This window comes from Onychomys torridus, chromosome 4, assembly GCF_903995425.1.
Source record: "Onychomys torridus chromosome 4, mOncTor1.1, whole genome shotgun sequence".
Lineage (NCBI taxonomy): Eukaryota > Metazoa > Chordata > Mammalia > Rodentia > Cricetidae > Onychomys > Onychomys torridus.
The window spans coordinates 144031364-144319721 of NC_050446.1; the positions used below are offsets into that span (position 1 = coordinate 144031364).

A 288358-nucleotide genomic window follows, 5' to 3' on the forward strand; every position below is an offset into this window, starting at 1 on the left:
TTTGGGGCATGAGTGGGAACTGGAGCTCCCAGAAGCAGGTGGAGAGGATGATGTCAGTGATTCCATGCTGATGTGGGCTCCTTGGATCATTCATCCAAAGGCAGTAGACAAAAAAACAAAAACAAAAACAAAAAAACAAAAAACAAAAAAACAAAAACCAAACAAACCAAAAAAAAAAAAAAAAAAAAAAAAAAAAAACAACCAGAAAAGTAGCAGGGTCAGTCTGGTATTAGGCTGTATCTAAAAGGCTGAGCCTTAGCAAGAGTTGAGGTCTCTCTTAACCTCTTCCCTTAGCCAAAGGACTTCTGTGCCAAAGACCAATTCCCGTGAGTCTGTAGCTCTGAGCCCCGTGGGAATTTTCTGACTCCACGCCCTAGTCTTCCTTCTGGAAGCCTGTAGTGACTTTCTGCAAACAAATACCATGACAATCCAGAGAAAAGACTGGAAGTAGGACTCTGCTGCCCACCTGGTCAGTCCTAGCAGGACATACTGGCCCTTCCTGGCTGTGCCATGGTGAGCCCTGACACTCAGAATACCCACCTGGGAGGATGGCATGAGGGTCTGGAACTCCATTTAGGAGATGCTAGGCTGTTAAGGGATTGATCTTAAGCCATATCCCCTCAAAATGGACAGCATAGATCAAGACTTTGAGGAGGCATACAAATAGAAGTAGCTGTCACTCAGTCCCCAATGCCTTGAGGTAGCTTCCTGTGTCCTCTGGACTCATAAACAGCACTGGAAGACTGAGTATTGTCTTCAGGAAGCAGCAAGTGACTAGATCAGGTCATGGCAGGGAGGCAGACTGGGTGTATGTGGGTGTGGGAGAGAATTTTATTTGCATGAATACCTAGCAAGATGATGTTCTGTGAGGAGAAGCTGAAGTCTGGGGCCCTAGAGGAAGGCTGCACTGTGCCTAGGGCCTAGCCCATCATGTGTTCTCCATGGTAGAATGCTCCCCCTACACGTCAATGTCCAGAGCTTTGGGCCCACTGATTCAACTAGATCCTGCTCTGTTGTAGCTTTCATGCAAAAAAACTGTATTGAAGTGTGATGTTCTCCTGGGAAGGCCAGGCTCAGCTGGTAGGCTCCTACCTTCTTCTTTGCTATCACCCTCTCTCCCTGGAACCCTAGATCCCCCTCCATAAATACCCAGCTCACTAATGTCATCTGGGGGATGTCTCTGAGACCTGGTTTTTGTTCCTACTTATGGGATGTCATATGTCCCCACATGCCACAAAGGGACTCTGAATTTGCACATTAGACAATAGAGTTCAAATAGAAGAGAGAGTTAGTGGTGTTGGAGGTAGACAGCTGCATGATGAGCCCCTAGTAAGTCTGAAGGTAAAGCAGCTGGATGGTATTCCAGATGATTTGTGTGCAGGGGCCTGACTGCTCACAAAGGGGGCTGGGAATGAGGAGGGAAGAAAATATTCAAGGAGCAGGTCTGGGGAGACCAAGGACAGAGCCAGAAATCTGCCTGCTGGACCAGCCTCCTCATGCCCAGCAGCCTTACCTAAAGCCCAGCAGAGGGCAACAAAAGCTAGAGAGAAGCTGTGTAGGCCATGGCCCTGCCTGGACAATGTAGATATGTGGATGCTTAATTCATGCAAATGTGTCTTAATCATCCTGAAATGCGGCTCCTGGTGAGGGTTGCCATGGTCACAGGTCTCTGTCTTCCACATTAGCTCCACATGTCCACATATAATTCAGACAGTGCGTGACTGTGCTCTGAGCCCTGGGTACCTATAGCAGTTACCAAAAGCAATCCTGGAGCCTCTTCCTCCTGTCACATTCCAAGAGTCACTGGAGGTCTCCATGACTATGAGCCATGATAGAAGTCTGGTAGGCTTTGTTCCTGGCTTCTGTGTCCCTCTGTGCCTTGAAGCAACACTGCCAGGCAAGAACAAGGCAGAGGTAACTAAATCACCAGGCAGAAGAAAAATAGGCTCAGAGAGAGTGACTCATACAAGCTCATTTTTGACTGTCCAGGCTCCAGGTCTGGTGAAGAGGTTTATGATATTGGGTAGTTCTATGGTTATGTATTAAGTTGACATGTGTCCTCTGTTACCTAGCATCCCGGAAACTCATCAAGAAGATAAGACATCACCCTGCTTTCAAGTGATGAGAGAAGCTTGGAAATGGTGTGTAGTTTCCCTCAGGTCACAGAGCAGTGGGGTAGATGAGTCAGGAATCCATGTTTTGGAGAAGTGGGCCTTAACCTATATTATACATTTCTAATCTTATGCACAGCATTTAAAGGTTGCTATAGTAGGGACATGCCTATCTTTACTTACCCTGAAATGCTGCTGGGGGCCCAGGCACTTGTGGGAAGGGAGAGATTTGGGGGTCATGCCTTAGTGGGGCAAGTTTCAGTCAAGGGGCCTTAGCCAGACACCTTCTCTGCAATAGTAGGGCATCCACGCAGAAGTAAATCGAGTTGATTTGTGTTACCACATAGGGATGGCACAGGAATCAGCACAGATGTGTAGTGGGTCTGCACCAGCTGCAGTAGTAGGGAAGGTATTCTTAGCTATGGTGCAAATCACGTGTCCTCAGCAGAGACAAAGAGAAGTAGGCTGGAGCCTCCATGACTGATGTTACCTTCCTCTGTTCTTGTCCTTCTCATGAGAGCCAGATGTAATCATCTGAAAAATCATTGTCTTTTTTTTCTTTAGATTTCCCCCCATGTATTCATATAGGACTGTTAGCTTTAATAATGCCAGAGGTTAAAGTAACACATGGGTAGATATTCACGTAGAAAGGCTGAATCTCTAGAGTGTGGACAGTTACATCACACAAACCTGTGGCTTGGGACTGGAGGAAGAGCTTTGAGCCTGGGGCTGACAACTAGGAGCTCAGGGTTTCTTTCCTTGGCAAGGCATGTGCTTTGAGAGCGATGTGACTGGGTCCCGGGAACAGAACTCCTTACGAGAGCCTCATAAGAATCTTTGTGGCTGATGCAGAGATTCATAGCCAAGCACCAGGCCGAGCTTTGGGATTCCAGCCAAAGAGAGGGAAGAGGGATTCTATAAGCAGGGTAGGGGCAGTCAAGATCATGATGGGGAAATCTACAGAGACAACTGAACCAAGCTTGTAGGAACCCACAAACTTTAGACTGACAGCTGTGGACCCTGCATGGGGCTGGAGTAGGCCCTCTGTATCAGGGAGGCAGTTGTGCAGCTTGGTCTTTTTGAGGGGCCCATGGCAGTGTGATCAGAATCTATCCTTGGTTCATGAGGTGGCTTTCTGGAGCCCATTACCTATGGTTGGATGCTTTGCTCACCCTTGATGCAGGGGGGAGGGGCTTAGTCCTGCCTCAATTGAATGTACCAAGCTTTACTGGCTCCACATGGGAGGACTTATCCTTTTGGAGGAGATGGGGGGTGGGTTGTGGGGGGAGTGGGAAGAGGGATGAGGGGGATCTGTGGTTGGTATGTTAAATGAATAAAATTAAATGAAAAAACAGAAAAAAAAGAATCTTTGTGGCTGACTTGGGCCCATCTCCACTGAAACAATCCTGGCTGCTAGAGCCAGAAGATTCTAAAGGTCGAGAACCCCAAATACAAACTGTTATATGTACTCATTAAAGAGTCCAAAGTGTTACATCCTTGTCATCAGATAGCTTTCCTTCATCCCAAGAGTCCTGGAAAGAATCCCTCCTCCACATCCCCTCGGCAATGTCTGCCCTTCCCTGCGACCCTGACCCCATCTTCATTTCCCCTCTGGATTTTATCCTGGCTTCCTCTTTTGATTTTCCTCATCTGTTTCACCAAGGCCTTCCAAATCTTCTCCATTAACCCCTGGAAGGGCTTCTGAGTCCCTATTCCAGTACTCTAGCCTTTTATGCAAACTTTCTTAACCCCATGTCTTTCCTAGCTGATAGGAGTTCTGAGCCATCTTCCTCCGAGTATGGGATTTGGCTGTGGCACTCTCCTAGGGATATTCTACCCAAGAGGAAAAGAAGAGGAATGGAGTCATATGAATGTCCCAGCACGTGCCCTTCTTGCTTGTTAAGCAAGTGTAAAAAGCACAAAATCTCATGTGCAGAATCAAGCTAAGGAGGTTTCTATCATATTGAATTCCATAAATAATATGGAATGTTTCCATCGTATCATATCCCAGGGCCTGGTTTCAGCACAGGGCCCTCAGGATGAAGGGGATGCTGGGCTTGAAGGACTGATAGCACTTGGGGACGCATGCCATCTTTAGCAACTGGCACTATCCACCCTCCTCTTACTGCTTTGCTTTGGCATATGATGGAGAATTCCTGTGGCCAGGAGGCCTGCCATCCATGGGGTCTTCTGAGAGACTTTCTAAAATGTTCTTCCAGGAGAAAGAGCAACACACTACATCTCTTAGGGCAAATGCATCTTCATTTTCGGATGACCATCCATGGTTTGTTTAATCATATTATTATTTCTAAATAATTCATAGCACACACACAACTCTTCCATCCTTCCCCTCTCAATGTAATTTTCTTAGCACAGTGCCTGGGTTATGTCTCCTTCTTAGTTGGGTTTGTTGAAAGTATCACTACGAGTGAGTGAGACATGAAGTTGGAGGTGATAGGAGATGGGTGGATCTGGGAGGAGTTAAGGGGAGGAGTGAGGGTAAATATGATTAACATACATCATATTAAATAATTAATAAAATATATTAAAAAGGAATTTGTGAGTAAATGAATGGATGGATGAAGAATGCACTTGCCAAGAATCCATGCATTTCAACTCCATCTTATTATCCAAGCATACTGAACCCATTGCTTTCCATGTCTGTTGTAAATTTCCTATGGTTGGTCCTCGTAGAATCTGGGGGCTGGGGTGAGACATTGGCTGTTGAGTTGGCACATGCTCTAAGTCACGCCATAGCCATCAGAGCACCCTCTGACTGTATTCATCCACTGCCAGTGCTTCAGCGGGAAGCCATTCTGACGTTGGCTGTGAAGCTTGAAAAGGGCAGTTGTGGAAGGGATTCTTATGAAACTTAAAAAAGAGTGAAAATGGGTCCAGAGCAAATCAAAGCAAGCAGCAAGGAGAGGCAAGAAGCGCTTGTGCTTGGACAAGTAAAATCATTGGTCCCAGGGGTCCCTGGGACTCAGGAGGCCCCAAGCAGTCTGTCTGGACAGGCAGCTCAGTCACAGTTAGAGGTAGGTGTCAGGAACAGAGGATGGAAGACACTCCTCAGCGACACTGGATTTATAGCAGCTTTTCAAAGGAAGCTTGGCTTGGGATCAAAAAGAAAATTATCTTCTTCAATGCTTCATTTCCTTAAATTTACAGCACCAATAACTCCTTCAGCTCTCACTGCTCAGCCCAGCAGACTTAGCAGATGGAGAAAAGGCATGGAGAAGACTCCCAGGGCATTTCTGTGACAGATTCACATCAGGCTTTCCCTCAGGACAACCATGGCTTTGAGTATTCTCATCTTGTAGGTTCCAAACCCTGGTCCTCCTCAGAATCTATGGACCTTACCTCTACCCCACAGATTCATAATCCAAGGCAGAGAACATACTGTAGCATGGTCTGTAGGTCTTGCAGGTCCAAGGCTTGCATCACTCACTCAGGTGATGGAAAAATCAGGACCAGTCTGCATACCATGGGGCCTACCTTCCCAACAGCACTAATAATGTTTACTGACTATTCCTAAGACATTTTAAGCGTTTCACAGAAGCTACATTGTGGATTTTCCCCTCCAGTTAAACATCTGCTCCCCAAAGCAGTCATCTTCAGGATTGCCATTCTGTCTACTTGCCTGGCCACTCCATGTCTGCCATCTCCTCGGAAGCTTTTCTCATTCTTCTGATTGCTGATTTCCCTCACAATGACCTCTGCACCACTAACTGGCTTTGATGTCCCTTGGAAATGGGTTCCATTTTTGTTTTGAGGAGCATTGCGGCAGAGGAAATGGTGTCAGAGACAAGCCATGGTTTGAACTTTGGCTTACCAAGGATGGTAAGGTTCATGACATTGACTTATTACATTTTGCTGTTTGTACTCAAGGGCTATGTCGTTTACACATTCCTCAGCATTTACTTCACAATCAGACCCTGGACTGGCTACAGGCTTCTAATGTGTTTTCTTAGGCATAAAACCTATGACTCCAAAGGCTGGCACTCTGGGCATTCTTCAATCTATATAAATGAATGTGTGCAAGGGGAATGTTCCTGCCCAGCTTCAGATCCTTGACAGGATCTGAGCTTCTTCCTTGGTATCTTCCTGAAGACCTCAGACCCCTCTACCCCCTTTCCAATTGTCACTCAGCCTTCACTGGGCCTCTGTGGTCTGACTCTTGTTGTATCTCTGCTGCCTTACACTGAAATCTGTCTCCATGAATGTGGGTACCAGGAAAGGCTCAAACCAGGAGCCTCAGTACCCCTTTCAAACACTGGGGAGCTTCACTTATCAATATGACATAACCCTGAGTTACCCAAGGGAGTCAACTCAGGTACTGCCTTGATCAGTATACTGATCTGTATAGATACTGGCCTGTCTGTGGGGTATTTTCTTGATAGCTTACTGATGTGGGAGTGCCCAGTCCACTGGAAGGGGTACCACCCCTGAGTTGGTGATCTTAGGTTGCATAAGAAAGCTAAATGAGATCTGTGATTGTTATGTCAAATGAATAAAAAATTCTTAATAAAAAAAAAGAAAAGAAAAGGAAGAAAGCTAGATGAACAAGTCATGGGAAGCAAGCCAGGAAGCAGTTTTCCACCATGGTGCTTGCCTCTATTATTGCTTGAGTTTCTGCCATGATTTCCCTCAGTGATGGCCTGGGATGAGAAAATACAAGCCAAATAAATCCTCTCCCACCCAAGCTATTTTTGTTCAGAGTATTTTTAGCACAGCAACAAAAGTAAAACACAACAATATTCCCTTCACCTTTTAGTGGAATGTGGCAATGTTAGAAAGTGTGGAAGGACAAGATACAGACATCAAAAATGGCGGTGTCCTTTCATCCAGAAAGGGAAGGTCATTGCTGAGTAGATGAGAAGAATGAGTCTATGATTTACTTGCTAGTGTAAAACACAAATTCCCATTATGTACAGGATATATCTGAAGTGACTGAACACAGCTGTTAATGGAAGTAATTTTTGAAATAAGAATTGTGAATAAGTTTTCAAATTGTGGGAGTTGTAAAAGAGCAAGTAAAAAAAAAGTCATTGCAACATAGAAAGAGTGGGCCACCAGAGGGCTAAATTTTGCTGAAAACTTCTCCATGTAAAATAGTCAGGTTGTGCTGACAGCCAGTATTGGCTAGAATCAAGAAGCCCCCCCGAGGAAATAATGTATCTGGATTTTGTGCATGGTTTGTCTACACCTGTCCCTCAGAACCAGCACAGCTATATTATTGGTGAAATTATTTAGGCCACTCCACGTAGTTTAAAGGGAGGTTTATTTTGTGGGCTAACTTACAAATGAAGGGGTAGGTTGCAGGGTCTGGCAAAGGTATAGAGCAGTCCGGCGGTGTTCTCTGGAGAACTCTGCTCGGTCTACCTCCAGTGTCCAGCATCCCCAAACCAAGAGAGCGACCTCCTCCTGATCCTTGGTCTTCGGCTCCCTCCTCTGCCCCGCCTTGTGGGTGTGATCATTACTGAAGCCTCAATGGGGGTTGGAACTTCCAGGCCAATGCTGGGTTGGCTATCCACTACACTATATGGTGTCCCATCTCACTCGACTTCCACTTCATATAATGGTCATCAGCTGCTTTAGCTGGGTATCCCACATCATCCTCAGACAAGGTCTTTGGGGACAGTGGTTGAAGGAAGCACAAGTAAGGACATGTAGACACGAGACAGGGAAAAGTCACAAGACGTAGAGGTGCTAGTAATTCTGGTCTAACCCTGCACACACTTGCCCCAAACTGAAAATAACCCAAATTTTCTTCAGCTGGTGAATGGATGGACATTCTACAGCCACAACATGGAGCAGTACTCAGTAATGAAAATGAACAAAGTTGGATGCCAGCAATGACCTGGAGTATCTCAAAGGAAGGCTGAGTGAGGGAAGCCAGACTCAAAAGCATGCAGAGTCATACGGTCACGTAGTACTCTTGAAAAGGCAAGAGTAATAGGAACCATGTAGTAGCTCCCATGGACTGTGGGTGGGACAGGCAGTGGCTCCAAGGAACATACATGCTCTGCTGAGCATGGCTTGGGTCCTGGAACCTTCACTAGGAGTGACAAAGGAATAAAGGACAGACACACATACAGAAAAGCTGGGACCAGGTAGGAGTGTGTGCACTCTGATGCAGAGGCTCCTACTACTGTGCTACCACCTTGGACCTCAGCATGTTTATTATGTACAGCACAGGGGCAGGCGGTGACTCATTTCTGTAGGTGAACAGTCTCTGATGATTATCATCCAGGAGGAGGGCAGAGCTTCAGTTACTAGTTTTTGCACACACAATTGTCTGTAAACTCTTGGACCAGATGAAAAGAAGTTTTGACAACTCTGAGCACGGTCCATGTAGGGATAGCTTTGCCAATTTGCCATGGGTCCAAGGCCCTGGTCTCTGTTATGGCTGTGCCCACGTCAGCAATACACATTCACTCAGGACCTCACTTGCTCAAGGCTTCCTCTGCTTCCTACAGTACATGGGTTTGGGTGATGAACTATCTTGGACTGTGATGGCTCTTATTTATCAGTGTTTATTGTTTAAACTCCTGTAACCATGCACTAAAAAGGGTCAACTTCAGGCTCACAGTAAAGGACAGAGACAGGTATGATTGCTATTATATTCATGAGGCCCCTGGACCAGGAAGCTTGTTGGAGCAGAAGCCACAAGCACAGAGGTGCATGATATTTCCCTGAGGTGCCATGTGCAGTGTAGGACTTCATGTCTACAATGTGGTAGGCAGTAATAGTCCCATTACCTACTGCAGTGGGGTAGTAAAATACTGGGGATGTAAGAAAATCAAGCAGGGTGGTGGAGGTCAATTCTTTATTTTAGAAAAGGGAGGAGAGGACAGGAAGGTGAAGCCTTGGGCAGTCAACCCTGCAGATCCCTCTACAGATTTAGTGCCAGTGGTTTGCTTGGGAGACAATCTCAGGAAGCACTGGGGAGGCAATGTGAGATCCAAAAGGGTTTGGAGCTAGAAGAGGCTACCTGCAAAATCAGGCAATGGCTGTGACTATCTGAGGCTTAACCTTACGAGAGACCCTGAGAGCTGGGAGTCCCCACCTCCAAGACCTTAGAAAACTGGAATAGTTGTCCACTAATTCCCACGGCTATGGCTGGAGCCGCTCCCTGGGAGTTATGGGCTTGATCATGTATCTGGCTGTTTTTCATCATTTGTAGAGATGGCATAGGAGGGGAGGAGACCCTGAGGAGAACAGCAGGGTTGACTTCTCTTTCTTGGAGAAGCCTTGTCAAGAAGCATTGTTTAACATATTCTTTCATTTTCTAGTTTTGATCTCATCAACACCCACTTGAAAGAGTGAACAGAAGATGGCGTCTCTTTTCCCTGCCTCCACCCTCATGATTGCAATCACACTTGGGGGTCAGGGAGACATCTCAGGCAGGTAGAGGTCAGGCAGAGGAAACCTGAAGGTGCCAAGAATGCTGATCAAGAGCCAGACCTCAGAGCTTTCCTTTGGAATCCTTTGGTAGTGAAGTGAAAACACACAGCTTCCGGTCTCTGGGAACAGAGGCTGCCAAGCTCACCTCTTTCTGTGGAGCTTTCAAAGAACACACTTCTCTTCTCTCTGGAGATGAAAGGAAGGTTGTCACAGCTGTGCTGTGAATCAAAATTTTTCCAAGGAGAGTTTTCAGCTTTCAAGCACACGTTTTTTCTCAGTGTAGCAGTTTCCCCAGTTCCCTGGTAGCAGCCTCCAGGATCTCTAAAAGGCTGACAGGAACTTTGGGAACTGAAGAGCGGCGGGTGTTGAGTGTCCTTGGCTGGACATTTGAACTGGGTCTTTTCTTTTTGTATGGGGTGAGATTTTTTTCAAATGTGGAAAGCAGCCTTTGTGTTTTCGGACTACTCCTTTGTAAGAAGAGGAACTATTCTATGGAGTAGAATCTATACTTAAACTTTGAGCACCTCAGTTTTCTTGTCAAATTTAAAAATAGCTTTTCCATTTACATACTTCATAAGGGCATTATTAATGGGATCAGATTTAACCATATCTAAGAACATCTACCTAACACAGTATGTTTCCCCAAATAAATAATGTTGATGGAAATAAACAAATACATAAAGTAAAGTACCTGCTTTAAAATAAATATTCAAACACAGAGGGAGTTGAAGTCATGTGGACATCAGAATACAGGGCTGGAGTGGGAACCACATTTACAATGAGACAGCTGTCACTGCTCCTTAGGAGCCCGTGTCACACCTGTCCCTTGTGTTCTCACAGTGCTTCTGTACCAGGCGTCTGCTTCCCCCAGTGAAAATGAAGAAGAGGCTCAGAGAGATGTTTGATGAATTGACGTTGGTGAATTGGGTTTCAGAATTCCCCATTCACGTCTGCTGACCCTAAATCTCTCCCTCCCTCCCTCTCCCTCTCCCTCTCTCTCTATCTCTCTCTCTCTCTCTCTCTCATACACACACACACACACACACACACACACACATACACACACACACACACACTGCACACGCACGCACACGCACATGCACATCAAATGTATATGAGGCTGGGTACATGGCTCACTGGATAAAGTGCTCAATGCACAAATACCAAGACCAGAATTTGGATCCCCAGCACCCACATAAAGGCCAAATGGGTACAGCTTCCCCTGTAGAATCCCAGCATTCAAAAGGTGGAGGCAGGGGGATCCCTGGTAGGTCAATTAGGAGAATTTGTGAGTTCTTGGTTCACTGAAAGACTGTGCTTCAGTAAGTAAGCAGAGAGCAATTGAGAAAGAACCTGATGTCAACCTCTGGCCTACACACACACACACACACACACACACACACACACACACACACAGAGAGAGAGAGAGAGAGAGAGAGAGAGAGAGAGAGAGAGAGAGAGAGAGAGAGAGACAGAGAGAGAGAGAGAGAGAGAGACAGAGAGAGAGAGAGAGAGAGAGAGAACACATGGGTACACACTGTGCACACATGCACAAATACTTACAAATATGCATATACAAGTGTCTGGGGACCACACACAAACACACACACACACACACACACACACACACACACACACACACACACACATTGTGTACTGTGTGCACACACAGTTTAAGATGATTCGAAGTAGTTTTACCCCTCTCATCCTGAGAGTTGGATATTGCCAGTATTCTAGTCATGCCTCTGCTACCTGCCACCCTCAATGCCTCCCTTCCTAATGAACAACCACCACCTTGAAGTGTGTGTGACCTCAGATAAGGAGGACACAAAAATCACTCTGTTGTTAGAGGAGCAGTGGAGAAGGTGACAACAATCCCCAGGTTGCATAACTGAATGCTGTTGCCCTCAGCCCATCATTACCAGGCAGCTTTCATTCCTGCCTCTCTGGTCCTCCTCACATTATGACAGGCCTCTCACTGAAGTTTGGACAGACAACATATCGCTCACTGCCCACCGAGAGAGAAAGCATAGACTGTGTATAAAATCATAAATTCAAGTTAATCAAATTCAGCACACATCCAGTGAAAGTCTTTCCTGCACATCATTCTAGACACTTGGGCAGATCTCACTGTAAAGGCATTTCATTGACCAGCACTCCGTGATGCAGAAAAACAGAGAGCTCCAGAGGTGGGACTGGCAGGCAAGCCACTGTGGAAATGAAAGCTTCAACCAATGAGCATTACCCACAGGCAGCAAACCCAGCCAACCCTGGGGAAATCAATGCATTTCAAGTAAACTGGCAGAAAGAACGCTTGAGTGGAGTGGGTTTACAGTTTTCCTGCCGCTGATGAGAGATGGGGAGGAACAGGATGCTGCAGCCCCCGTCTGATGATGGTTTATCTGCTGTGCTCCAGGTAAAATCAAAGAGGTCGCTGGTGTCGCTGAAGATCAGGAAGGGACAGCTGGAAGATTTGATATGACAATAATAATGACCAGTAGGTTAAGCCAGCACAGCTGGACTGACTGCTGTGCCCCGGCTGCAGTGTGGCCAGCAGTTTACCAGATTTTTATGTGTAAGGAGCCCTTGTGTGTGATACATAGGCTGCTGTTATCCTCTGCTCAGTCTGGGGGTACAGCAGAGAGACTGGGACAGTGCTGGGTTCTCCATGTCTTGGGTTAGTGGCTAACAGTGCCACAAGTGCTTCTGGGTTTCTGGGGCCCGATTACCCTGTATTCAAGCCTGTGTTGCCATTTTGCATGTTCCTGGGCTAATCTCTAGGAGCTGTGGCTTCACTTGATTAATTTTCCAACAAATCACATTTTCTGTTTTAGCTTTCAAACTGAAAAATTGTTATGCACGTCTTTGGTACATAACTTAGAAGTGGAGGCTGCTTCCCCAGCCACACCGTCATAATTCAGGAGTGCTTCCAGGACAACAGAGCTGAGTCCAGAGGAAGTCTGTTTCAGATGTGATCTGCAAGTGAACACTTGTGGGTTTTCAAAGTGTGCAGGTAATCTCAGGAATGTAAGCTGTCTCAGTGCTACTCAAATCTTAGCTGTGAACGTCTATGCCACACATTCTACTCTTCTTTGCCTTCTGCTAACGGGGGCCTCTGAAAACAAAACCTGTGCCCAGTCTCCTTCTCAAGGCTGGGGAACAAGTACTCTCTGTGCTGTGAGTTCTAGGTAAATCTGGCAAGCCTGTCAAACTTGTCTTCATCCAGTGAGTTTGCAGGGGCCAAATCTGTGATTGCAGCCTCCAGGTAGTGGCACTTTGCAGAAGTGTTCTTACTAGGGGAGGGGACTAGGAAACTAGATGGATAGCACTAGGGAATGGCTACAGGTCTCAGGCGAAGTAACACACAGGAAGAGTCCCACGGAAGCTATGGTGGAGGCTGGTTCCCATCCCCGAGAAGGAGGCTGTGTGTGTGTGGGACCATAATGTGATGTATTGAGGGATGTTATAACTGGTATGTGGTCTGTTTGCTTTTTTATGGAAAGTCACATAGGGTTGACTGAAAGCCTGAGCTTTCATTTCCCTATCCCTTGTCCCTGGGTTTGAGATAGGCTGGTTTCTCTAGGGCCAGAAGACAGCAATGCATGTGTCTTGTGGGTTGTGATAGTATCCTTTATCTGCCTTAGCAAAGCAGTAGGGAAGAAAGCTCAGCCAGTCATGATGGGAAGGCTGGAGTCCCTTTCTGCCCCCTTGGCTAACTTGGGAAAGTTGCCTTACAGAGAACTTTGGTTTTGCCATCTGTGAATGGGGTTGTGCAGACCCTTCCTTTCTAGAGCCGTGGTTTAACCAGTGTGAGGACCATCATTATCTTATTGCTTACCTTGTACTACAGTTAAGATGTACAGGTAAAAGCAGGCAGAGCTGTGCCTTGGGCCGCTCTGGCATTTGGCTTCTTCCTCCCCTCTACCCTCCCACTTCTCTTGCTCTCCTGATAAGCTGTAAAGCCTTTCATGGGTCTGTGAGTAGATCCCAGGCTCCCTGCAGCCAGGTGACCCTCTACCTGTGTGCTGATCCTTCCCTTATGCTGCTTAAATTGTAGTCTATTCAAACATGACTTCATTTACAGCCTGCTTGGCCTCTGTCTATAAGACAGACAGTTGTGGCAACGTCTCCATACACTGACAAACATCCACAGTGGTGGAAAGTTGCCCCTGGTTTGTTGATTTCGTTCTCTGCCACACCTTCATACTGCTGTGTATGTCTTTTGATTCTATGCCCTTCTGGTCTTATGCCTTTTCTCTCAAACACCCCAGTTTCTCCCCCCTGGGAACTTGACTTAGACGAATCCAGTGCTAGGTGAAGTCTGAGGAGGGGTCCAGAGAATGATCCTTTCCCTGTTTGGAGTCCACGCCTGCTCTAGGGTAAGTCACAGGACAGGGCATGTGAAGGTCAGTAGCTCCAGCTTTTCTTCTGCTGCAAATTTAGCAAAGGAGTGCTCTGTGTGGGGGTAGGCGCAACTGAATGTCTTTGTTGCCCAAATTTCAGTTAGACCTGAGTTGGGGACACCCAAGGCTATCTCTGACTATTGCTAGAAGGACACTGGCCCCAGTGCTCCTAGATTGAGCCTAAGGCTCGATTCTGTCCTTTCCCCAGCAGGTGACATGGAAAATGCTTCACTGAAGATAGGGACAAGTGTGGCAAAGTCCTGCTCCAAATGTGAAATGCAATGGTTTTGCAATGTGTTCTTCAAATGCAAGACACATGTTATTTTAAAAGACCCGTTGCTAGGAAATCCATAAGATGCCATGTGAAGAGCTGATTTGGGATATTGAAAGAAGCTGAAGATTTTCTTGAAATAAAAACTAGAAGAGCTTGCTTCATTTGTGAAGGTTCCATATCACCCTCCCCCCCACTTCATCGTCAACTGAGTTATAAAGCTGAAGTGAGCCCAATCTCTTTTCTGAATTAAAGACTGCCAGTGGTCAACCACTGTTCCTTACTTCTAACTACTCAAGGGTCTCTTAAGGAAACAAATAGGAATGTTGTCTCATGCTAACAGGAGATTGCATTTGCACAGCTCTGTGTGAATGGGTGGCTAATTCTGTCTTCAGTAAGTGCAAAGCCAATCTTAACAGATCCTGCCTACTCACCAGGTACACCTCACCAGCCAGTGCAATCAGAAAACAGAAGTCACTTAAAATGTGTGGGAATCATATCCAGGTGACAAAGATGTTAGTTAGTTCATGCGACTTAGAATAGCACTAAGCATCTTGGCTGAACATCTTGATTTGCTGAAGAAAATAATTTGAACCTGAAGATGGATTCATTATGTAGTAGAAACAGATACAAATAGCTGCTTCTTATTAATTGGAATCGTGAGTTAGAGCCAGGTGTCATGAATGTCACGAGCAGAGCACAGTGAGGACATTAAGTCAGAGCTTCCTGCTGATCCTGATATGTGGCACCTCTGTTCCCCACACATAGATATGTAGGTATCATACTGCTCTGCTCTCTGTCCATCTGGATTCGGATCGTTCCCAAATGACCCGACTTCAGTGAAAAGCAAAATGCTGGGCGGTGGTGGCGCATGCCTTTAATCCCAGCACTCGGGAGGCAGAGGCAGGTGGATCTCTGTGAGTTTGAGGCCAGCCTGGGCTACCAAGTGAGTTCCAGGAAAAGGCGCAAATCTGCACAGAGAAACCCTGTCTCAAAAAACAAAAAACAAAACAAAACAAAAAAAAGCAAAGCAGGTAGCTTTGGAGGGCACAGGGGCTGTGCTCACTGACATTCACACCGTGGCTGGCAAAACACCCTGTGTTTACTCTTTGCTTCCTGATGTATGCTTGTGTGCTAGGCAGACACATAGGCTTTTCTCTCAAGTCTTGATGGAGGCAGACCTGAGCTGACACTGTGCTAGAGCAAAAGGCTTGGTTGTGAGAGAAGAGACTGGCTACAGTGCTCAGCTAAAGGGACTGTCACTGCATAGCTGGGATAGGTGCAGTGGCTATGGAAAGCAGTGGCCTGATGGCTCAGTCATCAGTGGTGGATCATGACAAGGAGGGAGGCAGAGAGCCCAAGACATTGATTCAGAAGTACGCGTGGAAGCTTTGTGGCCTACATATCTCAGTTGTGCTGACTGGGGATAGCTAATGGGGCAGATATATGTCAGGCAATGGCAGGGCCTACAGTGAATGTCAATGAGTATGAGAGTCAGGACAATCCCATCCCATCCCATCCCTGTCACTCTTTATAAGTGGCTTTAGTGCCATAACAGTGAAGGCCTGGTAGTGGACAAGCAAACTCTTTCATGGGTTAGCATCCCAGCAATTCTCATCTTCTATGGAGTCTTCCACAACTGTGGTCATAGAGAATCACAATAGATCCTGAGGCTACCAATAGCCAGCAACAGCCTTAAAAGGGAACTGTTCTGCCAGGGGCCAGCCCTCACACGATGTTGGCAGCAGCCTCATAGAAGGAGCGAGGGAAGAGGAGGTGGCACATGATACCAATGGCAGGGACTCAGCCCTGACTTCATCTTACTGTCACCTGGCCTTCCAAGGCTTTCTGTAAGAAATCTGTCCTGCACACTGTTGTTTAAAAACAAAGAAAACCATAAGATAACAGTAACACTAGAGGTGACAAACCCCTGAGGAATTAGCTCTTGACCTTCCTCTTGGAACCAAGCCTGCTTGCCAGTTTTTGCCTCAAGAAGATACAGGTCCACCTATGATTCTGAGTTGCCCCTCTTGCCATTGTTAAGCTTTAGAAAGCCCAGGCAGGCATCACCCACTAGAAACGCCTCCAGCCTAAAGCCTCTCGCAGGAGACAACCACATTCTGCCCCATCATCTCCCATTACCCTGAAGGTTTCCCTTGCCATGAGTCACTCGACCACATAGAGCTGTGGAGCTCCTTGCCCATTCCCCTTTCCCGGGTGTGTGGGCAGCAGTATTCGGCCTCCGGTGTGGCCAAGGCTGTGGCTGCCATGCCCCACCCTTCATTCCTGCTGGTACAGACAAGGCTCTGAGATCCCAAGCCCTCCCTACAGAAGCTCTCATCCCTGTGGCTTTCTCCACATGGAGCTTTGACCTTTTCCTAGGGTGCTCAGCAGGCTGATGTATTCATTACTCAATTTACAAGCTTGTTTGGCAGGGTGCCAGCCATCCTCAGGCTCCATGTGTCTGTGAGTTTAACATCCACTGTTATCTTGCAGAACTAAGAGTTAAGCCCAGGAGCGCAAAGGCCTCTGGTTCTGTGCCCCTTGGTCAGCTAAACTTATCCTAATGACTAGGGATGTAACTAGCTGGGAACATCACAGCCATAATCACCCCTTCTGGTGCATCTGATATTCCCAACATTTGAGCACAGAGCAGATGCACAGCCTGGACTCTTTTAAGAAGACAGGTCTACTCCACTTTCCAGGAGCTTGCTTGGACTAAGGTTCAGAGTTGCTATGCCATAGTTTATTTGCACTTGAGTCAAGAGATGTCAATATGCATGGCAATAAATGTGTAAGTAGAAACACAAGTGTGTCCTCAAAAGAGACTAGAACTTTAACCAGACCACTAGAGCCTCAGAGCCTCTGAAAATCAGATCAAGTTTTGGCCATGGCCAGAACTGTGGTGGCCATTTAGCATTTATATTCAAGGAGATGAAACAGTTACTCACAAAGGAGCGGTGTCCACTGATTTCTTCATATCTAGAGTTCACTCTGCATTCCAGGTGGCCTCTAGTGCTTTTAGAGGGCAGGAGTCTAGCCAGGCTTGAGGGATGTCCTGCTTAGCGTAGAAGAGTCTGTTCATGTTCTCCTACTTAGCCATATGGCCTGTCTGGAGGAACCGGGCAGCCAACCAGTAACTTACATATCAGTACTTACAGATATGGCCTTTATCATCATGTTCTTAGGACTCACTGTAGTTTCATGAGGACAGCTATGACACCTGGTCAAATGGGTGTAGCTGGTTATGTAATGCCTGCTTAGGTCAAGGAAGGGCACTTGGAGGGTGGAGATGCCTGGTAAGTTGAGATATGCATAAAATGGGGGCCTATTGTATATTCCAGAGACTTAATACAGGAGGAATTTTAGGTATGGTTAACTATCTGATAAAGTGGGGACTCCAGTGTGGTGGGACATAGGATATCACAGGAGACCCTAGTGAGGTATGTATAATATACTATATATTATACATCATATATATATATATATATATATATATATATATATATATATATATATATATATATATAATGTGTGTGTGTGTGTAACACCTGGTAAGATGAGACACCTAGTATATGCAGGGTAACTGGCGGTGAGAGGATATTTCATAAAGTGGGAGACCTTGTGTGCTTAGGATACCCAGTAAAGTGAGGACTTCTGGTAAAGTCAGTCTTCTTAAGCAAAATAAAAAGAATAAATGAGAGAGGTTAAAGAGCCATTTTTCAGGAATGGAACAGCAACATCTGGAGAAGCGAGTTGATGTACCACCGCCATCTTAAAGAAGGGAGCATGGAAACCAGCCACCAGGAGAGAGACTTCCTAAGCATTGATGTCATTTCAGGTCTCTCCATCCTGCTCCCTAAATTTCTGATGAAGTCAGCTGGAATCATGGAAAGCCAAACATCTTCCATGTCCCTAAGCATTGTGTCTGTGTCTTGTGAGCTGCGTGATCCAGGCCATGTTTCTTGCCACATGTTGCAGCTGAGGTCTAAGACATGGACAAGACTGAGTAGACTGGGGTTGCTACTTGGCTTTGTAGGACTTTGGGAAAAGTACTATGTACTCTGGGTCTCTGCTTTTCAACAATATGGTTTTGAGAATGACTATTCATAATGCTTGAATAGGTTGGCATGGAAAAGACACTCTTTCCTTGGCAGGGGCAAGGATGAAAATGCCTGAAGCAGCACTTTGTCCCTCGGGGTAAGCCAGGCTGGGGCTTTGCAGGTATAGCTCTGCCCTTTTACAACACCTGCCTACATATGTGGTGTGGGGTGTGTTTGTTTCTCTGACCTGCAGTTTTCATCCTTCTTTACTATGTTTCTATTAGGATGCTGATAAGAGGTTGTGTCCATGTGCCCAAGGATGGAGCTGCCCATGTAGTGTTAGTCAGTGATGGGAACAACAATCATGATAAGAAGATCCAATGAAGTACCTGCTGCAAGAAGGTTGCTCTGCTTTGCAGCAGATACTAACAGGGCCACTGAGGATGACATTCAGCCACTTCCCCTACAGTCACCACAGCCATGCTGTTCACTGGATTGTTCTACTCACTAAACATACTGATGAGCCACACAGCCCCAATCCATTAGTTCCAACTCTGCATACAATCACTTTTGATCATGACCAGTATGAAGTCTGAACTGACCTTGGCCTCCTTGCCCTAGAGAAATATGGATATAGTAGTTCCTGAGAATCTATAGCAGCAGCCTTATAAACAAAGGCTCTTTCATCTGGAAAGACAAAACTGGGGTATGGTGGGTAGCTGGGCTAGCTAGCATGAGTGGACTAACTTGCCTAGACAGACTGAAACCATGTCTTTATCAAATCTTAAGAGATGCAAGTTTGAGCATCCCTTGAGTTTAAAATGCATCAAGACCAAGGTCCCTCCCTATTTTATACAATGGTTCATGATGCTTGAATCCTAAGAGGTTGAGCTAAAAGAGAAAATGATATAAAAACAAGCTATGAAATGGCCATGAATAATTCTGACAGTAACCAGAGCCATGCCATCTAATGTACCTACTTATACCCATCACTGTTCTCTTGGCCCCAGGAGGTCTCCAGCAATCCTGTGAAGTAAACCTTTCAATTATCCTGTCCCAGGGACACAGTTCAAAGAGTGGCAGACATCTGTCCAAGATCACACAATGAGAAAATAACATGACTGAATTTGAATCCAGGTTAGGCTGACCTCCATTCCTATACTTTCCATATGGCCAGCTCATTCAACTCTCATTGGGGAGTGTCTGGGCATCTTCTATACATTCGTCCTAGAACTATGGCTTTAGAGAATGTTCTGGATTAACTTTTTGAGATGAATGCTGTGATTAACTCAGGAAAACAATGCTAGTAAGTTTGAAAACATTAAAGTTCAAGGTCAAGGTGGGCAGTGTCAAGTGGGAGAGATTAAACCTGTTATCATTATTCCTGGCAGGGTTCTCACCTGTAGTATCCACTGAAATCATCAGGCTGGATTTCTGACTAGCTAAGTCAGTATTTCTGGGAATATTTTAAAAGCTGCAGGGAGAATCCCAACAGAGTTACATCCTTTGACGGCTCAAGATGGACATTTAAGCAGCTAGGGCTGTGTGATTCATGATTCTTTCCCTGCAAGGCCACCTAACCATAGTTGCTGAGTGCTGGCTGGCTCTTCCGCCAGTAAAACATGAAGTAAATTATCACAACAGAGTCCAAACACCACCATTCATCAGAAAGAAAAGTCATAAGCAAACAAGCTAAAAGATAATTTTTGTTAAATAACGAACACTCGTAAAACAGCAATGACATGGTATTAAAACATCTGTGATTACTTATTTCTCAGCATTCATCTGGCAACTGAAGCAGCATGAAGCAAGAGCTGCACTTTAAAAAAATGACAAGAAAATAGCCATTCATTTAGACAGAGTAAGGCCCATCTCATTCCCGGCATCCCAGTACTGCTGCTCGTGACCAGGATGAGCAACCAAGAGTTAAACATCCTGTGTGTCTTCACAGTTCCTCTCCTTCAGGTTCCTGGGGCAAATGCTGGGCTTGTTCTTGAGAGAGGCGGGGCTATGGCTGCCTCCCTTTTAAGATTAATGAGGCCCCAGAACTGTGTATTGCTGGGTATCTGCAGGAAGCCTGATGCTCCAAGCTGGGGCAGCGTGCTGGGACTGAGCAGGGCCAGGATAGGCGCTATGCTCCTCTAATTTTGAATTCTCAGGCAGGACCCATCTGTGGACAGAGACAGCCGATCTCCCAGCAGGTGTTTTCTTTTCCTTCTCAGCCTCACTTGTGTCTGACAAGGAAGCCACAAGGATGGGGGACACAGAGGACTTAAGCAGGCCACAGCAAGTGGTGACATGTCTCCTGCATTCTGCCTATTGCACCATAGTCCATAAAAAATAAACATATTTTTTAAACTGTTTATATATTGCTAATGGGGTGGTGGTCCAGGCACTGGCAGGCTGCAGAGCTGGGTTATCATCGATCCATTAGAATCCACCCAGGCTCAGCCACTGGGCTGGAATCTTTGGAGCTTCCATGTGGAAGAATCAGCATTGCTGGCTGCCTGGTGCTCTGCACAGTGCTGAAGATGAAATGGAAAAATTAAAAAAAAAAAAAAAAAGAAGAAGTAGTCCAGGAGTAGAAGATTCCAGGGCATCATGGAGTCATTTGGCAATCACTTGTACTGTACAGTATCACACAGGTGTCTCTTCACCGCCCTCGCACACGTGGCCCGGCTCCCCTCCTTCTGCCAGCCTTTAGGAAGCTCACAGGTGGTTATTCTTGGAGAGGTAGGCGATGAGGGCGACAGCCACACCCACGTAGATGCCAGTTCCAATGGTGATGGATAGCACTGCCAGGAACAGGGCCCTCCGGGAGCTGGTGCTGGCCTGGTGGAAGTCTCCTTTGGCCACAGCTTTGTTTGTCTGCAGAGTTGGCAGAGAAAAACAGAGGGACAATGAACAAGTTGGAAATAATGGCGAGGAAAGGGTTCTGCTTGGCTCTTTACAGCATTCAACTTCACTGGATTACAGAGAGGATGTGCCAATATAGGCAAGGACACGGGACCAGCAAGTATCCCTGTAATGACTGGGCACCTGGTAAGTCTCTAACTGTTAAAGGAGTGTATGGCTGGTGTTTGTCGCTGCTCCCACATGTCAAGGGAGTCGAAGCTCCCATTCTGTCTTGTTTTAAGGAAGTCACATCTTGAAGAATCCCAGAGAGACTACAAATGTGAAGGCAGGGTCTCAGGAATGATATGCCAGGGATGGGTGAGGCTCTCATCTCTACTGACACCCTTCCTACTTAGCGATGGTATAGTTTTCATTGGGAAAACAATTTCTAAAGGACATTTCCCAATCTCTATAGCCCAATAGAAGTATGGGGAAGGAAACTGTATCTTTCATTTCCCAGAGAGAAAAGTAGGGCATAATACTACTAAATGCATCCCAGAAGTCTAGAGGTTCCATTCTTCAGAAGTTAGCCACCATGTGCTGTGGCACCTTTGACCCCTGACTGCTCCCCACCCCTGCAAAAGCTGAGTTAGGTTTAAACTTCTTGGAGTTATGAGGTAAACAGTGATGTTGAGATTAGATATTGGCTCAGAATCAGCATTTTGAGGGCAGACCTCATAAATCCTTCTTTAATTTCTCCCTTCCTAGTCCCTTTCCACAACTGAGACTAAACACACTCTCCAGGGAGGGGAGTTAGTTGAGTGTTGTAGGAAGGTCTCATTCATCTTTGGAAGAACTCTGGGAAGTTTTTTCTTCTCTGTTAAGCCATGAAACTACATAAGACACATTCCTCCTTCCTGCCTGGGGACATGGAGCCATCTATATAGTGGGTGTCTTGAGGCTGTGGGGAATCCCAGAGGTGATTATGGAAGCTCATGTCAACACTGAGAGACCTGTGAACTAGTTTCAGAAATCTCCCGTCCCAGATCTGCTGGGTGAGGAGCATAAATCCCTGTGTTTAGATTCTACTGGCTGGCTGGGTCTTGTTGCCATACTACGCATGCTCCTTGATTCAGGAAGTAGAGCACTGTTGGATTAAGTTGTAGCAATACGGAGGGACTTCCTGAGCCACATGGCTCATGGGCCAGTAGAGTGGATGCTGCCAAGACACATGATCCCCTGTAACTCTTAGTGATGCAGAGAAGCAGAGGACTCACTGCTCAGCAGAAAGGTAGAGCCCATTCTTCTGTGGCATCCCCTAGCTCACAAGCCATCTCTAAAAAGCTGTATTTTCTCACTGGTCCCACTTTTTATGGTGCATCTGTGATATTTCTGCATTATATGTGGGTACAGGAGGACATACTATTCACTTAACCTAAAAGCAATAACATATGCCATGAGTTATATAGAAGGTCAGTCTTGGAGATAACTGGTGAGTAGGAAAATCATTTTCCTAATCTCCTGATGCTGGTTTAGTGAGATTGGAAATCTGTGATGTGTTCATAAGAACCCACTTCTGCCACTGCTCTGGACACTAGCTTCTGAATCTTCAAAGCTGGGTTTTATTTTTTTCCTTCTTGGCATTGAGCTTGGAAGCTAACAGTGGACAAGGTTCTGATGAAACAGAGTTGAGGGAATTTAAAATGAGAAGCCTCAAAGGACTGCAGTAATTAATTAATTAAGCTATAATTAGCTGGGTTTCATTTTACATAGCAATGCTCCCAAACACTCCAATGTCCTATAACATAATTCACTCTAATTGCCCTTCTTGGCATTAACCCCAAACAGCCCTGGGACATCAGCAGGCAGCACAGCTTGCCACTGCCTGGCATTATCCTAGCCTTCACATGGTGTGCCTGGGCTAGTATGGAGGAGGAGAGACAAAGGAAGCCTGGAGGGTGGGTGCAGAGTCCACTTTAGCTGATCAAGAACCTTCCAGAAGATCTTCTGAGTGCCACTTCCCTGACTCATCAGAGTTGAACCTGTGGGTACTTACTATGGACCATAGTGGGCCTGCATTTCCCTTGTCCTCTATGGTCAACTGGGAACCTAGAGCATGTCCATAGGAGGTGGATGGTGATGTTGGTGGGCAGTCAATAACTATTAATGGATGATCACGTGCGTAAGTGCTGAAATATCACCTTCAAAAGCCGTGCATGGTTTAGCCCTTAGTAATTGATCTTTGTTTGTCCAGGGGTGAAAGCAGGGAGTAGTGGCCTGCCCATCTCTATAGTTGAACTCTGGCCCTGTACTCAAGGTTCTGAGCATAGGGAGCCAAAGCACTCATAACCCAAGTCTCCATGTCTGATGACCAGGCTTACTCCTTCCTTCTCCTAGTCTGCCTTAGAAGACCTTGCTTTCTCTTTTGTTGTTGTTGCTCAGTTGTTGAGTATTTCTTCTTCTAACCAATACCAGGGGGTATGACGTGAGGACAGTGTGGTAGAGATGGCCAAAGCATCAGGTAGGTAAGGTCATGCTGTGCTTCCACAAGGCACTCACATTTCCCTTTCCCAGGATCAGAGAGTTTCTGGAGTCCCAAAGCCATGAGAACAGCTGTCATTTACCTAACCCATGACCTCAAGAAGGGGATTCCACACCAACCCTTCATCTCAGAAAGTGGATAACTGTGGCTACCAGCCTTCTTCTTGACCCTTTGGGAGGGGACAAACCGGAAGAGATGCCTACCTCCTGGCTAAGACCATAGGGTTCTATGACAGGTTAACTGCTAGGTATGAAGGTAGGAGTGCTCAGCCTGTCTGCAGATGATGGAGGCAAGACTATGTGCAAGTGTTTGCTTCATAAACAGACCGGCCCAGCTCAGTGGGTTCTTCAAGCAGCCCAGCTGCTCCTGACCACTCTGTTGGGGAAGGAGAAGGAGGAGAAGAGGACAAGGAACAGAGACACAGTGAGGGTGGGGAGATTGGATGGAACCAAGAGCGCCCTGAATAACTAGATTTGTCTATACTCAGATCTACACAGGAAACTCCTATGGCAAAGGTGAGTATTTAGAAAGCACCCCAAGAAGTTGGTCTCAGCGTATCCCATGGGTGTGAAAACACTGCTTGCTTGTATGTGAACTAGCCACCTACCTGTTGCAGCTTCCCTGAGACCCAGCCTGACTTGCTGCTCTCTGTACCAGAATAGACCTCAGCCCTCACAGTCTAGAAGTTTGTGCTGTGTCTATCATCTGTTGCTAAGAAACATGACATCTCCAACCTCTGTGGCCATAAGCAAGGCTACTCACTTATGTCCCACAGTTCTTGTGGTCAGAGGTCTAGAGGAACTGGCTTGTCAGTCTGCCTTAGATTCGGTCGTGGTCATATCCCTGTCCAGTGGAAGATGTCTGCTTCTTGGGCTGTAAAGACTGGGAATCTGTTCCCACCCCTGTGAATCTCTCCTTGCACTGAATCCTCACCCTTCCTCAGGATGCAGTACTCAGTACCTGTCCTCAGTGGCTTCTGGCAACCTCTTCCTGATCCTTCCTCAGGGTTCTGCTCACCACCAGGTATGTGGAGTCATCTTCCAGATAGACAACTTGTTCATCCTCACTGTAGCTCAGAATCTTTGCCTCTAGAAGGTTCTAACCATAGGCTATCCCCTCACCCCTAAAGCCACTGGGAAACCACCACATGGTCCCTGGGAGGAAGTAATTAATACTACCACAGAGGCACATGCAGAATGTCTATCTGGGGGCTCCTTTAGCCAGAATGGAATCTGCTCTCAGCCAGCCTTTGGAGTGTAACTAAATTCAAGCTCCTGGGCTTAGGGGCTGCACCTCTGGAGGGCCACTACAGGGGCTTTCTTTTGGTTCTTCTTCTGCCACTTTAGAACCCAGAACTTTGAAAGCCACCAGGCTGCACAAGAGGGAGGTGACAGTGTGTAGCAAGCATTAAGTGTCCCCCACCCTTCTGAATACACCTTCCTAGCCACAAAGACATGGTTCACAGTCCCAGAAGCCCCGTTAGCCTACGCTTATTGTGGTGAGAACACTGCTGCCTTCTTTCCTCGGTAGATTAAGAACAAGCTCCCTTGTGCCTGGGTATTTCTTTCCCTGCCCTTTAGCCAACATGTTGTGAGTAATGTCTGTCATAAAACAGAAAGTGCAGGAGGCTCACAAGCCTGGAGTAGCGATGGCTTGATGTGCACCTTTGCATGCCGGAGGAGGAGGAGGGCACAGGGAGGGGCCTTGGTGTGGCCAGCAGCCATGGCTTCTCTACTATTGAACACTGTACAGGTGGATTTCAGCCCACAGATAAAGTCACAGGAAAAGAGAACCTTAGAAACTGGGTTGGTAAGATGGCTTAGTTTGTAAAGGAAAGGGCTTACTGTGTCAAGTGAGGGCCTGAGCTCAACCCCTAGCTGGCTGTGGCAGTATGTGCCTGGAAACTTAGTGCTGGAGAGGCAGAGACCAGAGGAACCCTGGGGTTTGTTGGCTAACCTGTCGAGCCAAATTGGTAAGGTCTAGTTTCAGTGAAAGATTGTCTCAAAAACTAAATGGAAAGTGATTGTGGAAGACTTCTGATTCTGATCTCTGCCTCCACAAGCTTCTGTGCACATCAACACACACACACTTCTGATTCTGATCTCTGCCTCCACAAGCTTCTGTGCACATCAACAGAGAGAGAGAGAGAGAGAGAGAGAGAGAGAGAGAGAGAGAGAGAGAGAGAGAGAGAGAGAGAGAGAGAGAGAGAACACCCTGAGAGAAAATATAATGCAGGCCCATATGCAAGCCCAGGGTTTTAGACATAGCTGGAAAGGGAGAAACCACCTAAACCGTGAGGAGCTGGGCATGCAGAGAGCACTGTGGTATGCACTCTGATTCCTGAGATGAGGAGGAATCTTCTTTTGTCTGGCTGTAAAGATAAAGGAAGATCTGATCTTAAAATCAGAGAGCAAAAGCAGTCATTCAGACTCAAGAAAGCAGTTCACCTTCATGAATAAGAAGCAATTCCAGCTGAGACAAAGAAGGCCAAGATGGAGCTCAAGAGTAGTGCGCTTGCCTGCAATGCCTGCCTCCCTGATCCCATACCACACCACAACAAACAGATTAAATAAAGAGGTAAATAAAGGAATGAACGGATAAATAAAATCTTAAACTGAGACTATAAAACCTCTAAAAAAAATGGGGAACTCTTGGTGAGGACAGCCTAAAGTTGCCCCTACCCATTCACGTCTCTTTAGCTAGAATTGTGGCCACCCAACAACTGGGTCAAAGGAACACACTGTGTCCCTGTGAAAGAACTCAAGGCTTTCTGACATGTGATGGTCACTTTGCTCTGACTGTCGAGGTAAGACATGCCAAGTTTGCAGAGAAGTGGTTTGTTTCTTCTTCTTGGGTGGCCATTTTAATGGCTCTGTCTGGCTGATAGGAGAGCTCATCCATGGGCAAGGGCTAGGTGATGGTTCAATCTAAAATAAGTATTGCTTTCTATGGGGAAGCAGGGTGGTTCTGCCAGGATTCCTGCAGAGTCTACTAGTGGGTCCAGACATTTCCAGACCTGCAGATCTGTAAGGCTGATACCACCTAGCTTCCCTAATCTCTCCCCTTTGTGCTGAAGACCTAGGTCCCTGGGTCACCCAACTGACTTTTCTTAACATAGTTTCACAGGCTGGAATATTCTCCTTTCTTCTCCTGGTCCCCCATTTTTGGACACAGTGAAATAGCTTCAGGATGAAGGAAATTCCATGGAGTCAGGGAAGGGATCTCGATATCTGTAGAAACTCATGGTTCCAGCATCTCCACATCACAAGTGTCCACAGACCTGTGCTCAAATTTGAAGTTTCACAGGAGACTCACTGACATCCAGGGACCCCAGTTATCAGCAAAACCATGGCATGCTCTCCTTGAGGACACCCAGTCTCCTGTTAGGATGAGACTATGTTCTCTGAAGTACCTGGGCTCTGGTCTTTCAGTTGGGACAGTGACCAACCCTGTGCTGAGGATTCTCTAGCTCTAGATTAGAATCTTACACACACACACACAAGCAGTTCTCAAAGTGTCCATTTCCTTCTGCTGGAAACCGCTTAGTTTGAGGTTTTGAAAAAAAAGCACGATTTTCTCTGAAAGCGTGCCCTGCGGCTCTGCTCTTCCTGTAGTTACTATCCTAAAGGGAAGAAGGCATTCAGGCCAGATACTTCCATGTTCTGCATCATCTACCCAGCCAGGCTGCTGGTTGCTCATGGAGAGTCCTAGGTCACGCACAGCGTGAGGGCCTTGGCAGCAAACACTGGCCCCCCACCTCCTCGAGTCTGTGACAGGCTCCCGCAGTCTTTGCAGCCACTTCTCTGAAAATTACTAACACTGTGGGCCCCTTGACTGCCTGTGTTTTCTATGGTATGAGTACCTGGCTGCCTTACATGTCTCTGCATTCTCAAGGTCATTTCCATGATTTACTGGCAGCTAACATCCGCTGTGTCATGACAAGACACCGAGAGCTGTACTGGCAGTGGGAGGAGCACAGGGCAGGCCACGATGAGCCCCAGAAAGAGACACAAACAGCTTTCCTTCCAACATTAGCTGCCCTGTTACCAAAGTTTAAGAGGAATGAGGGACAGATGGGAAGTCTGAACAAAAATGTCTAACCACTTACCACTGGTTAGATCTGAAAATCAGGCCCTTATCTCCATGCTCACTCGATCTCCAATTGTGATCTAACAGGGAAACTTTCTGCATTCTTAAGTACTGTTACACCTTAACATGCCACATTAAGGTCAGTTGGTATGTCCTGAGTAGAGCAGGCTCACTAACAGGCTCTGAGACAATTTGGGGGTATACACTGGCTTTGGAGCCCGACTCTGGTCTGGAAGACAGAGGCCACAGGGAGAGAAAAGCCTCAGCTGACACCTTCTGAGACGGGACAGTGCTTTGGATACAGGACAGCAGATCTCACATTCCCTGAACAGGCTCTTGAGGGCAACCTGCCTCACAGCATACCACCCCCCTGCCACCAGGCATGCTGACACTGATTTATAGGTTCATCTGCATGGGTCCAGGGCCAGCATGTGGAAGCATAAAGAATATATAACAACCACCCCCCAAAAGGAAGTCTAGCTGAGTGCACCCCAGGGTTTGGTGGCTTCTATGTTTCATGAAGAAGGCCTGATAACAGCAGCTCATCAATCTTGTTATAGGGAGGCCATGCCTCCACTGGCACTAGACACTCACAGTTGTGTTCATTGTGTGTACATTGAGATCCTGAACGTTCGACCTTGGTGCCAAGATGTTCAGATATCTCCCTAGAGCATCTCTGTCCCTAGCTGTATGTTGTACCCAGACTGCGTGCTGTGGAGTGTCTGTGGTGTCCCTTTGTGATGTGTGCTGGCTGAGATCTGGGGTCAAGGCTGCTTGACCAGCACCACTTAGTGAGAGTTGTACCACAGATCACTGGCCTGGGCAAAAATCCGAATTCAAAATTTGTAGTATTTTCCTCATGTTCTTTGGTTCTTTAGTGCAGACCTGTACCTCATGCAAATCTGACACCCCACCACCTCAACAAGGCAGCCTTAGCACTATGTAGGTAAGGGTAGCCTCATACTCAGATATCCACCTGCCTCTGTCTCCTGAGTCCTGGGATTAAAGGTGTGCGCCACTTCCTGCTACCACCTCCAGTGGTGAACTTCTTATTTCCTGGTCTCCAGCCTCCACTCAGGAAGACATGGCCTTACAATATGTGCTCCTGAAGATGCCTAGAAATCCATACTTGTGATTGTGTGCACCTGTAAATCACCATGTTCTATCTATTTGATTATTTAACAGTTTAGCCAGATATATAATTCCACATGGGAGCTTGTTTTTTTTTTTTTTTTCCCGAAAATTTTTACAACCTTTTCTCATGCATTTCTCATTTCCAGTACTCACCAGGCCAGCATCAGCAGCTCTCAGTATACTTCTGTGGACCTTCCCTTCTCTCTAGGAATGTTTGAGAGCACCCTTCTTCCTGGTATTCTAAAACACTAACGTGAAAGTCCTTCCTGTTCAGTTGCTGAACTAACCTTGACCTGTCTCTTTTGTGTGTGCTCACATACTATGGTCCACTGCTTGCTCTTGGCCAGGAGGGTTACCCTTAGCACCCCTCCAAGCCTTTTATGGGATTTCATTCTGAGTGGCACCTGCGGTATTTCCAAAGACTTTTCTTCTTCTCCCTCTGCCGCATTTTCACTTCTATTTTGCTCCCGAAAAATAATTTCACTTTTAAGCTCCCTGAACATACTAATTGTACAGTTAAAAATGTTCTTTCCCTGAATGTGCCTATATCCCAGCCCCTTTCTAAAGGCCCCTCCACTTGTTCAGGTCTCATTTGGGACTTGGGTGTGGTGGGGAAAGGCTTTCTCAGAGGTCAGGCAATTGCTGGATGTTATTTAACACTTCAGTACATCACAAGGCTGACTGGTACATGGGGCTGATGCTCATGGGGTTTTCCTGGGAGCCCTTCGGATTCTACTGAATGCACTGCACCCTCTCTGGTCCGCTCACATCTTTTGTGTGATATGTCCTCATCTTTGTTTCCAATGTCTCCATCTCCTTTTTCCTTTCCCTCTGTACTTTTAAAAGCATTTTTGGGACAGAACTGAGATAGTGGGGATGCTTTAGCTGCATATATCACTGAAAATATATCCTTTTATTCTAAATGTCACTCCAGTCAGGCTGGGCTCCCCGAGGGATGCTGAGACAAGGATTAAGAGCAGGGACAATGTGAAGGTGGTCACAGAGAAGGTCACTGAGACTATGGAGTCAGGAAAGGCAGGCCAAGAGCGGCGTACGGCCAGACAGTGAGCAGGGATAGTTGTGTAGGTCTTACTGAAGAGGTCTGGAGAATATTTTGAAAATATTTCCTGAAGGCAAACCTTTAGGACGTTCAGTTCAATTCCCTCCACCAGTGCTGAGGACAAGCATCTTCCTGAGCTGACTCTCCCATACTTCTACCTCCCCAGCCAATGACTAGTCACTCTGCTGTGAGCTTTCCAGTAGTCACAGGTCCTTGGCAATGAGAACTTTGAGTGCCAAGGTATGTGGAGGTCACACTGACAGCATTTGCTGTGTCCAAAAAATTGCTTCATGTTGCTCCCATGATCTCCCATAGCCTGTCTGCCGACAGATGGGCTGCATTGGGTCACTTTGGATTTCTAAAAGAAGTGCTAGCTTCAGCCAGGCCTGATGTAACTCACAAAAGTTCTCTTGATTGATGTGGTGGTACATTCCTATAACCCCAGCTCATGAGACCGGGGCAGAGGGATCAGATCAGGAGTTTGACACTATTCAGAGCTATATAATGAATCTTTGTAAAAAAAAAAAAATGACTAAGCTTACTGTAGTTAGAGTCAACAATGACCTAGGTGAGGGCTGGGCAGGTCAAGGGTGTGATACAGCCAGAAGGTTCTCCTGATGTACCTCTGTTTTGTAGACCACAGCTAGGAGACAGAGCAGTGCAAAGTATAGTAAAGCAACCTAGGATGAGGGTGACCCTGGAACTGGAAATGTAAGAGGCGTCAAGGAAAAAGTTAATTGATCAGTGTTCCTTTGATCTTACCATTCATTCTTACTTAGAGAAGCTGTCACTCATTAATCCCTCCTGCTTCTTGGACTCTGCCTGGTTTCCTAGTCGATCACTTGCTTCTGGAATGCAATCTAAGGACTGAGTTACCTGCTCACATTTCATTCCCCACTGAGGACTTCCCTGTGGGTAGAGGGGACTTACTGTCCTAATTATCTGTTGCTGGGTAACAGGTGACTCCAGAATTAGTGTTGTGTAACACAACCATTTGATGATAAATTATTATTTTAGAATCAGGAATTCAGGTCAGACCACTTTGACATTAAATGGGGCTGCTTGATCTCTAACTTATGCTCCTATGAAGGGTCCAAGATGGCTTCATTCATACCTAGCATCTTTCCCTCTTCACCATCATGGCCACTGATAGCTGCAATCCCTGAATGGCACCCCAGGATTCCAAATGGGAGACAAGAAAGAGGAAGCTCCAGAGAAGACTCAGAGGAGCCCTGATATTGTGTCCTTTTTGTTACAGGTGAGTTGTTGGGGCCAGTTCAGGTTCTAGGGAAGAGGACACAGCTGAGAGGCATACCAAGAATCATCTACAGTGATGACCTCCTTCCTTAGCATCTCATTTCCACATACATAGCCATGCTCTGGAGTCTTTGTCTATGAAGAAGTGTCCCCAGCTTACTGCTGGTCTTCTAATTTGGGCAGCTGAGTAAATTTCCCTTGTTTTAAATACATGTCAAAAACAACTCCAAGCACAGAGAAAGTATACTGCCAAAACCACCTCAATATGTCCAATAATTGTGCATTAGTAAATACAATTTATAAAAACATTATAGTTTTCCTCATGCCATCCTTACTGTGGTTCACACAGGCTCAGGTTTTATTCTTTGTCACTCAAAAGCAGTGTGCCCTGCTAGTAACATAGGGCATTTAGATAATTTCTGGGTGGGGCAAGAGTCTATCAATCAACCCACAATTTCTTGCTGCTTAAAATGTTTTTTAAAACATAAGACCGACATTTGTGACAATAGTGTAGCTGTGGTCATGGTCTCAAGATGGTGTTTGAGACACTGAAGCTTTTAGCAGAGTCTCTCTGCAGGGAAACAAAACTGACAAATTCTAATGTGTTTATTTTTAAATAAAGTCGTGATCAAATACAAAGAACCTAGAATGGTGAGAAGACACATTAAAAGCAAATGTGAATAGAATACAAGAAATAGAGTCAGGCCATGGCAGATGGACAGCCTCCCACAGCCTATTGGCCTTGGGGCCAATGTGATCTCTGAGAGGTACAAGGTGTACTGCAGTTTCAAGGAACTGGTGTTTGTTTTCATATTGTGAAATAGCCAATTTAAATAGAAATTGCAAACTGACTTCTGACTGTGGTTGATATCAGCATGCTAAAGCAGTCACTGATTCCCAGCTGGGCAACTGGGCCAGAGTGAGGCCTAAGATTCAGTGCTTATGCCTGAGAGCATGCTTTTTGCTTACTTGGAGAATTCTCACAACATTTAGGACTGAATCTTTTTAATTCAAGTGAAACAAGAATGGAAAGGATGCCTGTTCTACCAGGAGCATTCTCTCTCTCTCTCTCTCTCTCTCTCTCTCTCTCTCTCTCTCTCTTTCTCTCTCTCCAAAAGCCAGTCTTGATACCACCTAGCTCTGAAGAAGCCCCAATTCAGGAGCCATAATGGAGACCTGCAGTTAGTTAACAGTGCTTTACAGAACTTTGACTGTTACCGTCAGCAGCCCCAGTACTGACAAGGCAAAACATTTATTTGTAGTACAGTTGACAAACTTGCATCTTTCTATTTTTAAATGTAATATCTTCTAGAGGGGAGAAGCAACATTATAGAGATGCCTTACTTTTGTGGAATTGATTTTACCTGCCTTTAAACAGCAAATAGAAACTGAGAAAAATGCAGAGTTGCTGAACCAAAAACTTCTAAGAGTAAAATTTGTGTTGGTGACTTTTATCCAGAGCCTTCCCTTACTCCTGTGCTCACTGACCCTGTGCAGGTTTAGTAGAAATGTTGATTATGTGGCTCAGCTAACTGGTGGGGAGCTCTAGCTGGACCTTTCATGCCCAGGGTAGCCCAATCCTGCATGCTGCATAGAGTATGCCAAGGATGAACGTGTGCCACAGGGAGGAATGATTACTTCCTTAAAAAATTATTTTCATTAATTATTTGAGAATTTCATATAATGTATTTTAACCAGATTCATCCCCTTCCCCATGTTCCCTCGTGATTTGAATTACACTTCTGTTTGTATTTTTTGTTTTCTAAGATTTTCCTGTTTTAAGAGTCTTTTGCCTTTGTTTTTGAGGTTGGTGTTCACCTATGAAAAAATCCAGTTTGTATTCCATTAAGATGGTAACCTGGCCTATCCTTCCAACAGAAATCATGTAGTTGGTGGGTAGTGTGCATCCAGGATATAGGTCTGTGGGCTGTGGCTGAGTTTCTAATGCTTTGAGGGGGAGAGAAGATAAAGTGTTTGGCAAGAAGAGAGCCCATGCATAAAACCAGAAGCTCAAAAACAATGTCCTCTCTCTGCAAGGGGCTGGAAAGTCCTCTATGCTGGTAAGTCAGCAAGCTTTGTGTTTGACCTGGCCCTTGAGTAAGCAATCAAACCAAGTCCAAGCTAATCAGAGGTGTGGGCTCTGTGCTTATTATATTCAAGGCATAAGTGCCCTGCTGAGAAATTAAAATACAAATGGATTCAGCACTCAAGCTGGAGGAAAAACACCACAAAGATGGTCTCTAAGGACAATGACAATTCACAGCTAGAGCTCATGAGTTTCCAGCAGAGAAAAACATAAACCTGGTTCTAGTTAGACCCACAATAGGAAATTATCAACTGCAGGAGACACAAGAAATTGGTGAGACAGAATCATTACTTCTTGAGTCATGTCCTTTCAAAGCAATTCTATTTAATCTAGTCATAGGGATCTAAGAGAGTAGAATTGTAGAGTTTGTAGAAACTAGAGTAGAGGTCTATGGCAATCTCAGTGTTCAAAATAATTGAAATGATTTCAGTGATTAAGAAGGACAAAAAACTATGATTAATCTATAGTGGATAATAGGTCACATTAAAACATGAGACAAATCTAAAATTGGAAGCAGCAAGAGTTTTCAAAAGTGAAAGAATAGAGTTATGGTTGTATTTCACTTATGGTTGATGATTCACTACCCACAGCTGAAGAAAGAATTTGTGTTCTGGAAGACAGATTTAAAAATGTCAACAAGGCAGCACAGAAAGATTCAGAGATGAACACCCCAAGGAGATAAAGCACTCAGGAGAGAGGAGGGTAGAAACAGTGCTCAAAGCAACGGCTGGGGACTGTCCAAACAGGATTGGGAGATGAGTCTTCAGGCTGAAGGGGTTCACTGAGTCCTGAGCAGAATAAATGTGAGTGAAGACATGGAGTCAGCATGGTGGAACTACAGAGCACAGGCTGGATCAACAAAGGCTCAGTTCAAAGGCCCTCCTATCATTATTTTACTCTTGACCACACATTCAAACCCACAGATTCAACTACCATCTCCATGTACTGAACCTTGGCTTCCTAACACATATACACATATACATGGCCCATACACATATGCACTGCAGAGTTCTACTGCTTGATTACCTCGTCAAAACCACAGCTAAACTTGCCATCACCCTAGCTGGCCATTGGCAGCATAATCAGTCTTTCTGGCTACCCTTTAACTTGATGATTTGTCATAACAGAAACTTTGGCCCAACAGCTTTAAGTTCAGACTCCCTTTTGTTTTTCTGATGCCATATTTGCCTAGGCCAATCTCTGTCCTCCCCTCGCCCTGGATGCATGGGGGGACATGGCGAAAATGTACACACCCTATAATTATTTCCCTTTCCACATTATCTTGCCTCTTCTTAGAATACCCCTCGAAAGCCTTTCCATTTTAGGGGGCCCCTGCAAGCCTTGTCTCACCTGTCCCTGTCCTGGTTCTTTTTTGTCTAATCTCACTGGCCACTTCTCTTGGCTCTTCCCTGAGCCTCAGGGCTTTTTTTGGGCCTATCTCCTCAGGAGGATGTCTCCCAATCTCAACACTAGTATTCAATCCTAGAGAAGTCTTCCTCACACAGTTTCTGGTCATACCTGTCTACATCATGCTTCCACAGAACTGATGCCTATTTGTTCACACCAGTTACTGAAATGATGCTCATTTCTCCACTGGACCGTAATGTCCCAAGGAGCAGAGGCTGCTTCGTTGCTCACATTTTAATTGTCAGTAGTTAGCATATCACCTTGCTCATGGGTAACACTGAACATTACTCCTTTAATGAATAGTTTTCACAAGTTTTTATTTTGCAGCTGGATCAAACTGTTTCTGGGAGCCACCTTTTCCAACATGTATTAAAACAGCCCAGTGATAATATAAAGATAGCAGGTGCTGACCCCCATCAGCCAGGAGTATCCTAGTACTGACTGTGAAAATTGAATTTGGCACCACTGGCTTGTTTTCTATGTTGCTGCACTCGACTTCAATGCTAATTTCAGATATTTGGCTCATTGTGTTCTGGCTTGCTTAGCAAAGGTGTTAGATATGAACTTTCTCTAATTGCTTTTAACATGCAGCCAGGATATAGGTATGCTCAAGTGATGCTGGGCTCACACCTGGCTTCTGGCCTCCCTGGAATCTTATTGCTTTCTAACTGGGGGCAGAGTCTACCAGCCAGGCATGCACCCTTCTGAATCCACTCTTTGGGGTCAGCATGTTTGTCTTTATTTCTTGCAGCAAGAGTTCTTGTCCTAAACAAACACCAAATGTTTGATGATACAGTGGGAGCAAGGAAGTCAGATGTCAGAATTTATTTGACAGGTGAACTAAAACTGAAGTAGACCTCGTGGTAAGCACTATGTTCTTTGTGTCCTCAGACCTCTGGTGAATCCAGGACACAGCCACAAGAGGAAAGGCTGTAAATCAGAAACCCACATAAACGTCCTCTCTTACTACAAAATATTCACTTCAAAAGAAGGGCTTTAGCAAAGTCAGTTATTCCATGGAGGTGCGTCTGTGAGCCAAAATGCCATTGATTGAATGTCTATGTTCATATTGTTGAAACCTGATTCTCAATGAGGAGGAAAGGTGAGGCCTCTGGGGTCAAAAGGTGAACCTCTTATGCTGATATTAACTCTCTTATAGGAACATGAGAGGACAGGAGCATCATAGTCTTCCAGGTAGGACACAAGGACCAAGATGGCTGCCTGTAACCTAAAAAAGAGTCCTGAGTGGAACCTGCTGGCACCTGACCTCAAGTTCCCACCTTCCAGAGCCCCAACAGAAGGATGTCTGTTGCCTACTCTACACAGTTCACATTCTTTTGCTGAAGCTGTCCCATCCGACCGGGCATACTGCTCACTTTGTCCTCCACCTCCCACAAACCATCCCTATATATACCTAATTACTAGTGTAAAACTTGTGTCCTGGGATTTTCATTCCAAGTGAAAAAGTCACTGCCTCTTTTGAGCCAGATCTCAGCCTGATTGTCTGTCTGCACTGGGATTGTTTTTGAAATGTAGGTGAGCATTTTCTGCTTCTTCCAATTCTACGAGAGACTTCCACCCTTGAGTGGAAAATGCATCATCTTCCTAACCAATGTGCACTTATTACTCTTCCCATTGCTGTGACCAAATACCAGACAAGAAGCAACTCCAGAGAGGAAGGATGCATTCCGGCTTGAGGAGGAGGATGAGGAGGACATAGTTCACCATGACAGTGAAATCTTGGTGGTGTTTATGGCAGTGGGACTCACGTTTTGGAAGATAAAGAAACAGACAGGCTAGACCAAAAGTGTGGCTGAGTTATAACCCATAAGACCGCCTTCCTTCAACTCACTTCCTCTAGTAGGCCCCAAAGGTTTTGCAATCTCCCAAACCAGCCAGGGATCAAGTGTTCAAACTCATGAGCCCGTAGAAGCTATTTTACACCTAACCCATGGCAAGGTGCTGGTTCTGGCTGGTTTTATGTCAACAAGAAACAAGCTGGTCATTTGGGAAGAAGAACCTCAATTGCAAAAATTTCCCCGCCATATGGGCCTATGGGCAGTTTCTTCAATGGTCATTGGTGTATTGTGGATGATTCATGTATATTCAATGATATAGCCCACTGTGGATGGTATCACTCCCAGGCTGGAGGTCCTGGATGCTATAAGAAAGCAGGCTGAGGAAGCCAGTAAGTGGCACTCCTCCATGGCTTCTGCATCCATTTCTGCCTCCAGGTCCCTGCCTCCAGGTCCCTGCTCTGCTTGAGTTCCTTTCTTGATTTCCTTCAGTGCTGGACTGTGATGTATAACTGTAAACTGAAATAAATCCTTTCCTCTCCAAATTGCTTTTGGTCATGGTGTTTTACCACAGAAATAGAAACGCCAAAGGAAGACAGTGCCTATGGACATACCTGTGCTCCTTGGAAATATTTCCCATCATCCTTCCCAGGGAAAGTATTTGACTCACAAACAATGTCCCTGTGGAATTGCCTGGCCTATCCTAATCAAAAGGAGCCTTACTTATGAGGCAAGATTTGATGGCACATGTATACAAAACAGACATGAGTCTGTGGTGTGCTCTGTGGTTCTGCTCAGGTGAATGGATGCTGAGACATGCTGAGAGAACTGCCATTTGCTCTGCCTGTGTGCACAGCACTCCTCCCCGTGTAGTCCCCTGGGCTCCCTGATTGGAAGCAGAACGCAAAATTACAAGTATGCCTACATCGACTTCTTTATTAGCGCTTCTAATGAAGTGCCAATTCTCAGACACAAGCTAACAAGAAGCCCCTTGTTTGGAATAAATTCAAAGGCAAAGATAGGACATTTACTTTTTTTTTTAACAGAATAAAATACAAAGGAAGTTAGGGTCCCCTGTCCCTTTGGAGGTTACTGTATATGGCTCAATGTGAACACATTGCCATCTGCCTGTAGACCTGTTGGTGTCTGATAGGCATGCAGGGCTTGTCAGAACTGTTTGTGGGTTCCAAGTGAGATGCTGTATTGGAAAGGGAAGGTCTTTCCCTGGATCTCGCCTTTTGGGAGGGGAGTAGCTCAGATGTAGCTATGAAAATTTCCTGAGACAGAGCATGCATCCACCCCCTTCTCTCTACCCCAGGTAGAAGTAGCTCCATGAGGGATGAGGTTATGTGTTATCACCCCAGGTAAAGTGTGAACTCAAGTTCTATCCTGGTTAGAGGGTATCTCAATTTATGCCAGAAATTTCTGGAGCAATGCAGCATGGGGAACCCTCACTGCAAACCTCCAGAGTAGAAGGGGAGAGCGCACATCTGAAGGTTTAGTATCTGGGGTCTGTTAGGATGCTGCTCCCTGAGAATCTGCTGAGCACTTTCCACCTTGTGAATACTGGATAGATGAAATGGTGTTCATATGGAGTAGTTGTGTGACATTCTTCTTGGTCCAGCCCTGCCACTTGACAGTGACACCAGTATTGCCTTGTGGGCTAGAAGGACAGAAGAATCTGAGGGCTGAGTTTCCTAGAAAGCTCACAGCGGAAATTCTCCAATTCTATTACACATGGAAGAAGGATCTCCCCACCATCAATTCCATCTACGCTAGCTCCATCTGCCCCTCCCTCATCTGTAGCATGGACTGGTTATACTTGCTAAGCTACTTCAGTGGGAACTGTAGCCATGGGAACAGACACTGCTGATTCAGCTATGAATGCCCTGACTGGAAGCCTTGGGTCCTCAGCAATGGCTGGGAAGCCAGTTAGTTTGGTCTGCTCATCTTGTGTTTTGGGTAAGTGGTCTGCCATTCCTAGTTGGATGATCTATATCTAAGAGGTTCAGATGCTTTCAATGGAAAAATAATATGATAAATATAATCAACCATGGTGTTTTTCCTAGAAATAAGGCAAAATCCTTAAAGATACTTTGTTTGGTGTCTTCATCCTAACAGGAGGCTCAGTTCACAGGCCAGAATAGCAATGATGAGGGTTATGGCCACAGTCTGATCCTGCAGGCAAAGGAACTATTTTCCAATAGTTCCTTCCCCAAGTTCTGCAAGCATTTTGGGAGGCCAAGAGCTTTTCTCCCTAACTGTCCAGAAAGTTCACTACTTACCATTAGAGTAGCTTTCAGCAAGATTCTTTCCCTCCCTGAGCTTTGGTCCTCTCCTCTGTCAGTTGGAGATAATGAGTCACTATACCATGGGGTCTCTGGGAATATGAGAATTTGGACATAAACAACTTTTGAACAGTAACTATGGTATAGTTGTGAGGGATCTGGTGATCAGTCACTCTGCAGCTAAGTATGCCAGGGGCTTAGGTAATAGTCAGGGGATGTTCATGGATGCTGTGGATCAGAGTCTAGGAAGGGCTCAGCAAAGGGTTCTCAGTAGTGTTCACATGGAAAATGGACTGGAGGTCCAATTTGGAAGTTTATTTTTTAGACATCTATGGCCTGAGCTGAGATGGCTCAAGAGCCTAGTACCAGTGGCTCCTCCATGGAGCCTAGCTTGCTTTCAGCATGGCAGTCCCACAGGGGCTAATTCTTTGCACAGAATCTTGGGTTTCTTAAATAATATCTGCATCTCTGCAAATGAGGGAGATATAGGGCCTCAGTGTCCCTGGCCTTAGAATTCACACAGCTCTACCTTCCTGCATTCTTTCAGTGATACACTGGGTATTAAGTGTACCCACAAGAACTGGGCTCCTCCCAGGACAGAGCAGGGCAAAGTTACCCTGAAGAAGAGTGAATGAAATAGAATGTCATTGTAGCCATGTTTGGAAAACACAGATTGCCACAGTGAGTAAAATGCTTCAAAAGTCATTTTAAATTACATTCGTCTTAGAATCTTTATGTGCTGCAGAGGGCTGAGGATGAATAATAGCCTTGCTTAAGGGGTGAACACATGGAGGTTTGGTAAAGAAGATTAATTTGCTAAAAATCATACACTGAAATGAAAATGTGTTCAGAATCTGAAGTGTCCTGAATTCAGGATCAGCTGCTGATTTCCCTATGTCCCTGTGGGCAATGAAATGTATCTAGTCTGCAGGACTCTGCATTCTTCTTGGGAGAATAAACTCTAACTTTTACATTTTAATACATAAAGACTCACAAGTTAATTACCACTCAATATTCTTTTGTCAGTGCTTAGGATGGAACCAAGGATCTTGAGTTTGATGACTTACCCACTTTTCTGTTGAGAAAGTCAGACAGCAGTTACAGGGCAAAAGGGAAAAGCCAGTAGCACATGATTATTTTGAAGATCACATTTTAAAGACACTACATTATGGTTGGGTGGCAATGGCTCACACCTTTAATCCCAGAACCCGGGAGGCAGAGCCTGGCAGATCTCTGTGAGTTTGAGGCCAGCCTGGTTTACAGAGCAAGATCCAGGATAGGCACCAAAGCTACACAGAGAAACCCTGTCTTGAAAACCAACCCCCACCACCAAATTGACTCTGCATTGAAGTTATATTACTTCTTGTTTGAAGCTGGCGTATCTGAGAAACTGTCTTGTACATACATGCTGTCATGGTGGGTATTCAGTGCTTGGCACATTACTGTCGATGCTCAGGGAACTTAAGCACAGACTATGTCTCAATGCTTATAAATAAAATGAGTAGGAGGGCGGGGGATACCAGGATGAAAGGCAGATTATGACAGGAGGTCTAACTGCCTTACAAACTTATGAAGCAGTGTCACTGAAGGGCTTGGTGGGAAGGTGTATGAAGCATGATCCTTATTGGTCTTAATTAATAAAAACCCAGACTCAGATATCAGGGTGAAAGCTGAAAGATCAGAGAAGCAGAACAGCCAGCCATCAGACTTCTACAAAATCTCAGACTAAGTGGGCCGGCCTGTCTATGAATCCTCACACTGAATGGGGTAGATTCTGCCTCCACCCCCTTATATTCCTGTCTCCACCTCCCTAGTGCTGGGATCAAAGGTATGGGCCACCACTGCCTGGATCTGTTTCTCTTTTTAGACTGGTTCAATCTTGTGTAGTGCAGGGTGGCCTTGAACTCCTGATCTTCCTTTTTCCAAGTGCTAGGATTAAAGGTGTGTGCCACCACTACCTAGCCTCTCTGGATAACTAGTGATTAGCTCTCCCTCTGATCTCCAGACAAGCTTTATTTGTCAGAACACAAACAAAATATCACACAACAGGTGTTTGACCTAAGGAACTTTGGAAATGAGGTGGACCAAGGGAAAAGGGCCTTCACCTGTGTTTTGCGTTCAAGTTCTTTCCTGTGAAGCTATTAGTCAACAATTATGAAGCTCTGGGTTAATATTGGAACAGAACAACTGAGTAAATAAACAGTGAACATCCAGAGACAGGTTTCTCATTGCAGAAGCAGGAAGCTGCAGGGAGACAAGGGAAGCTTTCTATAACGACATGTGGTAGTGGGTTAGAGTTGGAGGCATCATGATGGATGGACTCAAGTTTAGATTAATATGGACACAGATGGATGTGCATATGTAAATGTATTCAAAATAAGTGTAGACGTAGAAACAGTTCTATGTATTTAAAGGTACAAATGCTGTCTATCAGAGGGAGTCACATGACTAAACATGCACATTATCTTTTAGTTTTGTCAGAGCGAGGGCTGAGCACCAACAGTTATTGTCTACACCTTGGTTTCTTATACCATTATCTAATAAAAGAAGCCAGGGGTCAATGAGGAAACATCTGGTTCTAGAGCTAGAACAGGGAAGATGCATGTCAGCAATTCTAAAGCTATATGTTGTTGCACATTAATACTGGGTGAACTGGAACAGCATTTTGTAGTGAAAAAAATGAGCTCTTGAGATGAAAGGCTATCAACTGGATACAGGGGCTGGTGTTAAGGGCTCTCAATGGTCAAAGCTACAAAGCAACATAATTTTAGATTATAAGGCAAGAATAAACAAATTTGCAAGGGTTCATGTAATTGCTCCTTAAATTTGCCCTGCCTTCCCATCATGGATTACATTGTCCAAAACTTTCATGGTGATAAGAAAGTTAAAAAGACTCCTGAGGCCTTGACTCTAGAGAACTATTAGGTCCTCATCAATGCCAGGCCAATATTTCAATTTGTTCCTACAAGTAGGAGGAGGCCCTGGATATGGTGTCCCTGTCATACAAGCCAGCAAGCTGGTGCAGAGATGTACCATGCCACTTTGTGAGCCTGAAGACATTAGAATACTCCTTAAAATGCCAAGGCTCTGCCTCAAGTGAAACTGTGTGAGGGACACTGCCTTGGTCTCCTAATTCTCATGGGCTTCTGTCCACAACACAGGGACTACTGTGTCCCCAAGACAATAACCATAATTGTAAGTGCCACTTAGAAAGCACCTAGTAGCTGTGGATCTACAGGGCACAAGTCTCTGTTGGAGTTTGCAGTCCATCCTAGCTACTGCTGTGGGATGTTCTGTATGTCAAATGTGTTGCTCTGATTGGTTAAAATAAATAAAGTGCTGATTGGCCAGTAGCCAGGCAGGAAGGATAGGGTAGGCGGGACAAGGAGAAGAGAATTCTGCGAAGTGAAGGCTGGAGCGGGGAGACACCACCAGCCACTGCCATAACAAGAAAGATGTAAGGTACTGGTAAGCCACAAGCCATGTGGCAAAGTATAGATTAATAGAAATGGACTAAATATAAGAGTAAGAGCTAGACAATGATAGGCCTGAGCTAATGGCCAAGAAGTTTAAATAATATAAATGTCTCTGTGTTTATTTTATAAATGGGCTACTGGACTGCTGGGGCTTAGTGGGACCTGGAGAAAAGCTCTCCAACTACAAATGGTGCCCAACGTGGGGTGCCAGATATTGGTGAAAGTATTAAGGCCACTCCACGTAGTTAAAAGGGAGGTTTATTTTGTGGGGTAACTTACAAATGATGGGATAGGTTACAGGGTCTGGAAAAGGTATGGCACAGTCAAATAGTGTTCTCTGGAGAACTCTGCTTGGTCTACCTCCAGTGTCCAGGGTCCTGGAACCAAGAGAGACCTCTTCTCTTGATCCTGGGTCTTCAGTGTCCTCCCTCAGCCCTGCCTTGTGGGCGTGACCCTTACCGAAGCCTCAATGGGGGTTAGAACTTCCAGGCCAAGGCTAGAATGGCTACCCACTACACCCTGTCACAAACCCAGTCACATTCTTCCTGGCTAACTTTCCCTAGTCCATAATGGTACCTCTCCTGTTCATGTTTCAGACATTGCACATTATATTTTTGGTCACCACTATACCACCAATGCCAACATTGCACATTTCTGGACTGTGATCCTGTGTACTGCCTCTATGGACCCTCCCTGAGATGGCATCTCCTTACCTCTACTTACCACTCATACTGATCATTCTCCAAAGATAACAGCTTCACTTATTGCATTGGAGGACATGGCCACAGAGCTCTCTCCTGGCTGGACAACAGTATCTCAGCAGAGATGTCAACAGACAGGGCCTCTCACACTCCTGGGTAGCCCCTTGTTACTTATATTTCACAACTGACACTGTACTCATTCTGAATTTGGAAGTGGAAGCCATCATGGGCGCATGATGAGAGTCACCAAGATCCTTTTGTGTTGGAGTCCCAGCCTCTGCTTGCTTACTTTATGCTATTCATCTTGACAATTGCTAGGTTTTTTTTTCTGATTATTTTCAGTTGCAACCACCTCCACAGATGCTCATCCGAACGTACATTTAAAAACACACAGACTCTACCTTGCACTTCTCATGTGTCCACATGCCTGTCGGTTAGTACTCCTTCTTAGAAGAATTCAATTTCATTCCTATAGTAAACAGATGTGGTGATGAAATGGCTCCTGAATTTAAGGGGTGAGTGTTACTCTACAGGCAGCCACCTGGCCATCTTCTTGTGTTTCGGATGGAGTTGCTCCACCGCCTCCTGGTTGCCCTTGCATTGTAGCTCCAAGAGGGAATTCCTTCAATTTTCATATGGTTGGCCTATTTCCCATCCGCTATTCCCAGGAAAGAATGATGGGTGATTCATAGGACATTCTCATGGATGACTTGCTTCCTCTCTTGTGTTACTAGAGGATAAAAGAGTCCGAGGTTCACCTTTCAGAACATAGGAGGTGCCCTTCCATTGACCACTCCCACCACTCTTCACATGAGGCGTATCCAGGTGTCTGGTTTAGTCTTCTGTAGCTCAGTGTTGGCACTTTGGGTATATGTGGCACATTTTCTCCTGACTTTCCCCCTACCCATCTTTTCCCTTCCCCTTCATTGCCGCTGCTTTACATTGCTCTGAGATGGTTCTTCAACCATGCACAGTCATGGGATCTCAGACTTTGGGACACAGTGGCAGGGATGCTCCATACTCACTCCTTTCTTGTTTCAAATGAGGAGTGAAAAGCAGCTATTGTACTCAGGTGACCCACTCACCTTCATCTTTCATAACTGTGTGTGGCAATACAATGTACTGGCTGGAAGGAACACTTCTTCGGACATTTTAGCCTTGGCCATGTACCATCTGTTGCCTTGACAGAAGCATTTAAGCGAATCACAACAGTTTCCAAGGTGTTTTTATGATTGTCTGGGATTGTATCCATAGAGTCCTGACAGCAGGAAGTAGAGTGGTAGTTTGGAAGTAAGGAGGCCCAGAGGGAGCCAAATGGTCTCTACCAGCAGGCTACTTTCATTCCTATTCTAGAGCCAGCCATGCCAACTCCCATCCCCCAACATGGGTGTTGGGTTTTGCACAGTGCCTGCTGGCTGAGTACCTGCTCTGCTCTTTGTCTTGTGTCTGGATGTCTTCCCTCTCCATTTAAATACTGAATATGAATGGCTTGGAATGGGCCATATCCAGGGATATCAGCTCTTGGGATAACTCCTCTGTGGTAGAAATCTGACAACCCTACACTGTGCTGGAATTTCTTAGGTTAGCAAGAGGCTCCATAAAGAGGATCCCATGCTAGGTGGGACCTGAGGACAGACCTCTCTGAAGGGGAGGATTTATTTTGCAGGGCCTAGTTTCCTATCTGTCTAGGTTCATAGCTTTTTGACCTAGAAAAATGGTTAGAGTGGAAGGAGGGGCAGACGAACACGTATCTCTTCTTGCCCAAGAGTTCTCCAAGAGAACATTCAAGCCATGACTGCTGTTAGGAGCAAATGCCCAAGTGACATGGGATAATCTCCAGAGGCCTCCATCACAGCTTTTAATTTATACCTGTGTCAGAGGAACATCTAAGTGTGCTTACACAGTTTTTATAGGTTTCTTCTTACAATGCAAAGTCACTTTCCAGATACGCAGTTGAAAGGAGCTAACTCCACAGACGTGGAAGTGCTCCATTTCCAAAAGGAGAAAAGTAAACATTTTCTCTCTGTAAGTTGACTATCTCAGTCATTTGTCTACGCAGCGGAAGGCTGACTAACACATGAGTTAACTGTGAAATGTCAGAACATATAGCAGTTGTGGTTATCTGCACAAGATCTGCACACAAGATACACACACATACACACACACATACACACACACACACACACACACACATGCACACACATGCACACACGCAGGCAGAGGGCAAGAAAGGGAGGGGGATATCTGGGAAGAAGTGAGTTCGCAGGGAGATAAAGATGGTAATGGGGTGAATTTGAGCACAATACATTGTATACATGTATGAAACTGTGTGTGTACTCATGGAAGTAGCAAGAAGGGTGGTCAAGGTAAGCAGTACAGGTCACTGTGGACCAAGTACCACACATACATGGAGCCAGTGGGACCCAATCTCACACAGAGTGGGGAACAGGTAGCAAAACACAAAGCCTTTATAGATAACTGTATCAGTTTGCCTGTGTAAAAGTATATGTTGTGTGAATGCAAGTAAAAGGAAGTTTACAATAAAGTTGGCCTCCTCCCCAAGATGCATTTCCAAGTTAGAGATTTAAATAGTTACCAGTTTAAAAAAAAAAAAAAAAACAAAGAAAAAAAAACAGAGAGAGAGAGGAAACTGGGAGAAAGCCCAGCACGGATCTGCTCACTTTATGTTCTATTTGAAAAGAGAGGCAATGTCCTTTGGCCTCAGGCCCATCTTTAGTAAACAACAACCCCTACTCTTTACCACACTGAGAGGAACTTGTATGAACCCGTGGAGTTGCAAGGATGTCATTGGAAAAAGCAGAAAGCCAGAGACGTCTTCAAATGGCAAAATGAAGCTGCCTCCGTGGGAGACTGTGTAGTAGGTGAATTACCTAGCTTTCACCTGAGGACCAAGGACTCGGTTCCACTTTATTTCTTCTCTACTCCTTTCTCTCGACTGAAAGAAAGCATACTTCTTCTTCATATGCTCATGAAACACATTGTGAAACCAGCCCTAGGCCCCACAGCTCAGGACAACAAGAAAGGTCTCTATTGGCATTGGTTTCCTTGTCTCAAAAATCTCCATGCCGACAGAGTAAGAGATAGCTGGGAGCTGTGCTCTCTCCTTATTTGGAGCTGGCAGAAGCAGGGAGGGCCCAAATGCTGCTGAGTCAGGTATCCAGGCTGCCTGGAGACTTGGATTGTGTGATGTTGCCTGGGAGACCATCAGTACAAGTTTCTGCCAAGTGACACCAAGATTCTGCCCCGTCAGCTTATGGTCCTCTCCAAGCCACAGAAGAAACTATTTCAGGGCTGCTTTGTGTGGCAAATGGCACTTTTGACAGACGAGTCCATCAGTAGCAAGGACAGGAGATATAGCTCGTAGGCAAAGCAAATAGCTGATATGAAAACAGTATCTACAATCAATAAAGTATAAAAGCTCTATGGAAGTAGGGGAAGGTGTGAATTAGTAAGCTACAGAAGAAATAAAAATAATGAAAAGAATATGTGTGTAAATATTTAACATTGAGGTGATGACAGAAATGAAAATTGAAAATCAGTAAGATCTTTGTTTTCATCTATCATATGGTAGAAGTTGAACACTGAATCCCGCACTGAGCACTGTGGAGGAAAAAAATCATTCCGTATTTTGTTTCTTTGAAGTTCTTGATAACTGTGGCAGAAGGATGGTTAACAGTATCTGACTAAAGTTGGACATGAATAATTTTTGGTTCAGTGGAATTTCACTTGCTAAGATGGATACAAAATGAGAATTTGAAAACAATTTATATGTCCATTTGGGGGGAAATGGCTTGATTAGATTATTATACATTCATAGATCATAATGCTACAAAATCATTAAAAATATCAATACTGAACACTGCACTAAGAACAAAAGTATTTATATTATGTAAAATTGCAAGTTGCAATAGATCTTCATGTTCTCTTATTTGTAACACAAAACTTTATTCATGAACATGTTTGTAAATTCTTGGTCTCCTGGGAAGGCTGTCTTTAGGAAAAGATATGGAGAGAGTAGTTCACTTAAATTTTTTTTCTCATTCTTCTCCTCATATTAACTGTAGGGGCTCTTTATGGACTAAAAAGGCAATGAATGAATAAATAGAGGCATATAATATTAACTGTCCCACTGTATGTAAGGGACACAGAGTGCAGCAATGCTGGTGAGCTGAAGGGGGCTGGATCTGGGAAACGGCAGCTATTGCTGATGAGGGTCCTAAAGAAGAGATAGGACAGAGCTGTGGTACAAGGATGCCTTCACTATATCTCCTTGTGCACTGGGGTCACTAAGAAAAGTGACTGGCTAATTAGGAAAAGGCCAGCATTGGCCTTCTTTATCCTAAAAGATTAGATTCAAACATGAGCTACTCCAGTATCTCATAGACTTGTCCATTCAGATCCTGTGCCCCACTCTGGAGGGTCTCATTCACAGGATCTGGGGAACAGCCAAGAGTATGCATAATTCTAAGACAATCTTATGCTGCTGGCCCAGGGTCCTCACCTGAAGAACTACCCTTGGAGTCAGTAAAGCAGAGGCCTCTGATTAAATTGTGCAACTTCTTCGTCCAGGGTGAGAAACTAGAATTAGGAAAGCACTGAAAATCTGCCTTCACCAAGATAACTGGTGATGAGTCCATATGGATGTATGCTTATGCTTTGCTTCCCCTCTGAACTGCTCCTGTACTGGGTCCTTTTAGCTCTATCCAGAGAGGAGGAGCTAGGTGGATTTCACATGGTGATCACATGCCACAGTGTAATCTATGGGGCTATTGTGACACTGGGGAGACAAGCAGGTACCAGAGAGGTGACAGAGCTTGGGAGTGGGCTCTGATCCCATGATGGCACTCAAGACTATGGCACCTACTCAGATTGTGGGACAAGGACCTTCCAGTCTGCAGATGAACTTTGGCTGGAGACTGCTTCCAGGCACATGCCTCCTCACCACTTACCGTGACTAGTAAGGCATTAAGCTTGCCGAAGGCCAGCAAACCCCATTGTGTTAACACGACACAACTCATTCACTTCTAATTTTCCTGAGGGCATTGAGGACTGGAGCAGAATGTGAAGAATGGTTGGAAATGATGGGGAAGATTGCATTGGGCTTGCTGGAGCCAACAGTAACTCTACTGACCAAAGAGAAATAAGGAGACTTTACAGCATTAGAGACAGCACCTCCAGCACCTCTGTAAAATGCCATTGTGTCTTTCAAGTTCTGTTTTGACTTCTTCCAAATGTATTCCAGAAGGGAGGAGAACAGTGTGCCTTGGACCATATCTCACACCAGGTTCCTTCCCAGCATGAGGGGACTTGCTGAAATCCCCAGCTATTTACCATCCTCTTTCCTTCAAACATGCACTAGACATGGCCAGAAGACTCCTGGGCCCGTTCTCCACTCAATCCCCACAGCTTATCACCCTATTACCTGGATGCTCTACAAAGAACTAGAAATTCTGTGTTCACCATGGTTGCTGACATCACCTTAGCCCCTCCAAGCTTCCTGCACTCCTCACTCTCATCCGTCATCCCTGCCACTATGTTTGAAAGGATTTTGCCAAAGCTGTATCATCTTCACTTCTCTTTGCTGGCAGCCTGCCATGGTTAGAATTGTAAATCACTCCTAGCTCAGAAGCCCCAGTGCTTTATAAATATGTGGAAAGGCTCAGAGTCTATGTGTTTCCACAGCACACATGGCACAGGCAGTGCCTTGCTTCCTTTCTTTGGTATGTTTATTCAGCGTTGACACAGCAAAGCTGTTGGATTCTGGAAGGCCTGAGTGCATTCCCATGATTTCACTGTGGTTCTCACTTTTCTTCATGTCTTTTCCTTTTTCCTTCCATCCTGTCCTTCCCTTTTGCCTCCCTTTCCCTGCTCCTTCCTCCCACACCATATGTTGTCAGCTTCAAATCTGCCATCATTCTCTGAAAGGCCCTGAAGCAAGTCACAGACATCATTGTCAATTACAGTATCATCCATATAGGACCTTCTCCTTCCCACCAGGTTCTCACCAAGGGAGGCATCAGCATACATTCCTGGAGTTGTACAGGGATACCTGAGCCACTGTTATGGAGTCCTTCTAGTGTGAATGGAAGTATTCACTATGTGTGCAGAAGCTGAGAGACACATTTTGGTGTGGTACAGAAGGATACTGCCATCTTTATTTGAAACATGTTCTGTGATAAGCATTTAGCTGTGTGCCACCACCTTCTAAGTATTGCTTTCTTCCCACCAGCTTCAGAGTCAAATACATGGTGCTGACATAGGTGCAGCAAGATACTGTGCTGGGGTAGCTTCATCTGTACTCTGTTGTTGTGGAATATTAGTTTAAAATGTGTTACATTTGATTATGCTGTGGAATATTTGTTTAATGATGCAAAGATGTGTTGCATTCTTTTTTTGGTTATGATCCTAGCCTTTAACGGCTGAGCCATCTCTCCAGCCTGTGTTGCATTCTTTTATGTTGCATTTGTTTATCTCTGTGAAGCTGTGATACTTTGTCTAAAACACCTGATGGTCTAATAAAGAGCTGAATGGCCAGTAACTTGGCAGGAAAAGATAGGTAGGGCTTCCAGGCAGACAGAATAAATAGGACAAAAAGAGAAGAGGATAGACAGGATAATTTAAGTTAAGAAAAGGTGACTAGAAATAAGCCAAGCTAAGGCCGGGCATTCATAAGTAAGAATAAGTCTCTGAGTATTTATTTGTGAGCTAGGTGGAAGGTTCCTAAAGAGTAAAAACAACTATATTTTGGCACCCGTTGTACGGTTCAAATATTCTCTTAGAGTGTGAGAAAGCTGAAAACAAAATAAAACAGGCCTGCCATGACCCCTTTTAGAGTTTCTGTCTTAAAGCAAGCACTTGAGCAACCAGTGCATTAAGTAACAGAACAGAACAAAAGTGCCTGCCACAGTGCAAGCGTTGGCAGTCTAGAGCTCTAGGGAGTTGAATGCACTTCCTAGTTGAAGGCACCTCCGACCAGGCTTCAGGGTTTTAGGCTTTCATGACCCAAGGAGAGGGCAGAACCAGCCAATAGAGCCATGCAGAGGACTCAGCTGTAGCTTAGCAGTTTAAAGTTCGCTCACATGGTCAAAAAGGCTAAAAAGATATGCATTAAAAGAGATCCAGATGGGGAAAAAAAAAACCTCTAAACAGGTTACAGTGTGTTTAACAATGTGCTTAGGCTTAAGAAAAGAAAAAGAGTATAGGCAGTCATAGAAAGAAATCAAAAGTTTAAAAATAATGAAGTCTTTAAAGAGATAGTAAAAGTAATATAAAGGAATAAACCACATAAAGATGAAAAAATACACAGGGAGTCTGGATCCTATACAGTATTGTGCTGATTTTGAATTTTTTGATTACTGCTAAGAGACATGGAATTGAAAGAGGGACTGCTGAAGCAAACAAGCCTTGATATGTTAAGAATGCCTTAATTTTAAAATGGAACTCAAAAAGCACATTGGTTTGGAGAAGAGGTTTTGCTTTTATTTCAACAGGAAACAAGTGGCTGTGGTTCCTTTGGGGTTGATATGGATCAGGTTTGATTGGGGAAGACCTCCAGAATCTTGACAGGTGGCATATATCAACAAAAGTTACTGCTACTCTTCCCAGGTCTTGACCATTACCTCGATTTTCTCAGGGACCCCTAAAGATGCCTTTACCCACAGACAACAAACAGGAATTAGTCTAGAGAAGATGGTACCCACTTTGCTAAGAGGTGGGGTGGGTGCTTGTCAGTTATTTGTTGGGTTATAGATGTTATCATTTACAGGAATATAGAAATATAGGCTAAAAAGACAACTATTAACCTCAGATATTTTTCATTTGCATGGACTTTGGCATATTGATACAAATTTAAAGTTATTTTTGTTACACTGTATATATGTTTCTACTCTTATTTGGGATATTGTGCTTATGCAGCTCATTTAAAATGCAATGTGTAATTAAGAAATGAGGTTAGTAGATAATCTATAATAATCAAACATAGTCAGATTAAGTATGTTTTCAAGGTTAAACAGATATATTTTAGACAGATAGATGATTTTCAAACACTCTAAAAGCCTAAAGAACATGACATTCAAGATGATTAATATTACCTAAGGTTTTTCATGACAATGAGACACATCTGCTCCTGGCAGCACCAATTTACTTCATAAAAAGATGATGGACATTGAAGAAGCTCCATATGGAGTTTGCTTTCATTGTGGCAAGTGTAGCACATGGGAAAAGACTGTTGAATTTTGCAAAGACAAGGCAGGACAGTCCTTCAAGATTCCTGCTTCACTGAAAAGTCTGTCAGATATTCTGTGGGACATGGAGGAAAGAGAATGATGCACTTTGCCAATACAAAGTGGGACAGTCCTTCAAATTTCCTGCTTTACTGAAAAATCTGTCAGATATTCTAGGCCTGAAAGTTTGAGTGACTGTCCAGGCAGCTAGCTATCTCTGTTGTTAGGTAATATTACATCTTACTGGGGTCTTTGATAGACTTAAAGTCTAAATGGTTAGAATTATAGTTTCCCTTAGTTATAATAGAAAGTAAATTAGGTGTAAAACTTTGGGATCACTAAGATATCACACCCTGTACCTGCTTTTGGTTTTGTATTTTTTATCTCAATCTTTGATTTTTTACTATAACTTTTTGAGGAAGACTGCAGAGGTTTGTGCATAACTCCATAGGAGCTGTATCCCTTTTCCAAGTGGCTACACTGCTCCTACTTCAGGCAGGAAGTTAGCCTACATGGACCACATAGGCCATATCCCCATGGACCGTGGCTGGTATCTGAAGAGAAGTGCTTTGAGCAAGGGAGAAGCCAAAGACGCCATTCAGAGACTTGCTGTGCACATGATTTGGGCCTGCTACTCATCACCAGGATTGGTTTCTTTATGGAAAGGGCGTGAGATTCTCTTTCAGGGGCTAGATGTGCCTATGTGAACTCTAAAAGTCATCTTTCAGCACGGACAGGGTAGCTTTTTTCACAAGGTATCAGGCCCTCTGAATCCTTAGCTTCCTATTCTTCAGAATCCTGAGATATTATATATCTGGATGAATGGACCAGGCCCAGCTTCAGCTGCAGGCTATCTTGTGCCTGGGGTGATTTTTACTTCTATCTCCTTAAGGTCAAAGGAAAGAGAAGGTTCAATGGCAACTTCCAGATGTGGTCAACAGATGGGGATGATGAGTAATAGATTCTGACTTCACAAGGATAGCCATCTCAGATAGGGCACACTCCCCTGGAATCATTACTCTGATACCCATACCTATGCCTGTGAGAACCCACATGTGTATTCTCATTCAGCGAGGAACAGAAAGGAGTCGTTAGCTCTCAGGGGTCATCCTCTGGAAGAATCATGTACATGCAGGTCATTATGTACACATACAGGCTGTCCTTATATGAAAACAGTCCTAGAGTCAGCATCTGGGTCCTCCAGTAAATAATCAGGGTACTAGTCACTTGGGATCTCCTACTTTCTCTGATATTATGGAGTTATGGTCACATCCAGACTGCAGAAAGCCAGGCACTTCGGTTTGTGAAGGTCATGGCAACCCCTGTTTCTTCTGAGAATAGGGTAAATAACATGCCAACATGCTCTTCAGGCTCTGGCAGTGCCAGAGAGCTTTCTACTTGCCTTCTGGCAGCCACAGATAATTTTGGCCTCGTTTATTCTAAAAGAATTGTGTGTGTATGTGTGTGTGTGTGTGTGTGTGTGTGTGTGTGTGTGTGTGTGTGTGTGTACAAGTGCATATGAATTATATGCATGAACATGTATACATGTGCCCAGAGGTTAACCATGTGTATCATTCCTTAAGAGACACCTACTTTGTTTTTCTCAAATAGGATATTTCATTGGTAGTTAGAGCTCACTGGGGCGACCAGATGAGCTGGCCAGTGAGCTGCAAGGATTCTAGTCACTTGTTTCTGCTTCCTCAGTGCTGGGATTATAACTATGTGCCACCTCTTCCAGATTTTTAATAGACTGCTTGGGGTTGAACTCATGCAAACATTTTATTGGTTAAGCTATCTCTCCAGCCCATCCAGGAGAATCTTTACATAAGTACAGGATGAGTGGGCTGCTCACAACTTACTAGTGTCTGCCTCTCTCACTGGGTTTCCTCCTCCCTAGCTGGGGACCATTCTGCTCTCATCTGAATGCTGTTAAGTACAAATGATCCACTGATTTCACATCTGCTGTGCACCAAAGACACGAATAAAAGATTTACAGATTGGCCACCACTGAGAGGGACTGCTCTCCAATTCTTCACAGCCACCCTGCTGTCCCAGGGTCAATGTGTGTGCCATGCAGTGGGAAGTAGCTGGTGCTATGACAACATATTTATAATGTCACAGCAGAGGAGGGGATCTGCTCCAGTGAGGGTTTGAGGAAGGGCTGAAGAATTATTCCTCCTTTGGGCTCACTCATAGATGTGTTCCCTATGAAGTTTGGTGCCAGAACACTGTGGGTCTTGTTTGTTTTTATGAGAACTGGTTGGTTGATTGTCAAAACTGGGCTGAATCCCAGGACTACAGAAAAAGTTTGGCTATTGAAAGATACACTAAGATGGAATATGTTTTTGCTCAAATGATATCAGAATAGGAACAACGCAGGATCAATTTGTGCAGGACAACCAGGAGGGGTGTCCTAAAACTTGAACTTTTAGTCCAATTCCAGAAAAATTGCTAGGAGAAGAACCCAGGCAGGATGCATAGGTGTTAACATTTCCTAGATGACACTATGCAGGCTAGAGGAAAGGCCAATGTTTCTTAGGTTAGAAAATCCAGGTTCTTTGTGGCTGAGATTGGAGAATTTGTGTTCATAAGGCATTGAAAATTTTTATCTGGGATATTTTACTCACAGGCATAGTGTTATCAATTGCTGTGGATATCTGTATTCTGTGACTGTGTTGCTCTGATTGCTGATTAGTTAATTAATAAAGTGCTGATTGGCCAGTAGCAGGCAGGAAGTATAAGTGGGACGAAAAGAGAGGAGAATTTAGGGAACAGGAGGGCTGAGTGAGGAGTTGCTAGCCAGACACAGAGGAAGCGAGATGTAAAAGTACCGGTATGCCACAAGCTATGTGGCAAGTTATAGATGAATAGAAATGGGTTAATTTAAGATATAAGAACTGGATGGAAGAAGCCTGAGCCATTAGGCCTAACAGTTTAAATAATATAAGCATCTCTGTGTTTTTGGGTCTGGGTGGCTACGGGCCTGGGCAGGACTGGAGAGAACTCCAGCTACAACCAATGGTGGGGGTGTATGCGAGGAAGACAGAATGGGGGCAGGCAGGGCATGATGTCCCTTGGAACTGGAGTCTCAGGCATTTGTGAACTGACACCTACCTGTGGGTATTAGGATCTGACCTTAGGTCCCTTGATAGCACAGTAAGCACACATAACCACAACCACTGTCTTTCTAGCCCTAAGGATCATATTTCTTATATTAACTGTGTAAACATTTTATTCGTCATTATATTTCTTACTTTGTGTATTTGAGTTTCTCCTTTTTCCTTTCAAAATTGTTTGTTATATATGTATTGATTAAAAATAATAAAGTGGGTTGTTTGCTGACTTATTAATTGATTGCCTTTCCATCATTAGTTGTTAATTTTCCTTTATACTTGTATTAATTCTTCCATCTTATTTTATGTGTCTTTCCAGCTTTTCAATTAGCTCTTATATTTATAGTTTAATTACTAGTACTTTCAAAAACTTCATTTTCTATTAACCTCCTTTTATTCAAGAGTTGTTTTATGGTATATATAAATGTTGCCATTAACTTCCAATGACACAATATCAGGCTGACAATATTCACCAATGCTGGGTACCTGTGTGAACCACATTTGTGCTATTCCTATTTCTTGAATAATGTAGTAACATTTTGGAGTCTGCCACATCTTTTACAATTTTTCTTTTCTTTTAAATCTTTGTTTTGACACACAATGTTGCTACTTTAGGCACTTGAAAAGAATGTGTATTCTGCTGTTACAGGAGATGTTCCTTAACTGATGAAGTCAAGTTGATTGACAGTGGTGGTCAAGTCATCTATATCCTTCCTAATTTTCTCTCCAATCTGTCAGCTATCGACAGGAGCCGGATCTCCAACTGTAATTGCATCTACACCTCCTCAGTTCCATCAGTTTTTGTCTCTTCTGTGTCTCTCTCTGTAGTGAGATGTGTATATGTTTAGTGAACCGGTGTATATTGCTTTGGAAAATTGGTTCTTTTATCATCATGTATATTTTTGTTGAAAACTTTTCATTGTCTGAAATTAACATAGTTCCCTATGATGATTAAATTTAATTGTCAACTTGAAACAGTCTAAAATGTCCTTGGAAAAGATTATCAATGAGGAATTTTCTACATTGTATTGTCCTGTGGGCATGCTGGCAGGGATGGTCTTAAGTTAGCTGATGTGGAGAGACTCGGTCCATAGCTGGAAGCAGAACTCCCTAAGCAAGGGGTCCTGGGAACTAGAATGGAGAAACTGAGCTGAGAGCAAGCAAGCAAGAAAGTGAGTATGTGTGCATTCATCCTCTCCGCTCTTGACTCTGCTGTGGCCAGCTGTCAAAGTTTCTGCTGCTGTGACTTCCCTGCAGTGATAGGCTGCGATGTGGAATTACGAGCCAAAGTAAGTCATGTCTAGGTGGTTTGTCTCAGCAACAGAAATAAAATTGGAATACTATGCTAGCTTTATTTTTACTTGTGTTAGAATAGTTTATCTTTCTCTATTCCTTTACATTTGTTTATATGTCTTTATGTTTAAAATTTCTTGTAATCAACATATAGTTGGATTTCATTGTTTTAAAAATCTACTCTGACAATCTCTATCTTTTAAAGATATCCTTAGAAGATCCACATGTAGGCAGTTAACAATATCACACTGACAGTTATCACCTGGTATATTTGTTCTGGTTTTTATTCATTTTTTTCAGGCTTTTTTGGGTTTTAGTTGAACATTTTGTATCATTCCTTTTTGTCTCATCCACTGACTCATTTATCCTACTTGACATATACATATATTTGAGTGGTTACCCAGGATATACAATAAATAAGACTAACTTTCATATAAGACCTTTTCTCTTCTTGTGTCATTACAGGACCTTGGAGCAGCATACTCTGCTCTTACCCTTGGGGTATGCTGCCACGTCTCACTGTGCGTATGCTAGATTCTTATTTTAGATAAATCAAGAAGAGCAAGAATAGGATTGTATTTTTATTTATCTACATGTTTTTACCTATATAATTTTCCTTCTGCCTGAAAAATTTACTCAGTATTTCTTATAAACTTCAGTCTGCTGGCAATCAACTCACTTCTTTGAGAATTTGTACTTGATTTTGATGGATATTTTCTTTCTTTTTTCTTATTTTTACAGTTGATGTAATTTTTTAAACATTTGTTATTTTTAACATTTTTATTTTATTTATTTAACATTTTTATTTTTTGAGGTTATAATATAATTACATTATTTCCTCCTTTCTCACTCTCCCCATACTCCTCCTTGCACTCTCACCAATTCATGGCCTCATTTTTTATTAATTGCTATTACATATGTGTATATACACACATACATACATACATATGTATATATATGTATATATATATATATATATATATATATATATATATATATATATATATATATATATATATATATATATATATATATAAAACTTGCTCAGTTTGTGACTTGTATGTGTGTTTGCAGGGCTGACCACTTGGTGTTGGCTGACCACTTGGTGTTGGCTGACCACTTGGTGTTGGCTGACCACTTGGTGTTGGCTGACCACTTGGTGTTGGCTGACCACTTGGTAAGCGCTTACCTATGGAAGACTATTTCTCTCGCTCTCAACATTCATTAGTTGCCTGCAGCATCTAGGGTGGAAGCTTCGTGACCTTAAAGAGGTAGACGAACATGGAGTTTGCTGCAATACTTTCTTGGATATATAATTCTAATCTGGAAATTTTCTTTTTTAATTATAAATTCTTTCAGTTTCTTAAAGATTATACTCCACTGTACTCTTAGATGCATGGTGTCTGATAAAACAGCTGCAGGAATCTTTATCCTTGGTTCTGTTTAGGTAAGATGTCTCCCTATCCAAATACTGTAAAGGACATCTGCTTCTGAGATTTCCCCCTCTTTAAAATTTTTTTCTACAAATTAAATATGAAATACATAGGTTTTAGAGGTTGATGTTCACTTGGCTTGCGGTTTGTCCTTTCCAAATCAATGGCTTTGTGTCTATCCCAAATCTGGAATGGCTCTAAAGCATGGCTTCTTCAGGCATCTCTTCTGATGCTCCTTCAGTTATTCCAACAGGCTTTTTACCGTGTTGGTTCTGCTGTCCCCAGATCTCTGCTCTCTTTGCTTTAGTTTGATCATCCCTCAAGCCTACCTTCACACTCAGTTGTCCTCAGTCCCGTTGTTACCCTGTGAGCCCAAGAGAAGACTCCTTAGCTTCTCTTACCGTTTTCATGTCTAGAATTTCTTTTAGCTTTTCTCTCTTTAGCAACACCACCCACACATCCTTGTATGTTGCTCAGTTTTTTCATTAGACTTTTGGACATACTGACCGTACTTACTTTATTTTAACTTATATGTTTTTAGGCAGTAACACAAGAACATGAGATTACTATGTCCTTATTGATTATTTTTGTGGGTTGTTTATTTGTTATTTGAAAATCTCATTCAATGGATTTGGATCATACCTCCTGCTCCACCTGGATCCACTGTCCCTTCCCTACCCACTCAATTTTGTGATCTCATTTAAAAAAATGAAACCATCAAGCTAAATTTGTGCTAATCATACACTCTCAGATATGGGGTCTTCCACTGGAGTGTGGTTAACTTTCCAGGACCCACAGCCCTAAAGAAAATCAACTCTCCCTCTCTCAGCAGCTACCAACTCCCAATATATCCTCCACAAGGGATAGGACTTTATGCCTACCTCCCCTCTATTTTTCTGGGACTTTATCTGGCTTGAGATTTTTTAAATTCCCTGAAAACTACATCTGAGTCATATTTGACTTGAGTTGTGATGATTGCTTTGAATCTTGACTCTTCAAGGACAGTATAATTTCTTAAAATTTACCATTTTGTGAGTCATGTATAGGATGGTAAATTTGGAGATAACTAAGCCACTAGCATGAGAACTATTTTGGTCAGGAGTGGTAGGGTATTGCATATAGCATTTACTATAGTTAGGTACCAGGAGTTTCTAACTTCTCTAAGGTGTAATGCCTTACCCCTTTGGCTTTGGGATATACTCTTCATCAGGCAGAATATGTATTTTGCAAATATCTCAGCTAAAATCTGTAATTATTGGGCAGGTTTATTCACATGATGGTATGGCATGGAAGGAGAGGTGTTCTTGGATATTCTGATCAATTATTATTCTTTGTAGTATGCTATGGCCATGGAGTGCACTATAGAAAGTGATGCGAGTTCAATACTCAACCTCTCTCTCCTTCAGAGTAGACATCATCCTTATCAAAAACACGCTGAAGACCATCTTACTAGAGACACAAATAGAGAAGAACAAATAACACACCTCAGGCATATTCACAATGAGGCTTTGTGCCAAGTGGTGGAAGAGTTTTTAAAATATAAGTAGATACAAATTAAAAATAGAGTGTCTTAGCAAACTTGAGATGATGCACTTTGTAAATGGCCACTTATCAGGAGAGCACACCAAACTGATGTTAACCAGTACTAAACTGGGAAAACTCAGTCACCTAAGCACATGCACTTAGGGTGGCACATCTTATTTACTTAAATTGCTAAAGTGGGAATAAGAAGCTTCCTCAGCACTGTGGTCTTAGTATAACAAATGAGATGGATGCTGAAGATGAACAAATTCCTCAAGTGCCTTTTTTTGAGACAATTTCCATTTCTATATGTACAAGCAGCACATGAGCACCAAAATTTGAAGGAATATACTACCTTAGATTAGTTTTAAAACATTATGAATATTTCATAAACTCATTTGACATTACTAGCACAATGGCTGCCTTGCTGACTGAAGGTTCACAAACTTCTCATCCCCCTTCCTCTTGATGTGCTACCATTGCTAGAGTACCCGACAGGGAGCCTTGGTAGACAGCATGATTTTTGAGAGAAAACGTGCCTTGACTTTTGTAGGAATAATGCTATGTATTCATAAGCTCGGAAGCCCTTTAGGTCAGAAGTTTTGTCAATTTTATGTAGATTATTCTTTCAATTTGTAACTGTTTACAAAGGAAAAATTAGTTTTTTCCACTGGAGTCTCACTGGGTTTACAAACCACACTTAAGGGCAGGCCTCATTCAGAGCAGTAGATGGCCAACACACACACACAAAACTCAATGGTCTTTTTGAAGGCTTTTTGATCTCATAATGCTTTGTCTGGAAATTTTTACCCTATAGGTCTTCTGCTTACACATTATGCTTTCCAATTTTGTGTCTTTATGTGTGTGCAAATGTGTGTATCTTTGTGTCTATATGTGTTTCTTGTGTTTTTTCTTTGGTTCTCTTCATCGGGGGTCTGGAGGCTGCATGCTCTGGACGCTATTGAGGAAACAACTTCTCTTTTATGGTGGCGCTTCACAGAATAGAGTCCTATGTTAGTAAGGGCTCCACAATTGGCTTAGTCCCTGTTCTGTTGTATCAGAATAGTTGAGAACAAGCAATTTAGAAAGATTGTTTGTTTTCTCCCATTCAGGTTTGTTGGCTTTCATTTCAACTTATTTTTCTCTTTCTCTCATTTTTAGATGCCTGTTTGTTTTCTAATGAAAGAGCAAGAACAGGTGTGGATTTGGGTTGGTGGGGAGGTGGGAATAATCTGGGAGGAGCTGGGAGAGGGGAACTATAATCAGAATACATGGTATGAAAATGAATATATTTTCAATTAGAAAAAAGAAAGAAAGGAGTAAAGGAAGTTGTTTTGTCTGTGCTATTTTTCTCATATACCTTATAGTACATTTATCTTGGCATCATATATTTTCATTCTTGGAAATACAATGTCTGACAGATTATACAAATCCCAAGGGTCTACTGTGATGGATCCCATCCCTCAACCTCTCCTAGTGTCCCAGCATCTTTGTTGCATCCCATGAATACTTCAACTAGCTGCAGTCAAGCATATGTAATGCTGCATCATTTTGGAGGCCAGATCATAGCAAGGTCTTGTGCTCCTAGGTAACCTGAGACATTTGCTCCTGAGACACAGCTGTCATGCTATAAGAAGGTTCATATTAGCTCAATAGAAAGATCACTTGGAAAGGGAAGGGAACGGCCACTCCCACCAACAGCCTGGTGAAAGCCCCATCCACAGCCAACACTGACCACCAATCATATGAGAAGAGACTTCCCAATGGTTCTGTCCAGCTGAGGGCACAGATTTCACCAAGCAGAGAGAAGCTCACCTCACAGTGACCACTGAACTCCTTGGATACACAGAAACTGTGAGCCTAATGATGGTGTTGCTTCATGACAAAAGGTATGGAAGGGTTAGTTTTTCAGCATCGGTGTTCTAAATAATATTTTGAGCTTTATTGGAAACCTGGGAGAAAGCATTACATATAAATCATTTTCTCCATAAAATCAACAAGAGCTGTGCAGACCTTGGCCAAAGTTTGATCCAAGTTAACCCTGCCATAGACTTCACTTTCTCCTGCAATTTTATGTAAGCTCTTGCCTGGGTCAGGATTTCTAACCACTCAGCAGTTAGTGTAGTTTGGGTCTATGTGTAAGCCCTTGGGGCCTGTGTTTTGCATAAAGCTTGATAATGAACCTTGCCTCCTTCAGGTTCTGAATCCAGAAGGCTTAGTTTCATCTTATACATTAGTTACTTTTCTCGTTGCTATGGCCAAATATCTGACAGAAGTAATGGAGGAGTCATTAGGATGGATTATTTCAAAAGCGTAAAGCAATAATGTCTTAGAAAGTATGGTACAGCAGAAAACTTAACATCATGGGGGCAGGAAAGCACAGACAAGGAGAACACACAGAGACCCCAGGATAGAGAAAGTCCTCAAGGCTAAGCCCAAGTGAGCTACTTCCTCTAACTGTGCTCCAGGTTTTACCTACCCCTTACCTACTAACAAGGCCATCATATTATGAATCTATCAAGGAGCTAATCCATTCATTATATCAAAGCCTTCAAGATCTAATCAGCTCTGGAAAGAGCTGATAGGCACACCCAAGAGCATTCTTTACTCATCTTCTGGGCATCTTTTATCCAATCAGTTTGACAGTCAAGATTAGCTACGTTCAAGCTCTCAGATGGAAAACACTGAGCTCTGACTTTACACAGGACTGTTCGCTGGGTCATATCATCTGGGGTCTGGAGGCTGCATGCTCTGGACACTATTGAAGAAACAACTTCTCTTTTATGGGTGGCACTTCACAGAACAGAGTCCTATTGTTAGTAAGGACTCCACAATTGGCTTAGTCCGTGTTCTGTTGTATCAGAATAGTTGAGAGCAAGCACTTTATAAAGAGAAGTGAATCTGGCTCTCAGTTCTGGAGGTTGGAAACTCCAAGAACAAGGAATGGCATATGCTCAGTATCTGGCTAGGATTATAACATGTCCAGGGGCATCACATGGTGATAACAAGTATGCATTTCAGGTTTCTCTTCTTAGAAGACTGGCAATATCACCATGGAAGCACTTCTCCTGATTTTATCTAATTAACAACACTAATCACTTCTCAAAGGACCAACCTCCAGACCTCCAAATACTATTAACATATGACTGGAGATTAAGTTCCCAACACAGGAACACTGGAGAGACACATTCAAATCATAGTAGCTGTTTATGAAAACACTGATTATATTTATCAATGTAAAAAATAAGCACAGTTTTTGGATAAGGTCCTTAAGTCATGTGTGTGTACATGTGTGGGGTGCACCAAATGCCTGATCTCATTGGTGTCACACTAGCCTCTGTTCCATAGGAATCACCTAAGAACAAGTGTGTGTGTGTGTGTGTGTAGATGGAGGAAAGATGGGGGAAAGGGAAGGCTTTTCTTCCATTTCTTGGCTCCATGGGGCTCTTCTGCTTTGCTTTGCATTGTATGGCTGCCACTTTGGGAGCCTCAATGCTCCCACCATTCTTTTCTCATTGTAGTAAGCAGAATCCTTGGAAGAAATGAAATTTTGTGACAGACATCTCATGCTGACCAGTGTACTGTCCGTCTCTTCTCCATCCTTCAGACTGGCCCCCTAGGCAAGTTCTACTTGAGTCTAGTATGATCATCCCACTTCTGTCCTGTTTCTCTTAAACACAGGTGAATTGATGGGGACTTGCTTAGTGTCCTACAAGTGACTTGCTGCTCCATGTCTGAGAGCACTTTTGAAAGAAGAGACTAAACTATGGCAGTAGTGGCAGCTGGGTCACTGTGCAGCAAGGGTTGTTTGGATCATACAGATGCATGGCCCCAGCACTAGCCAGTTCTTTCTTTCACACTCTGATGAAAGAATCCCTGAGACCCTCAGGGTCAAGAATGGCTGAAGGTTCTACCAGTCACGTGGGCAGAGTGGATCCAGACTCACTCTCCTATTACCTATGGGGTGAGCCCAACTCCATAGCCTTCCTCCAAGCTTTTCAGCCGGTGAGGCTTCAAGCTAAAGAACCCTTGCCATGTGGGTCTGGGGATAATCTCACCTCCCACTTGTTCCCCAGACCTCCATCTCCTCATCAAAGAATCTGAGGGTCCACAGAGGCCACAACTGAGGAAAAACAAGTGGTTTTCATCCCTTCACCCATCTGATTACATTTCTTGTTTGTTTTCTTGTTGCTGCAATTCAGGAAACTCATCATAGAAGATGGCCTGGGAGCGTGGTTACAAGAGTTAAAAACCTGAAGTCTTGTAAGAAAGAGGGCTAGAAGGAGGGATGAGAGGAGAGGGAGGAGGGGTCATGGAAGAAGAGGAGGGGGAGGAAATAGAGGAAGAGGAGAGGCAGCTGCCAGCATCGAGGTGAGATGAGTGAGATGGAAATGCAAGACTCTACCAGTAAGAAGAAAAGGTCACAGTGGCTATTTCGGGTGTGTAAAACATTCCATTATTGTGATGATGTGGAGGGCATTAGCACTGTGCACTGTGGGAAGGAGTGATTCGATACAGAACATCCTTCCTTTAGCTTCAAAAGAGGAGAATAACATAGGAAGGCTGTGAAAGCATGACTGATATGGTGTTTTCTTCTCTTCGGGAGCTTTGCAAGTTGGGTGAGGAACAAGCCAGAAGAGCAGTGTGTGAGTCTACCACCAACTACAGGAGAGAGTAGTATGAGGCCACAGCACTGGAACTCTGCTAACAGTCTATATAGCCTTGGTACCAGGCCTGATGTTTTGACTCCCAAGATACTGCAAGCATACTGTATGAGCACCCCCCCCCCCCAGTGCTCCATTTTGGGGGGAAATCACCTCAGAACTTCCATCATGAGTCTTCCCTTAGGTCCTTCATTTCCATTGTGAGTTCCCTCAGGTTCCCTATCCTGGAGAATTTTTTAAGCCTTTCATCCTGGAAGTTTGTTAGGACCTCCATCATCAGGCACTTATCATGAAGTACATAGGCCCACCATCATGAAGTACACCTCATGTCCTTCATCACAGGGCATCTCTCAGTTCTGCCATCCTGGCGCACCCCTCATGTCTGTCATCATCAGGTACTGCTCAGATTCTCCATTTGGACTATACCCTTTGTCTTCTATCATGGGGTACCTCCCAGGCCTTCCATATTTGGAATTCCTTCAGGCCCTCCATCATTGGGCATCCTCCAGGCCCTCCATTCTGGAGTATCCTTTAGTCCCTCTATTATGGGAATCACATATGTCTTCTCCTAGGCTTAGAGTATCTTGAAGAAGGAGAAATCTAGTTCAAAGCTGAATCTAGGCATTGCCTCTGACCCCAGTAAATATTCCATTTCTAAGACACCAGTGCTGCTGTCCTGCCAAAGAAGGTGTGATGGCTATTCTTGGTTGTCAACTTGATTACATCTGGAATTAACTAAATCCCAAAATTGGAGGGGCACACCTGTGAGGTATTTTTACTTCATTTGAAGTGGGAAGAGCCACTTTTAATCTGGATCTAGTGGGAAGATACACCTTGAATTTAGATCTTTAGTGGTGAGAAGACTCACCTCTTATCTGGGCCACATCTTCTGATGGAAGTCAATATTAGGACACTGAGAGAGGAAGCTTTTGCTCTTTGCCTGATTGCTTTTGCCTCACTAGCTAGTCCATTCCTTCACTTGCATTAGAGCCGACTTCTTCAGGATTCTGGAATACATTGAATACCAGCTGAAACATCCAGCCTTGCGAACTGAACAACGAACTACTGGATTCTTGGACCTTCCATTCATAGGCAGCTATTGTTGGATTAGCTGAACTATAGCCTGTAAATCATTCTCTATGTATGTGTGTATGTATGTATGTATGTATGTATGTATGTATGTATCTATCTATCTATCTATCTATCTATCTATCTATCTATCTACCTATATGTACACACACACACACACACACACACACAGTGTCATTCTATCAGTTCTGTTACTCTAGAGAATCCTAGAAGGCACTATGATTGGAAAGACTGCACCTATGAACTCCGTGACTTCAAGCAGCTGTTGTCTTTTGGGTTCCACGGCTAACTTGAACAGAGAGATAAAGGAAGGCCATTCCAGAGAGGCATAAATTGATCAGAAATATGTGCTTTGCTTTCAGTGGGTGCAGGGGATGGGCTCTATTTCAGGGAGTAGGCTAAGAGGCTCCTCTCAGCTCCACAGGGGTAAAGGAAGGCATGCTAGAAGAGTGATGGCAGGATGTGTAGGAAGAAGGCAAGTGAGTATCAAACGCAGATTTAAGGTTCAATAGATGGTGAGATGAGGGACAGGATGATACAGAATGGCAAGCAGGAGCTGGATGGAACTCCTGGCAGGAGGAGGAGCCTGACCTGGAGGCAGCTCATTGGTTACCAGCTCCAGGATGAGAAGGTGTCAGGGAAGGGCTGCTTAGTGGTAGTGCTGCCCATCATCAGATTGTCTGCATTTCGTCTGCACATCTAAAGTATCTGGCATGGACAAGTGCTGGGAAGCTGACATCAGTAGCTCTGGAAACAAAGAACTGACCTAGGGAGGAGAGCACAGCCCAGGGTACCTGAGAAGATATAGGAGAAGAGAGGCCCCAGAGGTAGGGGGAGAGGCAGGGGGAGAGGCAGGGGCAGTGAAGAAAGAAGGGAAATGAGAACTGAAAACATTAAATGCTGGGCCCTGGGGGCGCTACCTGGATTACTACAAATATAAGGCTTTTGTCCTGCTCTCTGATGAGATCCCAATGCTGAGCACATGCAGGATTGGGACATCTGTAAGTGCTCAGTTAACACTTCTGAGGAACACACTTTACAGAGAGAGGTGGTGGATGCAAATGAAACATTACAAAGATTTCTCTCTGCAAGTTCTAGCTGAATGCTGTCAAGTTGGAGGGCTGTGGGCCCACATTATCCAGCTAACCTGCTTTGTGTGCAGCAAGGTATTCTTTGTGGCTCTGCTTTGCCATGGGGACTTGGTATGCCTTCCCTCCAGAAGCAGTGGTCCTCACAAGCCAGCTCCAACACTTCTGCTATTGTGACTGCTGAGGATACAAGGGTAGGACCATGGCTGCAGAGCAGATGGAGGGGACAGCATGACAGGTGGGTTGTACACTGGCATCATGACTTCAGCTCTCTAGAGAATGGGATTAGAGTGCTTCAGTTTCTTCTGAGTTAACACCCCCAAAGGTGGAACTGGGGGGATGCATGTCAAGTAAGGGAGCCCCAGAAGGGGTCCAGGTATAAATGAAGAGAGGCAAGACTGAACTAATTAGAAGGCAGCACATGCAGGATAGACATATACTTCAAAGTGCCCAGGAGAAGCACACTCCATTGTAGTGTCGTAGACACATTTCAGAGTTGAATTTTTAAAATACGTTTTGTTGTAGTTATTTTTATTCTATGTGTATGAGTATTTTGCCTGCATGAATGTATTTATACTATGTGCCTGCCTGGTGCCTGCAGAGGTCAGGAGGGGGTGTTAGATCCCCTGGAATTGGAGTAAGGAATGGTTGTAAGTCATCAGGTAGGTGCTGGGAACTAAATCTATGTTCTCTGTAAAAGCAACAAGTGCTCATAACCATTGATCTAACTTTCTATCCCCCAGATGTGCATTTTTATTTGCTCTAATTTTTATTTATTTATTTTTTTTCTGGTAGTGCTAGTAATGAAACCCTGGGCCTCATGCATACTAAGCATGTGCTCTGCCACAGAGTCACACCCTTAGCTCCTGAATAGTGTTTTAAAATGTATAAAATAAGATACAACAGTTTAGACCAAGAACCAACTATAATGACATGGAATTTTTAAAGTACTGAAAATAATAGATGGGGCATATTAATAGACAGACTACATTATTAAAGTATTGAAAATATCATGAGAGGTTGTTTTCATAGTAGTACTGGAAAAGACATCATGGTTTCCTTCCACATCTGCCATGTGGAGTGAAGCTGTCTTGTAAGGTTGGAGGAAAGATCAAGTTTCCAGCAGACATTGGTGAAAATAATGATGCAATTGGTTTCCCATCCAAGCTTCTGTATCCTCTAGATAAATGCCAGGGGCCTCGAGGTTCCATGGGTCTTCCTCTAGATCAGGGGAAGGACAAGGAAGAACTTCCAATCCTCTGGGCTAGAGAAGGAGATGAGAGGGAAAGACCATGCTGATCCTCATCTAGGTGCTCATTTCAGAGATCAAAATACAGGGCAAACTGGGTACCTGAGTTTCCTCTCCATTGCATATGGACAGGACTTGGGGTGGACCTGGGACACAGAAACTATAAACTCCCAGGTCCATGAGGCAGATGAAATTGGTACAGCATGAAGTTCTTAGACTCCCATATCTCCTCAGAGTCCCACTGACCACATGGAGGTGGCAAGCAATTACAGAAAGGTGAGCATCCCTACCTCATGGAGCCCTGTTGTTGTAAAGGAGTGGAGGACAGGGCAGAAGCTAAGGTATAAAGCCCCCAAGTATTAGTCACTTTTGTCTTTGCTGACACAGAGTACCTGGCAATAGTTATAAGGAAGGAAGGTTCTATTGTATCTCACTGTTTAAAAGGGGATACAGGTGACCATGGCTGGGAAAGCACAGTTAGCATATGAGCTGGCTGGTCATCTTTCATTTGTTTGTCATCCTAGAAGCATGGAGTAGATGGAGTGTAGGGCTTGGCCTCCGAACCTCCAGCTCCCTTCATCAGCACATACCCTGTGATCTACTTTCTCTTGAGAAATCCTCTCTCCTAAAAAAAGCATTTATATCTGGAAGCCAAGTGTTCAAACCCACAAGCTCATAAGGGCATTTCACATTCAGACATAGCATGTGGGCTGACTCCAGGTCACACCTCACTGCCTCATGGCTTCAGGCACATCTAACTCTCAGTTTCATCTGTGATATTAGATGCTCCTTCTGGGTTCATCAGATAGCTTTTAGGGCAGCAGAAACTTGAAAGCACATCACATTGGAAAGCCAGGCCGTGGTGATGTGAAAAAGCCATGTAGATCAACTATAGGGAGGGAGGTTCAAATCCCAGCAAGGAAAGTGCCTAAGATTCTTCAGGTTTGAAAAGCTTTAAGGATTTTGATAAGTGTGTATAAATCAACTTGAGGCTTTCAGTTATTAAAGCAGCCCTCTCCAAGAACCCCTTGACATATAAGTTAGTTAATTGCAAAGGAGTAGGAGTACTTGAAAGCAATAATGTTATACTAAAATATTTGAAAATTCAGGACTTTCCCCCACACTTGATCCCAACTAGGAGGTGTTATTAAACTCGGTTCATTTAATTCCCCAACTCACCAATTACATTAATTTACACGTGGTAAATATACTAAATATACCTTGAGCACCTACACAGGCGAATCAAGATTTCTGTTTTGACAGTGAGGCACCAATGATTAAGGCTTTAGTCAAATTCATGTTATGAGCAGTTTTCAAGAGGCTGAGAGCTAGAGTCCATCTCTCCTATATAACTGACCTTTCATTTATATCTTCTGACTGAAATTCTTTTAGTCTTAGCTTCTGGTATCAGAGTATATTTCCTGATGACTTAAAATTCTTCTAATTGGCTTCTTGAAATTGTCTTTCTAACTAATATGAGCAGAGAATTTGGGGAAAAATAGCTTTTAACAAGTTAGTTCCTTCTGATTTCAAAATTTTATTGTTTTTATTTAATGTTTATGAGTGTTTGTCTGCATGTATAGATGTATGCACACTAAGTATGTATAAGGCCCACAGAGGCCATAAAGGATCCCCTGGAACTGGAGTTATAGATGGTTGTGAGCTGCCATGTGGGTTCTGGGAACCAGACTTGGGATCTGCCAGAGTAACAAATGCTGTTAACCATTAACCCGACCCTTCAGTTCTTTCTTCTCAGTTTTTATTGGCTACCGCCCTGCTTTTCATTCAAACAAATAGAAAACACAAAAGGTGCATTTTTTAGTCTTTTACCAAGCTGCATATTACAGTGCAGAAATACTAAAAGGTCTTATAATATGTTGGTATGTGAAATGGCCTCACTGATGGCCGGTGTGTCCTTCCTGATTATCCTGCAATGAACATGCACTCAGCTGTCTATCCTACCCCACGGCAGAAGGTTAGCATGGTGCACTGGCTTCCCCTTGCAAGCTTCTTTCCCATATGCTCCTGGCTCCAAATCCTGCAGACTACCATCCAGAACCCAACCCTTTGAGGTCACAATTGAAACTAGAAATGTCTAAGTCTTTTCATTGGAACCAGAGAAGAGGTGATTGTTCCCTTTCCCCTGAGCAGCAGGATCAAACAGGGAGGGAAATTCCTTAATCTGGAGGGGGCTCAATAGAGGTGTTCTGAGTAGTTTTGGTCAGTGCTACTGGCACAGCTTTGGGAGGAGAGTGGAGGGAAATGATGTCTTGTTGAGACCCAGAGGCACAGCTTTCAGAGGTGCAGGGGTGGATGCAAGGGACACAGGGTGTTGGCTGGATGCTGTGGGTCAGATAGAGACAAGATCAAATCAGGATTCTTTCCTGGAGGCCACGGGCAGGTCTGAGGCCAGCCAAAAGGTGTTAGAGGATACAGCTTTGCTTAGTAGAGACTAGCAGCAACAGCAACAAAAACAAAAATGTGTCTAAGTAGGGATGATTTCCCCCTTTCTCCAACAGAAATGGGCAAAACCAGACAGAAGCTGTGCAGTTGGGAATGACATCCCTTCAATGGACAGAGCACACTCACTGCTCTCACGGTCACAGCAGTTTTGTGGAGCACTGCGTGACAATGCCAGCTCTTTATACTTTGCCTTGTCTCTTCATGTAGACTCGGAGTAACTGGCCCAGTCTCAGCTAGGGCAGATGTCACCAGGGTAGTTCCTGGAATCCCAACCCAGGTACCCATCCCTCACACTTGAAAAATAGAGGCTGTGACAGCTTCTTCTGATTGACTTTGAGGTGGGGGAATTTAGCAGGATAGCAAGACCGTTGTTGGCTTTGCAGCCAGGTCTCTACCCTGACTTTGCATCTTGTCTTCCCTTCCTCCTCCCTGAGACTCAGTTCCTTTTAAAGAATTCCTCCCTTTCTCATCTCAATTGTGAAGAGGGACATCTGATTAATGTGATTAATGTGGCACTTCGTTCCTGTAACTGTTCGGGGGTGAGTGGTGGGTGGGGGGCTATGTCTAAGGCACATACTCCATATGATATGACACATGAATGTCCTTGAGTGCCCACTATGCTGTCTAGATCAGGGTCTTCCTCAGACCTCAAGTTCTCAGATTGCTGAGAGCTGAACCCCACTTGCTGTTTATGACGAAGAATGATTCTTATTCTGTGCCGGATTTGAGAAGGGATATTTCTAAGCTAAGCTATATTTAGAAACATGTCTGAGGTGGTTCTGCTGGAGCCTGTCCCCCAGCTTTCCAATTCTGTTTAGTTACTGAGGAATAAAATTAATCCTTCCTCAGGTTAATGAAAGGTTGTGCCAAGTCTGCTTTAAGCCTTGTTGCCAAAGTCGGCTGTTAGTCCTTGAGCTTGGGATGTTACATGCCATGGATAATGAGGGTGTGATTATTTCCTCCTCTGCTTCAAAACAGGGTGGCTTGGATGTCTGTGTGGGCAGGGGGACCATCACAATATTCACAACTGGACATTACTACACGGAGAAGTCTTTTCTGAAAATTGAGGACATGATCTCCCTTTCAACCCACATCAGCACTGAAAGGGGGAGATATTTGCTGTGATATTTGCAGACTTCTGTGTGGCCCGCATGCCCCTAAGGTTGGGATAAAAAATTCAGCATTTTAATGTTTTTTAAAGATTCTATTCACTTAAGTATGTGTGAGTGATCACACCATGGCATTTATGTAGAGGTCAGAGGATAACTAGAATTTGGATCTGGAGGGCACTTAAAAATTATACATTTATTTGTTTTGTAAGTGTGAGTATGTGTATATGGGGGTGGTTAGAATAGACTGGCCATTCTCATAAAAGCCTCTTATGCAAGTATGGAGATAAGCCAAACTGTCTGCATCTACCTAAGAGTGGGCCTGTAGGATTTTGGATATGTTAAGTCTTGTTCATTAGGATTCAGTTTTCTTGCTTGCCATGAGGTGGTTATGTCACTGTTGGCAGTTGTGGAGTGAACAGGAAACAGGAAGATCACCCTTGTTACTACATGCCATTTCAAGCCAGAAGCAATGGATTTGTTTTATTCCAGAACACCTGAATTACAGGGCTGTTCAACTTTGGGGATCACATCTGATGTTAACAGGAAGATGGGTCTGGTGGGAATCTCTATGATTCCTGAGCCCATAGCTGCTCCTCATAAAGAATCTGACACCTTGAGATGAATAAGGCAGAAGAGCAGAGTTTCCTCAAGGAATCACAGAGGGTTATGGCCTGTACCATAATAATCTGAATTATTGTTCCCCAAAGGCTCAGGTGGTAAGGTCTGAGCCTCTTTTAAGCAGCTCAGCTTGTCTAAGAATGACTCTGAGTAGCCTTTATCATTTGTCCTTCAAGAAGGAGAAGCCTAGTGAATTTAGTCAGTTTTAGGGACTTCCTGAGGCTATTTCGAGTTGTTTGTTTCCTGTTTTAATGAGCTTCCCTGCAGGATGGAGTGTTTCACTTTCCCTTAGAACTTAGTGTTATTTCACTGCCTTTTCCACATTCTGTTTTAAGAAGTTTCAATCCAAATGATTTTAACATAGGAGGAAACACAAACATAGGAGCTACACAATACCTGCCACAAGCCCCCCAAACAACAAACCAATTGGCCACTGGATGACACCTCTGAAACCATGAAGCACATCAATTCTTTCTTTGCTCAGGTTATTACCTAAGGTATTTTTGTTGCAATAATGGTAAGCTAACACAGCTTGGCTATGAGGGATGGGTCAGGGGAGCACCTTGCACAGCTTTCATAAGTGAAGTGAAAGCTTGAAGGCAGGAGGGCAGGCAGCAGGAGAGGGAGAGGCTCCTGGAGAGGTGGAACAAGTCTCATGTGTCAGAGGGGAGGGCACAGGTACACCAGCGGAACTAAGGTCCATTGAATGGGGTGTGAGGGTGGCTAGGCCTGGACTGAAACATCAGGTTTTAGGAAGGAGGCTAGAGACCACAGGAAGCTGAGGGCATCTGTGTGCTTTTGGATAATGGTAGCCTCTCTGCCCCAGACATACTAATTTGTTGACTTTGGGAGACACAGCAGAAGTGTAAAGTGCTATCAACAGGGTTATGAGCTGGAACACTAATTTAACGGCTCCAAAAAGAGACTTGCTGTAAGAACCTAGTCACTCAAAGGGATTGGACTGAGGAATAGGATGACAGGCACAGTTGTTAGGGTCCTGGAGAAGTCCACAAAAGACCACTGTGGTGGTATTGTGTTCCCTGAAATACTGTGCACTCTAGTAAACTTCTCTGGGGTCAGAGACAGAACAGGCACAATATTAAACATAGAGGATAGCACACGCCTTTAATCCTAGCATTCCAGAGGCAGAAATCCATCTGTTCAAGGATACTGCCAAGCATGGTGACTCCTGCCTTTAATCCCAAGAAGTGAGCCTTTAATCCCAGGGAGTGATGGCAGAAGGCAGAAAGGTATATAAGGCGTGAAGACCAGAAACTAGAAGCATTGGGCTGGTTAAGCTTTCAGGCTTTGAACAGCAGTTCAGCTGAGATCCATTTTGGATGAGGACACAGAAGCTTCCAGTCTGAGGAAACAGGATCAGCTGAGGAACTGGCAAGGTGAGGAAGCTGTGACTTGCTCTGCTTCTCTGATCTTCCAGCATTCACCCCAATACCTGGCTCTGGGTTTGATTTTATTAATAAGACTATTTAAGATTCATACAGTCAGCAAGAACGTTAATTATTCCAGCATGCTGGGATCACCCATCCTATACAAAGGCAAAATGGCCACAATCCCAAGAGGAGCTCACAGGATCCTTTTAAGCACAGCTGAAGGGGAGCTCCTAAGGCAGTTAGGAAACTTTAGATATGATTGGCTTAGGCAAGTGGCAATCATGTTAGTATGTTCTAATTGGCTAGGGCTAGCAAGGGCTGGTTAAAGCTACAGTTTTTTTTTTTTTTTTTTGTTGTTGTTGTTTGTTTGTTTTTCATTTTTTAAAAGCAGGCTTGGACAAGTTCCAGGCTTTATCCTTACTTGGTTATCTGCTGACTGTGGTTCAGGCATGGCCTAGCCTGGTACTGTACATACCAGGCCTCCTTGTCCTTGCTGTAAGGGGTGTTGGAGATTGATTGTCCTTTGTGACTCTTTCAGAAACCATTTGTTCAGTCTCAGGAAACTGAAATTGAGGCCTGATCTCTGAGAGAAGACTGAGCAGCCTGTTATGGTGTCTGTTCAGTCCTCTGAGCAGTATTGTGGAGCCTTATCTGCAGGTAAACATCAGTTCCATCAACAGATGAAGGAAACTCACTTACAGAATAGCTTGAGAACCACCAGCTTTAAGGAAGTGAATGGATTCCATATGGTTCATCAGGAACCCTGCTTAGGTCACATAGGCATAAACAACCCTGACTTGAAAGGGATGCCAGTTCTACCCATGCCTGCAAGTGTAGGGCCAGGAGGCATCTGAGGAAGATGAGGACCTTTTCTCATCTCATATTAGGAGGCAAGATATGTAAAGCAGCCTCCTTTCCTGTAGCTCATCCTGTCTCCCCAGCAAGGGACACAGACTTTGAGTATAGACACTTATAAGTACCTGAGGAAATACAGCACAAGACTCTGTCTTCTTCCTCTCTCCTCATCAGCTCATCAGTTGATTGCAGGCTACCCTGTCTCATGTCTCAGCACTCATTCATAATAGATCACGCCCTGCTGTCAGTAATTAATCACAAGATAACTCCCCACTTGCCTTAAAAAACAAACAAACTGAAGGTCCAGGGTAGTCAGGTAGTGCACAAATCTGCACTAACTATGTGGAGGTGTGTGTGACTCAAGCACACAACTGTGGATTCAGGGCTAGAGATATACACAAGGTCTAGCTGATTGTGGCTTGGCTTCCTTGTGTGTGGTGCCATAGGAGTAAAGTGGGCCATGGGTGAATGTGCCCCCATTGTCCACGGTTGTGCCAACCCGAATTGTTACACAGAAATGGGACAGGTGGATGAAGATTCATCCTTTAGAAGATCCTTTTCATTTTCCATACTCTGTGTGGCAGTTCTGAAAGAGTGTGGAACGTTTTGCACACTTGCTGTGATCAGGCCCAAGGTGTTCAACATTATAAAATGTTGATTTAAAATGTGATTTTAAAGTTGCTGGTTGTAAATAATTCTAGCACTTGGGTGGCTAAGGCGGGATGACCGCTTCAAGTTAGAGGCAGTTCAGGCTACACAGTGAGTTCCGGATTAGCCTGGGCTGTGTAGAGAGTAGGAGCCTGTCTCAGAACAACAGTAGATTGCTGGGTGTGATGGTGCTAACTTTAATCCCGAGGTGGAGGCAGGTGAGTGAGGCCAGCCAGGTCTACATAGAGAGTTCCAGGCCAGTCATGGCTACATAGCAAGACCTTGTCTCAAAAAACAACAACGGTAACTATGAAACAAAATCAAAGGTACAAAAGGGCTCACTATTCATTGGGTTGAGATACACAATGCTTAGATGATGTTCATAGAGACCAACCTTAATGAATGCTTAAGGTGGGCTTCAAGAAGCCATGGCTCCTTGATTCACCATCTAGACAGGTTACACATTGAGTGTCCTGTCTTAAGGACAACAGAAAAACTGGAGGGGTATGAGGGTATGGCAGCATGCTCAGATCACAGCACATGCCTAAGGTGGTTTTGTCAGCTTTAAATCAACATTTGCTAGACTCTGAATCTAGGTTCTTCATAACTCTCAAATGGGGGAAGATGCTAAAGCTGAACCAGGAGGCAAGCGGGGGGGGGGGGGGGGGGGGGGGGCACTGCCAGGAGTGGTCCCTTGAGTGCTAAGCCTGGGTGCAGACTCTTGCTCTGTATGGTTCAGCACAGATCAGCAATGTGATCAACATACATAAAATGCCTTGCAAGCTAGCAAGGGGTTTTTGAGATATGGTCGTCTTCTGTCATATCAACTCAGAATGTTCTCAAGCCAATTGAGGCAGACAAGCATAGAAAATAGTTTAGTAGTTTGAGACTGTACTTGGTTTGGGTTATGTACTGCCTTTACTAGCAATGAAATTGGTAACCTATTACCAAAAGTAGTATGCACACTTCCCCTTCTATGAACAATGTACTTAGTAACCTTGGATCACTACCTGCATAAATGCCTCTCTCTCAGCACATGGATAAGTTTCTCCTCTCCTTAATAGCCATCAAGTTTGGCCAGTTTCTATTCAAATGTATTCCCAATACATTCCAGTACAGAAGGAGGGGTAGGATTCAGGCTGAACTGATTTTGGGCACATAGGCAGTAAGGCCTGAAGTAAACTTCTAGGAATAATCATTTATTTATAATTTTATATCTATACATAATTTGGCATGTAGATGGTTAAAGTCAGATGCATTATGGGGAGGAATATGACAGCAGAAAAATGATTATATGACATAATTTATTAGTCAAAATAGAGATCCATGCTCATTAAACCATAGTAACTGAACTCCTTTTTTTGAACCCCATAAAAAGCCCCAAACAGTAACTGGAGCTCTTAAACATTTTTTGCCCACATGGGCTCTGCTCCCTTGCAGTATGTTTGGGGTTTTCCCATTGCTTTGCTTTGAGTAAAGTTTCTTGGTACTTTTGCAAATCTGTGTGGCCTTAATTTCCTCGAATAAGAGGTCATGAACCTGGAAACACTTAAACCTAACTCCAAACACCAGCAACAAAATCATGTAAAAGCCTAATTATCAAGAGGGATGTGACTATAGCTTGTGTGTGCATATGTATGTGTTTGTGTGTGTGTGTGTGTGTGTGTGTGTGTGTGTGTGTGTGTGTGAGCCTGTATGCGTGTATGAATGGATATGGTGTATTTACATATTCCTGTGTGTCAGCATGCTGTGTATAAGCCAGACATTCACTCTTTGCCTGGCTTTTTATGTGGGTGTGGGGATTCAAACTCAGGTCCTCCCATTTGCAAGCACTTGACTGACTGAGCCATCTCCCCAGCCCTGACCTTAGCTTCAGCTCAGTTTCGAGAGTAGTTAAGAGAACAGGATTTGTATTATCACCACTGCTGGCAATCTTTGCATCCTGACTGTGTTGCTTTTCATCCTAGTCTTTCCTAAGATTCCTGGCCACCAAGAGACATCTGTTAGAGCCTACTGCATCATGCATGCCTGAAAACTTCCCTTCTCCCAGGGAAAAATGGTTTCCTTTGCCTCTTAATAAGTGGCTCATCCACAAAAAGCATGCTTAAGTTCCTGTAGGTTCCTGCCAAATATGGTGTGTTTGGACCTCTTTCCAGAGTTTGTGAACTCTGTGAGAGTGGTTTGAATGTGGGCACCTTCGAGTGTTTCCATTTAAAGTGGGTCCTAGGGTGGGAGATGGATCCTCTTTCTTGAGGTTGGGTTTAGAAGACAACATTGCTAGTGTTTTATATTACTTCTGCATTATTCATGTGGGTTTACCTATTGGAGAAAATACTAATTGGTTATCATAACTTAAGATTGAAATTTCATGACAAAATGGCTTCTATAAAACCCAGTTTGTGAGTCATTGCCTATAGTAAGATAGGCCAGTCCTGGTGGCCATACCAGCTTAGAAGGCAAGAATATCTATTCACTGATCACAGCATCACAGTCATGTCTCTGAATACAGACAGAGCCTTCAGACTAGACATAGGCCACTGGATGATGGCATGGGAGTCCATGGAGCTATGCAAGAGACACTTACAAAGATGCTTTGGGGAGGCTGTGACCAATCAGAGCATTACTGAATGCAAGTGTGTCCCAGGTTCTGGCTAAACAGGACTAGTACTCTCAGAAATGGCCAACAATACTATCTCCAAACCAGGAGCTTCTGGCATTGTGCCTTCATGGTGCCAAAAGACCCGTCCAGAGGGCTCAGTGTTTGAAGAGATGCAAAAGAGGTGTGTGAACCCCTCTGTTGCTGGAGGCATGCTACACTCTAATTAATAGCTTCAGTGACACCATTTACCAAAAAGCATCACACATTGAAAATACACTCAGAGAAAGCCCTAAGCCTTGACAGAAGAATACACAATGTAACACATCAATATTTCAACTCTGGATGCCAAAATGTCCTCAGAGCACCAACCCTGCCTTCAACAGTCAACACATGTTCGTTCTCTACTATACACCACTAATCACAAAATCAACACTAATTATTCAGACAAAGCTTTCCTACAACTGAAAAAAAAATCCATTCAACACGCCACAGGGGGAAAAAAAACAGACAGGATTTGTTCACTTATTCATCCAGTCAAGTTTCTTTTTCTTTTTCTTCTTTTTTAAATCAGTGCCTCATCTACAGCATAGATTCTGTGGAAGGAGGTGGGAATCAGAAATCTGATCTGTCTTGACTCTATCAGGTCATTAATATTTATGTGGAATTGTTTAAATCCAGAAGCTGCAAAACAACTCTTAGATGCTACAATCAGCATATTAAATATTCATATGGAAACAGAGATAGAGATGGGGAAGGGGAGACAGAAGAAGGAAGAAAAGCAGAGAGGGAGAGAAAGGGGAGGTGGGAGAGAGCTCACAGTTGATGCCGGTTGAGCTGAACGGCAGTCTCTTGATGCAGGTAGGACATGTCCACCTGACACACTGTCCCTTCTATCAGGCTTTTCCGTTTTCCTACCTGAAGACCCAGTGCTGTTCTTGAGCCTGCCTGGGTTTAAAGGCTATCACAGTTCCTTCACTGTCACCTTTACTTTTGTGCCACTTGCCTGGGGAGGCTGAGGTATTCCGGCTCTCTACCCACTCTGTCCTTGTCAACAATCTCCCAGTGTTGCCCTGTCTCCTGTTCCCCAACTCTCTCAGAGCTGGGACACTTTCTCTTCCCATTACAGCAATCTCCTGGCTTTCAGGAGACAAGCCCCAACTCCCTGCCTGGATGGTTGTGGCTCTCAGGTGCACAATTAAACCCTGAGCTGATGAAATCAGTCAGCGCTTATGAGGTGCATTCAGCCATAGGATCCAATTTACTCTACATCTAGTGACATTGAAGAGTAATAAACTCGAGGTCACAGGAGGCAGATGGTGGGGTGCAAAGGGCATTGCCTCCTAAGATCTGTGACTGCAACACACACTGTCCCAGAGTGGAGCACACAGCCTCCAGGTTCATGTGAGTCACAAGTTCTGAGCCACAATATTGAACAATAAAAAATAATAAGTATTTTTAAGCCTGTCTCTGTGCCCAGCTTTAGAGAGGTAAAAATAAACATACTTCCTTGTTTTTCTAAGAGAAAGGCAGATAGGTGATAGTTTCTGAAAATATCCTTTCAGTTTTGGTTTAGATGTTTGAGAGAGGCCAAGGTATTAGTCAAAGGAGCACCATGGAGTAAAGTGAGGCGCTAACAGCCTGAGCAGTTCGCTCTCAGCATCCATCTCCAGCAAGTCCAGGTGTGTTTTAGGTCTACACAGTACCTGCCCTGGCAGGGCCTGACCAGGGACTCTGTCTGCTCTTTTCCTGGGTAAGTCCATTTCAGAAAACTGTTTCCACCCACTGTTTCTTGATGCTGTACTTGCAGTGGAATTCTACCTGGCTTTAACTGCTGTGCCCACCAGGGACAATTGTTGTTTGTCTGTAGGGCCACCTTTTAGTCAGTCAACTTTCTACCACATAAAGTGTGCCTTCTCAAGTCAATGTCCTACTCTGGTCACTTCTGTCATATTTCCAGGAAGGAACGGAAGGTCTAAGGGCTTAGATCTTCTAGGATGAGTTTCACCTGACCATCAGCAGTCTACTCATTCCTGGGGGGTAGCTTAGAGAACACACTGGTGTGGTGGTTTTGTGTTCCCCAAAATATTGTGCACCCTAATAAACTTACCTGGGGTCAGAGAACAGAACAGCTACTAGATACAAAGGCTAGAAAATGGTAGCACTAATGTCTTTCATCCTAGCATTCCAGAGGCAGAAATCCCTCTGGATCTCTGTGAGTTCAAGGCCACATTAGAAACAGCCAGGAATGGTGGCACATGCCTTTAATCCCAGGAAGTGAGGGCAGAAAGCAATATAAGGCATGAAAACCAGGAACGAGGTTGGTTAAGCTTTCAGGTTTTTGAGCATCACAATTCAGCTGAGATTCATTCTGGATGAGGACTCAGAGGAAAGAGGATCAGCTGAGGAACTGGTGAGGTAAAGTTGGCTGTGGCTTGTTCTGCTTCTCTGATCTTCCAGCATTTAACCCGATACCTGGCTCCAGATTTGTTTTTATTAATAAGACTCTTTAGGTTTCATACTACACACTGGCTCTGCCTCGAAAGGTCTAGAGGCACCAGTGGTGTGAGTGCTGGCTGCCCATTGTATTCAATAAGGCCTTCACTCAGAGCACTGAGGTGGCTGGATTTGCTCTTTGCTCAACTATGTCTGACAACCTTACCAGACACTGGTCTTCGATCTCTACATCAGATACAAACAACTGCACTTAGTGAGGACCTGGGCTTGGTGCTTCTCTGTATTATTGAAGTAGGGACTCTTTCCTCCTTGGCTGTTGAATGAGAAGTACTGGGGATTGCCAGATTTCTCACACAGTTCAGCTCCAGTAGATTGCACTTGGTTATCCATGCAGTGCAACACAGCCTAAGTTTCAATTAGCACCAAAAGGGATAGGAATTTGAGCAACAGATAATTGGAATCCCTCATATAAGACTTCACCGGTCTAAGTTAAAATAAGGATACTGGAAAAGGAGAATATTATTTATTTAAATAAAGAGACAGAAGCACAGAATCCTGCTTTGGGTAGTGACAGACTAGTAGTCTTTTAATAGATGACCTCTAAAATTCTCATGGAGAAAATAAAAGCTATTTTAGCAAGCAACAAAGAATAAGATGAATGGTTGTGACGCCAAGATTGGGGAGAGGCCAAGAAACAAGAGGAGTGAGCAAGACTCATGGGGCACTGTTGCTTTACCCACAGAGGTATCCAAGAAGGTATGTTTTTGCTACTCTGTGGGACAGGAGAGATACAAGTTTAAGTCGGGAGCCCACTAAAAAGGGTGACCTTGGAAAAGCAGCCACTTCCCTGAGATGGAGCACCAGAGAGCTAAGCAGTGGGAGGTAAAGTGAAGTGAATCCCATCAGGCAATGTCCATAAAATACCTGCTCACTATGATCAAGAAACTGTGATCAAGAGATGGCTCAGAAATCTGGGAAGGTGAGTGAAACACAGAAAAAGCTTAGCTAAGGAAGCAGAAACAGAAATCTTAAAACTCGTCAAAGTCCAAACCCAAGGTTATCACTCTGGGGATGGTTTGGCAGAAGTTGAGACACGGAAGAGAGAGATTTGGCTAGAGTTCCACACCAGGCACTCACACCTGCAAGGGTCAAAGTGACCAAAGGCCCAGAACTGAGAGGATTCACCACCAGCAGATTCACTTGAAGGGAAACTCCAAGAGCTGTACTTTAAGCAGGTGGGACACCATCATGTGGAGGGTCACAGACTGTGGAAGAATGAGGATCAAACCATCTGGAAGATGAGGCCAATGCACACAAGTGCCTGCAGGATCCAGCAGTAACATTACCCCAGCGGGAGGCATCTGAGCCCTAAGGAGCTTGGGTGGGCTCAGGATTTTGATAAGAGAAGCTAGGAAAGGGCACCCAGTTCTTCCATCCTGAGGGTCTCAGGAGGATTCTATTTCTTAAGTTTAGTAATGATTACTTGGCCACTTGCTTTAAGACAATTTATAAATTGTTTTGATGGCAAGGTATTAATTTCAGTATACAAGATAGAGAAGGAGTAAGATTGCATGCGTTCAAGGCCAAGTTGGGCTATATAATGAGATCCTGTCTCCCAATAAATAAGTAAATAAATCAATGAGTACTTTCTTAGTTAATATAATTATATTTGTATTCAACACACGAACATGATGACTCATATAGGAAGCAGCAAGAATACCAGTGATTTGATCCGGGAAGCCCCATTCCTCTCTCTCCAAACCCTGCCCTTTCAGAGAATTTCCAAGAAAGAAAAGGTGCCAAAAAGCCAAGTTCCGAATTCTTGGCAGCTCTGGCAGCTCCTCCCTTGAAGTTGCCAGCAGCCCAGGACTCTGCCTAAAGCAGTCAGCGTTTGACCATACTTGGGCACAAACCTGGCTTGTGGAGGACTCGGAATCACCCCTCATCTACAGGATATATATGCTCCCCGTGTTAGTTCCCTTGTGTGTGTAACATTCTCCAGCTTCAATCTCTGGGACCAGAGGGCTCACCTGAGAGTTGCTTTGCTCAAATATACCTGTTCTTTCATTTTTAAAATTTGGCTTGATCTGGCTTATTGCATCAGCAGAGAAACCTATTATCACATTAAACAGAAAACGTATTACCTTTCAACCCTTTTCCTTTTTAAAATAATCCCTAGGTTCTACAGGAGCCAGATAGTGCAGCCTGGGAGCATAGGACACAGGTCCCTAAGGGCCAGCCTTGAATGTGTTCTTTGGGACCTGGATTATTATTTCTCTCCCCAGGCCTCAGCTGCCAAGTTTGTCATGAGACCTTGGGTGGCCAGTAGCAGGCTGTGCTGGGGGCTCAGTACCATCACTGTAAATACCAGCCTGCCCTCTTCTCTCTCCTCCCAAGCTTCTTTTCATTGTCCTTCACTGTGCTGGCCTCAATATGCACCTCCAAATAAGTCAGTAGGGGTCCTACAATGCTGCAGTTTTGAGGAGCCTGGAGGAGTTTTGGGGCTCAGAGATCTTCTTAGGGCTCACCATCTCTAGCTTATTCATTCTAGCTCATTCGTTATTTAGCACAAGGGACATCTCAGTGTCCCCAGGAGACACAGTGGCCTGAGCACCAGCTCTGACTTCTGAAGACCTACTTAGCCCCTCTGGGAAAGAGTTTCACTCCAGGTCAAGGTGAAAATTTCAAAGTTGGAAGAAACATTAGAAGAAATGCAATGCTTTACTCTGCATGTTTAATACTGTTTGATTAATAAAAAGGACAGGGGGGAGGACAGAGCCCTGGGAAGGAAGCCAAGCCCTGAGACCTCAGCACAGGGGTAAGGAAGCACGTGGAACCCCTTTCCACAGCATAAAGTCAGCCTCCTCTCCCAAACTTCAGAGTGAACCTCTACCACCTATGTCCTGGGGTGGGGGCACTGCCAGACCATCCCTCCAAATGTATGGTAGAAGAGGACTGGAGAGAATGTGCAGGGGCATGGTTAGGGAAGAAAGGAAGGAAGGAAGGAAGGAAGGAATGAAGGAAGGAAGGAAGGAAGGAAGGAAGGAAGGAAGGAAGGAAAGAAGGAAGGGAAAAAGGAAGGAAGGAAAGAAGGAAGGAAGGAAAGAGGGAAGGAAGGAAGGAAGGAAAGAGGGAAGGAAGGAAGGAAAGAGGGAAGGAAAGAAGGAAGGAAGGAAGGAAAGAGGGAAGGAAAGAAGGAAGGAAAGAGGGAAGGAAAGAAGGAAGGAAGGGAAGAGGGAAGGAAGGAAAGAAGGAAGGAAGGAAAGAGGGAAGGAAGGAAGGAAGGAAAGAGGAAAGGAAGGAAGGAAAGAGGGAAGGAAAGAAGGAAGGAAGGAAAGAAGGAAAGAAGGAAGGAAGGAAGGAAGGAAGGAAGGAAGGAAGGAAGGAAAGAGGGAAGAGAATGCAAAAAGATCTTCACTCTGATCTTCCTGAAGGTGCAGAACCTTCTGTACTCAGTATACCTATGCTAGGCACTGACACCTGTGTCTCCTTGGAGATTTGCATCCCAGAGACAAGGGCTAGGCCCATCCACTCCCAGAGTCTGTTCTCCAGGCTTGTGGGTGCTGTGTGAGTAGTGACACCTCACAAACCAGGCAGAGAAAGAATGAGGCTTGAGGTTGAGCTGGGGACCAGAAATGCTTGTCCAGGTGCCTGGTGAGCCAATGTGGGTGGAAAAGGGGTCCAGTAGACAAGCAGTAAGGAGGAGTAATCCCTGAAGACAAAACTCTCAGGTGAGGGTAAGGCCATCACTGGAGGCATCCCGTTCAATCTTTTTGAAAGCAGCTCTTGGCACAAAGAAACACATAAATAAACATAAGAATCCTGAGTTATTCTGCCTGCAGTTTGGCAAATGGAGGAAAAGTCCCAACAATTTGCTATAATAGATTTTCAAGGCATCTTACCAACCTCACATTTTTTTACCATTAAAAAAAACTGGTAAATGTGGCATATCCCTACAAAATCCTAGCCCTAACCCTTGTGGATTGGCTCACCAGCCAATCAAGCATGGACTAGATATGGGCAAAAGCCCAGCCACAGATGGCATCATCTGGTGTTCTATTAAGAGTCTCACCTACTCTCTAAGCAATGTCCTGGTGGCAGTCCAAAGAAACCTTTGGCTTTTTTTCCCAGAAAATGGGCTGAAATCACTGACAATAATCTCACAAACTAGCCACATGGAACTAGCATTAGTGTCTAGGTAAAGACAGAAGGGACATACACTCATGTCCCTTGGGGATGGGGATGTCCCTCTTGATGTGCTCTAACAGAGAATATTTGGTGGTAGATTTCACAGTCAAACCATGTGATATTTCTCCTCACCCTTTAAGAACTTGTGAAGCTTTGTTTAGAAGGAGGCTGGGACATGCTTATTCTACATTGTAGAGAGCATCAAACTCTAGAGAAAACGTAAGTACTTTTAGTCCTTGGCATCAAACTTGGTTTAACTTGGTTGTCTCCTCTTAGTTACTAGGACCCAGAACAGACAGGGTTGAGAGGTAAGAACACATGAGGCTGTGAAGGCTCCTGAGAGGACTGTTATTTCACTGGGGATGAGAGGAAGGGGTGGATAGAGAGGCAGCATTCTCCTCTGCATGACACCTTTTGTCTAAAGTGAGACTTATGCTTCCTCTAACATGGCAGTTGTGGGTCAAGTCAGTCTCAAGTTCAGAACTCAATGAGCCTAATTCCAAGGTTGTTAAGGAAACCATGGACAGGACTCTGGGACCAGCCACTTCACTTTTCTGGTGCCCTCCCGACCTCCGACTTCCTCCCTTACTGTGTGGCTCAGCCTCCCTAACTGGGACAGAGCCCCTGCCCTGAGCTCTGTGCTCGCCGTAGCAAATACACAGAAGGATCACTTTCTGTTCACAAGACTGTGACCCTCTGCCCATCAGATCTGCTGGGGTAAGCCTGGCACACGCACACCTCCCTGTCCCGCACCTTGGTTTCTAAATGCTCCAGCCCTTTCTTCCCGTCCTGTGCTCTCCTTGTTCAGATCCTACCTCTCAGGCTCCCTTCTTCTTCTGAGGAAGACTTCTTCATTTTAGCTCAGGCCTGTCCAGCAACCAGGACCTCTTGGTGAAGTCTCCCCTTCTCCAAGCTCCCTCACACATCTACCATGCTCTTGTTCTGTCTATGTCTAGGGATAAATCCTGGGACTCTGAGGAGGACAATGGCCTTTCTGCTTCTCATGCTTGCCCATCACATAGGATCTCTCCAGCAATACTCTCTCATCAGTTCCTACATGGAACACCCACATCTTATCTGTTAGATGTCTTTGAACACACACTGTACATACATGTGTAACAAATGGCTAGATTGGAGCTCAGTGGTAGTCTGCCTAGTATGCTGGATGTCCTGGGTTGGATACCTAGCATTACAAACTTAAATAAGCAAATAAACAAAAAAGGTTGCCATTTACATCTCTTTCAGTAACATTAAATATTACTCTGCTTCTACCCACAGCAAACTTCAAAACACATTGCCCTGTGCACCACATTCAATCACTGTCTCCCATGTATGCTTGCATCCTTTTAACTGAAGTGCGATAGACTTACAGAAAAGTATATATATATATACACACACATATATATACATCATAGGCAAGGAGTTTTCAATGTGTTGCCAACAAGAGATCAAGAAACTAGAATGCCTGAGAACCCATGGCTCCTTCTTGTGCAGGGTCTACTGTTCTGTTCTCCATGGCGTGGTTCCCTGGGTTCTGTCCCATACCCTCTGTAGGCTACTCCTCAGATTGTCCCTCCCTCCAGTCCCTGAGGACTTTCCAATGCTCACCCACCTCTTCACTGCTCCCTTTAGTGCTTAAAGCTTAGCTTTGTCCTGGCTCATGTTTGTACCCAGACCTCTCCCCTGAAACCCAAGCCACACATCCAATCCACCTGCTCTGTGCCTTTCTTCCATGCCAACACACTTGCTGAAGTCAAGACAAGACCCACCCTGCTCATTTTACATGCCTTTCTTCCTACTGCATAATCTTCCCTCTCCAGGGGCCCCATCCCTCTGTCTCTTCATGTCACAATACAAACTCATAGGTCATTCTTCTAAATGGCATTCCAGTCTATCTACTTATAAAATCCCTGGTAGCAGAAGTGGTCCAGCCCCACTGGTTGTCTTCTGGATTATGGTAACACCTTGAACTTTGGGGCTCTGCTGCCTGCTGCCTTCTGCAGTAACACCACATGGCTCCTCATGCCCAAATCAGAGCTGAACTCATTTTAACAGATAAAGGTCCTTGGGTCTACCTACACACCCCTACCCGTTCCTCCATTCTAGTTTCAAACTCTCACACCCAGTAGTCTCCTGGCTTCAGTCATACCAGGTCATTCTTCATGTGTGCTGGTTTAGTTTCCATCATAGAGCCTTTATACTGATTGTCTCTGCCAGGAAGGCTTTTCTCAAGAGCACCTCTTGGCTTAGGCCTATGGCTTTGTCATGAAATGTCACCTCTTTAGCACTCCCTCTGTGACCACTCCTTAAAATTTCTCTCCCATATCCATTTGCAATGCTATCTTTCTCCTGCATACTCCTCTGGTTTTATTCTTGTTTTTCCACTGCCTGACTTCACTGAAATGCCAACTCTATGAAGGAGGAGCTTGACCTGTCTTGTTTACTGAAGATCCCTGGATCAGGGCTGACACATTCTGTGTGTTTAATAAACACAGACTCATGGGTACATTTCAAGGCGATGCTGACCAGCTCTGCGGATCCCTGTTTCCCCAGAAGAAGGTTCCCTTTCCCCCTCATTTCCTGGTTCCCTTTGCTGGCACTATTCATGAAATTCCTAATCTGGTTCTAAGTACCCATCTCCCATTTAATTATTGCTGTAATGTTGCAGTTAGTAAAGGAAAGAAGCATTTCATGAAATGAAATGAAATCAAGGCATAATAAATGTCTCAAAGAGAAGACTCTGCTAGTCACCTCACACATGTAACCTCAGGGCCTGTGGTACAGATCCAGACCCAAGGCCCCTGGAGAGTGTGTCCAGCTGCAGTTTCAGGTCACCATCTGTTCCAAGGGATGGAGTGCAGGGCCACAAAGTCAAGGATGACCGTGTTTCCCTTGGGATCCCTGTGCTATGCATTCTTGAAGTGGGAGGTGGGGGCAGAGGACTGAGGAGGGAGTCCTGTGATCCTAGGTGTGTTTGTGCATGGACAAAGGGGTTCTGCTGCAGTGGATTCTGTTTTAAAGGACAGAAGTGCTGTGTTCTGCCTCATGCACCCCATACTTATACCTTTATGAGATCTGGAAGTTGTTTTAATCCTTGAAACATTTTTTTCCATTTCAATGGAGATACTAATTTTTCACTTTTAGATTTATTGGAGGATTAAAGAAGATAAGTGTGGGCATTAACTGGCTTACAGCAGTTACTCAGCAAACTGTAGGATTTATCTCTACCCTTAGCATCATTTGGAAACACCAGTTTCTAAGTTAATCTACATTCCACACCGTTCTCTATAAGCTGGTTTACAGAACTGGCACTCTTTGGGGGCCAGATGACATCACGAAAATGAAGTGGGCAGCAAGCTTCATTTGTCAGCCCCCACTCTGTATCTGTATCAAGTCCTTTGTTACAGCTCAGGGCACAATGTTGGATGGCAGGCTTCTCTGCCAGGTTCTCTATCCTAAACTCCCTACCCCCAGTTGGCACTCCACCTCTCTGAGTCCAGCCTCAGCCACAACAAGATATATGTGACCCCAGTCCGAATGAGGTCACTTGGGTGGACAGCAGTGTTCACACTGAGTGCTGTGGAAATCAGGCAGCAGGCTTGTTAAAATGCAGGTTCCCAGGCCCCACTCCAGAGGAGTAGGTCTGTGCTGGGGAGGGGAAGTACATTCCCAAAGCATTCTCTTCCCACAGGACCCAGAGCTTTAGCAGGGGCACATTGTAGCATGCAGTCTCTGGTGCATAGTGGGTGCTCAGCAGAGTTACCCCTGCCTTCCGTCCCTACTGTTAGTCTGTTAGTCTGCTCTCACAGCTTTAGAACTCCTGTCTGCCTCTGTCCAGGCATCCACTTGCCTGCAGAGCCGCAGTGCTTGGACAGTTGGGGTGCCCAGCAGGGTACCATTGTGCTCTCTGTCCTAACTCCCTCTGGGAAATCTTGGGTGTGGAAATCATTTTGATGACATGCTGTGGACCAGGAAATAGTCAGGGAGGATTGCCTACAGACAAGGATCTGCTTAGAAGAAGACAGAACCTCAAAAGCCCAAGTTAGTAAGTCCAGAACAAGGATTCATTCTTTTCACCACTGACTGATTTAATCAACCCCCCTGCTTTGTTTTCCCAGAATGGCCCTGTGAAGTATTCCTGTAACCTCACTGAGAGTTGCTTTGACAATATAAAAGCACAGTTGACTCGCCAGTGGATACACTGAAACCAAACCAACCAAACAAAAACAACTAAAGTCACATGTGGATGTCAAAGATTTCTTAGGAGCAGCACCACAGCCTTGGGGAGCCTGGCTTCCAAATAGCACTGTGCTGGGCTGTAGCTCCCCTTGAGGCTCCACAGCTGAGCACTCTGGGGGCCTTGACAACATCTGCAAAGAACCTCCAGAGAGAGAAGGCACTGGGCTTCTCCCTCCAGGCCCCAGGATTAGAAGTCCCAGCTGGCCGTGTCCAGGCCAGCTTTGATTCAATTTAGAGCTTGATTCTGAGTGTGTCTGTTCTAGTCCATGCCGTACGCACTCTCCTCTTGGCAGCTGCCTGCTCTCCTCAAATGGCCTGGAGATTTCTTTCCTGTCTGCAGTTTGAGTTGCAGAAGCATAAAAGAGAGCACAGCAGCCCTTTGGCTGGGCTGAGGCTCTGGGAAGTGTTTGAGCATGGAAGCCCCCATCTAGACAGGACTTGGACACAGGCCCTGCAATGGAAACTCCATCCAGACATTTCTAATGGAAACAGCAAAACAGCTCTGGGTTCCACAGCAGGGAGCTCATTCTCTGAGTGTAGTGAAAAGGGAAGCTGGGGAGGAGGGAGAGGAGCTGGGAGCACCTCTTCCTCCTCCAGCAGCACAGACCCATCCCTATCCACTGCAAGTGTTTTAGTTTTCCTTCCAAAAGAAGTCACTAGAAGCTGGTATAGAAGGAACTCTTTGTATTTCCCGCTGAACAATAATCATCTTGACCACTAAAGGTATTCAACACCTGGGATCCTGGGACCCATCTTTAAGAGGCTCTTATCATATGAAGAAGCAGCTTGATGTCTGAGATGAGACCCTGAATGCTGTAACACCTTTGGGACAAAGGTACAGGTACCAACTCGCTCTGCTTAGAAGAGAGGACGGGGCTTCGTTGCAGGATATGTGAAGAAGCAGGCCATCGGGCTGGGATAGTTAGCAGGTTTCATGAAAGCTGGCTTCTGGTATGGATGGACACATAGGCTACCATTCCTTGACCCATGCCATTTATCTAGGGTTCCAGTGTTTGGCGACACCTCCCTCAGCGGAACATGAGGTGAAAACACCATCCCCATCTCAAAACTTGACATCAAATTTCAGCTCTGGTTTTTCACTTGTTGCTGCCTGTGTAACTGCTCTCAGGAGGGCAGATGAGCCACATCCTTCTTAGTCTAGGATGACACAGACATGAAGTGCAAGATCCTGGGTCTAGATGCAGTTGGTACAATGTTCCACTCATGAGATAGATCCACAATGCCCTAGCTGGGTGAGGAGCTGGCTCTTTTCACTTCATTGTCTTGACCTCTCTTTATTAGTAAGGCTTATTGTCTAGCCCAGACTTAGGGTGCTTCTTATATAGGCAGGAGCAGACTGCACTCACCATGAATATCACACACAGGTCTTTCTCCAAACCCTCATGTACCTGTATATGCAGTATGGGCAGTACCTGTGTAAGCCTTGGAGGTGAGGCTCACCTGAGCCTGCCTCAACTCACAGCTGCCTGAGCCCAGGAATCTGGCTTTCCATACAAGCTTATACTGTTGATTGCAATCATGGTCTGTAACATTCATAGAGCATTCACAGAAGACACCTAGAAAGACCTTCCAGGCTAGGGCTGGCCCTTGAACAAGCCCTCAGCATGACCTTAGGGGTTCAGGATCACCTACCCTAGTGTTTTATCTTCCAGAACTTAGACCAAAGAACAGCACAGAACAGGAGCTGTGGTCTGCTCCACCCTCCTTGCCTGACTCCATAGGCTTCCCACTCCCCCCAACCCCCACACACATCCAGTGTATCCTCCCTCTTATCTTGAGACAATTCTCTGTCTCTTAGGTTTGCAAAAGCACTGGTCCTAAAGAGGGCCACAAGCCTTGCTCTTCCTAGGACATTAGGAAAGGGAGGCAGCTGGCCATTGCTGGAGCCGTGCTGGCGGCACACAGAGAGCTAGGCAAGGCTCCCCTCACCACACCAGTCCAAACTTCAATTCAGAAGCCACCAAGAAGTAACTTCTGGTTCAAGCAGAAAAGCCGTGTTCAAACAAGGAAAAAGCTTTTTCAAGTATGTCAGCGAGTTGTTGACAGCCTCAGTCTTGGAATCCTATAAGCCAGCAGGGGTATCCTGGCATCCCTCAAGGGTCATCTCATACCCAGAGAACCTCCATATGTACTAGAGCCTCTAGTACTACATGGGGCTGCCATTCTCCCTGTTCTGGTTGGACAATGACAGTGGGTGATGGTAATTTCATGCTTTAATTAATGCATAGAAAAGCTTTTCTTTTATGAACAAGACTGTGAAAGCTGTTTCTTTCTTTGCTAGGAAAAACCTCTTTCAAAACCTCCATTCTGTATAGTATGGGCCGCTGTATAGTAGGATAAGCAGGAATTGGTACCTTTAGGATCTCCCACTCAGCATGGATCTACATGGGCTGTTGGAGACCAGGCTCTGTTATATGAATAGTTTGTAAAAATGAGCCTTCGACAAGGAAAACAACCCTGTTCCCTCCTTTCTGGCTAGGTTTGGTGTTTACAATGGTATCTCTAACCTAGACCAGATGATTCCCCACAAGTGACACACCAAGTCTCATTTAAAGGTCAAACCTCCAAAGACCATCTGTCCTCTGGTAGGTGGATGCCTGCTTTGGTCCTTAGTTCTGTTTCTGAAGCAGTATTACTTCTACAAGGACAAAACTGAGGGACCAGCAGGTAAGGCCACCTAACAACCCTACTTGGCTTTCTGGGGGTCCCCCCCAGCTTATTGTATGCAGACGCACCTCATGGTAGACAATGGCCAGGCTTCCTTGGCTATCCTTGGTGATGGTGTGCTTATGTGAACATCATCACCCTGTAAGGTACATAACCAGCTGACAGAGGCCTTACCTCATGGGACAAGTAGAAGGCCGCAATGCCCAAAGGCCAGAAGCAGCAGAGCATGGAGAAGACGCTGAGCCCCAGGTGGTCCCGTGGGGGCATCATGAGGAAGTTGTCCTCACTCTCTGTGTCGCTGGAGTAGTCACTCTGCAATGGGAAGGACAGGAGGGAGTTCAGTGACCGAGTAATGGAATGCCACCTGGCTGGAGCAGGCCCTTCCTGGCTGCTGTTCCAGCTGCTGTTGCTGATGTTCTTGTTACCATGATCACCAACGAGTGAGAACCTCAAATAAAACTGGCCAAACCTCTTAGACAGCAAAATAGTAAGCAAAATGTTACAGAAAATGATGGTGATACAGAAGGCCCTCAGCTCACCATGGTTTAACTTACTGTTTTTTGTTTGTTTTATTTTTATCTTTGTTTTAGTTTACCTTTGATTTCTCCAGGTATTAAATACATCCCCGACTTAGGACACCTTAGACTCATAATGGGTTCATTGGGAGGTGAGTGAGGAAAATCATGTTTCAAAAATCTCTGGGATCCTGGTGTCGGGGGTGATGGGGATAAAGATGGTGGTCTTGAGGACTTTCAGGAGACATGCCCCACCTGTATCTTGCTTTTTGTGGTCAGGACAGGGTGGGGCTAGTGTGGACAGGGAGAGGATGCTGTCTCTGGATATACTCAAGTGTCCTTTGATGCTGATCAGAGTTAGGATATGAGGAACCCAAGTTCCACTCAGATGTACAGCCTCCTTCATGAGGATGTGACAGCTGTTCTGGGAGCAGCTGCCTGTAAATGTAGCTCTCTCTTCACTGTGATACAGCGGCTCTTGGGACTCTCACAGACCTGGTGAGAATTTCCTGGGAATCTGACTCAGGTGGTTCTGTGGGTGGGCTGGGAACACCAGAGAGGATGATTCTAAGACTTAAAACCACTACCTAGCTACCTCGTAGGGCTTGTATGTGCTTGCTTCCCAGATGTTGGATGGACACCCCTGGCTGGCTCCACTCACTGGATTTTATCTCATCAAAGCATATGCCCTTTGTGCTGACTCATCAAAAACCAAGGCTGCCTTCTCCAACTGTTTATTTCACACAAAGATGAAGCCCTAGCTTACTCCAGACACTGTTTCTAAAAACAAAAAACAAAAAACAAAAAAAGAAACCGAGCATCTCCTCTTCAAAGGGCTTATTATCATTCAGATCCTGCCGCAGCCTGGAGAAGCTTGAAAATGTTCTATGGAGCTTGACACCTGCCACACCAGGCTATCGGGCTATCCACTCCCCATCCCCAGCAGCCTGGAGCCACTCATACACAGATGCTCAAAATCCCCCAAATGAAAATGGTGTTGTGTATAATTTTACACATAAAACTGCTGGAAGCCCTAGTCACCAGGCAGACAGTGTAGCACTGCACTGAGAGGTTGGGGACTTCATGTGGGAACTTTGTTTCTCTGTAGTAAATAGAGAAAACAATCTCAGGGTGTTGTGATCACTCACATAACAAACAAGGATTTCTCTGGGTGGCCCTGCCATGGAAGCTGATCACCCACTGCCCAGACAGTCCTGGTTCTCTCCACCACACACAGGGAGGCCTGAGGGCCAGGGGTCCCATGCTTTATTCCCCAGAGCAAAAGTCACCTCTGGAGGTCATAAGGCCAGTTCTCTCTCATATCTGTGCTGCCGATCACTGTTTCTCTCTGCCCAAGTATGAGTCTTCTGCCTGGTACAGTGTCCCTTCTATGTGTCGGGGACTGTACAGTGTCCCTTCCGAAACAGGACTACATCTGTGGAATTTCAATTCGTTTTATTCTGTATGCAATCTCCCATATGGTCTTCAGAACAGTAAAGGAAAATGAAAATTACTATCATTATGGCTATCTGAGATGGAAATCAAAACAGCCAGCAGGGATGCATAATTCATGCACCATTCCCAAGGACTGCACTGGCCAGGCCTTGCATAGCATGGAGCCACCTATTAGGATGAAGGGCACCCTGTGCTCCTTTTGTCACATAGCACCTCTTATACAGCCCTGTCACCTCTAGATCTTCTATAGCTCCTTCTGCAAACCAGTGATGCAGAGAGGAGGTCCATGACCACAACTGTGCACCTCGAACCGTCCTGCTGGAGGGCCATCTCTGCAGGAAGTGCCTAAGAGTTTAGCCTGTGACAAATCCATCAGGTCTAAAGACCAGAGGGCAAAGGTCATCTTTCTTCAGATCCTCACCTTCTTGACCTGCAGGTCAAAGCTGCCCTGATGTGAGTGGAGATTTGGGCTTATGGGCCACAAATCTGTGCATGCTTGTTTAGATTCTTAGCTTTTGGTTTTGGGGTTTTGATTTTTTAGCTTGTAAAGAAAAGAGTTTTGTGCTCCTGAGGTCATTGGGTCTCACAACACCTCTGGAGATAATTTAAATTTTATTGCCATTTCTGTTTTATAATGGACAAAGCAGAGGCCGGGGAAGGTTGATACCCTTGCCAACAGTACCGCGCAGCCAGCCCCTCACTGGTTAGTCTAGGCTTTGTGCTGTGTTTGAACTCAGAGCCAGCTGCAAAGAAAACTGTTTGGCTTCACCTTCGTTTGTATGCTGCTTCCCTTCGGCCACCAGGGATTCTGATCATCTTGCTTCTTAATTGGTGTGTGCCAAGATGGTTGTGTAAGTGTGGCAGCAGCCACAGAGGTGCTGATATTTTCCCATACAGTCAAGGTTGGAATCTGCTGCTCTGTTGCCCCCAACCATACTAGGACTACAGTGTCTGGCTCTACCTGTCTCTGAAGAATTACATCACCATCCCTATCCCGTGAAGAAGTGGGTTTCAGAACAATAAATACTCTGCAGTATTTATTGTTTGATTACTTCTTAATCGAACCACACATTGAAGTTATAGAGTTGCTCTTGCATGACACCAAAATAATTAATCAGTTTGATTAAAATAGATTTTTAAAATTCAAGAAAAATTACAGAGGAGATAAGAACATCTTGGCTTGTAATCCTTTCTTTGCTCTTCCATCTGTAGGATCCTCATGGGTTTAAGTGGCCATGGGCATAGAGCCACCAAACAGGGAGGGGAGGAGATACAGCTGGTTCAAGAGATGTGCAGATTCCTTCAGCCAAGTAGATATGCACCACTCATGCAGAAGAGACTCAGCTTGTAGGGCAGCTGTCTTTTAAAATCCCCTTCCTAGGTTACTGTCTGGAACATCTGCAGCAGATGGGAAACACTCACAAAGTTCAAGATTCATGTTATGTCTCCTTGTGAGCTGCAGGAAGCAAGGCAAAGGCAAGTGGGCTGCTGGTTCTGCAGCCTGTGCCCACTGATGGGTTGTTCCCCTGAGTGGTCTCTCCTCCAACTAGGCTGATGGGTCTTAAGCCTCATATTATTATTTTATTTATTGTTAAATAGTCACAAGGTCAAGTTTTGTGCTGATCTTCAACCAGTTCCACACTCACTGCAGCTATGCGAGCAAGAGCTACTGGCTGTTTCCAGGGAGCGAAGTTTGATTCATCTTTATTATTTGGACTCCCTCCAGGTGTCACAACTAGTGTGGGGACCTGGAGTCATTCTTCTTCCTCCACCTGGTCATCTGGGCAGGAAGGTCACCATTTGGTCTTAGGGGGCACTCTGGATGGGTTCATTATATTAAGCCAGCAGCTGCTAGCCACATAGACCCATGCAAACCTACATCACTTAGAATTAAATACAACCATCAGCTGGCTCCTTGGACTCACCACACATTCCATTACTCAGAAGCCAACGTGTTCAGTACCTGTCAGTACACTTCTCTCATGTTCACGCAGAGCTCACTTGCTCAATACATTAGTGGATTCTTCCAGAATGTCATTTCTCATCAGGGACTCTCCAATACTTGACAGACTGTCTCGTTCAGTCTTCCATGGCAGAATCTTGACCTAGCTAGAAATTTTCTGCAGTGCTGCTGCCTACTACCTGACTTGGTCTGTGCTCCTGGCAGGCAGAGATCACAGGTGTTTCCTGGCACAGGGAGGGCTCAGTGAACCTTTGCTGGATAAAGAACTCATATGTGGCCTTAGCCAACAGAAACACCAACTTCAACTAAGAAATTACTTCATCAGATTGGCCTATAAGCAAGTCTGTGGAGTATTTTCTTGATTAATGATTGATGTGGGAGGTTCCAGTCACTGTGGGTGGTGCCACCTCTGGAAAGGTGGTCCTGGGTTGTATGAAAAGCAAGTTGAGTGAGTCATGGGGAACAAGTTAGTAAGCAGTGTTCTTCCATGGTCTCTGTTTCAGTTCCTACCTTTAGTTCCTGTCTGGACTTCTTTCATGGTGGTCTGGAGTTGATGAAATAAAAGATGAAGCAAACACTTTCCTCTGGCTTTTGGTCATGGTATTTACCACATCAGTAGAAACAAAGCTAATACAAAGTCCATGTTCTCTGCTTTGTTCAAAATCAAGTCACATTAAAAGCCAGATATTCCCTATAGCCATATTGTATGGTACCCGCATGGCTCACAGATCTGGGGTCTCACAAACACAGAATATAAGGAAGGCCCATTTCAGGATATGAGTACAATTGTCCTAAACAATACATTAGCCATCTTGGGCATATGTTAGGAACATGTGTCTAGTTTCTCCTATTTGGCCCTGGGTTCCCCAGAGATTGAAACTGTATCATGAGGGGGTGAAATAGAAGCAAAATAAACCTGCAACAGGTCAAGGATGTAGCTCAGTTGGTAATGTATCTGTCTAGCATGCACCAAATCCATGAGTTTGATTCCCAGCACTACATAAACTGAGCATGGTGGGTCCTTTTCCTGTTTGCATATTGGGCTCCCAGACAAATTTTTATAAAACAGATACAGTTATTAATAAACTTTGGAAATGCATAAGAGAATGAACTACTCAGAAGTAAATTTTTTAAAAATTTTCTTCCAGTAGCATATAGTTCTATGTTCTGTAAATGGTGGCGTATTCCCTGAAAAGAGAGTTTCTATGATTTTAGAAGACATTGACCTGATTAAAACCCTGAAATATAAAAATACTTTGTAAATGAAGGAGTAAAAGGTAAAGTTAACTTAGGAGGAAACCAAATAAAACACAAGTGACAATCGAGTCCTGCAAGGGATGGGATGAAGTCCTGACTGCCCACTGTTCAGGGCTTGTCTTGCAAGAGACGAGGCAGAGGGTCCTGTGGTCTCCCTGCTTATCATCGACCCTTTTCCTTTGGAGGCTCTCAGTGTGATTCAGTGTCAGATGAACTGAAGTGGGCAGACAGGAAGGGGTAAGTTAAAGCTGTGGCTCACAATCTTTTGGGGGTCACACATCAGATATTTATATTATGAACAAAATTACAGTTATAAAGTAGCAACTAATAATTTTATGATGGGGGGGCTGTGTGTCACCACAACATGAGGAACCATATTAAAGGGTCTCAGCATTAGGAAGGTTGAGAACCACTGAGTTCAAGTGATGTGGGGAAGGAGAAGAGTTTCACTAGAGGGCTGGAAAGGAATGCTGCACCACCCTGCCATATTGGGTTGCATCCCTGTGGCTGGTGTTTGAGTGACTTCCAACACCTGAAGAACATTTACCAGTAAACTGTGGAATGGCTGACTGAGTGTTGGCTAGTGTGTAAATGTGTAGCTGAGGATGAAGCTGAAACACACTGATGAGTAACTCACCACCAGGAGTGGTGCCCTTTTTTCAAGTTTGTCCTGCTTTGGTTTTGGATCCTAGCTCCTACTTTCTCAGGAAATGGGCAGACAAAATGCCAATCACTGCAACCTTTATGATAAGGCATAAAATTATGTCAGAGGGCTGTTGTTCCATATGCAACCAATGGCTAGATTAGGATAAGAAGCCCCATCTATGTATAAGGCAATGTCAGCAATTGTTCCTGAGGTCTGTGAGTGCTCAGTGCCCTGGGAAGGCAGCTTTGGCAAGTGCTGTCTTCAGACCCATCTTTGTGTGGGATCTCAAGGGTTCAGGTGCAGTCATGTTCTTGCAAGGTTGCACAGTTTGGGTGTAGTATCAGTTACTTTTGTTAATATCATGATGAAATAACTGACAAGAAGCAAGTTAAGGAAGGCGAGGTGTAAAATGCCTCCTGGTTCCAGGAGTTTGAGTCCTTGATGATGAGGAGGCGTGGAAGCTGAAGTGGCTCAATCTACGGTGGGAGGAGTTCGTGGCCACCACTTCCTACATCTTGGAAGACCAGGAAACAGCTTGCTCTGGAAAAAGGGCCAGGCTCTAACCTTTGAAAGCTCTCTCTCCAGTGACCACTTCCTCCAGCTAGGCTCTATCTCCTACAAGTTCCACAGACTCTTTTAACAGGGCCACCAGCTGAGGACCAAAAGTCTAAACATATGAACCTGTGGAGATATCTCACATTCAAACACTAACATGTCTGTCTCTCAGAACTCATGTGCTATAAACTCCATTTCCAAAGTCATCTATCAATGGGAATAAAAGAGTGGAAATGGAGTCTGGATGCAGTGTCTGAAGGTAGGAATGACTAGGGGCGGATAAGGCAACTAGGGTGGTATCCCCATTGTATCCTGGTGGCTTTTTAGGATGAGGACGATATAGGAAGTGATCCATACACTTCCTGCCTCTTGCAGGGGGATAACCTGTTCTGACTAGACAGTCTGCCATCAAGGTACTCACTGTCAGTTAGGGCCCCTCTGCTTGTCGACCTAGAACCATAAGACACAAATAAGCTTGTTTTTGAAAAAGTTTACTAGTCTTCATGGCAAAGTTATTAGCAATAGAAGATGAGCTAATGTGGAGGCACCCCAGGAAATGAGATAGAAGAGATGTGGAGGACTGTCAGAGACTGCAGTCAATACAGCCTTCGGGGGCATCTGGAACCTCTTTCAAGAGTCACAGTGGCTTCTTGGTGGATAGTTTCCTCTACAATTTATAGAGCAGATAAAGAAACAAAGTCTTCAGGTGAGTGGAGGGCAGGCAGGGGACCTCACCTACAAGAGTGCTATCTGTGAGAGAATGAGGAACTAAATGTACCTCCTCAAGCCCTATGGAGAATCTAGAGGGGTATTGGATACCCCCAAACTTCAACTAGGGAACAAAACCACTAAACTCAGGGTAACTTTGAGAGATGAGACAAACACACAGACTATGGTCAGGCAGGATGAAGAACCACCACCATTGCCAAGAAAATAGGTACAGAGAATAAACACAAACCTGGTTGTGAAAGCAAAATCAGTCTGGCCTAGACTAGGTGTGAAGGACACAGCATGATTCACACAAAAGTGATCAGGACGTAGCAGGAGAGCAATGTGTGTTGTGTCAGGTCTCCAAAGACCCAGGTCAAATGGCTAACTCTGTTGCCTGTGACCAAACCACAAAGCACATGGGCCTCCAGGCTCACTCAGTACTTGTGGACCTCTCAGCTCTTCTTACCACATCCTCTACCCTGAGCACCAACAATCCAGGAACTTCCCTTTCTTTCCCTCAGCTTTTCTTTCCTATATAAATCTGCCATCACAGCCACATACTCTCTTGGTCTCTTGGTTCACTTGCCACTTCTCTCTTGTCCCCATCCCTTCTCTTCCTCTCTCACTTCCACCCCATCTCTCTCTCCTCTCATGGCCTGGTATTCTACCTTATATCTACAGTAAACTCTTTCTCCTCAACCATCCCCTGTAGTCATGTCCTCATTTCATTCATGTGGCCGTGGTAATACTTTGCATTTCTTGTTATGGACACAAACTCATGGCATGCTGTGTTAGCCAGCTTTCTGTCACTGTAAGAAAATACATAAGATAACTCAGGGAAAGGAGAAGTTCACCATGGCTCAGTTCTGAAGGTTTCAGGGGGGCCTGCGGCAGGGAAGCACATCATGGTGGATCACACTCACTTACATGATGATCCAGAAAGCAAAAGAGAAGGTAGAAGGGCAAGGGGAGAAGAGAGAGAGAGGAAGAGAGGAGGAGAGGAGAGAGGGAGGAGAGAAAGAGAGAGAGAGAGAGAGAGAGAGAGAGAGAGAGAGAGAGAGAGAGAGTTATCAAGGTCCCATTGTCTCCTCTGAGGACATAATCACCAATGGCCTATGGGCTTCCTGCTGGGTTCCACCATCACCATGCTGCCACCCTGAGAATCAAGAATTTAACACATGGCCTTTGGAAAATACTAAACAGACACAACAAATGTCAGTATTTAGGAAGAAAATGAGACTTCAGTCTGATGGTCACTGACTTAGAAAAGGACCTTTGTGCAGAGCGATCAGCATGTGCAAAGGCCATAGGTTGACAGTGCGCTCAGGACTGTGGACAGTTAGGGTACATAGCATGAGATGAGACAGAGTAATGCCTACATCTAACCCATGCCAGAAGCCAACCACATCCTACTACTTGAGAAAACTAGGCATATCCTATATCAACTTAAGTAATAGGGAAATACTCAGAGGGTTGGTTTCAAAACTACAGGTCAAGCTATTGACTGTTGATACAGTTAGTAGCTAGGCACTCCAGCTTTAAATCTGTGTCATTTATACAGGCGATTCTTCATAGCATGTAATAACCACATACATATTTTCTAAGACAAGTAGCAATTTCAGAATGTTTTAACTCTAGTTTGTTATGTTTGCCTGGGGAGCTCAGAGCTTAATTAGTCTACTCTTTACTATTTTATACTGGTTTCACATGGGAAGTTGAAATGTCCCATCACGTAGACAGGGAACCTGTTCTTCCCCTCTTGGAAATGTTCCCTTCCTGAAAGCAAAGTCCTGAACAGAGAAAATCTATAGGCAAGGCAGGTGACCACTGTCACATCACATATTAACTAGCCCCATTGTTCTTCCAGATGTCACTTATCCAATAATGTTCTCCAGCCTTGGACCTGAATTACAAGAAAGCAGTGTCTCTTAGTCTAGTTTGGTGGTATCAATCAACCTTGAACACACTTTCCTGTGACATTATACCTCTCCTTCCCTCACTAGGGACCTTAAAAGAGTAGGCTCTGTTTTTGCAGAGGCTGAAGCTTTCTCTCCAGACCCCACCACATTGCCAAACTTTAACAAACCCTGCTTGAAGGCTGGATGAGCAGCTGTGCAGTTGTTGAAACTGCAAGGAAATGGGCAGACAGAATGCCAATCACTGCAACCTTTATAAAGCCAAACTATCAGGATATACCAAAACCACAGATTTTAGTCTTTGGCCTCACAATCCCCATCCTGGGAATTTATCTGCAAGATTAAACAACAAAAGCATAAGATACATGAGCACAAGATGTTTCATTGCAATGTCATGAGTAACTCCAAAATGCTGGAAAAAACTCAACTTGAATGTCCATTCAAAGAAGGGTGATGTTGCATGACTCTTCCTGGATAGACATAAGCAAATGTTTATACATGTCTGATAGGCAAATGGCAGACCAAAGACCTGATTCTACTGATTCTATCTTGGTGAACCAATGAGTTCATTGGAGTATTTACTTACAGGAGCATGGGTAGCACACAGGCAGCTCAAAACACCCACTCAAAATGGATGATGAATCACAAAGGCTGCATCTCTGGGGCTCCCAGTACTATCTACAGATAGATCTGCTCGTCAGAGTGTTTCTCTCACCAGCAGTTGGTACTGCTCATACGACTTTGGCCAGAGGCATTGTGACTGTCTTAGCTCACTGAGTCCTTCTGTAGCTCCTGAGTCATATGTGCCTCCCTCCTCACTCCAGGAAGGAATGTTCCAGTTTTGAAGGAATAGCCACAGGACAGGTAGGTAAATGAACTGTGCTGTGTCCCCACAGGAGAACATAATGAAGCTTGTAAGAAAATGATATATGAGTCCAGAATAGAATATTGATAAATCCATATCCATAGAGAGGTAGAAAAGTACACAAACTTGTAACTCATAACACTTCACCCAGTGACCGACTCCATATACAATGATGGTCACATAGAATATCATTCTGAATGACACTGAAGCCATCTTAGTTTGTGTCAGTCCAGTTTATGAAGCTAGCACAATGAAATTTCCTAATAGTGTCTTTTATAAGAAGCATCTGGTTATCAAGAGTGTGAATACATATGTTGCTGTGAAATATACATATCATATACAAGCCTACCCACAAATATCACAGGAATCATAGGAGTTGGGCATTTGTCAAAAGATACTAATATGAGCACTTCCCTGCAAATCACTCAGTGATTACCAAGAAACATAGTCCTGTGGTCAATGAGACACTTGGCAGTCACCAAAGGAAGAAATCAGAGCTACCCACACTGGTAAAAGCTAAGTAGATGCTTCTGGTATCCTGACTGGTCGGACTGGGAGATATGGTATCATTTTTGTGGCTTAAGTTCAATTATATAGAGTTAATTAGACAAGTCTAAACTTACAGCTTGCCTGCAATGTAACTGGCCCATACTCTTCAAAAGTCAAGGTCATGACCAACAAGAACAGACAGCAGGGCTATGTCAATATAAACAGTGTGGGAACTGGATCTGAATTTCCTTTCCTTTGCTATAAAGCAATACAGAGAGAAAGGAAATAAATGAGAGAGAGAGAGAGAGAGAGAGAGAGAGAGAGAGAGAGAGAGAGAGAGAGAGAGAGAGAGAGAGAGAGGGAGAGAGAGAGAGAGAGAGAGAGAGAGAGAGAGAGAGAGAGAGAGAGAGAGAGAGATATTCACTTTATAAACTAGGAAAGAGTATTGCAACTGCTAATTTCCTAATAATTATATTTTTAGGATATGTGTGCAAGTGTGTTTGTGTGTTTTACATATATTTTCTACTTATAATATATTTAAGAATAAGGAAACATCATAGGTGCAACTTACTTCCAAAGGGCACAGAAATAAATGATCATAGCAAAGCCAGCATGAGAAGATGCATGAAGCCCGAGGAGAATGGAGATGAGAATCCAGGAACTTGTGTATTAGTCTTGAAACTTTATGTCTGTTATCACCTTAAACATAAAATGCCAAAAGTCCCTTCAGAAATGTTCTATTTCAGTCAGAAAACTCTACTTTAAATTCAATTCTTTTCCTTTGGGGATTAAGTATTGCATACAATTTTTCTTTCTTCTGATTGTGCTTTAATGGAAATGCTGATGTGGATGCCACCGGAAAAATTGAAAAAAGAAAAAGCTGAATTCCTTTTCACAACACATGAAAATGTATTTAGCATAGCAATCTGGCATTTCATCCTGTTTGTCCTTTGTGTGTTTTCACAGGGAAGCTGCTTAGTGGCTACTTAGTGGTACACACATCAGCTCTCAAGAATGGAAGCCATCAAACACTTCCAATGAATGAGCTTGAGCCAAGCAAACCAAAGTGGGGCCCTTGGGTTCAGGATGACTTCTCAAAGGACACAGCAAATGAGCACCCACTGCAGGGCCACCAAGCAAAGAGCTGTTGGTGCATTTGGAAGAGAACTAGTTGTTTAAGCTACAGGACGTTGGTTGAATTCTCAAGCTCTGTTGCCTAACGCTTCCACTGGTGTGAACTAGAAGGAATTCACCAGAAACCAGGAATGTAACTTTAGGCTGCAGTTAAGGAGTATGGGATGGGAGAGGCAGCAGCCAAGAAGCATGCCAGCCCTCCCTAGAGCTCAGGGCAAGCTTGGGGAAGCTGAAACTTTTCTGTCCACAACTATTATCTTCTCGGTAGTGGTCTCTATGCCCCTGCATTGGAAAAGGTTATTCCAAGTGCCTTGGGAAAGGAACACCATGGTGTCCCTCCTTTTACAGGACTACTAGCCATTTCTACCCCTGTATCTTGGCCAGCTCTGTCTTCTGCCCCAGGGTGCTATTTTTCTGGGCTGAGGATCTCATCGCGCTTGGTCCAGAGCAGGTGAGCAACAGATTCCCACCTAGCAGTCTGATGTCAGTTCACCATCTCCAAATTCCAGGTATTGGCCAGCAGCATCAGCTCTAGATAGTTTTAGAATTTGGTATCTACATCTTTCATCTTTGCAACTAGGGGAGGCCGAAGTTCAAAACCCAGGAGCTGGAGAGTCCTGTACTCCAGCAGACCCAGATGTGATCAGCTGTCTTCGCTCCTAGCCAGCCATTCCCAGCTGACCAAGGGTCCACACACACCACATGGAGGAAGCACCCACAGTGCAGGTGGCTCCTTCATTCAGAGAATTATTTTCTAAGCCAGCAGCTGCCTCTGTAAAAGCACCAATTATAGTAAGCCTTTGTGTTCATCGAAAGGGCTGTGTATTCTGTGTAATTGGGTATCAGCCATTTAAAACAACTCTCTAACTTACATTTTTCTTAGGTGTTCTGAAACATTCTGTGATTTAAAAGAAAGCATTTATTTAGTTAGAATTTGAAGACTATAGAATGAATATTAAAATTCATGAACAATTGCCTTATTTACACATATATGAGTGTGCTTAAATTATTTAAAGTATGCTGATTGCATATACTTCGAAATAATACACAGAAATATATATGCTTTGAAATAGTATATATTCACTTTGAAATGTAACATATATATACACACACTTTGAAATAATTTTAGACACTCATACAAATTTTAAAAATAGAACAGAGTTCCTGTAGAAATGGCAAAGATAGAACAGAGTCCCCACATGCCCTGACTTATGCCTTACATAACCACAGTCCAACCATCAAAGCCCACACAGTGACGTCGACTTAGTGCTTGTGACTCAGTGCTGGCCCGACTACAGCCACCTGCTCTCTACTGTCCTCTGTGTCAGTGGTGATGGTTCTGTGGATTCAGGTACTGACACAGGATTATGTAACCACTAGTAATCAAGAGATAGAAACTGTCCATCATTTCCAGGAGTCTCCCTCATTTTCAGCTTCAGATCACATGCCTGTTCAGCTTTAGCTCTTGACCAACCTTGAATTACTGTCTGTTCTTATGGTGCTCTCTTTGGGCAATGTCATACAAAGGGATCCCACAGCACATAACTTGTAAGACAGGCCTTCTACAGTTAGTGTAACACTCCTGGGATACATCCAGATGTTGGGGTGTATCACTCCTTGTAGTTAGAGTTTTCCTGCCTGGCCCAGTCAGGACAAATCTCTCTTACCCGCCAGTCCCACAGTCGCTCAGACCCAACCAAGAAAGCACACAGAAACTTATATTGCTTACAAACTGTATGGCAGTGGCAGGCTGCTTGTTATCTACTTCTTCTATCTTAAATTAACCCATTTCTGTTAGTCTATACTTTGCCACATGGCTTGTGGCTTACCAGTGTCTTTACATGTTGCTTTTCATGGCGGCAGTAGGCGGTGTCTCTCTCCAGTCTTCTATTTCCCAGAAGTCTCTACTCTCTTGTCCTGCCTATACTTCCTGCCTGGCCACTGGCCAATCAGAAATTTATTTACACAGAGCGATATCCACAGCAACTCCTTTCCTCTTGCTGCATAATGATCCACGAGAAAGAGTTACCACACTGTGTCTATCCATTTCTCCACTGGAGACATTTGGCTGCTTCTGTTTTTTCACTACTCAAAGAAAATATTATAGATAAATTTGTTCAGAAATTCATGTGGATGTATGATTTTATTTCCTCAAACATGCACATACAAAACCACTGAGACAGGATTAGTTTAACTTTATAAAAAACCAAACTGTTATTCAGAGTGGCTATAGCAGGTTGCATTTCTATCGACAATAGCTGGGAACCTCGCAGAATTAAAGTCTTCCTTCTCCATCCAGGATCCTATCAAGCTGTCTACAGTGCAATGCTCTAACTTTTCTAAGGCACTCCCAATTTATCATGGGCTTCATCGTGATTGGTTATGGCTATGAGCTTGTAACTCTCTGAATAGAATTCTGAAGGGTGATTTCATGTCACTTCCTTTCTTTGAGCCTGCAGGAATTTTCAGAACTGTTTATTCTGCATCCTCACCAACACCTGGTTGTGTCAGGTTTTCTGTTTTTTTCATTGTTTTTTCCTTTCTTTTTTATTCTGGTCCCTCTAATAGGTATGTAGTGATATCTAGCCATGAATTTTCTCTGTGCTTCTCTGATTGCTGTGGATGTTGGACATCTTTTGTGTGTGTCTATTTGCCATCTATTTATGCTGTTTGATTGTGTCTTTAAATATTTTTCCCATTTTAGACTGAATGTTTGGTTACTTTTGAGTTCAGAGTAGTTTATACATACTCTGCTAAGAAGGTTAGTTTAGTTGTTAACTTGACACAATTGAGAATCACCTTGGAACAGTCTCAGTGAGCTGTTGTCTAGATAAAGTTGGCTTACGGCATATCTGTAGGGGACTGTCTTGATTCTATTAACTAAAGTGTGAAGAACCAGCCCACTGTTGGTGGCACCATTCCCTAGGCAGGGATCTGGAACTGTGTAAGAATGAAGAAATCAAGCTGAGCACAAGCATACATGCTTTCTGTTCCCAGTTATGGATATGACAAGATCAACTCCCTTAAGCTCAGGCCACTATGAACTCCCTGCTATGATGAACTATAACCTGGAACTGTGAGCTAAAATAAACCCTTTATCCCCTAAACTACTTTCGTAAGGGTATTTTATCACAACTAGAAAAGAAACTAAGAAAACCTCATTCTAAGTCTTTGTTGGGTATGTGATGTTTTTTCAAGTATTATCTGCAACTTTTTTTTTTATATCATCTTGATAGTGACTTCTGTAGAGTTAAAAAAACATTAATCTGGATTGTGCTTTTGGTACCATATCTAAAACTCTTTCATCTAATACTTAGGTTATATAGATAGTTAGTTTCTATGTTTTTTTCCCCAAAGTTTCATGATGATACGTTTTCCATGTAGGTGTGATGGCTTATTTATTTTTAAACTAGAATTCTAATATATATTTGTTTACTAGATTATCTTATTTAAAAGAACAAATACGCCTACTGTCTAAATCCTATTGTGAAAGACACCACTAATGTCAGTTCATGATAATTTTGAAACAGGTTAGAATAGTTAGTTAATAAACAGCAAAAAGAAAACTACCTGTGCTATGTTTTGCACCAACACATATTTTGAGGAGGTAAGACCCACCAACAGTTAAAAGAACCCGATAGCAAATCCTCCTGTAGTTGCCACCCAGATTCCACAATTGGCTTCATCATGTGTCTGCCCATCTGCTCACTTTTCTATCCACCCTTCTCTTCATCTTATTATTCTAGATGCGCGGTACTGTGAGCCATGGCCATTTTCTTGAACTCTTCAGTATACACATCGTTAACTGAGGTTCAGTATTTACTTACCTTTTTTTAAGTAGTAAAATTTACAAAAAATTATGATTTTAATAGGAAACTGATGTTTCCTAGTTCTCATCCAGCTAATTTGGATCAGCATGATCCTAAGATACAAAAAAAACTAAAAAAAAAAAAAAAAAAAAAAAAGGGATTTGGTATTAAAGTTTGATTTGTTCTTTCCTAGTTGTAAGACCCTTGGGTCAACTTCCTTGGTACGAGCTGTTCTTGTAGTCAAGACACCATGATGCCTTAGGGCATTAGCGATATTATGCCTGAATCTGTATGTGAATTTAACATGCAGATAGGGTGGCTGGAACATCTACTTTGCCATTTGTCATTCTATGGGACATGATTGTTTTTCTTTCACACAGCCTTATTCTTCTCCAGTGGAACACTCACAGCCAAGGGTGAAGAGAGACAGTAGTCAGTTTGCAGAAATTCCAGCACCCCCTTGTATAGTGACCAATCTGGTTTTATTGTAGGAGGCACATCTCCCTGACAGAAGATGAGGCATTCCACAAGTGGGTTAGTGTGATGCTGGCAGACAGAAGCTCTCCTGTGCCCCTCAAAGGTTCCTGGACTCCCAGAGCTAGTTCTTGTGACCCCAGAGAACACCAGTCTGTAAGGCATTGCTGGTGGTGACTGGTGGCCCCACTGAGGGAGCAATGTGAACAGTGGGGATGGAGCTACCTTCTATTCAGATGAACAACTTTGTGTTGAAGCACAGCATCATCTCAAAGAGAGTGTCAAGAAATTCTGCTGCTGTTTTTCTTCAGCCTTTACCAGCATACCAAATACTGTGACTACCTTTACCGGTGACCTGGAAGCACATCCTGAGTATGTATAAAAATATAGGAATTTCTTACACTTTTCGTTGCTGTAACAAAATACATGAGGTTTTATAAAGACAGGAGATTTGAGGATGCAAGTTCAAACAGCAATTCTGGTGAGGGCTCCTGTCTACGTAACACCATGGAGGACAGGTTTGTGGTGAGAAGGACATCCATGGTGACGTGGGAACCCAAAGAGGGGGGAGGAGAAGGTCTTGCCCTATTATGATAACCCTCTCTGGATAACCAGACCAACGAGAGCCATTTAACTCTTTTTCAAAGTGACAACACCTCTCATGTCAGCACATGGAGAAGCAAGCTCCTGAAACATAAATTGTGGGGACCACATCTAATCCATGCCAATCCTGTGCTGAGACTTTGATCTATAGTTGTAGCACCCCACGAGATGTCGGGACAACCCATGCCTCTTATTTGTTTGGAAGATTGGTGTGTGTGTGTGTGTGTGTGTGTGTGTGTGTGTCAAAACTCTCCTCATCATCTTTATCTCAGGTTCTGATACCCCAACTTCAGTCTTTCACAGTGTGGACAGATCCCAAATGTGACAAAGAAATTATATTGTGGAGAGGCACTAGTGAGCCCCTAAAATGACAGCATCCTATGATCTCTAAGCCTTAGGAGTTAAAGGGTCTCACGTCTCTCCCAGCCCATGCTAGTGACAGATGGACTGGATGTTACTAGGAAACAATTGTAGCCGACCCGGATGGTTCAATGTACTAACCAAGGAAAGAGCCATGTTGAGTTCCTTTCATGAGCCCATTTATGGCTTCCTGGTCATTCCCTCAAGCAAAATCAGAGCACCTGCTTCCAGCAGTTGCCATAAATATCAAATATCTAATGGGACTGATCATCAAAATTCTCCAAGCTCAGAGAAACACTGTGTAGCAGATTTGAACACCCTGTAACAGCTAGTATCACAGCCCCAAGGCTTGGACTAAATCTTTCACACACACAGAACTTGGAGGGACATACTATGTTTGTTCATAGCAGGTTCTGACCTTCTAGTGAGCACCATGAGTTTCTAAGACCTTGGGGCCAGATACTTGCCTACTTGCCTAGGGTTCTGGTAGATCTCCCTCCCTCCCTCCCTCCTTCCCTTCCTCCCTCCCTCCTTTCCATCTTCTCTCCTACCCTCCCTCCCTCCCTTCTGTCTTCTCTCCTTCCCTCCCTCCCTTCCTTCTTCTCTCCTTCCCTGCCTCCCTTCCTTCCTTCTCAACCTCCCTTTCTCTCCCTCACTTTCCCCCACTCCATCCCTTTTTCTCTTCTTTTGGTGTATAGTAACCAACCATCTCATGCCATACTCTGTACCACCAGCCTCTATGAAATAGTCATCTCTGTGCAGTCCTCCGTGTTCTGTTCCACAGAGTAAAGCTGGACAGGGAACACCACACTTGAGGCTTTAAGATTCCCAATAGCTCAACGATTCTGAATGAACTCCACTGACTGTTCCCTTGCTGCCTGAAGTCCATTGGTTTGGTGGCAGTGCTGACTCCTCACACAGGCCCCCATGGCTCTCACCTATCTAACAGGGGGGATTCTGAGTACTTATGGTCTAACACATGGCACTGCTGTACACTGGCTCTTCGCTTACAAGTGCACTTGAGGTACAGTGTGAAAACCTGCTACAGACTCTGGGGATGTTTTCCAATTAACACCAGAGACCCACAATGTGAACTTTGTGTCTTGAGCATGTAGTTTTTAAATTAGATGGCGGCTGCTTTTTCTCCCTGGGTTTCACATTTCCCAAGTGTCTGGTTTATGAGAAACCATGTTATTTTTCCTTTTCTGTGAGAAAAGAGAGAAAAAAACCCTTTCTTCAGCAATCTTATTAGGAAACTCCAGTTCCTAAAGCATCCAGACTCCCTGCTATTCCATTGGTCTCCATTTGTGAGTGAAAATACAGCCCAGAAAAGATCCACCCAGCATGCATTTCACAATGGGAAGGGGGTGTCTTTCTTCCATCCTTCTGTTCTCGAATGGTATGTTTCTTTCTGAGGAAAGCTCTAGCTGTCCAGGCTGCGGGGCATGAAGCTGACCACGGAGGGTTTGGTCTTTATCTGCAAGGACTGCCTCTGTCTCCAGCACCTGATGATTCTAACAGGCAAAGCTACCCAAACAAAACGAACCCAACACTTCTCACCATTTCAAAAGTCTAGCTTTCAAAACTGCATTGCACCAACCAGAGGTCTGTGTCATCCATCACTCCCCAGATTTCCCTTCAACATGTGATTCTATGCTGCACCCCAAGCTAAGCAAGCTAAGCTGCTTTCGATGCACATTTCTTTGATGTTGCCAGAAGATACTGTGATATAAGCCGTGAAAGGAGAAATGAAGACTATCCACTAAGCTAAATGTGTGCCCAGCTTTGGATTTAACCAAGGATTTCATGGCATGTTGTCAATAGTATGGTTGGTCTGGCCAGTAATATCGGAATCACAATATGAAGATGTGTTTGTATGAAGATTCCTTAGTTTTTTTTCTAGTTGTGATAAAGATACTCTGCCAAAAGAATTACAGGGGAGGAAAGGTTTATTTAGCTCACAGTTCTTGATTTTACAGTTCATCATAACAGGGAATTCACAATACTGGAACTTGAGGTAGTTAGTCTTGTCATCTTTTTTCACATATGTATACATGTGTAGCATGTGTGCTTCTACACACACTCAAATGTGTGTGGGCACATGTAGGTGGAGGCTGGAAGTTGACATTGGGTATCTTCCCTCATAGCTGAGACAGGTTTTTTTCCCATTAATCCTGGAGTGTGCCATTTTGGCTAATCTGTCTAGATATTTCACAAAAGGAATCACCTCCCTGCCTCCTGTGTGCTGGGATCACAGGTGGGCTGCCATTTGGCTTTTAAGTGGATTCTGGTCCTCCTGTTTGCAGTGTTTTACCCACTGAGCCATCTCCACTGCCCCCTCCTCAAACCCCTTTAACTTTCGGCTTCAATGACCTCTTTCAATTCAAAGAATGATCTTCTATATAAGTTTCATGCTTATTGTCACTGCTTTTTCTTTTTGATCTTTGAGGTGGGAAGACCCACCTATAATGTAGGCCACACCTTCTGCTGGCAGCCTATATAAGACATGGAAGAAACAAACTTTTGCTGCTTGCTTTCACCTTCCTGGGAAGTCCATTCCTTCACTGGCATTAGGACCTACTTCTTCGGGATTCTGATGTATACTAAAGACCAGCTGAGACATCAGCCTCATAGACTGAACAACTATTAGATTCTTGGAACTTCCATCCAAAGGCAGCCATTGTTGGATTAGCTGAGCACAACCTGTAAGTCATTCTAATAAATCATCTGTCTCTGTCTCTCTCTATATAGATATGCACACACACACACACACACACACACACACACACACACACACACACAATTTGCTACTCTAGAGAACCCTGATAATACACTAGGGATAGCATCACCCTCAGTGGGTTGGGCCCTCCAATGTCAATTAGTAATCAACACAAAGCACCACACACATGCCCACAGGCCAATGAGGCCCATCTGACCTAAGCAATTCTTCCATTAAAGTTCTCATCCTAAGTGACTCTAGTGTGTCAAGTTGACAAAGGAAACTAACTAGCACAATCTGTCCTAGATTTTTCTGAGTGTTGAGACAAGAAGACTTTAGTCACATTGGGAAACTTAATATAACTACAATTTAATTTAGAATTAGAATTCTTTTTGTATTTGTTCAAAACCAAGTATGAAAGAGGATCTGTCAGTTATGGGCTTTCCTTTTTCATTGTTATTCAAACTCCATTTGTCACAATTACCATGCTAAAAAGCATGTAGCTCAGAAAGGGCAGATTTCATGACAGTAATGATCATCTTGCAGGGACAGGAGGTTCTGTTCTCTGGTGATGATTCTGTTTATTGGCTCCATAGCTATAACAGACCTTCAGCCACTCAGGAGATTGACAATGACCCAGTAGTCACAATGAAGGCTGCTGACCAGCACATTGCATATTCCAATTACAGTCTCTTCTGCTTCCAGCAAATTTGGTTGGTGCCTGTGCTTTGCTTAGCACTGGTGGTGAGGGTGCATTAAAAGGGAATAGGAATAGTGACCCTGGATCTCTCTGAGAAGAGGATATACCACAGGGCAAGTCTTCCCTTGTCATCAACAGCTTTATTACAACATCAGTGCTTCTACTGACATACAGATGAAAAGTATATGGAAGATGGTGATAGTGTGTGAGGGGTACAGTAAGGAAACTGCTGATGTGACCACTCTACTATGAAGGAAGGTTTTTATTGAGAATAAGAGAAAGTATCAAGAGGCATCTGCAAGAGTCCAGAGTAGAGAGAAAAGAAAGCAGACTGGACATGGCCAGGGCTGGGGAAGTGTGAGAGCAGGAGAGAGCAGGAGAGATAATGAGATAGCAAGAAAGAGAAAACAGAGCATAGTGAGAGAGCAAAAGAATGTCACCCAGGAGAGAGAGAGAGAGAGAGAGAGAGAGAGAGAGAGAGAGAGAGAGAGAGAGAGAGAGAATAGCAGAAAGAGGGGGAAAGAAGGCTAGTAGCTGGGTTGGTTAGCTGGGTTGGTTATAAAAAGGACAAGTAGCTGGTGGGAGGGAAGCCAGTGAGCTAGAAGAAGTTTAGAGTACAGGAGATAAGAATGGCTGGGATGCTGTCATGGAGTTTGAAATGTATAAAAGGTGCTTGTGATATTGAGGGAGCATGGAGACCAGCATGGGCTTTAATATCCTGTAGGCTGATAGGCACCACAGGTGTATGTCAATTGGAGAACCATATGTCCCTTCTGATAGATGTAAAAAAAAAAAGACTCCTTTTTGGAGGGGCATGCAGAAAACTTATTTCACAAATTACTGAGAAATACTGGCTTTTATCTAACTGCCAGAAATCCTTTATAATCCAGCTTAAGGTCATTTTTGGATATATGGATTTCCTGAGACATAATAGACACAAGGTTGTTGGTTATTATTATTTGAAAAACATGCCCAAGTTATACGTTGATGAATTTTTATACCCCTAATTAAAATAATCAGTGTCATACTACTATTCTAATAATCTATATATGACTATATATGTATATATGTAAATATACATACATATTTCTCCTCTGTAGGTAAGAGTGGGGTACATGGCTTAATGGGTAAAGTACTCGCCAAGCAAGTATGAAACCCTCAGTTTGAATCCCCAGAATACACATAAGCTGGACATGATAGAACATGCATTTATAATCAGTGCTCCTACAGGGGGATGGAAGGTTAAGACAGAAGAAACCCCAGAAGTTTGAGGGCTATCTAGCATGGGATATATAGCAGAAAAAAAAAGCAAAAAACCCAACAATAAAACTTGAGACCTGTATGAAACAATGTGGAAGAAGAAAATACCACACACACACACACACACACACACACACACACACACAAACACAGAGATAATAAATAATTTATATGGAAATTGCATTTAGTTTAATCTTTAGACTGGTAAATATCTTTTCTTAAGGGTAAGCCAAAGTTATCTGCACAGTGCTTATTCACAGAACCAAGTGGAAGTTCAGCTGGAGCACTAGAAAACCACACAGGACCACAATGATATAAAATAGCACCTTATATGTGACCCAACACTGATCTCAAAGGAACAGAAGTGTCGAAATACATTTTTTTCATGGGTAGATTGTCCCAAGGGAAAAACATGAATAGCATAATTTCCTAATACCATAAGTAGTGATTTATCATATTATTTAAAGAAAATTAATTTAATTAAAATTCTTAGCCTAACCATAAGCCATCTGTTCTAGTTTGCTTTCTGTTGCTACAATAAAAAAACCAACCAAGGATCTGGAGAGATGGCTCAACAGCTAAGGTCACAGTGGCTGTTCCTTGCAGAGGATCCAAGTTCAATTCCCAGCACCCACGTGGTAGCTCGCAAAGGAAGGTCTGTAACTCCAGTTCAAGGTGATACAATACTTTCTTTCTGTCTTCTAGAGGCATTTTAAGTATGTGGTACACAGATAGACATGCAGATAAAGCAACCGTGCACCTAAGATAAATCTAGAACAAAACAAACAAAAGAACACTAACCAAAACAAACTTGGGGAAGAAAGAAAGAAAGAAGGATGTATTTTATCTTACAGGTTAGAGTCCACCATCAAGGGAAACTAAGGCAGGAACTCAAGAAGAAAGCCCGAGGCAGGAACTGAAGCAGAAATCACAGGAGACTGCTGCTTACTGGTTCACTCCCTCTGACTTACTCAGCTACTTTTCTTACACATCTCAGAAATACCTGCCTAGGGATGGCACCACCTACAGTGGACTGGGCCTTTCTACATCAATCAGCAATCAAGAAAATGCCGCCCCCCCCCCATGCTCACAGGTCATCTAGTAGAGAAGATTCTTCAACTGAATTTCTTTCTTCCCAGGTATCTCCAGCTTGTTAGCAGTAAAAACCAACCGGTATGCTATCTGTTCACGTGTAAACACCCTCTGGCCACATCTGCCACATCTGATGCATGGTGAGACACCCATGTCCAGAATTTCACATAATGTTTCAGCAAGTCTTCACAAGAGTTCTTGGAAGCAAGGTAGGAAGAAGTCAATCCTGTCTCTAGAAACTCAAAAAATAGTCAGCAACAGCCAAGTCAGGGCTCCTAATCTCAACAAAGGCCAACAAAACACTTCAAAGATGTTGATCCGTGCAAAGCAAATTTTGAATAAGAACAGATGGGATCTGCTGTTCTTGTGGGCTGCCCCTTGCCTTCTCTCAGTGTGGTTCCCAAAGCATTTCTTTGAGGATAGGGCTGTCTAGAGAAACTAGCAGCTTTGCTAGAAGGACTAAACCAAAGGAAGCAGAAGTAGAGACCCATGCCTAGTTATGAGGGGGAGTCTAAGGCTACAGTGTTCCCTGGAAATGAGAGAACCACAGAGAGTCTGTGTAAGCTCACCTCTCATCCAGGCCGACCTTGGGGCAAAGCGAGGGGTGAGGCAGGAGGGAACAAGGTGGACAGTGGAATGTGGGATAAACTAGAAGCTGCTTGAGTACATCCCCAGCAGCACAGGCACTGTGGGAACATTGAAAACATCATCTGCTGGAATTATCTGGACTCAGTTTCTAAGCAGTAAATGAGCTAAATCCCAGGAAGTGAGACATAGTGGGAGAGGGGAAAACTAGGGAGAAAAAAAAAAAAAAAAACTAAACACAACTGCAGTAATCTCATTGGCCAATACCACAGAAGAAAAAAGGATTGTACACATTTAGTCCAGGAAAGTCACTAACAAAGCAAGTAATAAAAATAAATAAAAATAGAAAGGACTAAGGAACCCACATTCCAAGTAAACATCTAGAAAGCATGATCCATATTCAGAGCAAAAAAAAGCAGTCTGGAGAACATGTCTGAGTGGGTAGAAGTGCATTGGGCAGGACAAGAAGAACCCCAATGCAGCTGTTGAAAATATATGCCTAGAATAAAGGAAGCCATATTTAAAAATAAAAGAGAGCATGATGACAGTGATTCAGCGTCTTATTAGTAAAGGAAGAGAAAGTACTATTGAGTCACTAGGTAGAAAATGTAATCTAAAATTAAATAAAATGATAAAAATCTTTCTCAAGACAGACTCAACATGGCAGAAGAATCTACATACTTGAGAGACTGATCTAAAATCCAACTTGGACAGAGAAAGAACAATGTTAAAGGAGAGTGGAGAGCATACCAAAATGTTTATAATAGCTAACAGCATCCTTAGTTGTGAAATCCTCCTACTCACTCACCCAGGATCAAAAAAAGCCAAGTTGTTCATTATAACTACCATTCTTTAAGGTTTGCCACTTTTCTTTTTAAAGGTTTCTAGTCAGTGCAATGATGTAAACAAAAAACCCCGAAACAAACAAACAACAACAAACAAATCCTCCAAAAACCCCCTACCCAAATCAGCCTGAATTCCCCTCTACATATGATCACACAATCAATCCCTCATGTCTGAAGCCAGAAAAATCAAATTTCAAAAACACTATCACTTTTCTAAATATTTTTTGCTTCCTCTGGGTCAACGATTCTGCATGTTATTGTCCACTCTTCTTCATATCGTTTGGTTCTCCTCAATTGTCTGTTGAAGGCTCTCTGTGTTCCTGAGCAGGTATGACTGCAGAAAATCCATGGTAGTTGCAGTCACACAAGCCACATGTTTCTGAATGGAAGTACAAACACAAAAGTCTCAGAGGGCCCAGACTGGGGGTTCTCAGAAGCCAAGAAGTGGCCAGTGACAATCCCAGACCTGTCTCTTTTTGATCAGTTTGCAGACACTGCACAATACGGACACAGAAGTTTGCCACAGTATACCCCTCCTCCAATATAGGGAAAAACCAACCAAACAAACAAATAAAAAGTAAAGCCAGCGTGGTCATTAGGAGGCAAGAACCCAGAGTTAGAAGATGTGTCTCCATAGGCTCTAGCAAAGTCAACCTCGCGATGCTGGAAGGACCTTCTAGCATCTTAGTATTCCCTATGTCCAGTGTTGTAAGTATGATATGTCACAATTTGCAAAGTGCCCGGCATGGAGCCAGTGCTCTGTGAGTTCCCACGGGTCCCCCTTTTTGACCGCAATGAAGAAAAGGCCTGGACCTCATGGGCTGTTTTAGACAGTGTTCTATGTGCTTCTGAGTCTGAACAGATGTGCACTGAATGAAATCAGCCAGCAGGGATGTGTCTTTCGACACAGGTCATCCCTGCTGACGGCAGGAGGGCAGTGATGCCCTCCTACCGTGGACTCTAACCACTTCAGCTCACTCCATGGCTTTCACTCCAATTGTACGTTTTGTAGAAATGCTTTATTATGTAAAGCCCCTGTAATCTTGCTGCTTGAGCTTAATTGTGTGAAATGAGAAGTGGCTTCCTCTTGTTGGTGCTCCTGGAAGCTGCATGTTTTAGGTGAGGGCTGGGAATCAGATGGAGCAATGGTCACATACCAATACCAAATTCCTGGTATGTGACCATTGATTGCTTCATCTGATTCCCAGCCCTCACCTAACACCTGCAGCTTCTTTCTGCCAGAAAGGAAGTCCTGAGGGGTTGGACACCAGGCCAAATTATTTCCACCTAGACTGCCCTGAAGAAACCAGTAAGGTGCCTGTGCCTGTCTAGTGAGAGTGTGTAGTGAGCAATCCTGAAAAACCCTGGGAGGTCCCTCAGCTTCATCTCATACCATGCCAAACCACATCCTACTCCCCTTGGTAGCCAGGAGCAGGAAATATTGCAAACACCTGATGGAGCAATAAATCTTTCCATGAGTCTTCTTGAAACTGATGGTGGAACCCATGCATGACACTTCTACAAACATAGAGGCAAATGGAAGACTCCACATGTTGTCTCAGAATTGTGGCTGGATGGGAAAGGCTGTCTTGCATCTAGGATTGCTTTGTACAAAAAAGGAGCTGATGAGCATCTTGCTGCTCAGCATCCAGGAGCTCCAGCTCTTAATCATCTTGGTGAAGAGAATTCTAACCAGTCACTCCATCACTCCAGCCAACAGGTAGCCAACATTAACAAGCACAGCAACCAACAGTTAACTATGGGCAATAGTAAGGCCAGAGGGACCAGCAGAGCAACCACCAGGTAAGCTCAGCTCAGTCTTGGCCTCATGAGAAATGCTTGTTTTAAGTTACCAAATCTTGAAGTCATTTGTTACACAGCAAGTCTAACCAACACATGTCTGGGGTCTTAAATAGCTTTGAGGAATTGAGAGTGGCTATACTACGTTCAGATTTCTTGTCCTCAGAGTCTGTGAGGGATGGGAATGTCTTAGTCTGGGTGAGTTCCTTAGAGATTAACTAGAAAGTCTGTCTAAATGCCCAAGTGAACAGTTTGCACACTGTGCTGTTCCATTAATGTTATTCAGAAGGCTCTTCATCTGACCAAAGTAGAAATACAAATGTACTATATCAGGTAGTGAAAGGCCACTCTAAGATATGAACACACAGTAACACTATCACCACAGCTAAATATTCCAGTTACCTGATTCTTAACAGAATTGTTTCTCTTGGTTGCTAAGGCCACTGCGAGGGCAGAGACAAGTACTTGAGTGGTACAGCTCACTTCTCCAGGCCCTTGTGCTACCCATCAAAGCCTTGTATTTATCAGGATAGGTTAGTCTGCCCCTCTTAACACCACCTCTTAATTTTTAACCCAAGAGATTGTTTCTGGATAGATGTCAGATCTCTTCAGAGTTCCAAAACAAACAAACAAACAAACAAACAAACACCAACAAGCTGAGGTCATTGTGTGAAAAACGTGCAATTAAGTGGAGCCCAGCTGGTAATAGATTGTCAAAAATGTAGATCCAGACATGGCACTAATCAATACAAACTGCATTTAAATATTGATCATTTAGTTGCAAGCTCCATCAGATACCTATACAAGTGATAAAGAGGAAAACTCTTGGGCCTTTGTGGAGTCTCAGAAAAGAAGTTGGTTGAGGCCTAAGATACACAATCACCTCTTCAGCTCTCAATGATTTTGACATATATTTCAAGTCAATTATTCAAGGAATGTATATGAATATGTCAACATGTGAGAGGAAATAATACATGCATAAGAGGGAAAAGGATAATAGAGATAATCAGAAATTTCTTTTACAGTTTCAATCTAGCCAGTATCCCATTCCATAATCACAAGGACATAGTGTATCTTGGAGCTGATTTTCCAAAACTCCTTACCAGAGCTGCACATGCTCTGTGGGCCCCTCTCTTTATCACCAATCAACAACAAATTTCAATTTTGAAGTATGCCCTTCCCATTGCCAAATGCTGTCCTGATTTCCTTTCATTCCTTATGATAACAGGGCTCTGTGTCTCTAATTTGCTTGTCTCATCCTTCTGTCCCCCTACATCTCTCCCATACCTCTATAGCTAGAGCAGCTTCTCAAAACACATCTTGTCTGTCTTAGTTAGGATTAAATATTGATGTGCTGAAACACCATGACCAAAGGAACTTGGGGAGGAAAGAGTTTATTTCACTCACAGTTCCATATAACCTTCTGTTATCAAAGGTAATGAGGGCAGCTGCAGCACTTGGGAGAACAGGTCCTGTACCTCGCCTGGACAGCATAGTAGAGTTGTCCCTGATGGCGTGGGTACAGATGAGCTGACCCCACACCCTCATCACCCATTTGGTGACAATGGGTGAGGGAAAGTTGCCCCCTACCCCTTGCCACCTGTGGCAGGTAGAAGAGCTGGCCCCCAGGGTCATGAGGAGCTAGAGATCTGGTCCTGCCCCTCACTGATTGCAACAAATGGGAGAGCAGGCCCTGCACCCCACCTGGGGATCACACTAGAGCTGGCCCTGTCAGTGGGGGGAACAGGTAAACTGGTCCTGTGGACAAGAGAACAGGAGAGTGGTACCTGCCCCCTCCCTCATATGCCATGTAGTGACGTGGGTGGAGGAAATATACCCCCTTCCCACCCCTTGCTAACTGTGGCAGTTGGGAAAGCCAGCTCCTGGGACATGAGAACAGAAAAGAAGGCTCTGTCCCTCACCAACTGCAGCAATCCAGAGAACAGGTCAAACACCTTGCTTGGGCAAAACAGTAGAGCTGGCCCTGGTGGTATGAGTGCAGGAGAGCCAGACCTGAAGGTGTGAGAGCAGGAAAACTGGCCTTGCTCCTTGTTGCCTGTTGCACTGGGCAAGCTAGCTGGGGCAGTGTTGAAGAGGTCACCCTGATGGTGACTATGAGGGAGACTGGTTGGCTGACCAACCCAGCTTCCACCCAGGCTCAGAACCAGGGCTATTAGTTATCCTACCACAACATCCACATTATCTATGAATGGCTGGAATATGTGAAGGGGCCAGATCTGCAGATCCAAGGCTCCAGGATCCGCAGGACACAGGATAACAACAGGCAATGGAGGAAGAGTCCCAGTGAGAGCCCAGTATCAATAGGGTAGCAGAAGCCTGAGGCTTCAAGCCAAACCATCAATCCGTTGCAAAGAATGAGTAAAGATGTATGGACTAAGGGGTATATTGTGTGACTCACTAAGCTACACTAAAGCTTTCACAAGATTTTTGTTTTATTTTGTATTGTTTGGGGAGTGTGGAAGCAAGGAAATGGGGAGATGAGTGGGATCCAGATGTGTGATGTGAAATCCACAAAGAATCAATAAAAAGTTTTTTGTTTGTTTTGTTTTTTAAGTAGTGAAGGCAGGAACTCAGGCAAAGCTAGAACCTGAAAGCAGGAGCTGATGCAGAGGCATGGGTGCTGCTTGCTGGCTTGTTCCTCATGGCTTGCTTAGCCTACCTTCCTATAGAACCCAGGACCACAAGCCCATGACTGGCACCACCCACAATGAGCTGGGCCCTCTCCCATCAATCACTAATTAGGAAAGTGCCTTACAGGCCTGTCTACAGCCTGATCCTATTGTGGCATTTTCTTAATTGAGGTTTCTTCCCCTCAAATGACTTCAGCTTGTGTCAAGTTGACACAAAACTATCCAGCTCCTTGTCACAGCCTTCTTGCCTGAAATCTTCCATGTTTTGCAACTAGAGCCAAAGCCTGTAGCCTACAGGCCTCAGGTCCTCCATGTGGTATCCCACTTGCTCTGTGCTGGTTTTTTTTGGATTAAGCACTAGAAAGTTCTGATTCTCAACTACTTCATACTTTTTACATTGGAATCTAGCAGGTTGGACCACATGATGTGGCACAGCAGAGAAGCCAAGAGACATGAAAGATACAGATGGGTTTGGACTTCCCAGCCCTGCTCCCTATCCCTGAAAGCTCTGGCTTGTCAATATTCCCTTCTGTCTTATAGCTTATCTTAGTGTGTGACTTTCCCAAATCTGGTCTCCCTTAGATGATTAATGTTCTGAGTGGTAGGACCCTGCTTCTGCTCAGGCAGGATGCCTCTATACTCACCATATCCAAAGCCTTAGCATTTCTGTTCAGTTCTATTCAGGGGCAGCTGTTTCTGTACTTATCTCCTAGTGCTGGGATTCTCTCACAATAACTCACCAAGCCTCCATATACCCGGTCTCAAAAGACAGGATAAGACTTCCACTTCTATAATGCTCTCTGACAGCCTCCCACTCAAACCAAGGTCAGCTCTACATCCTCTTCAGGGTCTGTTCTCAGAGCCAACAAGACACTCTTTCATCAGAATTTCTGTGTCAAATTCAAACTGTGTTTGTGGTGCTTGCTTCTCCAATTCATGCAGGATGGGCAGATTTAGACACTTCCTCTTGGCCAAACACCAAGACTTTGGCAAACAGCAAGTACTTGCAACAGGCATTAGAAAGCACCCAGCATCTAGCTTCCCTCAGGCTCTGGCTAGCCGCATGCCTTATCTTCCCGTTAATGTCATAAGATGGTATATAAGGTCTCTGCTTATGGAGGCTGCTATTCAGAAACCTGTTGGTGGCCCTCACAGGCTCCCTTCCCGAACACTGTCCTCAAGCCCCAGGTGAACATCCTCTGTTCTCTAATCTTCCTGCATTACAGCAGTCCCTCAATGACTCACACATAACATGGCTGGCAATCACTGTGCCCTATCTCACATACACAAAAACATACAAGTCCTGCTTGTATGTCTTTGTGCATGTGTGTCATTCAAATGCCCCCACTTGTCTTAACTACTAAAGATGTAAGGCATGTTGGGTTCAGAGATGTAGTTCAACGGACCAATGCCTTCCCAGGATTTGAGAGGTCCCAAGTTTAATTCCCTTATTGCCCCCTTTAAATTTCTGTTGTTTCTTCTGGAGAGTTCTGAGACAGGAATGATCTACTAGTAGAAACCTCAGGCGTCAAACTAAGGACCCACTATGACAGCAAAACACGTCTCCAATTTTTTCCACACCGTATGTCTCTAGTCTCATGTGTCCCTCTCTCTCTCTCATAGGTTATTCAGTGGCAGTGTCCTCAACTAGTGCTGATGTCTGTTGCCCCGCTGACAGGGCTATTACCAGGGGTCACCTTTGGCCAGCATCACTGCACAGCTCCCAGTCTTTTTCCATCCTTCACAAATGCTCAGGAGTAAAGTGGTACCAAGAACATCTTCTGTATTTCTGCATGACAATTTCACTCCCTGGCTTTTGCTAAGCACTCACAAGTATTCCCCAGACCCCATTGCCCCCATCCCAGAAGGTCTCCAACAACACATCCTCTGACCTCCAGCTCCTGTAACTCCTCTTCTTCTTCCACATCGTAGGACAGGGTGTGGATTTTGATGTCATCAGCTGAGAGGTCGATGAATTTCCCATCAGGGTACTCCAGGCTGTCTTTGGTGGGTGACCGGTCTTCAATGAAGGTGGTCTCACAGCAGTCAGTGGCCACGCCATCCCCCCAAGAGCGGAGGACACCATCTGAGTAGAGGATGATGTTGGGACGATAGTGGGATTCCATGGACTGCTGCAGTGTGTTTGGGTCCAGCAGCTGCTGCACCGGCTCACTTCTGCCTCCTTCCAGGCTGCCTGGTGTTGCACTGGCCACCAGCCTGTGGCTCTGGTACTGAGGTGCTGGGTAGACGGACACCAGGCCATCCCTGCTCTCAGCCATGAAGTTTCTGGTGTTAATTAAGCCATTCCTTTTGCCAGCATCACTGATCTTACTGTGTACCAGAACACTCTTCTGCTCAATGATGCCATCCATGGTAGACGCCCTCCCTGCTGGGCTTCAGGCTAGCAGGCTGTATTCACTGGTCACACAAGCCCCATAGGACCCATTTCCCTGAAGGAGCAGGAAACAGAGAAAGTAAAAATTATGCAAAGTTCATCACACAGATCCACATTTGCATCAGAGTTTATTAGTCATTTGACATGCATAGTAGCTACAGAGTCAAATAAATACAGTCCATCCTGTTCTGTGAATTTTAAAAAGGCCCCATTAGTGCACCATCCAGATTAAGCCAGAAATCGATTACCTGCATCTCTATGAAGTCTTTGCTTCCAATGGGGGAAACTGTAGGAACTGGATCTACTGCAGCCCTACAGAAACCCCTGCCTGCCAACAGATGTCTTGAAACTCTGAGAAACTCAATCACATTAGCATCCCAATGGTCTACAGAGAAATAGAATTGTGTCTGTAGTGGGGATTGACTATTCCAAGTACACAACTGTTCATTCAAGCAGGAGAACACACCAAGGGAAGACAGCTTAAAACCATACCCTGCACAGACAAAAACTTGGTGGCAGGAAGAGCATGCCACTAGATGGCATGTGGACACAGTTCCACACTGGGGGCATACATTATGTACATACCAGTGCATTCTTGTGTACCTAGTAGGATGAGCACTGCACTCATAAATAATGACTCCAAAGGATGTAGAGAAAAAGAGAAAGAGGAAGGAGGGAGAGGAAGGAAGAAAGAACGAAGGAGACCAGAGTTTAAAGATCTAGGAAATGTAATGAGTGCATTTCCTCAGACTGCATGTTAAGAGCCATTCTATACAATAACATCTCATGTGACTGAGGAGATGGTGCAATTAGAAAAGTGCTGGCTGTGCAAGCATGAGGACCTCAGTTGGATCCCAAGAACCCACGTAAAAGAAAAGTGCCCAGTCCTCTAATCCCAGCACTACATGGCAGAGACAGGAGGATCCCTGGAGCTCGCTGGCCAGCCAGTCTTGCTGAATCAGCAAGCTCCAGGTTCAGTGAGAGACCCTGTCTCAAAAACTTAGGTGGAGGATGTTTGAGGAAGACATGTGATGGCAAGTTCTGACCTTCAAGCACATGCACACACACATATGCAGACATGCACATGAATATGGATACATGCACAAAAGTTTCATCTTGGGCTCCTCTAGCACTACATTTTCTATAACATTGAAGTATTTTCTAATTACAGACTTTTTATTGTATGTGGTGGTAAATATAGTATTCTAAAATTGCACTCTGGTGAAAGGAAGAGCGGTGGAGAGGACCTTTGTGACTAATTGAGAATTCTGAGATCAGATTCAAATAGCGAGGTCAAACTACAGCATAAGCACTGAGAGATAATAAGAATAATTAATGTGAAACCATGTACGGTTTAGAGAGGGGTCACAATGCACCATCACCTCTGCTTATGCGGGTTTGACATGTCTATCTCTGGAGATGTTATTCCTATTTGGGAACTAAAATCTTGAATTAAACTGCTTGAAGAGAGGTTTTGTAGGGTGACTGTAACATACAAAGGGTAACCTGTTTGAGGACCATCTCTATGCTTCGTGTTTTCTAGGCATTCACAATATGCTTCTGAGGTATTTCTGGTCCAATCTTTCTCCTTCTACAGAGTAGGACCTGCCCTGCCTTGCTAAGTCCCTTGTATCACTGTGGTCTGGTGGGTGTTATTAGCAAGCCTAGAGAAATCTTGAAGACCCAGCTTCTCAGCCTGAGTTCCATCTACCCAGACCTTGTAAGTATCTCTCTAGCAAGCACTGATTACATTTGTTCATATTCGGCATTTCAGCTTCTTCCATTGAATTGTATGCTTTGGGACTAGAGGTAACATTTCCATTGGCTAGTGAGTGCCCGTCACTACTTCTTGACTTTTCCCCTTATTATTCCCATTGTATTATTCTGTGCCAATTGACAGCTGCTGAGGTCAGCATCCTTCTTCTACCCAGACAGGAAGTTATAACCAAGGAATCAGTGGCGTATTTTCCCTTTCTTGCCCAAGGTATGGAGCCGGCACATATGGAGTCAGGGACTGTGTACTGAAGTAAACTGTCTTCAGAATTATGCAATTAGAACAAGCCCTGGTTGTTGTCTCCCTGTTGGCCATGCATTAGAGGTGGGTTCAATATTAAGGTGCTTTGAGGCAGATATGGCTTCATTTCTTTCATCACCCTGTAGTTTGTTGCCCAGTGTTGTTGACACACAGAAGACTCAGGGATTCCTGGGAGTTGGTTAGAAATGTAAAAGAACTGAGGTATAGCTCAGGCAGACAGAACACACTTAGAACACACTGGGTCCTGAGACTATCCCCTGTTCCACACATATGCACACAGGACACATGCAGAGCAGAAACCGCAGCAAAATACATACCCTTTGAACCACAACCTACATTCTTAAATGATTTCTGCATCTCAGTCTGCACATGAAGGCTTAAGGCTAGGTGAGCTATGTAAGTATGGGTAGGGGGCTTGCATTATTCTGTTTTTGTTTTTGTTTTTTTCGAGACAGGGTTTCTCTGTATAGTTTCAGTGCCTGCCCTGGGTCTTGTTCTATAGACCAGGCTGTCCTCGAACTCACAAAGATCCACCTGGCTCTGCCTCCCAAGTGCTGGGATTAAAGGCATGTGTCACCACCGCCCAGCAGCTTGCATTAATCTGTAGCAATATCAGCATGTGACAAGTTGCTTGGTTTTATAGTTGATTATTTACTCTCTTTTGTTGTTTTGTTTTTTTTTGAGATTATACCATAATTACAGTATTTTCTCCTTACATTTCCTACCTTCAAGCCCTCCTGCATACCACTCCCCATTCTCCTTAAAATTCATGGCTTCTTTTTTCATTGGTTATTATGACATACATAATATAAATATATATTGTATTTATATAAAAATTCATATTATATAAGTAATGTAAATATAACCCACTCTGGCCATGTAATGCTGCATGTATGGATGCTTTTAGGGATGACTGCTTGGCACTAGACAATCAATTGGTGTGCTCTTCCGTGGGGAAAACCACCTCTCCTGCTCCCAGAAGACATGTAAATAAGAGTGAGACTAGCTAGAAAGAAAAAAGAGTCCAATAAATGAGGGAGGGAGGGAGGGAAGCAAGAGAGAGCCTGAATCTGAACAAAACACAAGATATACAAGTATGAAATTATCAAATATGCATTGAACACATGCATGAATGTTTTAAAAAGAAAAAGAAAAATGTGAAATCTGAAACACTTCAGGTCCAATGCATTTTTGAAAGATTTATTATTTAATTATGTGTATGTATATATGCATATGAATGGGAATTCAGATGTCCCCAGAGGCCAGAAGAGGAGGTCGAATCACCTAGTGCTGGAGATGCGGGAAGATGTAAGCAGGCTGACTTGAGTGTTGTGAGCTGAACCTGGATCTTCTGTAAGAACAGTAAAAAATCTCTGAGCCATCTCTCCAGCCCCAAGATGTAGTCTACTAATAGTTATTATTAATAGCTAAGATGACTCGGACTGCTTTTAAAATAATCTAGATAGAAGAAGTGAGTACTGACAATGAAATAACACTGGTGATGAATTGAGAATTCATGAAATTGGTCGATGAGCTATGTTTGCTGCTACATAATTCTCTCTAGTTCCATGTATGTCTGCAATTTTCTATAACAAAGAAGATCTTCTACCACTCAGTGAAGCTGTGTGTGTGTAAGGGGCACTGCAGGCAGAGGGAGCAGCAGTAAGCCAAAGCCAACAGGTAGGGGGAGTGCTGGTGGTTGTAGGTAAGCAGAAAGAGGATCAAGACATGGAGGAGGAAGGGTGGGGTCTTTTATGAAGCCTTTCCTTGTTTGTTTCTCTGTGATGAGTATCTAAGCTTGGATCTGGTACATCCTAGAGAATTTATTACTAAATTGCCTCCTTATCTCTACTAGGAGTCCCTTTGTAAAGAGACAACCAGTGAATTGCAAAGGCTTTTGAGTGAGATGCACTCATCATACAGGCCATTCAAGTCTGTGGGTCTGTGAGCAGTGTAGGGAATGAGTACCAGGAAAAGTATACCAATACAGATCTGGTACTCCACAGTAATACCATCTGTAATGCTCAGCTGACTTCAGAAGCACAGAATATTCTACATGACCCAAGAGAGCCACAGCAATGTTGCTTCGTGCTGTGTATCCCAGCTTTGTGAAAAGAAGTCGTGACGAGGCAAGCCAAAGAGTCTCCTCCAGCATGATTAATGCCAGAAGAGCAGCTCCTCAGTTGCCCTTATTCCCTAGGGAACAAAACTACCTGCTGGCAAGACTCAGTTTAGCTTCTTCAGTCATGGACAGGCTCCTGGTGTGGGAGGCAGGCATGGTGCACTGGTTCAGAGTTACAGGCTCAGTTCAAAAAAGGCAAAGTCAAATCATAGCTAGTCCAACCCAATCAGTTTCTACTAAGATTAGTAAGGCAACTGTTTAACTAAGACTACTTCTGAAGTATCATTGGAAACCTGTTATGAATTTCCTGCCCTAAAAACCCACCAAAATAAAAGTCAACAAAGGGCAACAGAACACACCTGGGTGACAGAGGCAGAGTTCTTGTCCCCTCATTTCCCCTTTCTTGTTTTCTTTGTGGCTTATTTGGTCATTTATTCTAGATGCTTCTACTGCTGTTAGTCTAGACCTAGACTCTCTCTCCACATAGATCTTCTTCTGTCTTTAATTTCAAATACCATTTCCTGTGCTTCATCTCTTGGATGCCATTCAGGGACCAGGACCTGTTCTTGGTCCTGGTGATGCCACGTAGACTCAGCTCACTTTGCCCAGCTGGTCAGTTTTTTTTTTTTTTTTTTTTTTTTTATAACAAATAAGAAATATGGTAATTGGATGCTCCTGTTCCTGTCCTGTACAGGATAGGTCTCTCTCTCTCCCTCCCTCTTCTCTCCTTCCAGCTGTCTATGTGTATGTCTCTTTCCCTCTCTCCATCTCTATGTGTGTCTCTCTCTCTCCCTCTGTCTCTGCCTCTCTGCTTATCTGTCTCTCTTTCTCTGTATGTTGGGGGAGTTTTTTAATTCACCAAACTATAATTAACAGAAGAGATGTTTATAAAATAACTCTAGATTTATTCATGTTGGCACATTTAAAAATACATGAACAATGACATTTGGGGTCATGGGCAATCAAGCCAAGTGTCTCTTTCCTGAGGGCTGTGGGTGTAAGGTCCCTGCTGGTATAGGGTCTTTTGAGAGACCCTCTTGAATGGTGATTGCATTTCTAGGCCCCAAATTAAACTTTATCTCCCTCCAACTCTATCTCATGGGCTGAGATTCAGAATGCCTATTGCTCATTCTTCCTGGAGCAGGAATCTGTTTCAAACTGGCCTTTTGAGTATGAGAGATTCTCTTGAGGGAATCTACCACCCTGCCTTCATCTGCCATCCAGTAATTCCCATGCCATTTATTTTTGCCCAGTAATTCCCATGTGATCCACCTCAGACATCACTTTCTCTCAAAGGAGAGCCAAGCATCAAGGGTTTCACAATGTCCCACTCAAGCTATTAAAATGTGCCTGCCATGTTCCTAGACACAGCTCCCTAGTCAGACCTACCCTTTCAGCCACCTTCACACTTCCAATGACCAGCCCTACACCCTTCACCATGCTCCACAAGTGCTTGAAGAATAATAAGCAGTCTTTGGTCAATGATGGTCAACAATGGATCTCACAGTAAGTGTGTCAAGAACTTTCCTGATGAAAATGGAGCATTCCTCTTATTCAATAAAGAAAAACCTCTTGTTCAATAAGTGGTCCATAGAGCTGTTCAATAGATCACCTATCTCAGACTATACTGTGAAATCTAGTGGCCTCTCTTGATTCACAAATAAAACTTTCATTTCCAAAGACGCTATTTAGCCAGAGGTTCTGCATTTCTTAGCAGGAAGCATATCACTATACAATCTCCTAGAACAAGCAATCTCCTAGAATTTGCCTTTGGCAACAAAAGCTGCCATTTGATTTTCATCAACAAGGTGATGGCACAGATGCTATCAGAGAACATCAAGCCACTATGGACTTGATTAGGAAAGGAGGTGATCTATTCATCTTAGTCTGGTTTATGTTGTTACAGTAAAACACTTGAGGTTGGATAGCTTGTAAAAAGAGGTTTGTGTGGCTCATGACTCTGGTGTCTAAAGGGTCTAAATATCATGATGTCAGCCTCTCGGTAAAAGCAAAAAGGCATGGAAGGGTCTGGCGCACAGGGTGGTTTGGCTTTACAATATGCTTTTGAAAGAACTGATCCAGTCTTGATCCATTCCCAAGAGACAGCATTGATCTGTTTATATAGGCAGAACGTCTGTGACCTAATTACTTTCTTCTAGGCCTGGCCTACTAGTGGCACCTCAGTATCTCTAATAAAAGGATCTTTGCAAGGACTTCCATGCATAAACCTTTGGAGAATGAACCACATTCAAACACAGCACCATCAAATCTCTAGTTTATTTAAGGCTTATGATATCTAAAGACCATAGAAGTGCTGATTTTAGAAGCTTTCTAAATCTGAACAAAGGCCACCAACCTGCAAACAGGAATCATCTTTTAAGGCAAGTCAAAGACAGCCTTTGAGGACAATGGGCTTCAGAGGGACCCAACCAGCTCCTCATAGCACAGCTAGACTCAAGTACCAATGCAAGTGCACCAGTAAAAGGTCAAAATGGGGACTCCAGGTTATCCCTCAGAAACAGGTGAAGGAAGGAAGTGGCCATGCATCAAATCATCAGCATGTGGCAAGGACAGAGCAGGCACAATTGTGCATCCCCTTGAAAAGCATCTAGTGGCACCAACTGAGAAAATGTGTAGGATGAGGGGTCATGGACACCCAGGCTGGGATGCTGCTCACACCATAGGAGAAAGATAGGTTTGCCCAAGCACTGGGGTGTGATGAGAGCCAGGGACAAGGTGAAATATGCCTGGTAGGAAGAAGCATGTGGGCAGTGACCTAGTTTTCGGATAAAGGTCTTGCATTTAAGGAAAGGCCTGAAGGGTTGGGTGGAGTTAGTTTGGTCACAAAGAGAAGGGCATGATCCATGCCATATGCTTAGGGCCCTGAGGCAGGGAACAGACAGGAAAAAGGCCAGGACAGCTGGATCACACACAGGCTAGAAGAAGGAAAAGTGGGGGGAGATGAGGGCAGGAGCATCATCCTGTTATTGCCAGATCTTATACCCCAGGCCCAGATCTTCCTCAGTGTGTAATAAAGGAGGGGAGGGTGAAGACTCTTGCTTCTAACTAGACCCTTAGACAGGGGAAGTTGACTCCGTGATGGTGAGTTCACACATACTGGATGAGCTGACCTCATGGGAGCCTCTCTATACCCAGGCCTCCCCTGCTTAAGAGCTGATGGCACCAGCCAGGCCAAGACAGCAGTGTTTCATGGTGTCTCCTGCAGTTTCATCTAGCCAATGGATAAATGGCCCAGCACCAGTATCCCTAGAGTATGGTGATGCTGAGGCCAGGGACCTATCCTCTCCCACTGACCTTCCAGGGGCCTGAGCCTCAGCTCGCTAGAGATCATTTATTGGATGACTCCGTTTCACTTTTCCTTGCTTCCCTAGACCCTCCTAAATTCTTGTCTCAGGGTGCAGAGGTTTAAACAGCTTTCGCCTCTTCGGGAACCCACATTATTTGTCCCCAATGTGAGATATTATAGGGTGGAATGGGGGAGTATAAAGGGACTTTAGGAAGGGAATTAAGAGTAGAATGTTGTTAGAGTGAAGCTTTGTGATCAAGTCTTGATGGCTTTGTAAGAAAAGGGACATTCCAGGACATACACACACACCCAAACAAATACCGTCTTCTCTCTCCCTCTCTCTCTCTCTCTCTCTCTCTCTCTCTCTCTCTCTCTCTCAAAACCATTCAAACATACATGTCTGCACATTTAGACTCACAGGGTCATACATATTCACATTAACACCCGCAAACACACACATCTCTTACTTACACTCAGTCTCACTCACAAACCCTCATTCCCACACATTCCCACATATTCATTCATTCAAACTCTAGAGCTCCCATACACTCTTTCCCATGTTCTCATGCATGAATACTCTATGTCTTTACACAATCTCCCATATTTACACTCTTACAGTCACACCCATTAATGCATGCACATATGGTATAGAAATATAACTCTAACACTTGCACATTCACTCACACAATGATATACATATAAACACACACTCACTTATACACACTCTCACACTGACTCACCCTCAAATACATATACCTCACACACAAACATATACTCTAACACCCTTGTACACTCAAGCACAAATCCACACACTCTCACACTGACTCAACTCACACACACTGTACCTTGCCATGTGAATGGTGCTCTGTGTTACTTTATGACTCTGCCAGAAAGATGTGTCTCCTCTACCTTGGGTCAGAAATGTAAGCAGAAATTCACCTCTTTTAAAAATTATTCTTAATTTTATTTGATCTCTTTTCTTTACAAATACTGTAGTGTTTTGCCACAGAAACTAGAGCTGCAGTGGATGCACAGCCTGAACCGACCATCTCCTGTGATAGGATTGGTGAATAATCCTGGTGTCATCAGAAAGCCCTCATCAAGTGACTGATGGAGGCAGATTCAGAGATCCATGGCCAAACATTGGAACCATGCTCAGGGAGTCCTGCTGAGGAGAGGAAGGAGGGATTGTAGGAAACAAGGGTATCAGGATTATTGGAGGAAGATCCATAGAAACCACTATCCTAGCTCATGGGAAGTCACAGAGTCTGAACCAATAACCAGGGAGACTGCATGGGACTGACCTAGGCCCTCTGTATATATGTGACAGTTGAGTAGCTTGGTCTCTATGGTGGACTCCTGGCAATGGGAGCAGGGCTGTCCCTGGTGCTTTGGCTGGCTCTTGGGAACCTACTCTTCATGCTGGGTTGCCTTGCCCACCCTGACAGGGGGAGGTATTTGGTCTTAGGGCAGCTTGATATGCCATATTTTGCTGAAGCCCTTGGGAGGCCTGCCCCTTTCTGAATGATTACAAAAGAGGGGTGGATAGGGAGAGGGAGTGGGAGGAGAGGCTGCAATCAGGATGTAAAATAAATAATTAATAAAAGAAAAAGAAAGGAAGGAAGGAAGGAAGGAGGAAGTAGAGCTGCACACAGAGCTTCCTTCTTAGAGAACAAGCCCTAGGGACTAGAGTGCTGTCTTCCAAGTCTGGGCGGTATAACCACAAGTTCTATATGGACAGTATGTGTACAGACATCACCAAACAACTGGAACTCTATGGTCAGGGCTTGGAGAAGTAGCCACCCCAACACAGCCAAGCAGAAGGCCCCTCACAGAAGCTTAAACAGTAGCAAGAACACTGGCCTGCAGGGGGAAGGAGAATGTATTGGCATCTTACCACAAAAATCAGAACCAGGTCTGCAAGATGGTTAATTTTTTCTCTGCAAATTCATAAACTGTTGATTACAGGGAAAGGGTGTATGGGGTCACACAGTCTTTGTGCCCTCGGTCCCCAAGAGGGATAGTTCCTCATCACTAATTGATAAATTGGTATTCTGGTTCCACAAAGCAGTCTCAGAAGGTGGAATAACTAAGCCTGCTCTGAAATATGTACTCTCTCACAAAGGGTTGGGCAATAGTTTCCTACAAGAGAAAACACAGCTTACTGAATGCTAAAATAATGAATGCCTCTGGGCACCTGTGGGATGCAGCCTCCCTGTGGCCCTGGCAGTGTCTTTCAGATTCTACAAAGGCTTCAACAGGACAGTTGCTGATCTAAATACTGAAAGAAAAAAAATACTCTGGCTAGCAAGAGGGACAGTGAGACTGGAACCAACCCAGGTACATGTGATGCCAAGGTGTGGTCTCACTGTTCTGGTCTAGTTGAACAGCCTGGGACTGCTCAGACCAGGTTAGCCCACCTCACTGGCCCTCAGACTGAAAAGCTGTGGGATTGAGAGTGGCCCCAACTCTGCTGAAATAATGAAATCTTCCAGGCACCTATGGGACACATCAATTGGCCCCCAGATTTGAATGCAGTTTGTCCCCAGGGGTATGTACAGGGAGTCTGGTCCTTTGAGCACTGAGGGGACAACTTTTGAGAAGTGGGGCCTAGTGCAGTCTTTAGGTCAAGTCAGAGTGCCCTGGGGAGACAGGAAGGTACTTCTAAGGGAGGGGACACTGGGGAAGAAAGGAGAGAAGAGAGAAAGGAGAAAAAAGGGAAGAGAAGAAGGCAGGAGTGGAGTGGGTTAAAAGCTTGAGCCAGGCCCATCAACTCTCCAACTTTGTATTTTTAATGGCCACCCCCAACCTTACCCCTTCATTTCCTCTCTCACTATTGCACTCATCTATGAGGTGATGCAGCCAAAAGTGGCTCTTGAAAGATTCTGTGACACTGTGTTTGGTTCCCAAAACTGAGTTCAATGAAACCTCTTTTCAGAGACCACCTCAGGTATTTCATTACAGGCCCCAAATAGCAAACTAATACGATTAACAACTGCGTTCACTTCTTGTCTGTAATGTTAGAGATTCTACACTTCCGAATCACATCCCTAGTTCTTGTTCTCTTCAGAACAGCAGAATTCAGGAGTCTTAAAACTTAGCTAACTTAAAGTGCAGTCCCGAGTCTGGGCATGGACTATTAGGAGCTGTGCAACTCTCCCCACTAATTCTATAGCATTTCCAACACACTGCACACAACGGGCTATCTCACCCCCTTTCCCCAGCCCTGGCCATTGCTACTCTTTTTTTTTTTTTTTTCTGTCTCTGGATTTGCTTATAATGGACATTTCACACCCACAGAATCATGCAAACCTTTTGTAATTGGCTTCTTCCCTTTAGTGTGTTGCTTCAGTGTGGACCATTCTACAACCCTTTAGCCCTTTTATAGCTGAATAGTATCTCATTGTGTGGCCACATTGTTGTAGCTTGAGTTTTCCTGCCTGGCTCAGTCAGTACAAATCTCTCTTATCCGCCAGTCCCACAGTTGCTCAGACCCAACCAAGAAAGCACACAGAGACTTATATTGTTTACAAACTGTATGGCCATGGCAAGCTTCTTGTTATCTACTTCTTCTATCTTAAATTAACCCATTTCTATAAATCTATACTTTGCCACGTGACTCGTGGCTTACTCATTACCTTACATCTTTCTTGCCATGGCGGTGGCTGGTGGTATCTGTCCTCCCCAGCCTTCTACCTCCCACAATTCTCTTCTCTGCTTGTCCCGCCTATACTTCTTGCCTGGCTATTGGCCAATCAGCATTTTATTTATACAGAGTGATATCCACAACACTTCCCCTTTTCTTTTTTGTTAAAAAAGGAAGGTTAACTTTCACATAGTAAAATTACAGATAACAAAACAATTATCAAGCAAGAATTACAGTTATAATATTAAAGAAGATATCCTATCTATCTTATATTTGTGAGTTTAAGGTTTTATATCTAACTTATCTTTTATCATAACTGAAGAAATTATAACTATCTAGTCTTCAGCTACATCAAAGACCTCAGAAGGATATATTATTACCTGAGTACCGGGAGAATGATGCAAGCAACTTTTGGGAGTCTTTTAGGGTAGACAGAGACAGCTGGCAGCCTGGACAATCACCTAATGTTCCTTTGTAAAGTTGGGGAATTTGTCTTCAGCCCACAGGGCTAGAGTCTCTTGGTCACTTTTTTCAGTGTCCTGTAGAATGTCTGGCAGTTTCCTCTGTGAAGCAGGAACCTGAAGGACCATTTTGTCAAGCAAAGTTCAGTGATCACCTTTCTATGGGTCCTGCATGTCCAGTTGATCAAGCAGTCCAGGCAAGAACAGTTTCTTGCCCAAATGGCTACTTTTGCCAAGGTGAAGATAAATTCCATATGAAGTGTCTTCAATGCCCGTCCTTCTCTCTGAAGTAAATCGGTGCTGCCAGGAGCAGACATGTCTCACTGTCCAGAAAGTCTAAATTTTAAAAGTATTTTAAATGCCATATTCTGTAGGTCTTTGAAGTATTTGAAGATTACCTGTCTATCTGAAATATCTCTGTGTATATCTAGAAGACTTAACTAACATGGCTACGAGTATGATTATCATAGATGACTAATTATTAATCTATTTTTAATTATCCATTACAATTTTAAATGAGCTATACAAACATAATACCTTAAACACAGGTAGAAATATACACACAGTATAACAAAATTAACTTTAAGTTTGTATCAATAGACTAAAATCTATACTAATGCAAAACATTTTAAACAAGTTGTTGCTCTTTAGAAGTAAGTTCCTTAATCTATCCTTTCAGACTATTATATCTATATCACATTGTGTTTGGTTACAGCTTTCATTTTGGGGGGGATATGCTAATTATTATCATTAAATCCTCAACTAACATGGAGTTAATTGCAATCTCAGTCTTCTGGTGAGTGACCGAGAAATTATTTCTTTGGTAGGCATACAGTTAGAATAAAATTACCTTTAAAAGGAAACAATATTGCAACACTCTCAGTAGACACCTTTGGGATAAAGGAATGACATGGAACACAGGTGACAGACCTCATACTCAGCTGGGGAGGAGTTGTCTCTGAAATATTGGCAGGACTACACCATCCCTACCAGGCATGGCCTCAATGGGAAACAGAAAACCCAGACACCACAAGTGCCAAATAACTTTATGGAGCTAGATTCTTGCAGATACAGGGCAGCCCTTGTTGAAGCCTCTTTTCCACCTTCCACACCAAGAGCATCTTCTCACACACACTCAGCATGCAACCCTCCTGCAGGCCAACCTGTCAGGGAAGCATTCTGCAGCATGGATAAGGCAGGATTACACAGGACCCTTCTGTTTAGAAATCAAGATTATATGTTCCAAGTTTGGTTTTCTTGCACATGGATCTAATGCTCAATAGAAAGTTTTGCTCTAAAGGAACACCAAGAAGAAATAAACATTCTGGAAATCAGTGTTGCAAGAATGATTGTTTTCAAACAAAGGCATGAATAAGAAAGTAAAGACAGAGTCACCCAAACTCATATATGACCTTTCCTTTGTTTCTGAAGATATCAATAATTCTAAGTTTAGAAATACCTGTATTTCCCCCTCTTCCTCTGCTTTTTCTTGGTTGACCTAGTTGGTCTCCTTCCTTTCTTGGTTGACAGGCCTACCTGGGTGCTCTGATGAGTTATTTGTGTGAGGGATTCAGCGAGAGTTAGAAAGTCTATCTAATGTTCAGATCTCTGTTGCTGGCAGGAACCTTTAGAACAGAGATTTCTGTGGACAAAACTCAACCTATGGAGCAGCTTCCCAAGCAGAAGCTGAAGGTAAAAACAACCCAGGAAACTGAGGGAGGAAATGAAAATAGTTGCAGATTAGCTGAGCCAGGGCACTGAGTGTGTAAGGGGCGGGGAGAGCTCCTAACACTTTTAATCCCATCTCATACTGCTCAATTAAGCAAATCTCTCAAAGGGCAACAGGTGCCAGTTGCTCCTGAGCCCAGGCACTGCTAGAAGTCTTGTGTGTAAACAGCCAGCTCCCCTCCAGCTAAGCAGACAATACCCATGCTGAAAGAAAAAAAAATACAAATCTTTATTCAACAATCCTTGTCCAGCCTTAATATGAGGGAGGTGCCTGGTTTTTACTACATCTTGATGTGCCATGTTTAGTTGATACCCATGGGAGGCCTGCCCTTTTCTGAACAGAAACAGAGGAGGAGTGGATGTGGAGGGCAGAGGGGAGGTGGGGTGAGGCACTGGGAGGAGAGGAGGGAGGGGAAACTTTGGTCAGGTTGTAAAATAATAATAATAATAATAACAATAACAATAAACCATTAACAAAAAAGCAAATTAAGAAAAGAAAGTTCACCTTTAGTAGAAATACATGGAAAAGCCTGGGACTAGGCAGGGGGGATTGCCAATGAAGTATTCAAAGCCATGTCAGTTATTATTACTATTAGTGTTGTGATTATTATTATTATAAATTGCCTCTAGTACAAACTAATGGAAAAGGCTGTAATTCAGCAGGGGTGACAGTTAATGAAGCATTAGGGCCAACATCTGAACAGAATCTTGCCTTGAAAATGACATAGATAATGTGGCCTGGTATTTCCTGCTCAGAGGTCAACCCAAACTTCTGCTGGAGAGTGAAGGCTCCATATAGCACCATTGGGCTGTCTCTGATCATTCTTAACCTGATTTGTTAATGGTCAAAGAAATCTAGCAGTTATGATAGGATTCTGAAATAAGGACACTTGGCATATCTGGGCCGTTGCTGCTTTCAGAAGTCATTCTAACTGCCCATAGCTTTGTGACTCTCTATGTTTCTCCTATCTCCTCAAGCAACTTAAAAATTGTATAAGCATATAACTATGAGAATGTGTGGGGCACAGTGTGATATTTCAACACATGTATACAATAGGAACAGACAAAATCAGAATGATTAACAATTCCACCAGCATGGCATTGTGTAAGGGAGATGTGGGTAGAGGAGGTTTCTTTATCACCAGCAGTACCACATGTCAATCAGTGCCATCTCCAGCACCCTCACTACCTCCATGAACGTAACTCATCACTACCATGAAAAGTGCCAACACCACCATCACCATTACTACCACTGTCACAGGCAGTATCAACATGACCACCAGCCTCACTCCGAGGACCACCTCTAACACCACCCCCAGTGATGTTACTCATACCACCATCACTGCTTAGTGACTTTGCAATCACCATCACGTTACTGCTGTTATCATCCTCCCCTCCCCTGGGATACTGCCATTACCATCCTCACCACCACCATCATCATCTCTAGCACCCCAGCATACCGTAATCACCACCACTACCATCACAAACACCTTCGCATCACCAGGATTTTGCAAACTATTGCTCACGGGCTAAACACCTAGTACCCACCCATGTTTGTAAAGCCCAGAAGATGGAGATGGATGTTACATTTTCAAATGGTGGAAGGAAAGAATTCTCCATGGCATGTGATAATGCCATGAAATACAAATGTTGGTGTCTGTGAACAAACTTTCATTAGACTATATTCACAACACCTCACTCCCAGTTATTTATGGCAGCTTCCTCACAAGGACAGTTATGATAGAAACCATATTACCTGCAATGCTTAGTATACTTACAATTTGACTTTTAATAGGAAACATTTATCCATTTCTGACCACATTCCCTGTTATCTTGTCAATACACTGGTGCACCACTCACAGTACTACTGTTGAGGCTACCAGCAAGCTAGTAAGGGGAGGCTGTCACTACCACCAAGGGAGAGAGAGAAGAGTTCTCCAAACTATTTGGTCTCTAAAATTCTCATGGGCAAAGCTAGTTTTGTGGGGAAAGCCTTGGGGCTTCTCTTCCGGGAATTTCTACTTGGAATGCTCTCAGAGGCTCTCACATTCTCAGTTTTTAGAAATGTTTTGGCCAGGAATCCTGTTCCCTGTTCATGGCAGAAACAAAACCAAACCCCTAGAAAAATGCATATTAGAGATAGTCCTGAGAATTTCTCCATAGACAGAAGGAACCTGGGTTTAAAATTAAAGAGAGGAAAATACTGCCATGGTTTGAATGAATTGCTCCCTCCCAACATAAATATGATAGAACTTAATCCCTAAGGTAACAGCATAATGGACTTTCCAGCCTCCAGAACTATGAGGAATAAATTAGTATTAGTTATTACTTAACCTGTGGTGTTTTGTGATTGCATCAAGATCAGACTAAGACAAGCCTAAATGCAAGAGGAAATAAGATGCAATTAGCAAGGATAAGCAAAACATCACAAATCAGAAGCACAAAGGCTGCAGATGCTGACACCATCAGATAAAGACGACATGCTAACAATGCTGAATGTGTCTAAAAATAGAAGACACAGACTTTTAGAAATAAAGAAATACATTGGAGAAAATTAAACACTCAACAGGCAGACTATTACTTCTGGCATTAAAGTTGATTAGATGTTCTGAATGATCCTCTTGCTGCAAAATTAGAGCCTGGAATTTGTGAGACACTGCTGGCTTGGAGGAAAATCTCCAAAGATTGCTCCTGAACTATACAATTAGTGAAAGGGTTACAATCACACTTAGAAGCTTCGACCAAAGAACTGTTCTCAGCTAAGATTCATTAAAGACTAGGTCTCAGATGTATCTGTGCATCAGGCTAACTGGAGAACTTGATAGAATGCAGATTTACAGGCCATGAGATGTGAAAAAAAGTACATGGTGGAGTTGGAAAAATCACATATGAAATAGGAAGTGGAGTAAATGGGAAATAAAGCCAGGGAGTGTAGAAAATGCCCAAGTCTGCAACAGTTACTCAATGGGTGTAATCTACAACAACTGATCAGTGTTTTTGTGGCACTGGTGAGGTGTGTGTGTGTGTGTGTGTGTGTGTGTGTGTGTGTGTGTTTCCATTTCCAAGGGACACAGTTTCATGAAGAATATAAATTACCCAAAGATCAAAGAGGCCATGAGGCTGCAGCTTCCTGTATCAACAATGAGGAATTAAAGGCAGACCTGGGATGCAATTGGCTGTGGCTAGGATCCACTTCATGGGAAAGGGTAAAGAAAGCTTCAAGAGTCCCATGCTGTTCACTTTTCCAAGGTCACAGAAACAAATGCAGAGATGATAATACAGGCAGCCTCTCATTCATATTACAAATGATGTTATTAAAGAATGCTCAGGTGGTTGGAGTGCAGGCCCAGAGTTCAATCCATGATCCTGGTGATATAATAATGACAATGATGATGAAATCCTTGGGCTACAAAAACAAAATAATAGTTACTTGCTTTTTCTTATGTCATGGGTTTTTCCTCACCTCAGATTTCCCAAATAAACCAAAAATATAAAACTAGAGATCATTATTCCATGTTTTTCCTATAAAATGTGTGTGTTCAATACAAAGCTAAGAGTTGTTTATCACAAAGATTCAGAAATAAACACACAACTTCATGGGTTAGGGTTGAAGTCACCTTCTAATTAGAATGGCATTGATGTAATAAACGCGTAGCCTGCTTCAACTGTCACATGGAACACGGAGGACCTGCTCAGCCTGAGAAACATGAAAATATCTGTAGCTGAAATTAGTTTCTCATAGTTTTGACTGATGAGAAAATGATTCTCAGTGCTATCCAGCATTCCTGTGCTACTATTTTTAATTTATTCCTATAGCCATTTATTATTTGGCTACCAGTCTGTAAATGGTACCATTATTTTTCTACTAGCCTGTGATGGCCTTCAAAGAAGGTCAAGGACACAAACTGGGCTGAGGCACCAACTCTAGGGAATGTGTTGCCTAACTCATGTCCACTCAAGGTAAACCTGACCCCTGGCCAAGGAAGGCCTTTAGGAAGGCTGGAGGTATAGCTCAGCATCAGGCTTCTTCATTCACTTCATTACAAAATGTGCCAACAGATAGGAACTTGGATTTCTATTGGGTGAACTCTGTGGACTAGGTTTTGCTCTGTGGACTGTGTTTTAGTCTGAAAAGGAAGAGCTGAGAGGTATGCTCCACAGTAAATAGAGAGATGAGTCACCCCTCTGACAGCAGCAAGGACGCTGTGAATCAGACCTTGGGCAGGAAGCCAGGGGCTGGGACACAGGCGTGGCCAGCTAGAGAGCTCCCGTGATTACCTGCTGCCTGGAGTAACAGAATCAAGCTTTCTTTCCAAATGAGGCTTTTTAATTTAATGAAAACATTTCCTCTAATGTAGCCAATGATACAGTGTCCCAATAGGACATGGCAGTTTCCATAACCAGCCTTTCTGCACAGGAAGCGCTGCAGTTGCCCTGTGGTCCCCATGCCTCTTCCTCGTCAATGGCACGCTAACATGACATCCAGTGGCATGCTAACTAGAGTGATACTGCTCATTAGGGCAGTGAAGAGAAAGTGGAGATGGTTTTACTTGCCTGACTGGAGAAATCCTGCCATTTTCAGTTGGGAAACCCCATACTGAGGGTCTCTAAAAGGTTGTCTTGAATGAATAATTCCTAGGGGTATCTGTCAAGCACACCCTGACATCAGGAAATCCCCAATGACAATTTTCAATTATAATTCCACTGAAGACAGTCTTAACTCAAAACTTTAAAACATATCCAGAAACAGACAGAAGAGCTTTCCAGAACTCCAGGGCAGTGAATGAATCTGCTCTAGAATATTCAAGATACACAAAAAAGAAGTAAATCCAAATAGGTAAAAATGCAGCATCAAAAAGCAGTTTTGAAACTGATTGCTACCCAAGTGTGAGGACCTGAGTTTTAGCCCCAGCATCCACCAAAAAAGCTGGATATGCTTGTAGTATGAATCTTAATAGGTCTTATTAATAAGAACCTGAGGCCAGTTATTGGGGTGAATGCTGGAAGACCAGAGAAGCAGAACAAGCCACGGCTATCTCACCTTGCTAGTTCCTCAGATGATCCTGTTTCCTCAGGCTGGAAGCTTCTGAGTCCTCATCCCAATGGCTCTCAGCTGAACTAGGGTTGCTCCAAAGCCTGAACGCTTAACCAACCAAATGCTTAACTAACTACATGCTTTACTCCTTAGTTCCTGGTCCTCACGACTTATATACCTTTCTCTTTCTGCCCCCACTCCCTGGGATTAAAGGTTGGGTTTCTGGGATTAAAGGCGTGGGTCACCATGCTTAGCTGTTTCTAAAGTGGCCTTGAACTCAGAGATCCGGCTAGCTCTGCCTCCCAAGTGCTGGGATTAAAGGTGTGTACCACTACCACCCAACTTCTGCTATAGCTTACTCTTCCCATTTTCTAGCCACCATTTTTGGCTTTGTTTTAGTGGCTGTCTGTTCTCTGACCCCAGATTTGTTTATTTCGTGGAACACACAATATTTCAGGGAACACAATACCCACCACATATGATGTCATATGTAATCCTAGAACTGAGGGAGAAAAAACAGGAGGATTGCTGGGGCTTGCTAACCAGCCAGTCTGGCCAAATTAGTGAGCTCCATGTTCAATGAGGAAAGCTCTCTCTAAAAACAGGGTGCAGAGTAAGAGTCAAAAAGGATATCTAACATCAATCTATAGGTTTCCAAGTGCATGGGTGTGCACACTTGGACACATATAAGTACATATACCACACACACACACACACTTAGGCAAACCAAATTGGAATTTCCTAAAATAGTAACACTGAGTTTCACACATAGTAATTCATTAATAAACAACATGATATACTTGATGAGGGGCTTAAGAAACTAGAGTCATGAATTTAGCATAAAATACAAAAGATGCATCAAACAATGGGAAGATGATGTGAGACTATCCCTCAGTCAAGTAATAAAAATTCTGAAAGAATAGAGAAGGGATTCCAGAATAAACGAACACAGATGTGGAGAAAATGAAACAGTTTCTCAGAACTGATAGAAGATGTACTTAACAGATTCAGAACACTTAACATCAGGCAAAAGAAAGCTAGCCTACTGTATACACCAAAACAAAGACTAAGAGGTTATATTACTCAGAGGGAAAATGTTGAATTCCTACGTGGAAAAACACATCAAGAGTACACTTCTCAACAACAGAAACTGTACACACATGTGCGGGAATCCACAAAAAACAATTCAAAAGTGATATGAAAGTTCCTTAGTAAAAACTTTTAATCTAGAATTTTATATCTAGCTAAACTTTCATTCACAAATGTCTTTGTTCAGAGCCCAAGAAAAAAGCCACTTGTAGGCTTTCATTAGGATTATTAAAAATTGTCATAAGGATAATTAAAGGATGTTCCTCAGACAAAATTAGAACCCATCACAGAAAGTGAAGACAAGATGCAGGTAGAAGAAGGGAAGCAAGGAATACTAGTTATCTTAGGCGAGCACTGAAAACAGAAAGCAGCACCAACAGCCAGCACAGAGATGAACTTGTGTTAGAAAATCTAGATGGAGCAGAAACACTGACTAAGAACACTAAGTTGGGGGAAGGTTCTAAGTTCTTTGTGTTGTTAAGGAGATGAATGATGACAGTGTAAACTTAGTCACCTAGAAATATATTTCAAAATGTCAAAGGTAACATTTAATGATAAGAATCAATAGTATACCTTCTCATTGTGTGTATGGGGGGGGGTATTAGAATTGCTTACAAAGAAACAAACGACTTAGGAAAAGCTAGAGAGCCAAGATTATTTTACAATCATAAATTATTGAAACACACAGACACTCAGACAGACAGACAGACAGACACACACACACACACACACACACACACACACACACACACACACACACACCTCATTCTGTCTCTAGGGGCTAAATAAAGCATGCTTGCAGCCTATCAGCTTGTCACCTCTGAACGTGAGCCATCTGCACCAGGGACTGGGAACACTGTGGTGAATCAGTGCTCACACTAGGGATTTCTCCTCCATCTTATCTTTGGTCTTCTCCTTCTGCATCCTTCTTTGGCTCATTCTGAACACCTTGCAGCTGAACTCTGCAATGCCACTTCTTGCTTCCTCTTAACCCGATGGTGAGGATCTGCTAATCTGCAAGTTCCTGGCCTCCCCCTCTGTTCAGTTTCCTTTTCCATAGCTGCTCAAGATTATTCCAGGATGTTCTGTGGGGGAGGTGGGAGTGGGAGCTGGTGAAATCTTGTCTTATTCTTTTTAATCATTTTGAAGGGCTATATTTATTTCATTTCCAATTCCTGCTCTTGTTTTAACTTTTGCATGCTCATTTGGATTTTATTTTAGATTTAAAATATAGCCTTTCACTTCTAGACTTCCCTTTTAATTTTGTTGGCTGTGGGCTTTTGCTTATTTATTTTAGCATTTATTTTTAATCTCTTTCTATTATCATTACCTCATTATTCATCTGAGCATTTAAATTCCAGGACATTTCACTATTATTCCATTCAGTATCAATTTCTGCTTGCCCTATTGTTAACATTGTTAGTATTGCTCTCTTTATTGTTTCACCCTCTTCTTTATGTTCTATCCCTCTCTTTCATTCAGCACTGTCCTTTCTTATGGTTTTCTCTTTAAGATCCTGTTGTGCAACCCGAAGAGGTCCAGGCACTTGATCAGATCAATCAGTCTGCTGTAGTCTGTTTGGGAGAACAACTATACCCACTGATGTTGTGTTCTGCAGGAGTGGATCACATTTGTGTCTGTTGGACACCATGTCTCCCATGTCTCACCAGCCCCTCTTAGAGATGAAGTCTCTGCTTGCAGCATTTAACTTGTGGCTAAACTAGGCTCCCAAGGATTAAGGAATCATCTGGACACAAAGATTTAGACACAGGAGGCCCCACAGTGTGCTATATATGGCTTTTACCACAAGACCCTTCCTCTCAATAGCCAGGGGCAAGATAGTGCCAAGTTTTATTTGTTCTTCCTTCTCCTTCAGAAACCACAGGGGGGTCAAGATGGATAGGAAGATGTTCAGACATCTTCAAGGCTGTAGATACTGAAGGCCACTGAGATGCTGAAGTGTCTCACTGACTCACACATAAACACTATCCTAATGGAAGCCCATAGGCTTGTCAGGCCAGGGACTCCATGATGTGGCCTCGGTAGTTTGGGAGAACAGTGCACTATCACCATCCTCTAGGCAGAGTCAGTCTGAGGAGCTTCTCCTTGCCTCCCTAGGCTCCCAACAGGATATAGTGGTGGCTCTTAACACTGAGTCATACCCTGGTTGTCCTCCTTCTCCTGTTGTCTTCTCCATTTCACTTCCATGGCATCTTGGAGTCACCTCTCAGAAAGCCATATGCATCCAAATGCTTGATCTTGGATGCTCTAGCCAAATTCTCCTCTGCCCTAGTTGTTATGTCCTGACATGGCATCTTTCTCTTAAGATGAATTTCAGAAAGCTGACTGGGAGCAAATTCTTCAGTTTCCAGAAGAAAATATAAGTCACAATATACTGGCCACCTTGAACTCTGGTGACCTCAAGAAAGATGACTATTGGGCTCTCCATCTCTCAGGAGCTTTCTTTGTAGCTGGCATAGTTTCCTTATAACATGAACATGCTCTGGTACTTACCTTTTCTCCTCCTGGGGGTGTGGACACTTGGCATATTTTAAAAAATTTAACTTTATCCTATGCCCACTGAGGGTGGTTGTACAAAACTCTAACTGTAGTAGTACTTTCTCGTGGGGCCTGGCAGCCCACAAATAATGACATGGAGACTTATTATTAACTATGAAAGCATGGCCTTAGTTTAGGCTTTTCCCCAACTAGCTCTTACAACTTAAATTAACCTGTCTCTATTAATCTACATTTTGCCACATGGCTCAGTTACTTCTGCCTTGTACCATACATCTGACTTCTTCAGAGTCTTGCTGGTATCTCCCTGGTCACTTCCCAGATTCCTCTCTGCCTAGAAGTCCCGCCTATTCTTTCCTGCCTAGCTATTGGTTGTTCAGCTCTTTATTACTCCAATCACAGCAATACATCTTCACATGGTGTACAAATATCCCACAACATCTAACCCTTGCCCTTGGGAAGCTAAGAAGGGAAGAAGACTGAAAGCTCATGGCCAGATTTGGCTAATTAGTAAATTTGAGGCCAGCCAGGGCTATGTAAATAGATCCTGTCTCAATACATCAAGAGCTGGAGATATAGCTCTGTGGCAGAGTTCTTGTCTGGCATGTGTGAGGCCTGGGTTTGGTCCTTGGCATGGAGGAAAGGGTTTAGGGGGACAGAACATTTAATTTTATTTTACATGCATTTTGTCCTATAACTCACTAATGCTTTAAAAGCTTGGATTAACAGACTCTTATGACAGAGCAACAGTAAGCTCCCAGATAGGGATGTGCTGACTTAGATAAAAAAATCCTCTCTGGAGCTGTTTATAGAACCTTGTAGCACTAATTCAGGCTCTTGATATAAACTGGAGCCAATAATGGGGAGTATCATACTGTTGGGGTCAACATTTGAGATGATATGAACCCCCTCGGTCAGATCTGTCATCCTGGGCCATGTTGTGAATAAAGGACCTCCCATCAGCAATACTGTAATGCAGGTGACCTACATTTACCACAGGACTGGAGGATTTCATAGAATAAGGAGGAGACAGCTGAGAGTCCCAAGTCTTTAGCTATCATGTTACTATCCACAGATTGTTTCAACACTTCGGTTCAGGTACTGCAATGGTGAAGTTTAGTCTCTTACTCTAGTATTTGGATTTTCATCTCCTGAAGTAAATCCAGCCCCTATCTCCTGCTATCTAAGCCCAGTCCATTAAAGAGAGTTCTGGAAAGCATCGAATCAACACAAACATCTGGGACAGACTTGAAGAGTCAATTTGAATCAACAAATATACAATAATATATTAATATTAATATATTAATAATATTGATTGTCAACTTGGTAAGATAAAAAATCATCTAGGAGGCAAGCCTCTGGACATGCAAGTAAAGGGTTATCTATATGAGATTAACTGAAGTGGGAAAAATTGCCTTAAATGTGGTTGAGATCTTCCCATGGATTGGGATCTTGGACTGAGTATAAAGAAGAGAGCAAGTTGAACACAAGCATTTATCACCCTTTGCCTCCTGACTGCTGATGCTATGTAGCTAGCTGCCTCAAGCTCTTCCTGCATGACTTCTATGCCATAAGGGACCTGACATTGTGAGTCAAAACAAACCCTTTCTCCCTAAGTTGCTTTTGTCTGGGTATTTTAGCACAACAGACAAGTAGTTAACACAGACAGTTCCTTAAGATCACATTGCATTTAAATTTCATTAAAACACTGTAGCTCTACTAATACACAAATTAGATATCTAAGAACTCCATGTGGAGTCCTGGCATCCACCCAAACTGAGCTCCTGTGGTGGGGGAATTAGGGGCAAATCATGAGTGAGGATGTATGGGTACAATCCTGATTCTCTTCTCTTATTCCACTGAAGGGAGCCTACATATCAGAGAGACAAGAGAAGTCTCCCTCTGCTGCACTATGCTTAATGTCTCAGAAATACATCATCCATGGACCATGGTTGCACCTACTTCTGGTTCTTTTGTCCCACCAAGGTTGCTCTGCACACCTCTACCCCATTTTTACACAAGAAGCTTCAATTTCTTTCTGATTCCTCATCTCCCTGGAGCCAAGGGTCTATGATCAGGAGACCATCACCACACACCAGATCTCTGCTAGGTCCTCTGCGCTGTGTGCTGTGAACTGCTCCACCAACTGTACACCAACTGAAGTGTCAATACCATAGCTTATTTTTCACTCCATCTACATTAGTTACCTTGATTGCCAAGCAGATGAGATCTGGAAGCAGCTAAGAGCCAGGCCTCTGCACAGATCCATGAGGTCATTTCTAGGAAGGCTTAACTATGGCGAAGACCCTCCTCCAGTGTACACGGCACTTTTCTTCAATCATAAGAGTTTGGAGCAAAGTCTCTGCTACTTGCAAGTCTGCCTTCACTTCTTCCTGGTGTGTCTATCTCTGTTGCTGCTGCTGCCATCAAACTACTCATCTTCTTCTGTGTGAATGCAGCCACTGGTGAACTACCCAGCCCATATATGTTGTAAGCTGTTTTATTAATCTGCTACACACATACACACACACACACACACACACACACACACACACCTCAATTCTACTCCAGTATAGAACCCTTCCTAATAAACCACCCAAAGTGAATCTCTGATAAGAACTACCAATTCTTCTCCTTTGTCACCCTAGACCAAGATAGCATCATCCTTCATGCAGGTTGTATCAAGGACCTTCTCGCACCTTCCTACTTACATGATTGATTTGTGCGACAATATCAGGGGTCTTTTAGAAATAGAATTGACCTCGTGTTACTTCTGAGTAAATTCCTGCAGTGTCAGGGTCTTGGAACCTGGGGCTTACACAGGGACACTTTGCTCAGCCTGGAAGGAGGGGACTGGACCTGCCTATACTGAATCCACCAAGTTTACATGAATCCCCAGGGGAGTCTTGGCCCTGGAGGAGATGGGAATGGAGGGGAGGGGATGGTGGGAAGGTGAGGGTGGGAACGGGAAGGGGGAGGACAAGGGAACCCATGGCTGATATGTAAAATTAAAACACAAATATAATAAAAAAAGGGAAAAAATAAAAAAATAAAACAAAACAAACAAACAAAACCAAAAACAAACAAACAAATTCCTGCAGTGACATTATACCTGGAGAATATAACGAAGGCCCTAGTGTGGCTATGTTACTTCACCAACCCCTGTGGATTCTCTACTCACACTCTTTATGGGTCCCATCTTTCTATGTCCCAACGTATGGCCCTCTTTCACTTTAGGAGGATAGATGGGTATTTTTGTCATCCAGGTTGTTTTCAAACTCCTGGGTTCAAGAGGTCCACACATAGGCTATAGGTATGGGTCACTATGCCTGAGTTCTTTTACATTTTTTGAAGAACTATGTTTTATGATGTGAAGGTCTGAAAGTGTGTACCCTGTTCCATTCTGAAAAGAACTGAACACTAACTGCTTTCCTGTTTCACAACAGGAATAATAAAGTTCTAAGACTCAGACCTTAACTTAAGCAGCTTCACAGCCATAGACAGACACCGAAGGCTAGGGTAGTTAATATGGCTGGCATGTCTGACCTGATTGCTTCCAGCTTTCTTTCAAAGGTTATTTATTTGTTTGTTTGTTTGTTTGTTTGTTTGTCTGTCTGTCTATCTATCCATCCATCCATCCATCCATCCATCCATCCACCCACCCACCCACCCACCCACTCACTCACTCACTCACTCACTTACTCACTTACTTACTTACTCATAGGTTTTAAGTAGAGTCTATGTAGCCTAGCTGACCTAGAACTCATTGTGTAGACCAGGTTTGCCTTGAACTCACGGAGATCTGCCTGCCTCTGCTTCATAAGTGTTGGGATTAAAGGCAAGCGTCACCACACCCAGTTGTCAATGTCTTCTTTAAAGAGTTTGTCCTTGATGCAGTCCCTTTATTAATGTTCCACCTGCGTTTGCTCCCAGGGTCACAATCTACAAGGTGCTAAACAAGCCATCAGACTGCAATGGAAGAGCATGTCCAAGTGTGAAGCCTCTTTCCATGCATTATGTAGATCTACTTTGCAAGGAATGGTTTTTGAGAAATTCCACCAGCCGAGTAACTTCACAGCTATGCACTGTTCTAGGGTCATCGGGGATTCAGCTGGAGCAGCCCATGTCTGTGTAAAGCTTGTACTCCATCCAAAGTTTGGAGGCGGATGGCGAATTTAGTAAGGAGAGACATGGATAAGAGCCACAGAGAAGCTGTGCAGCAGGAGGGAGCCTGGAGTGTGTGGGTCGGGAGGCATCTCCAGTGGGTGTTTCTGGGGATGGTGCTCATTGCACCTCATATCAAGAGCAGAAGGAGATGAGCTCTTCATGAGTCTCTGGTCTATTTTTACCACTTGGACACCATGAGTCATGCTACTGATTGTCTCTCAGCACTGCTGCTGAGCTCACAGCCAGCCATGGACATCAGAGTATATATTTGGGATACTGACCTCTCTCTGCTTTAATCTCATTTTTCCATAATGGCTTCCATCCACCTTGTTAGCGTCACCTGTGCATCTTGTCATTTTGACACATCTGTCATGCGTGTTAAGTACCAGGCAGAAGCAGCCCCTTCCCCAGCATCATGTCTATCCACTGGCAGGCTGCCCCTGGCAAAAACAAAACAAAGCCAGCCTGTCTCCATGGTCATCAGGAAAGGGCAGTCAAGAAGAAATGATGAGGCTCTGGCTCACTCACCTGCCTCAGTTAAAGACAATGTGACCACTCTTGTGTGCTATCCAAGCTCAGTCATGACAACCTTACTGCTGGGATATCATGAATGATTATCTAATACAATTCGGTAAGAGTTAATTTCTATTGAAGATCTGATCTCGTCTAAGTTTAGGGTAGGACAAATGTCAATATAAGCAGAAAATCTCTCAAATGTGTTTTCTAGACACCCCAGAGCTCTGCCTCTGACCAAATCCTTACCATCCAACACTCCTATCTTACTCAGTGGCCTTTGCATTCTTTTCTCTTTAATGGAAAGGACACCCCCCCCCCCAGGCTTGCACACCTGCTAATCAGAAACCAGATGGCCGAGTACCATGGAGGATGTGCATTTGATCCAGAAAGTGGATCTGCATGTTCCTAAGAAAGATGTAGATGGGATGTTCATAGAATGACGTTTATTCTGTTTATTCTTAAAAGCCACTAAAATAGTTTTTCAGTTTGAGAGAGTGCTTATTTCAAGGCAGTGCTCTTCTCCAATAGGGAGAGTGTGCAGGGAAAGATTCACTGTGGAGTACTCTGAGAAGCATGCCTTCTCCACACATTGTGATTCATCCTGAATTCGAGGAGCCAGAGCCCCACATAAGCAAACCTGCTTCCCAAGTGACATTGCCTGCCTTATGACGCATCAGCTCCAGATCATGCTTCTCCTGAGACAAAATTCACTTGCTGTTGAAAGGTGATGATACGGAACAGGCCACCTTCTCAGCAATGCCACAATCCCCATGCTTGGATGTTGCCACAGTTTCCCAGAAGCTGACCTAAAAGAAGGCCTGGGGCATGGATAGTCAGTCATCCCTTGGCTTCCCTGGGGCTGAGTTTAGAAGCTGGCTTGAGAGGACAGCTTTAGTATGGACACTGCTATTCCTCAGCTTCCCAGTGGGACTGACTCAGCACCAAGTCACTGCTTGCATATAACCGAGACACATCTTCCAATAGACTGGAAATCATCTCTAGATTTGTTTATGATATATGACATAATGTAAACATTATGTAAGAAGGTGCTATACTATTCTGTAGTTTAGGGGACAATGACAAGGGAGACATCTATATATGCTTACTACAGACAACTATCTTCTAAACATTTTGAATCATGGTTGGATCAAAATAGTTGAATCTACAGATGTGGCTCTCACCCTCAGGGCTGATTGTAATTTACGTAGGAAGCAATTCCAGAAAGCTGAACAGGTGGCTGTGCATAAGGGGGGGGACACAGGAAAAATGCTGCTCTGTCAAGTTCTGAGGAAGCCAGATTCAGTTCTGCAGGGGAGTCTAGAATAAGACACTCAGGAATTCCACTGAAATGTGAGAGCTGGTCCCCTGTCCACCACCCTCCTGCCCTTTGCTGATGGGAGCTATTCCTGGGACATTCTTTCTCTGACTCTGGTAGCTCACTGGTGTGAGCTGAACAGTCTCCCACTGCTGAAAATAAGTCCCCAGGTAGAAAGCCCTGATCAACAGTGGTAAGAAGCTCTGTGTTGACAGAGGTGAGTACCTATAATTCACACCTGTGCCAATGGCCTTATTTGTTCTAGTGTATAAAACTCTTGGATGAGACACTGGAGGATCCTCCGTTAACTTTGTAAGATACAACCTACTGATAGGTGGATGGATGGATGGGTGGATGGATAGATGGATGGATGGATGGATGGATGGATGGATGGTATCAGAGGCACACAGGTAAAGCCACTTATAATTGAGCATGCCACCATCATTCTGTACAGTGGACATTATTATCACTGTCACCACTTTCAAGGAAGGATCTGAGGTTCCAGGAGGCAAACCCAGTTGCTTATGGTTGAGTAGCTAACACAAAGCTGAAGGGGAACCCAACCATTCTGGCTCACAGCCTTCTTTCTAATCTCTGCTCCCCATGACTTCCCATTAGACATGCAGCTACTGCAAAGACTGTCTACAGCAGAGCTTGTGGCCTGAGATAAACCTGAAGGCTGGCATAGGGATTCAGTAAAGTGGAGACAAAATCTGCTATAGTTCTGTTGTTCTGCACCTTCATACCCACCAGCTCTTTGCCTTGACCTAATCATAACCCCAGGACTGGTGATCCTATATAGAGGATTCACAGGCAGAACAGTCTAGATACCAAGGGAACTGCAATTTTCAAGAATTTATTGTATAAGGAAGTACAGTGTTCCAAGCAAAGCACTTCTGAAATATAAGACATAAAATAAACTATGATATACATAAATAGATAAAATATGCAAATGCACTGTTTTCATAGTTAGAAACATGAAGATATTTCTTTTCCTAAAATCTCCCAATTATTTTAGTATATGTGCCAGCTTGAGGAAATCTCACTTCTTTTCATTCCGTGTGTGTGTGTGTGTGTGTGTGTGTGTGTGTGTGTGTGTGTGTGTGTTTATAGGGCAGTGAGCTCTCTTGCTTCTATTTCTTCCATTTTCAATTTTTCTTCACTAATTAAGAAACATTCCCCTTGGGCTCCCCTGGAGTTGCAGGAGCTGCAGCTGTCAGAGTCACATCAGGAGTGCAATCTGTTTTGCTTAATGGGAAATGGATCTCCCACTGCACAGGTATGAATATAAACCACACATTCCTCATCTCTCTTCCTTATCAGGTAGTCTCTGACATCCCAGTAGACACTTAGGGATGTTCAGCATTTACAAGCCAAACTTTTACTAAGGCTTTGGTTTTGGGGGATTTTTTGAGCCAGACATTGACATTAAACCCAACGAAGGGTGTCACTATGTCTGATATGACAGTGTTTCTGATTTCCTGTTTTGTGGCAGGTGTATCACACATGAGTTAGAACATGGGAAAAATAAATGTTACAGTTTGGATCTTGAAAGTCCCCCAACACTCGTTTGTTGAATGCTTGGTTCTTAGCACAGTGCTACAGGAAGGTGGTGGTCCTTTAGGAAGTGGCCTGGGGACTGGTGTGGGGTTAGATTACTATGGAGATTTCTTCGAAGAGGCTATTCAAATGCAGCCCCCATCCCTTCATTCCTGCCTCTCTCTCTCCCCCTTTCCTCCTCCTTCCCTCCAGGTTGCCATGAGCTAAGGGTCCCCTTCCTGCATGAGCTTCCACCCAAACTAACAAAGACCAATGACCAAAACCATTACATTCTTATGTGATATTGATCTTGAGAATTCTGTCTTGGTGACATGGTGACAGAGCTGACTGACACGGCATTTGCCTCCATTTGCCAATTAGAGGCACCAAGTTCTCTATATTGGTATTGAACTAGGCCAATAACCCAATGTCCTGGGGAAACTTAGGACAATGGGATGGAATTTGCACTCACTGGTAAGATTCTCTGTCCTTTACTTTGAGGGAGGAAAGGAGATTAAACTTTATTTTCCAACAATCAGTAGATAAAACCTTAGATAAATTTCTGTAGGTCACATAGTCAGAAGTCATGAGGAAGCCCACCTCAGAGCATCAACTTGTGAACACAGAACAAGTGAACACTATTCACTACCATGTTCATCTCCAGTTCCAGAATGGAAGTTATAACTTGGTAATAAATTGCATCTTAAAGTCAAGTACAACACCTAAAAGGCAGGATTTGTTCACCCTTATTTCAGAAGACCTTCAGCTAAGCAGGAAGGAATCCTTTATCCAGAAGCCTGGTCTTTCTTTTTCCCTCTTCATTTGACCATTTGAACAATGTTACGTTATCTGTTCAATATCATTATATGCAGAAAAAGAGGATTTGGGGCCATCAAGATGGCTCAGCAGAGTAAAAGTACATGTTATACAAACTTGATGACCTAATTTTGGTCCCTGAAACCCACAAAAGGTGGAAGGAGAAAACTGACTCCATAAAGATCTCTATGTACATCCCATGTCACATGCATCCCTTCTTTATGTATATCTTCACACACACACACACAACAATAAATAGTAATAAAATAAAGAAAATAGATTTAAAAAGGAAATATAAAGACAAGAATATATAGATATTGATTAACATATCAGTTCTTGGGTTTAAGATGAGACCTGGGAATACTTTGGCAGTCATAAAATAGGAAAATAGAGACAGGAATAAAAAATAATAATAAATGAGGTAAATAAAGCCTTCACATCCAGGACTCTCTTGACTGAACCTCCTAGTCTTCACATAATAATCAAGGGACTTCAGTAAGTCTTCAACTTCTTGGCATAAGTCATAGCAAGGAAATTAAAAATGAGATGGACAGAACATGGACCCTGTGAGAGAAAGACTGCCCTTCCATAGGATTGCACTACCCATCTGCATCTCTTTTTGGCAGATTTCTCATGGCTCTGGCATCTCCAGTATCTTGGGGTCTCTAGGGAAATCCAGGCTTCACTTTTTACAACTTCATGTAATGCCCTGTCAGGGCCTGCCTTCATGGATTCCTCTGACATATACCTGGCCTCTCAGCAGCTCCCCTTAACCAAGGAAGAGAATTTCATGATCTCTTTGTATCCTTCATGGGTCTAAGTGGACAATACTGACAACTTCAACTACCTGCTTGGGGTGGAACAGGGCCCCACTGAATCACGTTTGCATAGCTTTCTTTTCTTTGTTGCTTTTAGGAGCACATTCCTTCAAGACCAGCATGGTTAGGACTGCCACAACAATAGCTCACTCCCTGGTATCAACTTCTGTCTCAGTTATTATTGCTATAACAAAAACACCATGACGAAGGCAATTTATAAAAGAAAGCATTTAGTTTGGTACTTGTGGTTTTAAAAGGTTAGACGCCACAACGGCAGAGCGTCTGAGAGCTTACTTCTGGATCCACAGGCAGGTAGCAGAGACAGCATACTAGGAATGGGGAGAATCTTTTGAAACCTCAAAACCAACCCTCAGTGGCACACCTCCTCCAACAAGGCCATGCCTCCTAATTCTTACCAAAAAGTTCCAACACCTGGAGACTAAGAATTCAAATACATGAGGCTAGGGGGCCACTCTCATTCAAACTACCACAGTTTCATATTTTTATATACTGAATTGTAGTTATTTTCATCTTCTATTTTCTCCCACATTCCCCTTTCTCTCCCTCTGGTACTCTTCTTTTCAATGAGTTCCCTTCCTACTTTTATGTCTTATTTTTATCTGTGGCTCACTGAGTTTAATTAGTTTCTTGATGGAATGGGAAGTTATTCAGTAAAGCAAGAGCAACTTATCTGTGGCTATACTGTTGAAGAAAGTGATAGCCCTGCCCAACAAGTGTTAATTGACAATAATCCTAAGTTCCTAAGTGTAATGGCTGTGTTATATCCAAAAGACTTTTTTCTCCTGCACATCTCCATATCCTGGGTCCCTACCTTTTCCCCACTCCTTCTTTTGTGATATTTCCAGAACCTTGGAAAGGGTATTATAGCTGTTAATGCCAAACACTCTATTATCACTATTCTAGGTGATTTGACTAGTTGCAAGTTTCTACATTTACTACTTACTGCAGTATAAATCTTCTCGGGTGAATGCTTGACACAACACTGGTCTCTGGGTATAAGCAGAGGTCTTTAGAAGGCAGTGTGACAACAGTATATTAGTAGTAAAAGATTTTCCCTATGGCCTACAATCTCCCTAGCGAAAGATTCTTGACCAAGTTTATAGAACCAGACATGAGTTCCTGTTCATGGAGCTTTCCTAGGTCCCAAGAAACCTTTTCCTGAGAGTGTCTAGAAAAGTCATCATGATAAACCTGAGTGGGAAATGTCACATAGGTGCTGGGAAGTGGTATGGAGATCTGATGAGGATCTACAGGAGGTATCCTAGAAGCAGAATTTAATAGCATTAGTGCTTTTGACCACATTGTCCTAGTGGACTGCAGCTGCACTGCCATTCTTGCTGCTCATGATGGGTTTGCTACCTGTAAAGTCATGAAGACTCTCCAGCATAGGGAGAAGCTTGCCACCCATGTGCAACCAAATCTCTGCTGCCTCCAGCAGATGAGACACAAATAGGTGTCATTATGGACAAGTAGCTTCAGTGAAGCCCAAGATGTATTTCAAGGTGCCTTTGGTGGAAAACACTCAACCTCAGATCTTTAATTTTTATTTTTTTGTCTTTCTATATAGTTTTTATTTCATTAGTTTTTGAGCCATTATCTCACACTGTAATCCTGGCTGATCTAGAACTCACTATATAACCCAGGTCTTAAATATTTTGCCATCCTCCAGCTTCAACAGCCTCATCTCTTGTACTGAGAGGCTTTTTCTCTGATATGTGTGAGGTAATGCATCTTGAGGGAGCTCTGGCTGTTAGTCTTAGAGAAGGGGTTCCTGGGACAAGATTTGCTGACAGAGATTCTGTTCAGGTCAGGTGTACTCAACATTTTGCCCTTGCAACATGATGTTGTCATTTATAACAATATGACCTGAAAACTGTTGAGAACTAGGTGATGAAGACACACACACACACACACACACACACACACACACACACACACACACATACTTGTACACAACAATACACACATCTCATAATGTTTTAAGTGAGTTTATGATTTTGTGTTGGACTGCACTCATACTGATCCTTAAGCATGGAGTATGTGGGCCTCAGTTGGACTTGCCAATTATGGGGGCAAGAATGGAAAGTGCATACCAGGTATCACTTTGTCTTGGAATTTACCAACAGTATATCCTTCCTTCCTTCCTTTTGTCTTTCCTCAAGTCTTTCTATTTTTTCTGTCACTTTCTATCAATAATACCATACATCAGTATTCACTCACTTTTAAAGATGTAAGCATCATATCTGGTATCATTTCATGTGCCATTGATAAGATATAACTGAGTGATTCAAACATCCCCTGGGGCAGCATGGATGTGGGCCTGTCCTGGTGTTTTGCCTGCACAGATGCACAGACTCCAGTTCTGGAGTCTGGAAGTAAACCTTACTCAGTGAAAGACAGGCGGCCCTTGCTTTCTGTTTTCCTTCCTAATGCCTATCACATGGTCATTTTATTTCCCACTAAGCATGGGAAGAGTGATCATAACTCTTCAAAATGCAGAGATCTGTATTTGAAATATGCTTTTATTAGAGTAATAAAAACAAACAGCAATGACATAATTTACAACACAATGATGCTCCTCAGTCCTTTGGCTGATCATCAGGAGTCAGCTTTATATATATATTGAAACTGTTCATAAAGATCTCAACTATTACCTCATTTCTAAATGACAGGAGAGTGGCTCTTCCTTAATTTATTATAAATACCTCTGATCTTTGCCTTTTCTTCCACCACCAAGCCAGCTTTACTTAGAGAAGCCACCAAGAGAAGCTATACACCACAAGATTTCTCTGAAAAGCTGTGGAATGTGGGCAGGAACCAACCCAAGACATATATGTCACATAATAAAAATTCTGTGCCTTAAATGCTTATTCTGCTACAGGCTGGCAGGCACTGGCAGCTCTCCACAGCTCCAAGTAAACATCCTAACTGTGTTTATGGACAGCATGTGATGCAGTCTTGCTGGGCAGCAGAGGCAGACCATAGAATGTGAACCAATTATCTTCCATGTCTTCCTGAAATAACTGTGTGCCAGCAGGTGGGATAATGAGGGAACACAAAGCCCCATTTCCTGTTTCTTTCCAACAGTCAGAATAACATTAGATCAAGAAATATTTCCACCTCTCCTTCAAATGGTGACATTCATGAATATCAAGATCCACTGGCTAGAACAGCCATTGTGGAAAACAGTGTGAGCACTCCTCAGAAAAATGAAATGTTAAACCACTGTAAGATGCAGATATCCCACTACTGGACATGTATCTAAATGAAATGGAATTGGGCTCTGGAAAGAGACATCTGAACTCTGTGTTCACTGCAGTACCATTCACAAGAGCCAAGATTTGTAATCAACTTAAGTGTCCTTCAGTGGATGAAAAAAATAAAGACAATGGTTACACAGACATGATGGAATAGTATTCAGTCTTTAAAAAAGAAGCAACAGTTCCAGCTATTGGCATTATGGATGAACCTGGAGGACATATATTAAACGAAGTAAGACATAGGACAGATACCATATACATGGTATAGAGAAGGTAAGTTGTCAGATTTATAGAAGCCAAAAGCAGAATGGTGATTGGCAGGGCCTAGGAACCGCAGGGGAGGGAACAAGGAGTTATTGGTCAAAAGGCACCAAGGTTTGCTCATGTAAAGTCTTATATATCTACTGAATCAGTGTCTAAACATAATAATATGGATGAAACTCCTAAATTTTTGTTAGGAACAACTATCTAATGCTAAGTGTTCTTAGCACTCATAATTACTAGAAGGCAAGGGGAGCTTTGGAAGTGATGGGTGGGTTGCAGCCCAGCTTGTGCTGATGGTCTCAGGTACACATATTTCTCAGCCATCAAGTCTGGCATATCAATGCTCACAACTTTCTGTGTACCAGCCATACCTTGATAAACTAGCTTGCTTTGTTTTTTTCCCTGAGCCCACAGCTGGATGCTTTCTTATGGTCCAGGTTTTGATATCACCATGTGGTAAGCATCCTGGGCTGAGGTCTGGGAAATAGCTGAGTGATCATTGATACAACTTGCCAATGTATCTCATGGACAGCAAAGCCTTCTCTGTATGCAACCCTGTACTAGGTTTCTAGTGTAAAACCAGAGATAGATAATACAGACTGGGAAGATCATGAATTGTGAGCATTTAGCCAACATTTCCCATCTAGTTGCATTGGAAGCGAGCCAACAGATGATACAGAAAAACAAAATAGAGTGTAATTCTCAAACATTTGTTGGATTCTTTAGCTAAATTCTGAACCCTCAATGGGATGTTTCACCAGCTCCCTGTGTTTTTTTTCCTCTTCAGCATCAATGGATCTCAGATTACCTAAAAGCCTCGGTATCAAGTCAACTTGTAGCAAAGACTCAATGTTACTGAGAAAATTTTGATTTTATAAGACCATCTAATTGTCTGTTACTTCCTTATGGTATATACAGTGTGGTACATAAGGAAGACAAGACCTGTCCTTTTCCAACCAGGTACTCAGACCCTTGTTATCATTTTGAAATCTAAGGATCTTATTTATGATTTAAAAAAAAACTGAATTAAAAGACAGAACTGTTGGTTTGCAAGGTCTGGACATCAACCATCCCAGGCTTTTCAAAAAAAACAAACAAAACAAAGATTCAGATAAAACTGTATACTTCTAAGAAAATATGAGCTAGCAAGTGCCCATGAAGATACTATAAAACCCTTTAATAGGCTCACTAAGGCTGATTTAGAGTAAAGAAAATAAGTTTCTAGCTTTTTTTTAATGAAGGAATTGGGTAGAAATTGAGAGTTAGAAAGAGATACAGAGGCTGTCACTGAGGAATAAGTAAGTGTGAGACTATTTTAAATATCTCCAGTGTAGAAGTAAACACATTTACTCACCACCAAGAACTTTCACAGGAGCATTTGATTTAGTATCAAGCTTTATGGCCAATCTAGTAAAGGGAGGAATAGACTTTATTATCACTGAGCCATGGACACTCATCATCCTGGTGGACAGCTTGCCAACACCTGCAGGGATGAATTATGATGCCCATTTTATAGATGAGGAAACAGATGGTCGGGGAAGCCAGTTATGTTGCCTAGGGTTAAAAACCTGGTGAATAACTACATCTAGGTTTCTTAGAGTCAATCAAAGCTCATATCCATTCCAGTGCATCCATATATACTTATAGGAACAAAGCAAAGAAATACAAGTAAGTTTAACAAAGATATGAAACATCTGTATGCTGAAGACTGGAAGATGTCATTGGAATAAATGTCAGGGGTCTAAATAAAAGTAGAAAACTTTGTGACAATGAACTGGAAAGCCTCTATCTTTGATGGCAGTACTTCTAATTGAACCACAGATTCAGTGCCATCCCTGTTGACACACCAGCTGGCTTGCTGGCAGAGACTGACAAGTGTATCCCCAAATTCACATCAAAAGGCAAGGGACAGGGTCACACTCTGGTTGCTTCTGAGTCATATAGTCAACATAGATTTTTTTCCCAGATAAAAATAATATCAAGCTTCACTTAGCAGTCAGCCACTATATGCCAGGCATACTACCAGGCTTTAACAGACTTTGTCGATATGATTCCATCTGAATCCCCATCAGCTTTAGGATTGTGTTACTCTTGCTTTGTGTACTTAGAAGTCCAAGTGCCAGTTCTAAGATTTGAGCCTAGATTTGTCCAAATCAATCCTCCTGTATATAGAGAAAAGGCTGTTCTCTAGTGGACTTGTTGTAATCAGTTTGATATTGACTGCCAATCTGGTGCATCTCAGGAACACAGTGCACTGAGTCAAAGATGTCATCCTCATGCTCCTCCGCAGTGAATGAGTCAGCCTTGGTAAAATACCTGAAATAAACAGCTTAAAGGACTTACGTTGGCATGCTGCTTCACAGATTCCATCCATGGTAACTTGCACCTGTAGCTTTGAGCCTGTGGAAGCCCAATACATCCTGGAGGGACCATATGGCAGAAGAGGCTGCTATCTCATGGCAGTCAGGAAGTAAAAGAGAAAGGGGGAAGGGGCCAGATCCTAATATCACCTTCAAGGGTAAGCCTCCCATGGCCCAACTTCCTTTCTCTAGACCACACCTAGTACATGTTCTCTTTCATCCTAAGAGTTCTACATGATGATGGCCTTTGGAGGGCATATGAGTACAGAAGCATATACCGGGAGATAGCCACATCACTGCCATAGAGCATCGGCTAGCTAGTAACAAATGGATTCAGATTATACATGGAGCTACTCTGATATATGAACTAAAACAGGGATAACAATGATGGATGAGTGTCCTCTTCAAACAAGCCTTGAAGGGAAGGAACCTCTTGAAGTTGTCTAAAGCTGACCTTCAGCAAGCTAGGGACAGACAGACTATACCATGCCATTGTTCTTTTACCCAATAGGAACACATTTCAATATGTGATGGTAACGATAAAGCTGTGGAAGTTCAGACCACAAATTATAACTGAAAAATCCCACGCTAGGAGTAGAGCAAGTCTGCCCTTCGGACCATGGCATCCTATCCTTGTTTTGGTTTAAATCTATATAGTGTTGTATCATAAAACAATTGTTAGCATTCATAATGTAGCAAGTGCATGTATGATTGTCTTTGTGACTACAAGCTGTTATTTAACTATCTACATAACAAACAAACCCAGAAGATATGAGAGTTTCTCAGACCCAGAATGAAATGGTGTGCATCTCTCCCACAAAGAAGGGAAATAGACCACAACCTTATAGAGCTGGGTAAGATCTCTCCAAGGGCCCTGGGGTAGGATCCAGAACTACATGGCTCCCGCCATTTCAGGTCCCTCCTGCCTGCACAGTGGGGTTTCCTAGGTGGCCAACCACACCTACTGCATGAACAGAGGCAGGAGTAAGCAGGCCTGCTCCTTGGGACTCCATGTCCAGTCTATGATCCCTCTCCTGCCAGCTGCACCCTATCCCTGTGGGTCTGCTTTACCCTTCCTGTCCCTAGCTTCCTTAAGGACTCACTATCCAGCACACTGTCAACACAAGAAAGAATGCCATTGCCTGGCCCTTTCTCTCTTCGCCATGGATTGTGTCATTTTGTGATACCAGTGTTTGCTAACTCACTCCTTGGTCTTGGGATCTCACCTACAAGGCTCTCTTCTTTTTTCCTCAGCTGCTCATCACACGGCTAACCCCAGACTCCTCCAGCTGCACGTTAATAAATCCTCTGTTGTCAGTATATTTGATTTCTAATCGACTCACCTGAGTATCAAGGCTAGGCAGTTCCTGACTCTGAACCCTCTGTTACACATCTTCCACCCTCTATTCAACCTCTCAATCTCAAGCCTCATGAATCTTCCACGCCTTACTCAGCCTGTGCTTTGTATATTCAGACAACAATGCTCACATTGTTCCCTTGCCATATCCTTTGCCTTATATATGGTTGGTGAGGCTTCTGCTATGTTTAAACATGATCTCTGGTCCCATAGCAAGACACCTGCAGACTAAGTTCCACTTAGGGCAAGAGTCTATGTCATCTACTGTTCTTCATCCACCTTCTATGGCCAGTCTTCTGTTGAGACATCATATGTTCAGATGATGATAGAACCCAATCTGTTCCTCCTCTGTGTGGGTGAGGCTGGCAAGTTCTAGGCTCCAGGACCCTTATGATGCTAATAGCACCTCCATACTTCATTAAGCACCCAATCATGCCAATCCTCTGAGCATGACTGGCTGATATTAGCATTCAAATGAAGTTTTCACACAGGTTTCAATACAGAATTCTGCCTTCCTCCACCACATTTTCTATTCACTCAACTATACAGAAGCATCAGACATTTTCTAAGCAATGGGGCTCAGGCTTAGGTCCAAGTTGCTGAATAAAAAGGTAAAACAGGTAGCAATCCTTGCTTCATGGAGACTACAACACAGTCACTCCACCTGAAGCCCCAGAGTCATCCTGAGTCACAGGGGCCCAACCCATCTCCATTCACAGCTGATACTCATTTTCAAGCCTGGCCCATATCATCTGGACAAGAACACCTGTTACCTGCAACCTGAAGTGCCTTCAACACTTCCTTTTCCACACTCACTCTTCTCTTACATGACCACTTTAGAAAGGCCAAATCACATATAAAACCCCACACATTATTAGTGGGAGACTTCAACACCCCACTTTCACCTCTGGACAGATCGGCCAACTTGAAACTTAACAGAGAAATAGTGGACTTAACTGATGTTATGACTCAAATGGACTTAGTCGATATCTACAGAACATTCCACCCAAACGAAAAAGAATATACATTCTTCTCAGCACCCCATGGAACCTTCTCTAAAATTGACCACATACTTGGCCAAAAAGCAAATCACAACAGATACAAAACAATTGGAATAACCTCCTGTGTTCTGTCAGACCACCATGGTTTAAAGTTAAATTTCAACAACAACAACAACAACAACAACAACAACAACAACAAAAAACCTACAGAAAACCTACAATCTCATGGAAACTGAATAATGCTCAACTGAATCACCAATGGGTTAAGGAAGAAATAAAGAAAGAAATTAAAGACTTCCTAGAGATCAATGAAAATGAATACACCACATACCCAAACTTATGAGACACTATGAAAGCAGTGCTAAGAGGGAAATTCATAGCACTAAATGCCCACATAAAGAAGCTGGAGAAATCTCACGCCAGTGACTTAACAGCACTCCTGAAAGCTCTAGAACAAGAAGAAACAAAGTCTCCCAGGAGGAACAGATGCCAGGAAATTATCAAATTGAGAGCTGAAATCAATAAAATAGAAATAAACAGAACAATACAAAGGATTAATGAAACAAAGAGTTGGTTCTTTGAGAAAATCAACAAAATACACAAGCCCGTATCCAAACTAACCAAAAGACAGAGAGAGAGAGCATTCAAATTCACAAAATCAGAAATGAAAAGGGGGACATAACAACAATGAGGAAATCCAGAGAATCATCAGGTCATACTTCAAAAACCTCTACTCCACAAAACTGGAAAATCTAAAAGAAATGGATAATTTTCTGGATAGGTACCACATACCTAAGTTAAATCAAGACCAGATAAACCATTTAAATAGTCCAATAACCCCTAAGGAAATGGAATAGTCGTTAAAAGTCTCCCATCCAAAAAAAGCCCAGGACCAGATGATTTCAGTACAGAATTCTACCAGATCTTCAAAGAAGACTTAATACCAATACTCTTTGAATTGTTCCACACAATAGAAGCAGAAGGAATAGTATCAAACTCCTTCTATGAGGCTACAATTACCCTGATTCCTAAACCAAACAAAGTTGCAACAAAGAAAGAGAACTACAGATAGATCTCCCTCATGAACAATGATGCAAAAATATTCAACAAAATACTGGCAAACGAACTCCAAGAACACATCAAAACAACTATGCACCATGATCAAGTAGGCTTCATCCCAGGGATGCAAGGGTGGTTCAACATATGAAAGTCTGTCAATGTAATACACCATATAAACAAACTCAAAGAAAAAAACCACATGATCATCTCACTAGATGCAGAAAAGGCATTTGACAAAATCCAACACCCCTTCATGATAAACATCTTCCCATTGCATACAGCCTGCTAAACTCTCTCCATATCCATAGAATTAAGTACAAACCTATCAGCCTATCTGAGACCCAGGAGACAATCTAACCTCTTGTGAATGCTCTGAGTTTCTCTCTGATGACTGTTCCTGGTTGATGGTTCTCCAAGTGTGTGTTTATCAAGTGACAGCCACATCTCTGCCCAATTTTCACATGCACCAGACAATCTGGATTTCCATTTGGGTCCCATACAAAAGCCTGTGCATCTCTACTCTGATGCTCTGTATATGTCTTCGCAAGGTGAGATCATTCTTGTCTTCAGGATCTTTGCTACAAAATTATTTCCTTAAACACACAGTTCCCAGCTTGCACATATGCTGTTCTACAAACCCTCCAACAACAACTATGTGAACTTTCTTCTGAGTATTCACACAACCTCAAACTCTTTATTCACACAAATAACACCATCACATTGAGAGTCTGTCTGAGTCACAACTTTTGAATACCATGCACCCAGAGTAAAACTTGGCACATCAAATCACTTACCTATTGGCTGGATGAGGAAACTAAGCCTCTGGGGAAAGCACCCACCTATGCTTTTCAGAATACACATGTACCTGGCTGGGATGGGACACTCATCTGCATAGTAGTTACCTGTTCACACGTGCTCTGCTTGTGGTTTTTATGAGCACTAATGTGAAACTCAAGCTTTCACTGTTATATGACCTTTTTTTGCACTGGCCACTGCCAAGACTGAGCCCTAGTTAGTCATGTCCCGTCAATAAAAACCAGTGCTCCTAAATGATCATGGACCAGTCAAAGCAGCCCTGCTTGTGACATCTTTGTGGAAGAATGTTCTGAAAATCTCTCCTGAATGAAATGAGGGTATAACCACTCCAAGGTTTTGTTGAGGAGAAAGTTTTTAGTGTAGATATTAGGGAGAGTACAGCCAGAGGCATCTAGAAGAATCCAAAGCAGAGAGAGGAAGCAGTAGACTAAACATGGCCATCAGACTGAACTGGGCTGGTCATGGGAGGAGAGCGGGGAGAGAGAGAAAGGAAAAGAAAAGAGAGGGAGCAAAAAAGACAGAGATAAAGAGGACCAACAAGGAGAACCCAGAGAATACATGGTGGAAGTGGCAGGGTCATACAGGAATCAGAAGCTGGGGAAGAGAAAGAAGCAAAGCCCACGGGCTCTGGAGGCTTAGGGTAAGGGGAGAGGAAAGAAGAGATGATAGGTACCATAAGCACTGAATGAGCCTGGGCTAGCATCCACTTTGGTAGGCTAAAAGGTGCCACAGTTAGCCCTTTGTCCTGGAATTCTTTGGGATCTGACATCTAGCCAATGTGTTTCTATTTATTTATTTGTTTGTTTGTTTGTTTATATTTATTCTTTATGTCTTTATATCATGCCTCCCAATCCCACCCATCCCCCACACCCCAAAATTAAACAAAATAAATTTTAAGAGAAAAAGAGAGGGAGAAAAGAAAGAAGGGGAAAATCTCATTAAAGAAGCTGCAGTGTGACACAGTGAGTCATGCAGTAAACCCCTTTATCCATATAATTTTACATGCAGGCATTTATTGCAAAGAATCACTGGGCTGGTTCAAGGCCCCTAGTCTCTGCTATACCATTGATGCTGGGCCCTCACTGGGACTCTTCTTGGATATCCCATTGTGCCCTGAGTCTCACAGCCCTGGCTCTACAGGACTAACCCCACCTCCCCCTGCCCCTATCATGTCCAGCAGATCACAGATGGGGTGGATGTTGGGATGGGCCAACACACAAATTTGGTTCTGGGTCTGGGTAGTTGTGGGCAGGTTGGTCAGTTCCTAGCTCTCTTTTGTCTTTGCTACCAGGTGGGCTCTCCAGCATTGCCCCAGTTAGTTCACCCCTTGTAGTGATGAGACAGGGACAGGGCCAGTTCTCAGGGTATCAAGTCCTCAGGGTTAGTTCTCTCATACCTACATCTTCAGGGCCAGTTCTACTGTATTGCCCAGGCGAAGTGTAGGGGCCACTCTCCCAAGTAGCAATGTATTTTAATGAGCTGTTTTCAAAGGATAAGTAACATCAGAGGGAAATCCAGTTAAATAAATCAACTTAAATCAAGAAAAAAAAAAAAACCTTTAGAAAAGTACAGTGTGTGTTTGTGTGGAGGGGGTATAGATAGATTGTGTGTTAATTGAGATTCATGTCCTTATGACCATGTAAACAAATTTGTTTAATCTTCAGCAAGATTCAGAGTCAATTTACAAGTGTGTGCTAATTGCCAGAATAAAAACTGATCCAGATTCATTGAGGTTTGTTGGCATAATTCTGCCAAAGCAATTGGCTTTGGCGGTAGCAAAGGAAGATTTCCAGAGCAATGTCCAAAGGCTTCCAACATTTTCTGAGGATGTCACAGCACTTTGATAGTCTCTTATTTGCAAAGTGTTCCTCCAGCCCCAGGCCTGGTATGCTTCCTCTACATCAATTATTAATGGCGTTAGCAGAAGAGAGTTATAATTAATGTCTTAATCCCACATAGACACATGCCCAACACTGGGTCCACCTCCTGGATTCTTGCCATTCTGCAAAATGTGTTGTTTCTCATGGCTTAGAGGACCTTATTTTTACGCAGGAGAATCAGACATGCCCGGATGTGAGAACAGGAAGACTGTTTTTGTAAGCAGTCTGAGTTACCAGGTGCTAAGATGGTTAGTGAGTCTCTTCCCTGGGAATTTGTAGCGGGAGGACTTGTGTTGAATGATTGTACACGCTCAGTCGTGGGAATGAGGGATATGCAAAGACCAGCACAAGCCAACTCGGACGAAAATAGGTGATTTTGTCTGTTGTTTCCTCTGCAAAGGTTTCTATGTGTTCAGATATTGGGTAGCCACATTGGAAATGGGGATCTTTAACAGGCTGGGCCTAATAGTAGGTCCTCACAAAGGTGTGGACACTCAGAATAATTATATCCTCACCACATTACACACACACTTGCTTCTGGCAGGGTTCTTTCCAGACTGTGCCATGTGAATACAGTGTGAACATTCAGTCAGCAAAGCCATGAAATAGCTAAATGAAATATATTTCTGTGTGAAGTTGGCCTGCCTCAAGCTTTTCATTATAGTACAATAAGCAGATTAATATGCCTTGCAAGGGTTCCATCAGGCTTTGTTGTTGTATTTTTCCTTTGGAATTTGAGAATCTACCCAATTGGTTGAAAATGTATAATACCACCAGTGTCTTGTCCATAGCTGAAGCATAGTGGATCCCATACTCTGGGACATGCTCATTCTATTCCTCTCCAGCCTAGGGTGTGGTCAACCCCCAGTAACTCTCCCTCACCTCGGATCTGGTACACACTTTCTTTGTTCAATGTTGCTCCTTGGTGAAGTCTCAACCCTTCAAGAAAACCATAAGGCCTTCCAGGGACTGGGAAAATGAGACACCCTTTCTGAGAGAGCACACATGGCAGAGGCTCTCCCTGGGTCCCTGTGGGTGTGGAGGCAGAACAGTGCCTGACCCATAATAAGAAACATAGGGTCACTTGAGGAATAGCGTACTCATGAAAGCTAGGAACCAGGTCCCACTTTCTAGGCAGGAAACAGTCAAAGCACAGCAGGGCCCAGCTAATACTCCCAGCCACAGCTCCAGTATGAAGGAGGCCACAGTGTCCTCTGCTTATCACAGGAAGCAGGTAAAATATGACCACTCCACTGCTGTGCTGGTTCAACAGGCTGAAGTCTGTTCTCAGCTCCCTGTCAGGTAGTGAAAGCCATGATCAGTTACAGACAGACATCAGTGTTGGTGGGAAAGTACTGGTTCAACAGGCTGAAGTCTGTTCTCAGCTCCCTGTCAGGTAGTGAAAGCCATGATCAGTTACAGACAGACATCAGTGTTGGTGGGAAAGTAAGGCTGCCTAGGAACTGTCTGTGTCCATATGGCGTGATTAAGTGTCTGTTTGGCTCTCCTAAGTCTGTGTGGGTGTGAATACAGCATCTACTCAGGATCTGAAGGACCCTGTCTGAATGATTTCCATACTGCCTGCGTGGAAGTTCAATAATGAAGGTCTTGCTCAGTGCCAACCTTTGCTCAAGGACTGCATTACTAAATTGACTTATGAATACAGATGATTCTCTCTAGCCATATGCCATCGGTCACTACGTAATAGACAAGAACACTTAGTAGGTATGTTAAAAACAGCAGCTACTGAATTTTCTGGCCCAGCTAGTGGAGTGATGCTGGGCTTCTGGGTTCTTGGCATCTCTCCTGGGGTCACCCCTCTAGTTACCTAGGGCTCTATTATGCCTTCTTGGCACACAGTGGTGTCATTAATGTGTCTGACAGTGAGAATGGTCAGCTAGACTATGTTCAGGACAGATTCACTGTCATTTTCAATAAGATGTATTGGTCAAAGACACTCATTCCCCTTCTCCAAGTGTGCAAATGAAATGGATGTTAAGTGTTTGTTTTTAGTGTAGTGTTACAGAAGATGACCTCAAATGCATTATGCTCCTTGACTCCTAATCCAGATTATGTGAGTTTTTTTATGGCAAAGAACAACAGATGTGGAACACAACAAGCTGTTGTCAGCATCTTCAGCTGAAATGGTTTCTACCTCCTTTGGCAATATATCCCCAATATACCTGCCTACCCTCCAGCCTTCTCTCTCCACCTCAGCCCTTCAGGACCTGGCTGCTAAAGCATGGCCTGTGAGCCAGCAGCACCTGGCACCTGTTAGAAACACAGGCTATCAGGCTCCAATCCAGACAGGTTAATCTGTAACCTGCAGGTCTGCAGAGCCCGAGTGTCTGGCATAGGTACAGGTTTGAAGACGCTGCCTGCCTCCTAAATGTGGCAGTAGTCGATACGGATAGTGGTGGGTCTCTCAGGATTGCCCCAACTTAACCTCCAGTATTTTTCAGTATTCTCTGGTGTCATCGTCTCTTTCCTGTTACTATAACAGAACACTTGAGGTTGATACTTCACACATACACACACAAAAGGCTAATTAGCTCACAGTTTGGAGAGCCAAGAGCATGGCACTGGAATCTGCTCAGCTCTGGTGGGGGTGCTGACGTTACAGTGGGAGCGTATGTAAGAGGAAGCCATCACACAATGAACAAGAAGCCCCGAGGGACCAGGATTACTCTTTATAAGAACCCATTCTTTTGGGAACTAACTCATTTTTTTTTCTGAGACCCAATTCAGTCCGCAAGGCCAGCATTAATCCGTTTCTGAAGAATGGCACCCCTAGAGGCTTACGAGCTCCCATTAGATCCCCAATGTTGCACCACCTCAACCACCACACCTGGGACGAAGCTTCCAGCTCAGAAAGCTGTGAGTGAGACATGTAAGCATTTCCAAACTATAACAGAAGGTGAAGCATGTTTTAAATAATCCCAAATGAGTCTACCAGTCAGCAAAATATGAGAGCCACTCTGGACGTAGGTGCTTTCAAGGTATGGTCCAAGGACTGGTCATAGTGAAATCAGCCCACATGCTTACCAGTTGCACTGCCCAAAGTACAGAGAACTTCCACTCTAGATCTGTCTGCCTGGTGCTTTGGCCAAACCTGACACTAGTAGGTTCCTCTCTGACTTTATAAACACGCCCATCTCTTTGCCCAAAACCTCTGCCCCAGGCTATGCACTGGGGGGTGGCACTGGCTGGATGCAACACTCACTGCTCAATGTCAACCCTTCACCTTGCCCACCTTCCTCAGGAGGCTCGAAAAGGTAAATCTTCATGCTCATTCATACTTTCTTATAACCAATGGTGGCCATGGATCTAGCTAAGGAGTCTCCTGGGAGGTTCTGTCCATCTTCCCTACATTCTTTGACCTCATAGGTGTTATCTGGGGTCCAAGCAGCCACATAGAAGCCACAATGGAAAGGCAGTGAGATCACAGAGATGCAGTCTTGACTCTACTGGGCACCGAGTCAGCACCTTCTGCCTCCATGTTCACATCTAATAGGAAAAAGAAACTTGATTGTTTAGCTCCTGAATGGAATAAGTGCTCACGGTTTTCTAGAATTTCTTGCTGTATTATTTCTAACCTATACTATATCTGCATGTTTCAGATTTTCATGCTTTGAGAGGCCTTTACAGTGTAGGATGAAAAGAGAAAAGGAATAAAACAACAACAACAAAACTCCAGAAAAGGTAATAATTGCCATTGACACCGGTTCCCGTAAGTCTGGAGGAGGCACCAGAGCAATGATGACCTGACATGTCCCATCTTCCCACCATCTATCTAATCTATCATTTCACTAAAAGAATTTGGAAGTGATGAAATTGAAGAATTCCAGGACCCCAAACTCCCTTTCTTGTGAGCAATGTGTTCGTATAGCATGTAAAATTGGTGCCATTCATCTCTGTCCCAGTTTCCGACTTATGAACTCAAGTGCACCCTCTGGACAGAGCTTTTAAGAACAATCAGACACACTAACAATTTTTTTTTTTTTACCGACATTGGAGGATAATTAAGACTAAGAAAAATGATATAATTTTTAAAATGGACTGAGATCAATCCTCTGATGAGAAAGGCTTCCTCTTTTCATTTCTATGTGACATAAAGGCTTATTGTGTACACTAGCATTTTCCTGTGTAGTATTTGTGTCCAATCCTATTTCTGAAGGTGAGCAGTATTTCTTATCCCACATCTATTCTATCGGTGACCCTGGCACTCTTTGCTGGGAGAGGCATGAGTAGCTGCTTCCTCCCCTGGAGCCTACTTAGATGGAATTCAGGTTAGCAGAAAGAGGGTGCCAGCAGTGATATTTATGACTCTTGAGACTGATTAAGAGAAGTTTGTGTAACATGTATCTTTGACAGAAAACTTGAGCTAGAGCCCTGAATTGTCGTTTCAGAAGCACACAACCTGAAGGCTGCCACACTGTGCTGTGGGCTAGAATGGTGTAGCCTAAGGGGGACCCTAAGGTAGCAGTTTGTGGAAGGGTCTCCAGCTTTCCCAGTCCCCACTTTTCCAGGTCCAGATGCTCTTAGGTAGTGCTAGAAGACACATTTGATCCTCCAAGTTGTTCATGCACTAATCTGAATGCATCAGTGGGCAAATGCCCAGGGAGGGTGAGTTTGTCTGACTTCACCTGCTGTTTCTCGTGGTGTCCCCTAAACCCGAGTCACATCATCAATGCAAAATAGATTCTGAAGCCAACTAAAAAGTCTGCACTTCACATGTCCCAGCCTCTCTAACCTCTGACTGTGCCCTATTCCCTTTGCCTAGAAACCTGGACTCTCTCCTCTGTCCAGCACAATTATGTTTAGGTCTTGGCTGATTCTTGCCATGGCATTCTACTTCCAAATCTGGCCAGAAGCCCGGGTCCACCTTTCTCATCACACATGTACTTGCGGCAGCACACGGTAGCCTACACCTTGGGTGTGACTGCATGGGCATGGGGTGTTCTGCAGTCTTCACAGCTATGTTTCTGAGCCTAACACCACACTTAGCTTCTGCAAGCCTAGCAATCCAGGCTGAGCAATCTGCTCTGGAAGTGCACTACTGTGGGGTATGAGCCAAGTCTGCTAACCATGGAAAAGAGAAGGCACATGCCCACTCAGAGCAGAGGGACACCCTCAGGCTGCAGTCTTGGGGGAACTCAGAACATCTCTCTCAAGAGGGAAGATGCAGTGGAAGTGTGTGCGCCAGTAAAGCACATGATGATGTAGAATCCTGGCCCAGAGCAGGGGTAAACAGCATGACTGACAGGACTCTTATTCACTGATGCAAGGGCTTATTTCTGCTAATTATATGTGTTTAAATCTCACTTTCAGTTCTTTATGTAGAATATGTAATACAAATTTAGTTTATCAGTGGTATCAATGATATCATACTTATGAATTCTAAGGTAACTGCTTCAGGCTAGACGTATCCAAGCTTCTTTTTACATGCCTTTATTGATGCTTCTTATATTCATTCAGAGATTGTTGTAATGGGAGTTATATTCCTCAGAAGCTGTGAATTACATGATTACATAGTCTGTCTCCTTGCATCTTATTCAAATTCCTGACCCACAGATCCATATGCACTGAGTTTGGGGGTCAGTTTGTTAAGCAACAACAACAACACAAACAAACAAACAAACAAAAAGCAACAAGAAAAATTCATTGATGATTTCCTAGTACCTAGGGTTGTACAGTTTCTAATGTAGGTTTTTTGTTTGTTTGTTTGTTTGTTTGTTTGTTTTTTGGTTTTTTTTTTTTTTTTTGCAAAACCCAAATCACATAAAAATTTACCATCTGAATACTTTATATGAACTACTATGGTGTTCTGTTCACTCAGAATGTATGATGTTGTTGTGAGGGGAGATGTAATCACTTTACATGCAAGTAGCCTATTTCCTCCATGCTCCATGCTTCCCTCAGATTCCCATACTGCATTCCTTGGCACTGCACTCCTAAGAATATATTTTAGGGTGCTTTATCTGTCCCATTTTGTTTCTCATGATAGACTGAATGTAATTGCAAATCTTTTAAAGGGTCCTTTTAAAGGGTCCAGTTTGCCTCTTCTTGAGTCTAGGCTAGCTTAGAGTCTTACTATACAGACCAAAAGAGCAGAATGGAGCTGACACAGTATGAACTGGAGACAGTTATGGCAGGCTGTCCTCCTGTTCACACATCATCATCTTTAGCACAAAGACATCAACTGCTCCACAGCTACTGTGCTGGGTGCAAGCTCAGAGATGAAACATGTAGGTCCCTGACCCAGTTCTGGAGGAGAGCAAACCAACACACTCTAATTCCAGACATCTGGGAAGCCACAAAGGGTGACAAACAGTCTCCATGGACCCCTGTTCCAATCCTAACCCAATGAGCCATGAATACGGAGTTGGGGCAGGTTTGTCACACAGCTGTAGATAATAAGCACATCCTGTAAACTACTTGCCAATAACTAAGATTCCAAAAGTTTCAAATGTAGTTTTCATTTTTTTTTTTTTTTACTGTGGCAAAAAAGCACACTGCCACCAAATTTCCCCTTGTAACCATTTTGTACTGTATAGTGCAATAGCATTAAACACAACCTTGTTAGCCTGAAACAGATCTCTGAAACCTTTTCATTTTGTATTCTGAAACTCCATAACCAATAAACAATAACTACTATCTTCTCTCCCACTAGCTTCTAGCGACCACCACCCTACTTCCAACTTCCATGAGGTTGATCACTGGTATGTGTCTGTTGTGACTCGTTTATTTTACTTAAGACCCTAATGTCCTTCCAGGCTATAACATATGTCAGAAATTCCTTCTTCTTATAGGCTGGATAATACTCTGTTGTATGCACACTACACTTCATTTACTCACTCATCTCTGTTGATGGCTTCCATGTTTTAGTTGTTGCGAATAAATGTGGCTATGAACAGGGGCATGAAATACTCAAGACTCGGACTTCAATTACCCTGAATGCTTTGGCTGAATCACAGGGTGAGGCTGTTTAATAATCTTCCTTGGTGCCTCCATTTTCTTTTCCACAGTGGCTGCCCAACTTTACAATCTGACAACATATATGGATCCACTTTCTCCACATCCTTCTTAAAACTTGCCTGGATGTGAGGTCAGTTAATGTGATTTTTACCACTTGATTGTATTATCTGGTAGGGCAATTCTTCACTTAAAGAAATGTCTAGCATTGCAGCTTCATTATTTTTTCATGAATTTGTGTCTCACACCATCAAGTTTAAAAGGCAACGGACACTGAAATTCTGATTAAACATCCCTCTGCCCTATCAATCACCATGGAGGGCTTCTGCTCTCTTACTCTATGAGGAAATCTACATAGTTTACACTCTATGGGTCTCAAACACATCTTTCTGAGGTCAATTCTTGATATCTCATTTTTGGTGGTTCTGCTAGTGCCACAGCAGGGTTCAGGTTAGGCCCAGGTACCAGAGATACTCAGAAGCGAAGTCACTGACCTTGAGAGGTAGACACTACCAGGATAAGGTGATAGCTAAGTTGAGCTCTGAATGAAGTTAGTGAGAAGAAGCTAAACAAAGCTGGAGATGGAGGTGGGCATCTGTCATGTATGAACACATGTAGTGGTACATGTATGTACAAGTACGTGTAGGAGGGCTCCCATGTTCTGGTATTGGGGGAAGGTGGAAATGAGACTGGGGGGCCTACAGCTACTGTTTTAACAGCTTCATATCCTCTCTAAATTGCCTGTCCTGTGTGGCTAGAATGGAGATGCCCACCCAGGGAAGGCTGGTAAGAGGGCCAGAGGCAAACATTTATTTTGGCCAGATTACTCCTGGACAATTCTCACAGCCAGATGGCAGGCAGAGGAGCTGCAGGAAGCTACTGTGACAGGGTGGGCAGAAATGGGTCTAGATGTATCCAGATGAGAGGGAGTGGCTAGGAAGGTAGGATGGACATCTAAGCCCAGAAAAGAGGAGAAATGGAGCCTCTGGGAGTGGGCTCCCTCCCAGAGGACGTAGGAAGTTGGAGGAGGGCTGGAGGATGGCAGGGAACCTGCAGAGAATGTGGCCACTGAGGGACGTTCCATGCAGTGAGCTGAAGGATGAGCCCTGAGCACTGTCTTAGAACAGAGGAGTCAGCTGGGACCCAGCTGCAGCTGCAAGTGATCTCTGATTTACAATGGCTCTGCTTAGGATTTCCCAACTCTATGATGATGTGAGGTGAATACATTCTGGATTTTGAATTCGTTTCTTATCCAGTCTGGGGCTCTTGTGTCTGGTTCTTTTTCACCTTGCTGTCCAGGGCAGAGAGATGCAGCCACTGAGAGTCCTGCAGAGCCAAGGGAAAACAACTGAGAATGGGGCTTGTGTGTTGCCAAGCCGTTTAGATGCTCGGCAGGCTGGGTGATGTGGTGGTTTGAATAAGAATACTCTTCTTAGGCTCAGGTATTTGAACATTTGATCCTCATTTGGCGGTGCTGTTTGGCCAGGTTTAGGTGGTGCAGCCTTGCTGGAGGAATCTACATCACTGGGGTAGGCTTTGAGATTATATAGCCTCATTCTGTTTCCAGTCCCTTTTATCAGTTTCATGTCTGCAACCAAAGATGCGACTTCTCAGCTTCCTACTTCTGTCATGAAGATGCCCACCACTTGCAATCACGCCTCCCCACCATGATGGACTCATCCCTCTGGAACCATAAACCCAAATAAACTCATCCTCTTATAAGTTGCTGTTGTCACAGTGTTTTATCACAGCAACAGCAAAGTAACATACAGATGTAGTCAATGCAGTTTAAATTTACCATATTTCATCATGGGCTTGGTCTCTCAGGGCAGAACCCCCACTGTAAGCTGAGGAAAATCTGAAATCCATAACCAACAGTGATGTCACCAGACAGCTTGGTTAGGAGTTCCAATTAGGGTCTGAATATAAAAACAATACTACAAGATTATATGTTTAATATTGGCTCCCAGCTAGGGACCTACTTTAGAATGTTATAAAAGCTTCAGAGGGTGGTACCTAGTTGGAAAAAGTGGGTCACAGCAACATGGAACTCTTCCTTATCATGGGCTCAGAATAAATGGAGCCAAAGCCTGTGGACTGAAAACTTTGAGATGGTAAGCCAAAATAAATCCTCATTCACATTGTTTCTGCCAGTCATTGATCACAAATAACTTCCACAGCCCTTCACCCTGACAGCTCTGTAACATGCAGGAAGGGCAGGAGTGAAGGAGACTCCAGGGAGGGACATGTGCATCACCAGTGGGACCCCAAGGTCCTCTCCTGGACTAAGCCAGACCCTATAGGAACAGATGTAATTTGATATGGCCCTTCAGAGACAGTCAAGCTCATGCCTGATTTCCCTCTACAAATGTACTGGCTTAAAGACCACTGGACAGAGTCCAACTCACTAAAATGTATTTCTGAAATACACAAGGCTCTGAATGCCAATTCCAGGAAAATCAGTGTTTCTGGGCAGTATCTGCAGAGGAAAAAACTTCCATCTTCTGGGAAAAGATTAATGCCGAGAGCAAGACAAGAACAAGGGTGGACCCATTGAGCTGTTTAATTGTTGTCGTTCTGTGGCCTGTGGCACTGGAGACAATAGGCACCTCCCCTCTGGCTGCCGGATGTTCTGCAGGTGATTTCTGCTCTTCTGGACTCCTAAGTGCCTGAGTCATGCCTAGTCTATGTCCCATATCTCACTTGCTGACTTTCTGTAGGCATTGTATCCCATGGAAGCCATCTAAACAGCAGAGATAAATAACCTAAGTATGTTTTGCTCCACTCAGGATTTACCCTGTGATAGAATAGTCTCCATCTCTTGCCTTTTGCATAGGATGTGCAACTGTTCTAGAAGTTACTGTAGGTTCTAGCAATACCAAGAGGCCTATACAGCCAAGCATAGCAGAGTGAGATAGCATGGCTTTTCGAGACAGGCAAAGAAGCAAGCATACTCTAAAGATGGGCCTCTGCAGCAGTATCCCACTCTGGTAACATAAGGCTGGACAGCAGGTTGGCACCCTCTGGCTCTCTTGGTCATGCCAAGTGGTCAAATGTAGAAGAGGGGCATCTCCAGGGTGTCCTGAGAGAACCAAATGGAGTCACGGGCACACTCCTCATCTCCCCTTCCCTTTCTTCACTCCTCCATTCCCTTCATTGGTGCTGCCATCTGGCCAGGGAAAGACATCACTAGCAATAAGGATCTAAGAGTTGAAGCTACTGTTAGTTTTCCTGTGCCAGCATTCCTAATACGATGCAAACAAGCCACACCAGCTTTGGTCTGGTCCCTCCAGCAGAATCCTAAATCCATTAGGTCACCCAGAAATCAGAAGAAGTCACCCATATGTTTTCATAGACAGCTATTCATCCCTGAAGTGAGGAGTTCAACAACAACACAAAAACCAACAAAACAAAACAACAGCAAACCCCAAAACAAACTAGTATTTCCACTCCAGCCTGAATACAAACCCCAGGACCAGAAAGGTTAGAAAACAAAATCAGAAACCCTTGGAGACTGGAAGATCCTCAACCACGCGGAAGTGACAGTGTCCGAGGTCCATTGTCAGCCAGCACTCAGCTTTCCATTATTCCTTCAGGATTCTGCTCCTCTCACAGGCTCGGTTTCTATGGAGGTGTTAATGTTTCCCAGGGCCCATGGTTTTCCCTAACCTAGCTCTATGGCATCTGGATAACCTCATGATTGCCATGATACAGTGGGGCTGAGAAAGAAGCAGACACTTGCTATGTACCCCATCAAGGCTCACCATGTCCCTGCCATGGCATCATTCACCTGTCCATCTTCTCCACACTACACTTATTTCTATTCCACTCCCTTGACATTGCCAATCCCCAAGTCCCTTCATATACATTCATGAACACATAGCTGCCTCAACCCTCCCTCAGCAGACAGACATAGATTTCAGATGGAGGACAATGTCTAAAGAGGTGGGACTGATTTCTCCCTGGAGGGCAACAGAGAATCTCAGCAACATCCAGTCCTTAGTCTGATGTTTCTGTTAGTGCTGAAGCTACCCTTTCATTGTGCAAAGGCAACAGAGAACACAAAGGAACAGAGAACACCAAGGCTATGGGACCCCAGGTTGGAAGCAGAACTTCCTAGCAGGCTAGTGCTGTGGGAAGGTCCTTGGAGTAGATGGAAGGATCTACATTGTGCATTTGAGTATCCAAGGCAACAGAGGGGCTCTGGTAGCTAAGAAGAGGTATATAGCACCAGTTAGGGAATGAGCTGATTACCCTTAACCTGTCCCTCATTCCTGGGTCCTGATGCTGGAGGAGTGGGCATGCCAGCTACTGAAATACTATGATTCCATTGTCAGGCAGTCTTTCTGTCCAACCATGAGAGAGATGAGTCTTAAACTGGACACAAGCCTCCGCAGGTCACGGCAATAGCTAGAGGACAAGACAAGGAGAGGCAGGGGTGTCCTGGGCCAGCTCACAGCTTATACCAAATATTCCAGCTATCTATGTGTCTGGTTCCTCTGGGCATCAGTATACCTGGGTAAGACTGGTGGCTGGAGACAGTCAGTGCAGGTTTCTGTTGGGGATGGGGCTAGGGAAAAAGGTCAGTGGATTGCAAAGGAGCCAGCCTCTCAGTGTGGGGAGCAAAAGGGCCAACCAGTAAGATGAAAAGCAAGTATCAAAATTTCAGCTTTCCCAAATTCAGTCTTGAGGCCACAGAAAACCTGGATACTTCAAAATACTCATCCTCTAACAAAGAAGAGAGTGCTGGAGGCCGGGGTCATGGCCGAGCACAGATAGAGCGAGGTCACAGTGCTCCAGTCATGTCTGCACCAACATTTCCTGTGTCTATGGCCATGCAGGTGGGTGACGCACATCAAATAGGGAAGTTGTTGAAATGTGGGCTGGAGACACACTCAGTGACTCAGGGTCCTAAAGTGTGCAGTTCCAAAAGGTACCTGGAAAATCAGCAACAAGAAAGGGAACTGCAGCATTCTTTGTGTTCCGAGTCAACAACACGTTTTCTCCCTGTGGGTCTAGAACAAACTGCAGCACTGTAAAACATCGGGGATCTTTTTCATAGTCAAGACGTCAGTCAGTAGGAGCAGCAGTCAGATTAGCAATGGCGCCAAAGAGCATTACAACAGGACCTGGACAAGGGGCTCAGAGAAGGTGGCTAGGGGCTCGGGATGTGGTGCTCCTGACCCCTTGGGTGGAAGCTGTACTGCAGGTCACATAACCCTTGCTGTCAGAGAAGCCACATCTACACACACACACACACACACACACACACACACACACACACACACACACACATACAGTCCCACCTTCCCACATACACAAATGTGTTTGCATACAGAGGCGGGGTCAGGATGCAAAAGAAGAGAGTGAGGAAATAATAAACCTGATTATTTTCCTGTCCTTAAACTTAAAAATTCTATCTCTGTCGGGGAATTTAGAGAATTATATTATGTCAAAGCACTGAAATAACTGAACTCAAGCCCTGGAAGTGGAGGGGCAGGGAGTAGTGTGCACATTAATCAGCCAGTTCCTGGTTCTGTGTAGGGGAGATGGAAGGAACAGCACAGAGAAGTGAAAAGGCTGGATCAGATGCAGGCATCTCAAGGCTGGGGTCTAGGTGGGGGACAGCCTCCAGGTCCTCTTTGCAGTCACTCTGAATTCTGGAAGCTTTTCTGGGTCATGCAGAGCAGACAAACAGTTCTGAAGTCTATCTAGAAATGTCTGACCTGCAAGCTCTGGCCAGACCCTGCTGTATCTACCTCAGACACTACACATAGCTATTGTTCTGTGAAATTTCACCTCTTCTCACCACCCTGAAGCCCTGCACCAGTATTCTGTGGTGTGTTTAGCTGGTAGAAACAGGGTCTCTTATGAAGAAAACATATGGGAGACAGGCTGAAAGTGAGATTTTGGAGGTGAATGTGGGTGTAGAAATGCCTCTATCTTACTAGATGCATTTTTAGACTCTGCAAGTCATTAAGTGTAGGGCTGGTGCCAGTCTCTCATAGGATGAGTTGGGTATCCTAGAAATCTACTAAAACTCAGTCTTGAGCTTGCCTCTCAGCATGGATATGCACCGGTCCTAATTCTATCCCAGAGAGTGGATCTTGGGACATAAACCCACTTATTTCAAAGCTGCTCCTGCTCAGAGTCATCACCACCAGGTGAGGACCAAGCTCACAGGAATTCATTTAAATGCATATTATACCCACCATGGAAGAATAAGTTTATATAACATCCACTGTTTTAATTTCCTAAGGGAGAAGGCTGAATCCCAAATGTGTTGGAGGTGAGAACATGGCATTCTGCTTTCTGAAGTGTGTTTAAAGTTGAGGCAGTGGAATGCAACCGTAGTGGTTCTAAGTGTCTGAAACATGTTTGCGTTTCAGATTTAAATACTTTTGGACCAAGAAAAAAGTAAGGAGGGACCCGATAGAGACATGTCTGAAATGGCAGCCCAATCTATCAAACGATAGATTCACAGGAGACATCATGATTGTTCAAAATACGAATTTCAACAGCAAATCCTTTCTAAAAGACGGATCTTAGGCTCAATCTAAGTTTTCTCTCTCTGAGTTACATCCCCAAAATGCTCTATAATATAATTGAAACCCAGCTAGGCACTAAATGCCAACAAAAATATTCACATTAAACACACTTGAGGGGAGTCAAGAGATGGTTCAGCATTTAAGAGCACTGACTGCTCTTTCAGAGGACCAGGGTTCAATTCCCATCAACCACAATGCAGCTCACAATTGACTGTAACTCAGTTCTAGGGGATCTGATATCTTCACAGCAATGCACATAAAATAATGATTTAATTGTACTGAATCTACCAGGTTTAAATGAATCCCCAGGGGTGCCTTGATCCTGGAGGACATGGGAATGGAGGGGAGGGGCTGGGGGGAAGGCGGGAGTGGGGGCGGGAGGGGGGAGGACAGGGGAATCCATGGCTGATGTATAAAATTTAAAACACATAATAATAAAGAAAAAATTATTTATTAAAAAATAATGATTTAAAAAAGAGACAATAAAGGCATTTAAACACACACACTCAAACACAGACATACAGACACACACACACACACACACTTGAATTTCTGCAGCAAAATGCTTGTCTCTATAATAATGCTAAATGGACTCTACACATTGTTTTTATGTAACTGAGGTTTCAAAGTTGTCTCTGTGCTTTCTGAAGCAATATTTGCTTGTTTGTGGCACTGGGACTTGAACCTAGGGCCTTGTGCACTCCAGATAAGCACTCTACCACTGAGTTATATCCCTAGTTTATTTTTATTTTTTTTCATTTGATATGGGATCTTGATAAGTTAAATTGCCCAGGCTGGCCATAAACATTTTATGTAGCCTAGGTAGACCTTGAACTTACAAGCCTCCTGCCTCAGCCTCCTGGGCAGGTAGGATTATAAGAGTATATGGATCTGGCTTTTATTTTAGTGTGTGTGTGTGTGTGTGTGTGTGTGTGTGTGTGTGAGAGAGAGAGAGAGAGAGAGAGAGAGAGAGAGAGAGAGAGAGAGAGAGATTTCATTTATGGTTAGTTGGTTATTTTGGGTAATAGATTTAATAGATTCTTTGTCACATGGAGGCTTACATGTGTTCCACATGGTGGCTGACCTTCATTGGTAATCTGACTTATGATGATTTAGGCAATGAATTTTGTTCAATGAATCGGGAAAACTTTGCAATATGATAGGAATACACTTTTAGTTAAGTTAGCTATATTTAAACACGATTGCACACATGGCTGTCCTCTACATCCCCTGAAAATCTTTAGCAGACAGGACTGTTGACTGTCTCACATACATTCCTGTGGGAGAACTGGTCTGCCCTCAGGAAGTGTATATACTGTCCTCCTGTGACCCCTGCCAAGTTATAGGATGCAGATACAGGAAAGGCAGGTCCATCTAGCCAGTGACTGTAGGCATGCCCAAAGAAACAGCCAGTTAAGACTTGTGGTGGTTTGTATGAGCTTGGTTCAGTTGTCTCTGAAGATTTCCCCATCAAGAACTTGGGTCTACTTGAGGGGCCCCTGGCAGTAGGATCAGGATCAGGTGCATGAGCTGGCTTTCTGGAGCCCATTACCTATGTTGGGACACCTTGCTCACTCTTGGTGCAGAGGAGGAGGGGCTTGGTTCTGCCTCAACTGAATGTACCAGGCTTTGCTGTCCCCCGGCCCCCCCACATGGGAGGACTTACCCTTTCGGAGAAGGGAATGGGAGTGGGTTGGAGGGGAAGGTGGTGGGGGCGGGAGGGGCAGAAATGCAGGAGGAGGAATGAGAGGGGGATCTGTGGTTGGTATGCAAAATGAATTAAACAATTTTTTTTTAATAATAAAAGTCTTGTGGTCCGAATAAGAATGGCCCCACAGGCTCATATATTTGAATGCTTAGTGAGTGGCAGTGGTGTATTTGAAAGGATTAGTAGGTGTGACCTTGTTGGAGGAAATATGTCACTGGGGGTGACTTTGAGGTTTCAGAAGCCAGAGCCAGGCCCAGTTTCTCACTGCTCCTTCCTGCTGCCTGTGGATCTAGATGTAGAACTCTCAGCTCCTCCATCACCATGTCTGTCTAAGTGCAATCAGGCTTCCTGTAATGCTGATGATGGACTAAACCTCTGAAACTGTAAGAAAGCTCCGATAAAACGTTTTCCTGGTTAAGAGTTGCCACTGGGACTGGGCAGTGGTGGCACACGCCTTTAATCCCAACACTTGAGAGGCGGAGCCAGGAGGATCTCTGTGAGTTCAAGGCTAGCCTGGTCTCCAAAGCGAGTTCCAGGAAAGGCACAAAGCTACACAGAGAAACCATGTCTCGAAAAACAAAACAAAACAAAACAAAACAAAACAAACCTGTGTGAAAAAACAAAACAAAATAAACAAAACAAGAATTGTCATCATTATTGTGTCTCTTTACAGTAATAGTGCACTAAGATAAGACTCAAAGGCATCCTTTACCTAGCTCTTTCTTCCTTTAGCAAACATAGTGATGATCATAAACATTTATTTTCAAAATACTGAGGAGAGTGTGATTGCAAAGCAACAGAATCTCAGAAAAGTTAAGAGGCTTCTTTAAGGTGGTTCAAAGCTCCATGGGAAAGCCCAGAGTTTGAAAGACTGACCTTTCACAGGTGCACCTGAAAGTTTTGTGGGGACAGAGCAACAACCAGGGGGCAGAAGATTCACTTTCCCTTTGCCCCCAGTACACCATGTGTTTGGAAGAAATGATGGCCAGGGAACTGGGCTGCAGAGGGGTGCTCAGTTGCTCACAGAGTCTCTTTAAAACAGGCTTGCAAACTCAGAGCAATAATTTGAAACATATAAGAGTCTTGCACAGAGAATGTTGAAAATTCATCACCTGCTGATCTTTATTATTACAGTTCTAGTAGCATGGGTAAGAGACTGGTTAGCTTGCCTTCAATTATTTTTGGAGTATTTTCACCTTTTTGACATTGTGCCTCCATGTCCCCAGTGCAGTGAAACTAGGTCACAAGCTATACCCCTCAAAACATCTCACATGAGCACATTTCTGTACGATAGTCCCATGTAACATTCCGATGTAATCCTATTTGCTCCTACCAGCTGATGTTGACAAGTAGACACCTCATCCTTCCATCTCATGGTGTTTCTAAAATCTGGTGTTGTTCAAACCACAGGTTGCAATACTGTGCCAGTCCATGCCATCCCTGGGGATCTGCATCCTCCAAAAGGCAGGGGAAACTGGAAAGGGACACTATAAGAAAGAGGCCTGCACTGGCATAAAACAAAAATATCAAGGTTTTATCTGGGAGGACATGGTGAACACACTCACTCACGTGCCAGTTGATCACTTAACAAAAGCTAGATCAAGGATCCCTTTATACAGTGCTCTTCACAAAGGTGTTCCAAAGTCTACCCAACTCCAAGAAGGCCATTGACATTTTTAGAAATGGCTTTTATCCCAAAGAAAATACAGAGGTGTACAGAGAGGATGTGCATTCCTCCTGCAAACCCTCCTGGCCTTCTCTGGTATGTGTGGCACCTCTCTATATTACGAAAATCACACTGGGTGACAAATCCCAGGCATGGCACCTCTTCTGAGGGCCCAGTAATTGTGACAGGAATGCCCACCCAAGGCTTCTGGATGAACACCTGGAGCATGCAGCACTCTCAGTGAGCCTTGCAACAGCAACAGCGGAGGAGTTGATGTCTCTGAGAGAAAACTTACATAAGCAAATGTCTCCTAGCAAATAAGACTCACTCGAGGAGGCTAATATGAAGGACAAGTTAAGTCCATTGCAGCTCTTACATGCATGTCACTGCTAACTGTGGAAGAAATTGCTTATGACTTAGGAATTGAGTAAAGTTGTTACCTTTTTAAAAAATTATTTTGTTGCTCTTGCAGCAACTGGTCAGCTAGAATCTCACTCATGCCCCTACGTAGATCGGTATAGGAAATTTAAAAAGCCTCTTTTCCTTAGTAGCTGGATTTGTTTTTCCTCTTGCAATGCCCCTTCCCTGTTCCTCCAGGAAGAATAGCAGGCTCCTCCCCCCCACAAGATATAAATGGGGGGAGGAATGTCTCCCCTTGTATTTGAACATCATCTGTGCTCTACTGGGGGCACTGGTAACAGTCATATTTTGGAGCTGAAACTTAACTAAGTGATACAGCCATGCTTTGCATTTGTGGTGAGGCCCTGGGATCCAATCCAGCATAGAAACAACACACACACACACACACACACACACACACACACACACACACCAGTTATTTCTGATGGCCAGGCCAACCTGCAATGAACTGTCTTCAGCCTCAGAGACAGGACCATGTGCAGACAGATGAAATCAGCTAAGAATAACTTTTTTTTCTTCTTAAGGTTAAAACCAAAATGAAACATGCATGAAAACTCTGTACAAAGTAAACATATTACTTTGCTAGGTCATTTAAAAAAATGAACTGAAAAAACAATGTAATTTATTATTTTTAACCCATGAATTTGCTTTATTGGCTACTATATGTATATTCATAATTGTATAAGCTTACAGGACACAAAGTGATGTTATGATCTAGCTGTATGATGTGGAATAACTGAATCAAGCTAATTAGCATATCTCTCCCCTCAGGTCTCATCCCTTTGGGGGATGGGTTTTGAAGTCTTTATTCAAGCAAGGCCTCCAGTACTCTGAGAAACAAGGAAAGGTCGGGGCATCTCTCCATGCTTCTATATACCACTGAAAATTTCTGCAATAGAAGAGTTTGAAATGTTTCCCCGCTCCCTCTTCCCCCATGCCGCAGTACACCCTTACTGAAAAGGGCCAATTAATTTATGAGTGTTCTCTGCACAGGCAGGCACTGGGGGCAGGGTGAGAAAGAAAGAGCACCTGATCACGTCCAGAGCCAAGTTCGCCCTAGCAAAGGGCCAACGTGTTTGAAGGCATGAGGAAAGGAAGCAAAAAAAAAAAAAAAAAAAAAAGAGAGGTGCTTCCTCACACATCCACAGGCCCCCCACCTGTGGTCTACAACTTCAAAAGGACGGTCAAAGGTACATGCAACTCCTCTGAAAATTCCGCTCAGCTTCTTACTCCCTTCCTCTAAACTGACACCAGACTGCTGAGGCTACTTTGGCGACCCTATTTTTCCTCTTTGAATCCACTTCTCTGCACGCACCCCTGCTGCTCCAGCAAAGAAACCTTGACAGAGAAAAGTTAGCTGGCTCTGAGGTTTGTTAGGAGGCTGTCACCGGACCGTCTCAAGCTGCAGGTCTGTGCAGCTCGCCACCTCCTCTGGGTTAGGGTTCTGACCAAACTCGCTGGGCTGTAGAAGAGGTCCTCACAGACTCAAGTCCCACTGCGTGATTCTAAACAGAAAAAGAACCCCTAGGTATTTCCCCAACCAACGTCCCTCAAACAGATAAGCGGGGACCACCATTTGCTGCACCAAAAACCTGGTGAGGCTATGGAAGGCACAGGCAACCCAGTTCTTGCCCGCAGCGCAGAGGCGCCACCACCACATCTAACACCGCAGGAGCATGGTGCGCACCTTAAGTCTGAGGTGCCCCGTGCCTGAGCTTCTGCTACGAGGAGACCTCACAGGAAATGAGGACTTCCAGAAGACCCCTTCCTGTTATCCTTAAGTAAAGTCAAGCGATCGCTGCCTCCACAAAGCTCAAGTGAAGGCTCCCATGCCTAGGGAAGGATCCTAAGAACAGGCAAATGCCCAAAGCCCTTTCTTAAAGGAAAGTGTCCAACTCCATGGGTGGTCCACTCTTTCTCCAGTATATAGAGGGAGAGCGCGAATGAAGTGTAGAAATCACGCTTGGGGACAACAAAATTAGAATCTGAACCCCGTTAGCGCATCTGCTTGCCCCCATCTAGGCGCCAGGACTGGCGGCTCCGAGGCTGCAGACTGTCGCGCTTGCCAGGGGCCGGACAGCTCATAAAACCCGATTTCTTCCTGGCCGGAGGTAAGGGGCTCTAGAAGTCCTGTCCTCCGTCCAGGTAATACATTGTGCCCCCCACCTCATCTAGATTCTCCTGAATTCTACCTTTCCTTTCCTTTGGCCCTTTCCTTCTCTGTCCCGTGTGAACCTCAGTGCCAGCTCCGCGGGTGCCCTGCTCACCAGTCCCTGTTGGACTCAGCTAGGTCGCTCCATGGATTGGTCGTTATCACCGAGGCTGGTGTTCCTGTACCCCAGCCTGGCCCCGAGAGCCTGGCTTCGTCGCACTCAGGACACAGACTCACTAGCTCTAACCGACGTCGCACAAGCAGCCCCTTCACGCCGCCTGGGTACCCAAGGTGGCGAGGCGCCAAGGTGCAGCCCGGGCCGATAGTACTGGTTCCCGTCCTCCGCATCTTCCCCGCCAGGCGCCATCTCCCCTCTCACCGGGCGACACTGTGTCTCCCCCACCGTGACCCAACCGGACTTACCGCGGCCGGCACACTGCCGCCTGGTCTGCGAGCTGCGAGGCGGAGCAGGACGCCCGCCTGCGCCAGGGCATCCTCCCGCGCCCGCCGCCCGCCGCCCGCTCGCCGCCGCCGCCGCCGCCGCCGCCCACTCCCGCAGCCCCCGGTCTTCTCGCGCCGCTCCGGCGCTTCGGACTTACCTCCGGGACAAGGTGACCCGGCTGGTGCGCCCAGGCGGCCGCCCGCACGTCTCAGGAGCCGGCAAGCGTGCGGGGCGCGGGGCGGTGTGGAGCCCGCCTCTGCTCCTGGGCTCGTGGCTCTCCGCCTCTGCCCTCCCCTGTGCGCCGCTTCCCCCGCCGCTCCCCTCCCTGGATCGCAGCCAGCGCCCCGGGTTGCCCCGCGCACACGGTTCCCGAGAGCCAGGCGCGGGGCAGCGGCGCCGCCCTAGCCGAGCTGGGCCCTCTTGCCCCCCGGGAGCAGAAAGAGCGCGGGTTGAGCAAGGGGTGACCCGGAGTGCGCCGCTCCGCTCGGTTGGGTTCACCGAGCCTTGCGACTTGCGTGCGGGAGGAGGCCGCCGCGGGACCCGGGGGAGGAAGAAGAGGAGGAAGAGAGGGAGCAGCCAAGCGCGAAGGTGGCCGCCAACTTTGCCCCAGGCCAGCCGTGCCCCCCTTCCCCTACCCCCCCCCCCCGTCAGTGACAACGGCTGGCTGGTGGCCTGGGGCGGGTGTCTGGAAACATTGGGGCGACAGAGGCTGGGGGGAGGGGGACTGCCACTGGGGACTAGGAGGACAGGAATTAGCCTCCGACTGTGGAAATGATGGCTTCCCTTGGTCCTAAAAGGCCTCCCTAGGCTCCAGGTCCACTTGAGGTTCAAAGGAACCCACTCTGTAGGTCCAGAGAAAGCCCAAGTTCTGATCAGCGGAACCAGGACTAAAGACAGAGGCGGGCGATCACGAAGTCCATACTCTGAGACAGCCTGCAGCCAGGACCTAGAATTGGTGTAGGTGCACTGCGGGTGGCCTTAGAGTAGTTGTCGCCGGAAAGAAACCGGGGCTGGGTGTGGGGCAGAGTGGTGGCTTGGAGTAGGTCGAGGGGAGCCCTAGGAGAGCCGCCTACGAAGACAATCTACATTTCAAACGTTGAGAGAATCGAGAGCGAGTGGGTGTGTTTTCGTTATAGATTTAACAGAGAAGGAACCAGAAAATTTGCCAAAAACAGGATCAAAAGTTGTTTTGTCTGTGCTACCCCTTTCACCAATAGTGGAAGACTCTCTGTACTTCAGCTCAGTCAAATCCAGGCTTTTGTCCTGGGGGAGTCGACGCTGCTCATCCCCTAGTGGTTCCTTGGTTTTATAGCTTTCTTAGACAGAGAGCCCGCCCCCTGCCTGAAAACCAAGTTTTTGCCCCCAGAAACCGCTGCATCTAGCCAAGTGGGCTTTCCATCTCCAGAATCGGAAGTGGTTCTGGTCCTGCCTGTGAGCCCTCCGCAGCACTTGCCTTCCACGGACCTTCAGCAGTTTGTGGAGAATAATCAAATTTAAGTGACCTAGGAAGGAGGCTGAACTGATTAATTGACCCAGGTGTGTTCACAGCAGCTCCTTGCTTGAGTTCATGTGAAGGTTTTTACATCTAAATATCGCACTCATTCCCAACTCTGCAGCAGCTAGGCGCCTGGCTTTCTTCCACTGATTGCTCGTAGCTGTGGACACGCTGTTATCTGGGGTGGCCTGAAAAGGACACTGTGAGTGTCCCCCATTGAGCAGCTCTTAAATTGAAGGAAAATGTCAACCCTGCCTCTGTAAAACACCTTACAGTCTCTGGTTCCTTCATGAAAGGAATTTTCTCTCCTCTGAACTGCTAGGCTGAGCTTCTATCATTAGACCCATGGAGGTGAAGAATCAGCATTGCTGTTTGTCAGTTGAAGAAACTGAGGCTTCAAAGACTGGGAGCCCCATGGCTCCCAGACTGCATGAGTCACCTGCAGCTATCCTTCATTTTCTATATTTATGTCAGTGCTTTCTTGATAGCCAGTCTTTAGGCTGGCTTTAGAGATACGCTTCGTTTTGTCAGAGCACCTGCCTGGTTTACAACTGCTTGAATTTTAAAAAAGAATTTCCCCGATACAACAGGCAAGTAACTTGTGGAATGCAGTGTTAAGCCTGACCACAGATCCCCATTGGTTCTTTTCCCTCAAAACTGAGAGCAGAAGGAAGATGGTGCCTTTGTAGTGTCCTCCAGGGTTGAGTCCCTGTGACCTGTCTCCATGAGTTCTAGTTCTGTGAACGGTTTCCAATGTATGCTTTACTAGACCTTTCCAGGGCATATGAGCACAGAAGTTTATCCACATGGACAGTTTTATCTAGCGTTTGGGTTGACTGGACGGATGGATAGATGGATGGATGGATAGATAGATAGATAGATAGAAAGATAGATAGATAGATAGATAGATAGATAGATAAAAATGGAGTGTGTGTGTGTGTGTGTGTGTGTGTGTGTGTGTGTGTGTGTTTGGATTTCTGAGAAAAAGAATTTCTGAGACTTTAATTCTCTTAATCTGCCTTATCCACTTTGCCATTTAATATTTTACTTTCTAGTTGTGGAGTGGATGTCCATCTCTCAATTAAAGGATGGTCCCCTAAAGTGACTGCATTTTATATTTAGTACAGCTCTTTTTTGGCCACACCCCATCTTGAGAAAATATTTAGTGATAGTTACTGATGAATAAACCCATACTGGATTATACTGCCAAATGTAGAAGTCAGAGTAGGGTACAACTCAGTGGGAGAGCACTTGCCTACCATGTATGAGCCTCTGAGTTCCACCCCCAGTATCACAAAAAGAAAGATCAACATCTACTAAAGAAAAAGAGCACTTTGAAAAAAAATTTACACACATTTATCCCATGCTGTTCATTTAGCTTCTGGATCCCAGATAGCTGCCATCTCCTCCTGACAGCATCTCCTCAGCACTCATCTGCCAATACATGGAAGCACATGGTTATACGATCCAAATGAGCCTTCCATTTTGTTTCAAAAGAAATCTACATTTCTTAGTCAGGAGTCATGTGTTAACAGGGAGACCACCTGTTCCTGGCAGATGATAGAACACCTAAGTTGATCTGGTATACTAGCACACATGTGGGACAATTTTTTCCTACATGCAAAGCCCTGGTTGTTGTTCAGAATGTGATCATAGCTCATTTTGCTATAATATAGCAGTGAAATAAAGGCTTCCAAGAAAGTTAGTGAAGAGCTGTCATGTATCAGGTTAGAACAGGACACCACAGAAACTGCTAATCTCCTGGAAATTGGCTAACCTTCTCAACAATGCTTATCTCTTACAGGAGATTACAGAATTCTCAGAGCTTTGAGAGGTGAATGGGGCCAGTTCCTGTGTTGTGAGGAACTGTCACTCAGGTGCTGAACAAGCTGTCACACCTTCAGATGGCAGAGATAGGGGACATGATAAAGAGAACACAGATTTAAGAGGTTTTTTTTTTGTTGTTGTTGTTGTTTTTAGAAAACATTTCTTAGTGTATATTCAACTAAAAAGCTTTAGAGTTTAGGGTTATAAAGAGTATCAGGCCATTCTATGCCACATGTTTAGGTGTCAACAGTCAATTCATTCAGAAAACATCTTTAGATGGTAGGTAGAAAGGTTTGGCCGCCTCGTGTTGACTAAAACACCAAAGGAGATAAAATCAATTGTACCCAATTCTAAAGCTATACCACTAAGCTAGGGTTTTGTTTATCTGCTTTTCCTCTTTGTTAATATTCTGACCCGCCCCCTTAAAATCCTCCACCTTGGGGCCACCCTGTCCTGACATAGAAGCCTCTTCTTAAGGAAAAACTGTCTCCCTCTCTTTCTCTGCACTCCTACTAGGTGTGCACCCCTTGACCTCTCTCTTTTTTGCCTCTCTCCCTCTTTCCTATCTTCTCTCCATCTCTCTATTATAATAAACCATTTCCGTGTGGATGTAGCATCTGGGTTGTAAATGTCCACCAGCCACATCGCCGCCATGCATTCATGGAGTGGGTCACCTGCCAGCCTCCACTGCATCTGCCCAGCATGCCAGCATGTCTCCCTGAATGCTTGGGATACCCTCAGGGTCCCCAAGTAATACATCATTACACTCTTCCTCTAAGATCTGTTATTAAGTTGTTTGTTTTGAGTTTAGGAGATCCAAGAACCAAAAGGTTGGGCTGTCTTGTTAAGGTTACATCTTATTTACTTGGAGGGTAGAAAGATAGCCATTCCAGTGATTGATATGTTAATAAACATGGTGGTCAACCTCTACAAGGGACATAGATTGCTACCAAACACAAAGTGAAAAGTTCTAACTCTTAAATAGAAATCTGAGACAATGGTGACATGAATTTAGGACAGGAAACAAACTGAAATGGAATGTTGGAATATTAGTTGAATGGGGTCATCATCTAGCCAAACGCCAGGTAGCCCAGTTTAAGCAGTTACAGAAGAGCTAGACCTTGGTGTGGTCAACTTCAGGTTCAGCTCCATGATGTCCCAGGGTCTTCAGAGCTCACTGGTATAGATCTGCCACAGTAGGAAAGAAAAGCAAGCGCTTTTGCAAGTGCCTTTTCAGGCCCACATCACAGGGCCTCACTGAAGTAGAGCTAGTCGTCACTCAGCCCAGGATCAGAAGTCACAGAAGTCACATTGACATTAGAAATGGCATGTTTTGCAGTGGGCCACACCCAGGAATGAGATGAGTTCTTTATATGTATGGCTTTTCTCCCATTCAGTACTGGGAACTGAATCTCAGGCCTTAAGCACTAAAGTCACATCCAGCAGCCATTTTTTTTTTCACTTTTGAGGAAGGGTCTCAATATGCAGCACAGGTTGACTTGGAACTTTCTATTTAGCACAGGCTGTCTTTAACTTGTACTGTTCCTATCTCAACCTCTTAAATATCTAATTTTACAGACCAGTGTCAACATATTCCAGCTCCATGTTAAATGATATTTTGTTTGTTACAGAATTTCACTCTATAGTCCAGGCTGGCCTTAAACTCATTAAGAGTCTCCTGCCTCAGCTTCCCAAATGCTGAGATTAGAGGTGTGAATCCCACATGCAATTCTTTATTAACTCTTAGTCAGAGATCTGTGGGGCTCCAAAAATGGCCTCAAAGAACTAAGAAATTATGAACTGGGGTACAATAGCTCACTTGTACCCTCTTTAACAACACAATGGTGGGTGGTAATGGAGGGCATCAACAAACGGCTGACTAAATGCATACCCAGCAAGGTTACAAACTCAAGGAGGCTAACAAACCTGGGCCTGAAGTAAGTATCTGCCACCTTCTCTCACTCTGACCTGACTGGCAGAGCCAGGCTTCATCATATCTGAATATGAATGACTGCTATGATTACCTGTCTGGCATTGTATGGATGTGTTGAGAGCATTCATTGTGTTTTCCTGAGCAGAGTTGACTGGCTATTGTTCTTAAAGACAGCATGGTAGGCTACTGAGTGCTTTATTCTGGGAAGCAAAGAGGACTGCTACCTTATGGATCCTTGGCACAAAGCCTTGCTGACTCCTGATGTCTTCAGAGTATATTCTTATACTCTGAAGCCTAGAGCCTTTGGGAGGGGCCTGACATCTTCCATCTTTGATTTTCCTTTTCAAGAAGTCAGCCTAGGCACTTGCAGCTACCCTTGGCCAATTCCCTGTGGCATTGCTCTTACTCCTGAGACCATGGTAACGTTTCTTATGAAAGCATAAGGATCTGTGATCTGTTTCACTCAGCTCTAGACCTTTTATTTATTTATTTTCCTTGGGGTGTGGGAGGGAGAGATGATGTAGGGTATTACATAGCCCAGGTTGGATTTGAACTCCTAGTCCTCCTGCTTTCCACCTCTCACTAACCCAAGCTGATCTTGAACTTGTGTTGATCCTCTTGCCTCTGTTTCTCCCAGGTCTGGGATTACAGTCATTTGCCACCACACACAAACACAGCTCTAGCCCTTTAAAACCAGAGCCTGAGAGACAGACAGCCTGGCATATATATCTATGTTGGCGTTGGAAAGAAGATGCAGGTTCCCAAGTCAGGCAGGGCCGGGTTGAACACCAACTTATCCAACACTCAGCAATCTCCTCATTTAGAAACATGAGCTCCGGAATCTGTGGAATGATCATCATGACACTGACAGTGAGGACAGGTTCAGGCACCTGTATGAGCAATCATGAAGAAGACAAGCTGTGGTTTTCCTGGGCTCAGATCTCAGCTGTCCTGACAAAGATATACTTTCAAGGCCTCTCTCTTCCTTCAAGACCTGATGGAGCCCAGATCATAGGCTCTGCTACCATTTGGCTTGGTTTTCTTGTCCCATGTAATGCTGGGATGCTTTTCCTCCGTCCAGCTCACAGCTTCACACACCTTCACTGGATAAGCTTTGTCACCTCTCAAAAAAGCAGATGTGAGACAATATTTAGGAGATGATGCCTGGTCTGGCCTATTTTTCTAAGTTTTAGAACTTAGGTGGGTCATTTATTTGAGGAATAATTCCAAGAAGTGAGGGACCACTGGGTAGACAAGGAGAAAGTACATGGAAGAACACCTGAGCCAGTAACCTGCAGATGAACAGCCAGTTCTCTACCCCTGGGAATATCCCTAAGAGAATGTTCCTTGGAATCACCCTGCCAAGAGATGAGGAGGAAGTGTTTCTCCCCATCCTTGTTCCTGGGGTAGAAAGGGTTTTACACTCACATTTTTTCTTTCATTCACATGTGTGTATGATGTTCACATGTGTATATGTGCATGTTTGCATGTGTGGGAGCACACATGGTGATGTGTGCATGAACATGTGTTTGGTTGATAGTGGGTGTCTTCTTTAACCACTTTCTACCGTCTTCACTGAGGCAACAGGTCACCTTTATGGCTAGTCCTGGCTAGCCAGCTTGCTCCAGAGAGCTTCTATTTCTGCCTCCTGAATAGAGGAATTACAAGTGTGCCGCCACACACCTGTTTCTGTGAGTTCTAAGGACCCAAATTCTTGTCCTCATGCTTGAGTGACAAGTGCTTTAACCACTGAGCTATCTCCCCAGCCCAGCAGCTACTTTCATGAGCAAGGCCTAGAGTATTCCAAGCAGCTGTTCTCTGTCATAAGAAATGTGTAACTAGGAGCCAGGATGCTTGTCTTGCGTTCCTGCGTGGAATGCCTGTATTCCCCATCATATGCTAATCACATGTCCTCTTGACCTGGGATGTAGCTCAGTGTGTAGACTCCTTACCTAGCATGTGGGAGGCTTTGCCTTTCTATCCCTAGTACTTACCACCACAATTTACATTTCTGCCCCAGGCCTTAGGTGTCCAGCTGATCTTACATTATAGAGGTTTTCTGTATTTCAACTTGGCCTCAAAGCTGCTCAAAACCTTGCAGGTTATGACAGATAATCATGAAGGGAAGAAGTTTGATTTACTCTGCCCAGTGGGGTAGATTCTGAGACTTTGCCTTCAAACAGTCCTTCATGTGCCAAATAGTTTGGAACACTGTAACAGAGTCAAGTTCAAGGCCTGAACCATGGTAAATTCCAGCCTGCGGATCTGTCCATGGTCATCCAGCTTGCATGTTACCTGCAGCTATCCTGCTCTCTCCCAACCTTGCTCATTCACTTCTCTTTCCTAGTCACTTGACCTACAGGCAGATCAGGCTTCCCATTCTCCTGAATGTTTCTGGTTATCACAGGTAACGAACAGCCAGCCCACAGTGGAGACTGTGGCCTGCATATGCCATCTGTGTGACTGCTCTCCACATACCCCAGACACCTACCTGATTCAGCTAGTTCTGCTTTGGCTAATGGCTTATCCTTGGATTTCTAGTTAATAATTTCCATGGTCCAGCTGATTACTCTATAACTCATACCTAGTTTGATGACAGAAGGCAGCATCCTTCTCATCAATATCTTTTAAAAATGTTTAGCTTACCTGAAAGTTGGAAATTGCGACTGTTCCCAGGGCTTTTGGAGAGGAGAGGAAGTAAAAATAAGAGAGGAAAAGAGAAGCAAAAAAGGAAAAGGAGGGAAATAAGGGAAAAAAGAACTTAACTTTAGAAATCCTTGCCGCCAGGATGAGCAATGCTCCAGTTTGAGTTCTGTTGTTGTGATAAAAAATCATCACCAAAGTCCACACAGGGAAGAAATGTTTTCTTGGCTTATACTTTTAGGCCATGGCCCATCACTGAGGGAAGTTGAGGCAGAGGCTCAAGCAGAAATCTGGAGGCAGGAACTGAAACAGCAACCATGGAAGAACACCACTCAGAGGCTCGCTCCCTCTGGTTAAAACTTAGGCATGCTAAGTTTTCTTACATAGCCCAGGACCACTTGCACACAGTGGGCTGGATCCTTCCACATAAGCCAACAACTGAAACAGTTCCCCCCCACATGGCCACAGAATAGCCCTATCTGAACAATCCCTCAATTGAGACCCGGCTCCTCTTCTCTTGGCTGTGTCAAGTTGACAGTAAAAACGGACCAGGGCGGGCTGGGAGGCTGAAATTTGAAGTGTGGAATCAAAAGCATTAACCTCAAAGCAGTAGGTACAGACAGACACCCACCCCACTTCATGCTCCAGAGTGGACAGACCGAGCCCTCTGTTTCCTCACTCAAATGAGATAAAGGCATTTTTTCTTTGTTGTGTGACAGGAGTCCACGCATCAGGTCTGAGGTGAAGGACTGCTAGCCCAGGACTCTTGGAAACACTGCCAGTGCAGAACTACCCATTTAAACATGTCATTGTTTATTAGCGTGATTTTTTCTGGCAATTTCTAAAAGGCCCAAGAACTCATTTTAGGCTCAAGAAAATATATTTCTTGCTGCATTTGCTTTTTTCCCCCCTGCAAAAAGAGAAAGTTCTATTGCAAAGATAACCTTCTATACTCTTGGAGGATGCGGAGGGAGCAAAGACAGAATGGTAAGGGTTTCCTTCCTGTGATTCTGTTTGTGTCTTGCTTTCTAGGGGAAGAATGACTCCCAGACAAAGGGACTCAGACAGGTGTCTGCAAAGAACTGCATCCTCCCTCCTCCCCTGCTGCTGCTCCCCACTTGTGCAGAGCATCCTGTTGTGAGGCCCTGGCTGTGCACCATCATGCCTTGCCTACAGGGCTTCTTTGTGTGACTTGGAAGATAGTCTCATGAGGGTCACATGAGGGTCACCTTCCACAGTAGGCACCATGCTTAGCAAAGGGGACTCTCTCCAGTTTGGAGTACAGGGTAAATGTACTCTGCCTAGTAGGGCCCCTTTAGTTCAATGACCACCTACCATAGAGAGTTTCATTAGCTAAAGACCCCCTTGTCAGAGGAGATGAATGTCCTTCCACCACAGCCACAGAAGAAAGAGTAAATCAAAAATGACCCAGAAAGAATAACAAAGTTGGGGCTGGGAAGATGGCTCAGTGGTGAACAGCATTTATAGTGAAAGCATGAGGACCTGAGTGCTAATCCTCAGCACCCACGTAAAAAGCCAGCATGGCTGCATGTGCTGTGCTCCCAGCACTGAAGAGGGTGGCAGATCCTAGGAGTTCAATGGCTAACTAGCCTATCCCCAAATGATAAGTTCTAAAAGTTCACTGAGAGACCTAGTCTTAAAAAAAAAGAAGTAGTAGTGGAAACACTAGATAGAGGTCCTCCTGAGCCTCTGGTCACTAATCTGCACACAGGTGCACATACACAACATGAATGCATGCACTGGAAAAGCTTTGTTATCCCTGTGATAAAGCAACATTCTGAGGCCGAGTCAGCCTGCACACTTTCTCCAGGAACAACATCAGTTGGGGGCTCCCGCTGGGCTGGTGGGGAGTAGTGATAGTTGAATCCTGAGGGCACAGCCCTACCCACAAGCAGAAACAGCAGTGACTATAACCTGCCAACTGCTCTAAAGGGAAGATTCCAGGGTCCCAGTTGAGCGGGAAGGAAGGAGTGATCAAGAAAACTGGGTGTAGAATGACTAAGGGATCCCTGGCCTAAGTAGGGACACACAGGGGAGTAGGAGAAGGTGATGCTCTTATTGGTTCTGCTGGTGGTATTCCCTACCCGCCTCAACTTGACACAAGTTGAGGTTATTTGGGAAGAGGGAACCTTAACTGAGAAAATGCTTGCATCAGATTGGTTTGTGGGTATGTCTGCGGAGCATTTTCTTGACTAATGGTTGATGTAGAAGGCCCCAGCCACTGTGGTACCTAGGAAGGTGATATTGGGTTGTGTGAAAAAACAAGCTGAGCATGCCATGGAAAGCAAACCAGCAAGCAACATTCCTTCTTGTTCTCTGCCTAGGTTCCTGCTTAGATTCCTGCCTCCAGCTTATTCCTTGAATCCCTGTCTTGACTTCCTTCAATGATGGACTGTGGCATGGACATGTAAGCCAAATAAATCCTTTCCTCCCTAAGCTGCTTTTACTCAACAGTTTATCACAGGAGTGAAATGCAGAGCAGAACACGGGTCAAGTTGTTTTTATTGGTTTTTAAGTCTGAAGAAGCACAAAGCACCAAAATGTAGGTTGTATAAAAGGAGATTGGATGGGCTGTGGTGGTCTGATCACAAGAGGCCTCATGCCAGGCTTATGGGGGCTTGGTCCTCATTCTAGACCATTATCAACTTTTATTAACATAGCTACAGAATCTATGTGGGAAAGCCTGAGTAAATTTCTACAAACAGCACAGAAAGTTGGTCCACAGAAAGGATTCTTGTGACAGTTTCAAAATAGCCACGCACCATTATCACATACTTTCTACAGTGTGCTTTGCACATAAAACACCTGAAACCAGGGATGTGGCTGTGCTTCTGGTTTTCTCTGGACTCTCAAGCAGGGCAATTCTCCAGGGCTATGTCTCATGGCCACAGGCACATCTCCAACATCTTAACACTATAGTTATGTGTGATCTTCCTCAGGACGTACCCGAATCCTGATCTCACTATGAGTGGAGCCACTTTCTGTCTGGAGCCTCTGACACAACTCACAATAGATCAAGTAAGCACTGGAGTGGTGGGTTCACAGAAAGTAGAAAAGTTCTCTTTCTGAGGTGTTTGTGTTCTGAGCCAAGCCGTGGGACTAAAGAGTCAAAAGGATTTATAAAACAAAAGTTTATACACTTACATTAAGTTGAAGTTAATTATCATTGAAGAGCAAAAGATGTTTTAATAAGTCTAGTGCAGCCTAGACACAGCATTGATATATCTGCAATGGTGTAAGTCAAGTCTACTCATGCCTTGAAGGCACTTCAGGCCCAGCATGTTCATTCTTGACACATACCATACACACTTATTTGGCTTCTAAATCTTTTATATATATATAAAGTGTGTGAGTGTGTGTGTGTGTGTGTGTGTGTGTGTGTGTGTGTGTTCATGTGTGTGTAGAAGCACATGTGTGTAACTTTGTGGACGATGGGGATATCAGGTGTCAATCTTCAGATGCTATTCCCCCACCACACACACTTTCATTTTCTTTCCATTTTTAGACAGGGACTCTCACTGGCCAGTAACTTATCAAGCAGGCTAGGCTGGCTGGCCAGTGAGCCCCAAAGATCTGCATGTATTTGTTTGCTCCTCATCCCCAGCCCAGTGCTGAGATTAGAAGCATATGCTTCAGGACCTGACTTTTTTAGGTGGGTTCTGAAGCTTGAACTCAGGTCCTTCTTTGCACTTGTGAGGTAAGCACTTCAGTAGCTGAGCCATGCCCTCAGCCTGTCAAAGGAACCCCCCCCCCCTCTGTATATACATGTGCACATGTGGTGGCCCTTTCACTTTCTTTGCTCCTTTTCAATTTGGTACCAATGTGTTACAGTTGCCTATGACATTCATTATATTAACTTGAACCAGCTGTGCTATATAACCTGGGGTGTTGCGTACTATAGCTTCTGGCTGAGTATAAAGGCTATTTAGCATCTTCAGTGATATTTTCACCTAGCAGTATGTTTTTTTTTTAAATGTCTCCTGAATTGCTTCTGTTCCACCTTCCTGATTGCATCACTGTCTGAAAACTCTTATATCACAAGGAACACACATAGGTGCGTGTGTTTGTGCACTCGTGCATAGGGTTGCCTGTGCATGTATAAGGATAAGCACTGGAAATCACACAGAGTGACCCAGGGCTGCATTTTCCATCTCAGGCTTTCCATCTCAGGCAGTGTCTCCCCTGAGTGAAAAGGTATGAGAGCTGGACACGGCACTCCACTGATATCTAGGGACGTTTTCCTGTCAAGTTCTCCTGACATTGAACATGTGTGTGTGTGTGTGTGTTGGATTTCATCTTTCCTTTATAAGCATATTAAAAACTTGCAATATATATGATAACATAATTTGTCATGTCAATAAGTCAAATAAAGAAAGAAAGCAGAATTTGTTCTTAAAAATTGGCAGAATAGACAGAAAGTATTTAAAAACAATTTCTTCCTCATAGTTCAGGAAGCTGAAGTCTAAGATCCAGAGAAGGCACATCTTGATCCTGGTGCATTGGTTCCTGGTGATGCTTCCTGGCTTGCAGGAGATGTCTGCCCTGTCTTTCATTCTATTTTTGGACATTCACCCAATCCTGGGGAGCCCCACCCTCAGGACCTCATCTAATCCTAAGTATCTCCCGAAGATCCTTCCTCTCTTAAAGAACACCACAATGTTCTTTAACAAATGAACTGGATGGAGGCACAAACATTCAGTCTACAAACTGTAACAACAATTGTTGCATCAACGACAGTATCAACCCCTCCCCCCAATTATTAAGGTAAGTACATTATTGCAACACAAACAGGAACCTCCCCCCATCCCATTCTCCCACCATCCAATACTGTTCTCAGGGTGAGTGTGGGTGGTAGAGCCTTGAGAAGGGGCTGTGAGCTGAGACCAGTGACAGTCTCATGATCCCAAGTCCACAGCACAAAATGGTGTCTAGTGGCTAAGGTGAGTGCTGCAGACAATCAGCCACACTCCTTTCCAGCCTTCCTGTCAGCTTTGCTTCCTCAATGAGTAGTGTGGATTGGTGTCTGCCCGGTGTTTTCTGATGGGCTTTTCCAGACTAGGTACACCCGACTTCTCAGCTAAGCATCCGAGAGGGCACAGACAGGAAAAGGTCAGGACAAGTCAAGGGGTGAAGTTCCAAGCTGAGCATGTGGGACATTTCACCAGCTGAGTGGATTAGCAACAATGCTGTCCTGCTGGTGAAGAAAAAAATCATTGGCTTTTGCCTTTATCCAAGCCTGCCACTGTCTTCAGGCCCCTGAGTTCTCACTGTCCTATAAATAGCTCATAAGCTAAAACTGAAATAGCAAAATAAGAACAATCTGACTGTTCTTATTTTAACAGCAGGTTCTGGTGGCACTACCTTTGTGGCCTTGATGGCACAGGGCAGAGCAAGCTGCACTTGCTATCCAGGAGTGCAGCAGCTGGCCTGACTTCCTGCTCCTGACTGCTGTACCCTCAGCTGCAAAGGCAGCTGACATCTCACACTGTTGGAAAGGACTAATGCCTGGATGTCTATAGCACTGTTATCAACATCATGCCCAGTACAGGCCTCTATTCTCATTATACATTGTTGTTTGTTTCCCAGATACCTCTGGTGGGAAGGGAGAGCCTCTGAGGTCCAGGGTCACCAGCATCCTGGAGCTGAACACCATCTGGGTCCTGCACCTAAGCTGCTTTTTTGCTGACATCTGCTGTCCAAAGAGATGGACATAGGGCTGTAGAGATATTGTGTTTTTGTAGTGGAGTCTCTAAGACTCCTTCCTGGAGCTGGGCCAGGTGTTAGGTGATGTAGAGTCCACATTTAGAAAAAGCAGGTGTGCTCTAAATCACACCCCAGTGTTTGTCTTCATCCTTCTGACCTCTACCCTCCAGCTACTGATCTGCTTATTCACAGCTTTCTTTGGCCTTGGACTTATTTTCCTGCCTCAGATTTGTTTGTGCCAACAATCCTGGGGTTGATCAACTGCTTGCCCTAGAATTCCTCATCTGCAGGAACAAAGTGGGGTAAGGGTACATAGCACATGGAGCCCATTTGGTCTTTAGGACTCAGAGCTGGTGACCCACATGTAGAAAGTGTCACTGTGGTCTTGGATTACAGGTTTTTCTTCTGTCCACAGCCTAGGTAGGGAGAAGCCTAAGCCAGCATCCCTGACCTCGAGGGGCTCCATCTTGCCTTTGACAAGTGGGAACAAATGACAACTCACAGGCCCTTGACACTGCACGGCACTTGGACTGCTGGCTGGGTCAGGGGCAGTGTGCACAAGCTGTTGTACTGATCCTTCAGTGCTCTTGGCAAGTGCCTGGGTATAATATCACCAGTGCTCTCAGGAAGCACCATGGTGTAATATCGGGCTGTAGGCACACCAACTCAGGTCCATTGTGAAACTTCCGTACTTCTGTATATTCATTTGTTGCTCTGTTCAGAGAAAGAGCCGTTCGTTTTTGCAGAAAGTGAAGGACAGAAGGAGGGAGGGAGAGAGAGTTCAGAGTGCAGGGAAGGGAAAAAGTGACTTAAAGGTTTGGTGGGAGGAATGGAAGTTAAAACTCTTACGGAAGAAAACCCACAATAAAAAGCTGCTTTTGCTCCAGGTCTGTGAAGTGGCAAGTTGATCCATTTGTCAGCTTTTATATCTGCCAAATGGAGATACTCACTTTTAAATTTTTCCTAACACCCAAGGGCTTTGGGAGAATCAATGAGCTTGCACTTCTGCATGGTGCTGTGTGATGGAAGGTGCTATGTCAATAGCTGGAAGATATAAATAGTAAGAACTGCATATTCAGGATGCCTGGGGTGTCCCTTGATGGTGATGTGTTGACTCAAAATAAATTCTGCTCCAGCAGATGAGTATTTTGAATCATGCCGAGCGGCAGTGAAACTACCTTTCCACCAGGCACTGGTGCAGATTGCACATTCAGGGAACCATTCAAAAAGTGGGGCATAGGAGCACATGCAATTCTAGTGCTGGAGGGAGAGGGCCTTGACAGAGACAAGAGCATGGCAAGTTCTAGGCCAGCCTGGCCTACATAGTGATATCCTGACTCAAAAAGTGAAAACCAAACAGGAAAATTCTTATTGATAGTTTGGCCTTACCCTATTCATAACTGAGAGCTTATGGGGTCAAAATGCTGTTCAGGGGCTGAAGAGATGGCTCTGTGACTAAGAATGCATACTACTCTTGCAGAGGGCCTGAATTCACCGGTGTCAAGTGGCTCACTGCTGCCTGTAACATGGGGATCAGACTCCCTTTTCTAGCATCTTATAACAACTACACACATGTGCATATACTCTTACACACACACACACACACACACACACACACACACACACTCACTTTTAAAAATGGCTTTTGTACAACTAGTAACCATATCCATGTGCATGTATGTGCCTTTGTGTGTGTGAGAGAGAGAATGAGTGAGAGAATGTGAAAGAGTGAGAGGTAGAGAAAGAACCCGAGGTTGTGAGAGTGAGCGCAAATGAATGAGTGTACAAGAGGTGTGTGGGGGGGAACACCTAGGGAAGGTACTTGATCTGAACATACAAACTGGGACAATGATAGCATCCCTTCATAACAGAGCAGTAGGTAGGACGAATAGCACCCTGCACGCATGTACTCACTATGGAACCCTATGTTAACATGCAAAATACATGAGGTTTTGCTATGCATTCCACTCTGCCCTTTTCGCTTTTCTCACTAAAGCTATAGTCCTAAAGGCCCCTGAGGATGTACCTAGTGGAATTCCATCCCCCCCGCCCCACCATCCAGAACATCACCAGACCATTTTTTGCTGTCTGGGGCTGGGGACAGGTGGAAAGCCTCACACCACAGGAGATGCTGCCCTTAATATCCTGCAAAGGGAAGCTGGAGGCATGAAGAACATTCCTGAGGCAAAAAGAGGCAGACATCCCTGTGGTGTACAGAGAAGAAAGAGCAAGCATCAGCACCTGTCTTTGTCAAGCAAGGGTCAACAGAGGAAGGCTTTAGCCTGTGGAGGACGAGTAGAGTAGGTGTCCATCTCTGGACTCCAAGGTGGGAACAAAAGTGAAATAATTTTCTCTTCCCTCTGGCTTATGCAGCCAAGCAGTGCTTTATAATTAGAGGATTTTTCCAGGGAGAGAATGTCAGAAATTTATGGTGCTAAAGCCTGTTTATTGGATGCCTGCACATAAGCAAAGAAAGGACAAAACACTTAGGGAAATTAGAAGCCATTTAGAAAATAAATCCCCAGGGAATCTTCAGAATTTCAATGGACTGAAGACAACTGTTATTTTCTACAATATTTTCCTGTCTCCTTTTTTTTTTCTACTCCCAAGGCAGGCCATACTTTTCCAGAGAGTGCTGAGTTGCCAGCTGTTTATGAGCAGGAACACAAGCAATCCCAAAAGTGAAGCATGCCTTTAAAAGTGAGATCAGAGGTCACAGCAAATATCCTGCCTTCAGATGAGGAGGCAGACAAGAGGCTCCACTCACTACTCAAACAGTAAACTCAAGATGCCACAGAGGACAAATGATCAATACACAGCTGCCATGGTAAGCAATTACAACCAGAAGTGGGGAAGAGATGAAGAAACAGGTATGGAGACATGGATCAGAATCTGTTCATCCAAGACAGGACATCAATGACAGACCAAAGAAATGATTCCATCCAAGTCTACCTTAGTGAGCAAGTGACTTTATTGAGGCTACTTACAGGTATATAGGTGAGGGGTTGCTTACAGAAGCATGGATGGCTGAAAAGCAACTGCATCCTAGGAAAGACCACTGCAGCATGGGCAATGACACATGAGTCCTGCATCCCTTGAGCTCCTTATACAACTTGTAGTCACCTCGGCTGCTTACAGAGTCTTCTTGCCTTAGCAACTTTTATCCTTACACAACCTTGAAGAGGGGTTAATGAATCCTGAAAGTTTCAAGAACTTCCTGAGACTTGTGAGTTTTGCTTATTTTCATGACCTTAAGGATTCTCCCACCAGAGTGACTATTTCAATTCCAAAGAAATGGAGAAGAGCAGAGGGGGTCTGAGTGTCATAGGAGGGAAACTATGTCACACATAGCCCCAACCCATAGAGACAGGGAGTCTGACTCAGCCATTGGGTTGCCAGGCAATCACTAATTTTGTCAAAAGAAGGAGCTGATGCTCATTTTCACAACCCCATTCCCCTGAAGTCATATCCTTTGCGATCATATAGCAATTGTGTTATTAAGCATTTGGTCTAAATAAAAAAGCAAAAGTTTAAAACCACACCTACTTGGCTGGGGGTTCAACTCAGTGGTAGAGCTTTTGCCCAGTACATGTAAAGATCTGGGGGTTGATCCTCAGCAGTGTAGAAACACACTAGACCATGTAGACATGTAGACCATATGTTTTGTGATGTTCTAATTTAATTTTGTGATTATTTGAAGATTTTTTGATATAAAACATCTTCTCAGAAAAAAAACCCCTCACTTATTTGATCATAAATTTAAGAATATAATGAAGAAGTGTTCAGATTCAGGGAAGTGATTGACTATTTGCTGAGGTTTAAATTGGTGTTTGCCAACATTTTCCCCCATGCACTTCTGAGGAAGGATATGGCACGGGATTTTTGTGAGCATGGAACAGGATGCTGCTCATACAGGCTTCTTCAGTCTCCCCTCTACTATTATGATCCTCCAGCAAAGCACTGATGGAAACAAATTACTACATTCTATCCCAGCCCTATCTCCATCTACACAGTTAACAAAATCAGCGTTTTTTTAATGAATGTCGGCAATCAGTCTCCTAATCTTAATTTCTAATTGGATGCAGCATCATTGTGCTGCATTATTTAGAATAAATCATTGGATTTACTAATTTATATTTGTAATGTGTCTCACTCTTCACAAAAATATTAGGTTGGTTCATTAAACTGTGCTTAATAGACTGAGTTATAGTATTAAACACACAATGATCTCATATTAAAATAAAAATGAGTAGTGCATTCCAAGGACCAGCAAACTTCCAAATTCTACTTTCTGGGTGGGGCTGGTAGTGAGGCACCTGCATAGTGCCTGCTCCTCTTTCCTCGTGACCATCTGGATGTCATCTACCTTTTCTGGATGTAGCTTTTGTTTTGTTTTATTTGGAGATAGTTTCTTGCCATACCATTCTGCCTAGCCTCAAACTTGCCACCCTTCTGCCTAAGTCTCCAGAGTGCAGTAATGATCATACATCTGGCTTTGAATGCTCCTCTTTTTTGGTATGTCCAAGTTTCTCCCAAGCCTGTCTTTTCACCAATACCAGGAGATGAAACCAACATGCTTTCTTATCTCTGTGTTAAATGACATCAAACCAAGCAAAATAATCAAACTACCCATCATCTGGATGAATGCTCCAAGAAAATTTCTCTTGCCAGATGTTAAGATTCAGTTAAATAATCTGCCCATCGTGTTTCTCTATGAAACTTCTTTTTTGCATTGACTCTACCAGTGTCAATCAATTGCTAACTTTGTAGGAGCTTCTCTACTATTTTGATCATCTTGATAACTCCATAGGTATCCTGCCTGCCTGCCTGTCCTTTCCTGGGTGATTGTGAGAAACTGGGAATCATCAGCATCCAGATTACTGTTTTCCCAAGGCAGGAGCCTGTATTAAAGATGCCACTCTCTCCTTTCTTCCTCCATTTCCCTGCTCCCTCTGTTCCTCTGTACTAAATATTGAGCCCAGAGGCTAAGGCACATGAAGCAAATGCTTTACAATTGACCTATAATTCCCTACAATTCCGGGTGTTTTTTTTTTTTTTTTAAAACTTTCATTTTCAGAAAGTTTACTAGGCTGGTCTTGAACTTGTGTAGTCAAGGAAGGCATTGATCTCAAAATGCTCCTGTCTCAGTCTTTTTAGTAGCTACGACTATAAACTCATGCCACCAGACCCTACTTGGACTTGACTTTTAACTCTGAGGGCACATTTAATTCCAATTAGAGCTTTTAATAACCATTAATGCCCTGACCTTTCCCAGAACAATTAAAACAGGAATTCTGGGTATGGGACCTTGGTATTCATATTTTTTGACCCTCATATGTGATGCTAATGTGCTTCCAAGGTCAAGAGACTCTTGCAGAAAAGGTTGGTTTTTGTCACTCATTTATTCAATCACTCATTTTTATCAAATATTTATTGACTGCCATGTATGTGCCAGGCACTTCTGAATTCTAGAAATAAAATACATATAGGAGTGACTGGGCTCCCATACTCAAGGACTTCCAGGGGGAAAGAAAAGGATAACTAAGATTAAGCACGCATTGGGAGAAGAGTGGAGAGGAAATGATGTACAGGACAAATCTGGGGGGAGAAGATTTAGGGGAAGTGACCTGAGATTCAGTTCTGAGCACTAGAAAGTGTCTTCCAGGTGGAGGGAAGGTGTCCTGTGGCTGTTTCCTTTCAAATGAAGCACCCCACTGAAGGGAGGCTTGTTAAGACTTAGGAAATGGGGAAAACAGATGCGTGATCTCCATGAGTAAACTGGTGATGATGGGGGAGGGCAATAGAGGGGAGTGGATGGGCGATGAGAACATGAGGTAATAGGATGGTCAAGCTGGGGGGAGGGATGGAGTGGGAGAGCAGGGAAAGAGATATTGTGATAGAGGGAGACATTATGGGGTTAGGGAGAAACCTGGTGCTAGGAAAATTCCCAGGAATCCACAAGGATGACCCTAGATCAGACTACTAGCTACAGTGGAGAAGGTGCCTGAACTGGCCTACCCTGATAATGAGACTGGTGAATACTCTGTCATCATAGAGCCTTCATCCTGTAACTGATGGAAGCAGATGCAAAGATTCACAGGCAAGCACCAGGCTGAGTTCTGGGAGTCCAGTCAAAGAGAGGGAAGAGGGATTCAATGAGCAAGGGAGGTCAAGAGCATGACCGGAAAATCTACAGAGACAACTGAACCATGTTCATAGGAACTCATGGACTTCAGATCGACAGCTGTGGAACCTGCATGGGATCAGATTAGGCCCTCTGCGTATGGGAGGCAGCTGTGCAGCTTGGTCTGTTTGAGAGGCCCCTGGCAGTGGGATCAGGATCCATCCCTGGTGCATGAACTGGCTTTCTGGAACCCTTTACCTCTGGTGGGATGCCTCACTCAGCCTTAATTCAAGAGGGAGGGGCTTGGACCTGCCTCAACTGAATGTACCAAGCTTTGCTGACTCCCCATGGAAGGCCTTTGGAGGAGGGAATGGGGGTGAGGTGGGAAGGCTGTGGGGAGTAGGATGAGGGATGAAAGAGGGATCTGTGGTTGGTATGTAAAATGAATAAAAATTTCTCAAATAAGAAAATGACTTAGGAAATGAATAATACTTATAACTCAGAAGGCCCCTTAAGCTGAACAGATTAACAAAGTCCCTCTCACTGTTATATAACCAGTAACAATTGCTGGCTGGGGGGGGGGGCATACTGTTGAAACTGTTTGCAAGTCATGTAGGGGCCTCCAGGAATACAGCTTTGTTGTCAGGGTGGGCTTTTTAGTGACGCAGATGCCTTTGACTCATTCATATTGCTGTGAGTGACCCCAATACACTGGTTCACTCTGATTGACTTGGGTGGAATCATTTCTTTGATCTGCTACTAGTGCCCTGTTTAAGATGAATAGATGTTTGTTTCCCTAGGAAAAACAATGTAACAGAAGGCAGGGAAGAGGTCCTGTAGCTTAAAAGTTGGGATTGTTTAGAAGCACAGAAGGCAGGTGAGTCAGTGCAGGCAGCTACACTGCCTGGCTCCTACGCATCTAGAGAGCGCATGGGCATCTGGGTAGAACTTCATGGGGATATAGCAAAGACTTGGGTGATGCTATGACATGAAGAAGCCTTGGCTGAAGGCTGGACTAGGGTGGGCTCTCAACAGAACAGATTTCAGACCTGACCTATCTAGGAAGGCCACCGGCAGGGGTAGGGCTGCTGCTCCAGAGTACACCTCAGGGCAGGAGAAACAGCCACGTGGCTACCAAGAAGACCAGGGGTGAGAGGATGGTGACCCAGTAAAGGCAGGAAGAACTAGATGTGTCCCGCCAGCCATGAAGAACCAAGAGAGTGTTCTGATAGAAGGTAAAGATGTGGGAATGGGTCTCTTAAGCGTCACAGGTGATATGAGAGGGCTGCTGAACTGTAGTCCCCCCTCCCCAGTGCCAGAGCAGTTCAAACAGCATTGCAGGGCTCACTGTAGGCCTGGACAGGAAGAAGTTGTGCTGTTAGTGCCAGGTGGGGCCAGAGGGTGAATGCATCCTCTATCCTGAAGGAAATGAGGGCGCGTCCCAAGAGCAGCAGCCAGACGCTGTCCTATATAAAGGCAATTACTCTACCTGCTCTCCCCTAGAGAAGTGGGTTAGGGATTGGGCTCTTTTCAAGATGAGTCAGGAGGGAGGGTGGATTGCAGGCAAAGCAGAGGTAGGTGAGGAAACCCGGGATCCAGACCTGGTGAGGAACCTCTGATACAGAACACAAAATGTGTATGGAAGAGAGAGAGAGAGAGAGAGAGAGAGAGAGAGAGAGAGAGAGAGAGAGAGAGAGAGAGAGGAGTCTCCATAGAGAGTGAGTGACTGTAAGTATAGTGAGTGCGTATTCATATATCATTGTGTATGAGAGTGTGAGAGGTGTGTGAATATGTTGTATGATACTGTATATGAGAGGGTGTGTGCATTTCTGCATGTGAGTAAATACATGTCTGTGTAAATTCTAGTGTGCATATGTGGACATGTGCTTGAGTGTGTGTGGCAAGGTGGCTGCAGTAGCTGGCAAGCTGGTATGAGGAGCTCACTGCTGTCATGTATAGCTCAATTCTTTCAATTATTACTCTACCCAGGACATATAGTTCTTTAACCAACAACCACCATGGGGCATAGGTACCATATTTAGTTAGATATCATCATGAATTTGGGGCAGTGAAGAATTTGAGTGTGTACTAGGTTCCTCTACAAACTTGGCAGGATTCAAAATATCCTAGAAAAGCAAGAAATTGGTCTCATGTTGAGAAAAAAATTAGTAAGAGCCTGACCTGACTGACGGTGTTATGTTGAAAAGAACACTGTAACATGAGAGACAGGGGAGAGAAGTACTCTGGGAAACATATATGTGTGCTGTAGCAGGAGGTAGGGACACACATAGAACCTTGGCTGTTTATCCCCTAAAAAGGGATGAGGGCTAGAGCCAGGCGGGGGAGCTCACGTGATTTTGGATCCTGCCAGCAGAACCAGAGTTGCTGTAAGTATATGGAGACCTAAGCCACTGTACAACAGCTTGGAAAGCTCTGGAAGTGTCCTGCATTGTAGCATGGCTAGCTATAAGATGGCCTGCATAACGACCAACTGCACTCAGGCCCTCGCCCTCTGGAGCTTGTCTCACGGCCCATGATTTTTCCCTTTGTATGCATGTGTATGCATGTATGTGTGTGCATACTTTGTACTTACATGCAACTCTCTTGTTTATTTAAACATTCGTTTATCTGTGTTCACACCCACACTCACACAATATGCACGAAGAGGTTGGAAGACAACTTGCAGGAACTGGTTCTCCCTTTATACCGTGTGAATGTGCGGGGATCAATTACAGATTGTTGGTATTGGCAGCAAGTGCCTTTACCTGCTGAGCCATCTTGCCAACTCCACAAATAACACTTGTTAAAAGAAGGGTTAGAACATTCTAGAAAACTAGTTCATGCTAGAGGCCTTGCCGTAGCACAGGATGTTCAGAGATGCTAATTCCTAACACCAATTATCTGGACTTCCCATGGGAAGAATATAGCCTCAAGCTGCTTCTACTCATATTCCTGTCTGTGTAATTCTGACTTAAAGCGTCACAAACCACAATGAAAATAAACAAAAATCTTTTCTTAGTTTATTTTCTGTTGCTACAGCAGAGTTTAAGACTGGAACATTTATGAAGACTCTTTTGGCTTCTGGTTCTGGAGGCTGGGAAGCTCATTGGCACTGGCATTTGGTAAGGTCTTTTGTGCTGTATAGTGAGACATATCAAGTGGGGCTATAGCTCAGTGGTAGAACATTTACCTAGCATGTATGAGGCACTTGGGTCAATCCCCAATACTAAGTAAGAAAGAGAGGAAGGGAGGGAGGGAGGAAGGGAGGAGGAGGGGCAGGAGAAATCAATCTTGAACACCTGTTCCAGCCAGCCCTAAGAAAAAATAGTCATCTAGATACTCCCAACTCCTCACATTCACCTGGAAAAAGATAAGTAGACAGACCAGCTCCCAGTAGATCTAGCCAGGTGACCATGTTATTAAATCAGCCCTTTAAAAGTGAGTTGATTGGATGTGGTCAGAGTCTATGCAAAATAGTTTTGCATTGATGGATATGGCAAAGGGAGGTCTTAGAGCTAACCATGTTAGGCAGACTTTTTAAAAAAAAATCTGGGTCTTAGATTTCCTGAGTAGCACCCCTTGTCTTGTCACGTGCTTTCCTGTGTCACTTCAGCAGTCTGCCATGAACATGAAAGCCATCACCAGATCTTGACCCACCACCTTGGGGCAGAACTCCGAGGATGTCTTTTTTCCTTATAACTCACTTTGTGTGGGATCATGTTCTTGGCATAAAAATACAGACTAATGCAGATGGGAAATGCTGGCAGGTGGGCCAGATGGAAGACTGGGCTGGAACTGAAGGTAATTGTAGGAGCAATGTAAGGGGCCTTCTGGCACCAGATATGGAGCATGACAGGGAGGAAAGGGAACAGCTGGATTTTGGCTAGTCCCATCTCATCCTGACCTGGAAGAATTCCTTCAAAACCTGGTTTTGAACTCACCTGTCTAAGATGTGAGTAGCTGACCTCTGAGGAAGCTATTCATATATGGCATGAGGGGATTTGCTTCATGTTTTAATGTGCACTCTTATGAATACTTAAAATAGAGTAAAATAAAAATGTAAAGACTATCAGTATATGTGGCAGAGTTATCTTTAGAGAGTTGCAATGTGTGATAACCCATAGGCAAGAACTACCATCAAACAGCAATAGTCATTCTTAGGGTTTAGCCATTTTAGGACACCTTAGGTGAATTTTCCATGGGCATTTCTTTCTCATTGCAATTGAAAACATAAACTTGGCAATCTGGCATGACTCCAAGGGCTGTTAATATTTGCTGGCTGCCTTCTCTTTTTGCACCTCATGGGTTGCTTATGTGTTGTTTTCCCTGCACAGCAGTGTGTAGAGGTGATTAATAGCAGTGATTGTATATGGCAAGGTAGGGCTCTCTGAGCCTCATGCCTGCTCATGGCCTGAGGAGAAAACCCAGGAAATGATGGGAGATGAGAAATGGTCAGATGGTGGCTGCTGAGCTGAGACCAGGACTCTGAGCAGTGAAAGGCTTCTCTCTTTCATGCTGTGGCTGGAGCTGGTGGCCTAAGGCTCTTACTCATAAGGACTCAGAACAACACTAAGTGCATGCAAAAGTACCTGTTACAGTTTGTTTTCTCTTGCTACAATAAAGATCATGACCAAAAGCAAATTGAGAAGGAAAGTGTTTTTTTTCTTCTACATCATAGTTCATCACTGAAGGAAGCTAGCATAAGCACCCAGGAGGCCAGAAAATAAAGTGGAACCATGGAGGAGTGCTGCTTACTGGCTTGCTCCACGTGGTTTACTCAGCCTAGTTTCTTGTTCAACCTAGAACTGCCTGCTCAGAGGTTGCATCACACACAGTTAAGCTAGGCCTTCCCACATCAATCATTCATCAAGAAAATGCTTGTATGTCACTGTTATGGAGGTATTTTCTCAATTGAAGTCATCTCCTAGATGACTTCAGCTTGCGTCAAGTTGACAAAATGACCCGCGTAGGACCATCATACCAGGAAATTAGTTTGAGGTATCAAAAACATTGTCAACCCCAACCACAGAGTTAGGGGAATGGCATCTTGTTCAAGTTTCTGAAAGTAATTTGTCCTCATGAAGCAAGAATGCCTCTTAGGGGTCAGGGATGTAGCTCAATTGATAGTATGCTTGCCTAGCATGCACAAATCTTTGGTTCTATCTCTAGCCTTGCATAAAACTCGGCATGATGGTACACACCTATAATACCAGTGCTAGGGAGGTGAACACGGGAGATTCAGTGTTATCATTTGCTACATAGAAAGTTCAAGGCTAGCCTGGGCTACATGAAATTTAATCTCAAAAAAGAAGGGGAAAAAAACAATGTTCTTTTGTGATGCCCCTGGCATCTGCTTTTCAGGTCATTGTTTAATCATCTGTTTCTCCAGATAGGCAGCTCAGTTCAATGGTAGTCACATCCAGTGCGGGAATCCAAAAGGCTGGGTCAGTGACATCCCATTCATCACAGGGATGGCCTTGCGCCACTGTTAGCATGCTCTTGTGTGTAGTTGGTGTGTTGGGCAGCTATGTTACTGCTTTGCTTGGCTATCCAGAGTAATTGGTGTTGGAGGGAGCAGGATGGTACATATTCATAGCCACCAGTTTCCCTGTGATTCGAAAGTTTGCCAGTGGAATGATCAGTGGATGATGTGGAGGGCATTGCTGAGTCTGGGGAAGCCATGTTTGCATTGATTGACTCCCTTTACAAATATGAACATCACAGAAAAGTCAGAAATGATGGCCCTGTGGCTCTGCCATTCAAATGAGTTCAGTCTCTGTGTGCCTGAGTAACATGTATGTATGTGTGCATGTGTGTAGCTCTGGATGTAAATGTTCATTCATGCATATGGAAGCCAGAGATAAATATCATGTTTTTTCCTCAGTTGCTGTCCACCTCACTTTTTTTTTTAAAAAGATTTATTTACTTATTTATTACATATACAGTTTTCTGTCTGCATGTATGCCTGCAGGCCAGAAAAGAGCACCAGATCTCATTTCAGATGTTATTTTTTGCCACCACGTGGTTGCTGGGAATTGAACTCAGAATCCCTGGAAGAGCAGCTGGTGCTCTTAACCCTTGAGCCATCTCTCCAGCCCTGTCCACCTCACTTTTAAGATAAGGTTTCTCACCAACCCTGGAGCTCACTTATTCAGCTAGTCTGACTACCCACCAAGCTTCAGGGATTTACCTGGGGTTGCAGACATGTGTTACTGTACCTGGGTTTTGATTTGGGGCCTGGAGATCCAAAGTCAGGCCTTCATTTAATGGCAAATATTTTATCAATTAAGCCATCTTGTCCAAGTCCTGTCTTTTTAAAGTTGGTGACAATAGCAGTGGACGCCACTGCAACCATTACATGCCATCAGGATCTTGCTCAGGAAGACAGATAGGGAGATGGAAATGGATGATTTCCTGTTCTCAGCTGGAGGAGCTCTTAAATTCACCAGGGGTATGTAGGTCATATACCAAGGTCAGTGAAGGGGCCATCAGCTTCTGTACTGTCATGTTGTCACTGTTGGAAGCAGCCCTGTTCATCCAGTGCCTGTCTGAAATCCCCCTTATGGTGATCTTTCTCCAAGCTTAGGAGAAGATCCAAATTTCATTCCTCTCTGGTCCAGATCCACTGGACTTCTAGAACACAGAGAAAAGGATTGGTCTTTCTTGGGTGCCTAGCAACTGCATCCCACCAGAAGTCCTCTCTACTTCTCTTTTGTGGGCAAGTAGCTCTAAGTGTATTTGTCTTCTTGGGAGGGGTTGGGAGAGGACAGGGCTCACTAGCAACCAGACAAAGCATGAATTAGTATTTCAATAACATCCCATTTACAAACTATTTATGAAGTCTTATGAGTGGCTAGGTTTTAATAGTGACCTTAGTCACCCAGCCCAAGAAGGCCAACCTCTTGTCCTACTATACAGCGGAGTAGGAATCAGCAGCAGAGAGCATCCTAAAATGTGAATGAAGCCTGCTAACATGCTAGCTGCTCAACAAGGACCTTTGCTGAAGTTCAGAGAGAAGTGGAAGCCCGGATTCAAACACACCTTGTCACTTACAGCCTTCCAGATTCCCTATGAATGCAGGAGACCATGTATGTCTTAGTGTTCTCTGCATATGCTGCCTATCATTGTTATGGCCTCTCATCTATCTGTGCTCCTGCTGGCTCTGTTGGGTTTAGCTGATATCTGTTGACTGAGAGTTTCAAGATCTGTTGATGACTCTCTGATTCCTCTTCAATTAACTTATAAATTGTCTCTATAGTATGAAACACACTGCCATCTTTATAGATAACTGCTACTTACTAACTTATTTTTATATTGAGATATGAAAATCATCTGCTGCCACTTCTTTATTGTTGGACCCCTCATTTTCTCAGGTGGTAAGTATCCTTAATCCAAGGAAAGGCATATGCTGGAAGTACCTTCTGTGAGGATCAGGGATCTCCCAGGTGAGCTTCTGTGGTGGTGCTGCCATTTATGCTCACTCTTGACAAATCCTCCAGGTATGCAGACTAGTTCTATGATGCCCAGAGGAAAATAACCACTGGTGCTACTAGAATCATCCAGCGAGAAACTTGGTAGAAGGTCTATGTCCCTCCTTCTATCCCAAAGTATGCAGGCCACAATCCTCAGGATTAGGAGATCCTATTTGAATGTGGGGATCCATTCACTTTGAGGAAGCCAGCCGAAGACTGGGGACATTTGCATATTTTGTCTCCTGGAAAGAGGGACCTAGAAATTATTTTTTTTTTCTGATGTGACTTGCATCTTTTCAATACTTTTACTGAAGTCTGTTGAATAGAATTTGCATGCCATGGGAGCAGAATTCTGAGATGACCCCAGCTGTCTTCTTTGTGTTCTTTCCCCTTAAGCCACTGAAGGATTTGGATGGAGGTCATGCTAGTGAGAATTCTGCAGAGATGGTAGGAGTCATGCAGCATTGACACCAGGATAGGGGCTTGTCCATCATAACACACCCAAATGGGTCTTTTGATCTTACTTCAGGCCACAGCAAGAGAAGGAAGTCAGGAATGTACAAATTGAAGTGATTCAACAGAAGACAAGCCTTCCATCAGTGGAAGGCCATGTATTGAGAATTTTGATATGGTTTACAAGAAGCCTAGAGAGAACCCTAAGACAAGCTCAGACCCCTGATCCTAGAGCTGTGGGAATGAAGATATCTGGAGCCTGAGCAGTTCTGGATGCACACTCTTTCTCTGCTGGCAGTCTTCACCTTTCTGGGGCCCCAAGCAGAGGACCCAGCATCATGATGACCAACTATCATTTAAATACATGGGGAGAAGTAAATGAGTGAGTTCCTCACACTCATCTGGAAATTTGTTCATGTCATAGGAAATTGATGCAGGTGAGAGGCCATGGTTTTGACCCACAAGCAGTGAACATCTTTTCTACCTGATAGGACTGGAATCCTGGGGCGGGGAGGAAGTCCTTAGTTCTTAGTTTGTGGAAATTACAGACAAGAGGGCAATGTTCACAGGAAATCTAGTGCTTATAAATCAGAATCAAGAGGTTATTGATGCAATTTCTCAAGGTCACTGGCAAACTTTGGGGGAGATCATTCCACATTATCACAGTACTTAGCTGGCCACTTCCCCTCTGATGTTGCTTAGGGAGTTGCTCATCCTACACCTGTAGCCTTCAGTTTGTGGAGAAAGAAACAGATGGAACTTTCTAGGAAGTTCTGCCACATCTATGTCTGACTTTAGGAAAATGTTCTAGATGAAGTTCTTTAAGTGAAAAAGGAAGCTTGTCTGCCCTGCAGCAGTCTCAATGGCTCTTACACATGCTTGTGCTTGGATAGTACTAACCCAGCCATGGCTGACGTTTATTATATCACCTGTGATCTAAGCGTATTTCCAAAAGCATCCTTCATGTACATGGCTCCATTCGCTCAAATTTCCCTAGAGGCAGTTCCCATGAAAAGCCATATTCATAGTTAAGGGTCAGAAGCCCAAAGAGGTCAAGTGACTCCTTTAAGGTCATAGCTGCTAAGGTGGAAAAACGGGCTCAAGTCTTTGAGTTCTGGCATCGCTTCCTTACACTCTATCCTTTACCAGTAAGCCTCTTCTGTTCAGAATTTCTCTTCCTCAGGCTGAGACAGCTATAGTTGGGAGCTTTATTTCTGTTCTGTGCTTCTTACTGCCCCATTAGTCAAGACCGGGCAGGCGATTTCTTCATTAGCATGCACTAAACACACAACATATGGACAGAGAGAAAGCCCATATTGTGGCAGTACACCCAATCAATTGGGTTCCTTAGATCCTAACAGATGGGAGAGGCCCTGCCTTCCCACGCAGAGCCAGACAACACCCAGACATGCCCTGGGCATGATGGTTACATAGACTATCTGCTGGAGATCTCTGCAGTTCTCATCTGATAATAGCCTCTCACCAAAGCTATTTGCCTGGTAAATAAGGTCATCTCTGATACTTGCTCAAGATTGGTACACAAAGAGAAAAGATTAGAAAGACACTTTTCTGATTGACAGATGTGACTGTTTGACATAGAATTCTTGAGTAGGAGGCAGACAACAGTTAGTTCACCATTGATATGGTGCATTGGATGCCAAAATAACAGGAAAAAGAGACATTTTAGAGTTTAATTATTATTTTTTCTATATCCTCTGCACACATGGATGGTAATACTCATGATTGGGTTTTTAAAGGTGGGGCCTTGGCCACCTATGTGGGGATGTTGAACTCAGTCTTTAGTTTCAATAATGCATGCTGTTTATTGTGTTTCTGCCTTTTTATAGAAAGCAAGTTTACATGACCCCAGTTTACTATGAAGTTTTGGGGTATATGAATGCAGAATGAGTCCTTGTTCTTATTCTGATAAGTGTGAGGAAAGGGATGGTTCTTCTTTCAGGCAAGAAGCTAGGGTGCTGCAGTTAGGGCTTCTCTGCAGAACTAGAGAGGAACTTCCATGAGCTGATGCACTGGGAAAGCATTCAACAGACATTGCCCAGGGATCTCAATCAAAACCATCTCTGGTACCCTCCAGAGCATAGGTGACATCAAAGCCTCTGTCTGGAGTGGCAATAGCATGAAGACAGAACCCTTTAAATGGGTCCTCAGGGATGAATGCCATGCTGGCCAGATGGCTTAGCCATGTTTGTAGCCTGGAGTCTTTTTTAAAGGGTGCTCTGCATCTTCCTTCTTGGGCTGTTCTTTCCATTCTTCAGCCAGTTCATTGAACAGATGACACATTTAGCATCCCACTAAAGAAGGATTGCATTCTGGGTGCTTTGTTTGTGATCTTGGGTAAGAGCTAGGCTCCCCTGCCTCACCTCTAAATTTCTACTGCATGCATGTTGCTATGAGAATACTCAGAGTAGCCACTGTGACTGGAATAACATGACAACGCATGGCACATAGTTTATTGATCCAAAGATATAGCAGATGACAAAATAATCATTGATCTGTTGTCAGATTTATTGCTATAATATCGTCTTCCTTTTGATTACATGAACAGAGAAACAAGAATCACATTAATTGGCCTTAACTGCAAGTGACATTGCATTCAAAGGCTCAGTGAAGTCAGACACTGTAACCTTCTGCAGCTGGGTCAGTTAGGGGCTTACACCTATCACAAGAGGGTGGCCTGCCTCTAGGCTAAGTAAAGACTACAGGGGAAAGAGAGTGACTTCCCAGCTGCTCAACACATGTACACACCCTGAGCATTGGGAATCAAGTTATTAGATGATGCTAGCACAAGCTATTAGACATTAGCACCCCTCCCTTTTCATCCTGGTTCATATGCCTGTCTGCCTTCCCACTTATGTCTTTAGTAGCAGACATAGCCAATGAGCAGTGCTTGCTCCCTGCAAAGGGGCTGGAGGGAGCACTTCTGAGCAGCAGTGATGTCAGTTGGTACTTTGCATAGCCAGTTATACCACTATCCCCAAGCCCCAGGTTGACACCATACAATGCTCCTCCCTTTGAACCTACAATAAAGCTGTGGAACCCCTGTGGGAGAATTATTAATCATTAGGAAGCCTCTTTGGGAAACCAACATACAGGGTCTTAGACTAAACCATACCATGAGGAAATTAAACAGTTTTATAGAGAGGCTGCATTCAGGTTCAGCTCATAGTAATCTTCAATCAACAGATAGACAGCAAAGGAACCAGCAAACAGGTGGATTCCTCTCCCTCAATTCAGCCATCCCATCAGATGCAGTGTGAGGATGAATTGACACACCAGACCCCAATACATTGTAGGTGAGTGAAGAACCACCTAGGGACCTCTATCAGGGCCTTCACCAAATTGCTGCCTGGGATAAGGGTAGTATGAGAAGTATGTTAAGACACCAAGTCTTTAAGAAGTATGTTTTTCAGGATACCTGCCTTTGAAGTGTGAACTACAAAGACATTAAGTTCCCCAAAGCTTTGCAGGCTAGTGCTAGGACCTGGATGATGAATGAATGATGTGGAAGCTCTCTTGCAATTGCTCATGGTCTTAGTAAAGCTGAACCAAAGTCATAGAGTATCTCCAACTTCCCTTCCTATAGGCAAATATTTGACTCAAGAAGGACAGAGGAACCATCTATCCAAAGTATGTTTGTCAACAGGGAAAAGAAAAATCACCAGTAATTACTAAACTCATTGCATTATGACATGGTTTAGATTTAGAAGGTCTCCAAGAAGCCAATGTACCTCCAAAGGTCCCCAATTTAGAGTGCTATTTGGAAGTATTAGAAACTCTAAGAAGTAGTGGTCTTGTGGAAGGTCTTAAGTCATTGAATGCATTCTCTTGGCCGGGGGTGGGGGGTGGGGGAGATAGATTGTGGGACACTAGTCTCTTCCTATTTCTGTCTTTTACTTCTAGCCCTGAGGTTAAAAGGCACCTTTTGCTACTTGTTCCCACTATGGTGTGCTGCTGTGTCAACCACTGGGTTGGTACATGGTCATGAAGTAAAGTCTACAAAATTGTAAACACAAACAAACCTTTTCCTTTATAAGCTAACTATCTCAGGCATTTGTTATGCTAATGGAGAGCTGACCAATACATTAACCAAGAAACTATAACAAATTAGAAGACATTGTGGAGCTACTTTTATGTGTTTAGTTTTGGGGAATGAATTTAGGCCCTTATATTCACTACTAGGCAAGTGCTCTATCACGGAGTTATAGCCTTAGCTCATATATATATATACACACATATATATACATACATATATATGTATATATATATTCTGTTTGTGTGTGTGTGTATGTGTGAGTATGTGTATGTATGTATGTATGCATGTGTGTGCGTGCATGCATGTGTGTATGTGTGTGTGCATGTGTATATGTGTGTGTGTGTGTGTGTGTGTGTGTGTAAGAGTCTCACTACATGGGGCTCAAACTCATGATCCTCTTGCCTTGGCCTAGCTGGGATAACAAATGTGCATGAACACCAGGTCTGGATTATGATCCCGCTTTTTAAAGAGTCATTTCACAAGTTATAGAAAGAATATGAACTTTAGAAGCAACTAGAGAAGTGGTAGACTCTAAGCTGAAGTACAAGGTAGGTGGCAAGTCCATTGTACCCATTTCTTTCTCAGTAGGAATCAAAGGCATATGGGTGAAGGGTTACGTACACCCCTGGAATGGGTGAAGTATGTTCTCAGCAAATGATAGCTATTATTTTTTTAACTATATGTGGTTTCAATAAAAACTGGCTATGGCTCAGCTTGACTGATGACAGCAGAGAAGAGAGGGCTTTTTTCTCCAATAACTCTGTTGTGATGACATTTCTAGAAAAAAGGCAGAAGGGATTTCTTTTAGGCTTTGTGGGTAAATCAACACTGGTTTTTGTCATGATTTTATGCCAAATGTGTCATGGTTCTAGAATTTTCTCCACTAATTCATTCCCTAGCAATATCCTCTTTTATTTATTTATTTTTAATCATAAAATATGGCTAGTGGTTCCATCCTACCTGAATCTCATCTGCCCTGGGATATATCTGTGGCTACTTCTGTTGGTGACACTTTAGAGTATTATTAACTCTTCAAAATAAAACTGTTTTTAATTTAAAAAAATGAACAGAGAAAAAGAGGCCCTAGGAATCTTGCATGATTCCTTTGCAATGAGAGGCTGGTTCATCTCCTCTTAGACTACCAAGAGCTCCAGCTGATGGAGCAGAGAAGCTGTGTTCATACTGAAGACTGGTGTTTCCTAACTGGCCCAAACCAGTGGCCTCAAGTACAAATAGAGATGAAGCACAGGGTTTGACAACTCATGGTCATCAAGCCAAATTTCCTCTTATGAATTAATCTCACCTCTACTATGAGAGCCACTTTCAAGTACTAGAAGTCTCTTTTACATTGTTACATGTCATAGGGATAGTGAACTTCATTCTTTGTATTGTGAGTTTTGCATCTACAAGTTTAACCAAGTAAAGATTGAAAATATTGGAAAGCAAGCATCTCTAATGAGCATCCCATCGTTACTCCCTAAATAACCAGTATAACAAATATTTACATGGTGTTTATAATCTATTATGCACTGTAAGTGATTAGACTTAAAAACTGACTGTGTCAAAATCAGTGGTCTCAATTACAAATAGAGATGAGCCATGATTTAGATTAGATTAGACATGTTTTAAAGATTGTGGGAAAATGTGCATTGGTTCTGTATACTATATACTATTTCAGATAAAGGACTTGATTCCTCATGGATTTGGCATTTGAGGAGTCCTGTAATCAGTATTCCAGGGTTCCTGAAAGGAGAGCTATAGTTTCTTTACAAATCTTAAAGAAGATTTTTGGCCAAAATTAGCAAAAGTCTGTTTAAACAAAAATCATAGATCAAAGGGAAAGAGAGCCATGGAATCTGCTTTAGAATCTCATATCTTAAAAGGAACAAGAGGATGTTGAGTGAGGAGGGAGCAAGGCATTCCTACCTTCTTGCTGGGGAGCTGTGAATAAGAACTCTTGATTTTGGCCCCAGTGTTTGGTGAGGAGCCCTCCCACTTCAGGGAAATGAATGGGGAAAGCACAGAATAACACAAAAAAGCTGTCTGAGTTCCATGCATTAGGATCAAATTAGCTACGTCAAATCTGGCTGTCCTTAGCTATAGGAGACTACCTTTGAAATTCTCCATGATCAGAGTTTTTAAGGAGTGATTTGCTTATCTCATTTCAGAATATCAAATAATCCAGTTGACAAAATAGTAGAGGACTTGAAGGTTCACACCAAGGAGATCCCCCTAGTGACCACTGCAAACTAGTGGCCTCAATTCCAGGTAGATATGTCAGAGGGAGACAGCAAGGGCCCACTCAGGAGGAAGACCCTGAGATGCAAGGCTTACCTGGATGGTAATGTCTTTACTTGGGCTGGAAACTGGCATTCAGCACTGATCAGTCTTTGTAGATGCCAAACACAAAGGAAGAAACAATACATGCTCATTTCCCAGGATTCTTGGCAGGAAAGAAGATTCCTGTGATTCAGGTTTGGCCAAATGACTAGTAACTTGGAAATCTGCAGAATTTCTGGGTGGTGGGAAATCTCTCTTTATTCAATGAGGGAAGGAGGAGGAGGAACATTGTCTTGCTGCCACTCCCCTCAACCCACTCACTTCTCGCTTCTGGCAGTAGTTGTCTTGAGGGTACCATGAAGCAATGATGTGTTTGGATGAAAATCCTAGACCCATAGGATGGCCTAGAATACAAATGGAAAGAATCAGCGTCCTTGGAGACACTGTGTAACCCATTTCTTACGAGAGCTGAGCCGAGCTGATCTGAACCATGGTTAGCTGTGAGTTCTACCACTTGCAGCCAACACATCCCACAGGCTAAGATCTCCCTAACGTAAGCTTCCCTTTTAGCAACATGCTGAAATAATCTTGGGTCTTTCTTATAAAAGATGTGTAAAATATAAAACACATGTAAATTCAGCTTCTTAACATCTATGCAGAAGCTCTTTTCCATAGAAAAAGACTTAGATGAAGTTGCAAATATAATTAGCAATGGAGGCGTAAAGAAGGCCCTTATTCATAAATGCATATGAGCAATTAGTACTGGTATTTTCTCTATTATGTGTCTAACAGCTCTATGACATGGGAAATCAGGTGGTAGGGACCATTGTACAGTCCAAGGAGTTTCCCTTATAGGACCAGAGAGTAAATATTTGAGGCTTCACTGCAAAGAGTCTGCTCTGCTGCCACGCAATACAAAAGCTGCCACAGATACTCCATAAACAAATGAGTTAGGCTGTGAATCATGACCTTTTAGTTACTAAAAGGTGGAGGGCTAGTGTGCTGACTCCAGAAGGAGGTTCTAGGAATGAGAAGGCACAGATGTTCATCAAGAGTTAGGTATCAGAAGTGTTACATATATTCACCTCATGCTCTTAGCAAGCCCATAAAACATAGCCAAGTCTCAGAGAAAAATACATCATCCAGCATTCTGTACTGGCAAAACACAGATCTGTGCTTCCTCAGCACCGTGGCATGTTTTCTGCTCATTTTTGAGGATTCATGTTCCTTTACTACTAGAAGTGAAATAATCTTACCAATAAAGCATCTATAGCTGACATCTAAAAGACTATTATGATCTACAATTTATTTTGAGATGAACTTTGATATTTGCCTTCATCCCGCATATCTTGAGTTCTTGGTACTCCTAAACAAGGGATGCTTGTTGGCAGCTGGAAAAAAACAACAGACCTGGGATCTTCTCAAAGCACCTGCAACCTTGCACTTGAATGTGGTTTATGTGGTAAAAGGTCATCTCTCTCAGTTTCCAATATCTGCTTCCTGTGGGCTAGATGGATAGAAGGCAAAACCATATATTTACCTGTATTTCATAGCCATCAACTTTGCATTTCTTTTTCTGTAGAATCCCTTCAAATCTTTAAAGGAAGAAAAAAAGAGTATAAGCTAAGTACCAGTGCGTGGGAGAATTCACAGAGGCAGAGTCCAGGGCAGAGGGACCTTGGTGGAAGTGAAATATCTCTATAGGGTCCTTTCACATCCAAGAATATGAGTGGACTTGTATGGCTCTCCACAAATAGCAGATTCAGGCAGCCTGCACTGATTTCTTATTCATGGATTTTGGTGTCTCCAGCCTGGCTCAGCTGCTCTGATGCATGTGCATACAGGTCTATGTGGGTGTCTAGGTTTATCTTGTTCTAATAAAAAGAAATGGAACAAATTAGTCAACTGTGACATAAAGTATATACTGAAAGGATTTGCTGCACTTTGTTTCATTTTTATATTTATTTGAGATATTTATATGCCATGCATGGAAAACAAATGCCATGTTCAGTTAATGACTGTGAAGTGAACTGGGCATCAGGCGAGCACACTGATGTAATTCTAACAATTCAGAGGATGGCAGCCTGGGCTTCACAGCAAGGCTCTGTTTGAAAAATCCCAAAAGTTGGGGAGAGGCTACTGAGCATGTGACTCATTGGTAGAGCACTTGCTTAGTACCACCAGGGTCAGGGTTCATTCCCCGCTGCTGGGGAAGCAGATGGCTCTCATCTCTGAAGGGTTTGCAGATCAATGGGTGAAGTACTGGTCTGTCCAGCTCCATTCCTCACACTCTATTTTGTTTCTGATTTGAAATGACTTGGTTTTATGGTCTGTAAACTTTTCTTATTAGGTTGGTATTACATTTTTGGCTTATCCCTGTCCTGGATTCATATGGTAAAGCTATGATGACTTTCCCAATTACATATGTAAAAAACAGACTCTCCCTCAATCTGTTTTTGTTCTTCTTTTTTTTTTTTATTCAGAGGAATTTTATTTTTGAAGTAGAATTTTCCCCTCTGTTTCTTCATTGCTTCTGGATTTTATGTGTTCTTGCAAGGTTTTCCTCAACTGAAATATACAATCCTATTAAAGCTTCTTTTATCTCTGCCCCAATCGTACAAATGGTGTGTTATATGCACACGAGTGTTATTGGGCAAGCGAAATACAGGGATCAAACTCAAGGCTGAATCAGATTTTGGGGAAACAGCCTTGGAACTGGGATTGCAGCATATCATAACGCAAACAGGCACACATCCATAAGGTGTGAGGGTTTTCAGTGAGGTTCAGGTAAAGGAAGGCAAAGTTTTAAAGTCAAAACTGAGGAGGATTATACAAGATATTTTGAAACAATATGCTTTGGTCACATGATTAATAACAAAGATGACAGCAGTCTCTGATTGGACAGTCTGTGCAGATGTCCCTGTGAAGGTACATTTCGTTGGCTGTGGTGACTTTGTAGGACCACATTATTCTAGCAGTCTTTGTGATGTTGCTATCAGGCAAGCCTACCTGTGCCAGATCCCTTTGTTCCTAAGCTCCTAGCTTTCTGCTTTTGCTAGGGATGACATAAGTGACTCCATATGCATTCTGTCTAACCAAATGTTTGATTGTGTTTGGCTCATTTGTTATTCCAGAATTTACATTTATAATGTAACCTGAAGTGGAATTCTTACTTCTTCAAAGTTTATTGTGTCTTGTGGCTGTAATAAATCAGTAAAACATTTTTGTGGCTTAAATCCACACAAAGTTACTATAAAAGTTCTGTAGAACCCAAACAATCCAACATTGCTCTTGTAGGCTGAAACAAAGGTGTCAAGAAGGCTGCCTTCCTTCCTTCATGCTCACAGGCCAGGCTGTGTGATTTGTCCTCTAGCTTTTTGAAGCTACTCACATTCCTTGACTCATTCCTCTGGCTTTGATGTCAACAGCATCTCATTCTATTACCTTTTTCTAGCTGCAGCCCCAGACAGGAACCCTCTGCTTTTAAAGTCTCCTGTAATTACGCTGTACACCTCTGTGTAACCCCCCTCACTATCTTGATACTCAGGACTTTACTCACACCTGAAAAGACCCTTTGTCATGTAAATATGGACATTTGTGGGCTTTTATATGCTGCCTCCTATGGCATGGAGTGGAATTTTTTAGATGGACTCTGCCTTTTTTTCCATTGTTTGAAAAAATCCTATGCTAGGGCTGGAGAGATGGTTGAGCTGTTAAGTGCTCTGGTTGCTCTTGCAGATTACCCAAATTCAGTTCCCAGTACTGACATGGGGATTTACAAATCTGTAATTCTAGTTCTAGAGTATCTGATGCCCTCTTCTGGCTTCTGTGGGTACTGCATGCTCTTGGTACACATACATGAAGATAAAAAACCCATATACATAAAATTAAAAAAATTCATACACATAAAATAAAATCAATAAATGTTTTAACGGAGCTCTATGCTTACATGTTATTTGAATTTATTTCTGAGCAATTTTTTCTCTCAATTTGTTTAGCCCTTTATTAGTGTCACACAGATTTGATTACTGTAGTTTTAGAGGCTATTTTCATATTTGGTAGGGCAAGCAACTAATTAATACTCATATTTCCAAATTTACTATTATTTTTTTACATTTCCTCTTTTATATTACCTTTTTAGATCCCTTGCAAGATTCGTTAGACATGAACACAGGATTGAGATAGGCAGGGAATATATATATATTAATTTAAAAGTATTTACATTTTTATAGTACTCTCATTTTCCTCTGTAATGTACATTATTTTAGTAAGCTTACATGTGTTGTTTGAGCTCACATGGATTAGTTCTCCTATTTCAGACCCAAGCATGTGTGTCCTAAAGCATGTCCCAAGGCCCTTTGTTTGAGGATGGGCTATCTCTCACCAGCTCTGTGACTGGGAGGGAAGAGAACAGCAAAACAGTCCACGAGTAAAAATCACCATGTCCTTGAACGTAAATAGAAGGAAAGTCATTCCTACAGACATTACTGTTGACTTTCCAATGATATAAAAGTATCCACAGTGGGAGAGAAAAGCTGGAAGTTTAGACTGACAGCCTCAATGGTGTTTCCCAGTCAATTTCTGCTGGATGTTTTGTACATGCAATTTGATGTTATCCAACCATCTATCTGTTATCTCTATCCATCTGTCACTTGCTATTTATTCTTTTATTTTGGGTTGCTATATACTTTGTAAACCCACTCATTTAAAACTGAAAGCATGGCTAGGAAAGATTATCCCCCAGAGTGTATACAGGATTTGAAGAACTCAAATCCTGTAAAGATACATGAATATATGTCTGTCCATGTTAGTTAATAACTTACAAATGAGTGCATTGTACAAATACTTTATGTTTTCTTAACTTCTCTCTTCTCTGAAAGCTTTTTGACGTTTCTGCTTGTATACATACATTGCCATTGTTCTCACTGCTGGTCACCATTGAGAAGTTGCTATTTTCTTACATTTAACATAATTTTAGATAGGTTGTCTGATGCAACTTTATTCCTCTCTCAGCAGCTAGAATGTATGTTACATCAATTATCTGATGTATCATAGGCAAATGACTATGGCATGTTGTAGTTGGAGATCTTTTCTCTAGGGGCCACCAAGCCCCCACAGTCCCACAACCCACGTATAAAATAATCACTCAGATGCTTATATTACTTATAAATTGTATGGCCATGGCAGACTTCTTGTTATCTACTTCTTCTATCTTAAATTAATCCATTTCTATTAGTCTATACTTTGCCACGTGGCTCGTGGCTTACCAGTACCTTATCTCTTTCTTGTCATGGCGGCAGCTGGCAGTATCTCTCTCAGCCTTTCCTTCCCAGAATTCTCCTCCTCCTTGTCCCGCCTACCCTATCCTTCCTGCCTGGCTACTGACCAATCAGAACTTTATTTACTTTAACCAATCAGAGCAACAAATTTAACATACAGAACATCCCACAGCATTTCCCCTTTTCTTTTTTTCAAAAAGCAAGGTTTTAACTTTTTTTTATTATGTATTTTAATTTTATACATCAGCCATGGGTTCCCCTCTCCTCCCCCCTCCTTCCCCCACCCCCACCTCCCCCCCAGCCCCCCCCTCCATTCCCATGTCCTCCAGGATCAAGGCACCCCTGGGGATTCATTTAAACCTGGTGGATTCAGTACAGGCAGGTCCAGTCCCCTCCTTCCAGGCTGAGCAAAGTGTCCCTGTGTAAGCCCAAGGTTCCAAACAGCCAGCTCATGCACTAAGGACAGATCCTGGTCCCACAGCCTGGGTGCCGCCCATACAGATCAAGCTATTCAATTGTCTCACTTATCCAGAGGGCCTGATCTAGCTGGGGGCTCCACAGCCGTTGATTCATAATTCATGTGCTTCCATTTGATTGGCTATTTGTTCCTGTGCTTTTTGCAATCTTGGATTCAACAATTCACGCTCTTGCAGTCCCTCCTCTTTCTCAACAGTTGGACACCTGGAGCTCCACCTGGGGCCTGGCTGAGGATCTCTGCATCCACTTCCATCAGTTATTGGATGAGAGTTCCAAGACTACTGTTAGGGTGTTTAGTCATATGATCACCAGACTAGGTCAGATAAAGCTTTCTCTCGACCATTGCCAGTAGTCTAAAGTGGATATATCATTGTGGATTTCTGGAGACCTCTCTAGCATTTTGCTTCTTCCTGTTCTCATGTGGTCTTCATTTATCATGGTCTGTTATTCCTCATTCTTCCTTTCTGTTCTTGATCCAGCTGTGATTTCCTGCTCCCCTAAGCTTTCTTTCCCTCAAATCTTGCCCTTTATTACTCCCACTGTTGTCTAGGTTGTTCATGTAGATCTCATCCATTTCTCTGTCATTGGGTGATCCCTGGGTCTTTCCTAGGGTCCCATTTTCTAGGTCGCCTCCCTGGAGTTGTGAGTAGCAGTCTAGTCATCTTTGTTTTACATCTAGTATCCTCCTATGAGTGAGTACATACCATGTTTGTCCTTCTGAGTCTGGGTTACCTCACTCAGGATGATTTTTTCTAGATCCATCCATTTGCCTGCAAACCTCATGATGTCATTGTTTTTCTCTGCTGAATAGTACTCCATTATGTATATATACCATATATTCTTTATCCATTCTTCAGTTGAAGGGCATCTAGGTTGTTTCCAGGTTCTGGCTATTACAAACAATGCTGATATGAACATAGCTGAGCAAATGCCCTTGTGGTATGATTGAGCATTCCTTGGGTATATGCCCAAGAGTGCTACAGCTGGGTCTTGGGGGAGATGGATTCCCAATTTTCTAAGGAAGCACCATATTGATTTCCAAAGTGGCTGTACATGCTTGCATTCCCACCAGCAGTGGATGAGAGTTCCCCTTGCTCCACATCCTCTCCAGCATAAGCTGTCTTCTGTGTTTTTGATCTTAACCACTCTGACAGGTGTAAGGTGGTATCTCAGAGTCGTTTTGATTTGCATTTCCCGGATCAGTAGCCCTCCTATATATAATAGACAAACAGGCTTGGAAGGAAATCAGAGATATAACACCATTTACAAAAGCTACAAATGATATAAAATACCTTGGGGTTACTCTAACTAAGCATGTGAAGGACCTATATGACAAGAACTTTAAGTCCCTGAAAAAAGAAATTGAAGAAGATGTCAGTAAATGAAAAGATCTTCCATGCTCATGGATAGGCAGGATTAACATAGTAAAAATGGTGATCTTACCAAAAGAAATCTACAGATTCAACGCAATCCCCATCAAATTACCAACACAATTCTTCACAGATCTGGAAAGAATAATACTCAACTTCATATGGTTTTAACTTTTATATAGTAAAATTTCAGATAATAAAACAATTATCAAGCAAGAATTACAGTTACAATATTAAAGAAGATATCCTACCTATCTTATATTTGTGAGTCTAAGGTTTTATATCTAACTTATCTTTTATCATAATTGAGGAAATTATAACTATCTAGTCTTCAACCACATCAAAGACCTCAGAAGGATATATTACCTGAGAACCAAGAGAAGGATGCAAGCAACTTTTGGGAGTCTTGTAGGGTAGACAAAGACAGTTATCAGCCTGGAGAGTCACCTAATGTTCCTTTGTAAAGTTGGGGAATTTGTCTTCATCCCACAGGCCTAGAGTCTCTTGATCACTTTTTTCAGTGTCCTGTAGAATGTCTGGCAGTTTCCTCTGTGAAGCAGGAACCTGAAGGACCATTTTGTCAAGCAAAGTTCAGTGGTCACCTTTCTATGGGTCCTGCATGTCCAGTTGATCAAGCAGTCCAGGCAAGAACAATTTTTTATCCAAATGGCTATTTTTTTGCCAAGGTGAAGATAAACTCCATATGAAGTGTCTTCAATGCCCATCCTCCTCTCCGAAGTAAATTGATGCTGCCAGGAGCAGATATGTCTCACTGTCCAGAATGTCTCAATTTTTAAAAAATAATTTAAATGCCATATTGTGTAGACCTTTGAAGTGTTTGAAGATTACCTGTCTATCTGAGATATATCTATGTATATCTAGAAAACCTAACATGACTATAAGTTTGACTATCATAGAAGACTAATTGATCTGTATTTCTTAATTATCCATTACAATCTAAATGAGTTGCATAAACATAATACCTCAAACGAGAGTAGAAATATATATACAGTATAACAAAATTAACTTTAAGTTTGTATCTATAGACTAAAATCTATACCAATGTAAAACATTTTAAACAAGTTGTTGCTGTTTAAAAGTAAGTTCATTAATCTACCCTTTCATACTTTTATATCCATATCATATGCCCTTTTCTTCTTTAGAAAGAGATCACATTTATAATCAACCTGATTTAAATAAAAATATTGGTTTTTCTCTGTCCCACCCCAGAGGGCTCTTTTGATTTGGGACATAAGAAACTCTTAACCTTTTCTTTTAGTAATATGTCTGGGTTTAGAGAAGGAGTGAACCAATTCCATCTCTAAAGCCAGCTTGATAATTTTGGGAATTTGGGTGTAGTTTCTCTTACTACTTCCTGTTGGAGGGGGGCGCTGTATCTTATGGGGACATAAAGAAAATTTTAGGATTATGGAGTAGTCTGTGAGGGTAAACCTCTGAGCCAGTTGCCTTGCACCATTTTGGAGGTTGGATCATCTGGGCCTTGGTGTCATCGGAGATCTTTCAGGTGGTCTTGGCTGATCAAACCTGATGTATCTTCATCTGGAACAAATCCATAGCCTCTTGCTTTCTGTGGAAACAAAAGCAAAGACTCTTTTCCAAAGCAACATATCCTTATATCCAAATTTTGAAGTCAAGGTACCTTTAAAATTTACATATTTGTTTAACTCAACAGGTTTGGCAATCAAATCTTTTTCTGCAGTTAAAAATACCAAAGACAACATAAATCATATTCTCTGTGTAATATCCATCTTTGTAAGACTGAAATGCTGCTGTGGCTGCTGGCTCCACCCACCTCAGCTTCCCAAAGTGGCAGTGGTATAGTTTACTGCCAGCTCTGGGTCTAGAGCCATGTGTACCATCAACTATCAGAAGCAGTTCTACCAAGGCAGCACACAGCCCAGAAACCTTTTTTTTTTTTTTTAAACTAGCAAAGGCTAAATCCACCACGCAGCAGAGTAAAGTGCCACTTGTAGACTCCTCATTCCGCCACACTGCAGGTGAGACACACACACCAGCAATCTGCCATAGTAGCTCAAACCAGCAGGCTGCCGCTACCTTGAGAGAGACAACTAGGAAGCTGTTTTTAGCTCTGTTTTAGAATCAATCTTTTTTTCTCAGGTTTTAGGTGGAAACTCTTGCCCCACATTGGGTGCCATTTGTAGTTGGAGATCTTCTCTCTAGGTGCCACCGAGCCCTCGCGGTCCCATAACCCACATATAAAATAATCACTCAGATGCTTATATTACTTATAAATTGTATGGCTGTGGCAGGCTTCTTGTTATCTACTTCTTCTATGTTAAATTAATCCATTTCTATTAGTCTATACTTTGCCATGTGGCTTACCAGTACCTTATCCCTGCCTACCCTATCCTTCCTGCCTGGCTACTGGCCAATCAGCACTTTATTTACTTTAACCAATCAGAGCAACACGTTTGACATACAGAACATCCCACAGCACTGTGATACATTTAGGTAAATAATCCCATATGTATAGCTATAAATAGGCAAATATGTATTTTTGTGATAGTGCCAGTATTCCTTTTTCTGAAAGGTGATGCTTCTCTCAATTTTGAAAGACACTTTCAACCATTATTTCTTCAAGTAGTTTCCTATCCCATTTTTGTCATCCTTTCTCTCTGAAATCCTGTTACACAGATGATATCATGCCATGGTTTGTCTGTGCCTGGCTTGAAGTTTTCAAACACTTTCTCTAATTTTCAGAATGCATACTTTTTATATATAATTTTTGTGTGCATTTTTTTCATGTATGTGAGCACACATGAGTTTGGCAGCCAGAGGTCAATGCTAGCTGTCTTCTTCAGTCATTCTCTATCTTTTTTTCCCCCTGAGACCAGGTTTTTCACTGAACCTGAATCTAATTTATCAGCTACACTGGGCGGGTCAGCAAGCCCCAGAGATCCCCTCCACCTTCCCGTCTCTGAGGTTGCATCCCTGAACCTCCATGGCCAGCTTTTACATGGTGCTGAGGACTGAACTCAGTTCCTCATAATTTGTGGTAAGTATTTTGCTGATTGAGGCATCTAGATTGCATACTTTCTACTGACCTGTGGTTGATCTCACTGGCTCTTCTGCTATATCCAATTTGTTTATAAAATCCCAATTAATTAAAAATGTATGTATTATAATTTTCAGCTCTAGAATTTCCATTTGATTCTATTTACAATTTTCATGTATCCCTTAAGTCATTTAAGACACTTATAGGTGCTGCTTACATGTTTTTACTGCTAATTTCTATATTGGGATTATTGATGGTTTATTTTAAAAAAATCTTTATTATTTTAGAGCAGTTTTAGGTTCACAGAAAAACTGTGGAGCAGGGGCAGTTATCCAGCATAATCCTTGATGCACATAGGCGTAGCTTCTCTCATAATATCCTCTACATCTCCATTGGTTAAAATCAGTGAACTCACCACTCATGATTCTCTCACCATCCACAGTTTACATCAGGGTTCTTTCTATTGTTGCACATCCTGTTGGTTTTGACCATCACATAACTACATGTGCCCATTATTATAGAGTTTAATACAGTGTCTTTACAATCATTTGTGTCCTGTCCCTTTACATCCCTTTCCTCCTGACTTACAATCTTGTAGCTTTGCCTTTTCTAGAGCAGCATGTGTCTAGAATCACACAGCATGTAAATTTTCCACATTTTTATTCTCTCCACTTACTTCCATTTCTTCTATAGTTGGATGAACAGTGACCCCTATTGCTAATAGCTTGGTCCCCAGAGTGATACTTGCAGGTAGTGGTGAGATGTACAATGATCCCTATTGCTAATAGCTTGGTCCCCAGGAAGATACTTGCAGGCAGTGGTGAGACCTTCAAGAGGCGGGTCCTGGTAGAAGATAAGTTATTGTGATCATACCATTAAAGGAGATTATGGGTCCCTGGTTCCTTGTTAATTCTTCTTTATATCCTGGCTATTAAGATGGGTAAATTTCTCCACTATGGGGTCCTGTCCTCATGTGCTTCCTCACCACAACAGGCCCAATAAAACAAGGGCAATCATCTGTGGATTAAAACCTCCCAAAGTGTGAACCAGAATGAATCTTTCCTTATGAGAAAGATAAGTTGATTATCTCAAGAATTTCATTAAAATGAAAGAAAGCGAAGTCACAATTTTCTTCACGTCTTTTCACAGCTTGTTAATTTATTTCTTTTTAACATTTTCTGATGTACCACAGAGTATTTATATCTTCACCTACTGAAAGGCACCTTGATTGCTTACAAGCTTTAGCAATTATGAATAAAGATGTTATAATCATGTATGTGATAGGTTTTGTGTATACATAAGTTTCTGACTTCTTTGTTTAGATGCTGAAGCACATGATTGCTGAATCACAGTATAAGAAAGTAAGCTTGGTTTTGGAGAAAACCATTAAAGTGTTTTCTTAAGTGGCTAAAGTGTTGATTTGCATTTCCACTGGCAACAAACAAGAGTCCTTGTGGCTTCATAGTCAGTAGCTTGTGGCTTGTCAGTGTTCTGCATTTTGGCCATTCTAAAGCTATATACTGGGTGGTGGGGCTCATTTCATTTCACAATTGTCTGATGGTATAATGTGGAGGACATTCCATATGCTCATTTACCATCCGTAAACTTTATCTGCAGTACTGTATGGCTAAGGTCTTTGAGAAATTATTTAATTAGGTCATAGACGCTTGTTGTTGGATTTCAAGTTTCTTATACATTTTAATTAGCAGTCTTCTGTTGGAACTGTCTTTGCAAATATGTTTTCCTTGCCTGTAGTTTATCTTTCATTCTCTTCACATTATCTTTCACAGAAGAAAAAAATTAATTTTAATCAATCTAACTTACCAATTCATGTTTTCATGGACCATAATTTGGTGTCATTGTCAAACCAAAGGTAATGTGGAATGTCTCCCGTGTTACCATTTATGAGTTTTTATAGTTCTTTTTTTTTGTTTTTGTTTTTTGTTTTGGAAGATTTGTGATTTTATTCATGCAAAGTTTATTTGTTTATTTGCAATTTTTTATTATATTTGTGTTTTATTTTTACATATCAGCCATGGGTTCCCCCGTCCTCCCCGCTCCTGTCCCCACCCCCACCTTCCCCCCAGCCCCTCTGCTCTATTCCCATCTCCTCCAGTGCCAAGACTCCCCTAGGGATTCAGCTCAACCTGGTAGATTCAGTACAGGCAGGTCCAGTCCCCTCCTTCCAGGCTGAGCAAAGTGTCCCTGTGTAAGCCCAAGGTTCCAAACAGCCAGCTCATGCACTAAGGATAGGTCCGGGTCCCACTGCCTGGGTGCCTCCCAAACAGTTCAAGCTATTCAATTGTCTCATTTATCCAGAGGGCCTGATCCAGTTGGGGTTCCACAGGTTTTGGTTCATAATTCATGTGTTTCCATTAGTTTGGCTATTTGTCTCTGTACTTTTCCAAAAATGGATGAGATCTACATGAACAACCTGGACGACAGTGGGAATAATGAAGGGCAAGGTTTGAGGGAAAGAGAGCTTAGGGGGGCAGGAGATCCCAGCTGGATCAAGAACAGAAAGGGAGAACAGGAATAACAGACCATGATAAATGAAGACCATATGAGAACAGGAAGAAGCAAAGTGCTAGAGAGGTCCCCAGAAATCCACAATGATACATCCACTGTAGACTACTGGCAATGGTTGAGAAGAAGCCTGATCTGACCTAGTCTGATGATCAGATGGCCAAACACCCTAATGGTCATGCTGGAACTCTCATTCAATAACTGATGGAAGTGGATGCAGAGATCCTCGGCCAGGCCCCAGGTGGAGCTCCAGGAGTCCAATTGTCAAGAAAGAGGAGGGACTGTAAGAGTGTGACTTGTTGAGAACAAGTTTTTATAGTCCTTTGCTGCACAGTTAGGACTGTAATATATTTTTGAGTCAATTGCTATGAAAGATACAGGATCTGTATGGAGATTCACTGTTTGTTTTGTATGTCAGTGTCTAAATGGCTTCAGCACCATTGTTGAAAGTACTATTCTGCTGTCTTGGTTTCATTATAAAAATTATTTGGCTAAATGTATGTGGATCAGTTTACCTCTTCTTTTAGTATTTCATTGAACATTGTGTTTTTGTAGTTATTCTATAGTTTTTTGATATCTGTTCTAATTTGCCTTATCTGTGCTTTTTAGTTTTGGGAGCTTCTGCCCAGCCATTCTTGTGTTCAAAGACCCTGTCCTCAATTGTGTTGGGGGTACTAACACACCATGAAAGGGCCTCTTCTTGTCTGCTATGGTGCTTCTGCCCTCTAGCACTTCTTTTTGGTTCTTCCTTAGGATTTCATCTCTCTGTTGCATTTCCCATCTGTTTTTGCACACTGTTTACCCATGGGAGATTTTAGCATATTAGTCAGAGTCTCTTTTAGTTCTTTGATGATTTTTAGCACCTGTGCCATGTCTGATTCTGATGCTTGCTGCCTTCTAGCAGAGCCTGTGATTTTGTTGTTGAAAGATGAACAGTCAAGTTCTGGTGTAGACCATGAGCACTGCAGAGGCAAGTTATGGGGACAGGGGAAGGTTCTTCTCCCTTTTCAAGGGGACCCAAACAATACATCAGGCTTCCAGTGAGCCAGTGCCTGCATGCTGACAACCCTAGAGTGCTTATGTGGTCATCTCTTTCTGCTGTTTTCTCTCGAGACTAGAAATAGTTCCATTGGGCTTTTAAAATTTTTATTTTTTTGTATGTCTAGTACTTTTCAATTGTATGCCAGCTATTGCGATTTACATGTTATAGGAACCTGGATTATATGCTCCTACTTTGAAAGATGCTGGGCTTCATTGTGACAAGCAGCTAGATCCTAAATTATAAGTCCTATTGATATAGCTACCAAAAGTATCCCTCACTTGCAGGGCTTGTCCTGTTTACCATCACAATACCGTCTCCATGTTTGTTAAACATGAGCATAGTTCAATGAAAGGTCTCTTTGAAAAAGGGAAAAGGAATTTGTGGTCAAGAATGTATGATATCAGCATTGTAGCTGAAGCAGGAGGATTACTAGTTCAAGGCCTGCCTGGGTTACAGATGAGTTCTAGGTCACTGTCTTTATCTGATCACATCATATGCCATAGCTGATTTTAATGTTTGCTCTGTTTCCTCAAACTGTCTTTTATCTTTTAGCATGACTTGTAATTTTGTTTGTGTAGAAAGGTAAGACTAGGACTGGAGCTTGGTGGCAGAGTGCTTGCTTAGTGTGTATCAAGTCCCGAGTTCAACCCCTCCCTGCCAGTACAACACACGAACAACAGCAAAAGAAGCCACAAAATAAAATTAGTATTTTTTTTTTTACTTATTTTCTTGATTGAAAATTCTTGTTTCACTTTTCATTACACAGAATTTGCAAACAAGCTCAAAGGACTCAGCTATTTTATCTGCTTGTTAATTGAGCTCAAGGATATAAAAGGAAGCAAGAGTGAAGGGGGTAGCATCAATGTGAAGCTTTTCACTAGACAAAAGAAGCACACCACCTTGAAAATTAAAATGACTTGTTTCAGTGGCACATGTTGTCTGAAGTTCATTTGATATAGTACACTTTAGAGAACTTCACCAGCACATTCTCCAATTGAGGTAGAAAGGCAGGGGTGATTTAGAGTATCTCTGTAAAGCACATGACCAAGAAACCAGCAGGGCAAGGTCAGTCTAGTCAGATATGATAACCACAGTTTATCTCTTAGCACCACATTGCTAAACACTATAGAAGAAGAAACAATGTAGACAACAGAAAATAACTCCATTATAGGGGGAAGAGCCATGTGTATCCCTAGAACACATTGCTGAGCACCAGAGAGATGGGTGGGAAATAAATCACTCCCTGAGAAAGAGTGTCATAGAATGCTGTCTCTCATGAGATAGGTTTTTATTCTGTATGATATATTCACACCATGGATGAAAAGACTACATTGATATCTACTCTGTGATCTCATTTCTAAAAAAGGCCAACACAGTATTTATTAAAAGACCTTCTGCTATTTCCATGAATATTTTTTTTTTCACCATAGAATTGCAAACCCTTTGCAGAGATCTCTTTACATGTGGAAACTAAATGAGGATGGCTAACTGGAGATCAAAAATTTATAATTCGGGATCTAAGATTCCCATCAATCAATAATCCAGTTTGGGGAACACCCCTTTCCCCCTTGAAAATAGATTCTTCTCTCATACAATACATCCCAACCACAGTTTCCCCTCCCTCCACTCTTCTGAGTCACCCCTCCTCCCAAGATCTGCTTCCACTCTGGCTTCCTTCAGAAGAGAGCAGGCTTCTAAGGAACGGCAACTACACACTACAAAACAAAATGCAACAAGAAAAGGCAAAAGCCCCCACACTGAAGCTGGACAAGACAATCCAACTGGAGGATTTGTTTGTTTGTGTTTTACTGGATTTCTTTAAGGGATTTATTCATTTCCTCTTTAAGGACCTCTGTCATCTTCATATAGGTGGTTTTAAGGTCCCTTTCTTGTGCTTTAGCTGTGTTGGGTTATTAAGGCCCTTCAGTGGTAGGGTAGTTGAGCGCTAGTGGAGACATTCTGGCTGTTGATTATGTTCTGACAAGGGGTCTAGGCATCTGGGTTTGGGGTGATTATAGGTTTAGGTGCTGATTTCTTGGTTTATTTTGTTTCGATAGGAGCTTTGTTCCCTTGGTTTCTGTTTCCTTTCTGGATTTTCAGAGAGTATGATGGCTGTGTATTGTCTGCTCTGCTGGTGTGTTCAGAGCAAATGCCTGCTAGTGTTGGAGGCTGGGATGCAGGGATGAGTGGCGGGTGGGAGGTCAGAAAAGGATTGTCTGTGAGATCCCCAGGGTGTGTGGACAAGAAGGAAGGGAGGCTGCAGCTGGTGTTCTGTTGCAATGGTAGGGAGCCTGAGGGATTTGGGTCTGCTAGGGGAACAGAGAGTGGAGAAGGTCTGTGGGCAGGCTGTCTGGTCTTCTGGTAGGCATGGCCTGTTGAGTTTCTCTTTTCTGAACATTGATGGGAATTACAATAATGCTTTCAAGACCCAGTGTGCTGCCTGGAACAGAGCAGGTGCTCACATTAGTTTGTTGAGTACCAATTGAGGCTTAGTGCTGACAGTTCTGCTTTCTGTTTTGGGTTCATTTATTCACTTCTGGAATAATTTATGATCAGAAGTGGGGTGAGCCCTTCCAGAACTAGCCTGTAGCAACATCTCCATGGAAGACTCTACCTTTTCCTCCTGAGTTGTCCTGGGGTCCACATGGACAGGACTGTGAAGCTTCCAGTAACAACTGATTTCCCATCCTGCATCTGATAATGGCACTGACTACATATTGATTCTGTGCATAGTTCTGAGAATTAAAAGAGACAGGGCATTTGAAAGCCAATTGGAAAGTGTCTGGCACTATTAAAAGATAAAGTCACAATGTCAGTGTATTTAAATTGAGTTGTATTCCCAGAGAGGGCATTCACTCTGATTTGGGAACTTCAAAATAACACAGCACTCATAAGAGATTCCCCATGGGCCCTGACATTGAAAACATAGTTGATTGTTCCTACTTAGAGACTCAGTTTTGTAAGATCTCTTTTTCTTTTTTCTTTTTGTCACTTTCTCTTTTTTTTTTCAAAAATGGGATTGAACTTGGGGCTTTACACTTGCTGGCAGGTCCTCCTCCACTGACATACACCACAAACTGGAGCCAGAATCTTCAAAGGATGACAGGAATTTATTACGGTTTTTCACTATGACATCATTATTAGTCCCTGTAGTCATAGCAGTTGCCAGAGGCTTTGTGTGACTTGGCCAGAAGCAGGGAGGAAAGTGTGTGCATTTGGATGTTAGAGTCAAGAGTGTGACAAGAGTCTAATTGGGAGCATGAATAAATTCAACAGCTTATATCATGCAGCATGGAGTCTAGAGTTAATCACAATGCATTGTATTCCTTACAAATAAAATATGGTTATTTGACAAGTTGTGTGACCATGGGTGAAGGGTTATTTACTAGAGTATAGGCAACTACTATGGGCTACACCACCAAAGAAAATGACATCCTCTCCCTTAGCAACCATTAACAACCAATAAGATAGTATTCTTTATTTTAATTTTATTCTGTGTATATGGGTGTTTTTTCCTAATGCTTGCAAAGGCCAGAACAGGTCATATTCCTTGGAAATGGAGTTATAGATGTTTACAAGCTACCATGTGGTGCTGGGGATTGAACCCACATTCTCTGGAAGAACATAGTCTTAATCACTGAGCCATCTCTCCAGACCCATTGGTATTCTTCACAATCACTGAAACTAGGTTGTATTATTTTTACTGAAAAAAAAAAAAGATAAGCAAATGCATTCCAATTAGCAATTTTTAGTCATTTTACAGTGTCTTGATGATTCAAAATACTGTGTTATACTTAGAAATACATGCTTCTATCAACTAAAAAATACACGATAAAAATAATTTTACAGTAGAATTGTTAAGGAGACAAGAAAGTGCTTTCTGAATTCATTATGTAGGGAAAGCAGGATGAAGGAGACAGACTTGTCTGCCTAGCACATAAGAAACACTGGTTTTGATTGCCAGCACACACACACACACACACACACACACACACACACACACACACACATTAAACAAACGCTAAAAAGATAAAGGGAAAGAAAATAGGGAAATTTAAATTGAAGATACCATTTCATTTTAAGGTGATATCTTTGCTTCCAAATAAACCCACACCAGTGGCACACATTCCTTTAAGATGATTTCAGAGAACAGTAGCAATGCCTTCATTCTTGACCTGGGCTCATTCTGTGGGACAGAATATGTCTTCTTGCTTCCTGCGTGCTGTTCATTTCTTTTTTTTTTTTTTCAATTTTAAAATTTATTTATTTATTTTACTTCCTGACAGCAGTTTCCCCTCCTTCCTTTCTTCCCAGTCCCTCCTCTCACCTCCCCCTCCCCTCCCCCCAATTCATTCCTTTTCCATTTCTGTTCAGAAAAGGGCAAGATTCCCATGGATATTGAAAAACATGGCATATAAAGTTGCAGTAATACTAAGCACCTCAAATTGTATTAAGGCTGGACAAGGCGACTCAGTATGAGGGATAGGGTCCCAGAAGCCAGCAAAAGGGTCAGAGATAGCCCTTGCTCCCACTGTTAGGAATCCTACAAGAAGACTAAGCTACACAACTGTCAAATATATGCAGAGGGCCTAGGTCAGTCCCCTGTAGGCTCCCTGATTGTCAGTTCAGACTCTATGAGATCCTATGAACCCAGGTCAGTTGATTTTATGGATTTTCTTGTGGTGTCCTTGATCCCTCTGTCTCTTACAATCCTTCCTCTCTTCAGCACAATTCCTGGAGCTCTGCCTAATATTTGGCTATGGGTCTCTTCATCTGTTTCCATCTGTTGCTGGATGATGCATCTCTGAAGACAATTGGACTAGGCACCAATCTATGTGTATAGCAGAATAACCTTGGGCATCATTACATTGATATTTCTTTCCTCCAGTCATGTTTGGTTCTATCCTAGGTCTCTGGATCATCTAGCCTGTGGGTCCTGGTGCTCCAAGCAGTGCCAAGGGTAGGCTCACTCTTGTGGCATGTGTCTCAGGCTGAACCAGTCATTGGTTGGATACTCCCATAATCTCTATGCCAACCTTACCCAAGTACATCCCATAAACAGGACAGACTGTAGGTCAAAGGTTAGGTAGCTGTGCTGGTGTCCCAATCCCTCCACTGGAAGTCTTGTCTGGTTACAGGAGATGGCCACATCAGGCTTCATATCCCCTGTTGCTTAAAGTCTTAGCCAGGGTTGTCCTTGTAAATTGCTGGGAGTTTCCCTTCCACCAGGTTCCTACCTGACCCCCAAATGCTCCCACTTTGCAGTCATTTCTTTCAGTACTCTCCCCTCTGTAGTTAGAGTTTTCCTGCCTGGCCCACAGTCAGGACAAATCTCTCTCACCCGCCAGGCCCATAGACGCTCAGAACCAACCAAGTAAACACACAGAAATTTATATTGTTTACAAACTGTATGGCCGTGGCAGGCTGCTTGTTATTTACTTCTTCTATCTTAAATTAACCCATTTCTACTAATCTATACTTTGCCACATGGCTCGTGGCTTACCAGTACCTTATTTCTTTCTTGTCATGGCAGTGGCTCGCAGCCTCTCTCCTGCCTTTCACCTCCCAGAATTCTCTTCTCTCTTGTCCCGCCTATACTTCCTGCCTGGCCACTGGCCAATCAGAATTTTATTTACACAGAGCGATATCCACAGCACTTCCCCTTTTCTTTTTTTTTTTAAAGGAAGATTTTAACTTTTACATAGTAAAATTACATATAACAAAAACAATTATCAAGCAAGAATTACAGTTATAATATTAAAGAAGATATCCTATCTATCTTATATTTGTGAGTCCAAGGTTTTATATCTAATTTATCTTTTATCATAACTGAGAAAATTATAACTATCTAGTCTTCAACCACATCAAAGGATATATTTTTATTACCTGAGAACCGGGAGAAGGATGCAAGCAACTTTTGGGAGTCTTGCAGGGTAGACAGAGATAGCTGGCAGCCTGGACAGTCACCTAATGTTCCTTTGTAAAGTTGGGGCATTTGTCTTCAGCCCTCAGGGCTAGAGTCTCTTGGTCACTTTTTTTAGTGTCCTATAGAATGTCTGGCAGTTTCCTCTGTGAAGCAGGAACCTGAAGGACCATTTTGTCAAGCAAAGTTCAGTGGTCACCTTTTTATGGGTCCTGTATGTCCAGTTGATGAAACAGTCCAGGCAAGAACAGTTTCTTGCCCAAATGGCTATTTTTGCCAAGGTGAAGATAAACTCCATATGAAGTGTCTTCAGTAATAGTGATATTATTTGTATTGAAAATGTGATTTTATTTGTATATTAATAAAGTTGCCTTGAGGTCAGAGCAAGCCAGAGCAGAAGCTGGGTGGTAGTGGTGCACGCCTTTAATCCCAGCACTTAGGAGGCAGAGCTAGGTAGATCTCTGTGTGTTCAAGGACACAGCCACCATGACAGACACATGCCTTTAATCTCAATAGCAACCATAGAAGACCTGGAGGTCTGAACAAATAGGCAGTGACGAGGAGGTCATGTGGCTGGGTTTACAACCAATGAGAAAACAGAACAGAAAATATATAAAAAAGATAGGACACACAGAGGTAGCTCTCTTGAGGAGAGGGAGAACAGGAGAAGCAGTGAAGGGTAAGGTTTTCCGCTCTTGCTCTGACCTTGTGGTTTTTAATTCTGCAATTGGTTCTGTGTTTCTTGTTTAACAAGACAGTTACATCTACACCCCTCCATCCCTCCTCAGCCTGATCCCTCATGTTCCCATCCCCATCTGCCACTGTCCCATGAAATTTCTTCTGTTTTTCCTTCCTGGGGAGATCTGAGCATTCCCCCTCAGCCCTTGTTGCCTAGGCTCTCTGAGTCTGTGGATTGTAGCATGGCTATCCTTTACTTTATAGCTAATATCCACTTATAAGTGAGTGTATATCATAGTTGTTTTTCTGAATCTGGGTTACCTCACTCAGGATGATTTTTTTTTCTAGTTCCATCTATTTGTTTGCAAATTTCATGATGTCATTGTTTTCTTACTGCTGAGTAATACTCCACTGTGTAAATGTATCATGTTTCTTTATTCATTCATTGGTTGAGGGGCCTCTAAGTTGTTTCCAGGTTCTGGCTATTGTGAATAATCCTGTTATGAACATAGTTGAGCAAGTGTCCCTGTGGTATGATTGAGCCTCCTTTGGGTATATGCCCAGGAGTGGAATAGCAAGGTCTTGAAGTAGGTTGATTCCCAATTTTTTGAGATGCCACCATATTGATTTCCAAAGTGGTTGTACAGGTTTGCACTCCCATCAGTAATGGAGGAGTGTTCTTCTTGCTCTCATCCTCTCCAGTATGAGATATAACTTGTATTTTTGAGTTGACAGGGGCAAGATGGAATTTCAGTGTCATTTTTATTTGCATTTCCCTGATGGCTAAGGATGTTGAACATTTCTTTAAGTGATTCTCAGCCATTTGAGATATTTTCTGTTGAGAATTTTCTGTATAGATATGTACATAATTTTTAATCAGATTATTTGTTTTTGATGTCTAGTTTCTCCAGTTCTTTATATGTTTTGGAGAGCAGCCCCTTGTCAGATGTGGGGTTGTTAAAGATCTTTTCCCATTCTGTAGGCTGCCATTTTGTTCTATTGACAGTGTCCTTTGCTTTACAGAAGCTTTCCAGTTTCATGACATCTAATTTATTGTCAGTCTTAGTGCCCACACTATGGGTGTTCTATTCAGGAAGTTATCTTCTGCACCAATGTATTCAAGGCTACTTACCACTTTCTCTTCTATCAGGTTCAGAGGTTCAGCCTGGATTTATGTTGAGGTCTCTGATTAACTTGGACATGAGTTTTGTGTGGGGTAATAGATATGGATCTATTTGCATTTTTCTACATGCCGATATTCAGTTAAATCAGAACCATTTGTTGAAGATGCCTTCTTTTTTCCATTATATGATTTTGGCTTCTTTGACAAAAATCAGGTACCATAGGTATTTGGATTTATGTCAGGGTCTTCAATTCGATTTCTTGATCCACCTGTCTGTTTTTATGCCAATGCCATACAGTTTTTATTACTATAGCTCTGCAGTAGAGCTTGAAATCAAGGATGGAGATACCCCAACAGTACTTTTACTGTACATGATTGTTTTAGCTATCCTGGGTTTTTTTGTTTTTCCATATGAAGTTGAGTATTGTTCTTTCAAGGTTTATAAAGAATTGTGTTGGGATTTTAATGGAGGATTACATTGAATCTGTAGATTCCTTTTGGTAAGACAACCATTTTTACTATGTTAAGCCTATGGATCCATAGCATGGGAAATCTTTCCATCTTCTGATACCTTCTCCAATTTCTTCAAAGACTTACATGTCTTTCACTTGCTTGGTTAGAGTTACACCAGAATATTTCATACTATTAGTGGCTACTGTGAAGGGTGTTGTTTGCATGGTTTCTTTCATTTCTTTCTCAGCTTCTTTGTCATTTGTATATAGGAGTGCTATTGAGCTGTTTTTAATTTTTAATCTTGTATCCAACCACTGGATAAAAACACTAAAAGTATTTATCAGCTGTAGGAGTTCCCTGGTACAATTTTTGTGGTCACTCATGTATATGTATACTATTATGTCATCTACAAATAATGATACTTTGACATCTTTGTTTCTAATTTGTATCCCTTTGATCTCCGTTAGTTGTCTTATTACTCTAGCTAGAACTTCAAGTACTATATTGAATAAGTATGGAGAGAGTGGACAGCCTGTCTTGTTCCTGGTTTTAGTGGAATTGCCTTGAGTTTCTGTCCATTTAATTTGATATTAACTATTGGCTTGTTGTATAATGTCCTTTATTATGTTTAGGTATGTCCTTTGTGTCCCTGATCTCTTCAAGACTTTTATCATGAAGTGGTGTTGGATCTTGTCAAGGGCTTTTTCACCATCTAATGGGATGATCATGAGGCTTTTTCTTTCAGTTTGTTTATATGGTGGATGCCACTGACAGATTTTCATATGTTGCACCATCCCTGCATCACTGTGATGAAACCTACTTGGTCATGGTGGTTGATCTTTTTAATCTGTTCTTGGATGCAGTTCACCAGCATTTTATTGAGTATTTTTGCATCAGTGTTCGTGAGTGAAAAAGGTCTGTAATTCTCTTTCTTTGTTGTGTCTTTGTGTGGTTTGCATATCAGGGTTGTTGTGGCTTCAGAAAAAGAATCTGGTATCTGGCAATCTTCTTTCTGTTTCTATTTTGTTGAATGATTTGAGGAGTATTGGTACTAGCTCTTCTTTGAAAGTCTGATACAATCCTGCCTTCAAATCTTCTGGTCCTGGGCTTTTTTGGGGGGAGGGCACAACTTTTAGTGACTGATTTTATTTCCTTAGGTGTTGTATATCTATTTAAATTGTTTATCTGATCCTCATTTAATTTTGGTAAGTAGTATTTATCAAGAAATTTGTCCATTTCTTTTAGAATTTTCAATTTTGTGGAGTACAGGTTTTTGTAGTAGGACCTCATAATTACTTGATTTCTTCAGTGTCTGTTATTATGTCCCCCTTTTTGTTTCTGATTTTGTTAATTTGAATATTCTCTCTCTGTCTTTTAGTTAGTTTGGATAAGGTTTGTCTTTCTTATTGACTTTTTCAAAGAACCAACTCTTTGTTCCATTGATTCTTTGTTTTCTTCTCTTTGTTTTTATTTGACTGTTTTCAGCCCCCAGTTTGATTATTTCCTGCTGTCCACTCCTCTTGAGTGTGTTTGCTTCTTTTTGTTCTAGAGCTTTCAGGTGTGCTGTCAAGTTGCTAGTATGAAATCTTTCCAAATCCTTTGTGAAGGTGACACGTTATGCACTTTTCTCTTAGCACTGCTCTCTTTGTGTCCCATAAGTTTGTGTACATTGTCCATTCATTTTCATTGCATTCTAGGAAGCCTTTAATTTCTTTCTTTTTTTCTTTCTTGACCCAGTGATATTTCAGTAGACAGTTACTCAGTTTCCATGAGTTTGTAGGCTTTCTGTAGCTTCTGTTGTTATTGAAATCCATGCTGGTCTGATAGGATGAAGGGGGTTAGTTCAATTTTCTTATTTCTGTTGAGATTTGCTTTGAGACCAAGTATTGGAGAAAGTTTTATAAGGTGTTGAAAAGAAAGTGTATTCTTTTATATTTGAGTGAAGTGTTCTGTATATATCTGTTAGGTATATTTGGGTCATAAGGTCTATTAGCTTCAGTGTTTCTCTGTTTAGTTTTTGTCTGGATGATCTGCCCATTGGTGAGAGTTGTGTATTGCAGTCTCCCATTATCAATGTGTGAGGGTCAATATATGATTTAAGCTTTAGTAGTGTTTGTTTCCTTTACAAACATGGGTGCCCTTGTGTTTGGAGCATGGACATTGAGAACTGAGATGTCATATTGGTGGATTTTTCCATTGATGAGTATGAAGTGTCCTTCCCCATCTTATTTGATTAATTTGGGCTTGAAGTCCATTTGGTTAGCTATTAGAATAGCTACACAACCTTGCTTCTTGGAGCCATTTGTTTGGAAAATCTTTTTCCAATCCCTTACTCTGAGGTAATGTCTATCTTTGATGTTGAGGTGTGTTTCTTGTATACAGCAGAATGATGGATCTTGTTTTTGCATCCATTCTGTTAGTCCATGTCTTTTTCTTGGCAAATTGAGTTCATTGATATCAATGAACAATGAATGTTAATTCCTTTTATTTTGTTGTAGTTGTTGATGATGGGTGTGTGTGTGTGTGTGTGTGTGTGTGTGTGTGTGTGTGTGTGTTCCTTCTTTGTTTTATGCTGGTGCAAGATTATTTTTTATTGCCGGGGTTGGGGATTTAGCTCAGTGATAGTGTGCTTGCCTAGAAAATGCAAAGCCCTGGGTTCAGTCCTCAGCTCTGGAAAAAAAAAAAAAGGTTATTTATTGCCTGTGTTTTTGTGGGTGTAGTTAACCTCCTTGTGTTGGAGTTTTTCTTCTAGTACCTTCTGTAGAGCTGGATTTGTTGATAGATACTGTTTATTCTCTTAGAGTCTGCAATTTGTCTAGACCCTTCTGGCTTTTAGAGTCTCCACTGAGAATTTGATGTAATTCTATGGGTTTGCCTTTATATGTTATTTGTCATTTTTCTCTTGCAAATATTAATATTCTTTTTTTGTTCTTTGTGTTTAGTGTTTTGATTATTATGTTGCAAGGAGTTTTTCTTTTCTGTTCCAATTGGTTTGGAGTTCTGTAAGCTTCTTGTATGTTTGTAGGCATGTCCCTCTTTAGGTTAGGAACATTTTATTCTATGATTTTGTTAAAATATTTTCTGGGCCTTTGAGCTGGGAATATTCTCCTTTTATTCATATATTCTTAGGTTTGGTCTTTTCATAGTGTCTCAAATTTCTTGGATGTTTTGTGTCAGGAATTTTTTAGATTTAACAGTTTTTTGACTGATGTATCTATTTCTTCTATTGTGTCTTCAATGCCTGAGATGATCTCTTCTGTTTCTTGCATTCTGTTGTTCATGCTTGCATCTGTAGTTCCTGTTCACTTACCTAGATTTTTCATTTCCAGAATTCCCCCAGTTTGTGTTTTCTTTATTGCTTGTATTTCCACTTTCAGGTCTTGGCCAGTTTTATTCCTTTCTGTCAACTATTTGTTTTTTCTTGGTTTTCCTGACATTCTTTAAGAGAGTTATTGATTTCCTCCAATTTTTTGATTGTCTTTTCTTTGATTTCTTTAAGGGGTTTTTTCATCTTCTCTTTAAGGACCTCTATTATCATCATCATAAAGTTGGTTTCAAGATTGTTTTTTCGTGCTCCCACTGTGTTGGAAAAGCCAGGGCTTGCTGTAGTGGGATGGCTGAACTCTGGTGTGTTATTTTGCCTTGGTTGTTGTTGTTTTTGTTCTTTCACTCATGTTTAGGCATCTGGGTTTGGAGTAATTATAGGTCTAGGAGCCAATTTCTGCATTTTGTTGGGCAGGTGTTTTCTTCCTTGGTTTCTGTTTCCACTCTGGTCTTTTGGCTGCTATGGCCTGTGTTTGAGTCTCCACCTATATTGGAGGTTGGACTTTGGATGGCCTGGATGGCTTCAGGTCCAGCAGAGGGTTGATAACCAAATTTGGGGCTGGAGTTCTGGCTATATAGTGGTTTCTGATCTGGCTGAGTGTCCTCTGGGGTTTAGGATCCTGGCCTGGCTTCTGGTGGGGTAGGCAGCTTTTGCCTGGTTTTCATAGAATTAGCTTGGTCTCTGGGGTTCAGGATGCTCATCTAGCCTCTGTAGTTCTGGATGCTGGCCTGGCTTCTGATGGGGTAGAAGGCTTCTGCCAGAAGTGTGGGCCAGAATATGGTGATGAGAGAAGGCATAATTGGAGTTATGCTGGCCTGGCCTCTGGTGGGACAGAAGTATGTTCATTTCTATTCTTCCTCTTTCCCTGTCTAAGCTTCCTGATCTTTTCATTTCTATTTTAAATAAACACCCATTGACTGCAATCAAGAGTTCTACTTTTTCAGCCTCTGATGCTGTTAACTCCTTTTCCTGGACATTTCTCATATTTTTAGTAGAAATGAATTAAGATTATTATTGGATCTTCAGAGTATGTTTGCTGACTTTTCCTCTTCTTGTTTTGTCTTTTCTGTGTGTGCCAATTTTGAATGATGAAGGACAAGCTTCATGGCTAGTAATTAAGGACTCTTCTTTGGCTAGTCAGCATCAAGCTTCTGTAAGAAATAAAAATCAAAGAAAGGAAAAAAATAACAATAATCTATAGAGCTTGTTCTAGGTTCCCTATCTGTTGAGTTTGCATTGTGTGTGTGTGTGTGTGTGTGTGTGTGTGTGTGTGTGTGTGTGACAGAGAGAGAGAGAGAGAGAGAGAGAGAGAGAGAGAGAGAGAAACATGTGTAGACATGGGTGGGTATCTAAACATCAGGGTTGTGAGATGCTGTTGCTCTCTACCATATTTTTTGAGACAGGGTCTTTCTCATTAAATAGAGAATCTTCCATATTTGGGGCTAAGCTGGCTGACCAGAGAGCCCCCAGATTCTGTTAGTATTTGTCCCCCAGCACTGAATTTATAGGCATACACAGCCATGCCCTGGGGATTCAAATTCAGGTCCCCATGTTTTCAGACCAAGTGATCTTGTCCTCAGAGCCATCCCCTCAGTCACTGGGTTTAGGTTTTTACTTGTAGTAGCAAGGAAATCAGTCAAGAGGAATTTTTTTTTTTTTGGCCAGGTATCACTGGGTATATAACGTAGGCTGATTCCCAATCCATGATCCTCTTGCCTCAGCCCCTTGAGAGCTGAATTTTCAGATACATGCTTCCACACGCAGGGAGAGGACTTTTTGTGCCTCCTTTGCTTACCTTATTATGGGAGTAAGGAGGACTTGGGTTGTGTGTATTTTTTTTTGGAGTACTTCCCATGGAGATCATGCCACTTCTATCTGGAAAGAAGACAGCATATCTTTCCTGCAACACTCAGAGGGCTTTCTGGGGAGTCTCATGTGTGTCCAGCCTGCAACTGACTTGACCTATTGCCCTTGATATCTGGTGTTTCTTAATGGGATTTTAATTTCTATTATTTACATTATTTCAAACTTTGCACAAAATTGATGATTTTTATATTATTTCAGGGCTGCTGGATTTAAATGTTTATTACTTATTCTATTTAAAACAAGTAGTTTCTTTTTAAAAGTAGATTTAATAATTGACCTTTTTATCTTATCATATCCATATTCTCTTTTTCTTTTCATAATAGATTCAATAATATACCTTTTGTCATTTTTATATCTTCCCCTTTTTCTTTTTAGAGTAGATTAAATTATCTACCCATTTATCTTATTATTTCTTTATTTTTTCCTCAGAGTAAATTCAATGATCTACCTCATATCTATATTCTCTTCTTTCTTTTTCCTTTTTTTTTAAAAACAAAACCTTTGAATCTAATCTCCATGTTAGCTTTTTTTCCTGACCATTAACAATTAACAACTTGTAACCAACCATTGTAAACAATAACAATATCCCAAACTCATTAAACTTCCCATCCCACCTCTTGGGAATATGGGCATCATTTTCTTAAAATTACTCCCTGCTTTCTGGGGGGTGAAGACATCTTTAGGAGATCCTGAAAAGAAAATTTTTGGGTTAATTGTCAAGTCTTGTATCACTTGTCCAGTCGCTGAATAATGGGAAAGTGCAGGGTTTGTTTCAAGTCCTTGTTCAAGTAGTCTGTCAGGCTGGATCATCTCAGCTAGCCATCTCAAAATTGTCCTGAGTACTTTGTAGTTCAAAGTCGATCTTTTGGTGGTGTTAATCAGCTTAATGGCTTTATCATGTCCATGTGGAATCGTCATTGTGGGCTCCTGTCATCTTTTTGAAGATCTTCACAGCAATTTCTTCCCACCATTTGCCTTGCCAAACTTTTCCAAACTGACCTTTGCTGATGCTTTCTTGTAACATGATGGTCCAGGCAATTCTTCTCTGAACAAGCAGCAGTAAACCCTTTGTCCCAGATAGCAGCATCACTGCAGTCATCAACATGAAGAGAAGCAGCCAGCAACTCAGAAAAGCAGCCAGCAACTCAGAGCAGCAGCTGCTGCCTTCATGGTCCCACCACCACCGTTTGTGGCTCAGCTGAAGCTTCTCCTTAGCAAGCCTCCTAGGATGGCCTCAAACTCAGGATTCTCCTGCCTCTGCCTCCTTCAGCAAATCCAACCAGCATGTGCCACCACAACCTGCAATATGTAGCTCAGGTCTGAGCTGGGGCCTATAAGTGAATTCATAACACAAACATTGGGCACCAGATGTAGCACAAATCTTAAAAGGTCTTATTAATAAGAACAAACCTGGAGCCATGTATTGGGGTGACTGCTGGAAGATCAGAGAAGCAGAATAAGCCACAGCTACCTCACCTTGCCAGTTCCTCAGCTGATCCTCTGAGTCCTTATCCAGATGAATCTCAGCTGAACTGCTTCTTGAAAGCCTGAATGCTTAACTAGCTAAAAGCTTCTAGTTTCTGGTCTTCATGCCTTATATACCTTTCTGCTTTCTGCCATCACTCCCTAGGATTAAAGGCATGTGCTACCACTGCCTAGCCTCTATGTTTAATATTGTAGCTGTTCTGTTCTCTCACCCCAGATAAGTTTATGAGCATGCACAATATTTTGGGGAACACAATACCACCACATAACTATGTTGAAAATGAGAGAATGGAAGAAAACAAGGCCCTCTGTTAAGGGCCTCAGAGGGAAGCTCTTCTCTCTCTGGAATGAACTAGCTATCCTCGCCAAGCCTCAGAAAAGATAAATGTATCTTTATAGGGTGCTGGTGAGAGCTCTTGGTTGCCTGCTTCCATCTCTAGCAGCATCTGGAATTCTCCAGTCAGAACCCACTTCTTAGATCTGATATAATTATTTCTTAGTGATAGATCTGCTCTTAGAGGAGTTAGGGGAGTTATGCAACTATTTAAACATCTTAATATTGGAGGACAACATATCACAATGAGTTTTTAACAGTCCCTCAAGCTGCTCATTGACCTTTGTTCTTTACTGTCATGCCAGTTCAGCTGGGAGATAATGCTTGTACAGGGTAGATTTTGACATTCGGCAATTCCATCATGTGAAGAAGAGCTCTTGATCCTTGAGTTAAATTGATTCAATTCTGACTTCTGTGATTTTCCTCTAATTGGGTCTCTTGAAGAGGGGTTGTACACCTGTCTCAGGGGATTTGTTCAAGGATGCCCATCATGTGACTTTCATGATGTGTTTTCTCATCCATGCAAATAGTTCGTGCCATGGCCATGACAAGAACGTTGTTCACATGGGTACATGCCCTTGCTTCTCTTGAGAAATGATGCTCTGAGTGAAGTCTCCTTGTGGAAATGAAGAGCTCTAATTTCTGTCTAACTGTACCACACCACATTAAGCAGCAAGAGAGGAGTATGACAAAGGCTGCTGAAGAATGGAGGCTTTGAGTTTGGATGAAGTCTCAGCATGTTTGTCAAGTGGGTGACATACCAGTTCAGCTCCTTCTCTAGATATGACTGGAGCAGAGTCAACCCACTGGGAAGACATTCTGGTCATCTTGTCAGTCTTCTCAAGATGAAAAGTATAGTAGAGGCTGTCTACTGCCTTTAATGAATTCAAGTAAGCACTCTTCAATACCCAGGGAAACTTCCCTCAGTAGGAAAAGTAAGTTAACAGGAAAGCCAGTGGTGACTTTTGTGCACAGAAACTGGTTCTGTTAATGCCTTCCTTTGCTCCCTGTTTTTCTCCCCTTGGTGGTTCAAAACTTCTACTTTTCCACAATTACTCCTTGTTTAGCCCTGTTCTAATTGATCTCAAGGGCTCAAATGATTTGCTACTATGCAAATATGCTATATCAGTCAAGTTTTGAACTTGTCTACCAAGCCCCCTGACACCTCTTGACTCCAGAAAGTTTATATAAGTGTTACTCTTTTATTTTGTTTATAATAACTGATGTCTAATTGAAATAAAAATTGCAATGATATTTCACTTTTGTAAGAATGACTATTATCAAAAAGATTAAAAAATAAGAAGTGCTGGTATGAATGTGGGAATTTTTCACATTGCTAGTGGGGTTGTAATTAGTATAACAATTACGGAAAACAGGTGGCAGTTTCCCTCCAAGCTAAAAATATATCTGCCATATGAGCTGACTATTCTATTCCTTCATATACAACCAAGGAAAAAGAAATAAACAAGACAAATAGACACCAGTATATTCATGTCACAACAGCTAGGATGTAGGATCAGCCCTAGGTACCTAGCAATGGGTGAATGAGTAAAGAATTGCTATCTCTATATATGATGAAATATTAATCAGCTGTGAAAAGAATGATATCCTGACATTTCCAACAAAATTGACAGACTTGGAGGACCTTAAGCTAAGTGAAATAATTCACTTGCAGAAACATAAACACTACATGTTCTTTGTCATTATGTGAATACTAAAAACAAAATTAATGTGAAATAGTGATTATTGAAAGTTTGGAAAGTAGTGTAGTAATGAAGAGAAGTTGGATAATGACTACCCAATCACAATTAGATAGAACTAATCAGTTCTCATGCTCTATAACATTAGGAAGACTATAGTGGACAAGAACTCTTTATATATTTTATAGGTAACTCAAAGAGAGATGTTCAAAGTCTCCAAACACAAAATACTATTAAAAGATAGAAATATTAGTTACTGTACTTGATCAGGATGTATTATATATTTTATTAAATACTATACTGAAGTTGGGCATGGTAGCACATGTCTTTAATCTTGGTACTATGGAGACAGATGCAGGCAGATCATTGAATTTGAGGCCAGTGTGGTCTACAGACTGAGTTCCAGGACAGCCAGGGCTACACAGAGAAACCTTGTCTTGAAAACAACAAAAAATACTATAATATACCTCATAATGTGTACAATTTTTATGTATTAACAAAATTTAAAATGTTTATAGATATTTACAAAATATAAGATTGTTATATTTTAATAAGTGTGCACATTTTATAATTGTCAAATTATGACAGTTAGCATATCCATTACTGCAGACAGTTATCATTTCTTTGACATGACAACATTCAGAATCACCTTTTCTGGTTATTTTGAAACAAATTGTTTCATTGTCATTGTCATTTCACATTTCACTGTGTTTGGAACACTGGAGCTTAGTCCTCCTGCTTGATTTTGTACTTGTTGGCTCATCTCTCCCCATTCTCTTTCCTCCTTCTCTCCCTGGCTTTTGGAAACCACTATTCTATTCTACACACCCATGAGATCAGCATTTTCAGATTCTACATGAGTGAGATCATGTGCTACTTGTATCTATTTGCATGGCTTATTTCCTTGATATAATGTTCTCCAGTTTCATCTGTGAAACTACAAATGACAGGGTTTATTCTTCCTTATAGTTTGAGCAGTATTCTCTCGTGTATATTATTCCATACCTTCATGCACCTGTTAATATATACTCTGATTGATTCTGTGTCTTTGCTATTGTGAATGATGACACAGTGAACACGGGAGTGTGGGCATCTCTCTGACATACTGATTTCATTTCCTTTGGATAAATACTCAGTAGTGGGATTGTATCCAGCTATGGTTTGCAGTTTCAATGGAACCATATCATTCATAAGCCTCCCCATCTCCCAGCATTGGAATCGGTCTGGCTCAATCTCTGTTGGCAGAGTTGTTAGAGCTACATGGGTACTGGTTTACATGGGTCCTACTACCTTGCCTTGCTTACACTTGCTCTGTGGGTCCCAGTGGCCAGTGGGTTCTAGACCTGGCTCTGCCAAGCTTCTGTCATTGAAGGACAGTGTCTAGGACATTATCTGGGTGATTCTCTCTAATTTCTGCTGAAAAGTTTCTGTCCTTACCCTCCATGCTCATCTACATCACTATGAGAACTTCTGCTCACCTTGATGTGTTAGCAAGGACCCTGAAGCAAGGTTTTATTCTGTCCATGCCAACCTCCAAGCAGGTGAAGATGACTTCAGAAGTCATTTTGCATTTTCTCACTTCCTTCTCATTTACATTTTCTACACAGTGCTTGTTATGGTTGTATGTATACCATGTAGCTTCTAAGTTAAGCTTGGGTTTCTCCACTGGATCGTGGATTCTGTGAGAGCTGGTGGTTGTCTTTACCCTTCTTCTATAGTACATAGCTCAGTTATGGGCCATGGAAGAGTGTGAATAATATCAAAAAAGAAAAGTAAATGCATCTTCATGACTGGAAAGAAGAACTCTAAGATGGTGGTGTGGACAATCTTCACTTCTTAAGATACTTGTGGCCACCCTTGGTGGAACTGACAAGCATGAATATGATCTAGGCCTTGAGTCTGGATGGCAGCTTTAGATTCTCACAGTAGGACTCCAGATAAGGATTCAGCACATTGGGCTGCTGCTCTCTTGGGCAGGGGACTCCCCTAGAGTTCCTCTGAGAAACAGTGTCTCTCACTGTCATTTCATTCTGATGATGTGCCACTCTGATGAGTGAGGACAGGAAGACTGAGGGCAAAGCTTGAAGATTTAGCTGGAACCCAGGAGAAAGAGACACTTGTCAATTGAATCCTAGGATGAGCACTCACTTAACAGACAAAAGAAAACACAGAGGGACTGTGTCAAGAATTCCTCACATTGCAAGCTCAGAATCCTACCTTCCTGACAGGTTCACTTTCCCACCTGAAAATCTTGATGTGAAGGGCCACAGAACTCAAAAAGAATGTTTTATTTGGTTTGAAGCTTCCCCAGCTGGATAGTGTGATTAGTGGCCAAAGCAGCCAAGAAGGCTAAGGAGTTAGCTTCCTAAAATAACATGAAGAAGAAGTTAGTGTGAGCCCAAGCCCTGCCTCTTTGTGTGTTGTTCATTATCTGGATGACTTTCAGCCTATAGTCTAACTGCATGCTGGAGGAGAGACAGCGCATCTGTTAAGTCTAAATCTCATGATTCCTATCTTTGTGACAGGCATCTTTCCAATCCTATTTTAAACACTGATAAACTCCCTGTATATATAAAAAGAATGCTTCAATTTTGGATGGACAAGTAGTACTAGGAAGGAAAGGCAGAAACTCAGCTCGATAGCCTCTGTCCTCTGCCTCCTCAGGCCACTGGCCACAAGAGAACCACAAGCAACAAGGACACTTACAATGAATGTATGTTTCTACTAGGAACTGCAGAAATACTGCTCCATTGCCATCCTTCTGCTCATAAATCACCAGAGAAACACCCACAGTAACTGTCCCTGGCTCTGAAGATAAACATGCTTGGGGCTCCAATGTCTGGAACAAAAATAACAAGGCTGAAGTTCTCAGAACCCTTGATTCTAGTAGTTTTGAGCACACTCCAGACATTAGCATTTTTATGTGGAAAATCCCACGGTCCATGCTTAGGTTTTCTAAGCTCACAATGCAGTCTTCTTTCCTGATGATAACCTTGTCTAGATGACCTCCAAGGGTGTGGCAGCAGAGTTCAAGTTGCTTCTGCACCATTGATAAGCAGGGCCATTTTTTTTGAGAGCTCACTTGCTGTGATAGTTCATATATGACATAGGATTTTTATATTGGTGTTAATGTGAAAAGGGAATTAAAAACAACGAATATTATGATAGAGTATGGTCTATTCTGGTGTTTATACGGCTTCCTCTAGAGACATAGTGCTTAAAACTTGGGACAAGGGTCTGTGAGGTAGATCATCCGATAAGGGAATTTGCTACCAAGTATGTTAAAATATAGAAATATTGAGTACCTGAGTTCGAACCCCAGGACCCACATGGTGGAAGGAGAGAACTGATTCCTGTAGGTGGTCCTTTGGCCTCTGTATGTGCTCTCTCTCTCTCTCTCTCTCTCTCTCTCTCTCACACACACACACACACACACACACACACACACACACACACACACACAACTTGGAGACAAGACAACATGTCCTGTGGTGAACTGGATTCAAGTCTTAGGTCTGACACTTAGCTGAAGAAACATGGGCAAATTCTTTAGTAATGATAATCAAATAAAATAAGTGCTGTACAGCTATACATGCAAGGATCTCGCTGCAGTGACAAAATGACATTTTGCAGTAAGGCATGACAATCATTTCAGGTCATGACCTGTGTAGAGAGAGAGCCCTTATCATTTTTGGAGATGCTGAGGAGTTACCCTCCCATAAAGGAATACAGCTAGTCACTGATTTGGGGTTCACAGTTTATCTCCTTTCCTCTAGATAAGCAGCTGCTGTGGCATTTGTAACTCAGAGTCCATGAGACCACGCTTCTCTGGTTTGGATATGGTTTGAGGGTTTGACTTTCGTTCTAAGAGCTTCAAGTGCTGGAAGCTTGGGATCCATTGTGGCGAGGTGGAGATACAGAGTCTTCAAGAGCTAGCAGACAGATCTGGAAAGGAGTAAGGTGAGCTGGCTACAGAAGGGAAGAGGCTAGATGAGGATAAGACTAGGAGTCAAATTTCAGCGTGTCTTTTAATCTAATTTCTGCTGTGAGAACAAAATACTCAAGCTGAGTGCTTTGTAAAAGAAACAAGTTAATTTGATTCATAGTTCTAGAGATTTAGGAGACTGGTATTGGCTATGGTGAGGGCTTCCCTGGCTGTGCCACACAGTAGTATAAGGCATCGTGACAAGTGTGTGTGTGTGTGTGTGTGTGTGTGTGTGTGTGTGTGTGTGTGTGTGTGTATGAGGGAGAGGGTGGAGGAATGTCACATGGCCACATGGTGAGACAGGAAGCCATAAATGGATGGATTCAGGAGCCTGTTTTTCTAATTTATAACAAGTCTGTCTTGTGAGAACTAACTCACTCCACAATATCAGCGTTGAACTGGAGAGAGGCAGTGTCCATAGAAACCTAAACTTCCACCAGGCCCTGCCTCTAAAAAGTACCACACCTCCCATCACTATAATGGATCCTAATCTCCCATCACTTGAACATTTGAAGCAAGTATCCAAACCATAACCAAACTTTTGTAGCATGGTCCCACGGGGTGCTTTGGACTGTGTCTTATATATACCATAGCAGTTAATCTAGAAACAAGAGGCTGAGCTGTGAACCCCCAAATAAGTCACTGGTTTAAGGTCACTCTGGGAAGGGTAACTTCCTAGAATTTCTGTCAAAATTAGACACGGTTACCTTTTGGTGAAGGTCTCCTCACCAACTGGACTGTGGTGCTGAAGCCTGAAGAAGGGCCTCTAACAACTGTTAGCTTAAGAATGAGCAACAGCAACAAAAGAATTATTTGCCGTAGGATGCTGAGATAATCACAGGTCCTAAGTTAAACAGATGTATTATCAAGAAATATATTAGCAATATTTTCCAAGTGCACTTCCATTTGAGTTAACAGCTGATGAATACAAATTGCTTGAGTTACCTGGAGGTAAATAAAAGTGCTTTGCTATGCATCTGGATCGTGCTTTAGAATTTATTTAATACTTTCATAGCTCATTTATTGTGAAAGCAAAACATATCATCATACATTTTTATTCGAAAAACATGAGCCCAGAAAACTGGAGGGAGATAGTTCAGAACTGAAAAACAAAAGGGTTATAATACACAGTTTCCCTTTCTTGGCTTTTTCACCCAGACACACCCCTCCCTAATTTTTAAATCTGATGCTTCTCAACTCACTTATATAAAGTCATCCCCAGCTGTCTGGCTTGGCTTAGCCATTCCCTTTTACTACTCACATTCTTATTGAATACGCTGATGATGCATTGTTTCAAGGTGAGAGGTTTCAGTTTTACTACTGAGAAGATAAACACCATTCAGAGAGACCCAGAGCACCTCTCTAGCTGGAAGTTCCTTCCTCTCCATGGCCTGGGCCAGGAGTCCTTGTAAAAGTCCTCCAAGTCAAGAACCCTGTGTGACACTAGGTGAGAGTTGGTAGAAGCCTGCAACATATCCTGGGATCCCACATCACTCCAGGGCCAGATGCAGCTCCAGTTTGTTCCTTCTGTTCAACCCTCACATTCTGTTAAGGTTTCTAAAACCTTCCAATTGTTCTGTAAGAGTTTACTCTCACCCCAGCACTTCTTCCAGAGAGTTCTCAAATATGTCCTCATCCACAATAGAAACTCACCAATTATGTTAATTTCTTCCTTTATTGCTGTGACAGAAAATCTACCACAAACAACATAAAAGAGAAAGGATTTATTTTAGCTCATAGTTTCAGAGGGTTTGACCCATGCTTGCTTGTCTATATGTTCTTGATCCAAACATGGCAGCGGGAGTATGTGGTACAGGAAGTTCTTATTTCATGCCAAACAAGAGGCAGAAAGAGAGAGGGGGGAGGGGAACTCAGGACTCAAGGCCCACTCTATGACTCCTATTTCCTCTAGCTAGGTCCTACCACCTAAACCTTCTACAGCATCCCAGAACAGCAACGCCAGCTAGGGGCCAAGCATCCAAAAGACAAAGCAGTGGTGTTACTTCATGTTCAAGTTGTAACACCCATGTTGGATTCTAGGCCCTCTGAGCCTCACTAGTTACAGTGTGGTCCTCAGACCAGTGGCACCAGTTACACGAAGGACAAGTAGAATATTAGCTACACTCAAGACTTATATCAACATCCACATTTGAAGCAGAACCCCAAGGAGGTTATGTGTACTTCAAGTTTTATAAGCACAGACTTGGTGGTTCAAATCAGAACTGTCTCCACAGACTCAGGTATTTAAACACTTGGTCCCCTCTTGAGTTTGGGTGCGATTTGGGAGGTTATGGGACCTTTAGGTATTGTATCTTTGCTGAGCAAAGTGGGTCACTGGGGACAGGTTTTCCAGCATCATAGTCTCACCATATTTCCAGTTCTCTCTCTCTGCTTCTCATGTGAAGCTGAGAGGAGATCTCTCAACTTCTTGCTCTTATGCCTTCTACTATGCCTCTTCTGCCATTATGGACTCTCTCTCTTTGGAACCACAAGTTAAGTTAAATGCTTTCTTTCATAAGTCACTCTTGGCCATGGCAGTTTTTTTTCACTTTGTTAATCTTTTAAAAAACTTAAAAATTTAATTATTTATTCTTTGTATCTTTCACATCATGCCTCCCAATTCCACCCATCTCCTTCTCCACCCCAAAATAAAACAAAATAAAATTTAAAAGAAAAAGAAGAAAAGAAAAAAAAAGGAAGAAAGGGAAAATCTTGTCATTGAAGCTACAGTATGACATAGTGAGTTGCACAGTAAACCCCTTTATCCATCTATTTTTACATGCAGGCATTTATCACAAAGAATTATGTCTCAAGGCCCCTGGTCTTTGCATTGATGCTGGGCCCTCACTGGGTCTTTTCCTGGTCATCCAGTTGCTACCCTGTGCCATGGAGATCCTGCAGTCCTGGGTTCACATGACTGACCCCTTATCCCTTCTGTGCTCCAGCAGATCACAGATGGGGTGGGCCAACACATAACCCTGGTTCTGGACCTGGGTAGTTGCAGGGTTGGTCAGCTCACCAGCTCTCCCCTGTCTCTGCTACTAGGTGGGCTCTCTAGCCTTGCTCCAGCTAGTTCACCCCTTGCAGTGATGAGCAAGAGGCAGGGTCAGTTCTCCAGCTTTCAGTTCCTCAGGGCCAGTTCTCCCACACCTACACCTTCAGGGGTAGCTCTCCTGTGTTGCTCAGGGGAGATGTAGGGGTCACTCTCCTGAGTGCTGCAGCTGATGAGGGGCAGGAACAGCTCTCCCACTCTTAGGACCTCTGGGTCAGCTCTCCCATCTTCCTCAGGCATTGGCCAGCAGGGGTAGAGGGGGTGAGAGGGGAATCTCTCTCCAGCCCATGCCTCCACAAGACAGATGAGTAGTGGAGACAGCTCTCCCACCTCACAACCTTGGGGCTGGCTCACCCACACCTTCACCAACAGGGTTGGCTCTATTGTATTGTCCAGGGGAGGTATAGCGGCCATGTTTTTTTTTTTTTTTTTTTTTTAAATCACAACAAAAAGTAACTAATACAACTCTCCTATGTCAGAGATTTTCCATTTTGTTAGTTAACACCTCTAGCCATGAGACACTTTCTCCAAGTGGATTCTAAAGTTGGAAGGTACATTTGTAAGATGCATAAAAGCAGGAATTTCTTGGTAGAAGTTTATCCCTTTTGCTTCACAAGGAGGCCCCTGTAGAATCTCAATAACAATCTTCATGTTCCAGAAGGACTTTGATGTATTTTCTTGAAGTTCTTAAAGGACCCAAGAACTTTTATCCAATCAGAGTCTTAATAGCAGACAATGATACCTGGGAATCCTCTGCTTCAGTACTGATCATTGAAACCATAAACAAATACATTTGACGTTCTCCCTCTAAGGCCAGGCTTGGCTAGGATGAGACATAGCTAGGCACACTGATTCACACTTAACAACTCCAATTCCTTCAGAGGCTAGGGCAGAAGGAATACCTAGTTAGTTGTTGTCACCTTGACACAAACTAGAGTCAGCTCTGAAGAAAGAAGTTCTTTTGAGTAATTGATCATATAATCTTTGTCTGTGACCACATCTGTGAGGAACTATATTGACTGATAACAGATATGGGAGAGCCCAACCCACTGTGGGTGGTACCATCCCTAGGAAGGTGGGTCTGGGACTTAAAAGAAAGCTAGCTAAGCATGAGTCAAGAGTCAAGACAGAGAGTGAGCCAGTGAGTGATTTTCCTTTATAGTTCCTACTTCAGTTCCTGCTCTGACTTGCTTCCATGATGGACTGTGACCTGGAAGTGGAGGTGAAACAAACATTTTCCTCTGCAAGTTACTTTTGATGAAGGTATTTTTTTACAGCAACAGAGAGAAAACTAGACCAGACACCAAATATGGTGTCCCTGTATGGTGGTCTCCTGGGAGTAGAAGACCACTAGGTGTACTAGATGCTGGTTATTAGTGGGATCACATTTATAAATAGCTGCTCTTATCTAGTCTGAGATGCCTTAAATATATTTAACCAAATATCAAATTAAAGCAATGCAGTACATAACGGGGCCAGATAAGCCAGTTCACTCAGCAAGTAGCTCTGTTCCTGAGATGATGAGAAGCTGGGCTTGAGTGTGGCATCCTTTCTGTAAGGAATATAATTACCCTTCAGATGTGCCTGGCACTTTGTCATAAGCATTGCATGTTTCCTTTTACTCAATCCTCACTGCCATAAATGAAACAAATCCCACTGTTCTCTCTATTTACCAGAAAACACACAGAAGCTTGAAGAAAATAGTTCCCCTATTCAGTGTATGCCAAAGGCTTTCAAACTTCAGTCCTACTGCACAGCTCACATACTTCTGTTATTCCCTTCCCTAGTCCCTTCCTATTATTTCCCTCTATTACCTAGACAGTTTCAATTCTATTTTCAATGTCATGTATACACACATGATTCCATTGGCCTATATAAAATCTAGGAAAAATAAATGAAGACAACATGGTATTTATCTTCCTGAGACTGACTTAATTTGCTTAATATGATTATCTTTAGTTGTATACATTTTTCTGAAAATGACATAACTCTGTGCTTCAAGGCTGAAGAAAATTGGATTGTATATTTATACACCACATTTCCCAAAAGCTACTCTTCTAATTTTGAGCACCTAGATCATTTCTATAACTAAGCTGTTGTGACTAGTGCTGTGATAAATATTGATGTGCAAGTATCTTTGTGGTTTGTTCATCTGGAGTTCTTTGGGAAGTGTCTAGGGGTGGTAAAGCTGGGATATATTACATATTTGATCTAGTATTTTTTGGAGAAATTTCCATAGTGGTTCAATTAGTCCATATTCCCACTAGTGGTGTGTAAGTATGTGTTCCCTTTTAGTGCATCCTTCAGCATTTTTTCCTTAATGACTGACATTCTGATTGGAGTGAGGTAGAAGCTCTATTTAGTTTGTTTTGCATGTCTCTGATGGCTAGTGAGGTTGAACTTTTTTTTAACCCATTCATTGGCCATTCATATTTAAATATTTCTCTTTTAGATTTATGAGTCCTTTTATATTCCAGATATTAGTCCTCAGTGTCAGGAAGCTTTAAAGTCCCCTTGATAATTATAATTGGCAACCACAGTTGAAATCATCAATGCATGCAGAATTTGCCTTTCACTCTACCCTGCGTGAATGATGTCTATGTGGTACTGATGGATAACCACTTTGATACTGTTTTATGGATTCTTTTATGTTGTTCTTGGCCAGGAAATCCTGGATCTGAGGCTCTTGTCTGAGCTAAGCTGGCAGGTAGGGTACTGAAAGAAAACTGAAAGTTTGAGAGGGTATCTTGTAGGAAGGAGTGGTATTGAAGGCTGTTAAGCAAGGGGAACACAGGAGCCAAAGTAGGTCTAGATTTAGGTGTGTGGTTAAGGGCAGGGCCTGGCCACATTGAGTAGTGTGCTAGGGCTGTAGCCAGAGTGTTTCTTAGTCCTGCCCAGCCCCACAGCTCCACAGATGCTTATAAAATAATCATGCAGAGGCTTATATTAATTACAAACTGTATGGCCTATGGCTTCAGCTTCTGGCTAGCCAACTCTTTTATCTTAAGTTAACCATTCCTATTAATCTACATGTTGCCATGTAGCTGTGGCATTACTGGTAGGCTGGCATCTTGATGGTGGTGGCTGGTGTCTCCTCAACTCTGCCCTTTTTCTTTCTGTATCTCTGCTTGGATTTCTTGCCATAGGCCAAACTGGCTTTATTTACTATCCAATGGGAGCCATACATATTCACAGCATACAGAAAAATATTTCATAGCATTTCCCCTTTCTATCTAACAAAAAAGGAAGCTTTTAACTTTAACATAGTAAAATTATATATAACAAAAACAGTTATCAAGCAAGAATTATAGTTACAATATCTAGTCTATTTTTATTTAGCAAAATTAAAGAAAAGATTCTGTCATCTATTCTATTTTTTTGTTTGTTTTTGGTTTTTCAAGACAGGGTTTCTCTGTAGCTTTGGAGTCTGTCCTGGACTCGCTCTGTAGACCAGGCTGGCCTCAAACTCACAGAGATCCACTTGCCTCTGCCTCCCAAGTGCTGGGAATCTATTCTATTTTCATGAGATTGACTATGACCAATAACAATTTGTAATCAAATTCCTAAACAAATAAAAATATCCATAACCAGTATTTTTGTGGGGAGGGGAATGTGGGCATGGTCTTCAAGGATACTTCCTACTGATTGGGGGCACTGTTAATCTTATGGGCATCCTGAAAAAAATTAAGATAATGGTCAAGTCCTGGGAAGAACTGCTATAACATTTGCTAATAGATTCCATCTGTCAAGGTTCAAGAGGTCTTGTGTGATCAAATCTGATCCATTTTTACCTGGTTCCCAACATGGTGGAAGTACATTTACTGCCATCTCTGGGAGCCATGCTCATTGCTGACTCTGGGAAGCAGTGGGTCTATGCCTCCATCAAGCAGCGTGTAACCCAGAAACCTTTTCTTTCTGTACTAGCAAAAGCTAAATCCACCATGCATCATGCTGTGTGGCTTGCGATGACTCTGTATGCCACTTAGCTCATGGTGGCTGGTGACAGACAAGTGCTATCTTGCAGGCAGCTGTAGGGAGTCAAGTCTATGTGCTGCTACTGGCATGAGACTGTGAGACTAGGAGGTCAAGTGTGGCTCCGTTTCTGTGCATTCAGAATATTTAAACTTTCTGAGATTTATCTGGATAAATGCCCCACACTGTGTGCCAAAAGTAGTTGGAATGTTTCTCAGTCCTGCCCAGCCCTGTGGTCCCACAGACACTAATACAGTAATCATGCAGAGGCTTATATTAATTACAAACTGTATGGCCTATGGCTTCAGCTTCTGGCTAGCTAACTCTTTCGTCTTAAATTAACCCATTCCTATTCATCTACATGTTGCCATGTGGCCATGGCATTACTGATCTGCTGGCATCTTGTTGCTCCTTCAGCAGAGGCTGGCGTCTCATTGATTCTGCCCTTCTCTCTGTATCTTTTCTTGGATTTCCTGTCTGGCTGTAAGTTTTCTTGCTATAGACCAAAACGGCTTTATTTATTATCCAATGGAAGACACACATATTCACAGTATATAGAAAGACATCCCATAGCATGGGCTATAGTCTGGAGTCTGGAAGTTTCAAGGTCAATTCCTTTACATGGCCAACAGAAACTGAGCTGTAGTTTTCAAGGTGATTCATATCTGCCCCTTCCTTGATATTTCCCATCTGGGCCACACATTCTCCAGAAAGTTGCAGAGCTGACTCATATCCAGACTTCACTCTGGATTCTCTTTCTTCCCAAGCCACGCCCTCCTCTGATATCTTGGTAGTAGGGAACTTGCCCAGGAACTCTTATATCTCTAGTTGTGGTTCATTCTTTTTGTTGGTGAATGTAGTCAACACTGCCCATCAATCATATCTGCTTCTGCTCAGTCATACCCAAAGAAATGTATTTCAATACAAGCAGCTTGACTTTCTTGGGTATGAGTTTATTCTCCAAAATAGTTAACATTTCAATTTCAAAGAATTAATAAAACAGCCAAGTAGAGTTGCCAAAACAATGAGTATTCTAGTTTTTGAAATCAGTATGAAAATCCCCTATGATGAGCATTGAAAAGTGTTCAAATTAATTTTTGGCATTAAAACATATTTTCAGCCCCAGTTGGTGCAGCTTAGGGCAGAATTTCATTTTGTTGCCTATGACACAGAGGTGTGAAGGAGGCTGCTGCTTTCTGGCACAGTTATGCCAAGTTCTGGGTGTAGTGTGAATGTTGGTAACTAGGATGAGAAGTAGATGTGGGTGCTATCTGGGGTGCAGATGCTTTCTGAGCAAATATATATGTGACAAGTAAAGCCTTGGAAGACAGTATGCTAGCTTTCTTTATTTGTTCTAGAGTAATTTGGTTCATTCAGTGGGATGTGTGAGTATGAGGCATTTTCTTCACCAGATGGCTCCAGTAGCTTCAATGGGTGTTTTCTACTCCAAGCTGTGCACAGTGTCTGGATGTGGATACTGTCACTGGCTATGCTCTTGTGGGACCCCCAATAGCCATTCCTCCAATTCTTCTTTGAGCTCACTTGTAGCAACAGAACTCCTCTCAAGTGAAGAAGAGAAGCACCTCTCTCATACACCTGCACCACAGTGTGCCACTGCCTGGGGGATTATCCAGCATTGTGGCAGGCTGCTCAGTTCCCTAGAGGGCATGCTAGGAGTGCCAATGGTTTAATACCTTAAGGGCAATCACAAGCAGCAGAAGATGAGTCATTGGTAAATATCCCAGCTTCTCTGCCCTTCAGAAAGAAAATTCTGAGGGCCTCACAGAAGGTTCGCAGTGGGTTGGACCTTAGTTGTCCTCACTGTGACTCATACCATCTTGTCTCCTTGGCTCTCAAGTCTCACCTGTCCTTCATTTTGTATCCTGAATTGTCTTCCTTTCTAGGATCCCTCAAAATAAACTACTTACTCTAGATCCTTCTCATCCATTTTTGAAGAAGATGTAAAGCAAGATAAAACGGGATTGGAGCTGAAAAGCAGAAGGCTGTTCAATCATACTGTGAGGGCAACTTGGAAACAATGTGTGTCAAGGCATCAGTCTATGGCAGGTTCTGTAATGTCATTGTTTTATGGTTGAAAAGAGGTGAAACTGGTTAAAGAATATTTCTTGATATCGTAGAGCTCAGAGGAAGGAAGAAAGGAAGGGAGGGAGAACAGGAGGGAAGGCGGAAGGAAAGAAGGAAGGAAGGAAGGAAGGAAGGAAGGAAGGAAGGAAGGAACTATAGTACCATTGGAGTTAAAGCAAAATAAGAATTTTCATGAAGGACTCAACTGACCATTGGAAAAGAATAGTCATTACATGGGGATTTGTAGAAAGAACTAGGGTAATAAGATACACTTGCTGAACTCCCAATAGGGTCAGAAGCAACAACTCCCTGACTCCATACACAACACTCATATTGGTACTGGGGATCTGGCAAACTCTGGGATAGGATTCTTAGAGAATTCAGGAAACTTGATGGGTTCAGTCTAGAGCCAGCCATTGAGAATACACAGTGGTAGGTTTTGAATAAATCACTAAGTATGATCACATTAGGTCTTTGATCACTTTTTAAGAACAGCTGGGCTCTTACAGCTCTGCTCTAAATATGTTACATGGGGCATTAAATGCATTAAAGTGTGCCTCATTGATGGCTTTCCATATGAATTCCAAGTCAAGAAATAATGATGCACATTGTAGCTCATCACGAACCAGCAAAAGTAAGTTAAACTCTGACAATAGAAAAGCAAAAACTGGGATTTTACATGACTTCTAAGCTTTCAAGTCACCATGGTTTCTAAAGCTCAAGGTGACTGACTGCCCCACCTGCTCTGTTGTGGAAGAGGGAGCTGCCATCTGCAGGTATGGTGAAGGGCAGCCAGCAGCTTCAGCTCGGTCCAGGTGCCAATTTTATTGCTTTCTATTGTTAAAGGAAAAGGTGGTCCACCTCTGTGAACCTTTACATTCATACTTTCTAGAGCTTTAGTTAGAGTGTTTTACATTGAAAAATATGAGTATTAAATTCTTAGGTATTATTTTACATATAATTTATAAATATTTTAGTAAAATATCCATAATGCATTTGAAGATTTATTTTCATTTTTATGTGTATGGATGTTTTGCTTGCACATATGTCTGTATAATCTGTGAATGCCTTGTGCTCTTGAAAACCAGAGAGGGCACTGGATCCTCTGGGACTGGAGTGACAGATAGCTGAGAGTCACACTTGAGTGCTGAGAATTAAACCTGAGTCCTTTGCAAGAGTGGTCAGTGCGCTGAAAGGTTGACTCATCTCTCAAGTCCTAATACATGTGTAACATGTTATTAATACTAATATGTACATATATTTGCTGCAATTTTTACTAAAATAATCCAAATACATATTATTTTCATCCAATTGTAAAGTAATATATATAAACAGAGTGTACACAGAACATAAGCATGTAGCTTGAGGAATTATCATTTAAAAGTTACATCTATAAAATCATTGCCAGAATCAAGAGATTAAATCCCCCAAGATATTTTCCACATTGCAAAATATACTGTGTTGCAAAGAAAGAATGATGCTTCTGAGGTCTGACAAAACAGCCTCCTAGTAGCCAAGTGTTCCCAAAGTTTATACCTTCTGGACTTTCCAATGTAGCTCTATTGTTTTGCTTTTAAAAAGTGATTAAATTGCAGTTAAACACAAATACCTAAATATGACAAATCTTGTTCTACAATCTTCTGGAAAGAGGATTACTATTTTGATTTCAACAACACAAATTAATTTTTATATAAATGGAATTATGCAGAAACTATCTTATATATACTCGTATTTATTTAGTTTCTTTTAGTCAATGCTCAATATTACCTTTGTGTGCATGTATGTATGTATGTGTGCACGTATGTATACATGTGGTATGTATACTATGTGTGGCTGTGGAGACCAGAGATTGATGCTTCATGTGTTCCTCTTTAAGATTTCCACCTCATTTGGGGGACAGTGTCACTCACTGAACCTGAAGCTGCCAGTGGGCTGCTGAGATCCTTTTGACTCTGATTCCTGGTGCTGTGACACCATCTACATAAGAGTTGGGGATCTGAACTTAGATCCTCATGCTTGCACAGAAGGCTCTTTAACCACTAAGTCATGTGTCCAGTCACCAACACTTAACACTTTCCAATTAATAAAACATGTTTAGTGTCTCAGATCCTACTGATTCTCAACAATGCTTCCCTCCATTCCCTGGAACCACAAGATTAATGAAGATAATCATAGAACTATTTCTTAGTGTGAAATATTGGGGCCCACATTTTAGAGGAGAGCACTTTAAAACCCATCCATATGATTCTCTAGTGAGAATCAACAAGTACTTACTGTGTTGAGTCTAGGTCCATGGGACCATCAAGGCACCAGTGTTACCATTGGGGGGTCTGTTTGTCATAACAGCATTCCAGTCCATCTGACCTAGATAAGGAGATCTGTCCATGGACACCAGAACATGGAACAGAAATGATTGATGTTTTAAAACGCCATTGGGTTTGGGGAGGTTTATTTCTCAACAAATATTGATAGATACAGTCCCTGTGATGATAAGAGAAAGTGTAGATGCTGAAGGGGAGTTGACAGCCAGGGATGGAGCAGCATTTATGACTTGCCAGACATCAGTCCCTTGAACCAGCATACCTGCAGGGGAAGTGGAAGAATGGCAGGAAGCTGGTCTTGTGAATTGCAACCTTATCTGACAATCCACTTGAAGGATGGAATACTGAAGCTCGGAGAAGTCAAACAACATATCCAAGATCAAATAGGAAGCAGTACTACATTTCATCTGATCTCAAACCTGAATTGTTTTTAACTTGCATCTGTTTCTCACTGTTCAGCCCTTTATCCTCTCTATTTCTAGCTACTGAATGGATTCACTGCAGTTGATTGCTGCAAAGGGATGAGGACTGCTACATCCCCCTGGCTCTCCTGACTTTCCTCTACAACCTAACCAGAAGAATTATGATGAGTATGTGTACACTGCATACTGTAGCTCATGAACTCCCTTTTATAGGGCTGTCTTCCTTGAACTTATCAGTATAGTTCTGTGAGATTCTTATTTTCTCACCACACTGAAGAAGTGAAAACTGACACTTGAAATAGATCCCTACTAGTAAGGTCTGCATATAGAACAGACACTCATTCATATCTTTCAAGTGAAACTTCAGGCCTCTTTCCACAAAAAAAACAAACAAAAAGGAAAGAAATGATTGATAAAAGGAGAGCTTTGAGAAGATCTGGGAAGCTGTCCAAAACGTTCCATGTGGTGAGTATAGGTGGATTAGTTAGCTCTTTGCAAGTTTTGCTAGATAGATATCTGTGCACCAGAAGGATCTACTCTGTTGTAAAAGTATTTTAGAAAAAGCTCTTATAAGTGGAAATACAAGTTTAGATGAAAGAAAGGTCAGAGAATCAAGCTTCAGGGAAGACTCCTGAAAAGGGGACTTCAGATGCTCATTACAGAGGAGCCGAATCTGGTCAGAGACATCCCAGAGTTGTCAACAGGTGAGACACTGAGGGAGAAGCAGGAACTTTTGGCAAGTGTCCAAGGGACTGCAAGGGGGCATGGGAATGGAGAAGGGTCTCTGTGTGGGGTATGGCCAGCTCTGCTCAGTGACAGTGTGGGGATGGATGGACTGTAGCAGGCACATATGTTATGAGATTCCTTTTTCCCCCTCTCCTTTCCCCTCTTCTCTCTTTCTTTCCCCTCCCCTCCCCTGGAGCAAGTACAATCACTGAGAGATTTCTTTCCCCTTCCCTTCTCCTCTCTTCTCACAAAGGGTTGAAAATATATCTCAAGTGGGCTTCAAGCTTCCTATGTCATCAAGAACAAATACTCTTGGGTGTCAGGTCTGCCTTCAGGAGTGGTCTACCTACAAGGGGTCACGTCTCCTTTCTCAGAAGCTATCAAATGTCAATAGCTCCTCAGCTAGTGACAGGACTTTGTGTCCCCCTTTCCTTCTCCCTGCTGGGATTTTTTTTTTCATCTTGCCTGAGCCGACATAGGTCTTCTGAATGCTGTCACAGAGTTAGTGCATGCATCTTCCTTGTTGTGTCTGGAAAGCACTGTTTCTTTGCACAATGTACCGCCTCTGCCTCTCACAATCTTTTAGCTCCTCTTCAGTGAAGATCCATGAGCCTTGGTGTGGTGTGTTGTGTGTTGTGTATGTGTGCATGAGAGAGAGAGAGAGAGAGAGAGAGAGAGAGAAAGAGAGAGAGAGAGAGAGAGAGAGGGAGATTTAGGGCTAAACATTCTGCAGTCTTTTATTCTCTGCATGGTGATCAGTCGTGTTTTAATTTTTATCCATTGCAAGGTGACTCTTCTCTGATGAGGGCTGAAAGATGCACTAATGTATAGTAATAAGTCGTTAGGACACTTGGATCCTCCCAGGGATGTATAAGTCTCAGTCTTTCTCTCCTTCTTCACTCCCTTCTTTCTTTCCTCTGTCTCATTGTGACTCCCTTTCCTCCATTTAATCAAACTCTGATCCTCAGCTGATCTGAATTGCTGCATTTTATTATCACAGTGTAAACCAGTGCAATAAAAGGAAACTCAGATCAACTATTAGCTGGAGATACTATGGAAAATGAGCAAATTAGGTTCATAGCTGTGGTGAATTAATAATTGATGTGCTTAATAAACCTCCATCTGCCTTTTGTATGAAGCATTAGATGTCCCATAAAATGAATGAGTGATTTTTACCAACAAAGCTTACTTATTGAATTATATTCACAATGTTTCCACAGGCCATAGAACATATCTTACAGAGGAAAGAACAACAGCACAGCCAGAGGGGGTACAATCACTGAGCAGAGGCATCATAAAGACCTTTGGAAAGATGGAAAGGTTCAGCAGCCTGCCACTCAGCCCCAGCAAAGAGCAGAAGGTTTGATTTTAAAAATGGGTGAAAGTGATCATGGATCCAATGAACCATGATGATTAATCCTACACTGGCCTTTAAGATATAATATTCCAGGCCTAGAGAGATGGCTGAGCAGTTAAGAGCACTGGATGCTCTTCCAGGCACCCTGGTTCAATTCCCAGCACCTACTGGGCACCTCACTACTGTCTGTAAGTCCAGTATAGAGGATGCAGTGCCCTGTCTGGTCTTTGTGGGCACCAGTTATGATCTGGTGCATAGACATACATTCAGGCAAAGCACCCTTACCTATAAAATAAATAAACACAACTTAAAAAGTTTATCTTCCACAAGCCAATCAAGACCAGTGAATTAACCATGTGGCTTTCTTCTTGAAATGTTTATTTAGTCCATGCTTAATAAACTGAGCAGATCGAAATCCAGAGCCTTCAAGTACAGTCTGATGCAGACTTTGAAATCTTTACCATGGAAATTCTTGCTGTGAGGTAAAGTGGTGGAATCATCAGGAGGAAGACCTGCAAGAACCTGGTGGGAAGGAAAAGAAGGAAAGTGGAGATGAGGAAACACAACCTAATTCAGAAGGTTATTTCTCATCCAGACTTCTTTCCCAAGTGATTCTAGATTGTGTCAAGTTGACAAATAATCAAAGCCTTTTATCAACATTATTCTAGAGATTTCATGTAGCATGGCTGGGGAAGAAAAACAACAGATACAAAATAGAAAAAGCAGCAAAGATATCCAAAATGGAAAAAGCAATAAGACCATTTTATTCTCAGGATCATCCTATGCACCTCTAAGGAGAAAATTCTAAGAAATCAACTCATTCATAAAATGTTCTGAAGTTGATGCATGAGGTTAGCTTGCAGAATACAAGATCAATAACAAATTTCAACTGTTCTAGCCATGAGTAATCCAAAATGAGATTATGTAAAAAATTCCATTTATAATAGTAACAAGAAATACAAAATATGTAGGAATGCAGGCAGTAAAATAAAGAATTTGTACGTTAAAAATTAAAATACAGCTAAGAAAAAATATAATAGTTCTAAGTGTAAATATCTCCTATGTCCTTGTGTAGGGTGGCTTGATAATGTCAGGATGGAAATTCTCATAAATTTGGCCAATACATTCAGTGCTATTGCTTCCACAACTCTGTAGTTGAAAAAGGACAGACATGGAACACCACGTTCTATAGGGTTTCATTCATATGATGGACACCAGGGGACCATCAGTGGCTGCCTGTGGCTTGGAGTAGAAATAGAGTTTGGCTGTAAATGGTCATGGGAGATCTTTTCATGATGGTTAGAAAAAAAAGTAGATTATGGTGATAGTTATACAACTTTAACTATGTATTGAAATCATAAAGTTGTATTTTTAGCAATGATTTCTTAGTGGTATGTCAATTACAGCTTCATAAATCTGTAGTAAAAAGGATGTATGGTGCATGTGGCAAATAATAGTACCTTTGAAATATAAATACAGACAACAAAACATAAACACATGAGAGAGAGATAAGGAGAGAGAGAGAAGAGAGAGAAAGGATAAACAAAGAAAGCACAAACGAAGAAATACTAAATGGACAGGAAATGTGAAAACATTCTCAACTTCACAATAATTTCAGAAAAATAGCTTACAGTGACTGAGTGTCCTGAGATTGACAGAATATGAGAGAGTATTGAATTTTGATATTGGTGACTGACTCAGAATTTAATGCCCTTTCTCATTGCCAATGGGCTGTTTGTGTGTTTAAGAACATAAGCTACACACATAGAGACTGTATAATTACATTTACACTGTTAAAGAAAGAGAAGGCAGAGACATTTTGTGTTGTTATAGTTTGTTCTCCAAAAATTTCTTTGCTAAAATCTTGGTTCTCTTATATGATAGTATTGAAAAATGGTGGAACTTTTGAGAGATGGAGTCTGGTGAAAAAGTTGGTCATAACCAACCTCATGAAGAGACTGATGCTAGCCTTCTGTAATAGGTTAGAGCTTGCAGGGATGAATGGGTTCCCCCCAAATCAAGTTTGGTATAAAAGAATGAGCCTTAGCCTTCCCCTCACTTGCTGTGTGAACTCTGTCCTGCTTTTTTAAAATCATGTGCTAGTAAGATATAAGGGAGAGTTCAGTTAATGACAGGGTCATGTGGTTTTGACTATCCAGCCACGAGAACCGTGAGCCAAACAAGCAATTTATTCATTAATGTACTAGCCTCAGATGCTGTGGGACAACTTTCTGTATGCTATGAATATATGTTGCTATGATTGTTTAATAAAGAAGCTGCTCTGGCCTGTGTCAAGTCAAGTTGTAGCCAGGCAGGAAATTCAAGAGAGAGGAAGAAAGGCAGAGGCAGAAGACAAGGAGCAACATGCCAGCAGACTGGTAATGCAACAGCAATGTGGCAAAACAGATTAATAGAAGTGGGTTAATTTAAGATGATAGAGCTAGCTAGCAAGAAACTTAAGACATTGGCCATACAGTTTGTAATTAATATAAGCCTTTGAGTGATTATTTTATAAGTGGCTGTGGAACTACGGGCCTGGGTGGGACTGGAGAAACTTCCAGCTACAGTCAAGAAGGAAATAACACCAGTAGATTACTGGATGGAGTGTTGGCATGTAGTGTCCCTTCCTCATCACAGATTTCAAGCTGAGGTCACACTCCAGGTGTTTACTACTATCCTCTATGACTTAAATCTTTGTACCAAAGCGAATGTACCAGAGCCCCAGGTTGTTGAATTCCAAGGATGTGGACTATTAGCATGACTGGGCTCCTGCTTTCATAATAGATGTTTAAACAGGACAGTCTTTTCTTCCAGAGTTGGTGAGCGATGGGGGTAAATAGACAAGGTGAACAAAATCACTGGTTAACTGGCCTTGCCAAATTGGCTCTTAAAAAACTCAATCTACAAGTAGCAGACCACTAAGGCAGGAGGCTTAGTGCCCACACTGGCTCCCTCAGGGTGCATCCAGAAGCTGTAAGGCAGAGGTATTATTTGTAATTGTAGTGTTCTATTCATTACAAGAATAGCATTTTTTTAAAGCCCACTGTGAATTAAAATAATCTAATAGAAAAATTAAGGAACAATGCAATGAAAAGATTACATTCATAAGAGAAACAAAATTACTAAAGCTATAAGCAATCCACAAACGCTCTGTGCATAGAACTGCTCTGCTTTGCTGGGTAATATCCAAGAAGGCCCTAAAAAATGAAGTTGTTCATTTTGTTTGTGGATAAAACACCTAATATTTTCAAAAGGTAATTTTTCCCCAAATAGTTTATGAAATAATTGCAATCTCAACCAATGAACCACAGTAATTATTGTGAACTTGGCAAAAGAACACAAAAATATTCAGAATTATTTTTAAATTACACTCAGCGAATGTGCAGGTGACCTATCTTCCAAAGAATAATAGTGTTGCTGTAATTGACTCCCAAGTCACTATAATCCTATTTAGTAGCACTTATAAAAACTAATTCCAGGTGAATTAAAGTAGAAAAAAATGAAGTGAATGCAACTAAAATAAGGATTAAATCAGTAAATATAAAACAAGGGGCCATTTATACCATTGGGGTAAGAGAAAGGCATTAAAAAATTATACTTAATAGAGAGAATTAGTAATTTTGTAGCCAAACATTTTTTTCTACAGTTAAGTTCAGCAAAACAATCCTAAAAGATCAGAAGCAGAAAGGAAACTCTGTGACATGTATTAGAAAATATTAATGCCTAGAAAAAGATTCCTGTAAATTCCTTTGAAGAAGAGTCTAATATAAACCTTTTGTGAAAGGAAGTTATAAACAGATAATTCAAAGCAGAGAAAATCTGAACATTAAGGCTGTTAGCTGAGACACTCCCACGGAGTGGTGTACAGCTCTCCTTGTGGAAGAGGCAGATGAAAAGAAGGTGACCGATCTTTGTACACGATGTTACTCTCCTTTCCACCACTGTCTGTTTTCTTGGATGGCAAAATAACTGAGGAAATCAACTTATAAAATTAAAGGTTAACACTGGTTTATAATTTAAAAATTGGTCTGGGGTTAATTGGCCCCATTGCTTTTAGGCCTATAGAGGACAGACAGCCAGGGCAAGGAATGCATGGTGGAACTAAGTGCCTCAGCTCAGGGTGTCTAGGGGGAAAGAGAGAGAGGGGAAGGAGCGAGAATGGAAGAGGAGGCTTCAGAGATCCCTTGGTGAAATTATAATCTGATGATGTAAAATCAGGAGTCATTTGGGTTGCCCAAAGAGGTTAGGATATGTCCATCTCCTGTAAATAGGGAGTAACTATGGCAGGGAAACAAGCAGATCTCCTAAAGTTCCCACCACCTCCCAGTTACCCTTTAAACAATGGATCCATTGATGGACAAATACATTAATGAGGACAGGGAAAACTGGGAGCATATGAGAAGAAAAGGGAGCCCCTTGACTTGGAGTATGGTTGAAGACTCTTGTCATCAAAGAAACAAATGTTTCAGAACAATTAACGACTGCATACAGTCTTCCTCTTTTCCCAGATATAAACTTTCAATTTTTATAAAGTCTTATGAGAAATCCCATTACAGGGAGTGAACATGTACTAACTATCCCCTTTGAGCAACTACAGTGGATTTTGGGTTTACCTTGTCAGATTAAAAATTCACCCAAGGCACTTTGGATCCATTGTATAATCTCATTTATCAAAAGACAGAGGAAAAGAAAAGATTTTTGGTAACATTTTAAGTTATAACTGGCAAGCTACCAAAATAGACAATTTTAAGAAAATTAATTGCAATTTTTCCTCGAGGAGCCTGTACCTATACTAAAGTGTGTTTTACTTTCTCCTACTCTCCTTTGGGAAACACATAGCCCCACTTGGGTATGTCTTTCTTTCTGAGTGCTTCTCAGACCCCATACCCTCTTGCTTAACTTCTTTTCTAAAACATATTCAATAAAATCTACAGCTCTGCTTTTATATTGGCTACATCTGTAATGAATTTCTATGTGAAGCCAAGAATCCAAGTTTGGGCTGAGTCAAAGCCCCTAATAGATTAAGAGACTTTGGGACACTGTGTCTTTCTCCTTTTGCCTCTGGTGTAGTCAGTAACCCCCTTCACAATGACCCTGCCTCTAAACAGTGATGCACTGGGGACAAAGTCTCCAGCACATCATCTTTGGTGTGAATATTTAAATCCAAACCATAATGTATACTGTTGCATACAAAAATTTCCAGTATTAAGAAATGAAAAAGATCCAGTGGAAAACAGTAAGTTGATTATGATGCCAAATGAAAATAAAAGCCTTTAAGTTCCCAAGCTCATATGCTGGTTGATAGAGAGACACCCAGAAGACAAGTCAACACATTGGTTACAATCACGCATGCCTGGCTTTTCCTTTGCAGTCTTACAAAGCTAAAAACTCCTCTGGGTGTGATGCGAGAATATGAATGGCAGTCATTCAGTTCTGCTTTCTGCCTCCTTCGAGCAGGTCCCAGGCTCTCTTTGTCCTCATCAGGGAAGCAGTATGGGAAGCTTGGAGAAACTTTTTAAAGAATGTATTTCCTATGATCACCACTCAGTCATTTTGGATATGTGTGTGTCTGATTTGCTCACTGGAAGTGAGAGTAAAAGTTTCTCCTCCCCAGATGGGAGAAGTCTGCTGTAGTGTCCATACACTACTGCCCCATAGGCTCTTTTTCTCCCCACCCATCCCTTGAAGGTCCCAAGGAACTTTGTAAGACTTTCTTGTAGTCAACTGAATATGTTTTCAGCAGGAAGAGGTTTGACATGGGTAGAGGAAGCAGTCTGCTCTGATGACCAAGAGTTGTCTGTCACTCTTCCAGGTAGGACTCATGAGGAGATATCAGCAAATGCAATTGACTAAGGAACTTACTGAAAAAGAATTCTCGGTTATAAAAAATAAAGTCCTCATCAGGCTCCTGACATTAAAAAGAAGTAGCAGGGCTGTGGTGGCGTATGCCTTTAATCCCAGCACTCAGGAGGCAGAGCCAGGCAGGTCTCTGTGAGTCAAGGCCAGCCTGGTCTACAGAGCGAGATCCAGGACAAGCACCAAAACTACATGGAAGAACCCTATCTCAAAACAAAACAAAACAAAACAAAACAAAAACAAAAACAAAAACAAGAAAAAGTAACTATCCTCTTTGGCCACAGTAGAACGGAGAAACTCTTGCAGACTTCAGGGAGGCATGTGGAATGTGGAAGTCTGGCTTTCCTCCTCTGCACAGTCATCATCAGTCAACTGAAACAATGAAGTATAAGCAATTTCAGACACAGGCAGTAACTCTTTGGCTTCACAGAGCACTGCAAAATTCACCAGACATTTGTCATGCACCATAGCATTCCCCTTTATATGACCAGTACTGGGAATTGTTGGGTCAAAGTCTGGAACTGACAGCTCTAATATGCTAGTGTTGGCCACCACTCACTTTATAGTGAAGAGCAGAGAAAGGGAATTTATTCAACGTGACCAGACTGGGCAGAGAAACACCATTAAAGAGATGTTCAGAGATAGAGAGTCCATTGGGACAATGGCAGGAGTTTAGATTTTTTATTGTTTTAAATTAGAGACAGGGTTTCACACTGTAGTCTTGGCTGGCCTTTAACTTACTATGTAGACAAAATGGACCTCAAACTTATTGAAATCAGCCTGTCTCTGCCTCCCAATGAGAGGCTAGGAGTTAGACATATTCCCTGGTAAGCTGACAGATAGGAAAGGGGCCATGAGCAGGTAATAGGGCTGGTGAACTGTGGTGATATATTGTGCCCCCCCAATATACTGTGCATCCTAATAAACTTATCTGGGGTCAGAGAACAGAACAGCCGCTAGATAGACATAGAGGCCAGAAAATGGTGACATATACACCTTTAATCCTAGCATTCTAGAGGCAAAGATCCATTTGGATCTCTGTGAGTTTGAAGCCACACTGGAAACAGCCAGGATGGTGACACATGCCTTTAATCCCAGGAAGTGATAGCAGGAAGCAGAAAGGTATATAAGGCATGAAAACCAGCAACTAGAGTCTGGTTAAGCTTTTAGGCTTTTGAGCAGCAGTTCAGCTGAGATTGATTCTGGATGAGGACTCAGAGGCTTCCAGTTTGAGGAAACGAGATCAACTGAGGAATTGGTGAGGTGAGGTTACTTGTGGCTAGTTCTGTTTCTTTGATCTTTCAGCATTCACCCCAATATCTGGCACCAGGATTGTTTTTATTAAGAAGACCTTTTAAGATTCGCGATATAGTGAACTTCCAAGATTCCAAGATGACCAGCTTCTTCCTCCCCTTCTGACCCAAGGCAAAAATGCCTGGCAGCTTCAAACAAAGGTCTATGGGCTTTGTCTCCCATCAGCAGCCCCCTGGTGATGGACTGGCTCAACAAGGTCAAGGCCAGGCCAGGTCAGGATATGCTTACACAGTAGTATGGATCAACCAATCATCCTATCTTTCTTCAAACTGATTAGCACTAAGTTAGGGGCAGAAGACTCTTCAGAGACTTGAAAAACCCAGTTCTGGGGAAAAGACTGGAGTTTTGGCTTCCTGAGTCCCTCCTCTGCTTTGCAGAAGATCTATATTCCTGTGTGTCTATAGCATGAGTGCATTTCCTCAATCCCAATAAACACTTTTCTGCAACTGCTGGTTCTTTTTGCTCCTGTTTGCAATGTTCAGTATTTAACCACTACTATCTGTAGTGCCAAGACTTTTTTCCTGTCTTTTAATTCTTTAACTGGCAAAGAAAACGAATTCAATCAGGACCCCAAGACAGTAACATTGAGTGCTGGGATTAAAGGCATGTATCACCATGTATGGCTGAGGCTTAGATTTAAATATAGGACAGGAGCTATGCATAACTAAGTAGTCCTGGTCATCACTGATCCATCATTGTTTCTGCTCCAGTCTCTCCCTCTCCTGTAAGGTGGTCTGACTGTGTAAAATCTATTTTTACCAGACAGTTCTTTTTCTGGCTTGTATGTGGGTTTCAGCCTCCACTTACCTTTGGTATGAGATTCCTGGGACATTCCAGTTTCTGATTGCTCATTGTTTTAACAGTCTGATAGCCAAAGGGAGCCACACAAGTGTCTCTGTTTGGAATATCTTCCTTCCCTCCAGGATGGTAGCACCTGCCTGGTGGAGGACTCTGAGTACTCTGAACTCCTTTGTGGAGAGCAAGCCACCATGGGAAAGCACACATGATGTCAGGAACTCAGGGTGCTGAGACACTTCCTGTTCTTTACTCTCTTTCTGCTGTGATGGCTGCAAGGCAGTTACCCCACTCATGTGCTAAGTGCTTGATGAATCTTTTCTCATCTCATGCATGGAAAACCCTGGGGTGTCTCTGTTGCAGTGAAGTAGGTTTTTCTCCTCTGCATTGGAATTAGTAACTGTCACTCTGAAAAGAGTCTGTTATATAGTCAACATCCCAAATGGAATTCTGGAGATTTGCTAATCTGGAGTTTATAGGAATGTATAGTATCTCTTGCTATGCACGACCAGCATCCCCCTCCTCTAGAAGCAGCTTCCAGAGAGCCTAGATTACATGTAAGATAACAGATCCAGGAGTCTTTCTTGTTACATTTTAACCTAGAGGGGCCTGTATTGCCGGAATGGATAACCCTGAACACTGAAGGCAGGCATGGGAGAGCATCATTCATGCCAGCCATGTCCTGCCCCCTTCTTGGTTAAATAAAACATCCTATTAAAGAAGAACAACTGCTGTTGATTGTTGATACTATGCCTTTAAAGCCACAAATCTTATTCTTTAAAGTCTTTGTTCATAATCGTCACCCTTTCTTCCTTCTTCTCTTCTTCAGTTAAAATTGATGTTCTGTTGAGTTCTAGGCATCCGAATATTATGTGATGGTCAATTTGAAGGAAACGGAAACCTTCTTTTCTTTAGAGGAATGTGGAGAAGGCTGGGGCTGAAAAATCAAAGAGGCTAGAGAGTTATGAAGGGTCAGAAACTCCCTTCTATTCCAGGACTTAAGTCTTTAGCTGATAGATGCTATAAGTTATCATAGGGGCAGAGTGGCATGAGAAATGTTAGTTTTTACAAAGATCTCCCTGGCTAAAAGATGAAAGTTATATTTTCAGATTACTAAAGTTCTGTAGGCCCGTGGCCTGTCTGATGACCAATCCTCTAGAAGAGCTTGGAGATGGCTAGAAAGGCTGATTTACATTACATTGTGGCCTTTGTGGTATGATCACCTTTACCTTAGCCAGTGTTAATTAAGTTCTTAACAGTTTAACAGTGGGCTCAGGTTGACGTAGCTCTAGTACACCATATCATGATCCCACTCCAGAGTCTACACTGGGTCAGATGCACCAGTCACAGTGGTTCTTGTGACAGTCATAGTGAGCATCTACTATAATACCATCTTAGTTGCAAAGTGGTATCTGTGGGTATAGAAGCACCTCCAATCACATGCCACACCCCAGAGGTTCTGAGAAACCTTGGCTCAGGGGTCCAGAGCTGACAATTTCCATAGTTTTGAAGGTATGTCCAGGATAAGGAGCCAAGGCCACTGTAAGAATTTATGGTGATTATTAAGTTCTTTCTATTGTCCTTAGCTATGTCTGGGTCTCACTACCTGACAGTGGGTGAATACATGCTACATATACCAGGAAAGTTTCTGAAATGAAGGAAGTGCTTGTTTAACAATGATCTGTAATGCATACACAGGACACTCCTTTTGGGTTGGCTGAGTATGTGCACTGGTAGTGCTGATGATTTGCGTTTCCAGGCTCTGACCACAACCCATGTAGTTCACATTCTCAGCTTCCTGACACTGGCTCAGGAGCTCTATATAGAGCCTTCTTCTGGAGGGCTAACCTCTGACCACAGCAGGAATGATCCATCCCAATACCTGCCTCTATCTGCAGCTGCCACCCGAAGAAGAACCAGGAGTCCATGCGACAGCACCTCAGTCTTACAGCCAGCAAGCTCATTCAGACTGATTTTGTTACAGTTGATATTTCACCCCATACATAGTGTACTGCTAACACATGAACTGCTGAGCAGTGCATCTAGGTAAGTCACTGGGTTGTCAGCTCTCAGCCCCTCTCCAGTGGAGCAAATGCTGCCCAGAAGAACTCAAGGGTATTTCCTGTCCAGAGGTAACTCAGGGAAACAGTCTGACCTTTGGTGTGATTGATGAGAGTTTTGGGGCAGTCAGAGTTTGAAGGTATCTGTAGCAAAAGCCAGAAGGTGGATTTATTTTCCTTTTCCAGAAACAGAAAATCTCCCAAGCTGTTTACATTCTATTCTCAGCTCCTTAATTGGACTTTATCATTAAGCAATATGTTATTCTTATTTAATTCTGTTTTATTCATTTCCACTGTGGAGTGGGGGTGTTTCCTTCTCATAGTTCCATAGTGCAGTGGAATGATTTAAAATTCCAGGTAGAATGAGTTTCCATGGCCTTGCCAGAATACACACAGCTTCCCCCAAGAGGCATCTCTACATCTGAACAGCGGGAACTAACATTTCCTGCTTACCAACTCATCTAAAGCAACACCAATGTCCTAACTTATTTATACAACAATTCTATGAATTATAGGAATCAATCCCATTGAGCTGAAAGAAAAAATAAGGCTTCCAAAATCAGCAAGGTCAATGCTTCAGCTGGACCAGGGTTACAGGCAATTCTCCCTGGCTTTGGGATTTTTTTTCATGCCAATTCTCAATGAAAAATGGGTTAGATGTCCTGAAGAGTAGGGTAGTGTTTGTGAATTTCCTGAAGTGTGGCCTGTTCAGTATGCTGGGGTGTTTAGGCTGTAGACAGGCTGTAGAAGTCTGAGTGCCTTCCTCCTCCACATGCAATGAAAATCAGGGATCTGCATTTGTGCCAACTACACTGCTCCTTATTTTCACCAGAACCTTTCATGTTAAAACTGCTAGCTTAGAGAATATTCATAAGGAAAATCATGACTGAGATTTATCTAACTTGATTATATGTCACAGTGAGATTCATTTCAGAAGTTAACCCAAAGTGGTACATCCCAAATTAGTCAACGAATCATGTTTGGTCAAAATTCAATTGAATCTAGTTTCCAAAGCCTAGCCACAAGCAAACAGCACAGTCTCATGTTCACTGATATGAATCCAGTGATTTTGGGAAACAGAAACAAGAGGAATGGTGTCTCCTGCTTTATAGCTATAGGAGGTGTTGAGGTGGCCTTGCAAGGCCAGAGGTGCCTCTCCACCTAGTGGCACAGCTAGTTGGCCAGGGGTGCTCTTGCCTCAAAGGCCTTTGCCCATCTACATAAACCCCCTCTGATACTGAGGACTCTTTGAAACCAATAATTCCCTTCTTGTTTGAAGACGGAAAAGCTAAATCAATGTTAGAAGAGAATGGGGAATGCTGTTTAAAGGGAAAGTTGGATAAGTCTATTTCTCAAGACACATGAGGATTGGTCATGAAAATCCAGATCCACCCTCCTCCTTTGAGTTGTCTACAAAGCTCACTTCTGGTGTGTCAGCCTGCAGCTGATGGTGAACTTGGTTCATATGTGACAGGTGAGAGGTCTTCACCTGTCTTACTGTGACTATGAGAAGCAAGTGAGAGGGTCTTTCCCACATTGGGAATATGAAGGCAAGCCAGAACAAAAACTGCCTTGTCACCATTATTAGGGTTCAGTGTGGGGTCTGAGGTCCACTTGAAGAAATGAGAGCTTTCTCTGTGGCCTCTAACAGGGATGTGGCTCTGAAAGAGCTATAGAACCTCAGGGAAAAGCTTATCTTCCCCCAGCCCCGGGGAGGCTGAATCCTTTTCTTTTGGACCTCAATTCCCTAATATTAATCCTTATTACGTCTGTGCTCTCAGCGCCTTGTACACTGAGCCTCACTCCTGACCTCTAGTTTCAAGATGAGAGGCACAGACTTCTCAACAGCTTCTCTCTATGGAGTTCTGAGGTGGAGAGGGCACAGAACAATGGTCCAGAATGGAATTTTGAACTAATACTGTTTCTAAATACCACTCACTTTCATCAAATAAAATATGATTCCTTACTTCCTTCCAGTGCACAGAATGGGATGCAAAACCCTGAAAAGTTGAAAATTGGCTACCCACAGAGAAAGTGCCATTGACTAAAGCTATATATGAAAAAGTATGACAGATAAAAACAGATGAACAAATATAAACACTACATACATAATCTGTGTGGATGCATTCTGGACTGAATCACAGCAACTACAGGTGACATTTTTAATGCTGCTGTTAGATGTACACACAGACAAGTTCTGGAGTCCCCTCACAAGCAGCACCCTTTCCCATTCTCCTCTGTGTCACTCCAATGTACCCTCTAATGCTGTAGTTTCCCAGAAGAGACTTTCATTGGCAATTTCAATGTTTCTTAACCTGCCAGACACTTGCCAAGTGTCAGAACATTCCCTTCCATATATTAAGCTTCCCGCCTCCTCCCACGCTTTCCATGTGGGCATCCCTGGTTTGTGAACCCTTCTTGGCATTCTTTAGTGCTCCATCTGAATTCTCTCTTTTCATGTCATCCTCCAGATTCAGAGGGATTTTCTTTGTTTCTCTACAGTCATAATATGGAACATTCTGTACATACTGATGGTGCTAAGCACTACCTCTGTTGTTTAGGTGATACCTGTCCTTAGATGTCTTCTGGGTTTTGAGCAGAGTCCCTCACTGAACTCCACCTTCCTGCAGTCTTTCTCAGCTCATGTTATTAATGATATTAAGTAACTCATTCCCATCTGTCTGAGGCACTTCTCTGGCTGTCCTTTCATTTCTGCAGTGCCCAAATCAAGCTATCTCTGAGTCTTCTCATTTCTGCTAAGTGCTTCTCTCTTTAGTGTCAGCAGAATAGTCCAAGCCATCATCACCATAGCTTATCGTGATTTCTAAAACAACTCTCCATGGTTTTCTTTCTCCTAAAGTTGTAGATTGCTCCTCCCAACAGTCCCCACCGAGTTCCAGGGAACTGGTTCCAGAGTCTAAGAATCTTTAACTAGCTCCATGTTGTATTTGAGTTCGTTTGAACTCACCAGAGCCTCAGAAGTATGTGGTCTAACTCCAGCTAACCTCTGCCCTTTTGGCTTGTCCCATAATCTTTCTTACCCTCTGCTCTGAGAAGAAACTTTCTAGGAATTTTCATCTACAATAAGTCTTCTCTTTTTTGCTCCCATTGCTTCATGTGGTATACTTAACCATTCTTATCCTAATCTGCAATTGCTCCATTTGTGAGTGTATTTACTGATCTTTACCTTTCTTGTACATACAGAAGGGCTCCATAAATAGAGTAGCAGTTCTTCTATCCCTTTGTCACTATACCCCCAATGCATAGGGAAGCACGATCCCTACCCATGCAGGCTAAAGGCATAAATGATTGTGAATGGTGTGTAAAGAGTCCTGCCATTTGATGTAATGTGTTGCCATCATTTAACTTCACTGGGTTTCAGTCATGGCATTGGTAAATGCAGACTACAGCTGGCTGCCTTGCATGCTTCCTTTCAGTTCTGATGTTTATTGAAGACAAGAGGCCTGGGCAGGCCCCTCTAGTTTAACCAAATCTGAGAGGGACTTCTTTTGTGGAAACCACCTTGGCTGTGGTGATGGTGTTTCTGCCTCAGCTACATAGTCACAGCCTATGTCCATTGGCCTCAGGTCTTTGAACTCTCAGGATAATGTTAGGAGAAACATCATCAGGTCCCAATGGCATTTAGGAAACCAGGCAGCATTTTGCCTTGTTTCCATGGTGATATGACTGACAGTAGAATTCTAGTTCAAAAGTGATGTCAGCTTCTCCAGAAACATCAATGCTACCAGCTCCTCTTTCAACTCTATTCCCCCCTGAACTCCAGCACAGAATAAAGGCACTCAAAGGAGACGCTGAACCCCATTGATCTGTGAACTTCACATTCTCTGATGTTTCATGAGTTATTCTGGGTTTTCTTTGGGCCTTGGCAACCCTGTGCTTCTGCTTGGATACATCTAAAGAACTGGCTTTGCCTGTGACTGGAGCAGGAAAAGGGAGCCAGTTCTAAGCCAATGCAGTTGGGGCACCAATTAGAGCCTGAAGATCCCAGGAAAGTCCCACCCAAAGAAGTGGCTGTCAAGTTGTGTATGATTTCCATGCTGCAGTGCATGGGATCCATATTAAGATGTGGCTGTAATGTCCTGTCTGGATCTAGGCAAGTGGAATTGTCCAAGTGAGATGCACCCCATGAAGAGAAACATGGGCAGTATTGGAACCCTTACATTATACATCATACTACGTAATAGCACAATGCAAACAATGAAGTAACCACTTAATAATAATTGTCACTGGGAGGCAAAATATGTAACAGGTGGGTAAATAATGCTGCCTCCTAATGACATCCCTTGACCAGTGTTCCTGGACAGAGGTGAGCAGAGGAATGATGTGCGGAGAAAGGAAGGGGATGATGCCCAGGAGGGGCAGGAGACAGGTGTCTGGTGGATGTACCTGGAGAAGTAAAAGTGGGAGTAAGGTCTGTGTTGGAAGAAGAACACTGCTTTCTCGGATACCTCTGGATGTATGGGTATCTCCTGGGGGCGATGCTGATGCAAGATTTTATACAGACTACATAGGAGAAGGAACCTTGTAAGAAATTGGGAATTAAACTTGCACAAAGCAACAGACTTAAATGAGATCATTGAAGAGATGTCAAGACAGACACCATGGCAACAAACAATAAAACGTTAATGTAGATTAAACATGTTAATCAATGAAAAAAGGGAACTGGTAGAAGAAAGTATGTAAACATGGAATCAAGAGTGGTGAAAGTGAATGTTTGAAGAATGGATTTACAAACTCTCAGAGCATGGCCTGACTTTTCTTAGGAGATATGGCTCATTCTCTGATGTTTTGCATTCCCCAGCAGTGCTCCCAGGAGGATTTTTCGCTTTGTTTTTCTCTGCAGGTGTAAAGATGGCTAGGGATAACAGGATGAGCCATTGGATCAAGATGAGCAGTGTGTTTTCATTCAGTTTCCACAACTGAATCTTTTTTTGATACACATGGATATTGTGGGCTTAAGAAATGTGGATGTTTACCTGAAAGATGACTTTATATTCAATAGCTGAGGAGATCAGATTTCCAAGCCTATGGAACTATTGAATTTAGGAACTGTGGAATACTATTGCCAGGCTTTGGCAGTCTGCCTGCTGGAAGAATCAAATCAGCCTCACATTCATTCAAACTGCAGGTCAAGACAGGCTCCTCAAAGATGCTCAAATTGTGCACCGAAGTTGTCTTTAAACAGTCACAATAAATAATTTTCCTGTTGCTTTGTCCTACAGGGTGAGATTCTTTACTCCTGTTTATTAACTAGATTATCAAAAGCAGTCTGTCTTGTCCTCACCTCTCCCTACTGCCAGAGCATCTGTAAGCAAACAACACAGTCATCTTGCTGAAGAAGAATGAATAAAAAGCTATTGATTTATCAGTCACATGGGAACTTGGTAGAGCAAAGCATGCCCCAAACAAACTGAAAATATCAATCACTCTCTTGGATATGGCATGTATCTATTACTGCCTGCAAACAACCAAGACTATTAGATATAAATTTACATCAGTCCCACATAACTATGACATCACATGGGAGGCCTGGCCAGGATGCAGGCCACTCTTATGACTCTTCAGACTTTCCCTCAGCCTTGTCTTTACAGGACCTAATCTAGGCATCTAGGCACAGCTGATTCATCAGAAGTGGGTTCTGACTTCTATGGTGGTGTTGTGGGCTGTCAATGTGGACAGGAAGGGAACAACTATAAAGGTGATCTTGACTGTTGTTCAAGAGAATTTAAGAAGGTAACTGAAGATGTTGCAAGATGAAAAACCTGTAGCTGGACATGATGGCTCATACCTGTAATCCTGGTACTCAGGAGGATTGTGAGAATTTAAGGGCAGACAGCCTGTGCTACAGTAAGATCCTGTCTCAAGAAAGGAAGGAAGGAATAAGGAAGGAAAAGCATGTCCCATAGGATAACTAGATTAACAACCATCAGTTAAATATTTCCAAATAGCTAATGGAGAGGATTTTGAATGTTCCCAACATAAAAAAAGTGATAATTTTCTAAGATGACAGACAAGCCAGTCACCCTGAGCTGATCTTCACATGGCTCATGGGTATTGAATGTCATACTGTACCCCATAAATGCCCGCAATTACTGCCCCAGTTAGAAAGAAAAATGCATTTTGGAAAAGAATACCACCCAAGAGTACTTACTGCATGATTCATCATTCAAGCAGGTGCTCTCTTGGCAAGGTGTAAATTCAAGAAATCCAGGTCACCTACAAAAGTTGTAAACAGGTTAGAGAAAGTAGACAGCCAACCTCAGAAAGTACAGAAACTGGAATAGCTGTAGGAACTGTTGGGGATCAGTACCTGGCTCAGGATCTCTGTTTTCTGGGACCCAAGGATATTTTGACGGTGGTAGTTTCGGTCTCATGGACTCTTTGAGGTGGTCCTCTCCAAGGATCTTTCCTCTAGAAGGTTCCTGCCACCCATATAAGCCTCCATGGGCTATGCTTCTGTGCCACAGGTCAGGAAAATGGAAGGGCAGAGAGCTGTTGTCTGAAGATGTTCTGGCTTGGTGTTCTCAAGTCTTAAGTCACAGAGATTTTAAAGGTGAAAGAAATAGAGAGACAGGAATTCTGTGGTGAAAGCCAAGTGCCAGGAACTTCTATGAGGTCAGGGAAAGGAGAGAGAGGCAAAAGAGATTTACAGAGCTAAGAGATGGGGAAGCATTCACTGTTGAAGAGGTAAGGAAGGTTTATACTCAGGGCCTCAGAGAAGTAGGACAGGGTCTTTGAAGCTCCAGGAAGGTACAGGGATGATATCAGGTAACTCACAGATTTCTTCCCCATGTTGTGACAATGCACATAGATGAATCACAGAGACAAGGACAGAGGTCTTTAGGATGGATAAACCTGAGTAAGTGAGTAGTAAGGCCAAGAACCACTCCCACATCTCAAGCCCCTAGAAACAGAAATACATTATAGTTAGTGACACACCCAGATTGAGTGGGATATACTTCCATCCAGACAAGTGGTCTGGGGTTCAAAGGCCAAGGTTCAAACCTCATGAGGTTGCAGATTTCCAGCTCTCTTCACTAAGGACTTTTAAGAGTTTACCTTCTTGGATCAGGAAGGCAGAACCTCTTTGGAGTTTATTGCTCTGATAGATATGAGGAAGCAATGTGTAGGGGACAAATGAGTAGCTGTGAGGGACTGTAGCCAGAGCTTGGCTGGTTTCCTCCTATGGAGAGTGATGGGGAAAGCAGCTACAGAGTCCCAAGAAGATGTAGGGAACAGAATCATATCAGAGTTCTCACAGAGGGCTCAAACGAAGGTACCATTTAGAAGCAAGTAAAGTCTGTGGAAATAAATTAGCTATGGCTAGAGCAGCTGAGGGTGTGAGGTTATTTGATTGTCCTTAAGACCAGATTGGACATGAGTAAGAAATAGGGTTAGTACAGCCCAGAAAGATGTGCACACTGGAGAAAGGGCACTGGGCTGATGATGCTGATGATAATCGCCATGGAGTCAAGGCGCTGGGTGGAAGAGGTGCTAGGGAAGAAGTGCTCCTCTACTGTTTCCTCCAATCTTCTGCTGATGAGGTTTATTAGGCAGACTTGGTTGGACACCTTCCAGTCTGAAGTTAGCCTCCTGAACAACTGGTTCCAGTCTTCCAGGACACACATCATAGTGACAAAGCTAGACAATAAGTCTGAAGTAGGAAAATTATTGAAGGCAAACATTAAGGTCTAAGCCTCATCTTTTTAGACTGTGGGTTATGACACTCTGTGGGATTGTGTAACGGAAAGTGGAGATGAGAAATGTGGCAACAGTAAGTGGTTTCTGAATGTGCAATGACAAAAACATTATTCAATATCAAACGAATCCAAGATGTTTCTGGCAGTGTAGTCTGTGTTGCATCATAAGATTTCACTGCAGCCTTGGCTCTTTGTACTGTGCATGCTATCACGTTATGCAACACCAGAGAATGTTGCTTGAAATATCTCAGCTCAGTTTTCTGACTTTTGTGTGTTATGAATTGCACTGTTTTATTACATACAAAGTGCTTCCTGTTCTTGTAGAAACATAGTGGCTTACTTACAGGAAATAGAGACTTTTAATATTTTCTACCATCATTCACCAGCATATTAATATCAAATTATTGTCTTCAAATTGTGTTGTTAGGAATTATTTTTTCTTTAAAAATTGCTGTGTAAATTGCTCTATTGAGTTTAATAAAATGTTACTAACAGAATTTTGGCATTAATTTAGGACACAATTTCTACAATGGCCCTAACCATACGTCTGCCATTTTGTACTACATATTCATACAAGCAATGTTCTTAGCATTGGCGATTATAAGATCAAAATATTGATCAACTTTAAAAGACATTGAAGGTGTTCTGTGTATCTGAATATCCAATATTCAATCAAGATTTGATTCTTTATGCAAAATTAAAGAAGCACATTAATTTCATTAGTATGCAGATTTGCTCTAATCTTTAATCATAAAATTTTATGTATAAGTAATTACTTAACAAAAATGACTTATGATTATTAGTAGCAAGTATTTGATATGAATACTTGTTTTATATACCTGTATACTCAGGGCTGTGTAAACATTTCTTGGATGAAAAGGGGTCACGAGGTCATGAATAAAAAAATAGTTTAAGACTGGTCCAGGCACCCTCTGGACCACTGCCAGCAGACCAAGGTGGGGTCAACCTTGTGGATTCCTGAGAGCCTCCCCAGCACCCTGCCTCTTCCCATTCTCATGATGTTCTCATCTATCATGGTATCTTCCTCCCTGCTCTCCCACTCTGTCCCTGTTCCAGCTTGACCCTCCCATTTCCCTATGTTCTCATCCCCCACTCCTCACCTTCTGCCACCACCACCACCCCCCAGTCCACTCATGTAGATCTCATTCACTTCTCCTTCACAGGATAATCCATGTGTCCCTCCTAGGGTCTTTTCCTGTTAGCTAGCCTCTCTGCCTAGCAAATAACCTAGCTGTCATCATAGATCCTCATCATAGAGCCTTTGTCCAGTGACAGATGGAGGCAGATACAGACATCCATGGCCAGGCACCAGGCTGAGCTCTGGGAATCCAATTGATGTGAGAGAAGAGAGATACTGCAGGCAAGGGACATCAAGATCACGATGGGAGGACATACAGAGATGACCGGCCACACTAGTGGAAGCCCATGAACTGTGGACTGGTGGCTGTGGAGCCTCCATAGGACTGGACTAGGCCCTCTGGATATGGAAGATGGTTGTTTGGCTCAAACTGTTTGGGCGACACCCAGGCAGGGGGTTCGGGATCTGTCCCTGGTCTATGGGCAGGCTTCTGGAATCTGGCGCCTATGGTGTGACACCTTGCACAGCCTTGGTGCAGTGGGAGGGGCTTGATCTTCCTAGGCCCAGTGTGCTGGGCTCTGCTGACTCCCAAGGGAGACCTGGATTTAGGGGATATGGGGATGTGGGGTGGCTTGGGAAAGAGGGCCGGGGGGTGGGAGGAGGTGTTTCTGTGGATAGCATGTGGAGTGAGTAGAAAATTTCTTAATAAAGAAAAATGAGAAAAAAATAGTTTAAGACATTCTGGTCTAAGTCAGATACATGGTCCAAGCCAAGGTCTTGGTTTCAACCGTTAGTTCACAGGAGAGAGCCATGTCATGTGACCAAAACTGTGTTTCATGAAGCAGGACAGCAGATAATGAATTAGAATGACACCTTTTACAGATTCAGGACCGGTACAACAGTACCTGAGATGGTAGTATACAATCAGTGTAGCAATCAATGGTATATCTTCAATTAGACTGTTGCTGGATCCTAAGGCTCCCTCAAGGGAGGAGGTGAGAAAGCACGGCACTAATGACACAGACACAAGGAGTCATGTGAAGGCAAATAGCAGACTCATTTATTCAATAATGGGGAAAGCCTTATATACCCTCCTCCCAGCATCCTGTGGTGATATTGTGCATCCTAATACATTTATTTGGGGTCAGAGAACAGAAGAGCCACTAGACATAGAGGCCAGAAAATGCTGGCACACATACCTTTAATCCTAGCATTCTGGAGTCAGAGATCCATCCAGATCTCTGTGAGTTCAAAGCCACACTGGAAACAGCCAGGCATGGTGACTCAAGCCTTTAATCCCAGGAAGCAATGGGATGGCAGGAAGCAGAAAGGTATATAAGGCATGAAAACCAGGAACTAGAGTCTGGTTAAGCTTTTAGGCTTTTGAGCAGCACAGTTCAGCTGAGATTGACTCTGGATGAGGACTTAGAGGCTTCCAGTCTGAGGAAACAGGATCAGCTGAGGATTGGCAAGGTGAGGTAGCTGTGGCTTGTTCTGCTTCTCTTCCGGCATTGACCCCAATAACTGGCACCAGATTGTTTTTATTAATAAGACCCTTTTAAGATTCATGCTACTGTATCCAAGTTGTGTTCCAATCTGGTGGCATTGCATGGTCATCCCTTATTGGCTGGGCATAATCAGGAACTATGACAGTGATCAGGAACTCTGATAGTGCCTGTTGCTATGCCTTTAGGCAGACTCCAGGTTGGCTCATAAGGAAGGATGTTATGTGCATGCCTTGGCAACTAGTTTGAGCCAATTTCCTTGACTCTATGGGCCTATCCTACTACACTGGACTGTTTGGTTTCTCTTATGTGTTAAGTGTTCAACAGTTGCATCTAAATATGATGATGAGTTATATGTAGGATGCTGTAGTTTGAATTTGGAATGTTCCTTAAAAGCTCATGTATCGTAAACACTTGGTTCTAATGTGAGGTAATGAAACCTTTAGGGGTCATGCCTAGTGTGAAGTCTTTGGTTCATTATGAACATGACCTTGAAGAGGACAGTGAATCTTTCTTTCTCTTTCATTTTCTTGATGGTGAGGTGAATGGGTTGCTCAGCTACATTTTGTCTCCGTGATATACCACCAATGGCCCCAAACAGCACAGCCATGGATTGAAACCTTGTATCAGTGATCCAAAACAAAACTATTCATTTTGTAGTTGATTTTCTTAGGCATGTGTTACAGTATTGGAAAGCTGACTTATGCATATCATGGAGTCCAAAGTCCTGAAGCCAGTGTTTCTGCTGAGCCAGACTTTGTCTCTAGCTCCTTAAAATTTGGTTTCTCTTTGATTTGTGGCAGTGATAGGATTAGAATTTAGCACAAGATAAATGAGAAGAATGGAAAGGTACAATGCAAACCAAAGGCATATGGTCCAGGTCACTACCTCTTACACTGGGATCTTAGAGGAAAAGAATTTCCAGTTAGAGTCCTGCTCTTCCACAAAGTACACTCTGGAGCTTGCTTGTGGGGTCTATGTGTGGCACAAAAATTCTTCAGTATTAAGTATGGGCCTGAAAGAGATTAACATGGTAAAAGTGTTCCCATCACTCTCCATGGAGCTCATGGTCAGTGAGCCTGAGATCTTGGAAGATGATTTTCACTGTCTGAAACATAATTCTGGAAGCCCAACTGGGAAAAACACTCTTGTGTAATAAGCTTCCATACTTAACCCAATCAAAGCACCCCTCTTTCCTCTGCCCTACCAAGTCTGTCCATTCCCCTGGGCTTACAAGCAGAGCCATAGACAGATCAGGACCTTGAAGCTAGCTCTGTTGCATCTTGATTGAGTACTGTGTGGCTTCAGTGCTTTTTCTTCCTGGAAGAAAACAATATCTTAATGTGAGAGAGAAGTATGGGATAGAGTTGAAGTCAGCAATGGATGGATATGTGTATGTTTCTTACACGGAGAGAAGTGTTCTCATTGCTCACCATGGAGCTTATGGGCAGTGAACTTGAGATCTTGGGAGGATGATTTCTACAGTGTGAATCTCTATTATCTATCTATCATCTATCTATCTATCTATCTATCTATCTATCTATCTATCTATCTACCTCTTAATCTGTCTACCTTTCTCTTTCTTTCCTTCTTTCTCCCTTTTCATTCCTTCTTCCTTCCCTCCCTCCCTCCCTCCCTCCCTCCCTCCCTCCCTCCCTCCTTTCTTTCTTTCTTTCTTTCTTTCTTTCTTTCTTTCTTTCTTTCTTACTTTTTAGGGATGGGAGTATGGAAGAGCATGCTCTTTGATATAGGCTCTCAATACCCAGGCTGGA

The 288358-nt window shown here is 43.2% G+C and overlaps 1 protein-coding gene across 3 annotated transcripts; it reads right to left on the bottom strand.

Moving 5' to 3' along the window:
• Window positions 1-19876: 19876 nt before the first annotated feature.
• On the bottom strand, window positions 19877-183997 carry Syndig1 (synapse differentiation inducing 1). 3 transcript variants are annotated; one of them, XM_036186361.1, is made up of 4 exons: window positions 183851-183997; window positions 120151-120708; window positions 90029-90166; window positions 19877-21103 (listed from the first exon to the last, which is right to left on the bottom strand). In XM_036186361.1, the coding sequence occupies exons 2-4, from the start codon at window positions 120628-120630 to the stop codon at window positions 20945-20947; spliced, it is 777 nt and encodes a 258-aa protein (XP_036042254.1). In that variant the 5' UTR covers window positions 120631-120708; window positions 183851-183997; the 3' UTR covers window positions 19877-20944. The 3 variants fall into 3 exon arrangements, with proteins under 3 accessions (XP_036042254.1, XP_036042255.1, XP_036042256.1); XM_036186362.1 differs by lacking the exon at window positions 183851-183997 and adding an exon at window positions 183675-183759 and having other exon boundaries at window positions 19922-21103; XM_036186363.1 differs by lacking the exon at window positions 183851-183997 and adding an exon at window positions 183367-183455 and having other exon boundaries at window positions 19922-21103.
• Between the last annotated feature and the right edge of the window lie 104361 nt (window positions 183998-288358).

Excerpts from the sequence above, each read along its gene's own strand:
- Syndig1 (XM_036186361.1), bottom strand. The coding sequence starts at position 120,630 with ATGGATGGCATCATTGAGCAGAAGAGTGTTCTGGTACACAGTAAGATC. Across the intron at positions 90,167-120,150 it reads AGGAGTTACAGGAGCTGGAG|AGTGACTACTCCAGCGACAC; the intron begins GTCAGAGGATGT and ends TTCCCATTGCAG. Across the intron at positions 21,104-90,028 it reads CCTTCTACTTGTCCCATGAG|ACAAACAAAGCTGTGGCCAA; the intron begins GTAAGGCCTCTG and ends CCAACTCTGCAG.